Source organism: Varanus komodoensis, unplaced genomic scaffold, assembly GCF_004798865.1.
Source record: "Varanus komodoensis strain SLA01 unplaced genomic scaffold, ASM479886v1 scaffold7_1, whole genome shotgun sequence".
In the NCBI taxonomy this organism is placed as follows: Eukaryota; Metazoa; Chordata; class Lepidosauria; order Squamata; family Varanidae; genus Varanus; species Varanus komodoensis.
The window spans coordinates 153371-419401 of record NW_025336479.1 but is presented as its reverse complement, the minus strand read 5'-3'; the positions used below and the strand labels follow the sequence as shown (position 1 = coordinate 419401).

Below are 266031 nucleotides of genomic sequence, written 5' to 3'. Positions count from 1 at the left end.
TTTTGCTTCACAGTCTGATGGCTTAATTGTTATTTATTTATCACTGCAATTTGGTTTTAATTGCTTGTACGCCATCTTCCAGAACATCATGGGGAAGGAGGAGAGGATGGGGGCTTTATAAATAAGGGAAACGAATAATAAATAATGCCATCTTCCTGATTTTAAAAGTCACAGAGGGTCGCTCTTTTCTAGGCCGAATCAGACCACTGACTCAGCAAGGGAAGGGACGGCCCTCATCGCTGAGCCCAAGGCAGGCTTCCTGGGCTCCAGAGCGGCCCCTCTGATCCGGCATTAGCACTCAGGCCCCGCGAGGCTCCCTTACTCTGATACTGCAAAGCACTTAAACTCCTGCTTAAATCCTCCAGATGACAAGAGTCCCAATCATGTGCTTAAAGCAAGCACTTGCTGGGCTGAAGTGCTTCCTAATGCATCCTGACCTGGCAGGGGGTGGATTGGCTCGGCTGATCATCTGAATCTCCATCTAGTTACACCAGCACCGTGAGGCTAGATAGGTCTCCCCACTCCCCACCCCAGTTCTGGACACTTTATGCGGCTTATCGAATCTTCCTTTGCCAGCCCTATGTAAGCTGAAGTCAGGCACACTGAAAGCTCCTTCCTTCCTTCCATCCTTCCCTTCCTTCCTCCCAAAGCCCTGAAGTAGACCCAATGACCTCCATCAAAGCAGCAAGAGGAGATCGATCACCTGCCCATCTCAATGCACATGATGGCTGAAAACAGACGGCACAAATCTGGTTGCAGGTTCAGACCAATCCATAGCCCATGTCAGGTGCGTGATGGTACCACTAGCCCAGGACAAAGGGGTGAGTGTCGGGACTGTGGTGAGAATGTCCTTCCATTTCCTCTGGTTCCAAAGTTCTGGAGAAAATGTGGAAAAATCTGCGGACCATTGTGTTGTCTTTAAAAATGAAAAGCTAAATGCCGACCTGAGGAAACATGGCACTTCTGTCCTAATTGCTCTTCTCAAAGTAGTCAAATTCACACTGATTAATTAATAGCACCTTCTTGTAACCATAAGTGTGCTGCCACGTGACCTGGGGGCTGTTTTCATTTTTAAAGCACGTTGGATGCCTCCTGCTTTGGAACTCAATTTTGCCCTCAGCTCAGCTGGTGCAAACGCAGAGCTGGGCCCCTCTTCTGTAGAACGGGCTGCTTCAGATCAGCAGGAGCGAGAGAGCGAGGATCCAGTTCTGGGCTTCAGGCCTGCACGGAGAATTGATTCCCCAAAGACTGCAGACGGCAAGGCACTGCTGTCCCCAGCTGCATACGGCCTCTGCCCAGTGGGCTGCAGATTGAGAGATGGGTTTGCCTTTGGCCCTCCCACCTTGGCATTCAGGAGGGCGGGCGGCCCCCTGGGCAGCCACAGATCAAAAGCAGAACACTGGGGCTGGGATCATTTGCAGATCTTTTTTTTTTTTTTTGGAAACCAGTACTTCAAGTAAATTTTATTATTATTTTCTACAAACTAAAAAAAACATCAATCATCAGAGACGTCAGACCTGCTGGGTCAGTCCCCTATTTTTTTTTTTAATGGCAATCCATAGACATACTCAAATCTACTCATAGTCCCGTTTCTCTAGCCAATAATAAAAAGAGTTCGAAGTTTGATAGAAGTATGTATCCTCTTTCTTTCTCCTTCAGACAGTCAGCCTGTCCATTTCAGCACAGTCCAGAATCTTTTTTAAAATCAGTTCATCAGTGGGTGGTTCTTCACTCCTCCAATGTTGGGCAAATGCAATCCTTGCCGCAGTAATTACATGTAGAATCAGATACATTGCTTGTTTATCAACATCATCAGGCACAATGCCTAGTAAGACAACTTCAGGTTTAAATATTAAAGATTTTTGTAACAGCTCCTCAAGCTGTTGATGTATTGTAGCCTAATATTTTTTTGCCTTATCACAAGTCCACCACATATGATAAAAGGTACCCAGTTTATGTTTGCATTTCCAACATCCTTTTGACATCTTTGCTAATCTATTTGGTGATAAGTACCATCTATAAAACATTTTATAAAGATTTTCTTTGTATGAGGTTGCTAAAGTTACCTTGATACTTCTTTCCCACAACTTTTGCCATTTCTGTAACCCAATATTATATCCAAAATTTTGTGTCCATGTTATCATAGTTTCCTTAACTTGTTCATCTTCCATTCTCATATCCAAAAGAAAATTATACAGTCTTTAAATCATTTTTTCATCTGATTTTAAGATCACTTGGTCAAATGTTGTTAGTTCCTTATAAAAACACATTTTATAATCTTTAACTTATCTCGATTGTATTTGAACCTTATGTCATTTGCAGATCTTGTTTACATGCTGATTAAGGCTGAAGGAGAAACTCCTTCCTCCTTTATTTTGCCAGTTTGCAGTCCTGGTTACATCCGTCCAGGGCATTTGAGCTTCCTCCTGTTCCAGAGCGTATGAGTTCCTATCTGGAGACAACCAGCATGGGTGCAGAGAAGCTAAGCTGCAGCTGTGAGCACCTGGGATCTGGAGCCCTCAGGCCACAGCCAGCCCAAGACACCCCCCACCCCCGCTTCAATCCACATCCGAGAGCTGGCCAGCTGGCTTCAGGACAGCTTCTTCTACCATGCCGGAGGCAGGCAGGCTAGCTCAGGAGCGCAGACCAGTGTTGCTTGGCCTTACGAGTATGTCCTCCCATACACAGGACAGACTTCTGCTTGAGGGCATCCTTTATTTGAAGGGCTACCTTGGTCCACTTGAAAGATGCAGAGCCGTCAGAATGGGGTTACCCATTAGCAGCTGGCACCCAAACAGGCAGGCACCAGGCCCACCTGGTCTCAGGCTTCCCCAGGAAGGTGAGATGGACTGCATTTCTATTCAGAGCACAAGGATTCTTTCCGCGTTTGCATCCACACGTATGAATCAGCAGATGCAGACCGTTGCTCTCTTTCTGAGGGATGTGTCACCCCTCCCCCACCGGTTTGCCAGTGGCCACATAAAGGCACCACTCTTGCCCTCTCGCCCGCAGTCGCTCACAGCCTTGCTGCCCGCCTGCCTGCTCAAACCGACGGCAGCAGCCGTGGGGGCAGAGCAACGTGTGCAGGTGTGTGACCTGAGCCAGCTCTCCCTCCCTCTGCCAGCCCAGCGAGTCAGGAGCCCTCTCCAGAAATAATGCCTGAGATGCATGGATCAAGGGGCTCGGGCCAGCCCCCCCCCCCAACAAGGCAGCAATGCAACTGAGCTAGTGTGGGAAGCTCTGACAGGCCTGGGGGCTCAGGGATGCAGCTGGGGGGGTGTTTCCTTCCCCTCCCCAACATTCACCACCTGAAGCAGCCCCCTCACCCCACCAAATGATGCACTGATGCCTTGGAAGCCAGGATCAGAAAGATGGCGCTGAGTTCCGACACCCAGCGACGGCTCAGTCCTTTCTCCCAAAGAAGCCTGGACATCATAGTTTAAGGAGAGGAAGCTAGGCATCTCGAGCAAAGTGCAGGCCCTGGCATTCAAACGGCCCCAGACTGGATTGTTCATAGAGCAGAAGCTAGACGCATCCTGGCTGGCTTTGATCCTGGGCTATAAAGCAGAAGCACAGGCTTTCATAATTTGGCTCTACTCCCATCATGTCCCAGTGGCAAACAGACCAGACTTCTTGCACTGCTGGGAAGAGGCAAGGGTTGCCAGGCCATCAGGGGCTGCTGCAGCACGCGCTGTTCCCCGTACCCCAGCGAGGTGTGCAGGAGTGGCACCTGTTGCAGTCAAATACTGCAACAAGCAGGTCTTTGCAATCCTGGAGTCACCCCCTTTTATGCTTCATGTCTCTGAGCTCATCTGTTTCTCTCTCCAAGAGGAAAGCAGCCTTACTTTTCTCCCTTCAGTCATCAGTCATCTTCACAATTGCCCTATATCCCTGACATATTTTAAAGAACTCTTGCGATCAACAGCCTATGGCACGATATATTTGTAACTTTGTAAAGTGTGTGGCGCAGTGGTTAAGAGCCTGGGACTGGGACTCAGGCGATCTGGGTTCTAGTCCCCGCTCAGCCATGGAGCCAACTGGGGGACTTTGGGCCAGTCACAGACTCTCAGCCCAACCTACCTCACAGGGTTGTTGTTGTGGGGATGAGATGGAGGAGGAGATGTAAGCTGCCTTGAGCCCTTTGTAGAAAAAAGGCAGGACATAAATCGAAAAATAAATAAATAAAATAAAATCTAACTTCACATTACCCCCCCCCCGCCCGGAATATGCCATTCTCTCTCTACCATACAGTTTATTGAGTAGGCCAGCTGCATTTCACATCTGGAGAAGTCTGAGTGGACAATTATGGAGAAATAGGTCCAAGGCACAACACCGTAATTTTTCCAAGTCGCAGGTATTTTGTTGATTTGACATTCCTCCTCAGCAAGGAATATGCTCAAGCGGACCCATCTTGCAGCTATTTTGCAACCACCCTTTTAATTCCATTTTACAGAACATGGTTGAAATGTGCCATCAAGTCACCTCCCACTCATGGAGACCCTATGAATGAAAGCCGTTCAAACTCTCCTGTCCCTGGGAGCTCAGTTCAACACTTGTAAAGCCAAGGCTGCGGCTTCCTTTCCGGAATCGATCCATCTCACAGTTGCTCTGCCTCTGCCTTCAGCTTTCCTAGGATTATCTGCCAGCCAGAGAGTCTTGCCTTCCCATGATCTGCCCAAAGTACGAGAGCCTCACTTTCATCGTGTTGCTCCCGGGGTCCCTTCTGGCTTGGTTTGCTCTGGGCCCCACGTCGTTCGGTCATTCAGGGCATCCACAGATCTCTCCTCTAGCGTACGGTCTACTGCACGGAGTGGGTTGCAGCATATGGGGGCTTGTAGCACAGAGTTCGTGAAGGGTTCCTTGTACCTCCATGGCAGAAGCGACGCTCATTTCTGGAAAGCCTTGTGCTACCACCCTCTGGCACCAGCTGATGTGAGATTCAATCGTCCTACCTTGCTGTTCTGAATCGACCTTGTCAAACAGAGCCTGCTGCCCTCCATCAAGCTACTTTGGGTTTCCCGGCCGCTCAGTCTTGTTGGAGCATCTTTCCAAAGATGCCCGGGAGCACAACTGCCATTCGCATTATAATCCCGGCAGAGAAGCAAATGAAGCCAATCTTCACTTTGAGTGAAATAGATGGATTTTGGGGGTGGGTGGGGAGGAAGCAGAGAGGGGGCTGCCTGGCTCCGCCAACAGCCGCGCTTGTGCCTTCCCTCATCCCTCCCCTCCCTCCATGCCCTGCAGGGGTAGAAGGTGGTGGGAGAATGTCTCATAACCTCAATTATTATAAACCGGCTGTCACAAAGAATGGAGGAGGAAAGGCATATTTGAAAAATGAAATCAGGCCAGAGGCATTCATCACAATCAAATTAAAGAAATGTGAGGCTGGAAGCAAACTGCTTGTCACAAGGCAGCGCACAAGTTTTGCTCACTTTGGAGAACAAGTGTTGGAATGCAAAGCAGGGTTATTTGCACCCATGAGTTCCTCAATTAAGAAAAGACACAATCCATGGGGTACTGGCCACCTCCCCATCTGTAACCAACCTCCTTACTGCCTTTGGATTTTCAACCACGTGCTTCTTGCCTAGACAGTTAAGCGGCTAATTTGATCCACCCCTGGGCTGGAGAACCTGTGAGCGTCCAGATCCTGTTGGATCCCAACTCCCATTCATCCCAACCGGTTTGGCCAGCAGCTCCAGCAACACCTGGGTGGTCCACAGGTTCCCCATCTGTAGTCTATGGAACGTGACCAAGCATTAGCTGCCAATAGGCAATCATGAGTAAAAACTGATCTTTTTTTTTTAAACGTGCACATTACTGAAAGGATGGTCCCATTTTTTCTTGCAAAAGAGCCTTCAAGGGACAGAGGAGATCCTGAGTTAGAAGAGGAGGAGGACTCGGCATCCACAGCTGCAATGCCAACGCCAGAGGACTCGGAGAGAAGCCAGGCAGTTAGTGAGAATCAATCAAATCCGGTGGCAAAGCTTAGTAAGCATGCTAATAAGGGGAAGGGCGGATCAAGCTTCATTAGTCTCAAGGTCCGGGGCCAGGTGAAGAGGGCAGCCCAGCCGAGAAATCTCAGTTGCTCCCAGCAACTGGCCCCTGGTAATTTCAGTTTGGGGGCAGGAAGCATTCAGTTTGGAATCAGCCTCTTACCATTAGTTTCTCTTTCTCTAATGGCCACTATTCTAATTTTGCTCATTTCTTTTGTTGTTGACTTCTGCAATACTCTTCATTTGTATATTAAAACTAGCCTGGCTGGTCAGCATTAACATAATAAAGTCTTTTAATTAGCAAACCATTGTCTGGTCTGCTTAGAAGAAGAGGGAGAAGAACAGCTTGCACAGCTACTAAGAGGGCTTCCCTATTAGCTCTGCCACTAGAAAAGTCTACAACCCAGATAATTTGTACAGATTTATGAACCTGTAGCCAAAGGTGGGGCAATTTAGTATTGTGGCATGCTAAGCTCTCATTGCACTGACTAGGCCGTTCAGATCTAGCTGCATCAAACTACAGAAAAACTATCACAGATTATATTCAGTTCTAGAAGATGTCAATCAACTCCCTTCTCCTGAGTTAATGGGCAATATGGGACACGCTGCATCTCTTAAGTAGACTGACCATCTGGTAGGAGGGAACTCTTCAGGTTGATAGTCTGATGCTGAGTGAGTCCCACGCCGCTCCCTTGGAATGTGAGAAGGCAGAAAGCTTGGGTTATGATGGAGATCCGAAGTTGCCCTTGGAAAAAGGAAGGGGTGTTCCTGCCTTTACTGCAGAATATGGGGCAGTCCGTGGCCACACTGACAGTGACACAAGCGCCGTGAAACAGCTTTCCATAGCTCCAGATAGCTTTGTATTTATCGTTACTGGTTTTATTGTGAACTGTGGGTTTGATTGTGCCATTTATTGTATCTTACAGATTTTCTTGTGCTGTGAGCTGCACAGAGAACCTATGTCTAAGAGAGTGACAAATAAATGGAATGATAAATGAATGCATATGCAAACCCTGCTTCTGGAGAGGCTTTCCCCGTCTCCTTTCTCGGTGCCTCCCTGTGCGCTGGAACGGATCATTCTTCTCCCACTGTGGCACCAGCTGGAGGCCCTGTCCAGCCTTACTGCACCGTCTCACCCCCCAACACCCCTCCCCCCAGTCTTCTGCAGGCTCCTGTGCCGCCGCCACCCTTCCAGCCGCTTTACAGTTTTCTGAGACCCCTGCTTTAATACGCCTCTTCCTGCTACCCATCATTATCCCACACCCTCCACTGCAGCATACTCTGTGCGTTCCTGTTTCTTTCATCTTCAGATTAGGATAGGGCCGTCTAGGACCAAGCAGCCTCCCTCCTTTCGTACCATAGTTAAAATGCAGATCCAGGGGCAGGACCGCTCTCCCCACTCCCCAGGCTCTTACCCTGCTGGCACACAAGGGCTGGGAGCAGATGAGCTGGGCAAAGAGGAAGCTGGCCTAAGAGAAGCACTCTTTGCTGGGCGTGCACACCTGCCAAGACTGCCTTTGAAATATGCTGCTTGGAAGACGCATCCCTGGGAAGGCTCTGAATATTACTGCCCTCTTTGCATTTTATGGTTAGGCTTGGGAAGGAATTAAAAATGAGGGATGCAGGGACATGGTCAAAAACCTTGCTGCAGTCATTGCAAGCATTCCCTTGGAGTACCTGAAGCAGGAAGATTTTTGCTACTCTTCCAATAAAAGCTCACAACTCCCTCTGCATACACTGCCACGCTGCACTGCAACCACAGGGGGGAAGCCCACCCTATTGGAGGAACTGTTGGAGCATGAGGTTTCCCCATAGTGAGAGAACTTCCAATGCACAGCAGCAACGTCCCTACAAGCAGTCCTTTTGTGCAAACCAGCGGTGATGCCTTTTAACCAGTTTGCTGCCCAGGATAATTTGAAGGGTTGTAGCTGAGCTGCAGAACATGTGCAGAATTGCCCTCCTTGGATCCTGTTTGCAAAACAACGAGCAGGAGTGTTCTCAGAGTCAGACATCCCTACTTCTAATTCTTGCTGCATCCTTAGAAAAAGTGTCCACCCCACCCCGCCACCCCCAAACCCTCATAATGTCCAGGGCCACTTGATCAGGTCTGATTGGGCCCAGCCTAGGGAGATACCTTCCCATTATTAGGGGTTGGCCCTGTGACCTTCAAGAGTCCTTTGCTCTAACTAAAAACACACAGTGGTCTCCTAAAAGAGCCAGGAGACTGTACCAGCTTAACGTTTATTCTCCTCTGGTGTTTTCCTCAACAGAAACCTGTTGTGCAGGACTCCCTATTAGGATGAAAAGTGCTTGGAAAGTTAAATTAAACAGGCAAGTTTAGAACAGCATTGCAGAATGATATGAAGAGAAATGCTGGCTTCCTTCTGTAGCTGATAGTCCCAAGAGCCACGGCAAACCCAGACAATTTAACTTCAAAAGGTCTTCTGAGATCCCCTCTGCCAAAACTAAGCTCATTAGCAGACCTTGGGAGACTGAGAGGGAGGGGGGAGTCCGCACCCCCCTCTCCCTGCGGCAAGGCTCTTCACCCACAACCCCGTGCCTGGCTCAGCCCAGTCACAGCAGTGCCCTGCCCTGGACGAACAACCGGCTCCTGCGCATTCTGGTTCAGTTTGGCGGTGCCTGCAGTCAGCCAGCCAGCCAGCCACCCGGGGCGGGGGGCGGGGGGGACACCCCTTGCTCAATGATGGCCCTTTGCATCACTTTGCTAAGAGCCTCGGATCAGCCAGGCCCCTTGCGCAGACAGACTGGGGGCAGGCGACCTTCGCCTTGATAAGGAGCAGGCAATTTCCTGCCCCAGCCACAGAAATAATGAAAAGGGAAGAAGGCAAGGGGCGAGGGGGGTGGTGATCTCACAGGATTTTCTCTCAGGATCACCCTCTTTTGCTTACAGTAGCTTTGGGAAAGACACTTTCTAATCTGTGATGGTGTCAACTCTGGTTGCTGCATTCTATTGTGCTTCGCTTTTCTGAGGCCTCTACAATGACACAGACGTGACACCAGTATAAAGAGACTGGAATCATCCTTATGTTTCTGGGGCAAACTTTGTTCAAGATCAATTTACAGCTGCTCTGTGGGACTCCAGAGGCCTTTCATTCTGTCCAGGGCAGTCAGGTCTGGACCCTCCCCATCATCATGTCTAAGCAATGACACAGGACCGGTTTTTAATCTCCACTGCACACTCACACTCCACTCTGCTTCACCTCCCCAGTTCCTCTAGGATGCCCGGCAGGTTAGCATGAGGAAAGGAAAGCAGCCCCCAAAATTCTGGGATAAGACAGCATTCAAGTTAGGAAAAGCCTAACCTGAAAACGGAGTAGCACTTCTCGCACTATGCATGACATTTTGTACTGGAAATTTCACAATGGAGAATCTTGTACGTAGGACCGTAACACTTAACATACTGATTATGGCACAAGCTTTCAAGAACCAGAGTCCGCTGTATCAGATTTGTGGAGTGTTATCCTAAGTTGCAGGTACTACCATGCATGGTTGTGGGGCGGGGGGAGGACTGCAATGGACTAACACAGTTGCCCCCTTGGAAGCTGACAATTTTGCCTCTTGCAAATCCAGCTGCAATGCCTGATCTCTTGAGTCAGCAGTGGGGTGAATATGGGCACCAGTACTCCCCCGTGGGACTTGCAGAAGCACCTGCCAGGGCACCTGACCTCTCCTAATTGTATTATTTATTGCTATTGCATAGAAATAACTAAGGCAACACTGAGATCAGGAAAGCCAGCAGGGGTCTGGGAGGGCAGTGGGGCCTGGTGAAGGGTGTATGTCCACCTGCGCATATGTGCTTTAAACTGGCACACCGCTTAGGGCAGCCATTTTGTGATGGCGCCACATTACTAAGATTCCAAATGTGGTGACATCACAAAGATGCTAAGATTCCTTCAGGCCCTGAAATGATGGAGACCTGTGACTAGGAATTTTACTCCTAGAGCATGCTGCTCTTCCACCACCTCTTCAAAAGAAACTATTCTATCTTTTGTGCAGTTCCATGTTTTACTCTCTCTCTCTCTCTCTCTCTCTCTCTCTCTCTCTCTCTCTCACACACACTCACACTCTCACACACACACACACACACACACACACACACACACCCTAGGTATAAGAGATTCCCACTCACAATCACTGTGATGAGTCAAGTATTACTTGGGGACAGTAAAGATATAGCGGCTGAAATTTCTGACCTCCACGCGGTGATGCTTCCTGCCGCATGCTGTTCTACAGCAGGGCTAGGCAGCCTTTTTGGATCCATGCACACACCCTTGGGAACTGGATCAACTCTCCTGGGTACCACCACGAAGTGGACGTGCTGCAGATAAACGCTTCAGCCTGCAGCTACCTGGTGCCTTCATTTCCTATGAATGTCTCCAATTCCCACATAGGACTCAGAGGCATTCCTTAGAAAAAAAAGATGGAAGCAACTAGTGCTCCTCACTTTGCCTTAAATTGAACTCAGCTGCTAAGAAGGAATTTGGTTATTTAAAACAAATTTAAATCAAAGGCAGGATGATAAGAGGGCATGGACAGGCACCAAGAAAAGTGTCCAAGGGTACACGGGTACCCATGGATGCTCCATGGCCTCCCCCCTCCCCACTGTTCAGTAATTAAACTGCTGTAAACCCCACACCCCACCACCACCTTCTATCTAATCAGCCACAATTTGCTAGAGTCATAAGCTCTAATATTTTCCTTGCTTCCATTCTTGGCCTTACGGTATTCATGCTAGCAGAATGAATGTCCATTTTGAAGGGGATTAAAAAAGACTTTCTGGACATTCCCAAGTATTCCTGGCTTGTATTTCCAGACACCTGCCACTTTGTATGGGCCACCAGCAGCGGCGGCGGCAGATGCGCGGTTGCCATAATTACTTTTGGCACCGACATCCCAGCATTAAAGCTGCTCTGGGTCAGCCCTATCACCTCAGGAGTGTCCTTGGGTCATGGGAGGCGAGAGCCCCCTTCCAATAGCCCTCAAGGACAGGAAAGGATGGGTGGAACTTGGGCTCCACTGTTACCTTGCCACGGAGTGGTGCATTAACTGCCATGGGGCAAGAGGCATCACAGCAGATGCTTTTCAGATCTGCGGGCATGTCCAGCAATTTGCAAAACTGTCCTGGGCCTGGGCACGCCAACACTGGTGCGATACTTTCCAAGAGGCAATACCAAGCAGGGAGTGCAGAGCCCCTTCAGAAGCAGCAGGAAGGTTTTCCGGGGCACGCACACGCCTGCAGACGCCATGCCATGTGCCTGTGCTAGGGGTTCTTAGATGTGGAAGACTGAGCCAGCAGTGACTGACTCCCTGGTACCCGTATTTTATATTCATTGTGTCCAGGAATTTTATAGAAACGGCAATATGCTGTCGAGCCTTCTCTGGCTTTAGAATCACTGGGCTCTGTCAGTGAGGCTCTAGGACTCTCTGATCTAGACGGGGCCTTTTCTTTTGTTTCTCATATTTCTAAAGAGGAAAGGCACCCCAGACCAAGTTCCAACCAAGCCTCCTCCACCCAAGAGCACGGTGGAAGCCGTTCTTACTCTGAATGAGATATGAGGGCTTCCCTCCTTCTGGTACACCTTCCAGCATGTCGCTCGTAAATAAGGGAGAGTTAGGCACCGTGGCATGTGCTGTCTCTTTCCTGACCACCATTTGTCGCCCTTCCGTAACATTTTGAAAAGACACACTCGTGCCACCGATTGCAAACATTAATTAAGCCTCTCAGCACCCCTGCACGGGAGGCATTATTATCCAGCACCTCACAGATGGCACGGAGAGGGCAAGTGACTTTCCCAAAGTCAAACCGTAAGACAGATGCATCCCGGTAGAACAGGCACAGGAGTCCCGGGGAAAGTGATAAATACTGCAACCCACCTACTTTTGCTGTAGAGGAGCAGCATGAGAAATGCAGTGGCCGTGTCTGCCATGGAAAAATACTCTCCACCACAGTCTGCCGTACTGAATTAGGGATTGTGGAAGACTTTCCTTTAAAAACAAATCAACAATACTTTATTCACATTTTATGAGGATCACAAAATTCAGCACTGTAAGGAGAAAGCAGACTAAAAGATAACTTGGAACTCTGCCTTAGGAAACCAAGAACACACATTTATGAAAGATCTTGCAAATCAGGGTGAGTTGGGGGTCTCTTACACATTGTAGTCTTGGGTTAAGAATGACCAAACATATAGGGTAATTTGCTCCCAGACATAGGGGTCTACGGAGAATGGCACCACTAAGCCCAAGTCACAAATAAAACCAGACTTGACTGCCAAATAAACCTTGCTTCAGGGCACCTCAGTCATTTAAAGGAAAAGGGGATCTAGCAGGTTCACACACATCAAAATTCCAAATTTTCTTTTTCTCTCTTCTGCCATCACAAAACTATCCTCCACTATCCTTCCTTAATCCTCTTTAATCTCCTTTCAAAGCCATCCAAGTTGATGGCCATCAATAAATCTTGTGATAGCGAACTGTAGTGTAACTATATGCTAAGTTCATCACCCAAATTAGGCAGAGCCATGTAGGTCACAAATGTAGCACATTAATTACAGGATGCTCAGCTCCATCTCGCCTGAGTTAACAGTTGGAGACACTAATATTATGAGATGTTTCCTTCCTGGAAGTATTTCCATTTTTAATATTGGTGCCTGTGAGTCTACCAACTGTAATCATTGCTATTCACTAGTCACTGACCCTGAGGGCAATTCATAAAACCCATCCCAAACTCATTTGATTGAGCCTCAAGTACCTGCCTGCGAAAAGGAACTCACCACCCCGCATCCAGAGGTTGGGCTTTGCAACAGCTAATTAACAGCAAGGAAACTGAAAAATAATTTCTCAAAATCCACTTCAGCCCACACATACCACACTGCACAGGAATTTCAGAATATTTCTGGATAATGAAACATTCATTTCTCTATGCGATGCTGACTTTTGGAGCCTAGCCTGAACATAATCACACTGTTGAGATAGGGAATAAATAATTATAGAAATTATTAATGCCCAAGGGCCTTTTGATTTAAGACAACTAGTAATGATGTTGCCCAGGGATGATAGGACTTGCAGTCCAACAGATCTGGAGGGTGCCAAGTTGGGGAAGGCTGATTTAAGGACATGAAGACAGGGAATTTTAAGCCTAACAAAGATGTAAAGACCCTAGAAAGTGCGGGAAACAAACATCCGTATTTCACAACTGTATAAAAACTGTACCTAAATAAATCAACAAGACTTTTAAGAGTTATTTACTATTTATCCTACAATTGTATTGTTTCACAGAAATGTTACCTACTCTCTGGAGTCACTTTTTATCTCTTGTGTAACTTCCTATGCTTGTATATACTCATAATTTGTGTAGCTGTTCATTTAATAGTGGATTTGTATTGTTCACTCAGAAGTCTTCAACAGAAGGCAAAGCATCATGGAGGAATGTCAGCTCACACCAGGACTGAGATAGAAACTAAAGATCTCTCTGTTAAAAACAACTCTCACACACCGTTTCAACCAGTGTTTCCAGCAACTCTGCCAGTGCACCTGTGGGCAAAAGAATATACAGAATACAGTTAAGGAAAAACGTTCTATGAAAAATTACATCAGTTAGACAGACAGAACATACACCCTAAATTTCAAGTTGCACCACAACCCCATCATGGCTTCTTCATCTCTAGCAACTACATTCTGTTCCTCACTCAGCCACATGCACGTTCTCTTCTTGAAACATTCTTTTTGCAGGAAAATTTACTCTGTTTATTCTATGCTTGTATTCCTTCTATGTGATGCATAACTCTATTTTCTAATGCCAAACCTACTAAATGCTACATCCAAACCCAACCTGCTAATGGAAACAATGCCTATAGTCCAGTGTCAGACCTCTTTCCCGAGCAACTCCAGAGATTCCACCGTACTTCCTCTCTGTAGGCTAGACTGTGCTCCATATATCTCCAAGGAAGTACCTGACAAGAGCTTTTCTTCTTTTCATACATCACCTTTCAGCTTTTGTCCAATTTGAAGTATAACAAAAATACACTTGAATGACTGTATATCACAAGGGTTGGCAAAGGAACGCCTCGTTTTGCCATTTTAAAAAGCCTCCAGTAACTTCATGCCTTCCGTTTTGCTTCGGCAGTGCAGTGTGTGGAGAGCTCAGGTTGAGAGGTCGAGCCAGCCACGTCCTTCTCCCGACAGCCTATTCCAGTCCCTCCTCTTCTTTTCCAGTTTCTTCCTCCATAGGGAAACACTAGACATAAGCCTGTGCATGTTTAGACAGAAAAGAATCCCAGTTTCCAGAATGGCAGGCTGGGGACTTTTGTAGGATTTTTAAAAATCTAAACATGCATAAGATCATGGAGAGTGTTGGTGGAATCCTATTTGGCCATTGACCTAAAGCAGTGATGGTGAACCTTTTAGAGACTGAGTGCCCAAACTGCACCCAAAACCCACTTATTTATCGCAAAGTGCCAACACTGCCATAAAACCTGAATACTGAGGTTTTAGTATAGAAAAAACAAATCACAGCCAGTCCCAGCAAATATATATATCCTTGGCAGTGCACTGATTGGCCATGCAAAAGGTTGGGGGAGTCGTGGCTAATGAGTCGCAGCTCGTGATGTCATTGCCTGGCACCACTTCTTTCTGAGCATGCGCATGGCCCCTATGTGTGCTGTTATCCGATGCTCAGCTGCTGGGGCAATGCTGGGGCGACTTGGCTCATGTGCTGACATAGGTTCACCGCCACTGCTCTAACCCTACCCTGGTGCACCCCCTGGCCCTAATATAGGGATAAAGTTCCGCTGAAAATAATGTGATTTTGAAAATGCTTTCCTCGAGTAGCTTTTTCTGCACAGGTCAACATTTCTGCCCATTCTAAACACATTCCAACCATCAAAATCATGCCAGGACACCCTTGTTTTTCTAACTCTAACCCTACCCTGGTGCACACCCCTAACCCTAATACAGGGCTAAAGTTCCATTGAAAAGAGGGGGATTTTGAAAAAGCCTTCCTTGAGTAGCTTTTTCTGCGCAGCTCATCATTTCTGCCCATTCTAAACACATTTCAGCCATCAAAATCATGCCAGGACACCTCGTATTTCTAACCCTAACTCAGTGATGGTGAACCTTTTAGAGACCGAGTGCCCAAGCTGCACTCAAAACCCACTCATTTATCACAAAGTGCCAACACTGCAATAAAACCGGAGTACTGAGGATTTAATTTAGAAAAAACAACTCACAACCAGTGCAAGGAAATATATATATGCATCCTTGGCAGTGTGCTGACGGGCTCAGATGAGTTGCGGCTAATGAGTCGCGGCGCGTGACGTCATCGTCTGGTGCCACTACTCCTTTCTGAGCATGCGCATGGCCCATATGTGTACTGTTATCCAATGCTTGGCCGCTGGGGCGATGCTGGGGCTGCTTGGCTCGTGCGCCAGAGAGGGCTCTTGTGCCCGCTGTGGCACGCATGCCACAGGTTTGCCACCACTGACCTAAAGCTTTCTGAGCTGTGCCTTGGGTCTTTAGAGCTGTCCCAGTTGCCAACACCTGCCTAAGACAAGGCAGCCTCTTCCCCCTCAGCTCAGTGGTCTCCAGACCACCGTAGGCTCAGTGTAGCAGGGAGGCAGCAGCCTTTTCAGCTGGGAGGGAGGCGGCCGCCTCTCTGTCCCCCCACTCAGCACCGGCGTGCAGCCCAGAGTCCCAGAGGGCCTGGCAGCCCCAGCACCAGGCTGCTCAGCGTGTGCCCGGCCGATCGCGACAGGATGACAGCCCTTGCGCTCTGGGACCTCGTAGGTGACAAGGAGAGAAAGCAGCTGCTCACACAGCGAATGGAGTCCTCAAGGCCTCCCTCATCTCTTGCTCTAGTCCTTCCCTCGCGGGGAAACAGAAGTGGGGGTGCTGGCCAAAGAGGGCTGAATGGGCGTCGATAGCCAGGTTCAGGGCAAGGGGATGCATGCGTCTACTGCTTGCCGGCCTGTTTCTGGAGCTCTTTGGCTCTGCAGTCGTCCCTCAGGAGGGAAGCTGCTGCTTGCAGGGTCCCTGCGGCCAGCTTGGGGAGGGGGAGCGGGCGCATGGTCTTCTTCGGCAGCAGGAGCTCGCTCTGGCTAGAGAAAGAGGGTGGGAAGAGAGCAGGCGCTTCGGCTCTGCTGTGCTCGAAAGCCACAATTCCATAACTGTAGCATAAGCAGCCTTTGGAAGGACGGTGCAGTTCATGGAAATGGAGGAAAACGGCTCCTGCCGAAATAAGAGTTCGAGGGACCTCTCTTGCATCTCAGTCCCCTGGACCAGCTGGCCTTTTGCCCACTGGGCCTTCCCCTCCCGCTGCCCACACCCTTCCATCTTTCTGCCTGGGATTTTTTCTGAAATCAAATGCCCCCTTTGCCCTGTCCACACATCCCTTCTTTTTTCTTCCTGTTGGAATGTGCTTAGGGGACATGCGCGCTTTAAAGGAGAGCCTGAGGCAGCTGCCCCAGCTGATCTGGGACATGACGAAAAAGCACTTGAATGTATTAATTATTCCATTCTCATTGTCATGGGAGGAGAGAGCGGTGCGGTGCGGTGGGATTTTCTGCCCCAGCACTGGGTGAACCCTGCTGGCCTTGAGTCCTGCTGCATGACTTGACTTGCCGGGGGTCGTGAGGCGAGGCTCTCTTTGTTGCGCTGCCTCAGGCAGCAAAGCACTTTTGGAGCAACCCTGGACAGGATGGCTGAGACCTGTGGGGTGGGAAAAGCTAGCTGAGATAGTACCACAAAGTATGTGGGGCAGGGAATCAACCAGGGGTTCAAAGAGGTCCATGGGTGCACTAACGTATTCCAGAGTACATCAAACTTACTGTGTAGTGCCAACCATACTGGTTCAGAAGCAAGGTGTGTCAGCTGAGCGACATGTTTAGGACTGAGTCTTACTCCTTGATAAATGTGCCCAGAGCAACCTGCCTTATCCACTTTGAAGATAGTGCCAATTGCAGGTATCGGGAGGGAAATCCGAGGACTTTTGTATATAAACACCTGCCTGAGCACATACATCACCACCACCACCACGTTTATTCATATCCTGCCTATTCCCAGTGATGCACCAAAATCAAAGGCAGCCATGCTTGTCCATGTGGAACAAACCCCAAACCTACAGGTGGGCTGAAGTAATTCTGGTTGGTCCTTCTAAAGGATTTCTGATTAAGCATTTTCATACTTTAAAATGTGTATGTTTATAAAGTTGCTAGAAACTCAGTTTTGCAACATTTGGTATACATGTTAGGATTTCAAGAAGTTAAAGCTGAAAAACTGGAACACAGCGTGTTCTAGAATCCTAGAAACTTCCTTGTAATTTTGCGAGTTGGCAGCAAAAGAGCATGGGGTTCACTGCAGTGCACAGTACTTTCCCACACTTTCCCTTACCAGTGAGACTTGTTCAGTTTGTGGTTTATCAGCACATGTTTAAGGTGCCTTCCAGCTCTGTGTTCCGCCATCAGGATTTGGGCATGAAAGACGAAGGAGCACACGAGGATCAGTTTTAAGCAAGCAGAGTTTGGGACTTCGCAGTTTTGTCCGGAAATCAAAGAAGAGGTTAAGCTGCTTGCCTTGTAGCAAATTTAAATTGGCCGTTATTTCTAAATAGGTTTGCATATGTAAATCAGCATACCCAAGTGTGTGGGATTTATTTATTTGTTTGTTCTATGAGCCTGAGCCCCAGATCTTTTGGGTACTGAGTACATAGCACCTCTCCTGCACAGGATTGTGCCAGAAGTGCTATTTGGCCACTGACCCTGTCCTCATGGGGCTGGGTTCCTTCCACACACAGTTAGGGTATTTTTTCCTTAACTTGTTTGAATTTTTGCAAACCTTGGGGAAACAAGCCTGCTAATACCTCGTGTGTGTGTGTGTGTGTGTGTGTGTGTGTGTGTAACATATTATAATTAATAATAAGTGTGTGGGTGACTACATACTTGCAGAATGAGTTTGCTATTCAGGTGTATGATTTGTTAAGTCTTCAAACTGCCACAAGCCTCTTTGTCATTTTTGCTGCAAAACCCAACCCAGGCACTTCTCTGGAGATTCACTCTTCTAATGAAGAAAAACATTGAGGTTTTTGGAAGAGTCCGCAAAGGGCTGCAAAGTAGAAAGAGCCAGTGCGGAGTAGTGGTTGGTTAGATGAGTCAGAATGTGGGAGATTTGGGACCCAGCTATGAAGCTCACTGGATGACTTTGGGCCAGTCAAGGGCTTTCAGCAAGACCTACCTCACAGGGTTATTGTTGTGAGGATAAATCGAAAAGAAAGAGAACCTTGAAAGCCATTTGGGTCCCGTGCAATAAGAGAGGGAGGGTATACATCTAACTACATCAGCAGTAGCCGCAGCAGCAGGAATGATGAGAAACAGCATGGATCTTGAAGATGAGCGGAGATGGAAACAAGTTATGCAAAGAACCTGAGGGACACCAAAGAAAGGTTAATCTGATGGGCAAGTAACTTGTGTTACGAATTATTCATGGCATTTCACTTGCATTGGATATTATAGTTTGCTATCCACTACTCTAGGATAATCTAAACCTTGGTTTAAGTGTAAAATTGGAAGTATAAACATCCTGTAGGACCAGTCAATTTTCTATTTGCATCCTAGAAAATGGTCAATTAATAATGTGGCTGTATTTTAATACCTGGTAATTTGCAAGATGGTAGTTCAAGGACTCTCAGAGCTAAATTCCTGCTGCCTTCAAATGGACTGAGGCTAGAGAAATGCATCTCAGGGACCTCAGAGAATCCAAATAAATAGTTGCAGAAACTGAGTGCATGAGGCCTCCAAGACATTGCTTCCATTTGCTTAATAAGCCTATAACCTAAGATTGTTTGAACTATGGACTAACTTGAACGAATCATGAGCTACAAATGAAACTAAAATACATTTCCCATAGAAATGCAAACTCTCAGTGCAAATTTTACAGAACCTTTGCATTTTGCATCATAAAAATGAATAAGATCTGTTAAACTGTAGGTTCCATCTTGTACATCCTTTTTTGTTCTGACTTTAGGAAGGCAGGCAGATTAAGCACACAGACCCAAATGTAAACAAGGGTCTTCTTTTCTCAAGGGACAGGTCTATGTGATATGCATAATCTCTTCTTTATGAGCAGTTCAACATGTATATAATTTGTACACATGTTCACAGCAAGAGGTGGACAACCTTTCAACTACAGAGGCTGCCTTGGTAAAGATGCTTCCCTCTCATATGCCTCGGGGAGCAGACATGTCCTTGCTAATGGAGAGCACCCAGCTGAGGGCACATCCCTTTTTACCACTAGCTAAAAGCATCCAGTTTGGTAGGGCTTCTATAAACATTTTTCACTTGTTTGTTAATGTAGTAACTTCATCTGAAATTATCTTTAGCTTCATCAATATGAACACTGTCTAGCTATTCTTGTTTCTACAAACCCCCAAAATCTGTGTTTTGCTTAAGGATGGCGCAGTGTTTAGGAAACGACAAGACTTTATGTTTTCAGAAATGGTGGGTGTAGTGCTGTTTGTTTCTTCTTCCCAGCGGTCCTCGGAAGGGTCCCAGGTATACAATGAGACTGTTTCTGTACCTGGCAGCAGTGGTGTAGTGGTCAGTTGTGAAATGCAGGTATTCCCATAACTGTCTCCAAGGGGAGTCCAAAGACACGGGGAGCTGTGAAGATCCATGTCAACAAAACAGTTTGAAGCAGTTATTTTCATCAGGAGCAGGTATTTGGTAAAGCACATGGGTCTTCACTGCCCCCTCAGGATCAACCCAGCTCAAACTCACAGGGAACAGCCGCCCCGAGGCTTCGGCGAATGGGGCGGCATAAAAATGTTTTAATAAACAAACAAACAAACAAACAAACGGTCTATTGTTTCTGGAAAAATCCATTTCTCCCAGCTGTGAATACAGCTAAACTCAGAACAGGGCAAAAGAGAAAGTGTGGTGTGGTGGTTAGGAGTGTGGGACTGGCTTCTAGTTCCCATTCAGCCATGAAGCTCACTGGATGACTTTGGGCCTGTCAAAGACTCTCAGCCTAGCCTGCCTCACAGGGTTGTTGTGAGAATAAAACTGAGAGGAGGAGGAGAAGAATTATGTAACCTGCCTGGAGTTCCTTGGAAGGAAAAAAAGATGGGATATCAACAGAATAAATGAAAGAAAAAAAATCAAAAAATCTGGGATGGGGGATCAGCTCCACTACACCATTGCCTAGTAGAACCCAGAACAAATGTCTCCTGCTTTCCATGTTCAAGCAGGAACTTGTGCAGACACCAAGACCTGAACATCCATCACTGCCCAGCTTACTGCTGATTAAGAGTTCTGAAAAGCTCAAAAGCCTCCAGGACTTTTACAAGCTCTGAGTGGGCCTAATAAAGATACTGTGCTAGAGTGGATTTTGGCATTTTTCTCTAGGATTTAATACTGTTAAGTTCATGAGTTCATTCACGTGCTCATCTTCCAATCTGATACATGCCATCATCTGCCAGCAATGCCTGTCTGCATTCCTCATAGAACAAACGAGCCAGTCCCTCTGGAAAATACGTGGATACTCATCTGATATCAGAAGTAACATGATATACAAAACCAAGTGTAGAAACCATTCCCAGGACTCTCCGTTGTGGACTTTAAAGTGGCCATTCTTGAGCATGAGAACTTCAAAAGAGAGACTCCAGCATGAAACCAGAGTGTTACAGTTCATCAGGCAATTCAGTCCTGTCACCAATGGCTTTTTAATCTGTTAATGGTCACTGTGACTTTGTTTACTGTCACTGTAACTATTTCCTTTTACTGAATTTCCCCCGTCTTTTGAAGTTTTGTTTCCCTCTTATCTCTCCCTTTTCCTTCTCCATCTCACTTCCATATTTTGCTATCAAGTCAGGACTGTGCTTCATGCATCTGAGGAAATGGGACGCTGGCCCATGAAAGCTTACCCTGGTCCCCAAATATGTTGTCTTACAACTCCCAACACATGGGGGCTGTGGGAAGGCTATCTTCTTCATGGAAAGTCTGTGTCTTTATGGTGCCTCAAGATTCATTGTCTTAGTAGTCGGCACTCTTCTTCAAAGGTACAGAAAAGGCCTTGTACAGAGTACACCACAATGTATATTTGGAAGCCAGAACCACTCACAGACTGGCAGTATGGACTCTACTGGGGTGGCTGGTAACTGAGTTTCTCTCTGATATTCCTAATGCTGTGCTTGAGCCCAGTGCATAACAAATGCTTATTTTAGCTTAGACGGTTTTTCAAGTTCCTGTAGGGGTCAGGTCCATTCCTCCTATACTACAGCCTTCAAAGGTTTTTGACTGTGATTCTGATTCAGAAGTGGAGGGGGGTCTGGAATTCTCTGCTCACATGCCAAGGCTGGAGGACCTAAAGAGATGCCAGGCAGCTGCTGAGCACTGGAGAGCTTCTTATTCCGTAGGAAAGTGTAGTGACCAAGCTGAGATGTGAGGGGCAGACCACTCAGGTGATGTCAAATTAAGAGGGCAGACTTGCCGGTTGACCTGAGACTTCAGAACTCAAGGGAAGCACGTGTGTGCCCATCCATCAAGCAGGGAAGGGATGGGCTGCCATGTTGTGTGGCAGGGATGCCCACTGATTATACAGGTTCAGGAACTGGTAGTGGCATTTGTTTGTGTTGCTTTCCCCTCCCCATTCCGTTTTTCTTCTTCTTTTGCAGGATGCTTATTAGATGGTAAGCCTGTGGGCAGAGCCTTTCTTAAGTGCAGCATCCTCAGATTATACTTCACAGGGGTCTTTGGCAGAAGGCATGTCATGTTGGCATGAATCTGATTTGTGTGTAATGGAAGCATGCTCTGCAGTAGACCTGAAAGAGTCGTACATACGGTGGGATGGGGAAGCTAACCTGGACATGATGCCCATTTCAGGGCTGTAAGTTAAAAGGAAAGTTCCCTTGAAAATGTTTCGTTTGTCTGGAGGACTCTCATTCAGCAAGCCAAGTATTATTCTTTCCATAACTTTTCTCTGACAGCCTCTCTCAGCACCTTAAAGTCTACTTAGAACAATTGCCTAAAGCTAACTTTAATTGGAGGGATATCATGAGGGTGGGTGTGAATGTTTGCATTTTAAACTTAAGTCACTGGACAATTGAAATTTACCAGCTGACCTTGTTCAAAAATGGAAATTTTATCAAGTATGCTCCCTAAGTGAACTCAGGGCCTATTTGAATATGCAAAGAACTAATTAAAGCACTGCTTGAAAAAAGCTGTGACTCCCTAACCATGAATATAGATGCCATTTGAGCCAAAGGCTTGTTGGCTTGGTAATAACTCCTTGAACCCTGAGGACCACAGGTCCTGGGTCAGCAATTGAAATGCAAGCACAATGACTATTATTAGATGGTCCTGCAGAGATTTCTGGAGGCTCTGCATTTCCTCTATCCAACCCTGCATCCATGTCCTTTTCTAAGGTGAAGAACTCAGGTGCACATCTAAAAGCTGCAGGTCGGTCCTTTAGAGCAGGCCCAGCCACCTAGTAGCCATCCGGATGGCTCTGGCCTCTGAAGAAAATGTGTAAAATGGAGTAACAATAATCAGTCAAGTTCTAAGAAAGAGCAGTGTTTCATATGTAAATTTGCATATATGCATATAATGCTATGCCTAAGCACTTGCTTTGTGATGGCATTGATATTAGGTGCTTTTATGTCCCTGAAGAAGCCATATCTGGCTGTCTCCGCACTAGAGTACTACTCGGGATTTACAAACATGACTATTTTAAATGCTTTTGAGGGGCAAGAGGTGGGCTGGAAACTGAAGAAAACTTCCAGCCACTTTGCTATTGAAAATAGCCAAACCCTTTGAACAACATGCTTTGGTTCACTTTCCAAAGCTTGGGATGTCTTCCTCAGTAACTAGAATGGAGAAATTGACTTTTTTTTTCTTCTGGGGCAAAAATAGCTGAAATTTTCAGACACAACAGCACAGATGAAACCTGTCCAATTTCATACAGAGAGGCACAAGAATCAGAGTATGAACAGAAACCGTTTTGGAGGCTGTGTGGAGGGAGGGAGTGCTGATCTTCCCACCTCTCCCACCAACTGCACTGGGGGCAATGGGAGCTTTGCCACGCTCTTGATGTGGAGGACGCTCAGGTGGAATCAGCGTGTCATGCTTGGTGCACAGCACAGCTGGCCGAGTCGAGACAGATACTGTGCAACCAGCTAGCTGGACTTTAAAAACCAGTTGCAGATAGGGCTGGAATGGAGAGTGGGGAGCGGATAAAGGGAACTGACTTGACTAGTAATAGCAGAGACTAGCCTCAAGACAGAAACAGCAGCAAGAGTAAGGGAAAAGTGAGGATGCAAGGGCTGGGGTTTTTGAAAAAGATTGGTTTGGATTAGAACAAGGAAAGGTCACACAAGCAAACACAGCCACCAGCAATCCAGGAACTCTTAAAATGTCTGATTATAAGAGAGTTAACTGGCAAAGACCAGTGAAAACACTGAAACAGTTCAGATATTTATTTAGTTAAAATATTTATATCCCACATTTCCCCTAAAGAGCTGAAGGCAGCTGACAGGAAGGATCAAACAATGAGTTGATTCATTAATGAAAAACCTTTTGGTTTAATGTATTGTGTCAGTTAGGGGGTTTCTGTGTTCGCTTGCACTCCAAAATGCTGGGAAATTACAGCTGTTAAGGGCCATGGGTGTTAGAAACATGCCATTTAAGCAATATGGATATCGTATGCTATCCTTTGCTGTGTGACTCCCAGCTTCACTGCTACCTAGAAGCAGGAAGGGTGCCAGTGGCAGAGTGGTGGACCAAAGGCCCATATTTGCTCAATGAAACAGACACATGGAACCTACCAAAGCTATCATGTGGCAGAAGCCACCATTCCATATTATGAATACTCGGCTGGCAGCAAGTACCAGCTACACAGAATAGTATGAAGTTGGGAGGAAACATGTTCTAAATGTTCAGATATTGATATTAAAACATTTTATAGTTATTACCTCCCTAAATACATCAACTAGGATATTCTTCCAACCGAGTTCTAATTTTTATTGTCCCCTGGCACTAAACCTGCACTGATTTGCTCCTCAACCCTGGAAGCAGGTGTTGGAAGAAAAACATGGCATTGTGTTTGTTTGGATTACCTGCTACCATTCGGCTGCACATCCCAGGCTGCTGCTCATCACCATCTTTAATCTGCATGGTCTGATTAATCTTCATCCCACCCCTTCTTGTTTAGTAATGGAGATCGCCATAATCACATCCAGGGTATGGAAAAGGAAGTCTAGAGAACGGGATCGCATGCATAGGGACACAAGCATAAAGAAAAAGTGTTCCCGAATTCATATATTCAGACTAAGCAAGAGATACTTGAAGGAAGTCAGCATAGCCTTGGGTTTCTTGGAACACTTTCCATTGACTGTTTTGTGAAGCAACTGGGGGCTTGGTCACGGATTCCACCAGGAGGTCAGTGCATACGGCATGATGTCTGGCTGGCTTTTGGGTGTTGCTAGTTCCATCCCTACCCAACAAGGTTTCCCACCTCAAGTCCCCTTTGCAAAGCCCCTTTAAAAGGGTAGTCATATGCTCCAAGGTGCTGGAGATACAAACACAGTGCATGCAAATAATCTCCAAATTATATTTTTCTGTTACTAGAACTGTACTGAGAGATTTCTAGAGAATCAAAGTGTCATTTCACCAAATCACATCAAAACTTTAAAGTAACAGCTAACTAACCCATAACAACTTATTGCATGACTTAAGTATTCACAAACTTCACTAACTATGAGAAAGGAAATGGGGAGATTTCCTCCCCCAGACTGACTAATTGGGAATAAAAGTGTGAATTTGTAAATCACCTGCTGAATAGAAAGGGCAGAGTTGTAGCCATCTGGCTCTATTGGGACAGAGTGAATGACTAGCTAGGAAGAAGAGACATACCCAGTTCCCACTGCTCAACTGGGGCACTTTTCTGTGTAGCACTGATCTCACGGAATCATAAAATAGTAGAGTTGGAAGAACCCATGAAGGCCATTGTGTCCAATAGGATCAGAAATCTGGGAGACTAATTTGTGATGCACTTTTCTAAGGTCTGTTCTGCAAATGCAGCAATTTGAGGTGATAGTTTGTACTACTCCAGGCTACAATTGGGGTAGGGGTGTCTACAATGCACATACTATTTTTGAGGAATCCTCTAAATTAATCCCCCATAACACACACACCTAGCACATCAGGAAGAAACATTCTATCCCAGCTCGCTCCTCATTATGTTGGCATTTTACTTGTACATAGGAGGAGGTCATTATAAATACAAAATTAAAAAACAAACTAGTACAAGAAATATTCAAGATTGTGATCCTGCACCTGCAGTGGTAGTCTGTTTGCAACCTCCTTCTATTTATTTTTTATATATTTAAAATATTTATACCCCGCCCTATACGCAAAAGCATCTCAGGGTGGCTTACAAAAATCAAAAACAGGTAATTTAACAAGTTAACAATAATTATACACATAAAACCAGTAACAATTCACAAATGAAAGAAAATCAAAACAAATTCAAAATTAAGAATAAAAACAAAATCAAAATCAAAACCAAGAAGCCACCGTGAAGTTAAAACCTGATTAAAATTCTTAACAATACAAATGATGGGCAAATAAAAAGGTTTTCACCCGGCGCTGAAAAGAATAGAGTCGGTACCAGGCAAACCTCCCTGGGGAGCGCATTCCATAGTCTGGGCGCCACTGCAGACCAGACCTTAGTCCACTTGCTGTGACGGATTTGGTTCACCAGACAAGTTTGTCCAAGCACATTCCTGCATTCAGTAGTGATAGCTGCCAAGGCAAGCAACATAGCTGGCATTTTGTCACATGAATTCCTCATCTAAGTGTGAGGTGCAGTTTTCAACCGGGCACAAAAAACTGGGTTGTGAGAACAACTCGAACCTTTAAGTCAACAGATTTTTAACTTTTTAGTGCTTTAACTGTTTTTGGCTTTTTTAAAAGTCAAATTGAAATCTCAAGGACCTCTAAAGGTTACTGAAAATATATACGACATTTTAAAATGCTTTATAAACAAGAAAACACTATGAGATGCCTATGATGAATCCAGCAGTACAGACAAAGATGCAAGCAAAAGTCATTCTCTGTGTCCCAACAGAGCCAGATGGCTGGTTGGGAGCTAACCAGAGGTTTCGTAGAATTCACTGGGGACTGGACCTGTTGAGCTGTGCTGACATTTGACACTTTTCTACTTCTACAAGCTTTGGTATAATATGGGTAAAACTTTGAGGATGTCCCCTAAGGCTTCTTTCTCAAATTCTTTCTCTTAAAGTTGATAGCACTTTCCCAAGTATCCAACTTTAAGGGTGGCCCTTTCCCCTCATGATCTTTGAAGTGCAGAAAGAAGATGGATTTAAGCTTTGATTTCAGATTTATAGCCCAGTTCACTAATAAATCCCACACCACACTTTGATTCCTCAGAAGAAAGAACATGCAAGCCACAGAAAGAGAAAGCAGAAACTGTTCAATTCCATCATAAAGATGCCTTTTAATATTTTAACATAAATCAAGCTGGGCTTTATGGTGATAATAAATTTGCCAGAAGAAACTTCATTTGCTGCCTGAGGTGGCGAAATGATTCAATTTGTTTAGTTTTTAAGTGCAAGGAAATGTAATTGAGGTGGGTAAGGTACAGCTGTTTTAATTGAGTTTTTAGGGAACACCTAGTGCTACAAGAAGCAGGAGGCTAATACAGTGGGACAAACACAACGGGGAGAATTACTCCATGCGCTGCTGCCAGCACAGCCAAACTCTCTGACTGCCTCCTCTCCCACTCACTTGGTTGCTCCTGCCAACTGATCCGTCAACAGAAACCAATTCAAGACTCTCTCCCTTAATGCTTGCCGGAAAAGGCCAAGCCACAACAGATGCATAATCTGCATTTATTTCTTTATGCCTTTCTGAAAAATAATTACATACAGGGACAAGCTGAGGGCGCAGGGCTGCAAAGGGCCATAGAGAAGAACTGCCACATTATAATAACCAATTAAAGATATTGTCTCATGTTAAAACAGATGGGAGAAGATCTCATCTACTGCATCATACTCAGCCAGGTCAAGACCTGAATTCCCGTACTGCCTTGTCCCCTGTGGCCCGTGCAATGAAGTTAGGAAAACACACATCCATATATACACACATTTGACCTACCTCAGTCTATTTTAGGCTGTAAGGCATACTTTGCAACTAGTCTAAAAGTTTCTCTCCTATCATACAGCTTCCACCATTTATCAAGGTACGTTCCTCCCATGCTTACCTGCTGCAGCCACCTGGGAAGTTACTTCGATGCTGACCGCCAAATGCAAGGAAGAAAGTAGTACAAGGTGAGGGAGCAATGGAAGGCACCAATGCCAAGATGCGTCACAATCCCCCCCTCCCCCGGCCCCATTCAGGCAGAGAGGAAGCCATCAAGTCTCTCAGAAATCAGAGAGGAATCATAGCAGTTTTATATCTTAAATCTTTTGGGACAGCTTTTAAGAGCAAAGATGATCATCTAAACTGAAAATGTACACAGTGCAACATGGCATTTAGAGGAAGTAGAGAGAAATGGCCTTCTGTCCATTCGGGTTTGTACCTTGCGTTGGGTAGCAGAGACAGAGTAGGGATTTTGCTGCTGTACTGTGCACCCTGCCACCCTTCAGCCTCCTTGCCTGAGCTGACAGGGGTGGTCTCGGATTTGGTGTTGAGGACCTCTGGATTTGGTTTACTCAACTGGGCAGCGGGACAGTGACCTGAAAATAGGTGCTCACCTGGCAACTGTAGTGTAGTCTCTCTGGCACCAGGTGAAGACCTTATTTTCCCAGGAATTGTAATTTGTCTGTTTTGAATCCTGTACTGTATTTTAAAATCTTTGTACTGCTTACTTTTATTTTATACTGTGGCTTTAATAATTTAATTTTTAGACTGAAGTCCTAGACTAAAGCTTGCCTTGTGACTGTAAAATAAGGACTGTCACTGCAGCCCAGCAATTGACACAACTTCTGACCTCACCAAAACTCAGTCCTTCCTGCCCACGCTCAGCGCGATGCACATGAAAACATGACAGACTGCCACAAACAGCCGTCAAGTAATTCCTGACCATTGTTGGTTAATTCTGTCAGGCACATCAATTCTGCTGCTAAAAAGCCAAGGGTGATCCCATCCTTGTGTGCCTCATATTGCCGAGGTGCAGACTGGGCCAGTATGTCCCAGGCTCTGCCACAGCCATTCGCAACCCCTCTCAATCCCAGTCAAACCGAGTTTTACAACACCCTGGCAAAAAGCAACAGAAGGAAGCAGCTGCTATTCCGACACACCAATTGTGGCAGAACAGCTTCAGTTTCAAAAGGACAGTGTCTCTGCTTTTATGTCCTCCCCACCTTTCTGGAGCCATGATTTCTAATACCCTCAGAGATGAGACCACTCAGTAACCTGGTGTCAAAGGGGAAAACATCAGCTATGCACAAGTTTTCAAAGATACGTATGGCTCTCCGATGTCTCAGCAAGGGCTGCCAAGTACAATTTGAAATCAAGAAAAGCGGGGATGTCGTCAGGTTTTATTGTGGCTAGTGTGAGCATACTTCTCCTTGGTGACAAATCCAGCTTTATACAACAACAGATCGAGGACATTCTCTTTTCTTTCAGCAGAGTTGTATTACTCACGCTTAAGCAGAAAAGTTGTTGGGTGTGTTTGCTCTTAAAACACAACTTCTGCTGATCTCTCTCTCGGTAGCAGTAGTAGTAAAAACAATGGCTTTGAGAGCTGTGCTCTCAATAATAATTTTGCTTCAAGCAAAAACCAAAACAAGAATATCAAATTTTACCGGCTTGCATTGGCAAAGCACTGAATTTAATATCACAACCACTCTAGGCTGAAGAAAACAAGCATAATCCAGGGGTTAAGCAGAGGAAATATAAGAACAGAAAACAGTAAAAAAAGGAGTCAAGGTTCTTTCTATTCAAATAATTGTGATGCAAGACCCCCTTCTATAGATTCTTGGTCTCCTAAAAGACTTTTGTGCCACAAAGTGGTGGTTAAGGGCAGCTTGAAAAGTGTCCTTTTCAATGAAGGTCCTATGGCCCAAATGACTTCTGGCCTGTGCCTTTTAATCCATACCCTCCCCCATCATGGGGAAGCTGTGAGGTGGGGAGGGACCAGATTTTAAGAGCAGAATAGCTGTCATGAGCCAGTATTTCTTTCTTTCTGGTTATCAGACCCAAGACAATTCATCGAAATGTTGTTCTTTTATTGAAACTCAACAGATTACACGACGGTATGAACTCTAAACAGCCTTCTACCAAAGTTGAGGGAGAAGCTTCTGCCACGCACAGAGTTGGATCTGTCCTTTTCAGACTCCACCCTCAGGGTGGCAAGAGGTGAGAACAGCGAGGCCCTCCGACTGAGCAGCACCTTTATCCCTATGCCTCCTGACTGGGTCAAATCCCAGGCCTCACATCTGCTCCCCATCTACCTTAAAAGCCCTTCTGCCCCTTCCACAGCAGGCTGATTCTCATGCTCTGCCTGAGAGCCTTCACTAGGAAACCTTGAAACCTCAAAGTTCTCTCCCCACCTTGCTCCTCCATCTCTTCCTCAGAATCCAACCACACGTCTTTCTGAACAGCCCTCAATGAGCGGGAGGTGGGCCCAGTCCCACTCCTACAATGGCCATGCCAGCAAAGAGTTCAGCGGCATCTCTGCAGCTCCTCCCCTGGGCATCTTTCTCCCAGATCAGCATCATGGGTGAGAAAAGACTACAGGGAGATAAAGCATGGGCAGGAGAGGGTTTCGAACCACCCCATCCACCTTCTGCTCTCAACGCTGGACCCCCTCACATGATGCAACTGAGGCAGGCACTGGATTAAAGGCACCGATCTGCAGGGGGCCAGTGCAATTTGAGCCTATGCAGAAGGTGCAATGGCAGCTGAGAGGGCAGAGGAACGTGGTGGAGAATGTATTTTCCTCCCTCCTGTGTTCATTGGGTGGGGTGAATTGGGGTGGAGAGAGTGGGACTCATTTACCTTAAGTATTTAGCAACAGTGAGGAGGTAGCTGCTTTTAATTTGAACAGAAATCAGAAAAAAATGGGTTTAGGAAAGTCTTCTCTTCCCATCATGATTTTATTTTCTCTGGTTACACTCACTCATATCATTTTGCATCGAGACAAGGCTCAGTGCACCCCTCCACTTTGGGAAGCGCCCAGCTCAGAAGCTGCTTTCACATTACCTGACCAGCAAGTAATTAACACCTTCATATCCATAAAAGTGGTGAGTGCTACCGCCAGGGCACACTGCCATGACTCTGAAATGGAGGACTGTGGGGCATGGGCCACCCAGTCTGTCAGTCTTCACTGCGCTTCCTGCTCACCCACATATTGGATATAAACACACGAGGAAAGAAAACCTGAGACCAGAAGTTATGTGCAGGAAACATAAACATGAACAGAAGTTTATCAGATGGAAATATTCATTTGGACCCACAACAGCATCTGCGAGTCTAATCCCGTACATGCAGCAAGGCAAACTTGTGCTGGAAAGGCTGAAACAGAAATGGAGGAAACAAACGCTGAGGTGGGGAGGGGAGCTGCTGCAGTGGGGAAAAACTGCCATTCCTGTCTCCCCAGGCCACAGTGTAGGCTGCCCCAACCCCATCCAAACTGTGCAATATGTCAACAGCCATGATGCCTTGTTTAACCAGCCGTGTCCATCCGGCTCCTGATTTTTCTCCCCTGTTAGTTGGGAGACAGGAAAGTCACTTCAGAGGGAATATCAGCATGATTCAGCATCACTCCTTGCCTGATTCATTGGCTGCTTGCTTGACTGGTAACAGCAACGTTGGTCCTCTCCATCACTCTTGGGGAAGAGATGCGTATCCAACAACCACTGGCATATTATAGCTCAAGAGAGGAAGTCAAGTCTGCATGAAAATCTGTAGTCAAAGCAAAAAAAGTCAGAGTGGGCAACCACGGCAGCCTGCTGGAATGCTCACATCCAGAGCTTTAGAAACTGACGGGAAATTCTGATTTTAAAAGGGAATGCACCCAAAGTTGCACTCAAGAGATTTAGCAAGCTGCTTGTTTAGAAAAGTTCTTGTCAGGGTGCAGGCCTGGGAAAAGAAGTCTTAGAAGCTACCTTCAGCTTTCTCTATTGCTTTGTTTCAGTCAAGATGATATTTGCAGTCACAAAAAGAAAACAAAACATACCCCAGAGTAGCACAAACCAAATCCAGAATGTGTGCCGGAAAGGCGACAAATGTTTATTGAGTGTGCCACTTCCAAAGACCAGCTGAGTGTCTTTTCGGCTGCAGTACGCTAAGAAAGCAGGGATGATGTACTGAATTCCATTCCCAGCATAGGCTCCCGTAATGCCCACCAAGGACTCCAAATCATGAGTGCAAAAAGCCACAATAATAGGGGGGATTAGTGTGATGACTGGGAAGAATATCCTATCTACTACCCATGGGTAGGTGCCCCCTTCCCGATGGAAAAGAGTCTTCCAGTTGTTTCTCAGAGTCACAGCAATGATAGGAAAGTTGGTACTGATGGTGAAGACAGGAAAGAGGCCAAGGAAGTAGCGGATAATGGCAATATTGACTATGTCACAGTTGGTAAAGTTGAGCGTGTACATGTCCATGAGAGTCTCGTTGCGGAAGGAGTAGATAGCAGTGAAGGACAGGAGGCTGTAGAAACCCAGGATTAAGATGTAATCCAGCAGGACCAACTTGTTGACATGTTTCTTCTTGGAAATGGGAGTAATGAGGGATGGCAAGGAGTGCTGGCACATGAAGGAATAAACACAGACACCAAAGAGATTGCGGATTCCAGAAAGCTGTGCCAGGGGAGGGTGACCTTCCCCTTGTCCCTTGGCAATGCGGAGGAGGGCTAAAATGATCATGATGATAAATGCTGAAAGGCAAATGGGGATGGGGGGGGGGGAGAGAAAAGGAACATGGTTAACTCAGAGCAGTAGAGCTAGCCTACAAAAATATATTTCCCCTCTAATCTCTGCACTGTATCTCTACAAGCCCACAGTTCAAGAGATAAGGAAAAAGCACTTCTCCGGAGAAAGCAGCACTGCATATAAAGGAGAGATCTAGAAGGCGTTAGCAATCTGTGCATTTGTATGGTGGGGGCAGGATCTTCTTTGAAATCACAGGGGGCTATGCTTAACACAGATTTATCTCATCATCCCATTTTTCTTTCAGGGGCACCTGCCACTTGAGCTCTGAAAGAAAAGAAAAATGGTTGTCTTTGAATTTAACGCCTCTTCTTTACCCCCAGGCACCTCAGTCTCATTCATGTTAGTAAAAGTACAGCAAGAAACCTTCCTAGCCTAAGCATGTACTGCTTTGACTGAAAGGGCATTTGAAAGATTACTTCTGGGGAGCACAGGAATGGAAAAAGACATTGCTTGGTTTCTGACAGCATTTGTTAGATGCGGAGTGGGACTGTATTTTATGTAAATGCCACTGACAGGAATGCTTGCATCCCGCTTCCATAAAATTTAGGGTATGTGTAAAGAACAAGCTGACACTGTTCTGCATAAGAAACAAGCAAATTAGGCTGCCTGTGGTTAATCTCCATTGTGAGCAAGTCTAGCAAGAATGGAAAACAAAGCACAGCAAATCGGTCTTGAAATACTTGAACTGAAAACATAAAACACACATGCACACAAACACACACTGATCTGCTAATTTCTATGAAGATAACATCTAATATAGTTTTAAACATTAGCATTAGAAACTAAAACAACTTTACTGAACTAAAACCAGGAATGCAGAGGGAACCAGGTATGCCCGAGCAGTCCTTGGTAAGGAAGGGGTCAAGGACCTTCACAGTGTGAAGATGTATTCCTTGACCACCGGAAGCTTCATTCAGTTTCATGATGTTTCTGAGACTCCAAGGAATTAGCCCCAGGCATTCCAGGTTTTCTTCATCACATTGGTACAATTCTGTCCACCTTTAGAGACTGTGACTAAAGATGAGATAGCGACCATTGATGTGTATCCCAGGGGCTTAGTTGTGCTCTGCAAGACTTAGGTTTTTTAAAATCTCTTTTCAAAGCAGGCTGCAAAGTTTCAAACCAAGGCAAAGCAATTTGCAGTATATTACAGGGTGGTGATGGGGAAGAAGCAGATGCCCCAAACCCACACAACCCCTGGGCACATGGCACTAGTTGCACGGTTCTTTGTTTCTGGCACCAGGCAATAACCCTCAAAACTCCATGCTGGTATCAGGAACAAACTCCGTTAGACTCATAGCAGAAGAGGTATTCTTTTGGAAGAGGCTACATGCACCTTGCCAGCACTTCAATCCAACCCCTTCCAGCCCAGATACCTATGGATGACACTACTTGTATTATATCCCTGATCATTTCTGCAGCTTTATCTCAAGCCTACTTTTCTTGTGTGTGCCCCTGATTACAGGCCCTGTCACCTATCAACCAGCTTCAAGATCACTTTGTTTCAGGGTCACATATGATTTCCCAGATCCAGCAAAAACCTAGGCAAAACTGTCGCATTTCCTGCCAAACAAAACTGTGCTTGTGCTGATTTGGCTCCCCCCGTCACTGGAATCCTGACATGCTCATACTGACTAGGTTTATATAACATGATGATGTATCATGTTATCAGAATCCAGTGTGCTTCTTGTGGCATGGCTTTTTAAGCCAAGCCCAGAATCCCATGGCTGATAAGCCCCACTTAAAGTTGCCATCCTGTTCAGAACTTTATGACACAACAAGAAGTGGGATAAGTCAAAGAACAATAGAGCTGTTTGGTAAGAGCAGCAAATGCCAAGTGGCTAGTAGGTTAGTGACAACCACCCCAAAAGTGCTACAGTGGCACTTGGAGCAATGGCCAAAGGCAACCCCCCAGCTCTCTGAAGCAGCCGCAGACCGCTTCATACTTGCCACATTGCCTTACAAAAGTATTTTATTTATTTTAATGATCATGAAAATCACCTATCAGGGAGGCTTTTTCAATCTCAACTTTTGGTCTATGTGAGCTGCCCCTGACAGGATCCCTAGTAGTATCTTGGGGGGCCCATGGTCAACCTTGCTTTTTTTTAAAAAAGGTATGCTACTTAGACTTAGCTCAGGGCCTCCTGAGTCCCAGCCCAGCACTCTTAACCACTGCACCACAATGGCTCTCAAGGAGATCATGCTTTCTCCTCTTTTACAGCATGATTCCCAGCTTTCTTTGGAACAGACCAGGTGTTTCTAGTGGTATCTCAGTTTTGAAAGTTTTCCCTTATGCTAGAAATGTGGGGAACGTCAAAGCTGAATGGGATTTCTACTTACAGGAGGGAGACTCGACAGCAGATCACTTAAGAATTGCACACACCTGCCAGTGGAAAGCCCCTGGTTTCTCTTTCTGCAATGTGCTGTTGACTTGGAGTAAATGGCAAAACTGAGGGGGTCACTGGAGCTTCTGATCATTCCCCCAAACCCAGGGGATCAATCTGGGAAGGGATGCTAAATGAGGGAATAGCCCCCCAAGCACCCTTTTTAGCAGGACCCAACGAGTTTGGGAGTGGACTTTGTGTGCCCCTGGGTTGTCCACACTTGGAAAAGGGAAGGCAGCCAAAACCAAGGATTCTGCTGCAAAGGGTGCTTTGAATACCCAACCTCACTTTTTTCCAGGTACCAGCAAAGTATGCTTCTCAGGGCGCTATAATGTTCAAATTTGGCACCCCCCAGCTCCCACTTCTTGCCTGGCATGATAATCCCCCATTGCTATGCCTCTCACTACTCATAACCAGGCTCATGTGGGGCACATTCCTCCCCAGGTCTGTCACAAGCCATGTGGAGCTTCATGGGTTGTAATCAGCACACTGAATTGTAACAGGGGAGTCTTGTGTTCCTGTAATTGGTCCCAGTTAAGAGTCTGGCCACTGAAGTTGCACCAGCTGAAGTTTCTGGAACAGCAGAAATTTTGAAACCATTTCAAAGGGCAATCCCTTGGAGGGTACAGTAACGGCAGCCCAAGGAGGACCTAACTAAGGCTTACAAGACCATGGCCCGATTAGGTGACCCTAAGAATAGGCAAAAATGATGCACTAGCCTTAGCTGCACAAGTTTGTTCCCAGCTGTTGCCAAGACCTGGACACCCGGGTTCAGGGCCAAGTCCATGAGTAGACCCCATCTGTGAGCATGAGCCTTCAGAAAGAGTGCAACTCCATCCAGTGCAGGTTGAATCTCTACCTCTAAGTTTCTGTACATTGGAAGCAGTTAGAAATCATTTGCCAGCCCTCCCATTTTGGAGAATTTCTTTACATTATCCCTTCCGAAGGAAGAAAGAAATCATTTGTAACTGTTGCTTCCCTCTTCCAAAATATCAGCAACTAATACACAAAAACTCAATCACCCCAGCAAAGGCAGAAAGCCCTTTAAGTCATTGAGAACCAGCCCAAGGACACCAAATATTCTCAGCTGGATCATGAAAGTTGCAAGCTCAGACATTCTGACAGGATCAGGACAGGAGGAGTGACACAGAAGAGACAGCTCTGAAGAAAGAACAAGCAAGACAGGTTATTCTTCTTAGAAAATGCAAGCCAGAGATGCCGAGTGTTCTCTTGGGGAGAAGAGTTTGGCTTGAGGTGTCCAGTCCTCTATCGCTGCCTTAGCTTAACTATATTTAACTGCAAGACCTCTGCACCTCTTCTCCTGTTCAAAAGAGAAGCAGTAAATCTCTACTATCTCTGCTCATCCAAGGGTGAAGATCTGACCTATTTCCTTCCTCAAGCTCCCTCATCAGGTATGGGCTGCTCATTTAACCCGTTGCTTCTCACAACAGAAGCAGCATGAGCATTCAGTAATGCATGCCAGTATCAGTGACATTAGTCCACAAACACTTTTTCCAGACTCCTTGGCTGAATTCCCTGGTCTCAATGGGCTAGGGTACCTTATGCTCTTTCTTTAGTGGACTCCGCTGATTCATACACAACTGTTGAATGCTCAGGTGAAGATGAAAAGGGCACATTTTCCACTGCACCACCTGTCTGATGAGTTAGCATGCCAGCCCTGGGCCTCCTTTATGTGCCATAGATTTCTAGACTACTGACTAGAAAATGCACAAAACATTATGCCATGGTGGAAAAAGAGCAAAGATATTTCTCTTTTTTGATTCTGTAGCTGGAGTTCATTCACTGCTGGGAGTGGACTGTGTTAATCAGTCATCCAGTCTTGCAGAGGGGAAAGGTTTCATGAGTCTAAATCTTAACATGGAATGATTCAAAGTCTCTCACCTTCACATCATTATCCTTCTGCCCAGTTTAAAAAAACAAATCTGGAGTGTGTCCTGCTGTGTTAGGATGGGCCCATGATATGTTGGGACAGTTCCATGGAAATCTGGACTGCTCCAGATAACTTCAGGATGAATATTATCATCTCCCAGACCTGGAGAATCTCAGCATCATAACCAAGACCACCTCTGCCAGTTGAGACAGGGAATCCTGTGGGATGAGTAGGAAACAAACAGAATCCCTAATCTGTCGTGCTGGCCTAACACAAAATGCAAATACTCCCGACCCGTAGTGAGGTGGACAGGGAGCTTGGAGAGAGTCAGAATTCCTATAGACCACACCAATACCCCACACAATATCCCTGTGGGTATAACTGGGAGAGACAAACCCTACTCTGTTTGCCCAGCTAGGTTTTGCTACTGCATGTCAGATCAGCTGCCTGAGCCACTACTAAATCAGGAACGAGGAGCGTCTTGTTTTGGACCATTCTGACATTCAAGAGCTGCATCCAGAGAACCAGGGGCAGGAGGATAGGGCATCCACTAGACCACTGGATTTAGGGAAGGCCTGCAACTTGGCACAGACATTAATTGTCTGGGCTGTGTTCTTTTTTCCTGGCTAGCCCCCCTCCCAGAGCCATACCTCCTTCTAACTGATTGGCCCCCACACAGATCTCCTCCCATTAAATGACTCAAAAGGGCATCCTCAGGCCCAAGAGGCAAAAGAGGGCTCAACATTTTGACCATATGTCAATAGAGTCTGTTTCATTGTTGACTTTGCAAGACCAGATGACGTTGTGGATTCCTTTTATCATTTTAAAGAAACCAAGTTATTTTTGTAAAAGAAGTGCAATGACACTTCTGTAGGCTACTGAATTCAGTGGACTGTCCCAACCCACCTCCAGGTATTTAGAAGAGCTTCAGTCAAGACTTTTCAAAAATCGAGCAACTTCATTACAGATGAACAGCAGAGTTGCAAGTTTGTTATTTTTGTGCATGTTTTATATTTTAAATTGTTGTCTGTTTCTGTAAGCTGCCCTGGGGGGGGGGGTGTCTTTTGTCCTGAAAGACAGTATAGAAAACATAAACAAATGCACCTACATTTACAAACCACTTTTAAATGAAACAGTGTTTACAAAAGCAAACCCTCTTGTGTATGTTCTGTCCTTAATGGGACATGTTACAATTCAGAGCACCAGACTACCCTTTCCACAACATACTCAGGGACTTTCAGTGCAATTCAAACTTTATAGATGGGCCGGAAAGGTCTCAAAACAAGAACTCACTTTTCCATGTGCTAGCACCTCATGAGGATACAGGTCTTTCCTTTTACAGCAGTGTCCTATTCCACCTTCCCATTTCATACCCTGTTTTGCTTGAAGTGTGTGGAAATTTTTCATGACACAATCCACAATGGCCTGCTCAAACTGACACTCAGAAGAGTATCCTGGGAGATCTATTTTTCTAGTCAGGGGAATAGAGGAGGCAGGCCCTTCCTCTTGTGTTTCTGGAACTGTACAGTTAAACATTTACATGCCAGATTTATCTTCCTGTCCTGGTGGGGTAGCTAGATGAAGACAAAGCTTGAAAACCCAGTTATGTCCAGTGATAAATCAAAATGAAGAGGGTGATAGCCTGTAACAGACAGCTCTTGACAGACAAGAAAGGGAGCTGGGTTTTGTGGGCATGTGTGAAACCCTCTGTTCACCTGTCTTTAGGTTTCTGAGGTAATGAGGCTGAACACAAATTCCACATGCTCTGAAAGATAGCCATTATTCCAGGAATAACATTCCTAGCTGTTCCTGCTCAAATAAAGGATTTCACAGCTAAAGAAAACCAGTGGCCGAGATCTGCCTTACAGCAACATGGAAGTTAGAAACTTAGAAATATATACTGGAGTCAGAGAATGTCTCTAAGCATTCAAAGGAGAATGAGGGGCAGAGGTAAATACCAGCTGAGATTGTAATATAGTTTTAGAAGCTTTGTCAGGCAGTGCTTTCCTATGAATTACATTCAAATCCTGGCCTACTTGTTAATACTACCAACAAGTGTGGTACGTCATACCACCATAAAATGAAAAACTGGAATAACCTCATGCCATACAAATCTACATAGATTGATTTGCTAATTGTTGTGGCCCAGCTCCAGCACTGCAGTGAGCCTTATGATTTATAGAGAGAATCTGACTGGAGGTGGTCCAGATGGGTTTGGGCCTATTCAGTCTATGCAATGTCAGAATCTGTGTAACTTAGCTCTGTCAATGTTCTCGGGGGAAAGCACATGAGAGTATTACTCCCTTCCCAATTCTCACTTTGGCCTTGGCAGGGGACCATGTTGACGGGCTTCCATTTGTTGTCAGTAAACTGTTAAGGAAAATGACTATTGCAGCTACACCTTCATCTTTAAGTTGGTGACCAGGTAGGTAGCCTTTGCTAGGAACCTCATCTATACTGCCAAAAACCTATTTGTAGACTTACTACGGTTTGACCCTCTTGGGACTGTTTTCACAGGGACTCTCCACCTAATTTGGAGTTTGTCTCTTGAAGTTCGTAAGACTCTGCCATGAAAAGTACTGCTTGAACTTCCACAGAATGTGAATTCTTGTTTGGATCTTCATTGTTGACTGCCTAGAACAGCCAGGTGGCTTGTTTCTGACTCTTGGATTTTTCTATGCCTGGGCCCAAGTAGTGTGCGAATGCTAGCAGGAAAGCTTTGCTCATAAAAAACTGTGAGCATATGGGATTACCCTGGATTTACTACACTTGTGAATCTGATAGGACTTGTCTCATATAACACTGAGGTTCCAATAAAGATTCTGAAGTTGGACTAAACCTGTGAATGTCAGGAATTGTTTTAAGTCTTTTTCTACTAATCTTGTCTTTGATTTCCTGAAAAGATTTACCCCAGGAATCATGGAAGTCTCTGGTCCTGTATTCTAAGGTACTGAAATTACAAAGTGGAAACTGAGTTATCTGGATCTCAGCTACAATTATTAGTTTTGGGAGTGTTGTCAAATTACTTATTGAGCCTACAGCTAATTGTCATCAACTATATGATTTCCAAAGAGTTCAAAGACAGTCAATGAGTCTCACTGATTTGGCATGATCTGTGTCAGAAAGCCAGAAAGTATGCTGAAAGGATTGGGCCCATTACACTAATATGGAGTAAGTACTTGTATCATTTTATTTGGAAAAATGACTCCTACAAGTCTGACTTCGTCAAAATGACTCAGGAGCTGGAGATGGCTCCTGGACAGCTAAGATGAATAAAGTTACATTAGCCATTTCTCTGCAGTTCTTTCAGATCTCTGATTGTTATTTTAGCTTCACAACCCCATGAGGTAGGTTAGGCAGAGAACACAATGTGCTCAAAGGCATACAGTGAACTTCAGGGCTGAACATGAATACAGCTCAGTATGTGTTTATATGTCCTTCCAAGTCACAGCCTGCTTAAAGTTGTGAAATGAAGCTCTCCCGTAGATCTACAGAGCATCATCAAGTGAAAAATAAGCATCATATTCCTAAAAAAAGGCAAATTCTCCAAAGATGAGCTTGAGATCATGTGTTGAGGCACAATGCTAAGTTTGTGTCAGGGCAGCTCATGTGCAAGATTGTATTTTCTTTCCAGAACTTGGTAATAGTTTTCAAGAGAGCCATGTTATCCTAGGTCACAGTGTAAAGCTATGCCACCTGCACTCAGTCCTAAGGAGGCTAGCCAGACAATGCCTCAGGGAAAGGAATACCCTCTAGGCTGCAATTTCAGCCCGCTCTCCCAGCTTGAATACTGTGAGCTGACACTCTAAAACAGTTGACACCAGACTCTACAAAATCCCTACAGCCAGGACAGTTTGTCAATCTGAACAGCTTTTAAATTTATTACTATTAACATTTATATGCCCCCATTATCTGCTTAGGGTATATACAATAAAATCTTTAAATTACTCTACACTCTGGGGGCAACTCAGGAGAAAACTTCACTTGAACATGAGCCGTGGCTTCCTTTTCCTGACTGCTGCATCAGATGGTGATCCATGCTTGTCTTTGGTCCTTTTCACCCTCTACTGCTACCTTAGATCTCTTGGATCTCTTCTTTGGCTCATACTCTGAACTTGCCTCGGAACCTGTGCTCTTCATCTGCTTGATCTGGTGCCCAAACAGCTTGGCTGGGCCCATGTCCACTGTCCGAATCTTCAATGTGTTCCTGGAGTGGGCTCCAGATGTAGCCCATCTTGGAACTAAGTCAAGTCAAGAGTGCAATCCTATGTCTTTTTTAGGGAGAAAAAAACATGGCTGGCTGAGTCATGCTGGGAGATGAATGCTTTTTTCTGTCTAAACATGCATATAATTGTGCCTTAAATATACCAACATAAGGCAACCAGAGATATACATTCACCTATATATATATATTTCTCAGTGGTGCTAAAGGAAGCCCTGGAAGAATGCTCCAAATGTTCTTTTATATTGCAACCTTCAAATGAGCAACTTTTACTGGCCAACAATACAGCCAGTTTTCTAAACACAAGAGCAGCAAGGAAAACACAAGACAACATTCTTTTTTCTGCCCCTCTCCATAGCTGCAGGAATGGATCTGAATGGGAGGGAACCTCCTCAAACAACTAAGTAGTACAGGATGGTATCTGGTAAGTCTTGCTGCAGTGCAAGCAAATTCTGTCTGCCCAATGTTACCCAGAAGATGCTGATTCTTGAAGAGTGGGCAATTCTGCATCAGGAAACTGTTCTTGTGGCCAGATGTGGAATGAATATGTATGAACCTGCATCTAGATGCTACTACTTAGGGGAAGCCTTGAAGCCCTGGGATATTAAAAACAAATCCATTTGTGGCCGAAAGATAAGGACACAAAGCTCCACAGGGAACAGGGAAAAGTTAATTCAGTCTTTTCAAGCTGATTTAAGTACTGTTTGACAGAGTGATGGCACTTTTCTAAACGAGTGATGCTGCCCCACAGAAACAGTATTGAACAGGAACCGGTGTGAAAACCTCCAAATGTTCAGCAGGAGCAAGACACCATATTAGGCTTTTCTATAAAGGCAGCACGGGTTACAGCTGGTCTCACCCTGCTCTTACGCTGACCATTTGTTTTTATGCTGATGAAAAGTAGGAAGTGGGATACTTTACTTTAGAGTTCTCTGGTCTAGCTCATTTAAACAAATGTTCCCATTATCATAGAAGCATGCTCCATTTTCTGTGTAGAATGAAAAGATATGCATGCTCCTGGGAAACTTTGCTGACTATGAATGCAGCAGGTATTTTGGCAACATATATTCAGGTGCGGATGTGCTCAACCGGTGTCTGGCTGTGATAATGGACTGGATGAAGGTGAACAAACTGAAACTCAATCTAGACAAGAATAAGACCCTATTGGTGGGTGAGTCTTTTGACCAGATGGGGGCTGTTCAACCTATTCTAGATGGGGGTCACATTCCCCCTGAAGGGGCAGCAGGTTCGTAGCACTGGGGTGCTCCTTGATCCATCTCTGTCAGGTGACATCAGTGGCTTTGAGTGCCTTCAACCTGCTTTGGCTTGTGGCCCAGCTGCACCCCTACCTGGACAAGGATAGCCTGGCTTCAGGAATCTACGCTCTGATAATCTCTAAATTAAATTACTGCAATGCACACTACGTGCAGCTGTCCTTGAAGATAGTTCAGAAGCTGCATCTGGTACAGAATGTGGCAGCCAGATTAATAACAGGGACCAGGGCATCTGAACATGTAAGACCTGTTCCGGCCCACCTGCATTGGCTGCCAGTATGTCCCCACTCTCAATTTAAGGTACTGATCTTAACCTATGAAGCCCTACATGGCTTGAGACTGCAATACCTTTTGGAGCACCTCCAACCCTGATCTTCCTGAACATTGTTTATTTATTTATTTATTAAAACATTTTTATGCCGCCCCATTCGCCGAAACCTCAGGGCGGCTTACAACAATAAATTAAAAGTAATTATAATATAAATTACAATAAATATAAACATTAAATTAAAAATACAAAAATACAATATAAAATATGCTCAATCTCTGGGGCCTTCCTCCAAGTGTCAAGTTTTTGAGAGGCCCTCAGGGTGAGACCCAAGGGGAGGACGTTTTCTGTGGTGGCCCCCATCTTTGGGGCAGCCTCCCTGCTATGACCTGCCTGGTGCCAAATTTGCCATCTTTTCAGCATCAGGTTAAGACAGCTTTCTTTGTGGAGGCCTTTAATGACCTCCTTGGCCATTCAGATTAGGTCCTGACACAATTATCCAGCTGCCTTTCTTTCATTCTTGATTGGGTCTTTTTATTGTCTTACAATATATGTTTATGATACTTGAGATTAATTTTAATTCTTGTTAATGTTTTATCTATTATTGTTTTTATACTTTGTTGTAAACTGCCCAAAGAGCTTTGGCTACAGGTGGCATAGAGATAAATAAGTTAATAAATGCTATCACAAAGCTAATTAATGAACATCAGTGCTGAAGTACCTCAAGCAAAATTTCAGTCATTCTGGAGAACATTTCTAGGAGTCTGTAAGGCAATGAAGTCAAGAGGAATGCTTACATGGACCCAAACACATTCTTGGGCAAAACAGCTCTGTAGTTACGATGCATTTTCCAGCAATGTAGCTCTTGACCTTCTCCATTCTCCAAGACCAGAAGCCTTGCTGAACACTAATCAAAGGTCACTAGTATGCAAGGAGCACACCTTGTTTTAATTGTCAAATCTTCAAACGAACTAGAGCAGGTCAGTGCGTGAAATCCCACACTGAGAGAAAGGGAGGTCCCCAGGCCACATTGCTCCCCTCAGCCCATTTAGAACCATTTGTTTAAGTAAGCACTGTCTTAAGGGTTTTGACACATTTGTGGCAGAGCTATCCATCAGCACTAGCTTACGGCATGACAGAGCTTTCCTCCCAAAGCAGAGAATCAATATGCCAGAGTATAATGATAATGAATCACCCTCTTGCAATACATGCCGCCGCGTGCTTTGCTCCTCATGGAAAAGAAGTAGCAGGATGGCCTCTTGGGGGGTTGGTGGAGAGGAAGCACCTGGAGGCACACAGGTGGAAGAGAGGATACTCCCACCTTCTCAGGGCAAATGCCCTTTGGAGACTCTTCAGGGATAATTACTCTTCCCACCCAGTTATACAGACTCAGACACCTGCTGCCTTGCTCTCCCTTACAGAATGTTAGGCTGCTGGCCTACAGATCCCAATAGTGGGATTTTTCTTACCAGTGGACAAAACACTGCTGCTGAGCGCATTTAGCTCAGAATCAAAAAGAAAAAAATACAGACATGTATGAAATTAGTGACATAGTCATATCTTCTAAGTTGACATCACCATCATTATTACAACATCTCCTTTATATCCCACCTTTTCCTCTTGAAAGAAACCCAAGGTGGCTTACACAGTCCTCCTCCACTCCATTTTAGTCTCACAACAACCTCCTTCTGAGGTCAAGAGTGACTGACTGGCCCAAAGTCACCTAGTGAGCATCATGACCAACTGGGGACTAGAACCTGGATCTTCCAAGAAATTCTAACCACTACAGCACACTGGTTTTAGTTCAGTCTGTGCTTTTAACTGATAAAATAAGTATGACAGCACTGGAATAAAAGTAATATTTTTAGAAGTATAATAGAATCAAGTTCTCTTGAAAGACTGCAGTGTGTATGTAGAAGAAATCTGAGAGGAAGCAAAGCCGCAGTACTAAAAGTCTTGTGTTTGTACACTTCTGTTAAATTGGATTTCTATGAGTGGCCTAAAACTGCATGGAAATTGTTCAATGGTAGTCTTGACAAAAGCCAAATATTATCCTGAAGCAGAAGCATTGATCTAACTGACACGCTAAGAATAAAAATAAAACTTGGAAGTTGCACTGCTTTCAGTTCATCTTAATTTCAAATGATCACACTGAGGTCTGCAGCCTTTGATCAACTTCCTTCACGTTATTCATGGACTCTTCTCCCTCATTTGATATTTAAGTCACAGGCTTCATTATATGTAAGCTTTTGTAAAATTACTTGTGTACTGGAGTTGTCAAGAACAACAAATGAGAAAGTACTTTGCTGATTGAGATATACAGTGAACGACTCACTCCTCCCAAAGAGAAGGTCAATGGAGGTGATCAGCAAGTTCTGATGCTGCTGGCAAAGACCGCAGCGGCGGCCCTTGGAACGGACACTGCCAGTCAGAACACTCCTTCCTGTGGAAGCAGATTGTGGGGGCTTAAGAAGTGATATGGGTGGCCATGTCGCCACAGGAAGAATCAGGGGTATTATAGCATCGTGACACTTACTACGGGAAGTCACTTGAAATGGTTATGCTGTTTCGCCTGCACACAACTTTAACATTAACATAGCCATGCCCCTGATATTTAACCAAAGTCACTTGTGTCACCCCACAAGAATGGGGACTGGCAGAGCTGGAGCCCCTCACATGCCCTCTAAGATCTGCTCTGGGGAAACCCTCCAGAATCCATTCCAGATGCAAATAAAGTGGTACAGAGGAGGAAAGTTCCACTGTGCGAGCAGAAATCTATTTGTGGTAACCCGAATTACAAGGCTTCCAGTGCTGCAAGCCAATGAATGGGAGCTAATATTCCTCTCCTGTTCTGCTGATGGCAGCACACAGAGGAACACACCAGCAAGCCTAGAGCAGGGCTAAGTGTGCAAGAGCAATGCTAAGCCAATTGTCTGCTTCTGCTAGCATGTTAAATAAACACAGAATTAAATATTGGGCTCTGAATCCAGCATCCCAGGAATCTCTGCTTTTGTTGAGAAGACAAATATTTAAAACCTAGCCCTTGTGGCTTTGAAGATGGTTTCAAAATGCAAAATTAATAATTTGTGGCCAATTTCAAACACAGGGCACGACAATGAAGAAAAGCTGACAGGAAAATGACAGTGTTCATAATGTTTATCATCGTCTATAATCATCATATATTCATTGTTTTATGTCAATAAAACAAAAAGACTTCCTAATGATTAGGGCTGTGAAAAAGCAGATGTTCTCATATTTTATGGCTTCTGCATAGCCTAAATTGCCTGATCCTGCCTAATCTTGGAAGCTAAATAGGGTTGTGCCTGGTTGAAATCTGGATGGGTGACTGTGAACTGCCCAGAGAGCTTTGGCTATGGGTGCTATAGAAATGTAATGTAATAATAATATTTTAGTACACCTCAGTGTAGGCTGTCAAACAAAAACAATTCTTGTCTCGCTCACAAGAAATATGCAATGCCTATATGCACAGTGCCTCATGAAAATACAAAACAAACTAAGTCTTTTGGATGGACCACTACCAAATGAAATTTAGCTTCCTACCATGATTTCAACAATAAAGCATGCTATTACAGATGTTATAGAACACAGAGTTACTCTTATTGGATTTACCTCCACCTTTCTTCTTGAAAATAGCAACCAATTAAAACAATACCACCATTTTGAATGCCACAGCCGAGCAGGAAGGAGTTGACCTGGGTGTACCCAATGGCACAGCTTTCTATTCCCAACTAGAAGAACACACCCTTCTTAAAGATTTACTTATATGGCAGTTACCCTTAACAGCCAGATCCAATACTCAACGTCACCAGCAAAACCATTTTGACTCTTCCTTAGTCCTTCCAGGGGACTAAGAATTAAACTGGCATGGTTTCACCTCACTCACCCTGTAGGCTATACTGAAAACTAGTCCCTCAACAAGCCAGGAGAAGCATGAGCTTTCAACACTGTCTTCGCAAATATATTTTCTTCTCCTCTATTACTACATTATTTATCTACAAGGACTACGACAGCTGCTGTCCTCTCCAGAAGGGACCAAGAAAAATGCACACATATGCACACATACAGTTTGTGAGAGAATGGTATCAATCAAACACCCTTAAAGCAAATACAAGATGGTTTATCGCTCAGACATTTCCTTCATCCCACTACTGATATGTGTAGAACAGTCCAAAGAGAAAGATATCTCACAGAAAACTCAGCTTTTTACTGCAGGCAGAATACCTGTCTAAATGGTAAGGATACTAGCAGATTAAACTCACTGCAGTAGGCTGGAAAACAGCAACAGTCTATATCTTTGCACCTAGCCATGCCTCTAAACATTGAAGCCTTCCCCATTCTCTTTTCCAGTTTGCAATATCTAATTTTAAGAGACATAGCACAACTGGCTTGGATATACAATCCCTAGATACATTTACATTTTAATTTCAAAACAGCTGCAGGATTGCTACAACTACGGGCTAGAATTCTAAAGCTATACAGAGGCTCAGGGGAAGAGGAGTTGATTGTTTTCTGCCAATGGTTTTTCTGTTGCAAAAGGCAAGTGATGAAAGCCGAACTACCACAACGCAGACCTCACATTGGCTTTTAGTGTTATGTTCTAGACCAGGACTGAGGAAGAGCTAAGAGGTTCGCTGGTAATGAAGAACTAGTTTCTTTCACTAAACAGTGATTTAGCACACCATATGCTTGAAAACAAGCAAGCAAAAGAGCTAAAACTGAACATGCTTAAGAGGTGGTAAATGAGCAGATCATTTGAGATGACTTCTCAAGTTCAGATGCCAGTACAGGCAAATGGGATGTGCCTGTATATATTGTATATACTGTATTTATTGTATATATTTTAAAATGTTATTTTAATTTTTTGTTGTAAGCCGCCCCGAGGCTTCGGCGAATGGGGCGGCATAAAAATGTTTTAATAAATAAAAAATAAATAAATAAACTAAATGGTGGCATATTGCATGCTGCTGGTCAGAATCCTAGTCGCTCCATTCCACCCTTTTTAGCTGCTCACGCTTCCCCTACCCAAGAGTCAGCACTCCATGGCCACTAAGCATGCTTGGTTTCACTGGGCTGCTTTGGGGTTCCTCCAATGTTAAGAATTCTCCTCCAATATGTTCTGCACCTCTCCAAACTAAGTGCTCACCACAAGCCTGTGATACCTCCATTTAATTGTAGATTGTGTCACTGCAGCCACTTAAAAACGGCATGCACAGCCTGAATATCAGGAACAGAGGAAACAAGCAGAGTCAACAAAATCTCAACTATAGAGTGTGTCAGCTGACTCTATGGCTGAAGAAGGTTACGCTATTGAAGTGTCTTCTGATCTAGGCCTTGCACTGCATGACAAAGCCCACATGTGTGATGCACAGAGACCACAATGAAGAACAAAAGCTAGCATTAAGGTCCCTACCCTAAGTTGGCTCTTACTACCTGAACAAAACGCCTGAACTTTTAAAGGCACAAGCAGCCTTCATACAAGAGTGCCTGAGGCTTTTGCATGCAGCTATGTGCTTGACTTGGCCTAGTAGGAGGTCTCAGAGAGCAGCTACATTAAAAGCCTGAATTTCTCCATTTCTTGGATTTCTATGGACAGTGTTCACCTCTGTCCCTGTGGATATTTGAAAATAGCTTTCCCATGTAAGCCAGAAAGCATTCAGTCCAGACAATGTTATATTGTACACTGCCCAGAGAGTCTTATAGGGCCACAGGAGCAGTATGAATGAATGAATGAATGAAATGTGGTCATTCTTTTTAAGAGACTCTTCCTCCTGTTTCAGCCACTCAATTCCTCCCTGCTTCCCTTCTGCCTGTTTTCCACAGCAGCAACCTTCTATGTGCAGTGAACATGCTCAGTTCTCAGCAAGTTGTTTCATGGGGTGAAACTTACAATATAGTTGTTTTCCTACTTTTTGCCCACCTTGGGGTTTTTCTGAGCCTGTTGATACCTCTCCTCATACACACACTGATACCATTTTGGATATATAACTGCAGGCACTCTTCTCTGAATTGGAAAGATAATTCAAGAGGACAATTGTGCAAAGCCCCAAATAAGCCACTTGTAAGAAATTCCAGCTATGGGGCAGCATATGGCTTAGCCAATGCACTCCCCCCCCATTCCCAAAGTTTATAGAATGGTGGAAAGTGTGTTGCAGTAAGGGCTGGTTCTGGAAGCCCTTTCCTCTCCAAGAGGTAACTATTCAATCTAAGGATTTTTTAAAAATCATCTTTGATACAAGCATGCTTTCAGCGATGTATATTTGGGCTAGAAATCTGTCATGCATATTGATTTCCTAAGTTACCATATTTTTTGCTCTATAAGACGCACCTGACCATAAGATGCACCTAGCTTTTAGAGGAGGAAAACAAGAAAAAAATATTCTGAATCAAATGGTTTACTAAACTATTTAATAAACTATAACAGAATACAGTAATACCGTATTTCAACCTTGTAAAGTGAACAGCAGTCAACAGTGGCATTAAGAACCATCATCACTGTCATTAACAAAAGAGAGCCTTTAAAGTTCGAGTACTCTTCTAGTTTTCCTTGAACCCATAGAACTCATCATCATCAAAGTCAGAATTTATGAAGCTCTGTTGCTCACAATCACTGACATCACTTTCTTAGTCAGTAGTAGAATTATTGAAGGAATTCACAATCTACACCAGTTATACAAGAGCTGCTGCAGACAATTCAATAACAAATCTAAAAAAGCCAGTAATGTCCATGCTGACCTACTAGTAAATAGTAGAAAAAAACTTCTGACAAAAAATTAGATATTGTACGGTAAATCAAACACACAGCGGACTAAGTATTTGAAGAATAAACTTCATACACGAAGGTAATGTTGTTCAAATATCCACTGATCCTAAAAAAAATGTGTCTGATCAACTAACAGATAACTGATCCATGGAAAGCTTCCTGATAATCACAGGCACATTCCCCATCACTTCCCCCTGGGCTTCATTAAAAGATGGGTTGCCATTTGAAAACACACACCGACCTGTGATTAACAGCTCTCACCTGTGCTGGAGGAGGGGGGCGGAGCAGGGCGTGCCGAGTGCGTGCTGGCCAGGTGGTGCCACGTGGGGCCAGCAGTGTTCCGGTGCGGCAGCGGCAGGTCTTCCAGGGCGGTGGGGGTGAGTAGTCTGTCTCTCCGTGCAGCTGGCGGGTTAAAGCCCGCGACTCCTCCTCCTCCTCCGCACCGCTCCCCCTGAGCGGCACAGCTCTCACCTGCGCCGGAGGCAGAGCAGGGCACACCGAGTGCGTGACGGCCAGGTGGTGCCATGTGGTGCAGGCAGGCCGGCAGCGTCCCGGGCGTCGGGCACACACACATTCGCGCTATAAGACGCACAGACATTTCCCCTTACTTTTGAGGGGGGGGAAGTGCATCTTATAGAGCGAAAAATACGGTATATGCACAGGAACAAAAACACTGGCATCAGTACCTTTCCAAAGTTTTTAAAAAAGTGCTGGAAGAAACCCATTGTTGCCTTGCAGATCTTGAAAACTAGCACTTGCTTGCTCAGTGAAAGGCAAAATAGATACAGAGTAACAAATCTGATTTCTTTACTTTTATTGTCATTTTTCCCACACTGTTGCTATGGGATCTTGGGAAGCATACCAGTGCAATCTTATGCAGCCTCAGTGGGTTTAAGAGGACTTCTCCCTGTTATGAATGTATAGGATTGCAGCCTGCAGCTTGTATGTTGCCTTAACGGTTGAAAAAGCAGAAATCCAAAGACCCACCAGAAAGAGGGTCTTTTTGGTAGTGGCACCTCAGTTATGGAACTGACTTCCCAGGATTGTTTCTATGCTACCATCTCTATGGTTTTTTGAGCACACAGTGAAGACTTTTACTAACCCTTTCAATAAACTATGTCTTATAAACTGGGCCTCTCAGTTTAAAACCCATGTTTTCAAAGTGTTCTAATTATGTTACCATTTTATACTGAATTTCAAGTTGGGCTTGTCTTGTGAGCCACTTGGAGAACTTTTATTTAAATAGCTGCCATGAAACACAAGCATATAAAACACCACATTTGGACCCACTTAAATATGTAAAGCAGCACAAATTAATGTACTGGTTTGATTGAAATAAATACATTTGAGGGTAATACCAAGTAGGGTTGCAAAACTGTGTGCATGCTATCTTACAAACCAGGTGAATTTGCAGAAAGCATCATTATTAAAATACGTCTTTTTTTTTTTTTTTACAAATATAGCCTCTGATGTTGTCAGCACAAGAAATGCCCCTCTGTGAGGGCTTTCTGGGAACACCTGCCAGTAATATGTCAATAACAAACAGCAATAATTGCACTGCTTCAGTCTCTGTAGCCAGTATTAGTCTCTGCTAGGAAATATAGATTGTAAGAGGCAGCAGATGTATGAATGAATGCATTCATTCACTGATAAATTTATTCAGGCTATAACATTATGCTGGAAAAAAGGCATATGCTGAAGGTTGACTTGAGTGGCAAGGAAAAGCATTAGTACCACAAAGGCATTCTAAAAAGGAAGGCAGGTATGCTAAACACCCAATGTAAACCCAGGGAACAAGTGCCATCTATAGAAAAAAAGAGTTTCAACAATGGATCAGTTTCAGAAGCAGACATTTCTTCTGCTATCTCAAAATATTCTTAAAGGAAGGAGTAGTAATCCAAGTAAAGGTCTCCAAGTAAACTACAACTAATCCAAGTAAAGGTCTCCCAGCAAGTTTACAGCAGGTCATCCAATCAGGTCATCCAAAGTCATAGAAAGAAACAGATATTGTTTTAAAGGCAGAAGGAACTTGCAGTCATTAAGCTCAATTCTATCAAAGCAGGATCCACTGAAGTCCTAATTATACTAGAAAGATGGATATCTAACCATTTACTGAAAAACCTACAGAGAGAGCAAATCAGTATCATTTGCATTTAAACTTTAATCTTATAGTAAGCAACCTTTTTTAAAGTGCTGGTCTACACTACTGTACCTACCCACATGGCTTCTTGATCTACCTTCTTTGATCATGGGAATCTTCTTTATGGAAAACCTTTAAGTATTAATGTTGATCAAAACAAGCTGCCAGCAACAATATACTAACCTCATAAGGTAACAACACTTGTACTATTGTCTGACAAAAAGTAGCAGTATCATACTGCATAATTAGTTTCACCCAGCTCAGAAATGGAACAAAATCAGAGACAGGCACAGGCACATAAAATCACACTCAATAAAGTCAACATGTGACTGCACTGAAAATGGATCACCAGTGCGTCTATGGGCTTCCAGTCTTAAGAAAAACTGGCAGAAAACCTTATCAGAAAGGAAACAGAAGAAATTAAAAACAGCTTAAAAGCACACAGTGAAAAATAACCCTGTAAAACAAGAACACCTGGCATGGTTAATCCCTAAAGCCCCTTGATATCCAAGCATATCTTCAAAAGTCTCGGCATAAAGGACCTTTTTAACTTGGTACCAAAAAAGATGACAAGGTTGGCACTAGGCAGGCTGCAGAGGGGAAATCAGTCCATGGGTGGAGCACTACCAAGAAAGCCCTCCCTCTTGTTGCTGCCTCCCCCCCCCCACAAAGCCTTGGAGGAAGGCGCCAGACATTTAGTATAGTATCTAGGTACATTGTGGTTGGGAGAAGTGCTCCATTACATTCCCAAGCACTGTAAGAACTTATAGGTTAAAACCAGCTTCTTGAACGGAGCCTAGAAACAGGCAACAGAGTAAGTGGGCCAGAAGTGTTCTTATGTGTTTGGACCTACATATCCCAGTTATTAATATGGTTACTGCATTCTGCATGAGGTCCAGCTTCCAAACATTCCTCAAGGGCAGCCTCACATAGAGTACAATGCAGTAAACTAGGGTTCAGATGACTAGAGCACACAAAGAGCAGGCTATCCCTGTCCAGACAGAGGCATAGCTGGGCTACCAGCTAAAGCTAGTAGAAAGCACTTCAAGCCACCAAGGGCACCTGAGCCTCAAGTGACAAAGATGGAACAAGCTACAACCCTGCTCATTCATGGGGAGTTCAATGCAATCCAGAAAAGCTTGAACACCCTCCATCAGAGAAACTATCAGCCAAAACCATAACAGTCTTGTCTGGATTTAGCCTCAGTTTGTTAGCCTTTATCTAGACCATTGCCATGGCCAAACACCAGTTTAGCTCATCCAAAGCCTCAGCTGTTAAGGATGTAAAGGAGAAACAGAGCTGTGTGCCATCAATGTACAGCATTTACACAAATTGAATGCTTATATACTTAGTATGCACAGTTCTGTTTCTCCTAGTTATGAAACAATGGTCAACACTGGCTTTGTACCTGACAACTTGTAATTTTATTCAGTCACCCTCTCCTTGTGGCTTCTGAAATTTTACCATGCATGGTTCACATGCTTTTAAATACATTATCATCATGCCAAGATTCTCAGGAAATTCCTGTCCTCAGCACTACATTGTGCAGTTTCCCTCATCTGGCACATAATCTCAGAGTACACATAAATCTTATCCGTTTTAAACAACTTCAAGCACTTCCAGACTCTATCAACACTATGCATTTGATAAGGACGCTTTGTCCCATTTATGACTCTTGTGTTAGAGACGGCTGCTTAAACCAATCAGCACCACACGTGGCAAATACTAAAGCTACTTTTATTCCATCCACCTTTTACACGGACAAAACATGTTCATGCCTGAGTCCTATGAAGCAGTGCTAGCTTCAGCTGTAGCTAGGCTTTGCTTTTCAATAATTGGAGTGAATCACTTGCTTCGGCGAGGCAGAATTACAGAGCGCAAAACAGATTTTAAAGTAGCATTTTTGGAAGTATTTGGGGTTGTTTAATGTGCAGATAAGGATCTCTAGACAAGCTAATGTGGATCCCAGTGTCTGTGGGGAGAGATGCTTTTGTCTGGAGCTTGTGCCACTTGAGCTGGTGTGTCCCGGTGCCCTTCTTCCTCTTATTGGTTATGACAGGGAGCTTGCTCCATCATGCCAGCCTTTGTTTCCAGATCATGCCCCAAAGGTCCCACTAACAGATTCCACCCCAGCTGTCGAGAGCTGCTGACTTATCAAACTTGTATTCTGAAGCCCTAGATGATTTCAAGCATTTCTTACACCATATTGTTGGCCTGATGTTTCAGCAGGCAGCTTCAAAACAAAGTGACTCCATCAGAAGAATGCTGGTCCCTGATACATTCTTCATACTCAGCACCGAGTTATCAAGACTCATCCTCCCAGCCACGGTCACCTTAATTTGACATACTCCTGAAGTGGTGCATACTGACTTCAGCCAGCCTGAGTAAGCAGCAAGCACAGGGTAATTCCTGCGGGCAGACACACAGGCTCTTACATCAGTTTACTCAGATGGGTCGGCTGCCCCACATTTCTTACTCCAGTGTAAAGAGATTCTGACCTCCCATTTGTCAGGTTCGCTAGATTTCAAGGAAGATAAACCAAACTAAGCAAAGAGAAAAGGATGCTGTGTACTCCAGGCATTTCACAAGCAGCAACAGATGCGAGCCTGTTAACGATACAAAATGCTAATTTGGATCAGTCTGCCTAACCTGAAGGGTTTGGCATGAAAGCTCAGAATGGCTTCCAGAAACACCTTTGGAGCTACTGTCTTGCAATGAGCCAGGGAATGCTTTCCCAGCTACAGAACTACAGTCCAAGTGGAAGGAGTCTGTAAAAAGGGAGAAAAGATAAATATATGTGCTTCTGTCTCCCTCAAGGCCAGCAGCAAGGACTGGTAACAGTAAAGAACTTAATATCCAAGCTGAGAAGTGATTATTTTTTCACTCTTAACACCATTTACTTCCTCCATGGAACACAGAATTTGCAGGATGCGAGTGCTCAGACAAGAAAAGAAAGATATTAGGTATGAGTCAGATGTGTTTATCCATGTGGGTATAAACAAGTTCAAAGTCTCACAGACTGATTGCTACCTATGAAAACAGAGGCACAGCTGTGCAGTAAGATTACTAAATTAACACTTTCTTCTCTAATAAAACTGCACTGAGTTTTGCACATAACATCACAGAATACAGGTTGAATAACTGTAGCTGAATAGTGGATTATTGCTGAATTGTAAGGTGTCCCTACATGCATACAGTGTACTAACCTTAATCCAGAGTTCACAACCCAACAGCAAACTATAGGTGCTCTTCTTGGGATGTTTGTGATTAAGACCCAAATAATTTTGGGCTCCTTGAGCAGGTGGTGGCCATTCAGCTCCAGGCACTCTAGGGTGAGTCAGAGTATCTAATCCTTTTCGGCTGAGGTTCAGGTCAGGTTTTGGCATAGAGATGGCTTTGCTCACCCTGTGTGATGACCAGTGTTGGCAGAGAGATGGGAAGTTGCAACTGTGTAGATATCCCTAGATGCCTCAGCAGCTTTCAATGCCTTCTGTAGAGTCTGGGGGAGAATGTGTGCAGGTATCTGGGAAGACAGGGTCAGGTGGGAGACAAGGACAGAAGCAGGACTATACTGGAGCTGAGCAGGAGTCAATTAGGCGGGCAGGCAGGAACAAGGATTTGGGGAGGCAATGTAGGAAGCCAGAGCACAAGGTAGCCACCAGGACAGTAGTGCAGTGAAGACTTTTATGCTGCCCTCCAGGGCTTCCAGCTGCACTGCACAATTGCCACACAGCTGCTTCCTGCAAGTGCCTGCAAGGGTGTTCCAGTTTCTGTAGGCACTTTCAGGATGGGTCAGGCTCTGATCCTGACACCATTAATCATGCTGTCCTGGGGTGACTGACTGAGTTGGGAGCACTGATAGCAGTGGTTCCACTCCTACTTGGCAAGTCAACTCCAGAAGGTCGTGCTTGAAAGATATTGTTCAGCCTCATGGATTCTCCAGTATGGGGTTCTTCAAGAGCCAGCCTTGTTAATTATGCTGTTCAACATGTACATGAAACCACTGAGTAGGGTCATGCTGAGCTCTGGAGTGCATTGCCATCCACACACGGAAGACATACAGCTCTACTCTCCTTTTCTTCTTCAGCATCTGAGGTTGTCATTGTCCAAATGTGGTGCCAGGCTGCAACAATGGACTTTATGGGGCTAACGAAATGAAGCTCAAGCTAGACAAGTCTAAGAGGTTTTTGGTAGATTGTTCCTCTGACTAGATGGAGGGTGTTCAACCAGGAAGGGGCTGGTTTTAGTTGCTTAACTATAAACATGTGGGTTTACATATGGTTTTAATTTCTTATGTAATCTGATGTTTTGCTTTATTCTAGATTGTATTTTATTGCATTTATTACTGCTGTTCACTATTCAGAGAATGTCAGCTATTGGGTGATACAGAAATCAAATAGATAAACAAATAATTAAGCACCCCATAGTTAAACCATCATGCAGGGTTTGTGCCTAACGATTACCCATGATTCAGCAATCACCCATACTAAACTCATTTCCTGGGCTGTTGCATGCAAACCAGGCCATGGAACAGCCAGCAAGGCACTGCCCTAGCATTGCATTATACCAAGGGATAGTTTGTCCTCCACTGAATCTGAACAGGAATCAAACTAATTAACAAATTCCCCTCCAAATTATGCCCAAACTACTCTCACAGCCTTGGTGTTATTGGGTGGTAATGAAACAAACATTTATTTAATTATGCTCTTTCTTGAGCACAAAGAGGCAAAGCTAGGCTTGTGTACTAAGGTTTTATACTTTTACAACTTCAGCCAGACAGGCTGTCAACATGTGTGCCATCTACATGATGCACCTACACAGAAGCCTAGAGCATCAGAACTCTCCAAGTGAGCTGAGAAGGGACTGCTGTCACATTCTCAATACAACTTAATGAGACTATTACTATTGTCAAGAAATATGGAGGGTGCAATGGTGGCAGGTAAGTAACGTTTCTTGGTTGCCGTCACTGTCACAAAGTAGGTTTTAACATAAGCTTTTACTGCTATTTGGTAATATTCACAGTGAGACTTGCATGAGTTGTATTCTCATAATCTCCCAGCCTGTTCATTGCCTCCAACTCTCAAATAAACCATGGAGTTAACTGGGCTCCACGTTGTAGAAGAGGAGACTTGGGAGCAATCATGTCATCAACTCATTCCAATTCAAGTTTCCACAGTGACTCCAGGGCTTCCAGCACAGCATTAGCTGTGTTGACTGTAAACTGACATAATAATGACACTGTACGTTCACCACTTTGATAACCCAATGAAAAGCAATATATACATTTGGATAACAAACTTGCACAGTATTCAGGAATCCACAAGATTTTGTAAGTTTTCTTGAGAAGGAAACTTACTTAATGGGTCTACTACCCTTGTAGAGGAGAATGAAAGTATCTTGGTCATGATAGGAGTGTCACAAAAAGCCTTCTCACCCCAGTTCAAGGCTACCAATCCTTGTCTGGTTGAAAATATCAGGTTCAAAGTATGTCCTACAGAGAGTATGGGTCACAAGATAATCTCAGACTTGTAAAGGTGACCATGACATCCTAAGCCAGTTCCACCAAGGTAGCCTTGGTTGGAATGTTAAAATGCCCCAGCACTAAGTTGTCCTTAGTGATTCCAGCATTGTTCTTCAGTTCTTCTAGCTTGGCATGGAGACTGATAGGCAGTGGGGAGGTCAATAAACCCAAAGAATCTCCACTCTATCTCCCAACTCAGGTACAAAAACACAAGACTAGCTGTCAACTGAATGGGCATCTTGAAGAGAGAGGGACTCATTATAGATGATAACAATCTTCTTTGTTGAGTCCTCCAGCCTATGTTTATGCATTCATTTATATGTGTTGATTTTATTCCCACAACATTATAAACTGGGTGGTTTATGGTGGTTTTTTAAAAAAGGCCATAAAACAACAAAAATAACCTTATACATTTATCTCAAGAAAGGAACAGATGAAGAAACTTCAAACAATTGAGGCAGCAAAACCGAAATTTAACTGAGTTGACACCCTGAAAAAAACCTGGCATGGATGCCTCCATTAAGCCTTGGATATCTATACAACAGGGGCAAGGTCCTTGGGCAGGTTTGGCAGGGAAACAAGTTTGGTTGCCCTGTATGATGACCTATGCCTTAGTTGTCTTTAAATACCTCAGTATAGGGGGTTGTCCTAACCTGGAACTGAAAGGACAGTAGAGTTGATACCAGGCATGCCTCCATGGAGGACTGGGACAGAGAAAACCTTCTTCTTTGTTGCCACCAACTTAGTCTCCGTTGGAAGTGGCACTTGGAGGAAGGCCTCCGATGTTGATCATACAGTCCAGGTAGATTCCATCAAATACCAAACTGTGTAAGACTTCATAGATTAAAACCAGCACCTTGAACCAGGTGTATCTCTTTCAGATGTCACGGGAGCACTCTCTCTCCCAGTGAAGCACTGATCACTTCCATGGCCCAGGTAGCTTTTTGTCCATGCTGACTTTTATAAGCCAGGAGGGGCAAGGATCCAGTGCAGAAGTAATTTCCACAGAAACTTCCTACCAATTGCTCAGCCTCCTTAAGTCCCTCTGAAAAATGCTCCTACATTGTCTTGACGATCAAGTCTGAGACAAGATTACTGAAAGGAAGGAACATTAGTAGTCAATTCTTTCAAGAAGCAAGCAGTCCACTTCCTCAACCTCAACTCAGGATGCAAAATGTTCAGGTCCTCACTGGGTTGTGCCATAGCATAATGTAAATTGGTTGACACAGCTGAGTAATAACTCTTTCCAGTTTGTCCATGCATCTATTGTAACAGCTCAGTTCCCTCAACCATGCTTAAATTACGAGCAATATATGACTTATCAGGGATCGACTGTGCATCAAACAGCACTGTCACATGACAGGAGGGCAAACTGGCAAGGCAACCCAAAGCCCACTGAATGGAGCAAAATGGAAGACCAAATAGCTCTTGGGCGTCTTATTGTCTATTCACTCACCGGGACTGTCCAATCCCCAGCATCATACCTCCCTGCTTGCTACCCGTGACTACTGTACTGAGAGACAATATGCTTATTGCCATCAGCAGCATACTCCACCATACAGAAGAGATAAACTAGGAAACATGAGTGTATCTGAACAACTCAGAAGCAAGTCTCACTTGTCAGCTCTGAATCACGGCCCACTGAAAGGCTTAAGAAAAGCAGACTACATAGTATAAACTTTGAACAGGAAGGTTTTAAAAAATGAAGGCAGAACTGAGGACTGTTTGCTGAAAACTGCTAAGAGCCAAGAAGTTTGAATAAAATTGTGAGTTAGAAGATGGTAAAAGGTAGGTCCACACCTGTGATGAGAGTTATCAGCTGACTCCAGATATTAGAAGAGAAGTCTAGTTAAAAGTAAAGAGGCTTTAAGGAAGACTATTTTGGAGAACTTATCTCTGGGTTGGGGGCAGGTCAAAATATCATTATTAATGAATGTGGAAATCTCAGTCCTGTATAAGACAACATCAAGTGATTTTTTTTCCTGACAGAACATTAGCTTTCCTATTCTGTTTCCACTTATAGCAAAGTACATGTTTTGTATGATGCTTGACATCAGATAACAAATACATTTTAAAAAAGAAGTCTTCAAACATTTTGAGTAATAACAATGCACTCCAATAAAGGGACATTTAACTGCCCAACAGGTGGTGATCTTATTTTAGAATTTCAACAAAGAGTTAATGTTGCATGACCTGCATAAGACTGTCTCCATTTCTCTTTTGATGAGTCTTAGAAAAAAATTATTATAAAAAAATTAATGAGACCTATGAACACTAGAATAGTAAACATAGTTCCTTTGGTTAGAGTAATAATGTATTCAAACACTCTGCCAACTATTTTCTGATGGTAAATGGGATATTAATAATGTGTGAGAGATTTAATATTAAATATATTAAACAACTCCTTCATGGATCACTGCCTTGTCGTGGCGAAGGGGCTTGCGTAGCTCAATGAAGCTATGAGCCATGCCGTGCGGGGTCACCCAAGACAGACAGGTCATAGCAGAGAGCTCTGACAAAACGTGATCCACTGGAGAAGGAAATGGCAACCCACTCCAGTATCTTTGCCATGAAAACCCCATGGACAGTACCAAAAGGCAAAAAGATATGACGCTGGAAGATGCGCCCCTCAGGTCGGAAGGTGTCCAATATGCTACTGGGGAAGAGTGGAGGGCTAGTACTAGTAGCGCCAGAAAGAATGAAGCGACTGGGTCAAAGCCCAAAGGACACTCAGTTGCAGATGTATTTGGTGGTGAAAGGAAAGTCCGATGCTGCAAAGATCTATACTCCATAGGAACCTGGAATGTAAGATCCATAAATCAAGGCAAGTTGGAGGTGGTCAAACAAGAGATGAGAAGACTGAACATCGACATCTTAGGAATCAGTGAACTAAAATGGACAGGAATCAGTGAACTAAAATGGACAGGTGAATTTAATTCAGATGACCATCAGGTATACTACTGAGGGCAAGAATGCTTCAGAAGAAATGGAGTAGCCTTCATAGTCAAAAAAAGAGTAGGAAAAGCAGTACTGGGATACAATCTCCAAAATGACAGAATGATCTCAGTTCGAATCCAAGGCAATCCATTCAACATCACAATAGTCCAAGTCTATGCCCCAACCACTGGTGCTGAAGAGGCTGAAGTTGACCGGTTCTATGAAGGCCTACAACACCTTCTAGAATTAACACCAAAAACAGATGTCCTTATCATCATGGGGGATTGGAATGCTAAAGTAGGAAGCCAAAAGATAACCGGAATAACAGGCAAGTTTGGCCTTGGAGTACAAAATGAAGTGGGGCACAGGCTGGTAGAATTTTGTCAAGAGAATATGATGGTCATAGCAAACACTCTTTTCCAACAACCCAAGAGACGACTCTACGCATGGACATCACCAGACGGTCAAACCAGAAATCAGATTGACTATGTGCTCTGCAGCCAAAGATGGAGAAGCTCTATACAGTCAGTAAAAACTAGACCAGGAGCTGACTGTGGCTCAGATCATGAGCTTCTGGTTGCAAAATTTAGGCTTAAGTTGAAGAAAGTAGGGAAAAGCACTAGGCCACTCAGGTATGACCTAAATCATATCCCTGATGAATATACAGTAGAGGTGACAAATAGATTTAAGGAATTAGATCTGATAGACAGAGTGCCTGAAGAACTATGGACGGAGGTTCACAACATTGTACAAGAGGCAGCAACTAAAGCCATCCCAAAGAAAAAGAAATGCAAGAAAGCAAAATGGCTGTCTGAGGAAGCTTTACAAATAGCTGAGGAAAGAAGGGAAGCGAAAGGCAAGGGAGAAAGAGAAAGATACAAACAATTGAATGCAGAATTCCAGAGAATAGCTAGAAGAGATAAGAATGCCTTCTTAAATGAACAGTGCAAAGAAATAGAAGAAAACAATAGAATAGGGAAGACCAGAGATCTCTTCAAGAAAATTGGATATGAACATTTCATGCAAAGATGGACATGATAAAGGACCAAAATGGCAGGGACCTAACAGAGGCAGAAGAAATTAAGAAGAGGTGGCAAGACTACACAGAAGAACTATACAAGAAAGAGCTTAACATCCCTGATAGCCACGATGGGGTGGTCACTGACCTCGAGCCAGACATCCTGGAATGTGAAGACAAATGGGCCTTAGGTAGTCTGAGCAACAACAAAGCTAGTGGAGGCAACAGTATTCCAGTTGAGCTATTCAAAATCCTAAAAGACGATGCAGTAAAAGTGCTACACTCAATATGCCAGCAAATTTGGAAATCTCAGCAGGGGCCAGAGGATTGGAAAAGGTCAGTTTACATTCCGATCCCAAAGAAGGGCAACTCATTACACATGCTAGCAAAGTTATGCTCAAAATCCTACAAGCTAGGCTGCAGCAGTATGTGGCCCAAGAACTACCAGAAGTACAGGCAGGATTTCGAAGAGGGAGAGGAACTAGAGATCAAATTGCCAACCTATGCTGGATCATGGAGAAAGCTAGGGAGTTCCAGAAAGACATCTACTTCTGCTTCACTGACTATGCTAAAGCCTTTGATTGTGTGGATCACAACAAACTGTGGCAAGTTCTTAAAGAGATGGGAGTACCAGACCATCTTATTTGTCCCTTGAGAAACCTATATGCAGGTCAAGAAGCAACAGTGAGAACTGGACATGGAACCACTGATTGGTTCAAAATTGAGAAAGGAGTTCGGCAAGGCTGTATACTGTCGCCCTGCCTATTTAACTTACATGCAGAGCACATCATGAGAAAGGCGGGGCTAGATGAATCACCAGTTGGAATTAAGATTGCTGGAAGAAATATCAACAACCTCAGATATGCAGATGATACCACTCTCATGGCAGAAAGTGAAGAGGAACTAAAGAGCCTCTTGATGCGGGCGAAGGAGGAGAGCGCAGAAGTTGGCTAGAAACTCAACATTAAGAAAACCAAGATCATGGCATCCGGTACTCTCACTTCCTGGCAAATAGATGGGGAAGAAATGGAGGTTGTGACAGACTTTATTTTCCTGGACTCCAAGATCTCCGCAGATGGGGACTGCAGCCAAGAAATTAAAAGACGCTTGCTCTTGGGGAGAAAAGCTATGGCAAATCTAGACAGCATACTAAAAAGCAGAGACATCATCCTGCCAACAAAAGTGCGTATAGTCAAGGCGATGGTTTTCCCAGTTGCAATGTATGGCTGTGAAAGCTGGACCATAAGGAAGACTGAGCACAAAAGGATTGAGGCCTTTGAATTGTGGTGCTGGAGGAGACTCCTGCGAGTCCCTTGGACCGCAAGGAGATCAAACCAGTCAGTCCTAGAGGAGATCAACCCTGACTGCTCTTTAGAAGGCCAGATACTGAAGATGAAACTCAAATACTTTGGCCACCTAATGAGAAGGAAGGACTCATTGGAGAAGAGTCTAATGCTGGGAACAATAGATGGCAAAAGAGGAAGGGGACGGCAGAGGATGAGGTGGCTGGATGGAGTCACTGAAGCAGTTGGTGTGAGCTTAGGTGGACTCTGGGAGATGGTGGAGGACAGGAGGGCCTGGAGGAATGTTGTCTATGGGGTTGCGATGGGTTGGGCACGACTTCGCGACTAACAACAACAAACATATTAAACAAAAAGATTTAAATTTCCTTCTGTATGATCCCTTCAACAAATGTATCCAAGAACTTAATCAGATAAATGAAAAAAAAATCATCTATATTGTGTAAAGAACCAAAATGGTTTAAATGGTCTTCTCCGCTGCATTTCATCCTTCGAACAACCTTATGAGGTAGGTTAGGCTGGGAGTTGGTGACTGGACCAAAGTCATCCAGTGAGCTCCATGATCATGTACACATCAGATCCTGAGTCTCTCAACTCCCAGTCTAGCCTTCTAACCATTATGCCACACCGATTCTTTTTGCCATGAAAGGTACCTGCACAAATAAAACCGAAAATGCTTTGGATGTAATTATACCATTTAATAAAATATATTCATTTTCTAAACTGTACTTCTTTCTGATCACACAAAGTAAAGGAAAATTCTCCAAATACTTAAGTGATTCCAAAAACATGCATGGCTAAATATCAGAGAGGTTCATGACATATAAACTAAGATTTCCATCTGCATCAAAAAGGGTACAAAATAAGCAATGCCATGATTCCTGTGCTCTTGGCAGTCCTATCGGGCTAAAAAGTGCTCATACAAGTAGTCTAGGCACATGAATATTGCTGCATCACAGGAAGAACTGCCAATGATATAGTAAGAACATAAAGACATAGGAAGAACTGTCCCGGATCAGGTCAAAGGCCTGGCTAGTACAGCATCCTGTTCACACAGTGGCCAACCCAATGCTGCGAGGAAGCCCACAAGGTGAATGAGCGTTGAGCCCCATGCTCCCACTTGTCTTTTCCACCAGCAGCCAGACTGAAGAATGCACCTCCAATAAAGTAGGTAATATATTGCCATCATTGGTCATAGTAGACATGGATAGTCTAATCCTTCATGAATGTGTGTGATCACCTTTCAAAACACGTCTTGTTGCAAAAAAATCTATAGTTTAGCTATGCACCCTGTGAAGTAGTACTTCCTTTTCTCTTTCCTTAACCTCCCAGCCTTCTACCTCATTAGACAACCCCAGGCTTTTGTATCATGAGAAAGCGAGCAAAGTGTATCCTTATCTAGTTTCTCCATGCTCTGCATAATTTTATACTTTGCTATTATTCCCCCTGCTCACCTTTCTTCGAAAGGGCAGCAAATCTTGTAACTTTTCCATATACAGGAGTTCCTTCAGCACCTTTGTCATCTTGGTTGTCTCTTTCTGCACCATTTCTAGCTCTGCAGCCGCCCTTTTATAGTGTGCTTGTATATCAATATTGGTGTAGAATAGCAAAGGCTCATGGACTTACCTATCCACCTCATTAATGATGTCATTATTTGCAGATACTTAGTTTTCTGTACATTAAAAAAGGTGAATGGGCCCAAGAGAAGGGTAAACGCTGCCTGAAAGAAACAAAAGTCCAGACTTAGTTAAATCATGCAAATAAGAAACTAAGAACATTCCCTGGAGAAGCACGTGAACCTCACTCAGGCGGTCCCTGATACTAAAGATTATTCATTTATTTAACTTTTGTTCTATAAAGCATATTATCATAATCTATCTTTCTAAAAATCTAGAAACTTTGCTACCTAGTCATCTTTCATACTGGTAATTTAATCAGTATTCCTACACGATTTGAAATGCCTCAGCTGTACAAAATGAATGGATTTTTCTCTTTCATGTACATTTAGATTGACTTAGCTCATACATTATAACAATCTATCATGGATAACTACCCATGGTGGGTTATCATGTTCTCCAAATTCAAATGGCTTCCCCACAGGGTGGCTTATATTCTCTGACAACCCATGGCTTCTTCTAGGGGCTGCCTGTTTGTATCACAGTGGGTTGCCATAGTGTCCTCCAAACCTGGAGGACCAATTTCATTACGGCTTGTGGGGACTGGATAGTGATCTATTTGGCAAGAGCGGCAAAAGTGCCTGTGGTTCTTCACAAGCTTGCTCATGTCGCCACCTGCTGCTGCCCCTGCAACAGAGGCTCCATCTGCACTTTTTTGGTCTAGAGAAAAGCACAACTGTGTTTGTAATTTTGTTGGTGCTGATCGATTCCACGTGTACTCTTACAGCTCTCTAATATATGCAGTCTTTTCTGGTCAATTTCCATGTCTCTTTCAAGCTGTCAAAAGGAGATGCCCAACAGGCAACAGACAAGGAAACTGACGGGCATGTCTACATTTGTGCACGGTTGCCAGAGTCCAACTGCCAAGTTATCAATTGAAAAGCACCAGTGGGGGGGGGGGGGGGGAGGCTTTTCTTCCCTTTAACAAACTTCCCTTTGTGCACAATAAATTTAATATATGTCCCTGAGCAAAAATTCTGCAAGATCGTAACAGGAGTATCATCCGCAACAGCAATATTATTGCACTGATAATCTGATTGGCTCCCTTTTCTTCAAGACAGTACAAGAATGCAAACAATGTGGCCCAGACTAAAATGTTATAGCCTCTTAATGGTTCATTTGCTGTCTTAAAAACCTCAGAACCATCAGTTTTATAGGTCTGAATCCGGAATTGGGGTCAGTGGAGCTCTGCTTGTGCTGGAGAAAGGATGCAAGGCATTGATTTTGGCCAGTTCTTCCTCCTACAACCCTTTCTGCCCCCTAAAATAGCTTCCCTGGGGACAGAAGGAACCCTTCAGAAAAGTGCAGGATATTATATTGAAGGTTGAAAGGGAAAATTGGCAAAAACTGCCACCTTACTATCTCCCTTCTCATGGAGAAGCTCCACTGGATCATGGTTCCCTTCAAAAACAGAAGTGCCCCTTCAGTTTGATGAGAGAAAAGTCTGCCTCCAACCCATTATGTTTAAGCCACTTTAACACTATCTTTTCCCTCAGTGCTGAATCTTATCCAAATATATAGCCATTACTCATTCAGAATTATTACTATTGATTATATAATAATTTAATAATTAATCACCTAAAAGAAAACAAGACACAGTACACAATAAAACAGAATGGCAAATCGCAAGCCTAAAATCAACTCACCTTCTTTGAAAAAGTTTCCTAAGGAAAGGTTTCCGAGAGCCATTCAGTGCATCAATGAATACTAATGTGTATTTCCCTCATATGCAGAATAGCCATTGAGAAAAAATACAACTTCCCTCTGGATTTAAATGATAAAATTTAAATTCTTTTATCCCTAATGTATCCTTCCTTTTCTCCAGGGCCCTTGTGACATATATATGTCCCTGATTTATCTAGTAATCTAACATCTGAATGTCTCTTGGATATTATCTCAGCCTTCATTTACTTGATTTAGTTAGATACGTCTGCCTTTTAAATTAAGCCTGCTAACATTAAACACAAAGATGTGTTAAACTATTTAAGCGTATCGTCTCAATATCATGTCAATTATCCATTACTCAATTTCTTGATTATTTTAATCTAATAATTCATTAAAGAGTTATTATATTAGTGCACTAACTCATTAAATATTGGGCTGCATGTAAAAAGTGAAACAATCAGTTGTACGAATTCAATAACTTAACAGTCCAATAAGTCCAATTAATTCAATTTTTCTTTGCATTTTTCTTTGCATTCTTTCATTTATCTTATAAGTCATAGCTGAGTAATCATTCATAATTGTCTTTCCAGTTGTCTTATCCAGTTACATGTTTCCTATACTTGAATTGTTGTGAAACTCTCAGAGAAAAATGGACCCTTCTATTACAGAGGGTATTCCCACAGAAAACATTCCAGATATGGAAAGGCATTTTGTATGCTACAACAACTAGCAATAAAAACTGAACTTAACACTGTTTAATAAAATAATCTTGATCGCCATTATTCTTAACTGAAAAGCTGAATCTGTATGACTCTTCTAGTCATACTGACCCACTTATGCCTTCATGGATCTGCAAAAAGTGATGTCACTGGGGTGCTCTACATAAGGGCTCTTTATCACGGCCCTTATGTGCCATGGCAAGCCATTTAATCATCCTGTCTAGAAGAAGGGGAAGAAGGTGCTTTTCTATTCCCCAGTCTCCTTATCGCTTATGGTAAGATGAGCTGCACAATGCAGTGGGTTGGAGGAGGGATACTTCAAGTTTAGCAAGGTGACCCAACACTACCCAGCCTCCAGCAACAGCTGAAGTACTTTAGACTAAGCAGCAGCACACCTATGTTCTAAGATCACTGAACCTGTAATGCTCGTGTTTCACAGACATAGAGAAGCAGGTACTTTTACTTAAATCATTGTATCTCTTCACTGAAGATATTGCCCACAACAGTTTTCAAGGTTAAAAATATTTTAAATATAAAATTACTCCATTAAAAAACCCAATGCGTTGCACCTGTAAAGCTTAGGAATCTTCACAAACCCTTTCAAGAATTAAGGAGGAATTAAGCAGTATACAGCATTATGAATAAAATCCCACAATTACAGGGCAATACATTTTTCATATTTTCAATCAGTCCTCATTCAATGTAATAAGCAACAAAATGGCTGCATATGCATTTCCAACAAACCTGTAAGCTAACATACATTCATATTTAGATCTTCGAAAGTCTAGTACAATTAAATTGATTTAAAAAAAAAAGGTAATCTGATGCCAAAAGAAAAATTCTAGAATTGAATTCCAAAATCAGTATCACCATGGTGCCATTATTGGACTAGGGATGTGTGAGGAATACTTTCTGGAGGTGGTAATCAGTCAGATTCCCTGGGCTTGGTTCCTCAGGTTCTGGTCCACTTCGCAGCAGCCCTGAGGCCAAGAACCTGGTATCGGCAGGGCACTCACCAGGAATCAAGACTCTCATACACAAGCAGTGCCTCTTTTCTGTGCCTGTCACCACCAGTAGCAGTGGACAGGGAAGGAGGCCAGGGAAGGAGGCTGGGAATGGTGCCTGGTGTGCCACTCGCAGTGCCCCTCTTCCGCATCCTGCAGTCTTCTTGTCAGGGAAGGATGCTCATTGGCCATTATCTGGCCAGGGCGACTTCTTTTATATTGTTATTTATTTTATATTGTTAATTTTATATTGTTATTTTTGTATTTTATTGTATTTTATTCTGTGCTGTGAGCCGCCCCGAGGCTTTGGCAAGGGGCGGCATAGAAATGTTTTAATAAAATAAATAAATAAATAAATAACATCAGCTGTCTGTGAACATTTACAGACTTCCTTTTGACTCAAGTCACTTTGCAGTACCGGGCAAGTACAAGAGGAATTCCGCAGATGATACAGGGATGGACTCCGAAAGGGTTCATCCCAACCCTATATTAGACCAAGTCAGAGGTCACAAAATACAGTGCATTCTTTTATATACTCTGGATGACACAGATGGCAAAGAAAGTGAGGCAGGGGGTGGCTGGTGGTCAAACCCTGATGTTGGTATATGGTTTCAGGCCTTAAGATGGAAAGTGGGAGGAGGCTGTAGACATTCAGATTAAGCTGTACTGGGTATTGAGATGGTTTTAGGGTACACCTTGGTTCATCACAAGTGTTGCTGGGAAGAATCAACAAATAGTTGATGTTAAATCTTGAAAATATAAAATCTATCTCTTATTCAGAACCAACTCCATTCTTAGGTGAAGGATACAGGTTCCTTGGTCAGTGATGGAAAGCACAAGTAGAGAGAAATTTGACAATGCTTGTATTAATAAAACTGAAGACAATTCTACAAGGGGCTCTGGGTTTTCTTTAAAAGCAAAGGGGCTAAATTGGGTAGTTTTACCTAGTAGGTATAGCAGTTGCAACCTGAAAGAATAAAGCCTGAGCTTCAGGGAGTCTAGGGTCTTCTTCCCCTAGTACAGGATCATGCTATTGAATTGTCAAATTTGAGCATTGTGCAAGTCATGCAAAGAGTGGAGAAGCAATGCAGGCCTATTTTCTTATGATATAAAAATAGATGGGTCCTCAAACCCTTCTTGCTCCAGATCAGTTTGGTAGCTGTATGCAGTTTTGGGGACCCGTCCCATGTCCCTGATCTTTTAAAGGTATAAAAAATGCCCTCTGGTCCCTCCCAGACAGGGTTTCCATGTGGGTAGGCAAGAAGGACGCTACCATCCTATTTGATTTTTTCTTGTCAACCCATCTCTTGCTTTGAGAGGCAGAGGGCCTTTTGCTCTTAAAATGCTACATGAGCATCAACACCAAGAGCTAAGCTCAGCTCTCCCCTGTTTGAAAGGGAGTGGGTGACAGAAAGAGCTCAGTGTACGCTGCAGAGACTGAAAAGGGCTTGGATTTTCCCCAAGGGCAGCCACCTTTCAAGAAGCAGACCATGGATGAAAACGGTTGGCCTAAAGGGCATACACAAATGCAAACAGGATCAAATAAGCATCTCGTAACTCCCTTTAAAAAATAACCTAGTAATGCAATGTAACCATGATGACAAAAAGTCATAATGACAAACATTTAATCTATGCCACATTCTTTCATTGCACAGAACTGAAACAATATTAAAGAAGATGAACAGCATACAAAAGAAGTGTAAGATTTGCTGCCATTGGAGAATGTAGTACTACTCAATTAAAAGTATCTAATTAACTAAGTAAGATAATAAGGAATGGAGAGCTTTAAAGAACACTCAAAGAATGTCAAAAGGATTCAAATGTATCCGAGTATGGACTGAATTAACTGAAACAATCTCATTCCCAGTGGGATTAATTTTATTGGCAGGGCAAAAGCATGGAGATTACAAGTGAAGGGTAATGTTGATTCTTTCACTGCATGATTTTCTTTTCTGCTTCCTGAATCAAAGCTCTAACCATAAATAACACATACAAAAACCTTCCTTACTCTGCTTCCACCATGTTAAACATAGTGAAAAGAATTAGGGTAAGAATTTACATGCTTAATGGACTAGATTTGTATTTTATTCATTTCTATTTTAATCAGTGACAATTCAATGGCCACATTTACATGGAATAATAAGGCCAGATTCTCCAAAATCCAGTGAATAATGAGCTTTAGTGAAGGAGCTATGTACTGCTGCATGCAATCCATACTTTGTTTTGTGTGTCATCCAAACTGGGAGCTCTGTTTTCTTGTTCACATCAAATCAGGGTGGCAAACCAGGGTTTGTTCTTGGTTTACAAATTCTGGTTAGATATGAGTTACAACCATGGCCTCTAGTATGGGTAACACACTGAGTGGGTTTGCATGATATGACAAGCTGTGATGGTCTCTTGCACAGGAAGGTCTGGTGTGCTGTCCAAACCATGTTAAGGTGCTTCAGCATGGGATGTTAGCTTTTTAGAAACCGTGATAAGAAACAACAGTCTGTTCTGTCCTTTCCATGCTTCATCATCATGTTTTTTTCTGATTGTCCAAACCCAGCATTCTGTTTTCCATAGCCCTGGTATGCAACTACCACAGAGTCCCCAGAAAAGAGCAGGAGTTGCTCCAGCCATCTGGCCTGAGACCGAACTTTAGCTGCGGTGGTGGATAGGATACTTGCCAACAGCAGGAGGACCAAGCACAGAGGGTGGAAACCACACTAGCATAGAAGCAACTTAACTGTTTGCCAGGTGTATCTAGGCAAAAATCTATGCACCATGGAAACCACACAGGGTTGCTTGTTATGATGTGTGAACCCAGCCACTAAACAAACCATTCCCGATTTGTTTAGCTGGTTGCACTAAGAGGGGCCAAGTGCAGTGAACAGCACACCATTCCTTCATACTTAGTTGTATTTCTCGAGAAAACTCCCCACCATAGTTTGCATTATTTTGTTTTCTCCATCAGTGCCTAAGAGTCACTGTGGCATTTCAGGGCCTAAATTTCTGTATCCCAGCTAATACAAGTGACCTCTCTGAAAACCTTAGTGACTACAAGCCTCTATAATTAGTATGTTAGTTCCTCAGAGCAAACCTGCCTGGGGGCCAAAGGCAGCCCATCATGGTTCACCAGATGACCATACTTCATGACTTTTACATGTTTCCTCTCCCATTCTCCAAGGTTGAGATGTCTGTCCTAAGGCTTAGTTACATACAGGAAGAGCGTTAAGCTGACATGTGCTGGTATTCAAGGCATTTTGGCTCCATCCCCTTTTACCTTCAACCTTGCCCACCACTGGAATGTGGATCCCAAGAACTTCTTTGAAATTGAATTTGGCCCTCAGTCTGAAATGTGGTCCCTGAGGCATCTAGGTAGGGGAAACCTCTGAAATGGTAGATACTGTTGTTTCATCATTGCTTTTCCCATGAGGAATCCATCAGAAAGTTTGACATACCATTGAACTATCACCTCTGTATCTGACAACTGGCTGGCCTATCAGCACAATCTGACTTTTATTTATTTATTTAAACCATTTCTATGCCGCCCCATTCGCAAAAAAGCCTTGGGGCGGCTTACAACATTAATAAATAAACATAAACAAACAGTTATATAATTAGACTTAAAAAACTGGAAACATCTCAGCATGTACATAAAAACCCAATAAATACAGTTCATAAATTAACAATTAAATAACAATTAACATAAATTAAATAAAAAGGTCTTGGCCTGGCATCAAAAAACAAATGACGGCACCAGGCGGACCTCTCTGGGGAGCTCATTCCATAGGTGGGGCACCACCGCAGAGAAGTCCCTCCTCCTGGTACTCACCCTCCTAATATCTTTCCCAGAGGGTTCCCGGAGAAGGGTCTCTGCTGCCGATCTCAAGGGGCAGGAGGGCATATATGGACGCAAGCATTCCTTTAGATAACCAGGTCCCAAGCCACTGAGGGCTTTATAGGTGATAACCAACACCTTGAATTGGGCCCGGACTTCAATGGGGAGCCAGTGAAGCTGACAGAGAACTGGGGTTATATGAGAACAACGCCCAGTCTCCGTCAGCAACCTGGCAGCTCTGTTTTGCACCAATTGTAGTATCTGGACCATCTTCAAAGGTAGCCCCACGTAGAGCGCATTACAAAAGTCTAATCGGGAAGTTACCAGTGCATGTGTCACTGTCAGCAGGCAATCGTTCTCCAGGTAGGGAGGCAGCTGATGGATCAGCCGAAGCTGAAGGAAAGCGCTCCTCACCACCGCCATCACCTGAGCTTCTAATGACAGCTCAGGGTCGAGGAGCATTCCCAAGCTGCGAACCTCGTCCCTAAGAGGGAGTGCAACCCCATTCAGGACAAGGTCCAGGTCCCCCACCCCGAACCACCTACCAACAGGACCTCAGTCTTGTTTGGATTGAGTTTCAGTTTATTGGCCCTCATCCAGCCCATTACCTCAGCCAGGCACCGGTTCAGTACAGCCACTGCCTCACCTGGATTGGTTGAAAACGAGAGGTAGAGCTGGGTATCATCAGTGTACTGATGATTCCGCAGCCCACACCTCCTAATGACCTCTCCCAGCAGTTTCATGTAGATGTTGAATAGCAAGGGGGACAAAATGGACCCCTGCGGAACTCCATGGCATAACTGCCATGGTGCAGAGCCATAGTCCCCCAGCACCACCTTCTGGAATCGGCCATTGAGATAGGAGCAGAACCACTGCAAAGCAGTGCCTCCAACTCCCAATCCCACTAGCCTTTCCAGAAGGATACCATGGTCAATGGTATCGAAAGCCGCTGAGAGGTCCAGGAAAACCAACAGGAATGCACTCCCCCTGTCTCTCTCCCTGCACAGGTCATTGTACAGGGCGACCAAGGCAGATTCAGTACCATACCCGGGTCTGAAGCCGAACTGAAATGGGTCCAGATAATCAGTTTCATCCAAGAGTGCTTGGAGTTGTCCCGCCACCACCCACTCTAACACCTTGCCCAAGAACGAGATGTTGGCCACCGGTCTTTTAGATTCTGTCTGTTACCACCAATACTTTAGGGACATTTTGTTGTAAAGTGTTGTGTCAGCATCCTTACATACAATAGGGAGAATATAAATCTTATATAATATATAAGATGAGATATAAACACTGTGAGTTAAGCAAACCAATAACATCTGTCAGGAATATTAAAACACAAACATATTACCCATCTCATGTGCAACAATTATTTTCTACAGAACATACACATTTGTCATAGAATCAAGGAGCTGAAGGGGGTTTGTAAGGTATCAAATTCAAGCCTCCATTCAAAGGAAATCCAGAGGCAGAAAATCCCAAAAAGATGGCTATCCAGCTTCTGCTTGAAGACCACCTGCAAGGGAGAGCCCCCAATGACTGGTTCAACTGTCAAACTGCTCCTACTAGCAAGATGTTGCTTCCAATGTTCGGCCCTAATCTATCCTCCTGCAACTTAAACCTATACAAGAACAAGATGCTGCCCTCTTCTATGTGGGAGCCCTTCAAGTATTTGAAGAAAACTCTCATTCTTCCCCCTACTCTGTCTTCTCTTCTTTATGCTAAACATACCCTTTATGCTAAACATAAACTTGATTTCTGTACCACTAACCATCTCTGTTGCTCTCCTCTGAGTATCATCCAGTTTGCCAACATCCTTTATGAACTGTGGCACCCAGAACTCTACATAGTACTCCAGATGTGGTTTGACTTCCACAGAACTAAGCACAACTATTAATCCTTATGATTTTCAATTATGGGTCTATTAATGAAGCCTAAAATTGTGTAAGCTTTTCTTGCATAACACTACTGACTGATACTCAGCTTGTGACAGATTGCAATAATGTGTTCTATTTCATATGCAATATGCATAATGCACCTATGCAGTATTGTTCTAGTGTTAACTGTGTGGCTTAGGCATTTTGATATCGTCCTTTCTAAGGCAGTGGAAATATTAGTCTCATCTGTAGGTGAGACTGCATTTATAGACAGAAAAATGTTTGACTCAGTATTCCTCCAACCAGCTACCCAAACACACATATGATTGTGGCCTACATTAACAAACATAATGCTTAGGTCTAGAAACCAAGGACTCAAAGGGAGCCTGTCCAATTGATTCCAAGAGGTTTATTCTATGTCTAGAGCCACTCTTCTGCCAATAAGAACTCCCCCCGCCCCACAGCCCACCCTGAACTTGGGTGCACCTCATATTAACCACGTAACTTGTGCCTTCTCCTAGTTCAGCTTCCCCCATCCTGCTACCGACTTGATATCAAACAGAGTACAACTCCCCACTGATCATGCTTGCTGGGGTCAATGAAAGTGGTAGTCTAAAACATCTGGAGGGCCCCAGGATGCAAAAGGATGCCCTAGCTGTTGAACTGACAAAGTAAATGGTATTTAGAAAGATCCACTATTTGCCAGAGAGTTTGTAGTAAGAGACATAACTGTCAGAAAGTGGTGAGGCTTAGGTGTCTTCCAAAAATAAGCAAATTAATGACATTTTGAGCAAGCAAAAAGAAGGTAGGCAAGAGACGACTCCTCTCAAATTTGATTACCTTAGATCACCCTTTCCCATCCTGTTGAGGAAGATGTGTTGAAATACAGATGCCTGAAATACAGTCCAACACATCTGAAGGGCACGAGGTCGGGAAAGGATGCCTTGAATTAAAAGCTGAGAGGCTCTTCTAGAACTTGGGCATGCTTACCTCCAGGCCTGGATGCATCTGAGCTCCAAGCATATGGAGCACACCCAGGGGCATGTTTGGGCTAGCTTTAGGTGGAAAAAATTTACTTCTCATGTTTCTAACCTGGCCATACAATGCTTAAACTATGTATGAGGAGTCCTTCCTCCAAGTCACCACCATCTTGCTCTCATTTGGAGGTGGGAGGAGGGAAGGTGTTCCCACATGCAAGTGCAAACACGTCCTCCAAACACCACGGTGTTACGAAGATGGAGATAAATGCATCAGTGCAGACATACATTAGGCAAGCTAAGTCAGGAGCAAATAGAAAGCATCAATACCAAAGAAAGAACGTCCATGCTCTCAAGTCTGGAAAAGTATAATTTGCTACTCTGCCCTTCTTCCTTAGGAACACATGGTCAGACTGTTAATACAATCCCCCTTCAAAATAAGATGATTAGCTCATACATCAAAAAGAGCAGAAACAAAGAGACAGACGAGGGATGTGGATAATTAAGGAACAGGTGTTCTCTGCAAATTAGAACAGAAAGAAGACAACCAACTGGCAAAAACAGCACCTTGCTCCAGCACAGGGAAGGACGGAAAATCCCCAGAGGACAAGGTGACAGGATTTGAAACCTGTAATTGCCTCTGATCAATCGTTGCTTAAGGGTGCAGAGGCCTTTCTGGCAAGCCTAGTCTAGACAGCAAACTCAAGAGAGAAAACTGCTGCCTGATCAGTTGCTATGGGGGAAAGTGTCAGATGGATTTTTAAAGTAAACCCTTTTCAGATAGTTTTCCAATCTCACTTTTGCATGGTTATAAATTCTCAAGCAATCTTCACCACTATCTCCCACTGATCAGCTTCAGCGTATATCTTCAAACACTCTCTCCTTCAAGGTTCTACCACTCGGCTCATTACCAGAGGGAATAGACACAAATCATTGTGGCTGAATTATGGATTTTTTTCCAGTTCCCTTTATGAAGAAAAAATATCTTTTGTTCCTAATAAGATTTTCAAATTGAGCTGAAGGCCTGAAGGAATGAAGTGTTTGATGAATCTGAGCAAAAACAACACATACTGCCTTAACTGCCCAGCCCCATTAGTAGGCACAAATTAGTAAGCATCTGATAGAGGAGGCAGAGTGCACTTTATAGCAGAAATGTGTAAACATTTTATTCATAAGGGGTTCACATCACCCACTGCCTTTAGCAGGCACAATGGAGTTATGTCCACCATTCAGCAGCAAAAAACCCAGCTGCAAAATAAAGCTGTCACACTCCATGAGATTTAAGAATGAAGCACCAGCACCGAATCAAACCATTTCCTGAGGACAAAAGGGTAAGCTTTGCAATAAAATACATTCCAACTACCTCAGAAAGAGGAAAACTAGTGTAATTTTTATTTTAACAGAGATATTCTATAAGCAAAACTTTTCTTCTATAGGAGAATTAGAAACCAGAGAAATGTTTATTCAATCCTTACAATCCTTAATAGCAAAAAAAGTTCAAAAAAGTGTGCAAACTCATACACCAATTCTGACCAATAGTCACATCTTCATCACTGATATTCTGCTTATGTGCTGGGATTCACAAGTAGGTCACTCCCCACCCCCAACTTAAGATGTGTCACAGAAGTGGCCTCAACATTGCTTTTTGGTTAATTATGAAGAGAGAAAATAGAAAGGGGTGGGGATGACTAGAAGCAAACAGGGATATAGGTTCCGGCATGTTCAGAAACTGTAAAGGAGAGGAAATTCGGCAGGACTGGATGCCTTACATGAAAAACTTGATCTAGTGCACAACTACTGATGATAAAGAATCCCCAGATTCCTTTGCATTTGATCATCTTGGGGAAAAAGTCAAGAAGACAGCAACAGTTAAAAATCCCATGTTACAGGTAATGGCCATGGAGCACAGAACGTTGGAAGAATATTGGCCTACAAGGCTTAGTTTTTGGTCCGTGAGGACACAACGCTAGTTCATGGCTATAGTTAATTAGGACTTAGCATAAGCCATACACAAACACTTCAAATAAATAGCACTGAATAGAGCAGGGAAAGAGTAAAAAGAAACACATTTTCTTTTCTGCAACTTTGCTGGACTGATATACCCAGAAGTCCTGGCTGTGATGGGAGGCCCAAGGGGCTCAAAAGCAACATGGAAAGCTCTGCTTGAGTAACGTGCTCTGTGCTGATGGGCTGCCATGATATGCCATGGGCCCACGAGTTCCCAGTGTGACAGACTCTGTCTCAGAGCTGGTCATAAAGCCCTGTTGGTTTCAGAGATCAGTGCCTCAGATGTCACTGGCCTGGCAGATCTGGCTGGGTGGCAGCTGCTGCTGCTGCTCAGGGTAGGGCTTCTGAAAGAGCAAGCCCCTCAGTTTTAGCTTTTCTCTTCGAATATGTCTTGTTAGTAATGTTAAGCACAAGTCTTCAAACTAAAGTTGCATTTAATGCAACTTCACAGAAACCTAGTTGGTACTGGAGAGTTTGAAGCTTGGCCATTCACATCCCAAGTCATCTTTTAAAGAAATACCTAGGCATTTATCAGCTCGAGCAAATTAACCCTCGACAGAACAAACAGGCATATTTTCAACTGGAGCGCATTATTTTACTCTGGTGGTTTACAAAAGACAACTGATTCTGGAAGGCAAGCTCATGCAAACTGAAGACCAGAAATGCTGTTAGCTTTTCAGCCAAGTTCTGTATCCATTTATTATTAACCTTGCCATTATTGAAAATAGTAATTTTCAACTGAGATCAAGCAAGACAGTTATTCTTATCTGCAGGAAGACTCTTCTAAGAAATCTCTGCTCACTATTCCATTTCTCTAGGAGAACAAACACAGATCCAAAAACCAACAAGGAGCACTTTTCTGCACTAACATGAAAAGCCAATCCCTTCCTGACTGCTCAAGAGATTAAGCTAGCCTAGCATGCAACAGATGAGATGGCAACAGTTTTGTGGCTTTTACCAAAGATTATGTTTCCAGTAAGAGAAACAGAACCTTGGTGGCATGGGAGGCAGAAAGGGAGGAAAAAACCTTTTGTCTTCCCTGCATTAGGCTCAGCATGCAAGCTGGTGTAAGACTTAGCAGCAGGCTGGGCAGGCCTTGAAGCTCTAAGCCCCTTTAATCCCTCCCATATATAACATTCTTCTGTAGGACAGCACCAGGAACCAGGTATCAGTAGCACCTCACTTTCTAAAACCATTCCAGTTAATGGGTCCCATTCTATCTGCAGAGAGCCATCTGGTTCATACCTATTTGGCAGGGGGCCCCCTCTATGGGCCCTATCCATTGTCCCCCACAAGCTCTGCTCCTTGGCCTGGAAACAAGTGGGGGGCTTATATGGGAGGGAGAGAGGAGTTCACTTGTTATCTCTAAGCCCAGACAGGAGAATTTGCCTTCTACCTCCACAGTGTTCTACATGCCCTCCATCATCCCCAACAGGGGAAAGGGTAGGGCTTTGGCAACAGGTTTAACCTGCCCTGTATCATCTCTAATGGGAGAAGGAGCAAAGTGGGCAAAAACAGTTGCTGGCCAAGGCCACAACTAGAGAGGTACCAACCAGTGCTTTGGCCTGGCACTAATGATATCAGCACAGTCCATTCGTGTGGCATTCACTGTTGGGAGAAGCACTACTCTTCTTACCTCCAGCTGAATCACATGGCACCTCCATGTGGCTGACAGCAAGTGCACAACACCAGGGACTCCTTTGCTTCTGGGAGGAGCAGCTACAGTAAAAACCAGTTTTAACACTGAAGTGTGAGAAGCAGAAAAGGGGCTGCCTCCAGTAGATGATAAAGAGCAGCTCCACTGAATATCTCTTTTAAAAAGGACATAAAACTGTTGTAGATGCTGTATAAGATAATCTGTAGCTATGTAAGCAATAACTATTGAGAGTCAGTGTGGTGTAGCGGTTAAGCGCATGGGTCTGGGACTCAGGCAACCTGAGTTCTAGTCCCTGCTCAAGCATGGAGCTAACGGGTGGTTTTGAGCCAGCCAGACTCTCAGCCCAATCTACCTTACAAGGTGGTGGTTGGTGTGAAGGGATAAGAGAGCAGGAGGAGAATGATATAAGCCACTCTGAGTTCTTTAAAAAGAAAAAAGAGGGCTAGAAAGCTAATAAATAAAGAAAGCCAGCACGCCAAGGAATGTTGCTAACAGAGGCAAGAATTTGTAAACTTCCCATTGTCCAGATGGATCCTCAGCTCACAGGGCAGCAAAAGTTTCAGTTCTCAGCTCAGGGGCTAGCTGCAGGTATTTATTTATTAAAACATTTATATGCCGCCCCATTCGCCGAAGCCTTGGGGCGGTTCACAACATGAAGAAAAATACAATAGTAACAATAAAAAAAAAAAGTAGGCCATCTAAGAAGCTCAATGTGGGTCAAATTATAGCTTTAAGTCTTGCAGTCTCCTGGGAAATATCTGAGTAATGAAGCATTTGTTTGCTTCTCCAAAAACGTACCACATGTATTCAGTTTGATGGTCTCCCAGGATGCAAGTAAATATTCTCAGTAGTGGTTTAGCATATCAGGAAGAGCATCGAACATCTCATCATAAAAAGCACAGCACTCCTGTACCTCTCTTGTAGAAGTCATGGTCACCGCAACAGCACAACACACTCTGGTATCATGACCAAACTGTTACGTTTGTCAGAACAGGAAAAGAAGCCAGAACTTCTGTTCAAGACCGGCTACTGAATCTTGCCTGCCTTCCATCTAGTCTTAACAATATAACCATTGATAGGAAGCCCAGAGGATGTAGTGGTGAGACTGCCAAAGTGGAATTCAGGAGATCCAGGTGTAGTTCCCAGTGGGCCATGACTGACAGTAACTCACTGGCTGATTTTGGGTCAGTCACTGACACTCACAGGCTTGTTGTGAGGATAAAATGGAGAGCAGGAGGACTATGTAAGTTGACTTAGGTTCTTTGCAAGAGGGAAAAAGGCAGGGTATCAATGTAATGTAACGACAGTGAGTTTGCCAATGGTAACAACAACAAGTTCCTCCTCATATGGAGCTGGGTCAACAAAAGCACCAGATGGTTGCTCAGCTGAGTTAAAACTAAGCTTTACAATATGAACACAAGAAACACAACATTCCACCTATTTGTTCTGAGCCCTCTGACCACCACCTTTAAAATCAGTTTAATGACTTTATTTATTTAGAAAGAGAACTTGGATATATGGTAAGAAGATGATACCTAAGAAAGTAGCATGAGGGCACTGTTAAATATTAAAGGCATGTTAAATGTTACTTATAAGTTTAATCATACTGGATTTTTAAGTATCCAATTAGCTGCCCTGGCTGATGGAAAATAATATTCTGTCAGCAGAATAGGAGGAGATAAGATACCTTCTGAAATACCTCCCCAATCCAGTCTCCAAAAACTTTGCTACAAAGCGGAATTGTTTGTTTCCTTAATTTCATTTCTATGCCACTTAACTGCTGAAGCTCTCTGGGTGGTTTACAACAATTTCTCCCCCCCCCCCCCCCCCCCGCCAAAATGCAGTGGATTCCTCCAGAACAGTTTTAGGAAGCCTGAAATAAGGTTTAGGCTGCTGTTAGGTATCAGTGGCATAGAACTCATGGGGTCTGAGGGCAAGAGGACTTCTGATTATAACTCAAGGACTGTAATGCCTCTCCCCTGCCCCCCACAATACTGACACCCAGAAATCTCTAAAGAGTCCTTCCCCAAATGCAGGTGTTCTCATCTCTGTATAGGGGCACTAAAGGCCCTCATCTGAGACAGCTTCCCTGGTAGTTTCACCCTGATCCCCCTAACCTGATCCTCCTAGCTCTGCTTCTCAAGGCACACAGATCTTTAAATAGATCTGGTGAAATCCAAAATCATAGCAAACAGCAAGCTTGCCATCTATGGGGTAAATGTTCTTCCCACTGTTATTTTTCACAAGCAAGGGAGTGGAAAGAAGAAAGAAAAGATGGAGGCTGCCAACTTTCTAAGGTGACTGCTATTTAATTCTTCATTGCCAGAGTATTTATGGTGCAGTATCTTGTAATCACTTTAGTGCCTCCTTGACTTCCAACCTTCACCATACTGTATCTAACTGCATCAAAACAGAGAGGGAAAGGGAATTAAACTGCTATAGAGAGACAAGGCTGGAGTGAGGCAATATTACACATGGGGCTGTTCTAGCCAAATTTGATCTGAAAAGCTAGCCAAATGTTGCACAAAAATGTGTATCAGCAGTTGGCTAAAAGCAGAAATTATTTTAATAAATGCATGCATGATTTTTAACAGCAATTTATATGCTGCCCCATAACAAAAGTTTTGAGGCAGCATACAATAAAAGGTGTTCAAATACTATAAAAAACTTAAAAACAAATATACACATATTACACAAAGCAGAGGCTAAACTCAAGTTGACAGAAGCCTCTAATGTGTTTTTAAAGCCCATCTTAAGATGTTTAAATACTGAGAAGACAAGACTTCATCTGGTGTCAAAAAGGCCATATGGTCTGCCAAGCCTCTTTGGGGAGAGCATCCTGCAGCTATGGCACTGCCACTGAGAAGGCTTCTCCCAGTAGCCTTGTGCCTTGCTCCCTCCCTCCATCCGCTTTCTATCCTGCCCCTATAGACAAAGTGATTCTCATTTGGTAGTGGCACCAAGACAAGACTGCTAATTGGTTTCAGTGATTTCAAATTGTTTTACATCTTTGCATATTTTAAACCCAGTTATAAGAAACTTTCAGTCTTGTTTTTTCTGAGAAAGGTATCTAAGAAATGCTTAACTAGTAACAATGATGGTGGTGGTGGTGGTGATGATGATATCAGAGTTTGGGTAGATAAACATGGGTACTTTTATCACATATGGCCTGGCCCTGCCTTGCATCAGTCTTTTTAGTTGATATGATTTCCAAGCTTCTGACTCCGTATAAATTCAATTCAGAATACCACCATCATATTTACTTATATGCCACTCTTCCACTGTAAACCAAACTCACCAAGCCAGAAAAGATTACATAACAAAGTATAAAGACATTTCATGGCAATTCACCCAAAATTACAAAGCACAGCATGTTAACAGTTATACAAATATTATTAGGCAAATCAAAACATACCATATTAACATATACCAGTTAAGCAATCCATTGATCATTCATATCTAGGTCTAACTATAGAAACAAGAAGCAAAGAATAGCACATCTTGCCCAAAACCAAAGCAACAACCCCTAAACAAGATCACAGACCTTACACAACCAGCAAACTTGGTCAGAGGTGCAGAGACTTTATTCTTGTGACAAACAGGCTCCAGGCACCTTCAGCAGCAACAAATTTAGGGACTCAGTCTGACTGACAATCTGAATAGCCGTTTCATTCAGGCAGAGAAACAAGTCTTTGATTCAGCTATATTTCTGGTGGTGACTATTATTAATGTTTCATCTACACTATTATTTGGATTTTATTCTGGAAGCAAGTTTATTTTTATTTATTTATTTATTTATTTATTTATTAAAACATTTTTATGCCGCCCCATTCGCCGAAGCCTCGGGGCGGCTTACAACAAAAAATTAAAATAACATTTTAAAATATATACAATAAAATACAAATATACACTATAAAACAAGCCGCCCTGGCCAAATAAAATTCAATAATATTAACATTTAAAATACTGCTTAAATAAAAAGGTCTTCGCCTGGCGCCGAAAAACAAATAACGACGGCGCCAGGCGGACCTCTCTGGGGAGCGCATTCCATAACTTAGGCGCCACCGCTGAGAAAGCCCTCCTCCGAGTAACCACCCTCCTAACTTCTTCCATGGAGGGCTCCCGGAGAAGGGCCTCTCCCGCCGAAGTTGAGAGTTTTACCCTGAAATATGGCCCAAAAATATTTTAAATAAACAATGTAAATCCAAAGCCATCATTGTCATCAGAATTTCCGAAGTCTGCTTAGTTCTAACATACTGATATACACATACACACTTCAACTACAGGAATTTGGCAGCTAAAATTAGATTTATATTAAACCTAAAAGTCACTTCTGGATATAATTTTATGACTGCTAACAGGCATTCTCAAATTCAAGTCTTCCCAAGGTTTTGGAACCTTGGAATCTAGTCACTCAGCTCCCCTCATCAGTGAGATAGCAGCATTCGTGTTCATTCTTTTAATTCACACAGTTTACAGAATTCCACAAAAAGGCTGCCCTTCCCCATGAAGCACCCTTCCAGGCGTATCCTACTCCATGCTTGGTGAACAGCTGCTGCCTGGGGCCCCCAATTATTTTGTTCTGCCCTTCAGCACTCACAGTCCTTGGAGGCTACCTGTGCAATCTTTTCTCATCCTACTTTTTGCCCTCCCTCCTGGAAGGGTATAATGCCTGCATTCTTGATTCCGTCCCTTTCAGCATTCTGCACACAGGCTGAGGCAGTGTTGCTTCTGTGTGTCTTTGGCTGCACATTTCTATGCTTAATTTGTTTCTATTTTATTGTTGCTGCTACTGCTCTTGATGATTTGGGTTTTATATGGACTGTGTAATTGTTTTATGAGCATTCATTGCAAGCCACCATGAAGACTTACTTTTAAAATATAATTTTTTAAAAATATATAAAAGTGCTACCTCTGTTGGTACAGAGGAGAGGTTGTACTTCACTGGTTAAGAAACAAGGCCAGAAGACCAGAAGGGCACAATCCTATGCTGGTATAGAAAGAGAAGACACTATAAATCACTGTATTCTCCAACCAGCCATGGAGTTGTAGGCCTTCCCTGTCTAAATAGAGATAGGACTGCACTCCAAAAGCTCAGCTTAACTGCACTGAGAGCCCCTTTGTGACACAGTGGTTAGAAAGTTGGCCTGGGAACTCAGGAGAGATAGGTTCTCGTCAAACTTGGCCAACAAGCTCACTGGACATCTTTGGACCAGTCACAGACTCTCAACCTAAGCTACCTTATAAGGTTGTTGTTGTCATCATCAGGATAAAATGGAAAGGAGGGGGTTAGGAGTAGGAGAACCCTAAAGATGCTCTTTAGTCTAACGTTTCTGGAAATACTAGTCACAACCATTCTTAAACTTTTCACTAAAACAGAAAGAGCTGCTAACCTGACACCAGTCATGTAGAAGATGCACAGCTGCAGAAGGCCCAGTATGTCATCACCCCTTTTGGCAAATTCTGACACTCTAAACAAAATTTTAAAACATTAAGGTACATTTGCCCCATACTGGTCAGGGAAAGCTGGGAGTTGTAGAGATTTTTCTGGTTGAAACCTACATAGAACTGCACCCACCCTAAGTCTCTAAAACTGTTGAAAGGCTGCCACGCTGTGGTTTAACTTGTTCAAACTGTCAGTATCTGGTTTTGATTACTTGAGCTAGGTTGCATCTCCTTGAGTTGTGCGGCCTCTAAATAATCAAACCAAATAGCATGGCATAACCATGCAAGACAAATCTTTGCTCTCTGCAAAGGCTTGGCTGATGGTATTGGGAAGGGAAATGTGTAGGAATTGTCTTTTAAGAGCCTTCTAGAAAGGCTCAGAGTCAGCATGAGTGACAGTATAATCTAGGCTTCAATAAAAAATAAAAAATCTATCATGAACTGCAGAGACAGCTCTGTGAAAAGAACACATTTAAGTCCCTGTGCTATTGATCTCTCTGTGAAGAGAGACAAGGTAATCTTTTCAAGTCAGTGGCAATCCTTTTTTTTTTGTAGCCCCCTTCACTGAATACCCCTGATGACTCTCCACCCTGGAGCCACAGCACAAACACATGTTCCCTCATGTTAGCTTCCACCACTCGTTCTTTCTGTTGTCCGAACACAGCAACAGCCATCAAGAAAGAAGCAAGCAAATTCAACCTCAGAATTCGCCTTTTAGCTTGCAAAGTGGGGTGGGCAGGGGAGAGAAGAGAAAAGCTGCCCCTATTTTGGTCTTGTCAAATTAAGTGGAAGACCAAAACAGGTGATTTGTCTGTTTATAACATTGGTTTTGTGTGGGAGATACTGGTCTGAAAGGAAAAGGCTATAAAATAGCATGGCTGCATATCAGCTGTGTCTGAAAAGCAGTCAATAGACATAATGTATTAAACAAGCTAAGGAAAGACTAATAGTCTAGAAAGCAAGGGGAGGTGATGCATGTTCTGTTAATCAGGTTTACATGCTGAGTTTCATATAAAAAGTAGAGTACTGAAGGCATTCCTCTACCATAAGCAGAAAACAGTTAAAGGGCTAGAGGTCCCGGTTTTTGGCACAAGCCCCAATTACAAAATACAGTTCAGCAAAACAGACAACCCAAAAAATCATCCTCTCAAAACTACGGCAGACTGAGCTCTCAAGTTAACTGTAGCCCTGCAGTTCACTGCTGATATTTTGCAAGTCTCCCACATCTGCTTTACGGTTAAGAATGGATCAAAATAGTTGCTTCCACTTCTTTAGTCAATTCAACCTGGGTCACCACTAGAAACAGCCACTCTACCAAGTAGCCAGGTGGCTCAGGCTGTCCTTTTGTGGCCCCCACAGCTCTGTTTTCACTTTCCATTCTTTTGCCCCAGGGTGGTTTTACACGATCTTTTAGACAGCAGCCCGTCACTTTTCCTTCAAGGTGACGATGTAGCAACTTGTACAGCACTCATTGGTTCACCACCCTTTAAAATTAATTATGACAAAGATTTGCACAGCTTTTCCCATTTTTTACATATATTTTTGGTTGAATGTGTGCAACTTCAGCTATTCCAAATGTGCAGCCTTGACTTGCCAATGTCCTAATATCTACGGTGACCCATATCTACGGACACTGATGAAGCAAGGGTAAATACAAATAGGTTAACACTGGGGCTTTGCTTCTTATTTGACAGTTGTCAAACGGAGAACTGTCAAGTAAGCAGAGAAGCCACAAAGGGATCTCTGCCGTGAACTGGTGTGATATGTAGAGCACCCTGTTCCCAGTGAGATACTGTAGTGGAGTTTTTGTTTGTCTTTTAGGTCTAATTGTTAGTATCCCCCACCTTTTCCACCCTTTCTCGAAAACTCTAGATGCTCAGGAAAATGGAAAGTTGTGAGCCCTCCCATTTACCACAGAACAGAGTGTTGACAGTTGCTATTTTTTGACAGAGATATGACATGGACATATGAATGTACATTTGTATTTGTCCTTGGGGAAAAAAATCTGATTAGCTTTGTTGGAAAATCTGCTTCAAACGGAAGCCTGAGTTTTGACAAGAAGCTAAAGAGAGCCGCTGTGGCATAGTGGTTAGGAGCGTGGGCCAGGGACTCAGGTGACCTGGGTTCTAGTCCCTGCTCAGCCATGGAGACAACTGGGTGACTCTGGGCCAGTCACAGGCTCCCAGCCTACCTTATAGGGTTTTTGGTGTGGAGATAAGATGGAGAGCAGCAGGAAGAGAGTTTTGCATTCTTTAAAAAAAAAGAAAAAGGCAGGATGTAAATCTAATAAATAAGAAGTTGTTAAAAAGTCCAGGCTTCCAAGAAGGGGAGTGGTCTGCTTTTTTCACCCTCCCAAGCACCTAGCGTATTGGGAAGAGTCAGGTCTAGTCAAAAAAAAGTACAAGATCTGCCATGTCTGGGGTGATCTACTGACTACTCCCTTTTGCCTTCCCTTGACAGTTTGCTTCTTGACAGTTGTCACAGGAAAGCAAAGTGAAAAATAAACCCCTTTGTCCCTTTGTAGTCTCTCTGGGTCAGTATCCATTGTGCATGACTGCTGCACAGTCATAGCAGGTACCTCCCAGGCCACTGCCCAGGAATGGCTGTCCACTTGTGGAAGTGCAGAGCTGAGCAGGCATGATTACAAAACTTTTATTTTTAAATTAAAGTTTCTGTCCACATTTGGAATGCAAAAAAGTAAATAAAACAGGTAGCAAAGAGGTGGTAGCCCCTCTGGTGTGCTGCTTAGGTATTTTGAAGGGCAGTAAGTGGCTGTCAACTTAAATACTGTGAAAGGTGACCTCCAAAAGGAAGGAAAGGATGTGGGAGCTTTTATTTCTTTAGCATTTTTACCATATATTTTCAGAAATACAAATGATTATCAAATGCTGCAAGTCAGCTGTGTTCCCTCTGTGATATTTGATTCATTTACAAATATATAAAAATATACAGCAAAGATGTGCTGGGGGAATGGCTGAGGCTCCCAGAAGAATAACAAACATTACAAAGATGACATTGCCAAGCTACAGCATAAGCTTGCTAAAACTTCTTCCCTGACTGACCACTGTGACCTAGAGGTATATTCACTCAAGTCAGAGGCCTGTGCTGTTCACAGTGCCCTAGCACATATGACTCCTTTGGTGACATTTGCATAGAATATTAGCTGGGATTTTCCCAGTCTGAAATGGCAGTACTTCAGCTCCAGCATATGAAGAGGGAAGGCCTCTTTGAATGTATAAGGCAGACTTTGCTTTCTTTAGATTAAAGCATCACTCAGAGCCAGATGGAACAGCTGTTGTAAAAACCCTCTCTCTGGAAAAGCTGTGCTCAACCAGCTTTGCCCTCTGCACAAGGGCCATTTGGGTTAAACGGTGATAATAGCCATCCCAATTAGTATTAACATTCAAGGAAGGCAGGCTTCTTTCAGAGGCTTATAGTGGCAAAAAGCAAAGAAAAAGGAGTTCTCCAAGGATGTAAGTGAGCAAGGCCACAGCCTAGCACACATAACACCAAGTAACAAAATTCAAACCCCACAATCCACAACCTCTATTAACACCTCTGTTGCAACTGAGACTGGGTGGTGGTTGCTTTTTTGTTTTTTGTTTTGGTATGTGTTCTCTCTTGGGGCACAGAAAGAAGTCGATACCTGCATTTTCATGATTAAGCCTTGCAATCATACAGACAGTGATTGGGTTAGCACAAGAAAGCGGCTTAGTGTTTTGTTTGAACTTGGGGTGGTTTTGCTAGGGTGGCACAAGCTTGGCTGGCAAGCCATGGGTTATTGTAAGGTTTACATAACCCTGTGTGGCTTGCTGAGTCCCTTGAACTGGGATGGCACAACCCACAGAGGAGCAAGCCCCATGACGCATGAGCAGCTTAGCCAGAGTGGCAGGGGGACCATACTGCTCCAGATACCCAGCTCCACTCAAACATCAACCACTCTGAATTATATCCCCCCGTGATCGTTCATGTCGACCCTATGCTTGGGAGGGGGGTATGGAGGTGCTTGCCCCCTGCTCTGCTTCCTCACATACAAGACGATAGGCCTTAAATGGAGCAGCAGCTCACCAGACAAGAGCTGCCCTGTTTTGGGTCAGGTGATATTTAGGGATCATTTTCAAAGGCAGCCCCATGTACGGCACACTGCAGTGATCCAAACAAGAGATGATTAGAGTGCGGATTACTCCAGCTAGGCTCTGTCTGTCCAGATAGGCTCAAAGGTAGTATATCAGCCTATGCTGATAAAAGGTGCTCCGTGTCACTGAGTCCACTCGTGCCTCAAGTGACAGCTCTAGATCCAGGAGCACCCCCAAACTGGTCCTTTATGGGGACTTCAACCCCAGGCTGAATGTTGGCCAACAGGATAGAAGAACCACCCACTAACAGCACCTCCATCTTGCCTGGACTGAGTGTGTTTGCTGGGCCTCATTCAATCCATTACCATGCTGACACTGATTCAGAGCAGCCACTGCCTCACCTGGCTCTGATGAAAAAGAGAGGGAGAACAACAATCCCCCAGCACCACCTTCTGCAATAGGCCAGTCAAGAAGGAGCAAGAACACTGCAATGCAGTGCCTCCAACTCCTCCCAGCCAGCCTATCCAGAAGGATACCATGGTCGAGGGTATCAAAAGCTGCTGAGAGGTCCAAGAGAATCAACAGGGTTGCAGTCCCCCGTTTCTCTCCCGTCAAAGTGTCTCTGATTTCATGAAACGGACCAGGATTGCTTCTTTATCAAGCAGGAAGGGTTCAACTTGCTCAGTATTCCAATCAGCGTCGGGTTGGGGGTGACATTGTCCCTTCCTGAAGAGAATCAGTAAGCACTTGCAAGCCCTCATTTTATTCACTGCGCTAGCGCACTTCCAACTGGGATAATCTCCATTAAACCATCTGTGCTCCCATATTCACTCAAGCTGCACCTGCTGGGCTCCCTGTAACATTGCAGCATCTGTGATCCTGTATGCATGGATACCAGCCCCTGCCTTGATTATCCAAAAAGCCTCAGCCCAAATCCTGGCAGAACAGATGTATAGCACAAAGCAGGCTGAAGAGAGCTTGTGCAGTACTTTCCCCCAAAACCAGAATTATCTTCCCCTGCCTTGTGAGTTTCAGCCCTTTCTTCTCTCTGCCCTCAAAGCAGCTGAATAGCAGAGGGAAAGGGAAAGCAGCTCTGGTGGAGAGCAGAGCTGATGTTCATAATCATTGTGCTGCATCTAGGATCAGACCCATTGGTGGGCTACTTAATGTAAACTCCAATGTAAACTCATACATAAGTTGGCAGGACAAAAAGGCAAGTGCTATGGCAGAACTCTAATCAATACTAAGAGTCTCTGACATAAGCGAAGTTCAGTACACAGAAAGTCAGTTCTTAAGTTCATATTCCACACCTCCCCCTCAGCTTATGCACAACACAAAGGCTCTCTTTGTTGAGGAGCAAAGGGCTGTGTTCTGTTCCATGATTCCCCTAAAGGACTGCCTCATATTACTTCATACCCAAAAATATATGATTAATAAATAATCACACAGGGATGTTCTGGTACAACATCAAGCCATGGTTTGTCACTACATGAGAAAGGTGTGTGCTCTCTACTTTTCTTCTAATGCATTTCAGCTAGTTGCTTCCTCAAGAGGAATAGAAGTCAGTTTTTACTAGAACCCCAAGAACTACAAACCAGAGCATGGTGCAAAAGACATGCTCCTAAAATTTAAAAAATGCAGAAGCCAGGAATTTACTTCAAGGACTTGAAGTGAACAGAGCTCACAGTCCTTCCACACAAAAAGCCACTTCTAGTCACCTCAGAATTTCTTCATTCGGCAGTATAATGTAAGGTGAAGTAGCATTTTGTTACTGCTATTGTTAAATAAATGATAGTCAGAAGTTCTTGCTGATTTGTTGCAAAGTTACTAGCCATGATCCAAAACTATGGATTGTGCAAAAGTGGTAGTAAGTAATTCAACTGGCACATACAACCTCAAGACTTGTTTGCATAGTACCAAATCATTAACTACGATGTTTTCTGGTTATGTGATAGTTAAAAGAGTTAGATCAATTTGGCTTTAGACGATGAGATTTAGCAAACAGAGCGTAAACTATCATTTGTAGTTAAATTGCCACGGCATTGCAAGAGTCACCGGACCAAGTAAAATGGACACTCATGTCAGCCAATCTTCTAGCTGAGGTATAAAGAACATGCCAACCATGTCCCATTAATAAGCAGTCCTGCTTCACCACCCATCTGTGTCTTCCAAAAGAATGGAAGCAGAGCAGAACCTCTAATAACATAACAGGGATAGGGGAAGATCAGCAACGTTTTCCATTACCTGCTTATTTTGCAAGGCTGTATTTTCAGAGGTAATTTATGAGAGAGAGGAGAAAACACTGAAATTTCTACAGGATGAAGGGTGATGCAGGCCTGCTAGGCAAGGTTCAGACAATGCACACAGTGCAGGCACACTTAGCTGTGCTGGAATCTGCAAAGCAATATTAAAAATGCTGCACAGGCAGGCAACTCGTCAGAGAGCAACTTAATCTGTCTAAATATTCTCATTATGTACATGGCATTTAGCTTCCTTTCTTGCGGCAGAGGAACAGAGACCATTTCCAGAGGACTTTGGGGACATTAAGCTATGAAATAGGGCTTTTGTCAGTCACTTTCTCCTCCCCTTTTTCAGCTCCATGATGCAGTGTTTGAAAGTTATTACTGCAACGGGAGAGGAGGAGACAGGAGTAAAGAAAAACAGGGACTTTAGGAGGAAGACAGGAAGGCTCTTCTAAAACAAAAAAACCCCAGCCAGTTAATTCATCTCTTGTAGCAGTAACCACTGAAAACACACACACACAATTTCCAAAGCATGCAAAAACCTTGTGAATTTTATTTTCTGACTGCACAACCCCAAGCAGTAGTGAAATGGAGCCAAAGCTTGTTGAGAAGTAGTGCAAGCAATTTAGCTATGAAGAGGGATGTTAACATCTTCTTCAGCCCCCTCCTCCCAATCCATCTGAGCTTAGCTGCAATCTCATACTAGGTGTGGGGAAATTAATTTTCCCATCAATGGTATGTTCTTTCCTGTTGCAATGTATAGTATTTTGTGGTGTCTGATGGCCGATAGGACTCATTAGCTTTACAAAAGATTTCATTCTGGTAGAAATAAAACTCCTAGAATTGGTTTATTGATATGGATCCAAATAATTGCCTGCTTTTTTGGATTCTTGGGGCTGTGGCTATGGGAATTGTAATGATGAAAACCTGGCTCTTTAGAAATGGCCACTACATCACTAACCCCAAATTAATGGCAAATTTATCCAGTGAAATAACTGGACAGAATGCACAGACAGAGAGAGTGGAAACATGATTCTCCTGAGAAAGACTGAACTATTCTGGATGGGAGTAGAATCGACTTTTCTTCAGGCTAGAATCCTTACCAGGAAAGCAAGTCACATTGAACTCAGTCACCCCAGTCTTCATTCCCATAGTGGAACTAGCCTTCCCTGAGTTGCTTAGCCACTCTCATTTGTAGCAGGAGCAGTCAGGCAGTCAGCGTGCACCAGGATGCTGCAGAATTCATGGTGACCCAGGATTCTGGGTTCTTTTGACATATGAACTAGGTCTGTGGATTATCCACTTTGAAAACAGTATTCATGGCACACTAAACACCATGAACCAACCAACCTACCTACCTACCTATCTATTTTTCAATTTATATCCTGCCTTTTTCCTACAAAGGGCTCAAGGCAGCTTACATCATTCTCCTCCTCCATCTTATCCCCACAACAACAACCCTGTGAGGTAGGTTGGGCTGAGAGTCTGTGACTGGCCCAAAGTCATCCAGTTGGCTCCACGCCGAGAATGCACTGGGGGTTTTTAAATGTTTTTTTCCTTCTTTTAATGTTATATTATTATTATTATTATTTTGTATGTTTTATGTATTCTTTGTGAGCCGTCCTGAGGCTTTGTTGCGATGGGGGCGGCATAGAAATGTAATAAATAAATAAATAAATAAATAAATAAATAAATAAATAAATAAATAAATAAATAAATAAATAAATAAATAAATAAATAAATAAATAAATAAATAAATAAATGGCTGAGCGGGGACTAGAACCCAGATCATCTGAGTTCCAGTCCCATGTTCTTAACCACTATACCACACTGGCTCTCCTAAGACAAGTAGCAGTTTTTAATCGATACTCCAGAGCCCCTTCTATTGCCTCATGGCCTCTCTCCCTTAGTTCTTTAACAACCCCACTTTTCAAGCCCTGTAAAGCATGCATCTGCTCTTAACTCTGGTCCCTGGGCCATAATTCTAGTGCATTCAAAGGAAGCTACCTTCCAATTAGTTTAGTGAAGTCAGAGTCAGGCATATCTAATGACCAAGTAAATATAGGTTCCTTTTGTTTTACAATACATCTCTAAATGCTGAGGATGGGAAGGTGCAGGTCATGAGAGAGCACAAGGCTTACCCCCACAGTTGTAGGGTAGGGAGAGCAACATCTGAACAGTCCCTAAACTGCAACAGCAAATGAGTGGAAAATAAGGAAAGGTGAAAGACCAATTAACAGTAGGTTCTTACTACTGGTTAAGGTAATTACCAGTGATTCTGAGTACTCATCCACATTTATTTAGTTAGAATACAAAAATTAATCTAAATTGTGTGTCACCAGTGAGATCTCCTCAGATAAATGGAACAGACAGCCAAGAAAGACCAACCTGCCACAGAACTGGAAGCTGAGGATGCAAATTTGAGAATGGAAATAGCATCACAGAACTTTCCCACCCAGAGCAGTAAACCTGCTGCTTCCACAAAGACATTTTTAAAGAAAGTGTTGGCTAATGACAATTATCTTTATGAGTTATAGGTGCAATATCTAGGAGGTACAGGCAGTAATTAATGCATGTCTGCTTTTCCTGATGAGTTCCTTCTGGTAGGTCAAAGAGTTATTAAAACGCAGTTAGAAAATCTTCAATCATGTAGAAATTCTGAAGAAATAGGCCTAGACGCAGTTTTATAAAGCAATAATATTTCTTTTAAATAATTAACCAGGCTGTGACATTTGTTAATATTCCTGAGGCCTAGCTCCTGCTCTAGCATTATTACTTCAAAACAGCAAAAAAGTACTTCTCAAAGAAATGATCCAGTCAGCACATCCATAAACCCCAACCTGTGCTTGCACGCAGATGAAAACTGAACACATTGCGCCTCAGGTCACTTCTTCCCTGCCACTCGCTCATGTTTGCACTCAGTCTTCAGCTGCAATATTTATCTATAAAGTTGGTTACACATTTCAGGGGGAAAGTAATATTTGTTTTATTCCCCATTTCTTATTATGCTTGTTACATGCCATCAAGTCATCCCCAACTTACGGCAACTGTATGAATGAAAGCCCTCCAAAATGTTCTGTCCTTGGCAGCCCAGCTCAGCTCTTGCAAATGCAAGTCCGTGGCTTCCTTTACGGAGTCAATCCATCTCATTTTTGATTTCCTTTTCTTCTTATGCCTTTGATTTTGCCTAGCAAGATTGTCTTTCTGCCTTCTCATGATGTCCCCAAAGTACAACAGCCTCTGTTTTGTCATTTTTGCTTCCAGGGAAAGCAATTTCTTATTACAAATTATTAAGATTTTGGAACAGCATGTTATCAAATATTTTCTACGTGTATCAAAATAAACTCCTAACACAGATGCCTTACAATACCCAGTTTCTGTTAGAGGTTTGTTCTTAATACACATTGGAATACTTGTGGAATAGGAACAGCAGAGATAGAGGGATCTTTACCTTTGGTAGAGAGGGATTTGTCAGAAATTTAACAATATATGAGGAGAGGCCCTATTTAAATACTAACGTTTAACATGAAAAACTAATGTGCAAAAGTTGCTGCATTATAAAGAAAACCTTTATAATGAGGCATCATGCCTCAAGGTGTGTTCTGGGCCAAATGATTAAAAGACTTCTGTACAAGCTGTATCACTTAAGTAATGTAACTCTTGCTGACTTGACAGAGAGGAGCTGCACAAGAACAGCAAAAGAGGAGGAAAATTATGACAAAACTCTTAGGGAGAATTAACCAAAATGGAAAGCTGGCCAGGATAAAATATGCAGCTAGTACAGAATCGGTTGTTTGTTTGTTTGTAAAATGTATTTATTTATTGCATTTCTATATTGCTCAATAGCTGATGCTCTCTGTACAGCTCACAACAATTAAAACTAAAAATACCACATAGATTCAAAAGTTTAAAACTACAATACAAAACAGACAAGCCAAAGGAAAACCTATCAGCAGTACAAAGATTTAAATACTGAAAAGGATTTAAAACAGCAAGACTGGAAACTCACCAGATATATCCTGTAAGCATCGATCCTTCTGATCTGGCCCCAGCACCTGTCTGTGTCATTACACTTCGTAGCATTTTCAACACTGCATGAATGATTGCCCGTCACACTACTGACAAGAAAACAGGAAAAGCAGACTGTAATTAATACACCTCTGCAAACATGAAGAGAGTCTTATTAATAAATATACACCACAAGGTTCAGGGAGAAGACACAAAACAGATTTTCCTAAAGGCTCTGTCATATTTGCAGGAAACAGTTTTGGGGATCATAAACTAACAGTTTCTCTGGTTCTGTTAAAAAATAATAATAGAAGCAGTTGACTGCACTAATGACAGTAAAAATGCATACTTTCTGAGCACTATTTGAAACTCCTCCTGGAAGGCATCCTTAAAACAACAAGCCACCCGCCACCTTCATCTAACATCAATTTAGTGCTACAAATCACAACGTGGAGCCTTAGTCAATCAAAAGCTTCACTGCACTCCATACCTTTAGTGTATCTTATATGGGCAGACACTGAACAGCATGATTATGACTTGATTAAATAAATCAAATTTAATTTGATCAAGTAAGTTTCAGTTGCTTGTCTAAAACTGAATTAGTTTGCATATGAACGAGAAGAATCTATTTTTAGATGATGCTCATTCATGTTGCATCAAGTCTCCATAATAGATTAGCCATGTTTTCCTGCATGGAAGAAATGGGTAACAGCTCCTCTAACATGGCATCTCCCATTCCTGATCCTTGTAAGGAGCTGTACCAACATTATTCTAATTTTTAAAAATCCTGCTACCCAACTTATTAGGATCACCTTTTAAACAATTCAATTGGGTAAACACTGCAGCCCATGAATAGGTGAAGCCCAAATCATAACGAAGACCAGTGGTGCAGTATCACAGGTACCAGGGCCCAAATCTGGCCCTTCTGGGTTCCCTAGATGGCTAGGCTCCCTTCCCTGACCCTGGCCTCTTTTCCCCAACCACCCACGATTTTATTGTTTCCCAAGATTTGATGAGATGCTGCCCCCATTCTAGTAGGCTGAAAAGGTTCCCAAGTCTTAAATTTTGGCAGTATCAGCTTTAAACTGAATATATTGGCATTTTTATGTCCTGCCCCCTTGTGCCTTTAACTTTGCTCAGTAGTGGAATGTGGTACTTGAAAGTTTCTCCAGAATGGAATTTGTCCCTTGTACTGAAAAGGGTTCCACACCCCTGCCTTAGACTTTGCGTTTGTCAATGTACTAAAGGATTGTCATATCATATCAGAACTCTGTAAGCTTCTTCAGAAAATTCTCTTGAAAACCAGAGCAGAAATGAATGAAATACCTTTATAAACTGCAACCCATAAGTTCTACCCTTCTGTCTGAGCCATCTATATGGAACAGCTATGTTATCAACCAACATTTCAGCAAGAAACAATTGTTTACAAAATATTGTCACAAAAAGCACACTCACCAAGTCACCTGCATGAGAGAAACTGGAACAGCAGCTGCATATATTGCCAGATCACCGTAGAGGTAGATAATTATACAGACATAAAATAAATTGACTCCGACTGCAAAGAAAGGAACAGTAAAAGTAGGGTCGGGCTAGACCAGTGTTTCTTGCCATTTCACACTGCACACTAATTAGCAACCTATTGCACGTCAGATTTTGTTGTTATTCAACTTGTTTCTAATTTGGAAAATTAGGTTCAACTCAGGGGGAAAATCAACAGCAGCATACTAAATATTCAGGCTAGGCCAACTTTGATTCACCCTTAAATCAATAAAAACAAGCCACCAATAATTGTAACACTTTGACTATTCCAGAATTGTTTAAATCACACCCAGTGTTCTTCAGACTTCATACAAGACCTTAGGAAAACTGCAAAATCTCATAATTTTCTGAACAGCGCTCTCATTCTTGGAATAGGTTTGCCAGCGCTTGGCATATACTTTTACAAGGAGCAACAACCATGTGATAAAGATGTTTTCTTATCTTTGATTATCAGGTCTTTCCAGTTTGTTAATAAATGAATCTAAAGTTGAAGAAGCAATTGTCCCCCCACCATAATTCAATTAATTTATATTAACATTTGTTGCTAGTATCTTTTACCCTGCCCGCACAGTCACTGAGGATGGTGGAAATGCCCCTCTCCTTTGTTACATTTCCAGCACTTCTCAAGAGTACTTCTGATGAATCTTCACAATCTTCTTCAAGTGCATCAGGAGATATTGAGGGATGGGCAGGATTGTGATGCTTAGTAATTAGGTTTGTGCTGGTGACTTTATCAAACCCTTCTAATTCAGGGACTAATAACAAAACTTGGATAGAAGGGGCAGTGACTCCACCCCCCCCCCCCAACCCTCAGTGGCTACATGACATCTAAATGTCAGGGCCGCATGCCCTGATGCCAATCAGTTTTCTGCAGGCACAACAGGAATCAGCTTTCCTTTATGTGGGTCTTCTACCACTAGGAAAGGTGAAGGATGAGCTAAGGAGGGCAGCTATTCACCAGGGGAAAAGGAATTCCTAGGAAGAACTGGAATCCCCTCCTTATTGCCGATAGGTGATTGGAGATGATGAGGGGTTTGGAGGAACAGTACCTGTGTATTTATCTGGCATTTGCTTGTATTGGACAAGTGGCTTCCTTGCATGTATTGGATAAGTCAGCTTCACCCAGCCGAGGGAAAGGCAAAGGAAGAGCCAATTCTACTAGCCCACTGAACACAGATGCGTTTGCAAGTGCTGGACAAATGCACAACTGTCAATCCCCTAATAGCCTTTCTATCTCCAGCTGATCTAACAGGAGAGCCAAAAAGACTGCACAGAGGAGACACAGCAAGGTAACTTTATTTTGTGAAATCTGGTAGCTAATCTAGAATTTTGAAAAACATAAATGCTGTTTCAAATGCAGTTACTGTTGTAATCTGGCATGAAAAGCTGCTTGTTTAGACAGAGGCACTCATCAAGAGAAGCCTTCGGAGGGATATTGGGGAAGAAAGCAGCAGGTTTCCAAAATCTATAGTTGGGGAAAAAACATATTGGGCACTGACTCAGTTTGCACTATCAACTCGTATCTAACTACAGTGTCTTCACTTACAATGTATGCAAGTTAAGAGAGTTGTAATATGGCCACAGAGAAAAACGGATGTGCTGCAAAAGCATTTGTAGACTCCCCCCTGATCTCGTATCAACTCTTTGTTCATTTCTTTTCATCTGATCATGGTTCTTCGATTGCAGAATTACAGCTCCAGCTGTTGTCAAGATCAATTGTGTTTTATGGATACCATGGTACAAGCATGTTTTCAACACAAGATGCTGGCAACCAGTCACAAATATACAACTATCAGCAACCACAACAGTATGATTCAGAAGCAAACAGATCTGCAAAGATAACTCTGCCACTGTCTGTGTGCGTTTGTCCTCCTGCAGAATACTCCACACTGCAGGTCTGTAACTTAGGGCTAAACTAGAGACCTGATACTTCCCTTTCTTACCTTCAAGTAATCCTGCTGGCGTTCTCTCCAAACTGGGATACCCACACAGAGATTTAAACCTTCCCATCCAGTTACATTTTTCTCCAAAATTCAACCCTATCCCCCTCTTGCAGGGGCTAAAAGGAGAGGGAAAAAAAGCTCCTCTTTTGACACAAATGCCTTAAAGAGTTTTCTTTACTCCTGTGCGAAGGGGTGAATTTGGGAAAAGGCACCAGGGAAGGCTTAAATCTTCCCTGCCCTTGGGCAATGGCCCCAATCTGTGGTAGGATATTACAAGCTACCTGTAAGGTGCAGGCTTATTTTTGCAGTTCAGCACTTCACAGGGCATTTAGCTGATCCCTAGGCATCTCTGTTGAATTAAAAATTCTGCAATAGCTCTTTTTCAAAATTGTATGCAATTCTGGCCCTGCAAAATCTGCCCATCAGGGAAAAAAGGTTACCCTACTCCCAGCATACTTTTTCTCTAGAAGAGATGGAGCAGGGAAAGGATGTGCAATTTTACAGACAAATGAATTACCAAGAGACAAAGAAACTCTGCTCTCATGAGCAGAAGTCAATAAGGATAAAGAGATCTCAAAATACAATCAATCAACTGTAAAGAAATAAAACTAAATATGTCAATCTCTAAACAGTTTTCATTTCAAAAGGCAAAGGGAGGAACCAGATAAGAATACAAATGTGGCAATGGGTCTAAACAATGCCAAGCCTAAAAGTTGCTAGATGTGTTGCAATTTGCAAGTGGGTCAAGGGGCAGGTCATTCTTATTCCTGAGGTCCTTCATGATGGTCCCACTGCAGTGATATATACCAACCATCAGTGAAAATCCCCTGTTGTCTCTCACTGTAGGAGAAAGGCAACAGTTTATACTGATGTTCAAAGAATAACTAATATTTCCTACTTACCCAGGTCATCACAATGCCAAAGCCCCTCTGAGATACATACTAATGTGAATTTAAGTCTCAAATAACGTGCAAGAAAAATGGTGCAGAAGAACTGTCAATACCTCCCTGACTAAGGCAAAGCAAATAAGTTATTAAGGAGGCAAAGAAATTATTCCTTATTACATTACAACCAACAACACTGAGAAGAACTCTCTAAAATCTTAAACAGTTTTCCACAGACAAGAAGAGTTCACTTTGCAGTGACAGACCTAGTACATTAATAGTCTTTCTTATTTTCCATAAGCCTTCAACAGTATTCACCTGTTGTACTGAGTAAGTTAGTTACTGGAAACATTGGATAGGAAACGTCTGGAAAACAGAAAAGTCCTTGCAAACCTCTCTAATAAAAGTTGTACATAAAAATCTTCCTACATTCACTAATATTTTAGGACAACAAAGGTTATCCATCTCAAAAACAGGTCTTACCTGTACTTTAAATTCAAGCAGAAGAATCTACATTACTAGGATCAACAGGACAGAGAAAAATAGGTGGAGAACCATAACAAAAATAGATATCCTCATACCATCCAGTGCATCACGCAGGGTCATTTATCCACACAATGACCCTGTAATTACGTCCACAGCTAGCTACTACTAAAAAAACCAGGAACCAAGAAAAAATAGAGCACTTCTAAGAAATAAGATCCATCAAATTCAATGACATTACTCCTTGTTAAGTGCTCAAAGGACTGCAAAGAAAGTCAAATTTGAGCTCCTGACAAGTAAAATAGGTACACTTATTATGCATATTTTACTTTTTTAAGTTAGACTGTATTCTTTCCTCCCACCAACTTTAAATATATGGCCTCAAGAGAAAACAAAAAGTGGTAATCACTAGGAGATGATACAGGCCTCATGAATTTGTGGCACTAAAGGAATCTGAAGCAGTGTTCAAGTTGAGAGTCAAGATGCTGTGCATTCCCAATCTAATCTCAAGGATCTGAAGACAATGCACTAGGATATTGTAAATTACAATAACTAGAAATATGCTGCATTAAGAGAAGTGAATGTTGTGATTTTCAGAAACCTCATGGGTGCCACCAAATACAGACTGGGAAACATCTGTCTAGAAGCACAGTCTTGTGGTAAACCAGTGCCCAGCCCTGAACATAGTCTTCAAATAATCAGTTTTTCAGTTCAGATTCCTTGTTTATGAGCTTTAACCAAAGGGAGTGCTTTGGCAAAATGCTTGCTTTAAAGAAGGACCTCTCTTTACTTTGGCTTTGAAATCTATGAGCAAGAAGCTCTCTAAGGAAGTATGCTGTAACTTTTGAAACTTTTCATTGCAATTGAAGTGCTTGCTTCTCACTAAATGATACCAATCTGTCACCAAACTGTATCTTGTAAACAGATAAAGGATGCAGGGGAGGTAGTAGAAAAATTACTGTCATTGTTAATACCAGACTTATTGGGTATTTGCCCAAGACGTTGGGTCTGAATCATGCTCCTACCTCTGACCACCACTTGGCTATAACGAAGTACATGTTAGGAAGGAAACGATGTTGCTGAATCTAATGCTAGAAACATGACTCTCTTTTATTCTGTAGGCTACAAAATGGCCGTGCCTTAACCACAGTAGCTTGAGGTGTTAGTATTCTCTTTAAGGTCCACAGTACTTGTTAACTTGAAAACTTAGTTCTGTAGCCCATCTTGCTGTCCCTTTGTGGGACATCTCAGAGCACTTCTTTGTTACATGTTCAGGAAAGACACTGCATTTCAAGTTGACCTTTACAGCAAGCGGTGTAGTTCAGGTTTGGGCACCACCCAATACCTCTGCTGCCCCACCTACAGATAGATGTTAGCATCAGTTCTGTTTTATAAAGTGCCATAGACCTTCATTGATCGATACTTTCATTACTGGACACAAAGCAGGAAGATCAATGACTTCCTGCAAGGATGGTACATGATGTATGTGCCTAGAATCCATTATTAGAATAAATGACTTCCTGACAGCGAACACCCAACTATCCTTCAGATGAGGTTCCCTTCATAGGAGACCCCATAGGCTTTCCCCCCACTCTCCTTAAGACGGCTGCACATCTATCCCCTACAGATAGCAGTTAAGCCACCTTGGAAGATTTATTCTCAGCTTAAGTCCTAAGACTGGAGATCCAGAGCATGTCAAATTGTTAAGACAGTCAAGGGAAATGAGCAAAGAATACAGTGAAAACAAGGCTTTTGCTTTTAACTGACCAATAACTCTCCAAAGAATGTATAACAGAGCCACAACCCATCTTCATCTAGCCATGAAACTCTGCAAGTCCTATTTTGAGCGCAAAACATAAATCTCTCTTAACAGCAGTCCTGCCAGAGGGTTGTTGTTGTTGTCGGTGGTGGTTTTTTTCCCCAGTGGGGGAGGCACATGAACACACAAAGGTTGTACAGACTTTTTCAGGCTCAAATAGAAGCACAATACATGAAGAAAAGCAAGGTCAGAAGTTCTCCCTTAAAAATAAATAACTGAAAAAATGTGCAGATTCTAAACATGCCTAGTTGCTCATAGCTTGATGACTTCTAAAGGGAGGGGTGGGAAAAGGAGTTAGAAGCAGCTAATGGCAACTGAGAATTCCTGTTACCCACCAAGAAGAAAGCAGTGAGGCAGAAGATGGAAGAAAGACTCAGAGCAACTATGTGGTAAGCCTTCTATGCAAATTATATAGGCTGCCCAGCCCTGAAACACAGCTGATTGGGTGAAAAGGAAAGGAAATGCATGCAGGATACAAGCTAGGAAAAGAGGCACTGAAGTGAGGAACACGGGGCTTATAAAAGGAAGGAGCAATACAACTCCCAGCATCTTAAAGTGAGGTTAAAACATCTTGCCAAATCAATGAGACCGATGGTGCCTTGAAATTATCTGAATACTAATCAGTCCCTTTAGAGAAGTGTGAAAGAAAGACTCTCTGTAAGTGATTCTCCCACTCCCACCTACATGAGGGAGCTTGTTAGACTCCACTGCATTTTTTAAAGGACCACAGTACCTGCTGAGTGAAACCAAGAAAGTCCAGCCAATCTGTAAAGCCTACTTTCATCTTGGAGAAGGTCAGTTCTCCTCAAACCGATGTCTTCCAAAAGTTTACAACATCCAATATTTCTGACCACTGGCTACACTAACCAGGGCTGCATTGAGACCCCAAATCATTTAGGGTTGGATTCAAAATCTGCCTTCCATTAAAGAAAGGGAAGGCATGTGAGAGAAAAGCTCCACTTGCACAACATTTCTTCACCTGATTCTTGAGGATCTCCCCTCCCTCCAACCTGGCAGATCAGGCTGTGCAGCATGTTCCAGAGGAGGCAGGGGCTGTGATGAGAAGGAGGGGAAGGGGAAGTCTTCCAACACTGCAGTTGATCCAGCTTAAATCTGGATCCAAGCCTGGAGGTCACAAGATTAATGAAAACTGTTCTAGAACCTAAACAGTCATCTGGTCAGCACTCCCATACAAAGAACCTTCCATGAAAGCTGTGTGCATGCTGAAATAGTCTGCCAATGCAAATAGTCAACAGGAGAGTTTTTCTTGGCACTTATGTGTCCACAGGCAATTGCACATTACCTACCCAAAGCATTCCAATTTTTGGACCTTAGATTGGCCATATGATCTAAGTGTGCAAACAATGACAACTTATTTAGACCACTGTATTATAGTCTGACAAGAAAAAACAGATATAGATTCAAAGGAAATCAAACATTTCTATTAAAACTGAAGGGTACAGTTTAAAGATGAGCTTCCTCACATCCACTTCACAGTCCAAATATTCAAAAGACACCAGTCATCTTTTTTTAAAAAATAGCACAAGATAGAAACTAGTATTTAAAAAAAATCTGAGATTCTCAAGCTAAATTGCATGCTTGACAATGAATCTGGGAAAAGTATATGATCCTTTCTAATCCCGGAAGGTGTTATTTTATAGATCAAAGCAACAGCAAGTGTCACAGAACCCTAGTTAGGGCAATCCTTGATACTGAGCTAATACTTTTTTCACAACAGCTCCTGTAATTATTCAATGTTTTTACTTGCTCTTCTGGAAAGAGGAAGTTAATATTATGGTCTGCTTATGGCAAGAGAGGAAGGCTTTTATGAGCATTACCAAGCAAATATTTTGTATTTTGTTGGAAAATATTCATCCACTTTTGTACAGAATGCATACATATAATCTGAGCACCCTCTGGTGGATGAAGAAATCTATGGCAGAAATTAAAGCTGGATACTATAAGCAATAGCCCCCAGTGCAGCTATCTTTGCCTAAGTGAAAAATGCCTCTTTCATCTCTAACATGAGCTTGTGTACTAGATATAACCTGTTCTTACTCTAAATTCACATATACATGAAATTAGCAGCTAATAGAAGGAGACGGGCACAATATCCAGGAGAGCTGCAACAACCACCAGCATTTAATTCTTTTTTGCAAGTAAGCTATATATTCATGGGGTAAGGGTGATCTTGACTTTAGCCAGCTTTTCATTTTAAGAACTCAACAATGCTCTATCCTTCAAAAAGTAACATATGTGATAGGTCGAGTGGTGTACTTTGAAGTGATATGTTTACCTGGAACTGCCATTCCTCAAGTAAAACCTCCAAGTACTAAAAACATTTAGGAAAAGCAAGACAGCATATTCAAATAGGAAACAGGGCTATCATGGTTGGGAGGTCATTACCTTTGTTGAAGAACATGGAGGCCATCTGACCCATTTCTATCCTTTCAGTGATTTCAAAAACATTTGGTGTTCCTCGTCTCTCTGCAGATTTGAAGGAAGGAAATTCTTAGCTCACGTCTCAAGGCATGATAGACCTTGCCTAAACAGTAACTCATTCTTGCTCCACCATGCCCAGGCTGGTAAATTACCACTTAAATTACCACTGTGCTGTTTATGATAAAACAGGGAACCAGAAAAGGAAAACATGCAAGACCTGAGGGTTGTGGTTTTTTAAAATTCTAGGAGGGGTGTGTGCATGTGTGGGAGGGCACAAACAAACATTGGTGTTTTATCATACTTTGTGGACTTATTTTGCAAAGGCCGCCTTTGTGGCCTGTTACAATGTAGGCTCAGAGCCAGCTATTCTTTTCCATCAAATATTACTGAGCAGCTGTGACCCTACAAAAGCAGAGCCACAGAAAGAATGGGGCATTTCAGTGGCCTGATGCTTTGATCAACCAGGTTTTTTGAGTTATAAAAACAAGAATACTGTGATGCTCAGGTTGCTAGTAAGCATATTTTCAGGACGGTCATGTAATCTGTTAGAAAAGAAGCAGGCACAGTATGAAGTCTCTAACTTTTTTCTTTGTCCTCTGGTTTAAAGAGTAACTCTAAGGGAACTGGGGAAAAGTCTGGCATACTACCAGGATGGAAGAAAAATCAGCTGGATACTTACGAATAGATAGGATAGGTCGTGTCTCTGATCTTTCATAGTTATCTGGGAGAAGAACATCACTATCAGAAACTCCAGACGAAGAGTCATCATCATCACCTTCCTAGAACAGCAAGAAATGGGTACAACTGACGAAGATAGAGAATCATTGTGGGATTCTGACAAGAAATAAGATGTGAGGCACTAAAAAAACCCCAAGAAGTGTTCACTTGCTGGAAAAAAGACCAAATCTTTCCAACTGCAGGCCTTTAAATGTGCTTACTATTTCCTATGCTCCAGAATTCATATGCCAGTGCCAGGAAAAAAGGCTCATTTGTGATGAGACAAATTTTACAAGGTGGTGCAGAACTCACAGCCATACTTTAAGGGCAAACACAAGGAATGAAAGCAGAACTAGTCCCATGAGACTTCTCAATTGTAGAAGGCTATGATTGGGAATTTAATTAAGAAAAGCTACACAGACCTTATGCTTTTCCATTCTCTTCCAGCGAAGCTGGGCGTTTGCTGCAGCCATAGCCTCCATTACAAAAGTTGTTGTCATATAGCTAGTAGATAAAATGATAAAATGCAAGTTACTTAAAGGACAATAAAAATGAGTTGCACTATCCTATTTGCATCCAGTCTTTATATACTTACATTTTGGGATGCTGCATATAAACAGTTTTGAAGACTAAGGGCTCACCATGTGCCTGCAGTATCTTGTTCACATAAAAAAAATGGGGCTAGCATTTGAACAACATATTTGCTCACTCTCCATTATGTCTAATTGATCCCTTAAATAGCAAGCCTGAATAGAATTAGCTTGAGCAAAGGTTCTCTCCCATATGGCAGCCTTGGTGAAGGAAGAGAAACTAAAGCATGCAAGAGCACACCAGAAACATCTCCCACATAACTGTAATGGAAATGAAAAAGTTGCATAAGATCATGAATATGCTGTTATGCCACTTCCGTTTGTTTTAACAACACATCTGCCACGTGAGCCTCTGGTAGATTGTGCCTCAAAGTTTTCAAAGAGCAACAGATCTGAATCTATGTTCTATAAGAAATGGTATAGAATGTGCATGTGCTCCAGATGCTTCACTGCACTACCGATTTTGATGTTCAGTCATAGAGAAATTATGTCATGATAATCACAGGCACAGAGAATGATTCCACTCTCTATGCTATGGTGCAACATGGTTGTCATAAAGAACTTAAGATGAAAGATTAAATTGACATGTAGCATTAACTGGACTATGCAAGAATAACAGTCTGATCCCTCAGATATACAAAACACATGTGCTGACCATATGCCAGAAAGAATTAATCACTTACGATTGAAAACGTTTACAAGAGATGCCAAGGTAATGGCTGGGAGCAGGAGATCTATCATTGGTCCCCAATTCACCATAACAATTTGCTTTGTTGATGTTACAAATGAATTTCCATTACTCCAGCTAAATGACCATTTTAAGTGCTCTCTCTCTCTCTCGCTCTCATTTTTGCTAAAAACGAAAATCAATCTTATTTAAACCTCAAAAATGGTTTCTTACCGCTTCACAAGCTGAACTCATTTATCAAGTTTGAATGAGAAATAGTTTTGCTAGGATAAGAGCGCAGCAACTCCTTCTAGGGGCTGGGGTAATGATTTCCCCTATGATATTTTGCTGCACATTCTCCAGAGGATATTAAGAGCCACAAGTGCAAACTGAGGAATGGAAGTACCAAGGCAACCATTCTCAAACCGCTTTGCACCAGAGGGAAACATTTCAAAGCTGATATAAAGTATATAACTAAAGTGGCACGTATCCTTACAGTGTCAAGAAATGAATAGGAAGAAAAGTCAACACACAAGGAAGGCTTCAAGGTTTCAAAATAATCTCTTCTACAAAACCTCAGAAGCAATTCAGTTACTGGCAGGGAAAGGATTTATGCTTCCCATCCAAAAGAACTTAAATGTTTATAATGCTTTCCTTTCATAGCCATTAAGCTACTGATAAGATTCAGGTTCAAGCAAGCCAAACTCAGCCCAGGTAGAAAAGGTGCTGAAAAAGAGGACTACCACAGAAAAACAGTACGTTTACAATGGAACAGGAGTTCACAAATTTAGGCTAGTCTTGGTAGCAAGCCATTACTTGTCCAACCACTTTTTCCAATTGTAGGGAATTGCGACTAATTTAAGCCAGCTAAAAAGAAATGTGAAGAGGCCAGAGAAGTGGGTTTAGTCTTATTTAAACTGAATGGGCTTAAATAAGAGAACTGCCACATCAGAAACAGCTTCTCAACCAAAAAGGAAAGTATGCTAGAAAAGATGTGCATATCTGTGTGGATGTTTCATGCTTTGTGTAAGAGCCATAATTTATGTCTCAAGTCATTCAAAATTTGGTCATTATGATTTAACGTATTTTAGAAAGATTTATGGGAAAACATACTTTAAACATTAGCTTTGTAGAAAAATGTTCACTATGTTATTGTGTTATTTTGTTTTATATTGTATACTGCCCAGAGAGTCCTATGGGCTAATGAGGCATTTCATAAATGTAACAACAACAACATCCTCTCTGTCTTGTCAGCACCTAATTCAACATAATTTGTGCCCTTTAAATTGCTGACTAAAAATATCTGCTTACAAAAGACTAGAACTCCTCATTTCAGGAAACAAAAAATTTCTGATGAAAATTGCAACACCCACACGACATTATTTCCTTCTGTTAAGGAAATTATTTCCTACCCTGAAACTTCTTGACATTATTCATTTAAGCACTTATATGCCACTTTTCAAAGAAGTGTTCAAAGCAATTTACAACAAAGGTAAATAAATTTTTAAAAGATAAAAGAAAAGGATAATGATTATATTAAAAAGTCCTACCAGCCAGTCAAATAACAATTCCTCTAAGGCAAGAGATTCTAAAAGCCAGGCAAAGTGGGGTATAGTCTTTCAGAAACAAAAGCAGAGAACAATTCCTTGCATCCAAAATGAGGACATCATAGCCTGGAGACCAAGGCTAGAAATATTAGAGAAAACTGATTTAACAATCAGATAGCAGAAGCATTGCTATATTAGTTCTCTTCACACATCACTCACATGATGGGGGCATCACACAGGTACTGTGCAGTGGAGCCACACACCTCCCCAGCTTCTAGAAATTCATGTATTAGTGTGGTTGTCAACTACAGGTGGGGCTAGGCTGTTTATCTAATGCTGGGATCAGAGCGAAGGGTATGGTCCTGCTCTGCAGCTCTCATGAGATGCTTCCTTCAAGGGCGTAACATATGAAGATCTATAGTCTTTTTGGAATCCAAACCCTTGGCCACACAGGGCTTTTACAGGTCAAATTCAGCACCTTGAATTAGGCAAAAGGCACCAGGGACTGACGCAGTTGACAAAGCAAAAGATACACATGCTCCCACATGTAAGAGGAGGCTGACTGTAGCATTAGCAGACTGGAACAGCTAAGCTTCCAAATGGTCCTCAAGAACAGCCCCCAGAAAGTACATTTCAACAGTTAAGCCTGAAGTTAAAAAACATGGATCTCTATGATGAGATTTTGTCCTCCGAGAAGGAAGATAGCTTGCACAGGAGGAGTAATTATCAGAAGTCTGTTTATCAGCAATGTAAGACAAGGTTCAGGATGATACCAAAGCTCTGAACCCATACTGATGGAGGCAACAACCACCCTACTGACTGTTAACATGCCTAAGCTATCCATGGAAAATGGATTTTTCACCAGCAACACCTTTAATTCATCTGAATTCACTTTCAAACTCAGTCTGCTCATACTTAAGAACAGCTTCCAAACAATAGTTAGGAACAGAAGTAGCAGCTTCTGAGTGAACAGGATATACAGATATGTGTCATCTCTGTATTAATGACACCCAAATCTACTGCTCTGGATTATCATTCCCAGACACGTCATATAAAATGCAGTAGTGAAAAATATAAGTCCTGTGCAACAGCACATCCCAACTTTCTTGGGGTGCCTTTAAAGTCACGTCTCCAATGATCCTACTCAAAGATGAATTAGAGGAAAAGGAAGTAAACTGCTTGAGTGCAAATCTCAACACATTGATCCAATCTTCCAAACGGTCCACAAAATCAAACACCATAGAGAGGTCCAAAAAGGTAATCAGGGAAGTCTTCCCTCACTAGTCTTTAAATACACCAGTTACCATGGCTACCAATCCAGTCTGTCCTAAAACCAGATCTGAAGCCAAACTAAAAAGTGTTCAAGAAGGGTTAGTCACCCAAGAACACTTGAAATTGTTTCCAAAAAGGGAAGGCTTGACACACTAGGTAGAACAACCTTATCTGGAAATGATGAGGGTATTGTAGTGGGTTGTCATGTCATCCAAAAGATGACCACTGAAGTGTATTGCATACAGTTAGCAAACCTGATACTGCCAACAAAAACATAATACCAATAAGCATCCAAGTCGGAACAAATCTTGAGCAATGTCACTGGCAAAGAATGAAGCAGACTCATCACAGCAAGCAGCACATGAATCATACCATTCAGGAACCTAGCACCTGGTTTAAGCTCCAGAATACCTAGAGAATGAAATATTTATCTCAAATGCCTTCACTGTACATTATAGGTCTGCATATGTACTCTGCATTCTGCTTGGTTAGCTTCATGAATCTTTTTTGCATTTGACCTCAAGATATCAACTACCAAGTTCAGTTCATTCAGTTATCAAGTAAACAGTTCAGCTGGGTTCCTATGAAGGTCAGAAGAGAAGACGTCAGGACTATCTATTCTATAGACAAACCTGAAATGCAGAGGGTTGTCTCTTCAGTTTAGAAAGCGGCACTGTCAAAACTTCATCAGGTTTACACAAGTTCTAACCAACAAAATTTCTTTGAGTAGTGAAGAGACAGTCCTAATCCCTGGGAGATTACGACAAGACTACATAAATGTAAAGCAAAGATCGTCTGTCTGTCTGCAGCCAAAAAGCTCTGAAATGGGACTGAGATCTTTCCCTTTCCTGCTAACTTAAAACAGACATGCAATTATGGATTTTAGGCATCCATCAGATAAACGCTAGGCTTGACTAGATACACTTCTTAAGTGAATTAATACCCCACATGTGGAAGGGATCAACAGCATGCCTTTCTTTCCTGCTCACCTGTATACCTGTTACACCTTGTAGTGCTGCTGAATGTAACATTTAAACAGGGTGTATGTGGATAACCTCTGATGTGTATAGTCCTAGTTGGTTTAATGAATACACTTTCTGGGATTTTGACTGTATGACTCCAGCTTGCACACGCTGAAGTCTGCATGCATCCCCCATTTGAACATAGCACCTATGTGTAGTCATCCAATGACTTCAGAAGCAAAACTGATGTGCCAGATGGGAAGGAATAAAGTCTTGGTTCTCATTACAAATTGGGGAATGGCCCCAGACTGTCATTCCATCTGGGTGTTTGCTAGAGCTATCTGCCCAGGAGCCTGGCCAACTGAAATGACTGAAATCACAACAGCTGTGTAGCTCAAGGGCTGTGTTACTTAGATGCCTTCCCTTTACTAATATATACATTCCAACAGTTAAGAAAGCAGCGTGAAACAAAATCTTACCTCATGAACCCCAAGAACATTACTAGGATGAGGCTGACAAGCCAACCAGCAGTAGCAAAGGCTTTGGGCATAGTCAGAGCACCTGTTCCAACTATGAGATTGAACATGTAAACCAGGCCAACCTGTAATTACAAAAATCATAAAAATTAAAGCTCTATAACTCTGTTAGACTTAAACAGGTAGAAAGTAGCAATCTCCATACAAACAATCTAAACTGAAATATGTGCTATGGCTATCTACTTTTGTAGAAACATCAGTAAATAATTATTTAGTAGCTCAGGACTTCAAAAGACACAGTAGAATAATTCACAGGTTGGGTTTAAGATACAGTGGCATGGATTTTCCAAAAAACTGTACAATGGAAAAAATTCCAGTAAAATTTATTTATTTATTTATTTGGAACACATATATGCCACCCCATTCGCAAAAGCCTCGGGGCGGCTTCCAATACAAATAAATAGCTACACAAATACATAAAAATCTGGAGACATCCCGGCATAAATATAAAATCAATAAATAAATTCGACAATTACAATAATGTTTAAATAAAAAGGTCTTGGCCTGGCGTTGAAAAACAAATGACGGTGCCAGGCGGACCTCTCTGGGGAGCGCATTCCATAAGTGGAGTAATTGCATAGGAATCAATGGGAAAATGTTCAGTTTGCAGTGGAAATTTTCCAGTGCACATTAGTTGCATTTGGAGAGGGTCAGTTCTGTAGGAAAAGTTTCCTTCTGCATCAGAAATGCTCCTAAAGCAGGAAAAGGCAACTTACAGTGCTTCAGGCATTTTATCTTATAACTCTCATAATTCCTCACCACTGACCACATTGTCTAGAATAGATGGCCAAAACTACTGGATTGCCATAAGCTGCCCACTCCTTCCCTAGAAGTTGATATATTTAGTAAACAAAGCTTTTAACAAAGCCTATTTTACTGTTTTGTACCATGGCTCCATAAATATTTGATTTAAATTATTTGAGGGGGAAAGGAAGAGGACACTAAACGTGATTTAAATGTTATATTATGCAGATTTTTTCTTAGAATACAGCTAAACATTTAAAAAACAATGGCATATTTACTTACAATATTTAAATGTAAGGGGGGGAAAGGTGCTGCTCAAAATGGTTCACACACCAATTTTAACAATGCAAAGAATCTATTTCAATTCAAAAGAGTTCAGCTTTCTTACAGGGCACAGTGTTGCTGGCACTGTACATTAGTTCCATTTCACTGACTTATATATTCTCTAACATACTTAAAAGAGAAAACATCAGAAAAATACTGCAGATTTACTGATCAATCTATGAAATGGAAGTTTCTGTGGAAAAACAAAGCACTGGAAAAAACATCCAGCCCATATCACTCTTGAGAATATTTACAAAAGTCCTATGAATGACTAAAGTATAATTTGGTCTTTCATCCCAAGTCTTCAAAATGAGACTAGGTGAAAGATCAACTCAATAAAATCTTGCACAGTGCTGAGACAGAAAGGCCTGATCTGCTGAATAAAGGAGATGAATCCACACATCATGTGAGCTGTACCAGTGACTACGATCTACAACAGGAAGAAATTTGCTCAATTCATGCACTTCTCTTGCTTGACTTGGAATCAGTCCCAAGAGAAGGACCTTCTGAGACCAAAGACTATGCAGCTCTTCTAGTGTGATTCCACAAGATTTCTCAGGTGTTTGCTTTACCTTACAGGATTGGTACAGCATATGATGCATAGATCAGTGTTAGCTTTCCAACTAGTAACTGAACAGGAGACCAACATGTAGTTTTCCTCCCATATAAATATAAAGCAGAGAAGAAGATGGAAGTTCTTTTAGTGAGTCACCAGAGATACAAGCTTGTACAAAATGAAATCAACCAGTCAGGATGGGCTACTTCCTCATATCTCCTGCCTCAACTTTTATGTTTCAAGTGGCAGACTAAGAACTTGCATTATCTCTATTGTTTATTAAAGAGAATTATTAAAGCACCAGTAAAGGGGATCTAATGTTTTGTTTACATGCCTCCCCATCACTTGAGCAATTGATTATATGATCTCCTGAAAAAGCTCAGCTTTCATAATTTATCTTTTAAAGCTCTTTTATCCCTTATCTTCAAAACTGATCCTGTTTGCATGAAGAAAGAATCTTTTACAATTCTTCAGTGAAAGAGTACTATGGAGTTTCATCACAGAAAGATAACACAATAGGCGCTAGATAGGAATTGCAAGACATCACTTAGGGTCACTCAGCAGTGGAGAACAAGGCATACATGCTAAAGGTCCCATTTTCAACCCTTGGCAACTCCTGCCAGGGCTGGAAAAGATCCTGCCTGAAATCCTGGAGAGCTTCAGCTGCCAGTCAGCTCAGGCCCAGTGGTCCTCCAGAGCTGGTGGGACTATTGCTCTCATCATCCCTCACCACTGGCCATGCTGGCTGGGGTTGATGAGAGTTGGTGTCCAACAACAACTTCGGGGGGGGGGGGGCACAGGTCCCTCCATATTTTTGCAGACTATATTAAGTCAGTTCAAGGTAGTGTCTAATGGCCTAACATACCATCTTTAAACATCAATGCTTGTTAAAAGGCATCCCATGTAATACTTTGCACCCATTGGTCCTCAGTTGCAGGAAACTTAGAGTGGGGGGGCGGGAGTAAAAAGAGGAGGATAAAAGACCTTCCAGCCTTTTAATTAATGCTCTCGGCATACCATTATTGTAAGACAACCATCCAGGTATAACTCCATCTTTGCTGCCAAAACACCATTTCTTCAGCCAAGAGAAAGCATAAATAAAATTAACTAAGAACAGGCAGCATTGTAGACATGTTTATATTCTAAGTCCTTTGTATCAATAATGGTGTTTCCAACTTTGTAAACCACCTAGGGAGCCTCTGAGCTGATGGATGGTAATGAAATGTAATAAACAAACAAATAAACAATTATTTCTGGCAGAAGGGTTGATTTACAGAACATACCCTTCAGAAGCCCTTTCTAAACATACATCAACTTCTCTTTGAAAGGGCCTCCTGTTCTTACTGGCATCTGAATAGCAAATGCAGCATTCAGTTGGTTTCCCAGAGGATGCGGCAATGCATGCCAGTTGCAAAGATACACACACTCATGGGCGGAACTGTATCCACAATGTTCTGCTTTGAACTCAATACCTTAACTGGTTCTGCACATAAAGCCTTTTCAGACATAAACCTTGGAGGGTTTCTCTGACTTTGATTAAAAAGAACAGCTGCATAGAGGAAAGATTTATTTCAAATATTGATAGAGACATATTTTAGGTTCTTTGAAAATGAGACAAGTACAGTTTTAGAGCTCAGCAGCCTGGAGAGTTCTGCAATGCTATAATTTCAATCTGTAAGGTCCTAGGTAATTTAACATCCTGTGAGTCTAGTTTTCCCCTAGAAGATTGATTTCAATTTTCTATGGACTAAGTGTTCCAGAAAAGATCACAATTAATGTTTTCTCAAACTTCACTTGCAATAAAAAAAGCACCATTCATGAAAGCAGCTTTGACAGAGCGATGTGATGAGAGATATATTAAGAGGAAGGACACAGCTCTCTGCCAAGCCAGAAGAGAGCTTCACAGTCTCTCTGAAGACTTTTTTAGCTGTAGGCCCAGGACTCTTAACCCTCAACTCTTTTATGTGCTGCTTCTAGAGCCACTTTGTTCTCCTCTATATTTATATAAGGTTTGCATTCCTGGTATGTCAATCAGTTGTTGCTGCACACAAGCTCCTTGAAGCAAGTGCACCATTGCAGCAAGCTCTGGAATGGGTGGGAGCCCCTCCCATGGATGCAGGGAACAGGCAGGGGAGAGGCTCCCACCCAAACCAATGCTTAGCTTCAGAATCTTCCCAACTACAGGCTCCATGCAGGCACAGAGCCCATGTGTGTGATGCAGAGACCATGAAGAATTGTTTTCCTGGTGCACGAAGCAGCGATTGATTAACCCCCCCCCCCCTTTCTGGCTAGATTTGGGAAGCATACAAAGTACTAGGTATTATAATATGAATCTGGATTTGCAATCATTTGCCATGTAGTCATATTATATTTTATAATGTATTTTGATGTATATTTTATAACAGGTTAAAATTTATGAAGCTGAAGATGCAATTTTCTAAAAAGAAGCTTTATTCCATCTCTGCTTGTATAAACTCTTATAAAACAAAATCCCAAAATATTTTATTTGAAGGTAAAGGGAAAGGGAAAGGTTTCCCCTTGACGTTAAGTCCACTCATGCCTGACTCTAGGTGGTGGTGCTCATCTCCATTTCCTAGCTGAGGGAGCCAGCGTTGTCTGCAGACAGTCTCTGTGGCCATGTGGCCGGCATGACTAAATACCAAAGTGCATGGAACGCTGTTACTTTCCCACCCAAGTGGTACCTTTTTATCTACTCGCATTTGCATGCTTTCAAACTGCAAGGTTGGCAGGAGCTAGGATGGAGCAAAGGGAACTCACCCCATTGTGCAGACTCGAACCGGTGACCTTTTGATCAACCAGCCCAGCAGTTTAAACCACTGTGCCACCTGCATCTCCTTATTTGAATGCATAGTAATGAAAATTATATTAACAGAAAGGAAACATAAAACAGAATATTCCCCAAAAACTAATATTTCAGCTAATTAAAGAGCAGAAGACTCTTTTACTGAATTTCAGTGATATGTGAAAATGGACATCAGAAAAAATTGTTCAAGCATGAAGTTATTTGCTCCATTCTGAAGATGTTCTAACAATGTTTGAATTAATTTGTTTGTTTGCCTTTAGACATCCAAAAATATTAGTCTACTAATTCATTTAATTTCTATATTTCCCAACATTTATATTTATTTAAGTTTTTATAGACCGTTCTATAGAAAATGCTCTCAGAACAGTTTACAGAATAAAAAACAGTAATAACAATAACATCCATAATAATCTCATAACCATTCAAAGATAATAACCATAACTATTGTTATTTTTATATTTTATTTTATGTTGTGAGCCGCCCCGAGGCTTCGGCGAATGGGGCGGCATAGAAATGTTTTAATAAAATAAATAAATAAACAAACTAACTAACTAACAAGGGAAATAAAATAATACACAACACAGAGTACTGATCAACTCCAACCAGTCAATCATAATCTGAATAAAGACCAATATAAAATCAAACCATCTATTCAACATTTAAAATGATGGGAGAATAAAAGGGGATTGACCTGGTACACTGTTGATGCCAAGCACACGCCCTAGGGAGTCAGTTCCATAGACTGGGCACTGCAACGGTAAAGGCCCTTCCCCTCATGGCCATCTTTCTTGCTTTTTTTAGTGGTGGCTCATGAAGAAGGACCTCCATAGGCTCCAGGTAGGTGAATATGAGATAACTCCAGGTAGGTGTTCTTTGAGATAACCAGGCCCCCAATCATCAATGTAATCATCTTGAAGTGGGTCTTAACTTCAACTGGTAACCAATGTAGTTAATAAAGGACCTGGCTTATATGTTCATTCCAGCCCATCCCAGTTAGCAAATGGGCTGCTCTGTTGTGTACCAACTGAAGTTTCTGGACCGCTTTCAAGGGCAGACCCACATAAAGAACATTACATCATCATCATCATTTTGAAGTAGTTTTCACTGATACGGCCTTAATACAATTACATACCTTGTGCATTCACTAGAAATAGAGTGTTATTTGACAAAGTATATAAAGATTTTGGTTTTAGTTTTTTCAAAACATGCAAGGAACATCATTTCCAGACTATATAACAGCCTTCTCCATTCTCACACCCTCTAGAAGTATTGGAATTCCATCACCTCTAGCCACTAGCCATGCTGGTCAAGGGGATGACTGGAATTGTTGTGGGGAAGGCTCGTTGTTTTAGAATGTGTGTGACTAAACAAAGCAAATGCATGGATACTAGTTAAGTGCCATTTTCAGATGTTTTCAGCGGAAAATGATTAAGACAGCAATTTAGGCACAAAACAAGAAGCTCATTAAACATAACAGAAACATGCTCTAAAGTACTGCTCATTTTCACTTTTATATTATCTTGCTGTCTGAGAAGGGGGAAACATGGTAATAAAACTGGTCTGCATAAAAGGACAATTTTGACCAGGCACAGATCTACAGTAAGAGATTATACAAATGCTAAATACTCACATATGGAGAGTAGAGCTCCCCCGTATCTGTAATGCCCCCAGCCATGTTGAAGGAGAAAGAAGGGCTTGAGGAAGAGAAGTCAGTCACTTTTAATCCTGTTAACCTAAAAGAAATGTAAGACTTTTGAGTACAGTCAGATCAGTAACTTTGATACAGTTCATAATCATACATTAATGCAAGCTAGTAGTCTAATGTGGCTGCAGCCTTTCCTGGAAACAGAAGTAAATAGACTTTCCTGTTATCACTTAGTGCTTGCATTTCAACTCAGAATTTTTCCCTCTATGGCAAGCAATATTATTCTCCAGAAAGGCCATACGTAATAATTTGATGGATTCTAGGTATCTCCCAGCCTATTCAGGAAGCTATATCGCCCAAGGTAAGGAGGATGTAAGCTTTTGTTTGCTTGTTTATATGGAACATTATTGTATTTGATAAACCACATATCATCTTTAACTCACACGGCTTCATTTCTTGTGTCCTTGCATCTAACATGAGGTGCATTGGCTTGACTAGGCTTCTGGGGTTAAAACAATCCCTCCAACACTATATAGCACAGCAGGAAAAGGCCTAGAGAAAGAAGTCAAAGAAGTACCTTATTCTTTACCAATTCCTGAAATTCACCCCTTCCCCAAGGATCCTAAGCAAACTGTCTGGAACCATGAATGACAGATTCAGGATTGGGCATGGAAAAAACACTTCAACATTGTATGGATCTCTTTATATATTTAAATAGTGTTTAATGTACTTAGTAGGTGGGCATCATTCAGTTTTAAGAGATTATAACTGTAGATTTCAATAACACTTGATTATCTTTTTTTAAATGCTCTTAAACCAGATTATTTTTAAGTACACTTGTTATAAAGTAATTTTAGTTTTAAAAATTCTACAGAAGGTTTATTTTTATTCACTTTAATTCCATTCCATATCACATAAGGAATCTCTTTCTTTCCCTCCAAACAATATTCAGCTAACAAATGATGTTCACTCCTGGCTAAGCTATTCTCAAAACTATTTCTACCTGAACTGAAGCAGCAGAGCAAAGTCTGAAACAGGCAACAACAGTGAGGTTTACTGTCCGCATAGAATTATTTCAAAAGGTATGGCAGAAGTTATAACTAGGATCTACAGGGTCCCATAATAAGTTTCTCCATCTGATTATGTGTCTAGAGAAGCATAAGATCTAAAATGCTTATGCGGACAGAAAATAGATCATGTGAAAGGACGCTAACATTCTCATCTATCTTATAACCACTGAGCAAAAGACAGAACCAGATTTCAAGGCTAGAGGGAAAACACAACTACCACAACTACATTCCCTGTACTTAAATACACAAATCACTGATCCCTAGTGGACAAGCAGTCTCATTCTGCTTGTGGCAACTCTTTATTGGCACTTCTTCATGAAATTCTCAGCGCCTACTCATTCTTGCATCTTAGCTCAGTACCTAGATTGTTGCAGGAGAAAGGCGATTGCATGACTATTGGGGTTTGCTGTGTGTAACTTCTGTTCCAAACAGAAAAATGCCATTGTATCTTTTGACATATCCTGTGACAGAAGACTGCAAGGAACGCAATGGACAGCGCAAATTCTAAAGAAAAAAAGATATCTAGAAGTAGGGTCATCCAAGAAAAACCTACTTCAAATATAAATCAACTGATGTAACTGTCCAATGAGATGCAGCAAACCTTGTTCTTAGCATCTTTCAGACGACTGAGATCCAATCCCAAAGACAAAATACCCTGCATCAGGAGTCCCAAATACATTAATGCAAGAAAAAAATCCTCCCCAAGTTTCTTAAATCATATTCCAGAATAGGGAATCACTTCTTGCACAGCTGTTTTTCAGAATGACATAACAAAACCTAGAAGACTTTGATGCAACACTTCTCACATATTCACATCCAACTCATATCATCATCATCATCATCATTACTTAGCAGCAATGGTTTTACTGTGTTGACTAAAAGAAAATAATAAAAAGTAGTTGTTGGAAATGTATGGCTCATACAGGCCATTTTAACATTCTCTATGAATGCACAATGATCTTATCATCCTTGCCTACCAAGGACTTTATTTTCACACCATTTCAAAACAAGCTGGTGGGTGAAGTGCAGATGTCAATAGTTGCTAGATCTGTAAGCAGTGAAGTGAGAAGATTCAAATGCTCTAACTTAGCTCAAATCAATTTACAGAAGTGATTCTGTGAAAGTTTTCAGTACATTCTGCCACAGCAGAGACTGGCCCCTTACTAAACCTACAATGGATTTACTCATTGTACATTGCCCAAGTGAACTTGAGCAGAAAGTTCAAGTCATAACATCTGTCTTCGTTTTAAGGCGCCTTCGTCTAGTTCTTGCTTTCTTACACATCCTTGGGGGCTTAGGATCCATTCCTCCCACAAAATGAGGCAGCCACTTTCATAAGTGAACATGCACCTTTTCATCCACTATACCAGCCTACGCCAACCCGGACTCCCCCATCCCGTGCGTTGGACTACAACTGCAAGCATCCACAGGCATGCTGGGTCTTGCATCCCAAGTTATCTGGGTGGCACCAGCTTGGGGAAGGCTGCCCTAGCCTCACATATCCACTCGTATGTGTCTCTAAACTGATGCAGGCGACCATCTAATCACAAGCGACACGTGATACGAATAAAAACTTCCTCCTCAGAGCCCGACAGGACGATGCAAATCCTGGGGCACCCTGGTCGTCTGCATGGGCTCCTGACCACTGCGTCTCCCGGGGACAGAAACTGACGAAGAGCGAGTTGCGAAGCCCTCCTCCGGGAACCCGGACGCCTCCGAAGCACTCTCGGGCTTCCCCTCCGGCGTGCCACGTCCCCTGGTCCCACCGCTTTCCCGAGCCCCTTCCCTCAGCCATGCCCGCAAAGGTGTTACACCAGCCCCGCCCTCTTCCCGCCTCTTTCCTCGCAGAGCCTTTACCGGCAGGGCCGACGAGCCCAGCGAAGCCCCTGGCGGCGCCCGGCCCAAGAACCCGGAGCCGGCTTTCCTCATTCCACATTGGTGCGAGGGCGGGGGGAACGAGGGAACGAGAGCACCTCCTCAGGCGCACGCGCACACGCGGCGGGGACCCGCTACGCCTACGAAAGCCAACAGCCGCGGCGGCGGCGGCCCAGCCTCGCCTCACGTCGATTGGGCCTTCTCTAGTGGCACGTGATGACGGGGCGGGGACACATGAGTCGGACTGAGGCTTAACGGCCGCCGTACTGCAGCCAGGAAAGGGGCAGTTTGTAACTGCGCATGTGCGGTCTGTGCTGGCAGCGCAAGGTGAGGGGTGTGGAGACTCTAAGAGATAAGTGGCCGCTGGTGCCGGATTGAGTGACGGAAGGTCGGCGGGTCGCGTTTTCTTTTTTTAGGGGGTGGCTTCCACGGGTGGTGGTTGAGGTCCCATCCGTGAGGGTGTACAAGGATAGACATGCACATGGTGGGCATGTCGTGAGCGGAGCCGGCTAGAGCCGGTGGTCAGACTAGATGGCCCGGGAGGTCCCTTCTGACTCGCTCTGTTTCTTTGTTTCACCGTCTTCCTTCCGGCGTAGCAAGTCTTAAAAGCTGTGGACCTGGACACATTGGGTAAGATTGATCAGTCCCACTGAATGTCGTGGAGCATGTTCCTGAGTAGATGCTGTCAAATTAGATTGGAAGATACTTGTCCTGGCCCAGCCTTTCCCACATCCAAAGACCCGGGTATGGAACAGCCATGAACTTTTAAGGGGCTCCTCAACCTGACCCCTTATACTCGTGCATGCTCAATTTCACCTTATTTGAGCTAGAACATTATGGACCATTTCCTCCTCTCTTTTAAAACCTCTAACACGAGCACCCTTTCTGTAGTAGTTTATATAGCTCTGGTATATTATCCCAGCCCTGAAAACGAGGAAACAAAATAGAGTGTAAAAGGAGAATAATTCTAGTGGTTGCAGTGAAACCGTGATATGTTCCTCTACTTAATTAGATTTTGGGCAGTAAAGAAACAACAGCTCAGTGCTTCTATTCAGTCTCCTGTCTGGGAAGCTTTTTAGGGTCATCGAGTTCTATTGCATGTTGGCCCTAAACCCATTGTAGACTTCTCTGATTCCTACTGTAACATGGTTGCTAAACACTTCCAGGACAAAAATTCTTGCAACTGCTGAGACTTAGGCTCCAATGTTATAGCAGTTGATTCATGCAAGGTATCCAAAGCATAGCTTGGTTAAGTTGTATTGGATGAGTTTGTTAGTTGCTCAAGGAAATTCATGAAGCTGCATCCATATTGGTTTCTTATAAAAACCATCAGGGAGGGAACAGCTAACTGGACCTGAGTGGTGCCATGTTACCTGATAGAAGTGGTGATGAGGCCACTCCTGAAGAAACCCACTCCAGACCCAGAAAATCATAAATGTGTTAGGCCAGTGATGAACATTCCTTTCCTGGGCAAGTTTGACTGAACTTACTGAGAGGGTTCAAAGAAAATACTTTTCTTCTCAGTTTTGCTTTTCAAATTAGTGAGCTAGATGATGCCTGGTGATTTAATAGGCCAAGAGTTTTTAAATGATTGTAAACATAATTTCCATACTATTAATGTAGTTGCATTTCCTGATTTAATATCTGAATGCATTAACATTATGTATACTGGATATTATTTATTACATTTATATCCTGCTATTCTTCCAAGGAAGTCAATGAAACTTACATGGTCCTCCTCTTCTCCATGTTAGCTTCATGACAGCCCTGTGAGGTAGATTAGGTTGAGAACCAGTGACTGACCCAAAGTCACCCAGTGAGCTTCAAGTGAAGACTAGAATATAGTCTCTTGAGTCCAGGTCTAGCATTCTAACCATTTCTCTGTAGCAACCTTCATAAATTAGAGTGAAATACCATAACTCTAAGTGATCGACTTATGGCCTTCCAGAAGTTTTGTCCTATACCTCTCATCAGCCCCATCCAACATAGTTGATGGTGAGGGATGATGTGAGCTGTAAGACAAAACATTGGGAAGGCCCCAAATTGTCCACTTCTGCTACAAATAGCTCTTTCAAATACCCAGTACTTTAATCATAGTGAACACAAAATACTAAGCTATATGACTCCCTGGACTGACCCAATTATGGTCTCGTCTTTATTTCCTAACTCTTGCATTGCATTATACATACACACCCATAAATGTTTCGCTATAAACACTGGAGTAGAAATGAAGTAAGTAAAAAGTATTTAGTAAACGTAATGCAATGTGCTTTCAGAAAATCTGTAATTATGTTGTAATTAAATATGCAATTATGTTTATGTAACAATACATAAAATTGTATGTGTCTCTAACATTTCCTGTTGTTTCAGGCTTGTGGCTATGAGAATTAATCAGAATACCGTATTGCAGGGAAAGAAGGTAACCTTAGTGCCATACACCTCTCTTCATGTACCCAGGTATGAAACAGATACCATCTCTATATAAGTTTGAGAATGCTGGTATAAAATCATTATATTCTTATTGTTCAGGCAGATAAAAATGTTTGCAATATTAAAAAAATTATCCACATTGAATCAAAGTAAAACACACAAATAGATTATTTGTGATACCCGGGCTGAAGTTACCTGCAACTTCTCTGATGGACGCTGCATGTAAAAGTTGTAAGGTATTATATGAAAAATGTATCTTTTTATTTTATGTTCATTAGGGCATTCTTACTTTCTAACTTATCCTAAATGCTAGGCTAACAAACCACTGTATATATGTCTAGATGGACTCAGCTACAAGTGGACAGTAATCATTGTGCATGCGGAAGAAAAAAGTTAGTGTTACATTAGCCTTTTGTCAAGACCACCAAAGAATGATCAGATGAGGGTGCTATTTGTCATCCATTTGGGGAACAATTCATAAGCACTAAAGCACGTAGCTTAGTCCTTTGTATGTTTACTCAGATGTAAGTACTCAGATGTAAGTTTCACTGAGTTCAATGGGACTCACTCCTAGGTTAGTGTACATAGGATTTCAGCATTGATCTTAAACCTGGGTACATTTTTGGAACTCTTAATTGTAAGCCATACATACAGTTTAGTTGGACAATATCAATTAGAAATCAATTATTGTCAGCTGATAGAATGTTTGTCATTATAACAAGAAATGCATTAATGAAAGGAAGGCCTGGGACTCCCAGTCAAGAAGGATATGGCCTCCCTGCCCTCAGGGATAGCAGCTGTTTTGCTCTCAGTGCTACATTGCCTCCAGGTGCATGCTTTTCTAATAGACATGTGTGGGAACTGATGGTACACCATTGATGTGGTGGCTAAGTTGGTTGAACCGAGCTTTTAACCGAGGATAGATATGCTGGCTTGATTATCCTGGTTCATGGTCATACTAAAGTATAGTAGAAGAGAGACAAGGAATAGGGCCGTGTGTGTGCGTGGGTGGAAGTAACTTTTCTTAAGCCTCTGGAATGGATTCATCATAGGGACCTTGTTTAACTTTCCAGCAACATATTTAGTATTCTAGATTATATTTTTTCTGGATTTTTTCATCAGATACCATGAGTGGATGAAGTCTGAAGAGTTGCAGCGACTGACTGCATCTGAGCCATTAAGCCTTGAACAGGAATATGAGATGCAATGCAGTTGGCGGGAAGATGCAGACAGTGAGACTTTTAATATCTGTCAAAGCTTGAGGATGGAGTGCTGAGCACATATATATATGTTGCTTGAGGATAAGTTCATAAAAACAACTGTGGACACCTATGGAACTGCCACAGGGAACCAACACTTCCATTTGACTAAGCTGCTCATCATTGTGGTGCCCAGTGCTCATATCAGAGTTTTGTAAATTTTATAGTACAGAACTGGATGGCATTTTTATTTTGGGCAATTGTTCATGCGCTAACCTTCACCCTTGGGAGATGCTGGGGGCCAACTTTCTAGAATGCACAAGCACTGAATATTACATACTACTCAGACACAACATGTATATTTTTATCTGTGACTGAATAACTTCCCACAGTATTTTCTGGGTACTGTGAAAGACATGCTCCTTATTGCAATGTAACCTTGCCCTCTGTCTTATAAAAAATTCTGCTCCATCTGAAAAAGGATAGGATGATCCTTTAATAAAGGATTCCAAGCACGGGATTGGAACCTGGATCTTGGAAGTGGTTAACGCTTCTCTGAGGGAGGGTCGGGTGCCTGCCCCTTTAAAGGAGGCGGTAGTCCGACCGGTCCTGAAGAAGGCGTCACTGGATCCAGGGATAGCCGCTAACTATAGACCAGTGGCCAACATCCCGTTTCTGGGCAAGGTGTTAGAGCGAGTGGTGGCGGGACAACTCCAAGCACTCTTGGATGAAACTGATTATCTGGACCCATTTCAGTCCGGCTTCAGACCCGGGTACGGTACTGAATCTGCCTTGGTCGCCCTGTACGATGACCTGTGCAGGGAGAAGGACAGGGGGAGTGCGTCCCTGTTGGTTCTCCTGGACCTCTCAGCGGCTTTCGATACCATCGACCATGGTATCCTTCTGGATAGGCTGGCGGGATTGGGGGTCGGAGGCACCGCTTTGCGGTGGTTCCGCTCCTATCTCAACGACCGATTCCAGAAGGTGGTGTTGGGGGACTATGGCTCTGCGCCATGGCAACTTTGCCATGGGGTACCGCAGGGTTCCATTTTGTCCCCTTTACTGTTCAATATCTACATGAAACCGCTGGGAGAGGTCATCAGGAGGTGTGGGCTGCGGACCCATCAGTATGCTGATGATACCCAGCTCTACCTCTCGTTTTCCACCAATCCAGGTGAGGCAGTGGCTGTACTGAACCGGTGCCTGGCCGAGGTAATGGGCTGGATGAGGGCCAATAAACTGAAGCTCAATCCAGACAAGACGGAGGTCCTGTTGGTTGGCGGTTCGGGCTTTGGAGAAGGTGACCTGAACCTTGTCCTGAATGGGGTTGCACTCCCTCCTAGGGACAAGGTCCACAGCTTGGGAGTGCTCCTCGACCCGGAGCTTTCACTTGAAGCTCAGGTGACAACAGCGGCGAGGAGCGCCCCTACCTGGAGTACGACTGCCTTGCAACAGTGACTCATGCGCTGGTGACTTCCCGTCTTGACTTCTGTAACGCGCTCTACGTGGGGCTACCCTTGAAGACGGTCCTGATACTTCAATTGGTTCAGAATAGAGCTGCCAGGCTGCTGACGGGGACTGGACGTTATGTTCACATGACTCCAGTTCTCCGTCAGCTTCACTGGCTCCCCATTGAAGTCCGGGCCCAATTCAAGGTGTTGGTAATGACCTATAAAGCCCTAAACGGCTTGGGTCCTGGTTACCTGAAGGGGCGCTTACATCCATATTTGCCCAGTCGCCCCCTGAGATCGGCGGGAGAGGCCCTTCTCCGGGAGCCCTCCGTGAGAGAAATTAGGAGGGTGGCTACTCGGAGAAGGGCTTTCTCAGCGGTGGCGCCTAAGTTATGGAATGTGCTCCCCAGAGAGGTCCGCCTGGCGCCGTCGTTATTTGTTTTTCGGCGCCAGGCTAAGACCTTTTTATTTAAGCAACATTTTAAATGCTAAATACAATTGAATTTTATCTGGCCAGGGCGGCTTATTTTATAATGTGTGTTTTAATTAAGATTGTTTTATATGGATATTTTAACTTATTGTTTTATCTATGTTGTAAGCCGCCCCGAGGCTTCGGCGAATGGGGCGGCATAAAAATGTTTTAATAAAAATAAAATAAAATAAAATGATTGTTGGAATAGTCTTATCCAGATACTGGCTGCATATATATTCACACCTATTTCTTAAATTTAAGTATTTCCATAAAAATATATTTAATACCTACAGTATTCTTATTTTTGCTAGTAGTAACTGGTAGCAGTAGCTCTGGATACAATTACCTTTCTATCTTAAGTCTAGCTCTTGGTTTCTGCTGTTAATAGAATGTGAGGGCCACTTTGTATTAGTAGCCTGGTTATTTGTGTTTGGTATGTATCCAACCCAAGTTTTCTCTGTGGTTTGGAGAGTCTCATTCCCTGCTTTGTGATTCTATTCGAAAAAAATGATCCAATAGCAAGATTTTTTTTTAAAAAAAATAGCGAAGCAGTGGGAATAAACGTCCATATTCTGCAGACTCCTTTTACTATAAAAAGGTCATTCTTGCATAACTGACAAGTATATGTTTAATAAATGCATGTGCATTTGATGGATTAGGTTTAAACAATTCCCTAGTTCTCTGCCTGTCTCAAAGGGGGTTGGGAAAGGAAGGCAAGAGGTACAGTTGCAGCCAACTTGAAATAAGAGATCTCTCATGTCAAGTTTCATGTAATACAAAGAGAACTTGGGGTGGGGGGGAGGTTGCCTCACTTTGTGTTGAATGTGAGCAGGATCGTTCCCAGAGCCAAAGCAGTGGTTGTCACTGGAAACTAAGTTTGTTGACTCCTGATTTTATACCCATTATTCCTTTCAGCAACATCTTGTTTCTAAAACTAATTTCTAATGATCTCCATTGGGTCTGCTGCTTTATTTTCCTAGAATGCACATTCATTGTGCTTGATACGGAGAAGTGGTCTCGGCAGGCAACCACAGAGGAAGAATGCATGGTAGGAGATGTGAACTTATTTCTCACCGACCCTGAAGATCCAACAGTGGGAGAGATTGAGATAATGATTGCAGGTAATCGGTTGCTCTGTTATTGTGGTCCTGTCATTTGATACTAAGTCTTGAACAAGAATTATTTCAAAACCTTGTATCTTAGTCATCAGCAACATGGCATCTGTGACCTCATATCCAATGTGGTATGTCCAGACGTCCTTTACATGTGATTCTTCATTGCCAACCTAACCCACAAGTCATTTGTCAGTTCTGTATTTTCAGAAGGATAAATCTTGGTAAGCTGGTTTAGGTATCTGTCAAAGGAAGCTCTTATTTTTGGTGTGGCCCAGCCTCTGTCTAATTCAGAAGTGCCAAACCTTTTTCAGCCTGAAGATTTAATTCAGTTTTAGAGAAGCTCTCAGGGGGCTTCCAGTGATCTTTCCAGGCATTTATTTTCCAGTGGTGGGTAGGGGGTAGAGCCAAAATAGCAGGTTATTTTAGGTTAAAGCTACCAGTAACTATTTCAACCTTTTAGAATGGGGGAATACTTGGGAAGGCTGCCAAAGAAATGGAGGGTGGATAGGAAAACTGAAATCCTCTGGTGATATGGGGAAGGGGACATGGTCATCTGGGGAAGCCTCAAGGACCAGGTTTGGTCCTGGGCTTGAAATTCGGTGCTTTCCTTTCAAGCACTGTTTCAGATAAAGAGCTGCACCCTCTCCTGGTCTATCCAAGTATCTATAGCAAATGAGAGACTCCTAATCTAGATAAACACGGAAACAAGAAAATAGACATTTTGGTATTCTCTTTCAGAAGCCAGTTATCGTGGCAGAGGGTTTGGCAAGGAAGCCACTCTGATCATGATGTCATATGGTAAGAATTACTAGGGCAGTGGGATGAGAGATGCTACTTTCTTGGCTACTATTGCACATCTATAGAAGAGGAACTAAGCAAGGGAATCTAGAAATTTGTATGGGCCCAAATGGCAGAATCAGACACTAACACCAAACGTGAACAGTTCTGTGAATTCAGAAATCCCACGATGATTGTTAAGACATAGTGCATTGGCAACTTCTTCAAAGGCTTAATATCAGAACATGGGGGAATTCGTTTCCATGTAATGCCTTGTTGGCTGTTCAGACCCTTGGGATTACCTGCCAATCCTTCCTTAATTTGTGTCTCTGCAGTTACATTTCCCCTCTTTGAATGCAGCCACTGTATCCTTCCCCAACCCCCACAATAATAATAATAATAATAATAATAATAATAATAATAATAATAATAATAATAGGACCATTTCCTACATTTAAAAAATGACAAAGAGAACAGACTTTGTCTGCAATGATACTAATCCACTGTGATTTACTTTTTTCTAATCTAGTAGCAATATTTGGCTTTTTGTTTATGCTTTCAAATTTCACCCCAGATTTTTAAAGTATTTTACTGCAAATGAAGTATAAGCTAGGGACAGTGGAATATTGATTTGTGTAAAAACAGAAGTGTCCTTTTGAGTCAGATCATAGCTTCAGCTAGCTCAGTACTATCTGGTAGTGGTTGCTGTCCAGGGAATCCAGCAAAAATCTTATTCCGGGCCAGCTGGGGATTATAGGGATTGAGCATGGGACTTTTCACATTTATTCTAGCACTGAGCTACAGGCCAAATGAAAGTGCATGTGTGGAGATGAGGAGCAGCTTATTTCTGATATCCTCTCCTGTAGGAGTGACACATCTTGGAATTACCACCTTTGAGGCTAAAATTGGATTGGAAAATGAAGCCAGTATCGGCATGTTCAAAAAGATTCATTTTAAGGAGGTGTGGTAACAACTAATTCTCATGTCATGGAACCATCTTGATTTGAAGCTGTATGGATTCCAGAGCATTAAGTTAATTTGGGTTATCTTCTGTCTAGGTGGGAGTCAATGCTATCTTCCAGGAAGTGACCCTGAAAATGACTGTGGATGAACAAGAGAGGCAGTGGCTCCTTGAACAAACCAGTCATGTGAATGAAAAAGAAGTAGTGACATGAAGCTGCAGAATCAGGTCTGCGACATCTGATTCTAGAAGAACTATAACAATAGCTGGAATAGGAAATATTGCGAGGTCTGTATTGGATCAGAATTCAAGTTGCCCTGCACATACCCAGCATACTTGGTTTTCATCCTTTAAGTAATCTGACATCCAGTGCACCTCTTATGAACTGTATCATCTTGGGGAAGAAAGAATCTTCAAGCGTCGAACCTGGGTTTTTCCCTATAATTCTGCCCGCACAAATGCATTGCCTGTGGAGCACTTGGGATAAAAAGCCCCTCCCTGCCCCAAGCATACAAACACGCTGGAGAACGGAACTGAATCTCTCTCAAATTCATAGATAGGAAGCCATGGGAACAGCAGCCTCTCTAATATAAATTGATAACATTGTATGATTGGAATGTATCCCTAGGAGGTCCCTTGACAAAGACCTAAGTAAACAAAAAACAACCAACCTTAGAGACTTGTGCATCCAACAAGTAGGAGTTTAGAGGGAATACTGTATTTACCTCCACACACTGCTGTTTGCATGAACTCAAGAAACTAAATGGCAGCTCTTGTGAGTTTCCATGTAGTTCATTAGACGTTTAATGACAGAGCTCATGTTCTCATTCTTGGAACTCAGGTTAGTTCTTCACAAAAACTGTTGCTACAGAAAGTACAGTTTTTGTGTTTTGCAAAGATAAAGGTTGAGAACAATAACAATAATTTAACTTGCAACTGATTTGGAAGTCCATCTCCTTTTCTTGTGTGTGTGTATGCATACATACACAGAACCAGTTTGCATGTTCAAAGCAATCCACTGTGGCTTGTTTAAACTGGAAGCACATGCCAGGAGCTATTAACCGAATTACCTGGGTACAGCTTCTCATATCATCTGAACCTGGGCAGCACAGTTTGTTCAAGGAGGACAATCACCACCTGTTGTTGGGGTTTCTGGCTGATATGCCTGGCAGGCGTTTCAAAGCCTGATCTTTGGACAACAGAGAGATGACCCAGTTAGTCAGAATATCTTCTGAGTACCTTCTCTCTGGTAGAGCTCCTATAGTTCCATGGTACCCCCTAGGGCTGATAGCAATGATAAAGCATAGGAGAAGGCTTGAATACAGATGAAGAAAAAGTTTTCATGGATGCAGTCAAGCCTTGACATGAACACATCACACTATTCAATCTTCCATTTGTTGCCCTACAGAGCTTTTCATAGTCATTGAGGGCCTATTACATGTTGGCCCCAAAGGCATCTTTCATCGGTCTGAGGCCTGCTGCAATATATTTGCTGGGCACTTCCAGAAGAAATACTCTTGCATCTGCTGGGACTTACATTGAAATGTTATAGCAGTTGCATTAGGCAAGGTACCCAGCACACCACCTGGTCAAGATTTCTGGATGAGGTCCAGTTGGATGTTGACAAGGTACTTCAGCAGATCCATGCAGCTACATCCATACTGACTCCTTGCTGCTCTTTGCTTATGAAAGCAAGGAGGGAACAGCTGGCTGGACCACGAGCATGATCAGTGCCTCCTCATGAAAGGAAGTTGTCTCATGCTGGGGTGATGCAATTAGATAAGGGTTTTTTTAAAGATACAGTTGTATTAACTTGTACTGGTTATTTAAGACATTTAAATTTCTGTAATGACATGCAAATCCTATTGTATTTTATGAATTGTTGTAAACTGCTCATAGAATTTTGGCTATTGGGTTGCATAGCCATAAAATAAATACTATTTTAATATTTATTTTAATATAAATATTATTTTCCCTGAAAGAAACCATACTGCCTGGGCTTGGATGACATGACAAGCTGCATGTGGGCAGATAACTGGGGAACTGACACCTGCTGATGATTTAAACAAACCACTGTGGCTTATTGATCATATTAATCAGCCCACAGTTTCTGGGATTAGGAAAGCATTTTTTTCCTATTCACAAAGCCATATAGATTCAAAGTTACAAAGAATTGGTACACTGCCAGAAACAACATTCTCTCCACTGTATGTGAAATTTGTTAAATAAGAGCACAGGACTCCCAGCAGCTGTGGCATTTTCCATCACAACCTTATGCAAAGGTTTCAGTCTAAGACTTGCTGTTAAACATACAGGGGCTAAATGAAGTGGCATCTTACATCAGTTAATAGTAAATGCAGAAGTTCTGACATGTGCTGCATTAATATAGACATAAAAAGTTCACTATAGGCACAATCCTGTACCAGTTTAAACAGGAAAAAAGGCCTGCTGTTCCCAGCAGAATGGGAATGCTGGGAGTTGTAGGCCTTTTCCCCTGCTCTAAACCTGCATAGAATTGCACCCTAAAGCAGTTTATTTTTCTAATGGGTGTTGTGGAAATAAGTGCAAGCAAAGGTTCATTCTGTTTGATGTAGCTAAACAGAAGTTGTTCACGGGAATGTTGGTTTTTCTTTGAACATTTCCCTGCATGAGCTGGGAGACACTATTTTCTAGCCATGAAGGTGCTGCTCTAGAATGTGCTAAAGCCTTCCTCATGTGTGCATATTTTAAATTTATTTTCATTACACTTACATCCCACTTTTTTTCTCTTAGAAGGCACCCAGGAGGTAAGAAAATGCAGTGACATTGTAAAAGAAACAGAAGGACTAAGCTGTTAAAAATTATATATCTTCCTTACATTAGGTATATTATCCATACATGTACTTACTTTGCAATGCCATTAATTTGAACTCATACTGCTTTTTGCAATGCTCTTGATAAGGTTCAGTAGAACTATTCACATTTTACAAGGTTAGAAACTAAAGTATTTTAGGCAAGACATATTTAAAAACCAAATGGAGGCCTCATACCATAGTACCCTAAAGGACAACATGAGGAAAGGTAGAAATCTAATCTGAGTCATATCCAGACACTACTTTAGCACTAGAGTGGGTTACGCCAGTGAAGCTTCAGGAAGAAAAAAAAAATAAGCAGCTACCAGTTCTACTCGGTTTAGCTCAGAGTGTGACTACATGTCCCCTGTTCCTGCAGTTTGCCATGCTCTCCTCTTTAACGGGATCTGTCTCTGAAGTGCATCACAGCATTCGCATCCCTGTCCCTCCTCACTTTTTGGTCTCTTCTTGAACAAATGACCTGGCCAGGGAGGGATTCTATGGCAGAGGCCCCCTGAAGCTGGAGGGTTATCCAGCAAGGCTCTATTTCCTGACCTTAGCTGAGATGCAGCATTTGCTGGGATCTGCTCACTGACTTCAGTGGCACTGCAACTGGAAATTCTAAGATGGTGAGCTCTGAGTCTGGCCAAGGCAGACTCTGAGAAAGTGCTATATGTTCGTGGCAGCCTTAACTGGGATCTGGAGGTGTGTGTCACCACCTTTTCTGTGGGAAGGCTTCTCTGCCCCTTCTTAAAAATTCTTCTCTGATTCTGCTCCAGGCTGGTCTCAAGATGGCACACATCCTCCATCAGTTTTAGGACCCTGTCAAAGCAGTCCAGGAGATCATGGACCGCTGATGGTAGGTGTTCTATATAAAAGCCTACATTGTATGGGTCAGGGGTAGGACTCTCAGAAAGCACCATCTCTTCAGAGCTGAAGGAAGAAATGGTTGCACTGCCACAGCGCATGCTGGTGCCAGGAGAACGGAGGTGAGATTGCTTGGAGTTTCCAGAAGAGTGAGACATCAGTGAGTCTATGCCTTCAAATTTCACTTTGTGACGAAACTGAAAGACAACGAGATCAAACCCAATTACATTTCCAGTGATAAATTCTTGTTTTTGGCTAGAAGACCTGTTTGAGCCATTCCAGCACAGCTTTGCTGCCATTACCTTTATTGATGGTGTTGTGCAGTATATGGAAACTTCCCAAAATAGCTGCCAAAATACAACTAAAAGTGAGAGTGTGTTTGTGTTTATAAAAAATAGGGTATCAGAATTTGTCCATCTTCTGAAGACAGGTACAGCTCATGCAAAAGAGGTAAATTCAGATGTGATTACACTTACTATAAACAACTAATTATAAGAACTTTGGGCTGAATTAATACTGCATTCTGACATAAATGAAGCAAAAAGCTAACTCATGCTAAAGACCTGACTGTCTAGTACTATACCAATATATTGGCGTACATATTGATGCATTAATCTGGGCAAAAAGCTCCCTTAACTTAGTTTGCAAAAATTTTAAAATGATAATGGAGTAGAGAAAAATGTTTAATGTATATTTCTTGGTAAAGACCGTTGTTATTAAACCAGCTGTAAGAGGTGAGAAACCTCACAAAATTTGGGGATGGGGTGAAATGGAAATTTTACCTTAGTTTGACTGTAAATTCATTAATGCCACAATTGGTGATTATAGACTTCTTAAATACCAAAGGAATGGATCATCAGTCACTCTTCATCTAACTTCAGGAATGCTTAATTGAGGATAACCTCAGACACTGTGACACAATTTTGTCTGGCTTTGTTCAGAACTTAAAAGTTAATACAAAATTTTTTAAATCTTTAAGTAGAAACTCCTAGGCTGCATTCTCTGCATAGTTATATGGGAGTAAGCCCCAGTGGAAAACAATGGAGCAAACTGGCCCAGGATTCCACTTCATTAAGATTCAGTTAAGTCATGGCTAAAATGGCCATTTCTTTTAAAACGTTCCTCCCAAGTTTATTAATGAGGCTGCTGAAGTATCTCAATTATTTAAGAGTCCAATTTCATTTGTAGTCCACTCATCCATAGTCTGGCTAGCCCAAAGCTCCTCTAGTCCAGCGTCTTGTCTCACACAGCGGAAAGCAAGATGCTGTCGGCAAGATGCTGTCCCCAGCAACTGGTGCTCAGAGCCACACCGCTGCCACGAACCTGGAAGTATCACGGAGCTATCCTGAGCCTATTCATACTTTTGACAGCTCTGCACTCTCCCAGTTCAGAGGCAGAGTGGCTCTGTATACCAAGTGTTGAGTGAAATAGGGAGCAAAGAAATAGGAGACAAACACTTAACCTTTTCCCTGTTTGCCATTTCCCCATTCAAAAGCTTTTCAAAAGTATGAAATCACAGTGGGACAATTTAAAGTTAGGAAACACACAGCAGGGGAGTAGCCACTTGAAGCCACCTTCCCCCAGCTGAACATGGGCAACAGCTTCCACATGGTTGATATTTAAAGCCGGAGTGGGCAAAACTCGGGTCTCTTGATGGTTTGGCCTGCAGCCAATAATGAAGGATGATGGGAGTTGTAGGTCAAAACATCTAGAGGAGCATGGGTTGCCCATCTCTCCCATCTGTCTTGTGTTTGCATGAACAGAACTCCAGTTTGGAAGAAACCAGCCTTGTTTCTTGAAACCATACAATAATACCATTCTCTCCTGCGACCTCTTTTTCTGTCCCTTTGGGACAGGGTTATTGAGGAGACTGCTATGATCCCTCTTCTCTGCTCACCCAGTTTCATGTTTACCTCTTTAGTTTTGCTGAATCCTATCCAGAGCTTAAACCTTTTCACCAAAAATGCAATCATTTCATAATCCTGCAGCTCAGTCGCTGGGTGGTATATCTCAGAATGGGCAGTGTGGTAGCTGCAAAGGACAACAGCACGGAGGAAACTTTGCCCAATCCAGAGCACTCCAGCTCCACAGATGAGGATGTATGTTGTACCCAGCACAGGGGAAACCTGGAGCAATGACTGGAGGAAAGTTGTCTTTCCACGTAGAGTGGAAAGCAGAGCTGAAAAGGCACATGGGAGTGTTCTGAACTCTTCCACAGCTGCAGAGAAGGCCTAGTAATGAAAAGAAGAAGTGAGGATTCATTTTATGAAAGCTAGCAGTAGCCTTTCCCCCTTGGTAGCCTCTGCTATCATACAGGTTCCCAGTCATGAGTCCCCTGATCAGAGATAGGACAGAATGAAAAGCAGTATGTGTGTCCCTGTATCTGTTAGATTATAACTCCTATCATCCCTCACCATTTGACAATGCAGGCTAGAGCTAATAGGCATTGCAGTCCCAACAGCAATGGGAGGGCTGCATTCCCCCCACCCAGCCACAGGGCAGCCTCTCAGCAGAAACACAATGGGACAGCTGCAGTAGCAAAGCTTTTCTGAACACGCAACCCAATTACAAATTCAGAGGGAGGCAATTTTAAACAGGAAGCCCTTGCTGTTCACCAACACGCCTTTACAGAACATGTCAAGAGGAAAGGTCTACAGAGTCAGCATCCCGAAAGCACTCCCTTGTACATGCCCGCCAAATAGATCTCAATGGTGGCCACGCAAAAAGAAATCCTGAAAGAGCAGTTAGTGCACAGGTACGATTACATGGGTTATGGTGATCCTTCAGCTAGCTTGGCTCAAAGCCATTTAGGGCTTTAAAGGCATTTTGAATTGGGACCAAAAGCTTGCTGGCAGACTGGACAGTCTGTGCAGACCCAAGCTGAACATTTTTTATTTATTTATTTTATTTATTAAAACATTTTTAATTTTTGGTCCTTCACTGGGAACGCAGTCCTATCCAGGTTCAGTTCACACCACAATCTGGAACTGCTAACTTCCCAACACTTAGAACCACTATCTTTCCCAAGTTATGTTTCAGCTTGCTCTGTCTCAGCCATCCCAGAGCCCATTGTGCCACCCCTTCAATGCCTCCTTGTGGGATCATGGGGCATGTTGGGCATGTGCCACCACCATTTTGAATATTGGCCCAATTAGAGGTTGTTGGTTGATGTCTGAATCCAGGCACAATAGGTCAATTAAGGTTTAAGCAGTTGAGCTAAACACTTCTTTCCCATTAATAAGCCCATAGTTTGCTGCTGTTGCATGCAAATGGGATCTTTGTGGTGTTTTAATTGGTCTCAATAAAGGTGATGACTATTACTATTTTAAGGACTCAACATAGCCGCTTTCAGTTTTTGATCATAGAGTTCTTTAACCATTCCGAGTCTTAACGGCTTGGGACCTGGATACCTGAAGGAACGCCTTTTTCCATATTTGCCCTCCCACCCCTTGAGATCGGCAGCAGAGGCTCTCCTCTGGGAACCCTCCATGAAAGATATTAGGAGGCAAAGTAACCAGAGGAGGGCTTTCTCTGCAGTGGCACCCCATCTATGGAATGCGCTCCCCAGAGAGGTCCGCCTGGTGCCGTCGTTATTTGTTTTTTGGCGCCAGGTTAAGACCTTTTTATTCCAGCGGTATTTTAATAAGTTTTAACATTGTTTTTTCTATGTTTTTAATTGCAGTCAGTGTGGGTCGGGAATTTTATTTATGTTATTTATGTTATATTTTACATTGTTAGCCGTCCTGAGGCTTTTTTGCGAATAGGATGGCATATAAATATTTTTAAATAAATAAATAAATAAATAATTCCATAGGTCTATCTCACTTATTCCTTCTACCCATGTATCCACCATACTTTTAGATAAAGATAAATAACCTACTAGACAACCACACTGAGCACATATAAGAAGAAACAGGAGGAAGATGAGTGTGGTAGCCACTAGCTTCCTCAGGGAATGATGGAAGGTTTTTCCAAACACAGACCATCTCCGGACAAAGCGGAGTTGCTGTACAATCTAGAAAGAAGAAGATATTTAAAAGGCATGCATTTTGGGAACCATGACGGGGTTAAGGTGGCTACAATGTTATCACAGTACAATTCTTTAAAATTCTGAAATAACCACAAAGAGAAGATAATTTCCCTTGTGGGCATAGCTTCTTGAAAATCTGTATTAGGAAACAGCTTGAGGTAGTAAGGCTGGGATGTTGGCTTCCGATGGAAATGTTCCACAGAATCCTCATTCCATCAGGGTAAGAATACTGCCTACAGAACAAGAAGATTGCCACATCTTCTGCTCCCCCTGTGCTCTCCCCTTGCACTCTTCAAATTTGTTTCAGAAGGCTGGGGGAGCAGAGGATGTGGAAGACACATTCCACAAGGTACCTGTATACCCTGCTACTAGCAGAACAAAGGCTCTGTTCTTTGCATACAATCTGAGTTAGTAGTCTTATTTTTTGAAGTTGGGTGTAGGGTTCATAGCTTCTTGTATCTGTCAAGAATAAAAATAGCTGACTATATTGATTAAAAAGCATTTTGAAATAGGAAAGTATTGGTATTTTTTCCGATGGTATATTTAAAGAAAGATTTGTTCTCTCTAAGAAAGGACATTTTCTTTCTAAAAAGTTTTGGGTCCAATAAAAGGTTTTTCTAGGCACCTAAGAATATCTTCTTGTCCTGTTTTGTGTTTTGATTGAAGGACTTAACAGATTGTGTTTATCTCAGGCCTCTTGGGAGAAACAATAATATCACTTATTGGATCACCCAGTCACCAAATCCCCTGCTTTTTCTACTGCAAAAATTTTGAGCAGCCTCCCTGTTTGCTCTTTTATTGTCAGTTCATTAAGGACATAAGAGGCAGCAACAAAATAATACATCCAACCTTGGACAAAGCAGATGGGTCTCCCTATGCAGATTCATTAAGCAGCCCATGAAAAGAAATGACACAAAAATTATCTCTCAGCAGAAGCCTCAATGACAATATAAAGGTCATTACAGCATCATTTAATATGCAACATTAATGACAATTCTGGTTGTTAATAGGTCAGGCGTGATGCCTTCTCAAACAGACTCTTTTCTATGAATAATGGAAATTATTTTTAACGTTCTCTTGTCAAAGATCTTTAATAATGGATGGGACATGTATTAACCAAGCCTGGAAGAGAGATCTTGTTACTCTGAAGGCAACTGCAGATGAATCCTTTTCAGGTTTTGAAACAGGAAGGCTGCAGTCAGAAACAGTAGTAATTCGGGAATAATCCCACGGACAATTGAGGGGCATCAGAATCTACATTGCAGGGCTGCGGTTAGTGCTGTCAGTTAGCCAACCTGCCTATTTTTTGGGATAGTTAACTTTATCCTAACTATTATTCTATATCAAAGCTGATTTCACAGATTCTGTCCTGCTTTGCTGTTGTCACGAAACAGAAACCAAAGTGGAGTTATGCAGATGAAGGAGCACGCTGGAGTCCCAATAGCCAGTGACAGTTTTCCCATTTCCCAAAGGAGGTCCTTGGGTCACTCCTAACTTCCTTCTCTATAAATGAATTAATTCCATTCACAGATATGGGAAAGTGAAGCACTACATGTGGGAAAAGGGGATATGAGGCCACGATCTGCAACCTGTTCCAGGTATTCCAGTGCCTTCCTTCCTAAAGATACTTTGTTCCAAATAGAATAGTCTTCCGGATGTTTGTGTCCCTGTTTGTTTCATTTGTTTTTACATTTTAATTGCTGTTTTTGTTGATGAAACCCTTGAATGCCTCTCACTGGTGCACAAAGGGAGGGTCTAATTTTTAAAAATGAAATAAGCCAATAAAGGCTCCAGATAAGAATCCCTTCAGCCCTGGATTTTTCGGACGGAGACGCAAGAACCCTGGTGGTACGTAGCCAGGTTGCTGCCTTCAGCCGTAGGAGCACCGTTGCGAAGGGGTCTAAAATACAGTGAGGGTCCCTTGGGTGTGGCGCTCCCAAGAGTGCCGGCTGGCCTCGGGGCAGCTTCTATTCCCCTGCTTTCCCTCACCTTCAGCAGGGTGAGTGCCAGGAGCAGGGCACCCAGAACAGCTTCGGCCTGAGCCAGCAGCGCCACTTCGTAGAAGCTGGAGAAGGCCTGGCGGTGCTCCTGGTAATGTGCCAGCTGCACGTTGGCCAGGGAGACGCAAGCTAAGTGCAAGGCAGCCACAGCGATGGAAAGCAGGGCCAGGAGCAGCCGGAAGAGACTGCTGTTCCGCCGAAGCCCAGGCACCCTTTCTTGTGGTGTGAATGACAGCTTCGGGAGTGCAAAAGCGCCGCTGGAGAGGAGCAGGCATACCTGCAGAGTGGGAAGGACAAAAGGTTTCCTCTCCATAGCCAGATGCTCAACAGTGCAATCCCGTGCATGTTCACGCAGAAATCATCCACCGAGTATGTAGTGGGGCTCACTCTGGTCCCCAGCTATATATGAATCTCACTCCACTGCGGCATCAGGCATACTTACCCTGGGCAGCAAGCCACACAAAAGCAATGGGCTTCCTTCTGCATAAACAGGAATAAGTACAACATGCTTGAGGATAGTATTTCCGAGCACAGTTGACGAGGAAAGCAATAAATCATCCTATCCATTGAGGACAGAGCAAAACATTTTAAGCTACAGTAATTGCCCCCAAACATCCCCAAGAATGGGAACGCTGTGTGCAGCCATAAACCATGTATAGGGCTGCTGTGGAATTTCCTGCTTGAAGAACAGGTGATACTTCACCTTTTCAGGGATGTTTTTAAAACAAATCTGGAATACTCACGGGGTATTCTGGCTTAGGCATTGGTCTAGGCTAGAGGGAGTTGGAGGCCCACTTGTATGCGCTGGCATGGCACATGGTTCATGGATCAGACTAGGAGAGGGGAAAATGTGAGTGCGAATCCTTGCTTGTTCACAAAGTTCATGAAGTGACCGTGCCCATTCTTTGGCAGCCTCATCTATTCCAGAGGGTTGTTGTGAAGACAAACGGCCCATGTGCCCAGTTCTTTGGAGGGAGGGCAAGATATAAATATCATAAATAAAAAGGCAAGCTATCAAAATACCTATGGTTCCAGGGGCATAGCATGTCGTTGACCTCCTCCATGGGCAGAAATGGGGGTCCATGGTCAGGGGAGGCAGTCAGAGGCCTCCTTCAGGTGGCAAAAAGCTCGACTGCCTTTGAACCTCCAGTCTCAAACCGCAGAAGGAACTGAAAAGCAGCAGATGAGTGGAGGCCCTGAATTTGCCAGTTCTCAAACCCTGCCATTCTCCCAACATGCCTCTGATAAGGGGAAAACTACACCAGCCCCTGAGCTGTCATAACTATTTCCCCCTGTTATTAGAAGGAATAGGAGGGAAAATTTAGAAAAGGGCGGCCACAGCCACCAAAAAGGTGAAGGAAACCCACCACCATCTTACACAGTGGCTGTCCCGGCCAGCCTGCACACAGACTGGTGCTTTGGGTTCAGTAGTGGTTGCTCCACTACAGATTCTCCCTTCCCTGCCCCTACAGGACTGTTCTTTCAATAGCTATTCTAGGGCTGCAGAAGAAGAAGGTGGGATGCACGTATAGGACAACACATTTTCTTCCAGAGCACATGGCCCCCAGGGTGTCCTCTTCAACACAGGAGGATGCATACCACCATGGCCAGAGGAAGGTCCAGACGAGCCCCAGAGTGGAACGCTGGCAAGGGGAGCAAGGACATTGACGCAGCCGCTGGCCTGGCCAAGGGGAACTCGAACAGGAGCACTGCTGCCAGGTACAGGTTTGCGTCGGCTTTGTACTGTGTGAACTCGACAAGCACAGCTTTGCTCCTGTCACAATGAGGTAAGGAGAGAGAGTCCTGTGAAAATCAGTTTGAAGAACAAGCTATACAAAAGTATTTTTTTCTGGTAGCGCAAAACTGGTTAGATATGTTCCCTTCTGCTGACAGGGCCTGCTGGGTAGACACCACTTGTGATCTGGAAACAAGAAGTTTTATTTGTGCTTTCCCTGTGCAAAACTTGCTTGTGCTGCCCTCACACTATGGGCAGGATGCAATGATTAAAAGTGACACAAGAAGTGGTACTCCCTCTGAATTGATGTCCAACAGCAGCTTTCCCCAGCAGACTTTTGGACTGTGACTTCCAGCATTCCTGGCCACTGGCCATGTTGGCTGAGGCTGATGAGAATTGTAGTCAAAAGATGGAGAGGGCACATGGTTGGGAAAGGCTGTCCTACAACATCTCACACAGCTCCACACATAGGACATGCCTGCACAACACATGAGACCCAGCTTCAGAGCAAGTGCAAGTGCCCTGGCTCCCAGCTGAGACACCCTGGGAAGTATTGGAGTTCTGAGAAGGGGATAACTATGCCTAGGAAGGACTCCTGTGGCAGTGGGGCTTCTTATCTATTGCAGCTTTTAGGCTGAACTTTGTAGGAGCCTTCCATGGTGATGAACCTATTGTGCAGGTGGCTAAGTCCTACAACAGATCAGCAGCTCTACTGCTCTAGGAATCACCAGCCTCCCCAGACTAACTCCCAATTCTTAGTGCTCTCATAAAATTGTAGCTAAGAGAATTCTGATTATTTAAAATGCATTTCCATGAGGCTCCTGTTACAGCAACAGAAATAATGCCTAATAGGTCCCAAGGCTTAAAGAGCAGGCTGCATGAGTCCATAAGTTCTGGTGCAGGACCAGTTAGGCTGTGCAACCTGGACAGCAACCCATAGTGAGTATGTAGATTGCTTGTGGGAAAATTACCTTTCTTTCCTTAGAACGGTTTTCTCTTCATTATGTGGTGCCTTCAATGCCCACAATAAACTGCCTTATGAACTGAGATCACAGAAAACTGTTCATTCTTAAGAACACATGTCTCCTGAAGGTTTAAAGTTATGCCTGGAGGAATGTTGTCCATGGGGTTGCGATGGGTTGGACATGACTTCGCGACTAACAACAACAACAATGCTTACTATAGGTTTAGCAGACAGATGGCCAGAGTAGCAAAGTACAAGATACCAGTGACACATACTGTTTAGCAAACTGAGTAAAGAAAGCAGAAGCTTTCCAAGGAAAGCCATTCCTTCTCTTCCTCAAGAAAAATTGCACATGCATTGATTTCTGCCTCCGCTTAAAGGCTGAGTTCCAAATACAGATAAAGGGCTCCGGCACTTTGCCTTTTGTGGATCCAGTTGCTTGCTCGCAGGTCATGCAGCATCCTCCGGGCCTCTGCAGAGTTGTTCCCAAGCTCCTTTGCACAGCCAGCATTCATGTGGTAAAATCCTGCACGACCCCAGATCCCAAGCCTGTCAACAAAATCCCATGGAGGGCCCGTGAAAATAAAGACCACCAGTCATGCCTTGGGAGCCATCCAGGCCAGTGTACCACGGCCCCGTCCTCCACTGAGCCAGTCCCATGAAAGCAAGTGGCCCATGACAAACTCAGCTTAGGTGAGCTTTTAGTGGGCCTCAGCAACCCCAGCTCTGTGAGTGGTCACAAGCACAGGCTACAAGTGGACTTGTTCGTGAACAGAAAGTTCAGCAAAATTTTGCTTCCGTTCGTGAACTCCGCATCAGGTGACGAACACGATTGTGGCCATCTTCCCCACACGAACATGCTCGCAGCCATCTTCCCTGCACTGCAACCATGTGTCAGAGCGTGTTCGTGTGGGGAAGATGGCTGCGTTTGTGTTTACAGGAACACGAACGCGGCCATCTTCCCCGCTCTGACACGTCGTTGCGACTTCCTCTAGTTGAGATCACGGTCGCAGACTCTCCCTCCAAGCAATAGCCTCCTCCCCACCCACCTCCTTGTCCTCCATGCCAGAAGTCGCCTTAAGCAAGCTTAGTGTTCTCTCTCTTCATACTGTACTGTACTTTGTTTCATATTTTTGTGGTAAAAAAATTACATAAGGTTCAATGTAACCTTATTTACATTGAACCTTATGGGGAAATTTGATTCGGTTCACGACCAGAATTGTGGAACGAATTAAGTTCGTGAACCGAGGTACCACTGTGTCACATACTGAAGTGGCATTCACACTACTGCCTCAGCACATGGAACATGTCCAGACATCAACATGAATTGTCTAGTCATTTATAAGCTTATTTTGGAATGGAATAATGTGGATATTCCATATGTCAGGGAGGAATGGAATAAGGAATTGGAATGCTCTATACAGTCTAATCAGTGGGAAATTGCCTTAGCTTCCATACATATTATTTCTGTGGAATTAAAACTGAAGTTGATTCAATGAAGATAGTTGTTCCATGTAAATTGGATACTACAGAAGCTAGGCATTTAGATGGCCACAGGATTTTTCAGAGTGCCAGCTCCAACCTCAGAAACTTTCTTCAGGGTCAAAGATGGGACTCCACAGTTGGAGTGCTTTTTTCTCTCACCTCACAGCATGGGCTGCTTCAGTAATGTCACAAATGTGCCCTCGGAGAAGGGGTTTCGTGAGCATTCTGTGGGGAGAGAATGAGACAGGTGCAGCCATGATATAAGGGCTCCTGGCTGCAGCTCCTTCCCTCCCGCCCTGAAGAACCACGCTTAGACAGTGGGCTGCACTTTGCAGGGCTGGAGGTATCGCTGTGCTCCGTCCACCCTTCATAGGATGCTTGTGGGCCTCTGAGTGCAAGGGGCTGGCAGCATCTGGACTGGGTTGCCTGCTTTTACTCCAGCCCTGGAACTATAAACTCCACCCACGGTTAGCTGGGTGAGTGAAGAAAGCACTCCAGCTTGCAAAAGCGCTCTTGCTTCTTTTGAACATTCCCTTGACAGGCAGCGCCATCTGAATGCTTAGTCACATGTGCTCTGCTTACATTAAAACATGCATTTGAAACAGAAGTGGCAAAATTTTGTTTTGCTTCTTTTAAACCAATGGTGTTACAATTGCATATGCTTTTATTCTAGCTTTCACATGGTTCTGCTGTTGGTCTTATTGTTTGTAGTCTTCTCACTTTTTCATTTGTTCTACCTTGTCATAGTTGCAAATATTTTAATTAAAAAACAACTATTGTCTCAAAACTGCCACATTCAGAGAGTGTTGTGACGAAGAACAGGCCCGTCAAAGAGACAAAAGCTGCCAAGAAGACAGTTCAGAGGTAAAGATCCCCACGACATGCACCCTTACCTAAAGGAATCGTGCTGCGCTGATTCAGAGCATGTGTCTCTGTCAGTTTGACTACTCTGGGAGGCCTCTGATCCAAAGTCAGACAAGTGACAAAGCGGACAGGTGCTGTTGGCAGTACCGAAATGGCACATCTGAAATGCAAATTCAGGCCGGGAAAGCCCTGGGAAGTACAGAAAAAGGATCACGTATGGCTTTTAAATGAATATGTGAATAAATACTGCTTGCTAGGTTATATGTTGTACACGAAGTACTCACACACTCTGCGACTTCCCATGGTACTACACCTATTCTCCCTCTTCTCCCTTCAGACTCCTGGCACACGCTTTGTAATACCATCACGACCGTCTCAGAGCAATGCCTCTCATTAATTCAGTTCATTAAGCTTAATGTGCATTGCACCTTAGGTTGTCTGAGATCCAGAGTCATTTCCTACTTTCCTCAACTCCAGCTCCTTTCCCCAAACTTCTCAATTGTTTGCCAAAATTCTTCTGTAATACCAAAATCGACCAGGCCAGCTCTTCCGAAGTTTCAGTACTGCCTGACATGAAACAACAATTTCTCCTTTCTTGGGCCCTTTTCCTCCCTGCTACCTCCCCCAAACACAGTCCGCTACTGCCCATTTTCCTGAATTTTCCCAGTTTACTAGTCAAGAGAAAAAGTGATTCTGGCAGAACTTGCACCTGGATCCATGAGCAGGCCTGCAGTGGAGCTTTGGTGCTGGAGTCGAGGCACTCCTACTAGTGTCAGGGTAGGGTTGTTGTAAAGGTAGTTCACTAGCACCGTGTCTATCCATTCCAGTGTGTCAGAGTGGCTACAAAAGAAGAAGCTGCATCATCAAAGACAATTAAAGCAAAGCATAAAATATAATCAGTTTGTTTTATCCCTTGATTCTGTGATGGTGAAATCCATCCAGAAAAGTAGATTCAACCAAACAAATGGTTTCATTACAAATTAACTCCCCAGAGGAAGTGGGGGGTGGGATGGTTGTAGTCAAGACATTTTGCCATAAGGACTTCAACCATCTGCTAACGAGGAATCAGTTCAACTCTGTAGCTGTATTTGTGATCATCAAGGAACTGCCCAGTGCAGGATGCAGAACAACAACCAGGGAACAACTGTGGACTTTCCCCGTGGTATTTACCATCGGAGAGACAGAGTTTTCTGGCATTTGAAGTCCTACATATGAGTAAGACTGGGGGAAGGACCAGTCTTATTTGGTGAATTTGTGAATGCCCTTATGACAGCAGAACCTCTGTGGACAATTGCCCAATGGCATGAAGGCCAAATTGATGTGACATTAATTCAGTGAAAACAGTTGGTGCCGGGGTTGATGTTGGTCTAGTGGAGGCTTCCCTTAAGTTGCAACAACAGCGCTGAGCCATGTCTAATTTGGCTCTGGGAGATGGAAGGAAGCATCCACGGAAGGCAATGGATGGGTACAAGGACATCCCAACTGGCCCAGGGCTCCCAGGCAGAGGGGTCAGGCAGCAGGAGGGGGTCACAGGTCAAGGGGGCTGGCCAAATACTTCAAATTGAAACTTTCTGGTATTTCAGTCCTGAAAAAACAGGAGCAGCACTTTTGAGACATACATACGGAGACTAAAATTCAAACCCATGCTGAATTTGATACAAATAATGGACTGGATATTTTGGACTACTTTCGTCAGTAACAACCTTTGAAATATTACCTGGTGTTAAAACCACTGTCAGCTCATTTATTATCTGCTAAGGACCTGTGGTTGAGTAATAATCTACCAAAAGTGATTCAAATATTTGCATTATTAATGAATGCTGTCATTATGTGAGTTCAGCTTTAATTCATTGTGTCTCCTTATTGCCACATAAAAAACAATGGCAAGATTATGCATTCTATTTTTTTTTTACTAGGACTAGTTTATCTGCCAAGAGGTACCATTTAATTTGTCCCCCCAGCTCCAAATTCTTCTCTTGAACACAATAAATCAAAGTGATGGCTGTGGAGCCATTTATAAAAACTCATATCCCAATTAAAAACAAATTATCTTGGCATTCCCAGGTCTCCTGAGATCTGCCTGTTTTAGACACGCTCCATTTTTAAAAAAAATTATTACAAACAATGGAGATGTTGGCAATAGTAATTTGAATAACTTTTCTGAAGTTTCATGGTATTTTATAAACCAATTTTAAAAGTCCTTAAAGTACAGTGGCCACTGCCATTGTTTTATGACAGCTAGGAAATAATGGCCGCATTACTTGATTTTGTTTTTTATTAGTTTCACTTGGGCACAGGGGTAGCTGCAACCTTTAAAATTTAAACTTTTTTTTAACAAAGCAAGCCCCTTAGTTAAAATGTCTTCAAGCAGTTTAGGACAAAAATGGTTGTGGTATGAATGTGCTATTTGTGCCACATCTGGCCCTGAGAAATGACGCAAAAGTCTGGTAAGACAGACATCAACTGGGCCGAGTTTGCCTGTATTTCTGTTGGGGACAGCTTACTTGTCCTCAGTAGCAGTGGTGGCAGCATTACATTTCTAACTGCCTTGTTCCCTCTTGCAATGGAATGGGTGGCTTGCATGTTTCTCCCCCTCTCCATCTTATCCTCACAATAGCCCTGTGAAGTAGGTTAGGCTGAAAGTTATTGACTGGCACAAAGTCACCCAGCGAGATTCAATGCCACGCAGTGACTTGAACCTGGATCTCCCAAGTCCCAGTCCAACAACCTCATCCCCTCACAACACTGGCCCTCCACGCTAACCCTCTCACCTTGGGTCTATCTGCATGTTTGGCGGCATGCTATCTTCCTGAAACGTACTAAAGTGCCTCTAGTGGTGGCAAACTTGCTGTCCACGTTCCCTCCCACTGGAGGGCTCACCTGCACACAGAAGCGAAGTTCAGACCATTATCATTTGTCACCGAGATGGCCTGTTTGACGGCAGCATGCAAGAGATGGACATTGCTGTCATGGAAGCATCTCTGATAATTGATGGTCAGCACCACCAGAAGGAAGAGCATGTACGTGATGCAGTTCTGGGGAGAAGGAATCGAGAGGAAAGGAATATAGCAATGTAACTAAAATGATGTAGCACCATCATGGACTGTCATACTGCAGCTGAGAAAGTCTGAATGTGGAAAAAGAGAGATCAAAAACTGGTGGCAGAGAGGGGAACATCCCCGCAATTTCTAATCTGTGCGCATTATTTGAATTAACTGTGCAGAGTTTAAGTATTTTCCTATTGCTTTACATTGCTATACATTGCCATTGACCTATAAGAATCTCTAGGCCTCTCTGAGAAAAGGTAACAGAGTCACAGATGTCCCTGCGTACACTTAGTTACTACCTTCATCTCTCTGGAACAAAGGATTATCAGTCTCTCTGTATTAATAAAGTGAACCTCTAAATCTAGTCTGACATCTAGTGGGCAAAGAAAATACAATCTTCTACTTCATTTGTCTTTAGTTAGTGGATCCAAGCCACTATTATGGCTGTCATCCAACCTCAGATGGGTTGTAATAGGAGTACTGCCACCATGCAAGTGCAGGGTAAAAAGTTGAAAAGGGAGTCTCCTTCACCACATACAGTACATGTTTGAGGGACTCACATCTCAGTTTTCTACCCTTGGCCATGAAATCCCCATCTGGCTATGAAATTCACTGTGTGGGTTCAGGCCAGTCACTGACTCTCAGCCTAACCTATTTCACAGGGCGGTTGCAGGGACAAAAGTGACAGGAGACAGAAGAGGATTGTATCAGCCACCTTGGGTTCCTTGCAGGAAAAAAGATGGAATAGAAACATAATAAATACATACAGTGGAGGCCAGGGCCTGAAAAGGTTGAAGATTGCTGTAATCTAACCCATTACTTAAATTTAAATCAGAGTCTTATCCTACAGCATCTGCCTAACTCAGGCTTTGCCATCTTGCAGCTGCAACACCGACATGAAGTCTCCCAGACTGAACAACAGAACCTCCATCGAGCTCCCTGCCGGCACTGCAGAAAGCAACCACTGGTGCTTCAAGGCACGGTTGTTTCAGGGCCACCACCTGGACGCCTTCACGGAATGGTATGAGCAGTCCTGATGTGCCTGTCTTGCATGCACACCCCTCCCTCATTTCCTGCCACTTCTCCCACTCTTTTTCTCCTTCTCCCTTACAACATAACATCCAAACAACAGAGGGAACTGCCACACAAGGCCTTCTGACCAGGAGTGGCAGAGGTCCCCTGTCTGGAAAGAGTCCTCTGGAATCAGCAGGATGACCTGCCTGGGTGCTGCTTGCCAGTGTTACGGCTGAAAAACAGGCGCGCCGAGCAGCAGTGCCTCTTGAGCAGCAGCTGCACCCCAGCAGCGGTGCGGTGTGAGTAGGGGTCCTAAGTACTGCCGACCCTCCAGTTAGGAGGGGAGGGGCAGCTTGCTTCCTGCAGTCCAAGAATGGATTTGTTTGCTCCACACACCTTGCTGAGGTGAGTTCGGAAGACCATCTCAAGTTTCTTTCAATCCCTCTGTCCCTTGCAAGTGATGAGACTCGGTTGCTACAATATAGTATGCAAATTTCAGCGGTTCATACCTATACTTTACAATCTTCCCAAATCCAATTTAACATCTACTGTCACAGCTCTGGATCACAGCCGTGGATCTCTTACCTGGACTAGCCCTGCCATCTCCTCTCTAGTCATTCTTCTGATCCACTCATGTCCGTTCAACACTCGGGCAGAGATTGCCCATTTCAGCCATTGCTATGACCACAGCTGGATGCAGAGGGTGGCAACATTTTGCAAGAGGAATACAAGAACTTACCCACATCAAGTTCTTGAGAGCGCGAACTTTCTTGGCCTCCTCCTTGGCCTGCAGCAGCCCATATCCACAGGGCACCCGCACCTTCCCAACTCGCTCAGGCATTTGCTTCACCAGGGGCTTCTCCACCAGTCCCTCAGCCTCGCTCTCCACTGGCTTGCTGATGAGAGCAGCATGCAGGGCTCCAATCCCCACCTGAGAGAGCAGGCACATGGGCAGCTGCTGCCCTGGTTCCCCGAAAATAAGACCTAACCAGAAAATCAGCCCTAGCATGATTTCTCAGGATGCTCACAATATAAGCCCTACCCCAAAATTAAGCCCCAGTTAAGATCTTCATCCAGACGGATGGGGAAACACAGTAGCACGTCTGTTGCAACACACGGAAGACGTGTTGAACTATAAAATAATAATGTTAATTTATAATTAAATATAAATAAATAATATCATTGACATTAATGCTTAAAATAAATGACAATTAACATTATAATTAAGTCCTTGTAAATACTGAAGCAGGCACCTTTGGATGAGAGGTAATGCCTCTGTAAATGGAGGAATGTGAGACTTACTGCCGAAGGACCGATCAGAGTGCAGACACAACGCACGAATGATGTCAATACGTTGTGTGTTGTAACAGACTTACTTAATGCATGGATGCAAGACGGGTGCAAAAAGAGCTATTCTGCTGAGTACAAGAAAGGGATCGTGGAGGACTCTTGGGGCAAGCATCTTACGGCTTTCGTAAGGAAAAAATAAGACATCACTTGAAAATAAGCCCCAGTGTGTCTTCTGGAGCAAAAATTAACATAAGACCTGGTCTTATTTTTGGGGAAACACGGTATCAGTTCAGCCAGCTCAGTATTTCCCACACTGACTAGCAGCAGTCCTCCCGCATGGCAGGCAGAAGTCATTCTGAAACATCCCTGAACAGTTCGCATTGAAAGCATATGCACGACTACTGAGCTGCAGCCCTTCCACATCTTGACGAAGGGCTCCTTGATCCAATTTGCAGCACCCCTCCATCACTCTTTTCGTCAGGATTATACTGAATTTCTATTCGGGCTTAGGACTCCGTGGCAAACTCATCCTTGCCCATCCCTCCATGGGAGGGATTTTGGCAAGGACCTTACTCATGCAGTGCCACTCTTTGGTCATTTTGACAGCACCCACAGATCATCCCATTCAAATGTATACTGGGAGAGCCAATTGAAAGCTTCCCATATCATGTCTGGCTTGGCCCTCAAAGTTTTCGAAAAACTTATCATTTCCAGGCTGCTGGTTAGAAGGTTGTTTGTGAACCATCTGCCCCCATTGTATTTCAGAACATATGGCAGGCATATGTGACAACGGAGAAAATTGCAAAAGGACAGAGGAATGTGTTGTGCCATCACCTTCAGCGGCTCCAGGAAGAAGAAAGAAGTGATGAAAGCAAAGGCGGAGGAGATCAGCCACATCAAAGCCACGTGGTCAAGGAATGTGGAACCATACAGGATGCTGATGGAGAAACAGCAAGCTAGCAGTAAGAAGATGGTCACGTAGGTTGCGGGCAGCATCCCAGCAGGGAGGAGCCACTCCTGAGGCCTTCTGGCAACCCCTGGAATGGAGACGACCAAATATTAGGACACTATCCTGGGCAAACCCTTGATATTGATAATGATCCCATCAGACATGATAATTGTTCAGAATTACGCAGAGTGTGAAGAAAATGGAGAGGGAGACATTTTTCTCCCTTTCCCATAACAATTGAACCTGCAGCTATTCCATGAAGCTGATGGGTGGAGACTCAAGACAGATAAAAGGAAAAACTTCTTCACCATAGTACATAGTGAAACTGCAAAGTTCACTGCCACAAGATGTAGTGATGGCCACCAATTTAAAGGGCTTTCCAAAAGGGGACAAGAAAAATTCATGGATGAGAAGGCTAGTAATGGCTACTAGCCCTGATGGCCTTTCATGATCCTAGATTATGAGCATGCTCACACAGCAGGAGACAGCCTTTCAGATAATGGATCTAAGCTGAATAAGAGCCTTGTGTATTTCTTCATTGGTAGGCACTCCATGGTGATCTCAGATCCATCAGGGCAGGACAAAGTTACTCTGACCCAAATAACTTCTTTCCCTGTACAATGCATCCTGCCACCTAGATGAAAACAGATCCTTGCTCCTGCTTTCTCAGTATTTGATTTTCTATTGGGGCAGATCTTTCTCTCTCTCATTCTCTCTCTCTCATACACACACACACACATCACACACATCACACCCCCCCCCCTCAGGTGCTGCTACTAAATCAAATGCAATCAATTTCAAACAATAAAATCATGAAAAGCACAAAGGGATAAAACAATAATTAAAGAAGCAATGAAATATGCCATCTTTTATATCTACACTATGAAAACACAAAGCAGAATTTGAATTCCTATAACCATTTATCTGCATCTCACTTTAATGTTATTTTATGTGACATTGTCTTCACAGACAGAAAATAAAGAGGGGCCTGGATAGTCCTGTGTATTTGGTGCAAGGTAAGTGCTCTGGAAAGAAGCACGCACACACTGCTGCTTCAAAAGTTCTGTACTGGAAGCTCTTAGCTCCTGGGAAGAGTTTTGGAAGAAGGGTTGAGTTAGGGGCAGACAAAGGAACCTACGCATGGCTACCAATGAAAAGGCAGGCAGTCAGGCCAGCCTGAGAGGTGCAACCTACATCAGAGAGCAGACGAGGCAAAGAAGTTCCCGTTTGTCTCTTCCACCCACCACCATGCAGGGAAGGGGGCTTCTCACAAGTGTAGCTTTCCCACAACAGAAGTAAGAAAAAAACGAATCCATGCTGAGTTGGGATAGGCATGTGCTCTATCCCAACCATAGGGCTCCTCCAACACAAAACAGCTCATCAGTATGCACACGCACCAATCCGGGTAGAAAACGATGACGCTGGAGTAGGAGGAGGTTCCAGTTCAGAAAGGACTGGTTCCAGTCCAAGAGCAGAGACACAAGAAACCGACTTCTGCAGAACACTCCTGCTGCTTCCACGCTGCCCAGTCTCCTCAGACCAGCCGCTGCTGGAGCAGTCCATCCTGCCATTTGGAGGGGAAGAAGGAGTGTACTGGGATTAGTGGCAAGAAATGCATGAGAGCCACCCAGGAAGAGATGAGGCAGAGGGGCCCCTCCAGAAACAGAGAGCTTACAGTGCTGTCAGGCTGAGCTGGCACAGACTGATTTTTATTTTGGGCCAATGCAGAGGTGCAGCTGTTGAGTCAGGCTGCTGTATATGGACCTGGGTCTGATGCTACTAAGTGAATTAACAAGTAAAGATGCTTGACTGGAACCCACTATGTGGCACAGTGTCTACAGGATAAAGACAAACCTGCTTTCCAAGTGTGGCTGAAGTGGTTAGAGTGCATCCCCATGTTTAACAAGAGCCTCAAAGCAGAAACAGAAACAGGGCGAGTTCGGAAGGGGTCTCCCGGGCCATCTAGTCTGACCCCCGGGAGCCGGCTCCTCTCCCAACATGCCCACCATGTGCGTGTCAAGCCTCTCCTTGAACACCCTCACCAATGGGCCTCAACCACCAGTATTTTCCTTGCAGTTTAGGATGCCTGCTAGTTTCTGTACCGGGCTACAGTTAAGTTCCCCAACATTAACTAAAATTTATTTTATCTAATAATAACCCACATGTGAATGGATAATTTTATACTGTATATTTGTAATTTATTTTAATGTATATATTTTAAAATGTTATTTAACTTATTTGTTGTAAGCCGCCCCGAGGCTTCAGCGAATGGGGCGGCATAAAAATGTTCAAACAAACAAACAAATAAATAAATAAATAAATAAATAAATAAATAAATACCTGTATTGTCCTGGAACTGACTTGAGAGATGAATTATTTTATTTATTTATTTATTTATTTATTTATTTATTTCGACAACTTATATGCCGCCCCATTGCATGAGCCTCGGAGCGGCTTACAATCATTAAAATCCTGTATAAAATACAAAAAATTCATCAAATAAATAAAACACATAAAATAAAATAGCGGAAACAGCCTGGTCAATTTAAAATCAACAAGTACTCTTTCTGCTCATCCGTTCGCTCTCTTCAAGGTTCGACCTGCCTATCTCTTCTTTCACATCTCCTTAGTTAGATGACTGTGCAGGACCCAGATGCATTACATACCCATCATAGGTGAGATCTGCTTCAGCTTGGGGTGAAAACCTGCCGCTGTCAGATGTGACACAGCTGGAGACATTCTCTTGGCTTTTGCCAATGCCAGAGTTGGGCAAACCTCCTTCTGGGGGGAATAAGAAAAGCCAGCGCTTTAAAGTAGGCTTCACCACAAGGTCTGGCTCTGCTATAATCATGGAATTGGGTTTACCAGAAGTGGTGTGAGCAGAAGCAGACGGCACAGCAAGGCAAGGCACCAGGCAGCGGGGGCAGAGCTAGACGACGCATGCAGTTGGAGCCATTGCACAAAGCTGCCCAGCTCACAGGGGTGGCTTTGTAGAGCTATCCCTGTCTGTGGCGGCACTTCCTTGCCTGTGCTAAGCAGATGGTCCAATTCAGAAGAGAGGGCAGTAGAAGCAGAAGCAGAATGGCAATACTTTTCAATTTTTATTTCTACCCAACTATAATTCTTCCATCATGGAAAAAGCCCATCATGTCCCATTTCAAGGATTGTCCATGAACATGGGCCCCAAAATATCCCACCAGCAGCTCCATTCACCAACAAAGTTTGGCTCTCTACCAGTTATAAAATATTTAGCTACCTAATAGTTTGCATATCAGTGATTAAACTGGAATGCTTAATTATTAGTACATATAATTGCAATTGATAAAAACCTATATGGGAACCTTTCTAATATACTGTGTAACTAGAACTTGCAGTTTATCAAACAGAAGCTACTCATAGGTGGAAAGTACATTTGGAAAGTACAATGTGAGGTGGCACTGCTGGTTAAACCACTGACCTGTTGAACTTGCTGATCAGAAAGCTGGCAGTTTGAATCTGTGTGGTGGGGTGAGCTTCTGTTGCCTTGCCCCAGAGCTCCTACCTACCCGGCAGTCCGAAAGTGTGCAAAACCGTGAGTAGATAAATGGGTACCCACCTCGGTGGGGAGCTAGCGATCTGCGTGGAAGTGTGAGGACCAGCCCTGTGTTGGACCGGCAGTGCCAAACCAGCAGCAGCAGCAGCAGCAGCAGCAGCAGCAGCAGCAGCAGCAGCAGCAGCAGCAGCGGAGAGAGACCAGAGGATGCTGACACTCCCGCAGACCAGCTCTAGCTGCTCCGTGTGCAAAGCCAGCTCACTCCCTGTGGTGCACCTTGGCTAGTGCACAAGCGTGAACTGAAGCACTAGCAACCTTAGGCAGCCAAACTACTCTGTATTGCCACTGTAGACTTCCTGGCTAATTGTATCAATGCCATACAAAATAAACAATAAGCTGTCAAAATCAAACTACAATCAAGCATATCTGCCCGTTACCAGTTAAAAACACCTTTACTGATTATGATTGCTCCTTATTTAGCAATGAAAAATAGACAATGAAATCAAGTGTCCATGCAAAAGTTAACCCTGTCATGATCAGTGAAACATGTTCTCCTAGTAACATGTATGTTTAGGAGTTGTTGGGAAAATTTGGATAAATCCTGACTGAAAAGCATTACTTCTGTGCCTTTGCATTGTGGGATCAAATCCTGTCTTCCTTCTCAAAACCAAGCTGTCCCTGTTTATAATGGCATTCATTCCCCACTCCTTTCTCTCACCTTTAGCTGTAAGCTACAGCAGACAGGCCATTTTAGCCCAAATATACATTGTAAATAGTCATTGTTGGAATTCAGTTTACAATAATCTTTTGATAGCCCAGAGTGCTTCATGTGCCCTGATCATGCAGAATGTTTAGAGTCAAGAGAGGGGTCTGAGCTTATCATGAATAGTTTCTAGTAGCTTGAATGTGCATGTCTGAGCAGACCTGGAGATGGGTTCAAGTTACTCAACTAAAGTGTCAATACAGGCAATTAGAAATATTTTAATCTGATTGTTACAGTGTGATTGACTGACATTTCTTTATCTGTTCTGTATGTGATGACCTCAGAATCTTATTGTAATCTCTGCATTCTGTCATCAATTGCCCTGTACCTGTGTACCTATAAATGCCCTGTAATGGTATTGAAGCTTTGCAGCAGAGTTCATCTCTGCCTGTCCGGTAATGCATTATTGTGAGTGTACCGCGGGAACCTTGGGGTAAATACAATAAAGCCTCAGATGGTCTGGACGCTTGGTCTTTCCCACGAACCCGAGTTTTATTCCCTCTTCTCAAATTGAGATTCTGGGGTTCTGACAGAGTACAGTCCAGGTTGGCTGGCCTGTGATAAACTTTTCAGACCCACTGTTAGGGTAGAATCTTTTGGGATGCCCACAAGCCCCCAGAGGCTTGTGGGTATCCAGAGCAGATGCAGAGGGGCGAGGGGCAGGGGGGAGACGACTCCCTGTCTTCCCATTCTGCAGCTTTGCCCATTTTGGTTCTTTTTGCCCATCTAGCTGGATCATCTTAGAGGAGGAGAGGAGGAGGTTGGTGCAGTTTCAGGATCAAACATATCCTAGCTTCCCCCTCAAAATGCCCCCTTTTTCTGCTCTCAGAGGTCACTTTCCCAACCTCAGTGAGCAACCAGTGTGGTAGTCTCCAATCTCCACCCTGGGAATCTGAACAATCCTATTGCCCCTCGAGTACTGCCTAAGGGCTGGGAGGGGGGGTCACTCCCTTGGATCAGTTGCTAAAATTGCAAAACACTCGCCCATTTAAAAAAAATTGCAAGAGGCACTGAGGACAGAAAAGGCAAAACAGGACAAAAATGTGGCTGGCACTTACCAGAGCGATGGCCACAGCTGGACCTCCTGCTGTCCTCAGATCCTCTGAAGGAAAAGGACAGGGGGTCATCTTCAGAGCTGCACATGGACTCCGATCCCAGTTTCCCCAGAGCCTTCTTCCTCTTGAGGATCCAACTCCGATCCATCAGAGGATCGGAGTTCAGAAGGACAGGGATGCTGAAGATGCTATCACACGAGAGCCATTGCTGAAGAGCCCTGCAGATTTAAGAAAACAACAACAACAACATATGAAGGAAGTCTGACTTCTGGCATGAAGGGCGCTCATCCCATCCACACAGCTCAGCCTTCAGTTCTGACAGAGCTGGAAAAGCCAGGATGCCGCATGGCCACTCTGGTAGCTACAGACAGGAGAAACCGTGGACTGAGTGGATTCCACTCAGCCTGGCAGATTCCCAGAGAGCCTGCCCTGAGCAAGATTTGGTTCTGACCACTGCTGAAGCACGGCTCTGAGCTCCTTAGAAAAATTAGAGGATAGAAAAGCGATAAATGGAGATCACTGGCACATTTGTTACATGTGGCGGAGGTTGCCATGTGCTCCCAAAGAACAATGCAGAAAGGGACAGCAAAGCTCAAGGGCCTCAGGCAATAGACTAGCAGCTGGCGGTGTCCAAGGAGGCAGACCATGTACCCTCATGTCCTGAATCATTAGAAGCAGGTCTAAGGAGCAAATGCATTGGCAAACAGCCCAGAAGCAGCCATCCAATCAGCTTCAGTCAGAGGCCGTTCTCCTCGCAGCTACCTGTGAATAGTCCCACCCTTGTGAAGAATGGTCAGCAGAAAAGGATTTAACACATACAGATAGTTGGCCTAAGAAGAGCTGTATAGCGTAGGCATAGAGAGTTATTGTACAGCAAATATATTGTTTAATGTAAAGCAAATCTATCTCTTTGGCTTTCTCAGCTCTCTCCATTTTAGGAATACCTGTCATTTCCTGTTCCTGCGATGCCCTTCTGGTTGGCAGCTGCGTTTGTACTTATGGGAGATTCCTGTAAAGGGGGAAAAAGGTAAGATGGGGTATGTGAGGGAGGAATCTAACATGGCTGCCACATAGAACCACAGAAATGGTTACCTGAAGGAGCGCTTACATCCATATATGCCCAGCCGGCCCCTGAGATCGGCGGGAGAGGCCCTTCTCCAGGAGCCCTCCATGAAAGAAATTAGGAGGGTGGGTACTCGGAGGAGGGCTTTCTCAGCGGTGGCACCTAAGTTATGGAATGCGCTCCCCAGAGAGGTCCGCCTGGCGCCGTCGTTATTTGTTTTTCGGCGCCAGGCGAAGACCTTTTTATTTAAGCAGCATTTTAAATGTTAATATTATTGAATTTTATCTGGCCAGGGTGGCTTATTTAATATTGTATAGTTGTATTTTATTTTAATGTATATATTTTAATTTTTAACTTATTGTTGTAAGCCGCCCCGAGGCTTTGGCGAATGGGGCGGCATAAAAATGTTTTAATAAATAAATAAATAAATAAATAAATAAATAAATAAATGTAAACCTGGAAAGAACCTATTGACCAATTTCCTCTCCATTGACTGTAGAGGGACAATGGCAAGCTAGTCTCTCTGTCACTAGACAAGGCTGGTGCCTGCACCAAGGTGCCTAGATGAAATCCTGGATCAGGCTTGGGAATACTTTTGCGGCTGTGCCGAACACGGAACGCAGGTAGGGACCAATGGACCTTCAACCCTGCAGCTTTATCACAGGGTGAGCTGCACCTGCTGCTTTCCTTTGTCCTGCAATGCAATTGTTTCAAGGCAGAGGTGGCTGGCACAGCCTCCACAGCAAAGAATTCTAGTCTGTAAGGAGCATTCTTGAAAATGCAAACAGCTCTCTGGATGTCCTTGGTAGCCAAATAATGTGGGACCACAGTGGGAGGGGAAGAGAGGGAGCAGAGAGGCGAGAGCTTAGAACGAGAGCTTTCAGTCAGGAAGCCCAAGTCTTGCTTCAGCCACGAACTCATTGGTTGGCCTTCAGGAAGCCCCCTCTTTCTTGGACTTAGTTCCCCCAGTTGCAAAATGAGGATGATGGTGTTGATGATGATGCAATCCCTACCTTACTAGGTGGCTCAGGTAAAGTTGCAAAAGATGCTGAACATGCAAAAGATGTTGAATATTATAACATATAATGATATAAATGCAATTAAAAAGAAAAAAAAAACCACTAGCCAATACTTTTTTGGTTGGGTGGTTGCAAGAACACATACAAGTTCAAAGTTTAATTCCCCAACACCAAGGAAACCATTTTTATGGCCAACACCAGCCCACCAACCAGCTCTACTCACATTGCCGATAGAAGCCATTCTCCCAGGGATAGATAAGAAGGAGGAGCTGCCCAGGGTAGAACAATCCACCTCCATCTCCACTGTCTGGCTGTCCTGAGCAGGTGGAGCAGGGTCTTCTACCTTAACCTGTTGGAAACAGGAGAGCTGGTCTTACCTGGTCTTGAGCATCAAATGCTCAACAGGTTGCCTGTCTCATCACCCTTTTAAAAGTCAAAGATTGCTGCCCTGCTGAGCATTTGAATTGCCTATGGGTCAAACAAGTGCTTGACAATTTACAGCTTGCTTCATCTCTAAAGGAAGCCTGAATGAACAAAGGACCAAAGTAAGCCCAGTATGATGCTGGGTTTACTTTTTAGAAGCTCTAGTTAGTGTAAGTTGTGACCTGTCTTCAGTGATGTGACATATTGTCCAATTTTGCTATGGCTGTATATACCTGATAGGGTATACACAGCCACAGAATGTATACACATTCTATCCATACCTGATAGAATGTAATTTACTTTTACATACTTTCTGTCCTACTATCACATGCTTAGGTGCAGTTTTTGTGGCTTCCCCTCTGTCCTTACTGGTTAGCTTTCTCTCCTTGTTGCTTTTTGGAGGTTATTTGTGGGAGGTTCTGCAGAAATTGCATTGGGTAGAAAAATGTACCTTGCTACGTATTTTCCTAAAGAAAAAGCAGAACAGGAGTTGTAGTGGGTAATCCACTACTGCTGCAGTTACTCCAACACCAATGCTCTCCGCTGACACAGAAGTCTGGCTTCCAACAGGAATTCTGTAGGAGAGAAAACCATTTGATAAGCAAGCCTGGAATCTGATGTCAATGAACAAAGGATCCAATACTCAACCTCATGTATTGCACCCATATTTCGTGGGAACTTGCAGAGGGGTGTAGTTTTTGGAAGACAGCAATCAGATATGCATGCGTCCATAGGATGGGAACTCCAAAAGTGCAGTTTTAGTATCTATCACAGTCTCAGAGCCTAACTCTGATCTGCAAATTTTCACTGAGTTCATGCGTGCCTCTGCTTCCACGCCCCCCTTGCTTTCCCATGTGACCCAGTGAGCGACATCCTCACCTTTGACCCTTGACTCCGATGGCGCCATACCAGATGGCGCACGTGGCTAAGAAGAGGCTGACCATGAGCATGCAGCAGGTGACCCTCTGCACCCGTGTAAAGCGACTCCTGGGAGGGCGGCTCCAAATGGAGAGCCAGATGTGCCAGTCGGAAAACCCAAGGCGCATCTGAGCAGGGAAAATTCGGGAAAAGCATCTCAGTTCCTGTGGACCTGAACATAATAAAGGGAGCAATGATCACTCTGACTGTTCCCTCTTCTTGCTTGTTACCAGAAGCAACTTCATCTTCCGTAGTTATCCTAACTTCCTCTAATCAGCCCCCAAAATTTCATTGACTCATCAGTAACCACAGTACTGGTTACATCTTTAGGAATATGTGGGTGTTTTAAAGACTGGGCCTGGTACTGAGGAGCTCAGTGGCACTGCTGTTTTTGAGCTATGCCTCACATACCTAGACTGCAGAATCACCACTTTGTTCCGTGAGGCAGGGCAAACTGCAGATCCCAAAAGAAGACTGTAGCTTGCTGTTGTTGACCTTTGACCTCATGAAGTCCAAGCACTGCTGCCAAACATTTCAGTCATCACGTATAGCCATCCATGTTTACATATGGCATCAGTTGCAACCTAGAACCCCTATAGTACAATGTACCAGTGGCAGGGGCTAACTAGGTTTAGTTTTTTTATTATTCTTGCGTACTACACTGAAAGTAAAGGAAATCTTCAACTTGGAACCTCCCTTTAATTCTTTTTTTTTCCTTAAATAAAAATTGCACCACAATAGCTTACAAATTGCCCAAATGCTTGGGTCAATGAAGTTTCTTACACCAATTTGCTCAAATAGATTGGCAACCTGGAACTTTCAAACATTACATTGCTCAGATATGTAGGTATGTCTCTCTCCCACCTGATTCTGTGAGGGAAGAGACAATGGTCGGCTTGGTTGAGATTAGGAGCTTTTCTGCAATGAGACTGTTAATCATCTATTAATCCGTTATATCTATATGTTTGGTTTTGTCACAGTACTGAGATCCAAGCACTCCACTGAATGCTTCTTTTCCTGCTTTTTTACTACATAACCTCTATCTAGGAGACACTGTGGTGTAGCAGAATAGCACAAATACACAAGAAAAAAAGCAGTTTCTTTCACTTTCTCAAAGAAATGCTGCATTTCCCCTACTCCTGAAAGTGCTGGTTAGACACAGGGGTGAAACTGGAAGGTCACAATGTCAGCTAAAGAACCTGTAAACAAAGGTAAGAAAAGTATGTATGTATGTATGTATGTATGTATGTATGTATGTGTTTATCTGACTGACTGACTGACTGACTGACTGACTGACTGACTGACTGACTGACTTCTAACCCACTCCATTAGCTGTACAACTCACTGGGTAGGCTACAACAACAAAATACAAAATAAAATAAAGAATAATGAATGCACAGCCCTCACACAAATCCAGGGGCAGGAGAAGCTCATGGTGTAGGAAAACTACAAGATACTAGGTAACAGAAGGAAGAAGAATGAAATGGGCCAAGAACAAGAACCCTGAAAGAAAGAGATTACCAAAAAAATGAGGAGGGAAATACTTAATGAGACGGTGCTGTAAAGCAGAGCTGAAAGAAAGCCCTGGCAAAGTACCCCTGGTGGGCCACCCATAGTTGCCCCTCAGCTCAGACAGTTTATCTTGCCCACCATATACATTTCTCTCTGTGATGTTATGTCAGGTGTCATGCTGCACCATGGGGAATTTAAATGGAGGGCAGCTTTCCAGATGTGCTGTTGCATCTGCAGCCAGGGAAGTGGCTGGGCTAAAACCAATGGGAGCCAGTGTGGCCCTGGGGCCCTAGCAGCTGCTCATGGCTGCAGGAGACTGAAAGAGGCCTTCTGAAGAAATGGCACAGTGCTTGAGGTCCAGAGGGGATGAATGGCGCATCTATGGTTACTCTGGCATTACAGTAGAGAAGAGGACCAGGAAGGATGGGCTAGAGGGGGCAAAAGGAAGGCTACCAGAGATTGAATCTCACATGCTTATTTGAACAAACCAGCCAATCTTAGGCTGAAGATTTTAATCCAGATTTTAATCATGGCTTCTCATAATTATTAGCACCAATGCTACCTGATTCCCTCAGGCCACTACTCACATGCCGCCAGCACCTCCTTTTCCACCATTCCTTCATTCTTTTCATTTTCCACAGACAGCCAGTCCTCCACCAGGAAGAAGTACAGATTGTCGGTCTGCTTGTCCCATACAGTAACATGCTGCAGGTACCAAGAAGGGTCCAGACCTGGCCACAAAAAAGACAGTGAAACAAGCTTCTCCAAAGTAACAAGTTGAATGGCAAAGATTTAGGGCTGTGTACTCAGCTGATGGAAAGTACTAGTGCAAGATTTGGGAGTGGCAACTAAACTGGGGTCTGTCAAAGACAGAGAGGTTTGGTCCATCAAGGGATATTAGCTAATGACAGCTAAAGGAGGCAGCATATCGCATTGGGAAGGCTGGCACCATCATGGACAGCTTGTGAGCACTGAAAGATGCCTGGTTAGCCTCAGTTGACACAATTTATTCTGTTTACAGCCCAGTTGCCAGACTAGGCTTTCTGGACTGTAGGCTCTTGGGTTCCTGGCGTGCAATAAGCAAAGATCCTTAATTATGGCTCATACCAGTGTTATCATGCCAAATGCGGATCTTCCAGATTTCTCCTAGATTCACATCCGTTTCTACTTGGAAGATGTCCTGGCTAGTTCTCTGGAAGGCCCATCCCTTGTCCAGGTGGCGAGAGCCGCTTTTGTTCTGCCCATACAAGCTGATCCCTATATGGGCTGTGGTACCTTGAATACATGTATGAAATAGCATGTGGCAAAGCTCAATTAAACTCTCCCATCAACACAAAGCACCCGGGGCAAGCTGGCCCAGCTTAGTGTGGCTTGTCCTCAACAGGAAGCATTGCGCCAAGGGGGCTAATGCTGCTTTAGGACATATTGAGACCGTGGTTCCTGCCTAACTGAACCTCCCCAGGACAAATGGAGTGGGTGGGCACGAACCCCTATCCCTCCCACTTGGAAAATGGGAGCTTCAAGGCATATAAAGTTTGAATCCCTTAAACTTCAAGGCCTCTTTCCCTGGGCCACCCACCCCAGAGAACTTGGGACTGTAGCCCACAAGCCTCTCTCCATTAAACAAACAAACAACTTGGCCATTGCAGTGATACAGCAAAATGCTATGCTCAGATCATTTCTGGAAAAGACCAACTGGGGGAATCACTCAATTTTCAAAGCACAACATCTGCTTCCAAGATCCCCCAAACTCAGGATCCATACATGTGTAATAACCTCACTTCCAGTAATGATATCATATGTGCTCAGGAGAATAGCTTGCTCACAGATCTCATTACTCTACATTTATAAAGGAAACCTATCTGTTGCCTAAAAGTCTCCACATATAACAACCCCAGTTCTTCTAAGAGAGAGAACGCGAGAGCACAGGCACACACACAAGGCATCCTTGAAATAACCACACTTCTCATGCATATGAAACAGACAGTGAAGTGGGTGAGGAGCTTCTCCAGAAGAAATGGCAGCAGGTGCCATTGTAGAGCTGAGGAAGATGGAGGAGCGGGGCAGACACACGGGAAGCGTCACCTAACCGTGGCCATCCATGTAACATCACTGACAACGTTCCAGACCGCTTCTCCAAAGCAGCAACATATCATTTCAAATCTCACAGGATTTATCTACGACTGTGATGACCTCTCCGTCAATCATAAATTCAGCAATGAGAGAAAACAAGACAGCACCTCCAGGGGTGGGGCACAGGGGAAAAGCGCTACAATTTGGGAGAAAAGGTGAGTAACAGGTGCTAATATCAGGGGCGTGAGGGGCTGAACAGTGAATGTGGAAGCTTCACCAACTGTAAAATGGACCGCGAGGCAACCTGGTAGCTCCCTGTACGTACCTGAACCTCTTCTCCAGCCAGTCTTCACCATCACCCAATACTTGTACCATCCAGGCTGGCCACATCGAGGGATGATCCCCACCCGACTGATGTCAATGTCGTCCAGCTTGTGGGATATTAGTGCCACCCCCAGGTAGAGGGAGAAGAGCACACAGCAAGCGATCAGTGCCAGTGGGCTCTGCCAGGAATGCTTCTTCTGCAAGCAAAGCAAAACACAGACCAGGATGGATGAGGTGGCAGGACAGGAGAGAATTCCACCCCAGGCCAGCCAACAGCACCTGCGGAGTACCAGGAGCAGGATGCCGTGGTGGCCAGACAGGCCAAGTCCTCGCCAGCCTAGAGCTGGATGCCGAAACGAGTTGCACAGAGGCAGGTGTATGTATGTGGCTTGTCCAACTGGCTGCATGCACCTTTGTAGGGCTTCCTGCCTTTATTCATTACATTTACACACCACACAATTCATCCAGAGGCACGCATGTGGCCCTATCCCACCCACCTTTGGCAAGTCCATCCTTTGCCCCACGGATCTCACCTTGCAGCTGATTTAGGAGGCTTTTACCCAACCAGTAACCTCATTCCCATCCTAAAATACGCCAAGAACAGGAGGAAAGGCTAGTTCCGGTAATATATTGGGCCTCAACACCAGGAAGCATTCACACTGGTTTTTTTTAAGGCAAATGAAATGCCTTGTTTTCAGGAGCAGTCATCCTATCGTGCCTCGAGGCCAGGGAAACAAAAGATTCTTGAGAGAATCAAAATCAGGGTTCTGCCACAGAAACCACTCCAGCCCATCTTCTCATCAACCTCCAAAGCAGCTAATAAACTACAGAACCTCCAAAGGAGATGTTAGACTACAGGTCACCGGGGGAGGCAGCGGCCTTGCAGCCATCCTAGCTCCAAACAGTTCAACAGGTTATTGCTACTGGGCCATCTAACCTGATCAACTTGCTTCCACTGCAGAAGCTTTATACTCACTGGTGGCAGGAAGATAACACTGTGAGGAGGTAGAAAGAGACTAGCCCCAAAGACGGTGAGATGCTCTGTCAGGCACACGATCTCCTTAGGGCTGCTGGTGGCTGTTGGGCTCACTCCCTCTGTGCTCCATTGCATAGTGGGGAAATGGAAGTACTGGCAAAGACTGGCAAAGACAGAGATGCGGGCGCTGACGGTAGACCAGCAGAAGTGACTGGTGATGTTAATGTAATATTCCCAATGAGTCCTGTTGAGGTGGTGACTGGTAGAAGAGATTAATAGCTGTGAAACTAGCTTGCGTTTAGTACAAGTGACAACGTGCCTCTCAATTAATTATATGTAGGCACCTCTAATGGGTCCACTGTCAAAAGTACAGGCAATTAAAATAAATTCTTCAGGTTCCGATCACAGGGGAAGAAGCTAAGGGGCACCGGACCAATAAAGAGATGTCACTGACTGCATTCAGACAACACAATAATCCTGGTTTGTTGCTGAAATATGGGCTATTGTGTTATCCGTACCCATACAAGATAACAAACAATGGTGGACAACCCATAGTTCACCACTCCATGTGTTCTATTCCTGGGTTGTTCAGGGTTAGCAAGTGATGGCTTGTTAGGACAGCTAGGTTCAGACAACATGATAACTCACCTCGCAGCAACAACCCACATCCAACCCATACTCAGCCCGGAAGTGGCTTATTGTATGAACCCAGCCTCCACGTCGTATACATCCCAGGGTTATGTCTGCCCAGACCTCTTCTGACAGTTGTAGTCAGTACCACACTCTGTGTTGTCCACGAGCACCTGCCTGTGTTAGCTTGTGTTGTTATTATGGCTGGCTCCTATCAGTGCTTCCCATGGGTTCCTTCCTGGGCTCTGTTGGGATTTTCGAGGAACTGGGAACGGCTGTAGATTGCCTGGCCGGACAAACACTTACAGAGGCGAAATTAAGAGCGTGACCTCCCTGTGGCTTCTTTCTTCCAGGCCGTTAGAAAAGACTATTTTCTCCTTCGTGCTATAGTGGAACTCATTGGGGGAGGGGACATTGTGCCCGTAGAGACAAAGCGAGGGCTCCTTCTCCTGGCTGGAACCTAAGCATGGGAACAGAGGTGAGGTCAGTCTGAGTAGATCTGCCAGAGCTAGAGAAAATTGGTGTTCATATTTCCCTGGTAATAAATAAGGAAGAAGAAATGCAGGTCCGGAAAGGGGAGGGAAGGTTCACTATGCCCTGGCTGAGAAGAGGGCCGGTCCTCTGGCTGAGGAGCTCAGTACGGCAGGGGCGTCTCTGTGGTGAGCCTCCAGTGCTGGCTGCAGTACCTGCTCGTCTGCATCGTGCGGCTTGGCTGGATTATTGCCAGGAACTGCACTATCCCTTCAAATCTATTCCTTACACAAGTCGATCAAGAGTCCCTCCTAAGACACGGGTAGGTACATTTTGGGGGACCATGGCGCATTTGGAAATTTGAGAAACTGCCCAGGGCACCTGTATGGCAAAAGACAAGAGGCATACTCAAAAGAGCAAGAGAAAGGCAGGGATGAGTTCTGAGCCCTGAGCATCAAATAGTCCCTTTGAACCCCCACTTCTCAGCGCCAGCAGAATCCTGTTTCACACTGATCCTGGCTGCTGCTAAGGAAATACATGAATTCAGAAGAAGAAAGAATTGGAGGGCCCCCTGCCTGACTGCAGCTTGCCTCCCCCTGCTCCGAGATAACTTCTTTCTGCACCCATCGAGTCGACTTAGACATATTTATCAACACCTCTAAACACAGATTTTTATCCTTCGTCTCTGTTTCCCTTTCACTCCTTCAATTAGTTTTCCTTAAAGAATTGCCTCTGATATTCAGTGTTTACACATCTTAGGATGTGGTCTTAATGAGCATGAAGGGACACCTAAGACCTATCTGAGTCAGGTGGATCTATGCCAGGTTTTTTATCATGTGAAAATGGCAGGTAAAGAGCACTGCATGTTGGCAGAACCAAATCAGAAACACCATTTATCAATCCAGTCTTCGGCCTAGTTTTACTGAGGCAGCAAACCTGAGTCTGGGCCATACCATTTTAGATTATATGTGAGAGTGCATATGACCACATGCACATATTACCTGCTCATAGAAAACTAGTCTGTCAGGGAGAGGTGTGTCTAAAGCCACCATGAGTGCTGTTTTTGGTAGAAAGGTGGGGAATCAATCAAACCAGTCGATACACCTGCCTTCTTAGCACATCAAGTTTTCCTGAAGAGCATTTTTTTAATGGAAAAGCACTTTTTAACAACATTCCCCATCTCTTATCTGAAGTGGCACAGCCCAGCTAGTCATCACAAAGAGAACAAGGCTTAGCACAGTCAGAAAAATGCCGATTTCTGAGCATCTCCCAGCAGGGACATCATGTATGAGAAAAGCTATATTCACTTGAAGTGTGTCTGCATACTTGCCCTGGCATGTTTCTCTCTTAGTGCTGCCAGTGACACCGTCTGTGTGCGTGCCTGCTTCTCCTGGGAGCTTGGCAGGGTTATGCTCAAAGTCCAGTTTAACAGGAATAAACAGAAAGGCTGAGAAAACAAACACTATTAAAATGTTCAGTGTATGGATGAACCGTTGGTTCAAGTTGAGGCAATGGTTTTGGATGGACCCCATCATATTCATCAGAACCAGCTGGTGGGTCCAGCAACAGTGGGGCAGTATAACCACTCTGAGTCTCAGTGTGACTGTCAAGGAGTTATCCATGGTGCTGAACCTGTTCAGATTGAAGCCTGGAGTGGACATGCTGCCCCACTGATGTTGGAGCCACCAGCCTCCACAATGCTTGGAGTTCCACCATGGGCCATCCATACCAGAAAACGGGCTCTCGGCCAAGCCCCCTTGATCTTTCTCCACTGTTCCTGTCCCTCCTGACCTCTCCCTGCCACACTTACCCTCCGGGACAGTGAGACTGACATGGACGTGTGTCCCTCTAGCATCATCGTCTGACAGCACTTGGACAGTAAAGTTAACCGACTCCTTCGGTGGGATGACAATCAACGCCTGGGGCAAGACCTGTGGTTCCTCCTGTCCAGCTGGCAATCGCAGGCTGATAGAGCTCTCCTTGGAGAGGTTGGCGACTGGAATAGGTTCCCCTGCTGGGGTGGTGAAATCGAGAAATGCAAGGCGGGTGGAAATAGTAGCATTAGCAGAGTAATGGAAAGGGAAGGGGTTGCTGGCAAGGTCCATGGCGACCTGCACCACTTCCCCACTCTGTGCCAGTTGCTCTGCAAGTGTTCTTGGCACGGAGAAGAGACACTCCTCAGAGGGGGCCACACACAGTAAGTGTCTGGAGTCCGCCTTCTTCCCCTGGACGTGGATCTCAGACACAGCCAGGGACAGAGGCTCCTCATTCAGCATGCGAGACTTCATCAAGGACTTCATCAGCAACTGGGTGAGACTGAAGGCTGATGAGACCTGATTCCTGAGGCCTGGTGCTCTCAACGGATGCAGGTTGGCCCCCGTGTGGACACCTGCAGCTGCAGGGGTTAGCATCCTCCCTGAGAACGACATCACACTGATCAGGGCACACAGTCTCTTAGGGCAGCTTACGCAAAAACCCCACATGGCACGGGCACACACCACCCATTCTATGGACAAAAGCTGACCACGCAGGCAGATGAATTTTGAGTCATCGCTGAAAAAGGGGCACCACCTTCCACTGTTCCTGAGCGCAGTGGGCTCTCTCTAGACACAGCCCTGTCCTCCAACGCCTCACTACTCTGTCCCTCCTACTAGTATACACAGCCTGAAGCAACGGCCTCCTTCTGCCTCATCTGGAAGGCCACAAGATAGGGCTGGTCCTACTTTAACCCACACACTCCTAGACCTCCTTTCTCTACCGCCCTTCAGCTTGAGTGCCCAGCTTGCCCGGGAGCTCTGCCTTCTGCCAAGGCTTGGGTGGCTGTGGCAAGAAATGGAGGGAGGGCCTGCCTGGCTGCACTCACACCCTTCTGCACCAGCGAGCGTGCTTCCTCCGGCCCAGTCAGTGGTGTGGTGCGGAGGGGGCCGGGAAGAGGCTGAGGGAGGTTTTCTCCCCAGTCCATGCGGTGGCTACTTAAAGGGAGAGTGGCTTTGGCTCAGTCTCCCTCCCTGCACTGATCACCATGGATTTCTTTCCAGGAATGGCTCTGGGTGCAAAATCTGTGCACATCCATTGTGGGCTCCATTGTGTCTTCTCTGACATGCCTGGCAGGAAAGGCAACATTTCCTTCTCTGTGCATAAGTAGAAACTGTTTTTTATAAGGCTAAAATTCTTTGAGGAGTTCCCAGAAGTCCAAGTTCCTTGCTAGTGAATAGGAGCCCTGCTTCGTGTGGGTGTCCTGTCCATTGTCTGCGGTTGCTACGTGATCGGGTGATACAGTGGAGGCATTTGACACTCTGGAGTCAACCATTTGCATTGGTAGCAACTAGTGATGCCGATGCTTTTTTAAATGTCATTCCAAGAACAGGCAAAGTAGAAAAGTAAAACTACAGAAGGAATTTCTTATTAAAGCATATAAGAAAAAAGAAATGTTCTTTGTTTTTGAGGTCTTCTGAGTAATTTGTAAATATAAATAAAGTAAGGCCATTGAATTCCCTTTGGGTAACATGGGCATCTGGGTGCAATGTGTATTTTGGCTCTGAGGTTTATTAACCGTCTATAGTACTTATTGTAAAACCATTGGAATGTTGTGCCATTAAAAATAAAGCCGCAAATAAATGTTGACAACAGCATGTTTCACTCCCGCGAACTGGCATTACCCACTGGCTGGCTCCTCCTCCTGCCGCTTGCTCTACAGTTGCTCTGGGTTAGAGGACACCAAGACTGCGGGAACGACAGAGCCGCGGCTCCCGTTTCTCTAGCGGAGGCTGCCTGCCTCTGCTGCAGCTGTGAGAGCAGCCTGCCCTGCGAGGGCATTACCTACCCAGGATTGCCAAGATGTTCTCGCCAGTGGAGGGAGGAGTGGCGTGACCCTCTTCTGTTCCTCTGTTGATCACTTCGATCATCCTCTTGGCAGCTTCCAGCACCTGGGCCCGAGATCCAAGGCTGAGCTCTTCTGGGAATGCCTGGCATCGGGGAAAGAGGGCCTGTTCTTGCTTGCCCCTGCAAAGCCCTCCCAGTTTGGAAGAATGCGGCAGGTAAGCCTTCCACACATACCTGGGCCCTGATGGCTACCTTTCCCTGTTCAAGACATGGTGCTGGAGAAGCCAGGTAGTTGGTCACACTCCACCCAGGTGAGATCCTTTTGCCTTCTGTTTAAACCTTAAGTCAGAGGCACAAAACTTGCAGCCCTTCAAATGTTTTGGCTTACCAGTCCTATCAGCCCCAGCCGGCACAACCAATGGTGAGGGAAGAAGGGGACTGTAGGCTAAAATATCTGGAGGGCCACAGTTTTCTTACTCCTGCCTTAAGGCTTCTGCTGAAACTTTAAGGAAAAACAGAAAGGCCCCTGTGTAGATAAGGAGGTATCAAAAGCAATAGCCCAGGTTTACCCAAGATTTTGGTGTGCGGGCAGGATTTTTAAAGAGCAACAACGTGCCGGTCGCCTTGCCTGCCATGTGAAAGTGCCTCTGGGATTCTGCTCCGATCCCAGAGCATTGCAGTCCTTTGCCGCAAGGCCTATCCAACCCTAAGTGCATGAGGATAAGCAGCAGACAAGTCCTGGTTAAGGCCTGTCCTAACTGGCCCGCAACTCAGGACTCCCGTCTCAGAGGGCCCTCCAATCGTCTGGGTCCATATCCAAAATGGCATGTATGAGTTGATTCTTACACGATAGTGTTTTGTTTCTGCCATGAGGTATTATGTGCCGACTCTTCTCTGCACTTACCGCTCATGTACTCAGAAACCACAAAGGGGCAAGCCAGCCAGAGTCAGAGCCCAGAAATCGGCTGGATGGGCAGACATAAGCACACATGTCCAAATAAAAAGCCTGTCTTCGTTTATATATCAATACGCCATCTTCAGGTGGACGTGTAGGCTCGCCCTATGCAAAATGTTCATTTAACATGTGAACGTAACAGGAGGGCTCAGGAGAGGCAAGTGAATTCCCGGGCAGGGGTGAAGCAGGCCCGACAGTCCCTTGCACTCAAGTGGCCTCTGCACATAGCTGATGTGTGAAGCCAATGCTAGACTCTTGCTTCCAGGAAAGCTCGCAAGATAACGTTTCACTAAGGCCTGTAGCAGTAGCAGCTTAAAGCCCTGAAGTAAAGCCTGTAGTAGTAGTAGCTGGAGCCGGCTGGAGCCGGGGGGTCAGACTAGATGGCCCAGGAGACCCCTTCTGACTCGCTCTGTTTCTCTGTTATTATACCATCTGTGCATAATATAGATTTCTTCAACTATGCCTGTGCATGCGTAATGCAAATTCCATGTGGCAGAATCTAGATCTGTGTGGAGTAGAGGGCTACTACAGTGCCCATCATGCCTTGGTTTGGGAGGGCAAAGGGAGACCTACCACACAGGCCCTCAGTGCTGCACTGAGCTGAGCAGCATCCTCTGCACTGGAGACTTTCAGGGAGGTCAGGGCTGCAGTGGCCGCGCTGCGGATGGAGATACGGTCCCTGAGCTCTTCCGAGCCAGCCCCTCCTCGCAAGTCCTGCAAAAGAAATGCAAATGCCTCAGGGAACCGAAATGTCTCCTAATGGAGCGCACAGCAGCCACAGGCCAAAAGTGCAGGGCTGAAGCAAGAACAGGGCGTGTTTGCACACACACAAGTGTGACAGTCTCCCCTCCACCAAGTCCTTACTTTATTCAAGAGGCTTATGAGAGCCAGGGAGTAGCCAGCCACCTCCTGCGGGTTTCCTTGCTGCACCACCGCTTGCAGCTCTGACTGGCTCTTGCCTTTCAACCAGCTGCTGATGGTCTCGAATCCTGACGGAAGGGTGGGCATGAGCAGAGTCAAGGTTCTGAAAAGGAACGGAGACAGATGGCTGGGGTGGGAAGTGATGGTTTGTGAACTCCAAAATAAGCACGTGTGACCCCCAACCCCCGCCCCCGTGGCCCCCCAAGGGGTGCAAATATGTAAACAGTTAATCAAAGAGCTTTCTCATCCCCTACAGTGGCAATTGCTACTATCTTAGTGGTCAAGGTATGTGCACAGACCTCAACAGATCTACTTCATAATTAAAGAGCCACATGGCCTTATTGTAATCTGAAGCCCCTATTTTTAAAGTCTTCATGCCCTTTCCCCTTATTCAAGAGAGCTGCACTGTATGAATTCAGCTTTCATTATAAGGTGCACGTTAATTTTCGCATAGCTTCACTAGACAGACCCAAGGAGGTGATGTAAAGGCAGAGATGTTGCTCCTCAAGCAACCTGCTTCTCCGTAGTGGAAGGCCCCTAGCTCAGCGGCTCTCAGCTCTGCTTGCAAAAGGCCCCAGGTAGGGCTGAGAAAATTTCCAGTCTGAGACCAGGGCCGTCTTAACAGCATGATGGGCCCCGGGCAAAGCAGTGTACTGGGGCCCCTACGACAACTACAACTACTGTTCATTCTGGAAGTTTTCCAATTTTCCAAGGGTTAACATACACAGATTAGTATGGGGCCCACGGGCAAGTGCCTATCAGGCCCATGGGTTAAGATAGCCCTGTCTGAGACCCCAAAGAACCGCTCACCAGTCACTTGTGGACACTTCTGAGCTAAACAGGCCTGTGATCTGACTTGGTATAACACGACCTCCTGTGTCTTTGATGAGAACGCTGATGGAGCTAAGCTGTTGCAAGTAGTCAGGGGGTGCTAATTTATGGTGGCAGTCTGAAGCATGGCTGCCTAGAAATAAAGGCTACTTGGGATCAGTAGGGTTTACATTTGGCAAAATGAGGTAAGGATTGGGCTGGAGGGTAAAGTCTGCCTTATAAACATACCTCCTTCCCTGGCAATGCATAAAAGCCATACTTGGAAACAGAAGGTTTTGCTACCATTGGGAAGGAATGCCATTCAAAAATCAGTGCCATAGTAATCCCACCACCATGAAACTGGCCACCAATTGAAGTCCAGGCCCAATTTAAGGTGTTGGTAATGACCTATAAGGCCCTAAATGGCTTGGGTCCGGGATACTTGAAGCAGCACCTTCTTCCCTATGTGCCTGCCCATCCCTTGAGATCGGAGGCAGAGGTCCTTTTCTGGGAACCCTCTTTCAAGGAAATCAGGAGGGTAACTACTTGGAGAAGGGCCTTTTCGGTGGTTGCACCCCAAATGTGGAATATGCTCCCCAGGGAGGTTCTCCTGGCACTGGTGCTCTATTCTTTTCAGTGTCAGGCAAAGACCCTTTTATTTTCCCGGCATTTTAACTATTAATTGGTTTTATTCTTGTTTTTACCATTATTTATTGGATGCAGTGTGTTGTGTGTTGCTGTTATGGTTTTTTTGTTCTTTGTAAGCCGTCCAGAGACATTTAGTAATGGGACGGCATAGAAAAACTTCAACTGAATAAAATAAACAAACAAATAAACTATTCCAAAGATAGCAGCACTGCAGCTTTTGGAATGGGAAGAGAATAGGGAATAGCTCAAATGCAAAGGATCTACGGTTAGGCCTGTCCCCAAAGGATCATGCATTTACTGGTTCAAAGCCAAGGTCTTGGCTCCCCGTGAGTCCCCCAGCTCAACCAGAATATTGATACTAGACTGATTGCCAAGAGTGCCCGCTGGCAGAAAAGTACTGAAGGAGGATCTGATGCCTCGGTACAAGCAGACGTGCCAGCAGTGACTGCTGTGAGGAGAACAGGTTTCAGCAAGCAGGGAGTAAATCAGTTGTACAGGGCTGCTGTCCTCGTCCATCCAGCCTGAAAGAGAACGGGCAGAAAATGTAGGGGGATGAGAAGATGGGGAGAAACCATGCATGAGTTCAGCTTGATCACACAGGCACAGGGATCAGTCCGCCTGTTTTTCTGACCAGCCTTTCCTTTCAACATAGCTGCACAGCCCTGGGTCAGGAGCAAACCTCCAGCAGCGCAAGCAATTTTTTTGCTTTCTACTTGTAGTAGTCAAGCATTCCAAATGGCACGTACGACCTGGGACTGCATATTTGTTTTATTTATTGATCTGTTTGTTCAAGGGATTTTTAGAGTGACTTTGATCGTATTATCTTCCCGAGGCAAAGTACAATCAATAAAATAATCTAATAAGATTACATGTGGGCAGAGCCATCCTGTTGGGTGTAGTAGGGAGATCCAGAGGGAAAAGCTGGGCTGACACCAAGAACAGGCATGGTTGGGCATCTGCTGGGCACCTGCTAAGGATCAGCAGGAGCCCACTGACAGCAGCTCCATCACCGCTACTTGCTTGTTTACCCGCCTTTCGCTCTTCTGATGACAAGCAGGAGGGGAAGAGGCTACTGCCTACTGGCTCCCTGGCTCTGTATTTCAAGCAAGCAAGTGGCAGCAGTGATGAGAGAGCAGAGCAGGAGGGACAGGAGCTGGTGGCAACAGCCGGGAGAAGCTAGGGAAGCACTGAGGTGTCTTGCCCAAGGCCCCCTCAAAGCCTAGGACAGACGAAGCTGGAGTGGCCGGATGAATTGGAGGTTGCCGTCAGAGGTCACTTGAATGGTGGTGGGAGAAGGGGAGGAATCCCTTGTGTCGCTTACCCGTGCACTGGACTCTCACTAGCGTCTCCAAGATATAGATGTTGTCTTCTGGTGTCAGGCTGCAGACCCCTCCCCTGGGTGGACGGTTTGGGGGAAGAGTGATGCTGGCTTCTCCCTGCAGCTGTTTTGTGGGCTGAGTGACTAACACAGTGAAAGTGTAATCCATTCCATCTTGCAGGGCCTCTTGCCTGATCACCAAGTCTCGATTCGAGTCCCCTGTTGAGGTGGTCACCTTGTCCAAGGTCAACGTTTGGCCACCAGAGTTCTCAGCTCTCCACTTGAACTGCAGGGATTAGAAAAGGGTGTTTGCAGACAGCAGAGATGACCCAACCAGAAATGCACGTTCTTTAAGCTTGGCTCTGGAAAGAAGGCAGGGTGAGCAGCTGCTTTAAGAACAGGAGAGTTGCCTTCCTGGAAAAGACAGAGAGCCTGAATAAGATTGTACTAAAAGCATATTTTAGTATTAAGCAGCTTTTAAAAAAAGTTTTGAAATAGCAGCCCTGTTCAGGATTTGAACCATGAGGGAAGAGGGGAAGTTTTCCACCCTTCCTAACATGCTGCAATCGTGATGAAAGGCAGCTTCCATTCCATGCCGAACGGCAGCTGTAGGATAATTCTTTTCAAGATAGTAACCCTGCAGTCCTGCTCCCCACATCTGAAGTTCCTCAAAGACCTCGAGTGATGCTAAATTATGCATCGAACAGCGTGCAATTTGCCCCTAACATCCTAGTGCAACATACTGTTTCCACCTGTGACAAGCCAGATGCCTGGGAGCGCTTACAGTTGCAGACACAGTGTATGGATCCCAAATATCTGAAGATAATAAGCTGGGGGTGGTGGACAGAAAGGAAGGCGCTGTAGCATTTGGTGATGATGACACCTCTCCAAATATGCTGGGGGTTCTACAATAGATCACCTTTCTTAGGTCATGCCTCTTCCTCCTAAACTGCTAGAGCAGCCATTCCCAAATGGATGTGCTCCAGCTGTGTTTGACAGCACCTCCATCATCCTCAGACAGTATCGTCAATGGCCATGTTGGTCAGGGCTGATGGGAGCTGCAGTCCAACAAGCAGGAGAGCATCCAGCCGAGGACAGCTGGGCTGGATGGGTGTTCCTGCCAAGCACAGCAAACTCCCTGCTGCTGTAGACCCCGGAGCCAGGAAGGACTGCCTCACCCTTGTTCCGCTCTCACATTGCCCGGTGCTTCTGCATTGCCCAGACAGTACAACATGGCTGCTGCTGCTGACTTCATAGCTTGACAAAGCACTGCAGGAACGGCACTCCAGGTTCACAGGCAGGATCCGGCTGGATTCAATCGAAACCTGCCAGTAGACATCAAAGGCAATGTTGAAGTCAACCCCTAACCAAGACACAGCATGACTGGTTTGTAGATATGGAGCGATGCGCTCTAGCAAGAGAGGAGTAAGAAGTCCTACAAGCCACAGTTTTGTGCAATGCAGGTATCCCTGGTACCTCTCTCAGCCAAGACAGCAGAGTTGTAGTGAATTGTACATCAAAGTGTAAGCAATGTGGGTTCAGCCATACTGTGCTTGCCTCTGGACACAAAACCTTATATGTGGTCCTGGTGGGGCTTTCCAACTTCAGCTCAAGCGTATTTGCACCTGGGCATTCTTCAGTGGAGGTTGATTTTTTTTAATTCAGCACCCCTAATCCATTGAGCTTTGATCTCAGAGAGGAGAGAAAACACAGTTCGACAAGGCCCTCTTCTCTGTGTTTGATCCAGAAGGAAGGGAACCAACTGTCCAAGTCATTACGAAATTCAGTCATGTAAAGAGTAAAGCAAAGACGCAGAACTCAGGCCCCAGGGGCCAACTCCAGCCTTCTGGGGTTCCCAATCTAGCCTTCCAGGGGTCCCCAGAAGGCCCCTTTTTCCTGCTTTTACTTTGCCACAACCACCAATTCTTTGGTGGTCTCCTGGCTCTGGGACAGTTTTTTGGGGGGTTTTTTGCCTTCATTTAACAAAGCTGGAATGTCTTCCTTGAGGCTTAGTTACTTGCAGTAATTACCCTGATATGCCTGGTATTTTGAGTCTGACCACAGCTGGAATGTACCTCCTGAGAACTCCTCTGAAATAGAAGCCCTTGGACTGAACATGGTTCTGCTTCTGTACCCCAGAAGTAAAAGCAGCCACCCTCGTAGCAGATCCCTCAACGAGCTGAGCTCGCACCACCGCACCTGCCTGGAGGAAAGAGGGAAGAACCTGCACATCTCCAGCGAGCACAGTGCGTGTGAGCTGCCCTCTGGAAAAGGCGAGCACACGCTGAAGCAGTCAGGGCAGGTTCAGCCTCACAAAGAGATCGGACTCTGCGGTGCTTCCAGAGAGGGGGGTCCTGGCACTACATGGGGGGTCCTGGCACTATTCTGCTTATCCTTTGTTCATGGACTTTGTTGGTAGTGACAAAAGAAGATGGAAGAAACATGGAAACCGTGCGAGTGTTGCAAACAGAGGCTGGCAAGAGGGCGCTGAAACAGCTATTTCCAGCGAGGAGAGCCAAACTTATCTGTAAGGGTGATCTAATTCCAGGCTGAGTTCTACACTTTAGCCCATCCTTAGCCCCGTGGAAATGGGAAGCCATACAGTCCCTTGGCACCACAGAGACCCTTTCTTCCAAGCAGCCGCAGCACTGGTGTCTGTCCTTCAGGATAAACACCACCTTCCCCGCTTCTCACCTTTGGGAAAGGTGCATCAGCTCTAGTCATTATGGCTCAGTTTTGGCAATGCAGGCTTTCAAAGTGATTTGTGAGCAGCCGTGCACATATTTTGGCTAAGATGGGGTGGGAGCATGTATGTGTGCATGCTCACATGCACAGTTTTTTGTCCTGAGTACATTAGTGGCAAGTCTCCTCGGGGAATTTTTAGCTTTACTGCATGCACATGGAACAGAAATGCTGACTCTGTGACTCTTTCCCAGTAGTAACTTCATTCTTTCTGGAGGAATTGGTGTCAGGTCATAATTGGGAGGGCAAGAAAGTTCCAATAATATTCAAGGGAAAAACTAGACATCCGGGTGGGCAAAACACTGGTCTTCTGTGGTCTGTGCTACCGATCCTTCAATTCAGTAAAGTGGTGGTGATGATGATGATGATAGTGGTGATGATGACGGTGGTGGTGATGGTGATGATGATGATGATGTACAACTGGGGGAAAATAGCCTTTATAGTGGCTACAGGGAACCTAAAGGACCAAGTGAGCCTGTTTGCAAGCTCATGTTGACCCTTTTAGCATTCCATGGCCTCTGCAAATGCTAATTTAGTTTAGCTTTATTTTTCAGCACTTGAAAACTATGTACACAGCTGTTGCAGAGAAGCTTGAGCAGCCTCCAAACTGGAGCAGGGCAGTGGGGAGGAAGGATAATTTAATGCTTCTTGCCACAGTTCACAGAAAAATAACAGCCCCTGCTGGCTATATTTCACAGGTGTCAACGGAGGTTTCCCTTGAAAAGAAACACATTACTAGCATTCAGGCAGTTAAGTTATGGCTTATAGGTCCTGAAGCACAGAAAACACGGGATAAGATGTTGTGAAGCATCCAGAGAGCTTTTCTGCTGACAGAAAATCTATTCATTTCAAAAAATAAATTTAAAAAATAAATGAAATAATAAATTAGTAAGGTAAGGATTTATTTTTCTCGTCCCATATTTCTCATGTGAACATGCACATACACACCAGTTTTCAAACTGCGTTGTTTAAGTGAAGGATCAGAGCATTGTCCTACCATCCCAAGAGGGAGTATTTGAAGATGCCCAGCTTACATAAGCACCTGTCTACTGCACAGAGGAACAGAGGCTATGTGAGAATAGCGGAGGTAATATCACCAAGCTCACCATCTGCACTGCCCTAGCAGGATCTTTACCAGGCTTCTCCACAGTCAGGATGAAGCGATACGTCAGCCCCGGCTTCAGCGTGGCGTGTGGCACAGTCACCCTGTCCTTGCCTGCCATGCAAGGGAAGCCACACAGCGCTGCAGACACATTTGATCCCTGTAACAGAGAGAAACACAGAAACAAAGGAGTCGGCTTGCACTGAGTCAGACCCTGGGTCCACCTTGCCCAGTATTCTTGGCACTGGTTGGCAGCAGCTTTACCCGGAGATGCTGGGGATTGGTCCAGGGGCCTCTCTATGCGAAGCAGGCACTAATCCACTGAGCTACATCCTCCCTGATTCTTCCGCCCTGATGCTGGGAGTGGGGGAAGGAGGGCGCGTGAGGGCACAGGTCGTAACTTTTGAGACAGCAGGACTTGTATAATGGAAGTGGCTGTGGCTTCCTTTGCAAGAAGCAAGAAGTCCATCCTCCTGAACCTCTTCAGCTCTTGCTATGCTTTCTTGCTATGCTTTCCCAAACTGCAGGAGCTCAAAGGCATGTGAAAGAAAGGTCAGTCTTCTCCTGCAGTATGAATGAAGTGTGAACAGGGGATCTCTTTTGCTGTGATAGCCCTTAAATGACAGGTCTCAGGTCTGTGCCTACAATTCCTACAGAAATTTGCTTTGCACTTGTCTGTCACAAATAACCGAGCGAGGCTCCAAAGGACTGGGCATTTTGGAGGGCACTCATTCCTGAGGTTGCCTTTAGTCAGAGATGACTTGACGGCACAGAACATCACAAAGAGAAACAAGCACATAGTTTCAGTGCTGTGTGTTTGCTACCTCTTTCCCTGGGAATGAGACAATTCTAGGCCATCTTTTTCCTCTTTTCCAACAAGTCTTGGCTTGGGAGCAGAGATTAAGAGAAAGGGACACACCAAGAAAATGTGGTTGGATGAGCTGGTTAGTCTCATATGTTTGCAATATCTGACAGAAACTGTTAAAAGCTTCATATACAGGAAAACCATCTCATTAATTAATGACCTTGACTGATCAAATAACGTGCCTTATTGCTGTTATTACCTCAATTTCACAGTCCCACTGGAATACCAGGAAGGAGTCTCCATGTCCCACCGTATCAGGATCATACGATTTGCTTCCATCGAGAACCAAATCCAGCTTCGCTGTCCATCTCCTCCAGGAGCCTCCTTGGATGATTGGAACAAGCCTGCTGGAAAGCACAGTGAAGCTGCTGGAAGCCACCTGGGCCAGAGGAGTGCCCTCCAGAGAGACAGTGACGTGCAGGCAGTAGGGACCAGCATCCAGAGAGAGCCTGGGGAGCACAAGGCGAGGAGCTAGCATGTCTACGGAAGGTAAGGAGACCATGTTGGTCTTGGACGGATGATCACAGCAGGAGGCGTGGAATATCTCCCAGCAATACAAGGCTCTGTAAGCCGTACATCTTTTCAAGTCCACGTCAGCCTCAAAATAGCTGGGGTGGGATCTGGAGATCATAGAGGGAGGATCCACCAACTTCACCATGGGGCTTTCACAGAGCAGCAGCTGCACGGTCACTTTTGACTGCACCAGGACAAAACTGACATTATTGTAGACTCGCACCTCCACTGAGAAATCACCAGGTTGGCGATACCTGTGAAATGCGCTCCAGTCTCCTTCCCTGGCAAACGTCTCATCCGAATCCCCAAACTTCCATTCCGTGCGAAGGTTGCTGCCTCCTGTCACCATCACCTCAAATGCCACCGTTTGATTGACAAACGTCCTAGTGCCATTGCTGAATAGAGAAGCAGCTGCTACTGGCAACTGCACAGCTCTTACTACTGTAAGCGCGTCTGCACATAACGTGTTGTGGGCCACTATCAGAATGGTCAAGTTGCCCTTGCCAGGAGGTGTATACAGAACCTGCTGGCCTGTGGCATTATACTCAGGAAGTCCAGAGAGCCGAAAGGTCCAAGAGAAGGTCACGTTCCCTCCAGCTTGCACGGCTGCTTTGAACCTAAGTTCCCTGTTGGCTTCCAGGATAGGTGGGTAATCATCTAGGAGATGCAGCCCCTTCACCTTCTCCAAGACATTCACCATGACCGTGGCTGTTTCATGACTAATGTCGTTGTAAGCAGATGCTTGCACCTGGTGGTAGCCTCTCAGGGGAAAAGCAGACTGGAAAATCCCCCCAGAACTTTCCTTGTGAATCCCGAGTGATGGGAAGAAGAGGGCAAACGTCACTCTGGACCCCTTCAAAACACGCAGCAAAAAGGTAACTTCGTCATCTGTGCACACCAGCCACTTGTCCACTGTCACAGCCAACTCAGCCACACGGTCTTGGACGGAGACGGTATCTAGAGTTGAGCTCTCACTGACATCATTCCAAACATGCAGAAACACTTGGTAGTCTCCATACTGTTCAAATTTATATGAGATATTCTGCCTATGGAAGAAGATTGGTTTCCACACTTCCGTTCTCCTTATCTGCCATTCCCAAGAAATATCAGAACCTGCAGCCACCATACCCAGAAATTCTGCAGAGGTGCCTGACTCCACGAAAAAGGGCTGAGTGGCTCCTCTCAGGCTAAAGTTTGCTCCAGACACAGGTTCTTGCACTCTGAATTCCATGGAGCCATTACTGGATCCCAGAACATTGTAAACAGTAACAAAAACTGGCTTGAGGCCCAGAGTGTTATAGACGTAAGAAAGTGAGGGTGTGGCAGTAGGCCAAAAGCGTCCATCCTCCTCCATCTTCCACAAGTAATGGAGATCAGTCCCAGACGTCACCGAGACATTCAGATGCACTGCCTTTCCCACTGCTACACTATTAGCGGCAGAATGAACCTTCACGCCACTCACTCTCTCCAAGACTTCCAAGGTAAGGTTGGTGGTGATTCCACCTAGTGCATTCCAAGCTTTCAGCTCCACCAGGAGTTCCCCGCTTCTACTGGGACAGAATAAGAACAACTGTCCTTTAGCAGTAACCAGGGGATTCTTTCCTTGCAAAGCAGCCCATTGGAAAGTAACATTGGAGCCATGAGTGACCTTGCCCAGGAGAGAGACGGGTTCAGCCACAGCCAGATACTTGTTCTGCACCCCGTGTTCACTGTGGATCTGCACTCCTTGGATCCTCATTTGGACCTCGATAGTGACATTTGCCTTCTCCATGCTCACCGCATTCTCAGCCTTGACAAATACCACAAAGGTGCCAGAGGTAGAAAAAGTGTGAGTGAAAATGGATGTTCCCTCTTGGAATCCAGTTCCTTCACCAACGGCCCAGCAATAGTGCACATGATCTCCTGCAGCTAAGGAAGCCGTGAGGGTGACTTCCTGTCCCGCCTCGCTCACTGGTGGCTCAGCATGTAGAGTCAATAACTGAACTGGATTCAGCACCATCATGGTCAGTGTAGCTGTCCTATGACTAACCAGGTTCTCACCCACGACTGTGATGGTCACCTCTCCAGCTTTCCGATAGGTGTGGGAGGCACTTTGACCCATCTGATGAGGGGAAGTATCTCCAAAATCCCATCTAAATGTAGCATTAGTGTCCCAGCTGATTTCTGCCATAAAAACATAGGAAATGCCCAGAGCTAGAAAGATGCCTGTTTCACCACTGTGGTGAATGGAAATAGTCCGAATCGCCTGCTCAGCTGTGACCATCACGGAAGCATTTTGCTGGCTTACCATGTTCCACACAGTCACTGTTACTGTATAGAACCCAGCCTCCAGGTACACAAAAGTGATTTCTGGAGCTTTAGAAGACACTGTGTCCTCACCAACACCAAAATCCCAGTGGTATTTGTACTGGTGCTGAGGGTCTGGTACTGGATCCACTTCAGCCACAAAGGAAATGGGTTCTCCTAAAGCTACAGCAGACACAAAGGCCGATAGCTTAACCGAGACAATTTTGTCCTCCACACAAATGGTTTGCTGATGGGAGGAACTGCTCACTGAGCCACAGACAGTGAGATTGAGCTGGTAACTCCCGGCTGCCATGTAGCTGTGAAGAACTGTGGAAGCTCCACGTTGAACATAAGGAGGGCTCCCATCCTGGAAATCCCAACAGAACATCGCCCCTTTTCCTGGTCCTGTTACAGCAGCTTCAAGCAGGGCTGGTTCCCCACTGGACAGGCAGGCAGGAACCAAGATGTGGGTTATCTTAAGTTTGTGAACCTCAGCGATGGTGGATGCAGTGGCAGAGGCAGTGGCCCCGTGAACTGTCACAGTCACCAGGTGTTTTCCTTCCGTGGCAAAAATATGAGAAACTACCCCCTGTGACAGATTGCTGTAGACGGTCCCATCCCCCATGTCGAAAGACCACCTGGTGTCTGGGCCAGAGATCAGCGTAGCATTGATGACGGTTGCTGAACCCAGTTCGCTGGGCCCACTACATGTTACACGCAGGCCCTTGATCCCTTCGCTGATGGACACAGAAGCCCCTGATGTCACCTCACTGAGATTGTTATAGGCCTTTAAGGCCACATTGTAAAGTCCACTCTTTCCGAAGGAATGGCACACAGTGGCATTTGGCCCCTCCTGCACGGGTGACCCATCCCCAAAGTCCCAGGAATAGAAAAGGCCGAAGAGGGAAGGAGACGCCAAGGCCTCAAACCGAGCAGCTTCGTTAACCAGCGGGGAAGCAGGATTGGTCAGGATCGTCACCACGGCTATGGGCATGACAGCACGGACTCTGGCCACCCGCTGGACTTGCTCATATCTGTTGAAGGCTTCCGCTTTGACAGTGTAGTCCCCTACAGGAATAAAGGTGTAAGGTGCATGTCAGAAGGAATAACTTTTCCAGAAACAGCATAACTTTCTCTTTAAAAATAATATTACTCGGGACTATTACTCCTCTTTCATTATCACATTTATACCCCTGCTTTCTTCAATAGGCACTCGAGTCACAATAAAACAAATGAATGCAATATAAGAAATTATCGGGGAAATAAAAATACTATATATAAGCACACAAAAAAGCAGATAAAATAACACAGCAGGATAGCAGCCATCCATAAAGAGCAGCAAAAGGAAATCATCTCAGCAGGATTGCGGCATGTATAAACAGGGAGGACTCCACTTGCTGAGAAAGGCTGAGGGAAAAGGGCTAGGCAGCCGCCTGTGAGGGCACTTTCAAAGCCTGGGCAGAGCCATGCAGAACGGCCTTTTGCATCTTCCCAGCAAATGCTTCCCAGATGTGGGAGGGGCACTGAGAAGGGCCCTACCCCAAAACACTGTGGCAAGTAGCTGGCAAGGCTTGAGGTCCCCCTAGTGCAACCTATAGGTGGGGAAGGGGCTTGTCAGAGATGCCCCCTGGCTCTCCCAGGCCACTAGACCACTTCGCTTTCTGGAGCAACACAAGAACAAGCAGGAAACCTCCTGCAGAGCCTCCTGGCGTAACAGCAAAACATCTGTTTCCTCCCTCCTTACATCGTGTTCCTGTCTTGGTCCTAATCTTCTATGGTTTTTTTGCCGAATATAAATGTTTCCATAAATAAAATAAACAATGGCATGCTAATCGCTAAGCTTTCTCATGCCATTCTTTTTATCCGTTGTGCCCTCTTTCCACGGTCTGCTCCTCCAAAAACACAGGACATCATAAACCTTGTGTGTTGTGCACAACTCAGGGCCAGCAGACCCAGCCTGGCAAGCCACAGGAGAAGATGGAGTCCCCTGCCAATTGGGAGAAGCCTTCCAAGGGTCCAGCTCGGATGCTGCCTTTGGGGGCCCTCTCTGCCCGCCCAGCTGGGAGGGTTCTTTCTGCTCCAGGTGGGGCCATAGGACAGAAGGCCGTCCTTGAGGTCAGCACGGGGGAGGTGGCACTCCAGGCCACTGGAAGGGGAGAAGTGAGGCTCGGAAGAGAGCCAGCTTTTGATGGTGAGGGGAACGCAGAGGCAATTTTAGCCTCCATGCTCTTCCCACACACAGTTGGGTACCCAGAACTTTTGCATTTCAGAAGAATACAGGCAACCGCACTGTATTAGGTCCCTAGTCTGTTAGGGGGCCATATAACGCTGTTGTTTTCCCAGCACCCAGTTATCTTCCAACAGCATCCCAGTTTTCCCACCTGGCTGAATGAAGACATGTGTCACTCTGGCTGACACTTGAACCCGTTCTGTCTGTGGATCTGGACGTGGTAGATGAGGGCTGTAAGGGGGAGCAAGCGTGCTCTCTACCTCTGGGCTGTTGTCACCGAAATTCCACCTGAAAGCAAAGACAGCTTGCCTCAGATATAACAGTGCACATTACAGGAAGGAAGGGGTTGGATATACTGGGAGCATCCCCCACAGGTTGCCTGGTAGTGTTTTCTGAACTCAGAGGATTTATTTGAATTCTCTTTGCAGAGTCTTGGAATTTGACAATCTGCACAGAATGTCTGCGAGAAATGCTTGTCAATCTGGAGCATCAAAAGCGAGACTGGGCAGCTTCTGGGAACCAGAAAGCGAGCCGCCATGATGTAGCTGAGTAGAGTGCTGGACTGGGATCCCAGAGATCCAGGTTCTAGTCCTCATTCAGCCATGAAACATAGAAATAGCACGAGTCAGAAGGGGCCTCCTGGGCCATCTACTTTGATCCCCGGCTCCTGCCGGCTCCGCTTATGACGTGCCTACCATGTGCGTGTCCAGTCTGTCCTTGAAGTTGACTTTGGGCCAGTCACTGACTCTCAGTCCAACCTACCTCACAGGGGGGTTGCGAGGATAAAATGGAGGAAAGGAGCAGTATGCAAGTTGCCTTGCATTCTCTGTACGAAAAATGTGGGATATAATAAATAAATTGGCTCGTATCTGTGTGAGCATAGACAGAGATCAGCAATGGCAAGTTTCTTTCCAGAGTTTCCTCTATGTCCCTTATCACTTCTGCTCCTCCCAGTAATTCTCCCGGACTATCCATCACTATCTCTGGCCTCTGCCAAAATTTCTGTATCCACAAGGTAGATTCAATCTCCGATGCCAAAAGTCAAGCAATATCTCAGTGCCTTGCATCGTAATTCCTGGTTGCACAATGCATTCTTTCAGCAGCCCAGATACCATTTGCTAAATTTATTCCCTTCCCGAGAGCCGTCCCTGGCACGGAGTGTCTTGTCTGTGGCACATTGCAATGTGAAAGATGAAGGCATCAGCAGAGCAAGTCACGGGCGAACGTATTAGGAGGCTTGGTTAAAAGCAATCCTGGCCCTGCACAGAGTGTTGGACTAGAATATTTTAAGTCCAGAAAGCCCAGAGCCATTCTCAATTTGTGACTGACTTCTGAGGTCAAAAAGGTGTTTTCCTCCGTTCCTTTGAGCGAGTGTCAGGATTTGGGTTTGTATATTTTCTCTCTCCCAAAGGAGGTGACTGGACTCGGTTGCTTGAGTCCCTTGGAGCAACCCGTTTTGCTGGCTGCCACATGCATGAGAGTCACTGTCTGTCTGTGGCCTGGACCGCATCATCTGCACTGCCGGGCGCTGGTTTGTGGATGTTCCTGCCCTGAGGCAGGAGCCTGGGCTGGACTGTTTCGGGTATGGCTTTATGCATGGAAAGGCTCAGACCTGTTGAAAGCTCCTGAAAGCCCGTGAGTGCTCCAAAGAACAGGGCAGGGGAGAGGTAGCGAGGCCTCTCCTGTTCTTAAGGGAAAATGGGAGGTTGTCTTATACCTGGTCGGACTATTTGTCCATCATAGCCCAGGACTGTCTGCTACGATGGGCACCAACCCTCCAGGGACCCTGCCAGTGTCCAGAGCATGGGTGGCTAACTAGCACACAGGAGCACTGGGACCCAGGCGTGCCACAAGGGTCAGTACAAAGGCACAGCGGAGCAGTCCAAAAGTCAGAGTCAGGAGCTGACGCACAAGGCAGAGTCCAGCCAGTTCTTATATAGCTCTTCCCCCAGGACTCCAGGTGGAGCTCATGAGAGCCCCGGTGGCTGCAGTAGGTTAGGGTAGTAATCCTGCCACTACCAGGGCTGCTGTGCTGGTCCTTGACCAGCAGAGGGAGCCCTGGAGCTGCCTCGGGTCTTGACAGGCTCAGAAAGAAGCTTTCCTCATCACCTCCTACTTGGGCCTTTTAACTGGAACTGGTGGGGTTGAACCTGCAGCTTTTGGAACACAGAGCAGGGGCTCTCCCACTGGCTCTGGGCTTTGGGCTGGATTCCACTTAGAATGAAAGGACCATAAGTGAGCACAAGTGGGGCTTTCCCACTGGTGCCATGTACCGAAATGACAGTGTGAGTTGCATTGAATAGAGAATTCGGCTGCTAGGATTATACCTGAGAGATGCCTCTGGAACCTACCCCGACTTCCTTGCCTTGCTCCTCACCTCACAGTAACGTCCACAGTAGTGTCCACTTCCACCTTGAAGATCACGGTCTGGACAACATTGACTTCCACAACTCCAGGGAGTCCCAGCAGCTCAGGGTTCGCCAAGGGGTTCACAGGCTCAACTGTGAGCACCAGTTCCAAAGATCTGACGCTCACTGGGTTCTTTGCGGTCAGCTGCGGACAAGAAGGAGAAACCCACAAGAAAACTCATAATGCCCCCTGGAACCCAAACAGCATAAGCACCTGCCAAGAACGTTCGGCTTAGCTGCCTGTTAGCATCTGCAAATAGCTGCAGAAGAGAGTAAGCCAAGTCAGAAGTCCCTGGTTCAAATGCTCTGAATAGCCTTAGGCAAGCCAGTCTCGATCAGTCTGTCTTCTGCCCTTTGTAAGTTAGAGGCAATCGTGCTGGTCCCCTGTATGACATGCACATTGCTATACAATAAGTATTATTTCACACCCCCGAGATGACCACAGAGGCCTTGCTCTGCCACGTTTTTCTTCCCACTTTTGTTTAGCATTGGTTCCTCACCTTTAGTTGATATGTGGCAGATTTCCTAAATCTGACACTGTAGCTCCGGCCATTATAGGCAAGCATGTCCATGTCATCTATTACCCAGGTATAAGAGACGGAGGAACCTTGGCTGATCTCAGCAGTAAACTCCTGGTCAAAGCAAAGAAGTCATGTGATTAGAGTGGGCCAAGACTTGGTTCAGCCATGCTGACTGGCCTTTGGACTAGGTAACGGGGAGGGGGGCAGTCAAGGAGCACGAGACATTGAATTGCCTCTCAAGAGCCCTTTCCCAGTTCCTAATAGCTGAGGAACAAACAAAACAAAATGTATAAAATTGTCCTTTATTCAGAGATTCCATATGCAAGGAGAATAAAATAAATCCTGGAATCTGATGTGGCATCTGGCATGCTGAATATCACGTTATTTTTTTAAAAAAACTAAAAGAGAAACCAAGTTTCTAGCTATAAGTTATGATTTCAGAGAACTTGGAAAAACATTCCACTATTGGCTGCTGAGAACTCAGAAACCAGAGTACTCTGCAGCCAAAGTGCACTGGTTAGGAAATTCCAGGGATCTGGGACTCAGGTAACTGAGCATTGCTGAAGTCCCTGCCCATTTTCATAGCTCCAAGTTCTTGTTTATATCCTGTCTGCACTTCAGAGCCATGTCTCCTTTCCTTTGTCTGGGCTACTATTCCTGTTCACGCTCTGTAAAGCCACAAAAGAACTGTTATATTACATTCCTTCACCAAGTTACCCAGGAGCAAACCTCACTGCATTCAGTGAGGTTTACCTTTGAGTAAACACATACAAGAATGCAATGTGAATTAACTTTTTCTCCTAAACTATAAACTATGTTTACTAAACCTCACCAGCCTGACTGGTTTCCTAGAAAAACCTAGCTGGCCAGACCATGGGTCATCCTATAAACAAGAGCAAACAGTTATTTTACATCTTTCTGTTGGAAAGAAGCATTTTTCATTACTCCTTTCCTTCATAAAATTAGTTTCTGGACTCTGCCTGACTTAGCATAGCTTTTTTCAAAGTGGTAGCCTCCTTCATATGCCATTGGTGTATTAAACCAGTCCGAGACCACAGTGAGCAATGGTCTAAAATTTTTAAATCAAGCAAGCAAGCAAGCATTGGACTACAACGCCCAGTAGATCCCAGCCACCTTTGCTGGTTGAGACATTGTGAGAGTTCTGCTGTAATACATCTGGAGGGCACCAGGTTGGGGGAGGTTGGATTAGCAGACTGGACAAGAACATCAGAAGGTCTCTGGCCAGCGTCGGATTCCTTAACCGTAGGATGGGCTATAGCAGTGGTGGTGAACCTATGGCACGCGTGTCACACTGGGCAGGCAGAGCCCTCTCTGTGGACATGCAAGCCAAGTCGCCCCAGGGTCACCCCAGCAGCCGAGCATCGGATACCAGTGCACACAGGGGCCATGCGCGTGCTCGGAAGGAGTAGTGGCGCCAGGCGATGGCATCACAAGACGTGACTCAGTAGGCATGACTCGTCCAAGCTTTCGCGTGGCTGGTCAGAGCACTCCCAAGGACACACACACACACACACACGTATTTTCTTGGACTGGCTGCGAGTTGTTTTTTCTAAAGTAAAACCTCAATTTTCAGGTTTTATTGCAGTGTTGGCACATTGCAATAAATGTGTCTTGGGTTGCACTTTGGGCACTAGATCTCTAAAAGATTCACCATAACTGAGTTGGAGTTAGAAAAACGAGGTGTCCTGGCATGATTTTGATGGCTGGAATGTGGTTAAAATGTGCAGAAAGGAGGAGCGGAGCAGAAAAACCTACCCAAGGAAGGCTTTCTCAAAATTGCATTATTTCCCCAATGGTATTTTACCCCTATATTAGGGTTAGGGGTATGCCCCAAGGTAGGGTTAGTGTTACAAAAACGTGGCATTCTGGCATGATTTGGATGGTTGGAATGTAGTTAGAATGGGCAGAAATGATGAGCTGTGCAGAAAAGGCTGCTCAAGGAAGGCTTTTTCAAAATCGCCCCTTTCAATGGCATTTTACCCCTGTATTTGGGTTAGGGTTTTGCACCAGGGTTGGGTTAGGGCAGTGGTTGCGAACCTATGGCATGCGTGCCACAGCGGGCACACAGAGCCCTCTTTGTCAGCATGTGAGCCGCGTCGCCCCGCCCCTGCGTCGCCCCAGCAGCCGAGCATCTGATCACAGCACACATAGGGGCCATGCGCATGCTCGGAAATGAATAGCGGTGCCTGATGATGCCGTCCTGAGCAGCGACTCATTAGTCATGACTCATCTGAGTATTCGTATGACCAGTCAGTGTGCTTCCAAGTAATATATATATATATATATATGCTTGGACTGGCTGTGAGGCTTTTTTCCTAAGCTAAAACCTCAGTATTCAGGTTTTATTGCAGTGTTGGCACTTGGCGTCTAAAAGGTTCTCCATCACTGGCCTATAGGATGATGCAGCAATTAAATACAGGGGTAAGCACGGGAGTGGCACCATCATTCCATAACCCACCTTGGACTCATCCACTTGCATCCGACAGGGACCCGGGGGCACCACATGAAGCCCCTCGATGGCATCATAGGCTTGGATCTTCACGGACAACTTCTGGGCACTGACCTCATTGGAGGCCAGGATGTCCAAGATCTCCTCTTCTCGAGGCTCGCCCAGAACAAGCTGCACCGAGGAGAACCACGTGTCTCTAGTCTCTCTGATGCAAGCAGGGACAAGGGCTGCGAGGCCCGCTGGGCAAGTGGCCACAAAAGGCACCCCAGCTTTGTCCACGGGCGACGTCCAGCGAGCCACGGCATTGCAGCCGGCGGCGATCTTGACGACCAGTGCGAGCTTCTGCTTCGTGACCACGTTGAGCTTCCCGCCAAGCGGCACCGGGTAGATAAGCTGCAAGTCGCTCACTTTTGAGCGCACCTGCGCTGCGCAGCGTGCCTGTGTGCCCCCGACAGCTTTGCCCGCTGCTGCCGCCGCGTGGGTGCGCGAGCCCAGTTCCACCTTGTAGTCCTGCAGTGGAGCGTTTGCCAAGCTCCTCACTTCCCGGGCAAAGATCACTTGCAGGTCACAAATCACATCATCCACCCAGGCGGGGTTGGGAAGCCCGGCAACTTCTCCTTCCCACCAGCCGTCCTTCGTGAGGCTCATATAACTTTGCCGCCAGTGGGAATCTGCGTGCGGCTGGCAGTGCAGGAAGGAGCCCGCACCAGCATTGTGCTGGATCCCCAGGATGTCATCTGGATAGACAGAGATTGCTTCCTTTGGGAGGAGAACCTAAAATTCACAGAAAACCCAGATCTCATCAAGAGTTTGGGGGGCATTTCCCCTTTCTCAGGGGCCAGCTGCTAAGCAGCCCCTCATGCTTGCATTGCTCCAGGTGATGCATGAGTGGCCCAAGGATGGCTCGTTTGTTCATGTGTTAATGATGAAGAACAGGTGCTGTGTTGCAAGAATAGTCCAAGGACACTTTAAAAGCATTATTTCCAGGCACGTGATCACATGTGATGGCCTTCTTAATGCCCAAGACAAATTGTATAGGCCGGTCACTGATGCTTCAGCTATTTTTACGGAGCTGCGGTATTGGGTTTGGGTGGGGGTTCTACTTGGTTTTAGTTATTTTAAATAGTTCAAAATGTGTGTGAGTCAATTTTGCTGTAAGTTGCCTCGAATCTTTATTAAATCAAAGTGCCTCAAATTTAAATCCCAATGTATTGTGGCAAGAGTTCTCATATGGCATTCTGTGGGCACAGGCAAGGGGCCTCTTCCTCCGACATCTGAACCCTGCGTGTGCATCGGAGGAACTGGGCCCTTGCCCGCCAAGCTCACGCCATCGTACATCTGCTCGTTTCTAAGGTAGCCTTGCCCACCTGCTGCCGTCCAAATGCCATGCTGGCTAAGAACGACGAGAGCTGCAGCCCGACACATATGGGGGGCGGCAGGTTGGGGAGGGCCGCTCTGAGTTACCACCAGACTCCCTGGGGCCTTGACACCACATTCAAACATGACTGACCTTCTTAAAAGAACTGCTTCCTGTACATCCAAGACCAAAAAAGGGGCTATTTGGAAAAGCTCAGGGCATCAGTGACAGAACTGTGGAAAATGCTAAAAGAAAACTGAAAGAATTATAGGAAACACCAAGAGAAAGGAAGGCCTCTGTGAAACTCAGAAGAAATTTCCTAGGCATACTTACATGGATGTGGATGTTTTCCCTGCTGGGAGTGATCAGTACAGGAAGATCTGCCCCTAGAGAATAGAATGGGGAGGCCCCTTTGTACCGTGGGGGGTACGGGAACTGCCGGCTGTAGGCAGTCGTGTTCTCAAAAGCATACGGGCTGCAAGGACTGAGGTTGGTCAGACACTGATCCTTCAAAGGGCACCACTGCTGCCCAGTTGGGCAGCTACCCATGGAGCTGCAGAGCAGATCTGAGTGACAACAGGCAAAAGGCGTACGGAGCAGTTTGCACCCTGGGAAGAAAACATGATCACCGCATTACCCCACACTCGCAGGAAGATACACACAGCCAATGATGGGGAACATGCAGGAGGCAAATCCTGAAATTTTGCAATTGCTCTATATTCTGTACAAGGGATTACAAAAATTTTTGAGAAGATGTACAAATTGCAGCCACCAGTATTTCATTCATATTTACTATTCATATTCATATCCATTTATTCATATTTACTATTCCAGTCAGCAGATGCACAGAGTATAGTTTAAGTGCTGCACCTTAATGCAGATGAATGCCATTGGAAGGAAATTCAAATTATGAAAAGAAATTAACCAGAGAAAAATGGAAGTAAATTTATTTTCTTCACTTTGAAAAAAAGATAGGGGAATACAGCAGCTTAAAAAAAAAAACTGCTATGAAGCATACTGATAAGACCTGCTCTGTGGCATCAAGAGAAGGACAAAAAGCAGATGGCTTCCATTTGTATATGCATATATTGAGATTAAATATTAACGGAAAACATCCTCCATGAAAAACAATCATGCAATGGATAAAATAGTAGCGAATGCTTTTGGAATGTTATTCCTTTCTAGTTTTGACATCTGATCGATTCTTGCCATAGCGCAAGAGACTCTGCTAGTCCTTTTAGCTCTAAGATTCCACGAAGTCTCCAGGATTCTGAAACAACCGCAAAGGCCTTAGTTGCCACAGGCAGCCAAGGAAAAGCCGTAAGCAAAGCTGAGCTTGCGAGGCAGGCAGCCGACAGGACAGGCCCCCCTTACCTGGTGGGATCAAGTGCTGCCCGGGGCTGCAGTATGGGCGGAAGATCTGGAAACGGGCTTGCACCGGCTTCTTCACCGCTTGCACAGCAAAGTCTATAGAGGCGATGGTTCCATTGTGACTGAACCAGAGGCCGGGAAAGAGCATCAGCTTCGAGACAAAAGTAAGGGAGGACATGCATGATATGCGTGGAGCTGAACTCATGGCGAAGCTGCCGAGCAGCAACGGCTCTCCACCTCCCTGTCTATAGGTGCAGCATACAAACGGCATATTCGGTTAGCAAAGCTGAAAGTGCAGGTTTCCACAAATCTTCCAGTATCCCCGAGGCACAAATAATTGTGTGACTGTGCTAGGATTTCCTGGGAATTTTCCATTTACATAGATGTTGGATGGTGTTGTCCATATATGCCCAGCTGCCCCTTGAGATCAGCAGGAGAGGCCCTCCTCCGGGAGCCCTCAGTGAAGGAAATTAGGAGGGTAGCTACTCGGAGGAGGGCTTTCTCAGCGGTGGCGCCTAAGTTATGGAATGCGCTCCCCAGAGAGGTCCGCCTGGCGCCGTCGTTATTTGTTTTTCGGCGCCAGGCGAAGACCTTTTTATTTATGCAGCATTTTAAATGTTAATATTATTGAATTTTATTCGGCCAGGGCGGCTTATTTTATTTTACTGTATATATTTTAATTGTCATTGTTTTGATGTATTTTGTATTCGATGTTGTAAGCCGCCCCGAGGCCTTGGCAAGGGGCGGCATAGAAATGTTTTAATAAATAAATAAATAAATAAATATATATTTTAATTGTCATTGTTTTGATGTATTTTGTATTCGATGTTGTAAGCCGCCCCGAGGCCTTGGCAAGGGGCGGCATAGAAATGTTTTAATAAATAAATAAATAAATAAATAAATAAATGCTGTTAACAAGCAGATTGCCAAGAGTTACAACTCTAACCGGTTCCTAGACAGGACTCATATTAAATCAAGGGATGCTTGACATCTGATTGGCTCCATAACTAATGGATCTAAGACACTGCCATGTATCATGTCCAGACGTTTTATCTCTTTGCTATAACCTGAATGTATATTTGCTCAGAAATGTGAGGACAGCGGAAGTCACTTTCTTTCCCCCTTTATCTCACTTGAAACATTAGTATTGCTTCCCATTCTGGAGGATGGCAGTAGAATACAGAGCCATTCCTAGTTATCAGAGAAGCTAAATCTTTTACAATCAACGAGCTCCTATGATCCTGAGATGTTAACCTTCATCATTTTTGAAAAATGGCCCAGAAATTGTCAAGAAATAGGACTCATGCAGAGTGAAGAATATCTTGAATTTCCTTGAAGAATATCTGACTGTGACCCTGTCCATTAGCTTATGTATTCCTCAAGGTTTCTTAGCAATACGTTCTGAAATTGGGAAGGCATTTATGTTATCTCCAACTAGTACACAAATAAACTGATCCAGGAAATCTATTAGGTATTACCTCAATATTGCTGGCTCCCGAGGAAGGAGCTGGCTTTCTGATGCTGATGTTCTTCACATCATAGACACTGCTAAACATTGGCATCCCTGTCAGAAATACATTTGGGCTTGGAAGTGCAGCTGTAAATATAGAGTGCAAAAAGAGTAATTTATAATGAAATTCCATGGAGGTCTACACAGAAATAAGACCCACTGGGTTCAAGAAGGGGTACCTCAAGGTTTGTATGTCTGGAATTACTGCCTTCAACTTTTACCAAATTCTATTGTTCCCTAAATTATCATGTTTCACATCAGAAGAGGGAAGCAGACAATAGTATAAACCTTCAGTTTTGCCTCTGTGTCTAACTTTTTGTGAGTTATTTTTAGCTTTATTTTTTAGCTTTGTGATGAAGCCAGAAGGAGATAAACGGATCAACAGCTGATTAACTTAAGTAGAAAAGCTTTAAACATGTAATATGTGCAGGATTTCCCTTTTAATTATGAGCTGAATGCTTAAAGAACTCAAAATGATTTATTTTCATATTTATTCATATATTTAAGTTACATCCTGTATCGTCCATCCAGCCAAGACGCTCAGAGCAGTTTACATACTGGTGAAAGAAAGCTGCCTTTGGTAGAGCCATGCTATTTTTTTCTCAGTAAGTGCATTGTTAACTATTCTAGTCTTCAGAATGCTTTCCAACAATTAGCATGAAGCATAAGTTAGGCTGAGCAGCTTGTAATTTCCTGGATTTTTACTCTGTATTCCTTCTTATAAATTGATGTTGGATTAGCTTCCGCCCAACCTTCCATAAGGGGATTTTTTTAAAGGATGTTAGGGCAAGAAGGCCACACATTTCACACTTTTGGTCCTTAAAGAACGTTGTGGTGGTTGCTATTTGACCTCACTGACAATCCATTCTAAAGATCCACCAAGGTGGCTCACATGTCCCTTTCTCTGGAATTCATTTTATCTTCACAGCAACTACCCTGTGAGGTAAGTGCTGTAAGTAAAACTAGAGTAGAACCAGTTGCCTAGAGAGGTGGTGGGCTATCCCACACTAGAGATGTTCCAAAAGAAACTGGACAGTCATGGTGTGAATTGGTGTCCTGCAACAGCAGGGGGTTGGACCTGAGAGCCTTCTTGTTCCCTTCCAGCTCTGCTATTCTATGACTCTATGATAAGCAAGGCTGGGAGTTCATGTCCAGCCCAAGTCACCCAGTAAGCTTCACAGCTGAGTGGGAACTAACATTTGAATTCCAGTTCATCACTTCAGCTCATGAGGGGAATGAAACCTCTTTCCATCTGGTGAATATCCAGGATCACCCTCTTCTTGCATGCAGTTTTGTGTACCCCGATAACCCAAAGGTACAGTACCTCCAGCTGCATTTTCACAGATGAATGATGATTTCTCGGAGCAAGTGTGGTATCTCCAGTACCCTTTTGAATCCGAGAGAAGCATCTGCACACAGGTTTCCTTCATCCCCTCAGGTCTGCCTGCAGGCATCCAGTTCTGGAATGAACCAACCAGTCCCCCGTCCACCCAGTGTAAGGTTCCAAAGGCGCTCAGGTCGCTCAGCCCAATCCAAACCATGCCAGCACTGCTGGGAAGAAAAGCAAGGAAATAAACCATTGCCCATACTGTGCCCAGTCCAGCAACTGGTTTCTGCCCCCTTCCATCACTATGGACGAATGGGAAAGAACAGTAGGGACTGGGCTTCAGTAAGCGGGGAGAAATGGTGCGCTGTCTTCTGCCTGGCCTAGTAAGCTTCTTGGAGGCAGAGTCCACTGCAGCCAAGTACCGGGAAGAGAAATCTTCATTTCCCCTTGTGGGGCACCATGGTGGCAATCCCCCACTACAAGAACACCCATCACAGAAACCCCTCAAAACTGACCCTAGCCCTGGGAAATCAATGCGGAATCAGTTAACACAGCACTCTGTAAAGTTCCCCTCCCCGGGATGATGTAAAGGAATGAAATGTTTTGTCACATTCCTGGTGCATCATTTTATCTTGCAGGGATTGGGATGGTATTAGAACAATGCAACCGACGTTGAGTTCTTGGGAATAGACTGGGAGATGCAGGAGGATAGGTGGGTAGGTAGATATAATCTTGACACTGTTCATTATGATGGATAGAGCTAAGGAGCTTGTATATAAAAGGCACAGGGCAAAGTCATTTACCGAGAGAATGACTTTTGCAGGAAGTTCTGTAGCTCCAAGGATCTCACCACCGCTAGGTCTCCTCCAGGTAACTGCTGGCACACCTTTCTGGCATGCTGCCATGTCTCCTTAGTTTCACCAAGCCAGTAGCAGTTCCAGTTCTTCAAACTGATTTGGCTGCCTCGCGGGCAAGAAGGATCTAAACATTTAAATTATGAGAACATGAATTTTCTCCCACCATTTAGAGATGTTTAATCTTGCTCCTAATTATTTTTATTACATTTATATCCTACCTTTTTTTCTTAGAAGGAACCCAAGGGTGGCTTACATGTTCTCCTCCTCTACAGTTTATCCTCACAACAGCCTTGTGAGGTAGGATAGGCTGAGAATCAGTGACTGGCTGAAAATCATCGAGTGACTGGATGCTTAAACCCGGATCTCCTGAATCCCAGTCCAACACTCCAACCACTGCATCACACAAAGCTTTTTCAAAGGAAGCCTGCTTCTCTTTATTTGTCAGGCGCCCCTTCAAGAGTACCCCATTGTTCTTATGTTATATACAGAACTAGAATCAAGGTAACTAATGTGACACTACATTCATAACAAACATTGGCCCTGAACCAAATAAAGGTGATTACAACTTAGTCCTATCAACATTCGTTGTTTTGATCGAAGCCTCATTGCCACCAGTGCAACTGAAGCAAAACAAACGGTGGCTGGATTGTGGCCACGGCAATTCATCTGAGCCAAGTGGAAACGGCATCAGTGGTGATCCATCATCCACATGAGATCTGCCATTTCCCCCAGAAAGTTCATCATTCTTCGGGCACCATTTCTGGCCCGGTTCAAATGTCTTGGCCTGGCCTTATGATCGGAACAAAAGCAACAGAAGCAGACCTGGCAGCACCGAGCCTGCACACCAGGCCCCCCACCCAGAAGAATGCGTGCAAGTTTTTCTTCTTTCTTTTTCAAAGTTAAAAAAAGGAGTTGGAACCCTGTGTTAAGGATTGCTGCTCTAAGACTGAAACGTGCTCTGCCTGATGCTCTGGGCTATCCTGGCAACTCCAAAAAAACTAGAACTAAAGCCAAAAGAATTGTCATGACAACCCTAAACAAGCTTGATCAGTGGCTGACCCTCATAAATCCCTCCCAAGTCTACTGGTTGCTTCAGGGGCCTCCCCCATCCACAGGGTGGAGGTGTTCAGGTGCCTCAGGAAGGCCTCTGTTCAGGTTTTTCAAGCTTTCCAAACCCTGTTCAGGGAAAAAAAGGGTTTTGGTTCTTTTAAACAGTTGCTATCGACCCTGGCTTTCCATTTCTGTCATTTCCAAACAAGCAGGGACAAGGATGAACAGGGGTTTAGAAATAGGAACTTCCATGTCGGGTTTCTCCAGGCACAGGGATTAAGAGGCATCTCCCTGCCAGTTCCCCATATTTTAGGTTTCTGCAAAAGTGAACCTCAATCTTATTTACTTTTTAAAGTAAGATCCTTCTGAGGAAAGTTTTGAGTGTCAGCCAGCCCATATTCTGATACGGGCAGCCTGGCAACTTGCTGTCTGACTTGCAAGCCATTCAAAAGGTTCCAGTTATTTTGGCACCTAAGGCAGAAAATCCCATAAGCACCCTTCCCACAACTAACCCTAGAAAGCAGGGGGAGGGGAATAAATTAAATAACTTATTAATTTACTCTCTTTTCATGACACCCAAGATCAACTTCCAGAGGTAGTCGTCTCCTCCTGTCTAATATTAGCCTAATATTAGCAACTGGCAGATTCTAGCACCTTGTGAGAGAGAATCAGTCATGTAGTCAACCACTCCACTGGTTGCTTGCAGCAGCAAAGAATGACCGCGAAGGCAGGCAGAAAGAATTTTGTACATTTGGGAAAAAGTCTCCCTGCCCCGGGTTTTCAGGTCATCAATCTGTCGCAAGGGATAGAAGCAACCAGGAAAGCCATTTGGGGAATGGTTTGCAAGTCTGCAGTCATCACTCTACAGAATCACACAACTAACTTCTCACTTTCTTCTTCCTTTTCCAACGGGCCTGCACTCACTTCCTCTCCTTCCAAGAATTAGGGTTTATGCCAACCTGATGGCGCCAAAGGTGGCCACTTATGCCCAAAAGCAGAAATGCATCCCTAAGAAGAAGACAGCAATTCGTGCAACTTTTGCACACGCTGATTTATATGTTTAGAGGCAAACTGAGAAGTGACTGGAAGTACAGCGTCTCTCCAAGCAGTGGGGAAAAGAGGGGCCAGCTGCCCCATGTGCTTGGCTGTTCAGCAGGCTGTCCAGGGGCGGACTGAGGAGGGGCAGCCATTCCATTGGCTCTTGGACTTTCAGGTGGACCTGACCCAGGCGGCCTTTTGGTACTGTCCAAGTCGTGATGGGCTGGGCACGACTTTGTGACAAGACAAGACAAAGACCCAGACAGCACTTCAAGCAGAAGGCTGTCGTCTGTGAAGAAGACATATGGCCAGCCTACGGGGCCCTTCCGATGTTTTGGAGGACAGCTGCAGGCACTGCTGACCATTAGCCACGCATGTTGGGACTGATGGAAGTCCCGGATGGCCGGAGGGCACCAGACTGGGGAAGACTGGTCTGTTCACTGCGGAATGATTGCTCTCCGCTCATTTCTAACCGCTGCAATGCAGAGGAGTGTCAAGCCACAGATCCCCCTTTTCGCTCCAAGTGCCTGATCTTACGTTGTTGATCACTCTTATGATGCTGCTATTCGCTTTTAAGCAACATTTGAAATCAGGGTTTGAAACTGGCTTGCGAGCAGGTTCGGATGGTGCTGCTAAATTGGTTCATGTCAGCGCAGATGCGCAACACTGCGGGTGAGACTGGCAAGGGGAAGACGAGGGGAACCAGCACTGAAGGGAGCAGACAGAGCCCCGGCCTGCTCCCTGTCCCTTCACCGCGGCTAAGAGACCAGCAGTGCAACGCCAAGAGGCTCCTCAGGGTGCGATCCTGTGCGTGCTTAGACAGAAGGTGTCTTACAATTCCTAGGATTGCTCCCGGGGATCCCGGGCGTTGTAGGACTTTTTTCTGCATAGCTTGCTCAGAATTGCGGGATGTTGCGGCACGTTTTTCCCTAAACAGGAGAGGATCGGACCCTCCAGAGTGCACAATGAGAGCGAAGTTTCAGACATTTCAGGCACAGCTGTTCAGTATTTCCCTCACTTCCTCCGGAGTGCACTCAGGATCATAGTCTTATAAGGATTAAATGATTCAGAATGAAATCATCATCATCCTCGTCATCCTCCTCCTCCTCCCTCATAGCTATGTTAGGCCTCTCTTCCTGGGAGCTCAGGGTGGCATAATTGGAACGGACGGCAGCGTTTCCTTCCCAGCAAGTCCATGGCATGGATTACGCTGCACAACAGCGATTAGTCAAAGACGGCCTTGCGCTGGTCTGACCATGGCGAAGCAAAGGTCAGGTAACTACTCCATCCCTTTGACGTTTCAAAACAACTGCTTAGCACGGCTTAACTATCCTTTGAGAGAGGATCCCCCACTCCAGGCTCTTTCAGCACTTCGTGATGTCGTGGGGCAGTTTGCACTTTGCACGGATCCTTATCTTCTGCTCTGGGATGACTGGCCTGGATTATTTCCATCACCGCTGCTGCTGCATCCTTACGCTTCACCTCACAGGCGTGCAACCTGCAGCCCAGGAGCCATAGGTAGCCCTTCCAAGGCCTTTCCGATAGTTTAATTATGCACTATGCAAAGACATCTTCATCTCTCCCTTTTGCCTGTCCTGAGTCTCAGTGTTGAGATACTCTTAAACTTTTAACACTATGTAGATAATATACATCTCCGATTCTCTTTTTCACCTGTTAGTTCCAGAGAGGCTGAGAAACCCTGAACCTGAAACCCAGGATTCTGGAAGCAGTTTTGGGAGAGATGAGGGCAAACATTCTGAGGTTTAATCTAAATAAGATGGAGGTGCTGTAGTTTGAGAGGTCTGACAGTTTGAATGAAGGCTTGCAATTGATTTTGGATAGGAATGAACTCCCCCTGAAAAACCCAATTTTTTTTGTTTTTTTCCTGGACTTTATGTTCTTCATGGAGGCACAGGTGGTGTGTAACAACTTAGACTGACTTGCTAATTGATTCACTAGGAAAGGTATCTTTGCTTCAGTACCTATGCCAGGCTAGACTAATATAATTCTCTCTTCAATGTATACTACTGTGATTCACTGTCATTCTTCAACCTGCTGCCACCAGTTTCCCCACTGCCTGCAGCCTCCACTTCCTCCAAGATCCTCACAGAGAGCACTATTTACCTCTCAAATCTGCAATATCGGAATCATGATGTGTGTGTGCGGGCGTGCATTGTGTTTGTATATTCGGTGCACGTGTGTGTTCATGTAGCCCTCAAGCCAACATCACACGCAGCCCTTAGGACTGAAAAGGTTGCACATTCCAGACACTCCTGCTTTAAATGCTTTCTGGAAGAGTGAAGGATGTTCATCTTCCCTAAATGTTTTCCTAATTTCCTTGATCTTGTGAACAAAGGGTGATTAAGCGCTGTTTCAAAATAGCTAACTTCCCTTCAGGGAACAGCCCTCCTATACCAGCTGTACCCCTTCCGGTTCTATGCGGAATGCCCACCTTTTAGAAACCTCTTCTCACCTACCTGTGGTCCCTTTGCCCAGCAGTAGCAGCAACGGCCACCATGGCGGCAAGCGACGGGTCGCCATCCTCCACCCAGCAGTCTTGAGGGTCAGGGCTGACCTTTCACATCCTGATCACCAACGCCTGCACCCCCTCTAGGAAAATCGCAAGGGGGGCCCTCCCACAGTAGCAGAGAGACAAGAGCGAGCTCCGTGCCTTAGGGGTCTGTGCCCGATGTGGCTGGCTGCCTCTCCCTTGCCTGCTGCCCATGTCTTTTATAAAGGACCTGCTGCTCCACGGCTCTCGCTCTCTGAAAACAAAATGCCTTTTTTCTGGCTGCCCCAAGTCTCCCTGGTTACACAGCAGCTGCTCTCCTTCTAAAGGCCTCTCTGGGAAGAGCTTTCCTCACACAGACAAATCAGCTGGCTTTTTCTGGTGCCTCCGGCCTATCACTTTGTCCTTCTTGACCTCCATTTTCCTAGGAATACTCACATGGAGGTGAACTTACGCTCATGCGTGCCCGGGTGTTCTCACAAATAGGGACTGGACCCTAGAAATGGATTGTGTGAAGCTACCAGTGTCAGAAGTAGTCACTATGCCAATTTCCCCAGTCTTCCATAGTAGCCTTCCTAACGCCAGTTCTCATTAGCCACACCTAAATAATTCTGTTTCTCTTCCAGTTGTGCCCACTATATTGCCTTCTTTCAGAATGCATGAGGACAGAACAACGACGTGCTCAGGAACAAGCCAAGGGTGAGGAACCAGGAGGATAATCAGAGGTGCAGGTCCCACGGATAGTATAGCAGGGTGAGAGACATGGCACAGAAGGTACATGAGACAACGGGAACCAGGTACAGCAAGGGTCAGGTACGATGCGGGAGCGGAGCCACAGCTTGCAGGAAGCCCTGCGTTACTGAGGCAACAAGGTAAGGCAGGACGCACATGCGAGGCAAGATATCGGCCAGGCAAGAGGCAGACACAACAGTGAGGCAACACAAACAGGGGCAGGGGCAGGGGCAGGAACAGGAAGGCAGGCAGGCAGCAGACACAGCAGCAAACAGGGGGGCCTGTGCTGCTGAGGGAGCATGGCAAGGCAGGAGAGAGGGCAAGGAGCAAGAGCTGGAGATGAGGCAGTCAGGCATGGTGCAGGCACTTCGGCCGCAGGAGGAGCTGTGCTGCTGAGGCCAGCTCTTATAAAGCAGAGTAAATGAGTGCTCCAGCAGGGCTTGGGACTGATCCTGTGAATACAGTGGTGCTGGTTGTTCTAGTTCTGCCTGCCAGAATGGCCCAGATCCTGCCAATGCCTGCCTCTTCCTATCAAGAGGCAGTCCTCCGCCTGGTGTCAGGACATATGTGATGAAGAAACATAGAAACAGTGCGATTTAGAAGGGGCCTCCCTGGCTCCAGCCAGCTCCACTCATGACATGCCCACCCTGTGCAAGACATCCGCAACTCCTCCTGGGTGTTCCATAGATGGGGCCATTCCAGAGGAAAGTCACTGGGCCTCACCCTCAGTTATCTATCTACAGAACAAGACTGAAGACTTAAGTTACAAGGTTGGCAAGAGTATGAACAGTGTTAAGGACTGTCAGTCAATATCCTTCAAATGCAATTCTGGTGTGAAATTCAGTTAACCTTAGGAAAGTTGCCCAGATTCTGTCTGCTTCCCTTGGAGCTGCCTTTTCTTCCTGTTTTTAATATGGTTTGGGGCCCCAGATGCTCCTCCACATGGCACACAGACTGATAGCGGCCATGGCAGCATGAGCTAGAAAAGAGGGAATGCACTGAAGCAGTGTAAGCATTTGAACCAGGCCCGCTTTTTGAAGCACAATCCCTTGCCTTCAGGGAAGCGCAGATTCAGAGTGCAGGTTCCGTCTTGGGGTAACCACACTGTGCATCGTGCATCACCTGCATGGAGCCCCTCCGGTGACCTTGGATCTGGCACGATTTCCATGTGCTTCCGTCTCTACGGTGCCGAGTGAAGTACACTGCTGCGCTTCATGCGCTCGATCAAGAATGGCCATCTGGTGCTCATTTGTCTAAATCGTCCCTGGTTTCTGTCCACTTCCTGGAGTTCTCCATGCCTTTTCCCAAGAGGTCAGGGGGCAGGACATGTGCCGCCATTCGAGGACCGCACATTCTTGGTCAGTTCCCCGGGTCAGTTAACGTAACCAAAGCATTCCATTCATGCCCGTTCCCATGCGATGCACCAGGCGGAAGCAGCCGCTCGCACGGCTCGGCATCTTCCCTTCAGGGGCACTTCCCCGGGCTCTTCCCAGCCAGGCCCACGTGCACCCGCACTGTCGTCTGCTCGGTGCCAGGTCGCACCTTTCCTCTGCTCCCAGGCATTTGCTGGGCTTTTTAGTGGATCGGCTGAATTGTTTGGTTGTTGCTGGCATTTTAGCTCTTTTACGGGGATGTGCTATTTCAGTGGAAATTATTTTCAGCCATGTAAAATTTTGCACCTTTCAGTCTTGTTGTACACCACTTTGAGTCTTCTTACCCCATCCTGAGCGCCATTTTTCTTCTGGATTTGCCTTCTGTCTGGTTTCTCTTCTTCCTGTCGCTGCTTGAGGCAGCCTACAAAAATGATGTCTCATCTGCTTCGCTGAGGATGCAAAGCAACAGGGACCCATAAAGGCAACGAGTTCTGCAACCGCCAGAGACTCCCCTGTGGCCAGAACTATTGGTGACTGCTCCTTTGGATAGCCACAGCCAGAGAGTGCCTAGCTCGGTAAAGCAGTGCAAACCCACAGCTGGCAAAAGACAGAACAAAAATGGAGCAACATATCCTGGCAAAGCTGCTGTTTCCAAAGTGCAGGCTTAATCCACAGTGCACTGCAAGGCCTGAATGCTTCCTCAGACCAAGCTCTCTATCCTCCTCCTCAAGAAGGGTAGTTATTTGTTGACTGCTGACGAAATGCTGCAAATGGCTAAGGGAAGAGTGTCTCTGAGCTTGCCTCTGATCTGCTAGGAAGACCTAAGAGGAATACTGTTTGCATGTCCCAGCCCATCAGATTGACGCAATATGCAGGTACCTAACTCGTAGTTAATGGCCTTGAACATACATTGATATTTTAATAGACAGTAATCTCACTCTTGCTTCACAGTATTTATAATGGAAACAGAAGATAAGAGACAGAAGGTGGCAGAGACTAGCTTTCAGTGAATATGCTGGAAATACAATAAGCTTTGGCCTGAGCATGAGAATTGCCTAGGAACAGTCATTCTGTCTCACACCAAAATCCAGTTGGTTTCTTCTAAACTAAACTCATCTCTGCTTTTCATAGATCTGAACCTTTATGTAAAGGATGGAGCAGCACAGACCATGTTGCATAACCAATCCACTGCGCAGGAATTTTGTGCCATTTGGGGTGTCCCCATGTCCAACAAGGAAACGAAGTGCATATCATAAACACACCAAGCAAATTAATGCTGATCGTCTTTGTCCAGGCTATTTGCATTGATTTATTGAATTTTCATGAGTTCTTATACTCCAGGGATGCCTCCATGTGTTCTTAAGCAGAGTCTGCAGTATATCCTGACACCAAATTAGCTGTCAACGTCTGTTTACTCTTTCATGTGTTTCCCATGCAGAAAGCTGGGAGTGGTGTTCACAGCTTCCTGAGGATTTTCCCTGTAAAGTATCCTCCTCTTTGAAAATCATCTCACCTCCCGGGGCCCCAGCCGTTGGCATCCACTGCCCCCATCCCATGGCACAATGCCTATCCTGCTGTTAAGAGCCTGAAAGGCTGCTGTGAATTTGCTTTGGGAAAAGTCTGCAACTAGCTCTTGCTCATTTGCTTTGGGGAAGGGTGGAGCTGTGCAGTGCCCGAACCAAAGTTTTCTGACACAACTGCTGGCCGCCTGCCATCTGCACCCTCTCTTATCCCACACACATGAGCAGGGGCCCCTGGGAAACTCCTGCATACTTTGTCCACCAACTCCTTTCCCTACCAGCCAGCAATGATCACAAGAGAGCTATAGGTTAGCATTCCCTCCCTTGCATAGAATCTTTCCTGTATAACAAGCGAACAAACAGCTTTCCATACGTACAGCGTGAGAGGAGAGGCTGGGAAATTTGAAAAAAATAATGAATTGGATGGAAAATCATGTGTTTAAATCTGCAGGATTCTGGATGCAATACTACGCACATTTTCCTGGAAGAACATCCCACTGATTTTTGCAGGACTTACACCTGAGTAGACATGTCTGAGACTACTGTGGGCCTCTGCTTAACTCCATTTACTTCTCAGCCCTTGAATTTGTGCAAGTTACCCCTTCATTTAATTCCCAGCCATTAAATATTATTCATTTATCTATTGAATTTGTTTGAGAGCTGCCTGTTAGCATCATGCTGTCTGGGTGGCCAAAATATGCCTTTTCTGTTTTTTAAGCGCTGGGGAAACTGCTGTGAACATAGCAGCAAATGCTCTGAAAAATTGCTGCATAAAGGAAGAGCGTAGGGAGAGTTTATTTCTCCCCTTTCTGGGGTGACGGGAACCACAGGGAAGTGTTGAAAGTGGCATTGTTGGGATTGCTCAGACTTCATCTGGCTCAGAAAGAGCCCCTGGAGAGCCCCGCACAGGGAGTCAGGAGCCCCGGCTGAGCAGGGTGTGCTCTTGGAGGTGCCCCCTAGACTGGAAAGAGGCACTTCCTGTGGGTGGAGCCCTCCTTCTCTCAGAAGGTGCTTTCTCGGAGCCACCCCACTACCCTCACCCATCCCAGTGGTGCCCTTTGAACGAACTGCCCATTCTACACAATCCATCCTTGACTCAAATAACCTTGAACCTCTTCGCATGGATGGCACTTGAACTAGAGGGTAAAGCACAGCCTGCGGTGGCACCCAGAGGCCCACTTATTAATTTTAACTCAGCACAAAGTTGTAGGTAAATTACAGGTCAGCCAAAACAAGGCTTTGGTCATTATTTGCCCAGGATAGAAATAAGCAGCGACAGCTGTTTAATTTGGATCTCACTGAGAAATACAGAATTGAACATTCCCATTAAACTGAAGCAACAAACTGCAGAAGCAGAACCCCAGTTGTGGAAGGAATAAGCTAAAGCCACTGAAAACCAGAGGATGAGGAATTTTCCTTGGTTCTAGGTTGAAGGGGGCCCACTTGTTGATTAGAAGCAAAGGATGTTGCCTTTCACTGCACAGACCATGGGTCCATCCAACCCAGTATTGACCACACCGGCTGGCAGCAGCTCCTCAAGCAGGAGTTTTTCCAGCCCTACCTGGAGATGCTGGGGATTGAACCTGTGACCTTCTGACTGTCGAGTAGGCGCTCTGCCCCTGAGCTACACCCTGATCTGGATGTGAACCACCTAAGAACCCAGTGACTTAAATTTTCCCCAGAGCCCTGGCAATGCAACTCTTACAGCCTACAGTTCTGAAACTTCTGAACTTCCTTATTCCATCTCTTCACACATGCTAACCACTTGCTAACTTACTGATGACCTAAGAGATATTAAAACAAACAAAAACAAATCCAAGGGGCACAATCCTAGGGGCAAAACAGTCTTATAACTTCCAGCATCCCCCAACCTGTACGGGCAGCTGGTGAATACGAAGAGTCATAGGACCATTCTGCCTAAACACACCTAGGGGTACACCATCCACTTCCGGACTAGAAGCCTTTCCCTCCCACCCCACCCCAGTTATCCATGCCTGAGAAAACCTGCATCCAAGACCTATTGATTTGGCAGTGTAGGCTTGCTACCCATTGGTGGTGCTCACCTGCACCTTCCAGCAGAGCAGGTGTTGAGAAAAGGGTAGCCCACCTTGAGCCATGCAGGCAGCATTGTGCTGACTGGTACTCCTCGTATTGCACTGTGACCACAGGTGCCCACAATGTGCCACAAGGTGGCAGTCATGGAGCAAAATGCATCTCCATTTTGCAACCTCTGATTCACTCATTCTCTGCCAAGAAAAGGTTACTTAAAGGGAGATGTTGCCTTTTGCAGATACGGGAGATGCTTTTCACATCACCAAAAAGGAGCAAAACAGGGTAGCAATGTGCATAACACACACACATACTAATTTATATGCGCATATGCACCTCTGGAAATAATGAAAATAAGTGAAATAGAAATACAGTAGAGTCTAGAGAAGGCTGAGACCGGGGGAACTGTGCACCTTGCTCAGCCTGCTATCCAGGTGCTGTGGATGGGCACCTTCAAGGCCCGGCTCTTTCATCCGATGCTTCTCTGTCTTTATATTGGGCTTGGACTGGAGAGCCCTTCGAACAGAGGATGCCTTCAAAGTAGGGACAAAGGCAGCCCGCCATACAGAGGGCCTCCTGTGTAAAGCAGGGAAGCTGGCTACCCTCGCAGTGGGACGGGGAGAGCAATTCCGGCAATGCACCCATATCCCAGGGTGCCCTCCACGCTGCGCTCTTGGCCGATCTCATCATCTCCTGCCCTGAGCTTGACTGCTGTGAAGTTGGTCAACTTGGCAGGGCTTTCTTCAGTGGACTATGATTTACACCAACGGTTGTCCCAGCCTGGGCTAATACAGAGCAGGCTGCATTTCAGGGTGCTCTGCCTACCACTTCATTCCTAGAGAAAAATATCTGCCAGTTCAGTGGGCTGGACGCATGTGGTGGGACAAGGAAGGTGCTTGCCAGCCACACACTCTCACAAGGGAGAGTCAGGAGCACTTCCTTGCTGCCCGGCAAAGCTGCGTCCTCGCATGACGGGCTGGGTGCCCTTCCACCCCAGGAGACCCAATGCCTGGGTGGGGGGGGAGATTCGGTTCCAAACTCTCATCCGTTTTACCTGTCTGATGTGGAAAACGTGAAGAATCAGAGCAGCTCCCCTCTGTGTGGCCCCATCCCTTAACTGGTACTATTGGATCTGGCCTCCTGCAGCCCACGTGACACGGGGTTTGGTCTTCAGAGAGCTGGGCTCCAGTCCCCGTCTGGCATGGCACTCACTCGGTCACTCTGCCCAGTCACTGACTCTCAACCTCACCTACCTCACAGGGTTGTTGTAGTGAAAATAAAATAGAAAGAACCCTATAAGCCTCCTTAGGATCCTTGCAAGTGGGAAAAAGGCAGGCGCACTTTGCAATTCTTTGATTTCATAAATCATTCGAGTGCGGAAAGTTATTTTCAGTTTGGAAACACTGCTCCCCTTTCCTTATGAACTTGCAGGCAATCTTGTGGCTAAGTCTTAATTAAGATTTACCAGGGGAGAACTACAATTGCCTGGATGCAGCTAACAGGCAATGGCTAGAGATTATGCCATCAGGCATCCACAGTCCAAGGCTTCCTCCAGCCAGCACTCCAGTCTCAAGAGATGCGTGCTCACCCCTAGCAAAACAGCGGCACGCTACCAAAGGCTGCTGCTGTTACATGGGTATAGTGAACAAAACTCATCCTTATTGTGCCTACATTTGGCTCTGCATAGAAATGTGTTGGAGCGCCTACTACATTCTGCATGTTGGGACTTTTTGGCTCCACCAGTAGCTTTCCTCCTCCTCTGTAAATCTGCGCCAACCCACATAAGATAGCACACCTCTTAATGCAATTGATTCAGTGTGGATTCTGGCCCCAGTAAGGATGGGCCATACAAGTGCATTGGTCTCCCAGGCACCATAGGAAGGTAAACCACTGTTTTTGCTGCAGATCAACACAGCTACTCCTCTGTAACGTGGCATTGTTCACATCTTATTTTTCTTTAGCAGAAACTGCAGCTGTCCTACTTCTACAAAAATTTCCTAATTATTTCCATGGTTCCTTATGCTAGTAACTCAAAATTATGGCACTCCCTAAATTGCCAAGGCTGATAATATGAAGAAGCAATTGGGCCCTCACTGATATTCACATCATTTTCTATCAATTGCCAGATATTTTTTCTCCAATTATATATACTAGGAGATGAGCAACCTGCAGCTCTCCGGGAATTGTTGGACTCTGCCAACAATGTTACATCTTCACTGCTTAGCACTGTATCGGTTTATGTATTGATAGCAAAAAGATTTTGCCTGCTTAGATCAAATGTTTTCAGTTCCCCTGCCCACTGCAAAGTTCTCACTGGTTTTGGAGCGTACATCTCATGGTGGCATCATTTTGTCCTACAGGGGAGCAAGGAAATGGTTGGGGTCTGCGGCCATCTAATTAGGAAATCAGCACTAAAATGATGAGTGGATCGCAAGCAGCTGAAATAGCCGCCTCGTGGAAGCAAAGTCGAGGGCTGGTCAGCCCCTGGATTGGTACCCCATTTCTGCTGCCTTGACTTCTGGATGGAAGGATACAGGTTGCATTACTAAGCAGAGCTTGTGGGAACAGTTCAGTGCAGGGCCTTTCAGGCAGGGAGAGATTATCAAGCTGAAACATGCTGTAATGCAGTCTCTTGTTCATGGCATCCCCCCCACCTACGGAGATTATAGCTCTTTAATAATCCAAAGGCATTCTTAGCCCATGGAGGGACTGGCAGAGACCTCTCCATCCCCTGCAGTTTTGGAGACAGAAGCTAATCACTCTGCGATTAGCATTTTCAACCATTCTTGCCCTTCAATCTACTCCACACAAGCAAAAGCAGCCAAGCTGAGTCACCTGCTCAGCCACTAAATTTACTAGGCCTGCTGGTTTCCGCTGCACTTTGAAGGCTGAGCCAGCACTGGTGTTATAATGCAAGGTTTTTCAAAAAGCATTCTCCTCTTTATGTCTGTTCCATCATCTCTTTCCAGAATGGAAAATGCAAGAAGTAGAGACAGGCGTACTCCCTTCTCTTTGAGTCATGCCCCTCTTAAACGAAGCATGGCTTCTGCTCTGGACCACAGGGCAGCATTCTGTGCTCCTGGGGATGCGGGGGCCCATGCGCAGCCCATTAAGCAGATTGCGTATTTGCATAATTAGGCCAAATCCCTAGAGCAACCAACAGTGGATTTTTCAGACTCCAAAACCTGTGGCTTCCTTGTCTGGCTTGGAGCAAGAAAGAAAAAAGCTGCAACCTCTGGATCCATTCCTTATACTTTCTTCCACTTACTAGGTGGGAAGAAACAGAATTAGCATGGCTAGAGTCACGAACGCTCTGGCACGTTAGACTATTGCAGTATGTTCTGTCTCTGAGGATTTACCCTGGAACTGCATTTAATCCCAAACTAGGCTACCGATTTAGGACTAGGCACTGGGAACACATCCCACCCATGCTAAGAAAACTCTGCATCTGGGAAAAATCCAGCACACCACAGCATACATTAAAAGTCCCACACAGCTTGGGAACAGCTTAACTGAGGAAACTTTTATTTCCACAGCAACTTGCCTGATCCCAAAGACCCTCCCTCAGAAGTTCTCCACTGGGCTTCCCTGCCGCTTGCAGGTGACAACAGCCAAGGACCTCTTTGGTTGCTTGTCAAGTGTCTTCTTCAGGAAGCCTCAACCCCCACCTGCATTGACTTACGGTTCCAGACTTCCACCCTCTCAGATAATTAGTATTTGTGCCATGGTTGACTTTAGTGCTGCCCTTTCCTGTTGGTGGTGGTTCTAGGACAGTTGTTCTTTTAGTTCTATGAGTGACTAGAAAGAGCTCCAAAACTTTTTCACTGAAAGTAGCACCGAAGCATTTCAGATAATTAATGGTGCCACTCTCGTTTATAGTTCTATGAATACCAACCTCCTAAATTGTTTTGAGATTAAATAAGAATCAGGACCAAGAAGCCTGATGGGCAACAAGCAGAGGCTGTGCAACTGGGCTGGAGCCCAAATTTTTCCTCTGAAGCCCTGCAAAGTCCCATAAAAGCCTTTAGCCCACCACCCTGCTGGCCATGGGTAGTGGTGGGAATAAAGGTGGGGGGGGGGCTGTTGCATCCCTGGATTAGCTGGCTGTTTGTTCACATGTGCTTCACCTTCTCCGCACCCCCAAACCTTTCTGCTTGCAAGCTTTTTCTTGAAATCAAATGCCCTCCTCTTTCCTGTCCCTATATCCCTTTTTGCATAACTGGTGTCCTTAGGATACAAGGCCTTTAAAGACGCACCCATAGAAACTTCAGAGCATGTATCAATTAGCATATCCCAAGGTCTGCATTTTTTCTCGTTGCCTTAGCCTGTTCTCTTTCCAGGACCTCCAGCACTGCCCTGGCACGAAAAGGAGGGTCCATAGCTGCATTAGTTGGAGACCCCCATCTCTATACAACAATTCACTTTCACAGGAAAGCATGAGATGGGCTTCTCTAGCCTCCTGTATTCCTGTTGCAATCCCATGCATATTCTCAGCTGGAGCAGCAGAGGGATGTAGGATGTGCTGGTACCTGTCACGTAGGAAAGTGCAACATCGGTAATGCATACCTTGGATACACTTTATACCTTGATCTGGACGTTAACAGGAGAACCACTCTGGGAAGATCTGCACAGCATAAGGGGCTGTTGTAATTCCTTTGGTCCTTTGTATACCTGAAACAGGTTAGGATGGAGGAAAGGGGGTGCGTCGGTAGGATGAAGAAACCTGGTTGGACACTTGCAGCTGTATTAGCAGTTTAAACTTACATATTGCCCTTGCAATCACATCTTTCCTCCAAACCACTTAAGCCATTTTGCATCAGGTACTCTCTTCCTGGTGCAACTCATTTTTAACTAGTTTTCCATGCTGTTGGCAACAGCAACAAGAATTGCATATTAGGTAAAACACCTGCAGCCCTTTCCATAGGAATGCATCACACCAAACTGGCCCTTCAGCAATGCTGCAGGATGATGGAGCTTGATACTTTTAACAACTCCTAATGTTTCCTGGGGAGTTAGTTAGCTGTGGAAACTTGAAACCGTAAGGCACAGAGAAATGCATCTAATGTATCTAATAAACTGATTCTAGTCCTTAAAAGCTTATGCCACAATAAATGTTGAGCAGAGGTGTGAGTGCATACAGAACGTGTTTACAGCCATAGGCACTGCGTTCTTATTGTGCAAACTGGAGGGGCTGTGTACCACACCACTAGCGTGTGAGCAGAATAGTCTGTGGAATGAACATCTGTGCCTAATATTTCAGATAAACTTGTGCTTTTGTCCCACAAACCCACCACCCCCCTACTCTGCTGCAGACACAATTTGTGGACCTCGGCTGAATGTGCTCTTACCATGGAGGGGCTTGGTTAGCAATATATCTTGCTGCTTTAAAAAACACGGAAAAGTTCTAAAGCAAAACTCTCTCAGTTGCAGCAATAAACACACCAGTGGATGCCCTTGTGCTACTGAACACAAATATGAGCAGGTGACAACTTTAGGATTTTAGCCAGGGAGAAGGGACTATACAGGCCGCTTCAGCCTGACCTGTCTCTACTCGAGTTGACTGAATACCCAACACCAAGTCATATTGGTTGCCAATCTTTCCAGCTGTCCTTAGCCTTTGGGGCCCAGTGCATAACATTTTCTACACACAGACTTCTCTTAGCAAAACTTTTTAAGAAATACGGAAAGAAAGCCCCATCACATTTGGCAGGAGCTGCAGGGCCCTGTACACACAGCAACCAAGAGGGTTGCCTGGGTTCTTCACAACAAAGAGCGAGCGAGAATGGATGAATGGCTGTAGACCCCTCTGCAGCAGAGATCTAAAGGCCAAAATGGCTTCAGCAAGCCAACTTGTTTTAAATAGAAGCAGGTCCCATCGTGCCTCTCTCCAGACAAACAACCCCCACCCCCACTGCCCCCCAACACGCCCGGTGAACATGTGGAGGAGGAAACACATTGTGGGGGGCGGAGAGTTTCCATCTGGACTCTGCCTCGCCTGGGCTGTTTCTCGCTGGGGACCCCCCTCCCTGCTCCAGCCAACAAATGAGCAATTATATGGCTAATGTGAAAGCAGAACTGCTTGTCCACTCTTTGCAGGGGGAAAAAGGTGTTTGATGAAAGGGGAAATTCACATCCCGTCCCCAGACGTTGCACATATCCCCTCCATGGTCTTCCCACAGCCCCTGCTGACATGCGTCCACAAAAAGGGTTAATCATCTAAAGATGCAGCCCTATGCAAGTTTAGACGGACAAAGGTCCTTCAGCTCTTAGCCCTCCTCAGCTACTGATGCTGGCTGGGGAACACTCGGTTGCAGGACATTTCTTCTATCTAAGCATGCATGTAAAGAAGTGCCCAAAGTTTTTCCTGGGGTGGAAAGCTGAATTACACTGTAACCTATTCTGCCTGCATTGGCTGGCTGCTGGCAGTCAGTGTGCAATCCCCATCATGACATGGAGCTCGGCCGTAAGGCCAGGCCGGATTGCCTGGTCACATGCTGAGCTGACCTCTCCAACAAGCTCTCTGGACTGTACGAAGATTTAAAACAGAAAATCAGCACACATGTACACACAAGGTCATGGTGGCTTTCCCCCATTCCTTTCCAGCTGACAAGATCTCTCTTGTATTTGACATTGCCAACAACAATCAAGGAAAACAAAGCAAAACAAAACAAAAAGAAACAGCATTCATGGGGGAGGAATAATTTCCACAATATACACAGATAGGAGAAAGACAGCTATAATTAGAAAACAATTCAGAAAATGGAACAGTTCATAGATAAACTGTTAATTAAGCACTGCTATTGAAAACCCTGATTGGCTCCCCGTCTCCATGAATAAATTGAGCTCAGGATATTATTCTCTGCTGCTTTCACGCACTCTGTTAGACCTGAAACCCACCCTCCCGCTCGAGATTCCTGGCCAAAAGAAGAAGAAGCCCCACAGGCTCAGCTCCCAAACCATTTCCTGGGGCTCCCTCTTCCCACCCACTGTCCAAAACTTTAAAGCACATGAGAGGCAATGGAAGACATTCAGTGAGCCTTGTCATCCCACAAGCAGCTGACTAACAACTGCAAACTAGAAAGTCTCTTTACCTTGCCCCAAAAAGGATGGAGTGTCATGGATAGACAACTCCAGTCCAAGGAAAATGGTTCCTTGTGGAAAAGACGTCCGCTCACAAGAGGATTTCGGCTGGTAGTCAAATTTGGATTAAGAACTCCACTCTAAACTAAAGCTACAGTCTTTAAATTACTAATTCTGGACTAGCTCAATCAGCACCCCAAGAGAATCTCTCCGGAGTGCGTTGGCCATGTTCACCCAGACTCACGGTTTTGGCATCAGGTATCCCAAGAGCCAGTGCCTTTAAGGAGTGGCCAAGCGCCAAACCATGCCTCTTGAAAGGTGTCAAGCCTGGAACCCCAAAACCTTGTCCTGAACATGTGTTTTCCACTAAAAATCTTACTGAATTTGAAACAGAGAGAAATAAGCATGCTTCTCCTCAGAAAAGGGACTTGGCCCCACCATGGACCCAATACCATCTTGCCTTTAGGCTCTCAGATTAACCAATCCCCTCACTCTCGCATGAAATCTATTTGAAGATGATGTATAAAAATGTCTGTTCATTCTTTTTTCTTTTTTAAATAGAAATCACTTTTCCCAGATTGTGTGTGAGTGATCATCATGCCATTTGTTTTCCTTCAGGCTAAACAGAAGAACACAAGAGCTTGTGTCCCCATCCCCCAGGTTAAGAGAGGGGAAGTGGTGGGAAAATGGAGGCTTAGGAGAAAGCCAAGGAAGATGATCCGGCAATTTTTCTGATTTTGCCTGTGCCTCTCCTCCCTGCGCGGTGGGCACGGGAGGCTCTAGAGGTTGCTGAACAGTTCGTTTTTCTTGCTCCAGTCCATCTGCGGCGCTCTTTTGTTGGTGCGCTTCTGGTGGGCACGTTCCTTGGCAACTGCCAGCGGGATGTCCAGGTCAAGGACAGGATCGGAGACAGAGCTGCGGTGCGCCTCCTTCTCTTGAGCGTTGAGCTGCAGGGGCAACAGGAGGACAAAGACAGGATAGAGCACTCCGCAGCCAGGAGCACTCGCCGTTGTGCCTCGGCCTTGCTCTGCGCAGCAGCCGAGGCCAAGAGGCAGGCTGTGGTTCACTGCTGCCCTTGCAGCAGCCACACACGGGGGCCTTCACAGGAGCCAGAGCCTGGTCTGCCTTCCTTCTTTCCTGGAAAGCTGAACGTCTGCAGCCCAAGACCAGGTGGACTCCACTCCCATCCCAGATTGTTCAGGCATCCTCAAGGAAGTCACATTTGCATTCTTATCTGCAGTTGTTTGAATGTATACATCCAAATAAGGTTTGCATGCCTGGAGACATTTATGTGGGAGCTGGGATCCTCCATCCCTCAATTCTGTTGGTGCTGCACCAGTTACCCTAGTGGACACAACTGGGAGAAACTACCCCTCCTCCCGAACTCTGTTTCCCATACCAGGTCAGCCCTCTTGCCCACAATGCGAGTGCAAACAAGAGAGATTTTATTCTGGAGCAACTGGCCATTCTGCTCTGCACACTGATGGATCAGAGGGCAACCTGGTAAGGCAATGAAAACTCATCTGGTTGGGTGTAGGGAATACGAGAATAGGGAGGCTATAAAGGGTGCCTAATTGCTCTTAACTAATTCTTGACTCCTTCGATGCTGTTCCTCCCCATGACAACAACAGAGGCACCCCGTCCCTCCCCAGATTAACTAGCAAATCCCAGAGGCACATAAGAAGCCAGTGAACCTGGAAGGTTCCCCTGTCAGTAAGGCAACAGGTCGCAATCAGGCCAGTGGAATACATCCCGATAAAAACATTTACAAGCATCCTAGGTATCGTTGTTTCAGTGGCCATGGGGGGTGGGGGAACCACTGGATCTCCCAGTTCCTGATTAAGATGCTGAAATTTACTGCAGATGGTCATGACCAAAGTTGTTTTAGGGTCAAAACTATGGCACATTGGTTGTGGTTTGTTTTAAAAAAATTAAAGGCATGCCCAAAGCTGCCAGTTTTACTTTAAAAGGAAAAATAGCCAGGAAGAGTTCCAGTTTGGTCCATGCTCCTTATCTGGATCAGACCCTGCACCAGGTTTCTACCAAAATGGTTGCCCCAGACTGCTACTGGTCCCTGAAGGTGATATTTGCTACCTCTGTTGGAAAACAGTAACGGGAATCAGGTGATTTTCCAGCAGGAAACTGGTGCAAGGCCCTGATCCAGGTGGGCCTCTGAATAGTTATTTTCACAAAAAGCGCTTTAATACTAACAACAAAGACAGCAAAAACAACTCAGTGTGTCGTCTGGACCACAGTCTTTCCTGCAAAGTTGCAGGAGAAGAAAGGGGGTGGGGGCAAATGGATGGCACGAGCATAATGGAAAATGGCTCCTTCTCTCAGACAATCTGCAGCCTACATTTGTCTAATTATACATTTTGCTGGTCTTCAGCAAAATCACCTCGCATCTCCAAGAAGCACTTAACAGTGTAAATGCTACGCATTTACCCCAACCACCTCTCCTGGCTCCTCTCTGTGCTCGGGCTGCTTCCATACCTCATTGTGAGCTTCATTTAAACTTGGGGAAGGAGATGCAGGCACAGGGCTAGAAGGAATTTCAGTTGCAGACTTCGGCTGATCATCTGTATAATTCTCCTAGGAAAAAGACAAGACAAAGTTGAAATTGAAAAAGAAATATGTTCCATATAAATGGCATACAGTCGCATTATTTCAGATCAAAGACAGTGGATCAAAGACATTATTTTCCTTTAAAAAAAATTCCACTCTAGATAGCACGCATTCCTCCTCCTACCTCTTTGGCAGGACTTAGAAACTATAATCGTCATCTGTGCTTTGCCATTCCTGAAAATGGTCCCTTTGCCACTGTGTTGCACTGGCTCTCGGCTAGGGCCAGTTCCCCAAACAATCAGGCCAGCCAAACATTCAGAAGTGCCAAGCGGGGTTGGGAGCATCAGAAAACCATCTGGAAAACCTGGAACAGGACAGGCATTCCCTTGCGGAGGAGCCTTCAAGGTGGGAAATGCTTACGCATCTGGCGGAGTGGCCTTTCTTCCTTTCCCTTCCAAAGAGAAAGGCAGCTGGCTCCCGGTCTCCAAGGAGGCGAGAGCAAGGCTGGGAACAAGCACCGTGCAGAAAGACGACGGCCGGCCCTGTGGAGCACAAGCACCTCGAGGAGGTGTAGCTGGGCCACGCGCAGCCCCGTTCCCAGAGCAGGGAGACGTATGATGGAGCCTGGCTTCGCCCCTCCCCACTTCCACTAAGAGTTGCCCTTCTCAAGGCAGCAGGGGGGCAGCTTTGAGGAAAGGAAATGCCAGCCATGCAGATGGTCACCAGGGTTGGGGAAAGGAGCCACGCCTTCTTGGGGTGCTCCTCTCCTCAGTCGCTTCAGATGAAAGAGTGGGGAGGAGGGAGGCGGGGCAGTGCTCCTTTACTCCAGTCTGCCTCTTCCTCAGAGAGACACCCGCAAATAAGCGCATGAGAAAGCCCACTTCTAAGCGCATAATCTGCTGACAGCCCAGAGGCTGATAAGCCTGCTCTGGGCATCCTCCATCCTCTTCATCCCTGAGAAGGATTAAATACCGGCTGTGCTCCCTCTCCCCTTCTCCTCTCCGTGGGGGTGGGGAAAAAGCCAGGGCAAAACCCTGCTGTCCTCTCTCACATGAGCGATGCTGCAACTCAAGGCTTCTGCAGGAGGATGGCCATTATCTGAGTCCAGGTGTGATGGCCTGGGACACACGGGCTAGGTAGGTGCTGGTTTTGTGCCACTGCTTGTTTTCGCGCTGGACTCACTCCCTGAGGTTGGGTCAAAGAGAGGCAGGCAGGCAACTACTGGAGCCTGTTTCTCCCTGTTTACAAAAAGGTGCCATCCAGCAGTTTAGCAGGGCAGGGCAGGGCAGGGCAGGGCAAAGGAACTACCCCTCAGGTTGACACAGAATTTGCTCCAATCTTTGATTTAAAATGAAATTAAGGGGGATGGTGTTTAACACACACACACACACACACACACACACACACACACACACACACACTGCTATGAGAGGGGAAAAGGGGAAAGCAGAAACCCACTTTAAAATAAATGTTAAGCAGCTTGCTATCCTACACAAACTACCATGAAGTCACCCAAGTAGTTTCATCAGACAACAGCATAGGAAGTAACAAAGGAGGAAAGAACAAGACTCTCTGTGTATGATGCTTTGCCAGGGCAATGAGGAATGGCTGCCCAACAAGCTTCACCAATCAGATAACTTGTACATAAGCAGGGCGTCTCTCTCTTATCAGTATTTGGAATCAGGAATTATGGCTGGAAGGGAGTTATTTGAAAAAGGAAGCTGCTCTGCCAGCTATGAATGACCTATATAATATGACATGTTAAAAAGGGCCACAGATGAGCAACCTGCCCTACCATGCGCATATGAGAGAGAGAGAGAGAGCGCACGCATGCGTGCAAGTGAGCGCATTACACACATCCGATAGGAATCTACAAGCGCATCTCTTGAATGAGCACAGTTCTTTGGAAATACCCATGGATGGACAGCCTTTTGCCTTCAAAAAAAGAAAATGACAGTGCCACTGCGAGTGCACAGATCTCTCGGATTACAGCTGAAAGCCAGAACTAAAACCTGACAGCAGTAGTAGCTAGCACATAAACAAGTTGCAGACCTTACTGCTTGAGAGACAGCTGCATGCCCATTACTGACCAAGTCATGGGCTGGCTTGTAAGGAACCGACAGTCAAAACGATGCAGGTAGCCCCTGTGTCTGAAATCCAATGAGCAAAGTCTTTTTCTGATGCTTAAATGACATTTACATACACCAGTGCCAGAAAAGCAGATCCATTTTCCTCGCTATGCCAACCAACAACAAGATGGCAAGAGAAAAATTAGGATAACTACAAAGGAAGGCAGCTTGGTACAAAGCACCTCTAAGTGATCAAATAAAAATTAAAGAGGCAGGAAGAGCTAGGAGTTAAAAGCAGAGAAGCAGGACAGAGTTGTGCCTTAGGGAGGCTGGGAAGATCCCCATGCCATGTTTCTGCCCTCAGGTTCCTGAAAGCTCCCTTCCACCAAGTGGGAGAAATGCTAGTTTGTGTTCCGGCACAGCAGCTGGGTTCACACAATCACAGGGCAAGGAAGCTACCATGGCCTATTTCCCCCTCCCGTGTGTGCACTAGGTGCACATTGCCTGGAGTGCTTATCATCTTCACAGCAGGCTGCTTGCTGAATCATCTGAATCTGGTTGGTACATGACACAGAGTGACTTCCAAAACCCCCAGAAGTCTACAAGGCATTGCTGGCTTCAGACGACCCAGAAAGCCACATGTTGCAAAGCTAATAAGCTCAACCACATGGTGCATGTGCAGGGATGCAGAAATGAGTCATTCTGGCTTCTTTTCTGAATGACTGTGCAAACCCAGCCCAGATCCAACCTTAAAAGATGATCACCACCTCCCCACACAGGCCCCTATGCTCTGAAACTTCCACTTCCTTTTTAAAATTAACTACAATATAGCATCCAAGCTAAATTCTGAGTTGTGGCCAATCTTGTTGCCACTAACCACAGTTAAGATTAATCACAGGCTGTCCAGGTTTGGGCATCGCAGAAAGCTGCAGGTCATCAAAACCTAAAGGAATGCTTCCAAACCTGTCACGGCACTAGTGGAGGAAGAGAAAAGAGGTGTAGGGTTACTCTCAGGCAACCTAATCAGCCCAATTTCAGCAAGATGCTCTATTCAAAATTGGAATCAGGAATCTTTGCATCACCTGGGAGAGAGGATGCAGGACAGTGTTACATGCTGGGAAGTAAGTTTTTATGGACAGGGAAGAAGCACCATCCTACATACTGAAAACCAAATCCCCTTGCGCTGCTATTACATTTGCTGTCTTCATAGTTAAAAACACATCTTTACTCCCATTTGTAGGAAAATGTGCAAAACTACTCCTGATTCTGAAAAATGATGCTCCATTCATTCCAAGAGAGGTCAGATTCATGGCTTTGTGATGTAATAAGAGTCTCACTGGTTTCTAAACTGGCTTGCTGATGACTGTTCCAATCAGCCACAAGAGAAGAGGAGGATGCGTGGTATATATTTATCTATTCCGTTTAGCTTTAGTCTGGGAACATGTTCATTCTGCCCCTCAATGTATATTAAAGCCCCTGCCCCATGCCCTCCTTTTGAGGGTCTAATGAGGCTTCCTTTCCGCTCTGTGTTTAATTAGGTTTTGTTTTTTCAAAGCAGACTGGAAGTAACATGGCCTTTTGAAACAGCAGCCCTGACTGCGAGAAAGATTCCACCCACAGGGTGAAGAATGGGCCATTCTGTTCTGTGACAAGAGGCAGGCCCTCCACTGAGTGACATGCCTTTGAGGGCTTTAGCCTCCTTGCCTCTGCCAAGGGATCAGCTCTGCTCTGCGGCACAAAACCAAGCACCAGGAGGAAAGGGCTCCAAGACCCGCAGGGCGTCTCTCCCTCCCTCTCCCTAGCTTGGGAGATACAGCACTTCTGCTGTGGCAGGCCGCCAAGAGCTGGCCGAAGCATTACACACGGTGGACATGGGCAGCATTTTGATACAGGGGAACAACACAAAAGCTACTGAAGCTACAGGAAGGAGATCTCGCCTGATGCAGCTCTCGTGCCGCTTTTTCCTGCGTGCTTTGCAAGGCTGCAGGCAAGTACAGCTACCTGGCAGACAGCGGCCCCAGAGGGCAGAGCAGCCGCCCAGGAATCTGGCTTTGCTCTAAGCAGGGGAGTAGGCTTGGTAGCAAATCTGTAATGTTAGAAAGTGGCCCTGGCTGAGCCTAGAAGGCCCTTCAAGGAGTTTTGTACTCGACAGAAGCTTTACCTTCTCCATATCGCCATTGGCAACTGGTTCTGGCAAGGGACCTGCATGGAAAAAACAACCAAAAACATGCAGTTAGTGAAATTCTTCTAACAGGATCTCTATCACCCTTTGCTGCTGCGCACACCCCTTGCTTAACCGCCAACAGCCTGAAGCAAGGAGGACTGCTTCCTCCTGTGACCTCCCAGGTTTTGCCACAACAACCCACCCCAAAAGGGGCCCCCTTTCAGCTACACATCCAGCCACCTCTGCATGAGTGGGTGTGACCCTCACCCCCGCAGTATCAGTCATGGAGCAGTTTCACCCCACCCAATGAGGTGGGAAGGCCCACAGAATTACGCCTGCCCAGTGCATTATTAGCAACCATTTTAATTCTTCATTTCACTGAGAAGTGCAGGGTGGCAAACGTGATCACGCCCTTTCCCCCATCATCTCCTTGTAACAACTCTATGAGGAAGGTCAGGCTGAGAGTGGGAGGGAGATCCAAGGCCACCAGTGAGTTTCAGGGAGAGCTGAACCCGGATTGCCTGAGTCCTTGCCCAGTGTCCTAGCCAGCACACCAGTGCTCTAACCAGCTCTCAGTGGTTTTCAAGCATGGACTGCAGCCGGATGGACTAGCACCACAGGAAACGTGCCCTCCCGTGGCTTCAGGCAGGTGAAGGAGGCCCATGGACTCAGCCAAAAGGGCAGTGACTGCTCCACAACTCCCTTGCCTCCATTTTCAGCAGCCCTGATCACTTTGCTTCTCCCCAGCCTAGCCCTGATAGGAGGTTACGTTGGAGGGAGAGGGGCTGTATCTGGGTAAGGGCTTGAGAAGTGCTGCACCTTCAAAGTCCCACATACAGCCCTTGGCACAGAATGGATGAGTCCAGAAAGCCAGTGCGAGCAGAGGCTGAGAGCTGCTGCCAACTAGTCATTATAAAACCAAACTACTGCTGATGCAGTTAGGACGCGGCAAGCAGTAGTTGTAGGTCACCTATTTTGTCTTTTGGCTCAGCAAATGTGAGTCTCCAAACAAGAACCTGTTGACCTTTCACTCTTTGCACCCAGAACATTTTCTGCCTCTCCAGATGTTTTGGCCTACAGCGCCCATCAGCCTGCCTGCACTGTCAGTGATGAGGGCTTATGGGAGTTGTAGGCCAATGCATTTGGAGGGCCACAATTTGCTCACCCCTGCTTTTGATACTTTTACAAATGCTAAATCAGATTTCTGAAAGGTGACTCTGGGTGCAGGGGGAGGGTTCAGATTAGTGATTTCTGTACTCTGTTTCAGTTTCAATGCTCATGGGAAATACACACTACTCAGAACTGAAAAAAGACCTTGGAGTGACTGTGGGCAACAGACTAAATATGAATCAACAACGCGATGCAGCTGCAAAAAGGGTAAATGATATTTTGGGATGCATTAACAGAAGTATTACTTCCAAATCACGAGAAGTAGTAGTTCCCCTATACTCCTCATTAGTCAGGCTTCATCTGGAATACTATGTCCAGTTCTGGGTACCAAGATTTAAGAAAGATGCAGGTAAATTAGAAAGGGTCCAGCAGAGGGCAACAAAAATGATCCAGGGCTTGGAAACACGGAGAGAACTGGGCATGCTCAGCTTTGAGGAGAGAAGACAGAGGGGACATGCTATCCCTCTATAAGTAGCTCAAAGGCTGTCACAAAGAGGAAGGTCAAGATCTCTTCTTGCTGATGCCAGAGTGTAGGGCACGGAATAATCGGGTCAAGTTGTGACAACCCAGATTCAGGCTGGACATCAGGAAAAGCTTTCTCACTGTCAGAGCAATACAACAATGGAATCAGCTGCCTAGCTAGGTGGTGGGCTCTCCCACACTAGAGACATTCAAAAAGCAACTGGACAGCCGTCTGGGTGGGATGGTTTAACTTGCTGTCCTGCAACGGCAGAGGGTTGGACTCGATGGTCTTCACGGCCCCTTCCAACTCTACTGTTCTATGATTCTATGAACTTGGTACCTTCCAGATGTGTCTGACATCATCTCTCATGCAGGCTCCAAGTTACAGGAGTGGCAGTCCATCGCTTCTAGAGAGTGCCAAATTAGAGAAATCTACACTACTCTCTTGGAAATTTGAGAGGACTCCTTTGGTTATCGTCATCACTTTACCTCTTGAGGAGCCCTTTGCAAACAAATGTACATGCTGAAGGTCTGAGGAACTATAGCCCCAACATCAGGCTATTTTGGTGGGAAATGTGAAGGGTTAACTGGATCAATTGAGAGCTTATGTGATTGTAACCCACACAGAGAGCTTTGGCTAGGGGGCAATATAGACATGCAATTAATAAATAGATAATTCCAAAGAAATCCCTCTTGCTTCCTTGTTTTCCCTCATTCTGCCACACCCACACATCACCACAGGGGATCTCACAGCCGATGATGGTATGTTTGTGCACATGTGTCCTAACAGATGCCCAGATGGGGACGAGCCACAGAGAGCACTTAACCATGGGACTTCCAAATGCTGACAGACGTCAGCTCTGTTATCCAGCCAAATGTGAAAGAGTTGTGCCTCAGAGGTCAGGACTGGGCCCCGTGAAGTATCCAACAGGCCGATTCTAGTCCTGGGGCCAGAGCAGGGTTTTATAAACATTCAAACTGGATTGGCAATCTTCCCTTGGCCTGAGCAAATGCTCAGAAAGGCATTTATCTTCCTGTGTTAGGTATTTTGTTAGCTGGTGTTATAGAACATGTGACAGATACACAAAATTGTTGGCTTTTTACACGTTTTTAATGCATGCAGTAATACAGGTGTTGATAAGGGACTAGCACATGCCACATCCTGTCTGATGTGGAGATAAAACTACACATTCCTGCTCAGTCCTAGATAGCTGTAAAAACCAGGAGTCCTGGCATCACTGTCGCAAAAGCAAACCGACGCGTCAAGGGCTGGCCTTCAGGGAGTCTCGCAAGCAGCTTAAAAATCAAGCCGGTAACTCCCACCAGCCCTCAGCAGCACAGCCTATGTGCAGGCATGCTGGCAGCTGCAGGGCAACCACATCCGGAGGGGAACATGCTCCCCTGTCCCTGCACAAGAGGCTGCCGCAGGAGGTTGAACGTGAAGACATGCATTCATTTTACCACATTGTTCCTGTTAAAGAGCCTCTGGTTCCAGAGCTGGGAAAACATCCCCCACCTTCTCTCCAAACATGTTGGAAATTGCATGCACAAGAGGACCATCGGATTCCATGTGGAGCTGTCCAGATGTTAAAGCTTCCTTCAGAGGCCCTTCCCTTGTCATTAAGAGGTTAAATAGCTGGCAGCTAGAGAGGAGGACTTTGCAGTTGGGGCACCCCATTTCTGGAACACGCCATCACCCCAGGAGGCTTGGTCCCAAATCTCCTTTCTTTCCAGTACCAAGCAAAGGCCTTCTCATGTACAGAAGCCCTTTAATTTATTGCAATTCCATACTGCAATGCCATAGCTGACTGTGGCCATAATTTCGGTTTTATTTAGGTCATTTTAAGTGTCTTTTAGAACTGTTGTAGGACACAGTTTAATAGAAGCACTTTAAATCTTTTAGCAAAGCAAGCCATTCTACTCATGCTAACCCAGCTTCTCAAGCAAGGCACTCTCCAGATGTTTTGGATAATAGCTTCCATCATCCTTAATCATCAGCCATGCTGGCTGATGTCAGAAGCATCTGGAGGGCTCCACATTGACACTAGCATTTAGTCCAATTACTATGGTGTGGTTTGCAGAATACTTTTACAGGAAAATACTATATGAATGAAGAAATCCTGTGCACGTTTACTCAGAAAATGGTCTTACAACTGCCAGTGCTCTTCAGCTATCCATGCTGGCTGGGGAATGCTGGGAATTGCGGGACTTCTGCCTAAGCATGCACAGAATTGCACCCCTAAAAGAATCTCCTCACCTGCCTTTTCATGCTTCAGCCTGCTTAAAAGTAGCATGGCAGACAGATTTTTCTACGTTGCTGAGCCTGTTCTATCCAGACACTGAATTAAGTTGGCAGTAATGGTGCATTCAGTCCCTAACCTCTTTCCCACAGTCTCTTGCAAACTGCAGCACACAAGGTTGTACACGTGCAAATGCAAGGGCGGTTGTGAGCTTGCTATGAAACAAAACAATCCACACATGAGCATCAGTATGGCTGCCACACTGAAATGCAGCATGCAGGCAGGATGTGCAAGGCATCTTAACACACGCTCGGCCCCTCCTGCTCACACAGGCTGGGCGGCTAGGGAAGCACAGACAGAACAAAACCCCTCGGCAAATACGAGCGGCTTGGCACGAGCACAGCGCTGTGCCCCTGTAAGCCAGGCTTTATAGACAGGGAGCCCGCCTTGTTGTGAGGATAAGAGAGGGGGGAGGCGGCCCATGGAAGCTGTCCCGGGCGCCTCACGTCAGGAAAAAAGGTGGGGCAGAAACAAAATAAATAACTGCAGGCCAACTTTAGCTTTAAGGAAGAGCTGCATCCTGCTTTCAAACAAATTGGCCTTTTTAGCCCACTGTTGCTGTTTGCTGCTGACATGTATTGACTGCATTCATTTGTTTAACATTATAATGTTTATTGTTCTATAGTAATATGCACTTTATTTTCATTTGCTTGATTGATTTTGCAACTGTTGCCAAAGCCATCTTGTGGTCTGTGGCAACAGGTGCCATGTGAAGCCCCGGGTGCCGGTGTTGCAACTGGCCCCACAAAGCTCCAAAGTTGACTCAGAACAAGAATGATAAAAAGCACCTTCAAGACCACCTTACTCTGGCAGAAATCTGTCGGGGGCTGCACAAGCCAGAGCGAGCACAGAGCAGGGCCAGACCCTGCCGCCCCGGGGTGCTCAAGCTCTGCCCACTGTACCCTTCCCCACACCACACATGTACAGGGGGCCTTGGAATCCTTTGCAAGCCAAGAACCCATCGAATCCTCACCTCAGGGTGCTCAGAATTGTCCTCTTGCCCAGGTGAGAGGGGGCCATCCTTATTTCCCAGGACATCTGATGCTCAGAGGCCGAACAATAGAGGCAGTGGGTGCCTGGAGCGCAGGAGCATCCAGGTGATACTTCATCATCAAGCTCAGAGAGAGCATCTGCCAAAGCTGAGCTTTGGCAGGTGCCTCACAGCCTCTCTCTTCACATCAGAGGATGCCTACTTGGAGTGGTGTGGGCTGCCAATGACAAGCAAGCTGCCCACCCCTGGTTTCGAGTTACTGGCACCTCAACACTGGCCATGATATAAAATTAATCTAATCTAATTAATACAGCAACTAATACAAATGACTCCATAAAATCAAATCAGGAAAATGGGTCTCACGTTTGAAAAATATCTGTCATGTTCTGAGGTATTATTCAAAGAAAATGTCTACATCTCAAAAGCTAGGTAAAACGTATGGAAATACTTCAGGATGATGGTAGGCCTATTTGCCTAGAGTTAGTGGGAATGTGCTCAGATCAAGAAAGATCAAGTGAACACAACTCAGAGTGGCAGCAACATTCTGGTATATGATGGAATGGGAGGATGCAACTGAAAAATTATCTAATATTAGTTCTTTGCTTTAATGTTTGCTATTTTGTCTTAAGGAATTGTCTTCACTGTTACTGTATACTGAGTGGCAAATAAACTATACTGTTTTTCATCAAACTACAGCTTTAAAATTCTGGTTTCAAGAAAATTCTATTTAGAGACTAGATAATTCTATACCAGGCAGGAAGTTGGTGCCCAAGCTTTTTGGCCATGAGGATACACATGACGCTGGTTGCAGGGCTGCCTGCACACCTATGTGGACGTCGCAGCGGCCCCGATACGCTTCTGTCTTTTCCTCACTATCGCAAGGCTCTCTGCAGTGCAGGCCTCGCTTGATGGACTGCATTTAAAGCCTTGGGAGATCCCACACAGCTCGTGAGCTGCGGATTGTGCACCCTTGTTCTAAACCCCTGGAAATGCCAGCAAGGAAACTGAGACGGGGAGGGATTTCTTTGGCACTCCCGGAACTGGCTCTGGATTGGCTGTTCCAGGGTTTTTAGAGGCCAGCATTACTTGACTGAAATGCTGCTAATGTTCCACTGCATTTTGGTATCTCTAAATACAGACCTCAGAACTGGCCATTATTTTACAAAATAATGTAAGCTGCTTAGGAAGGCAGTTTTAGGCGGCCTATAAAGATGTGTATAACTAACTAACTAACTAAAATTAATCACTGGGTACAGACTTGTCAGGTACTGCCCAAAAGGAGCCAAAAGCCTTTGTGATCCTTTCAATCAAATCTCGGCAAAGGCTTGGACTTTTTTAAGGGTTCTGTTTGAAGACTCACGAAAAGCTCTGTGGGTGCTTGCAAACAAAAGTTGGCAAGCGAGTGGACGTTTTTCAGTGACCAGCTCCACACTGGGGATTCTGGAACCAATAGATCGAATGGAGCCTAGGAAGGGCACTTGCCTAGGTCTCGTTGTGCTTGATTCATACAGGAGAGCTCAAGCTATGACCACATCCCAATGCAAACAGAAAGATGTTCTTTGCTCAGCCCACCCAATCCCCAGGACTGCTCCTATGACAAACGGATGCGTCCTCACCTTTCAGGTGGGCTTCGGAAGGGATGACTTTGCATTTCTTGAAGAAGTCGTCCGTGAGGCTATCTACCACCAGCAGCTTGGTGTCGTCTCCACCAGACCGTATGGCCGAAACAACGTCCGAGTGCTGCTTGCCTTCCATGCACACCCCATTCACCTGCCAGGAGATCAAAGTATTGTGAGCACACCCAAAGATACAGTTCTTCAGGTCAGTATCAATGCAGGACATTCTCACAGATCAGCCTTCACTGAACTGGCCTCCTCCAAATGCAGATTGCAGTGCTCGTAGTCACTGGGCCAGCAGAGAATAATGGGAGTTGTAGTCCAGCCAGGTTGGGAAAGGGGGTCCCATGACATTTGTTGCACTACTACTGCATCGCCGGATGATACTGCAAAGTCCGCAGCACTTTCTTAACAAAAGCAGAAGGCATCCCTTGGGCCAATGTCACAGGGTGATCACAACTACCATTCCACGTTATCTTGAAGTTCCCAAGGTTACAGCCCTGGCCATTTTATCCTCTCTATTCTCTGGCAGAATATGTCTGGAGCACCCTTCCTTAACCTGGTCCTCTCCAGCTTGCCTGGCTGCACTATAGCTCCCATCATCCCTAACTAGTACCAAGGGATCCAGGGGTTGCAGTACTGCGCAACTGGAGAGCGCAGGCCAGGGAAAGCTGCTCTCAAGCTTTGTGCACTTCCCATTTCTAGCCCTCCATGTCGACACTGCACAAATTCCTGGAGCGAAGCGTCATCAAGGGATACTGGTCCAGAGAGCTCTAGGCTAACAGGGGCTACCAGTCCTGATGGCCACCTCCGGCATCCGAGGCGGTATGCCCACAGACTCAAGTTGCTGGGGAACTTGACAGACGGGTGCTGTTGCCCCCCTGTCTTGCGTGTGGCAGCTGTGTGAACAGAATCCTGTCTTAGAGGGATCCCTGATCTGGGCCAGTAGGGCCTTTCTTACGTCCTTATGTTCTAAGTGGATGGATCTTCACAGCGGCTTTAAATTCTCCTGCTGCTTCAGGGGCCCCTTTCCACGAAAGCTGGTCTGCCGAAAAAAGAAAACCCCTACACAACATTCTGCGAAGCATGTTCTGAGCACACGTGCTCTCCTGTGCATGTTAAAGGCTGTTCGGACAAGGGTCGTCCGATACCGAGGAGGCGGCAGAGCAGCAAGGGTGGATGGAAGAGTTGACCATTCAAGTTTACATAGTGAAGCTGCAAAAATTGCTCCTTGACCTTCAGCATTTGCACTGTCTACCCCTCAAGCAGCAAGAGTCACCCTGAGGGTGGGGGCAGAAGCTTTTCAGAAAGGGAGGGGCAGTTTCAGTTGGGATTCAGCTCTTTGCATGGACAGATGCTTCTGGTAATGAAAGAACTGTGCTTCTAAGGTTTCATTTTGAGGGAGAGGGAGAGGGAGAGGAGGGAAGTGACCTGCTCATGGCAAGCATCTTCAAAGGGGAAGATCTCCTTAGAGGTGAGCAAGACTCCTTTTGGGGAAGCTTGTTCTCAGCTACCATTTCTAGCACTGAAAGCGTCAGAGGTTTCCAAGTGATTGCAACACTATGCTTTAATTTACATGGACATGTATTTTACATTCATGTAAATTAAGCACCTGTTTGAAGGATCTTTTGGCCCTGAACCCTGGAAAATGGAGTACCTCCAAAAGCTGAGAGTCAAAGACAACAACAAGAAGTAATTGTCATTTTACTAAAGATGACTTTTAAAAGCATTTAAAGCCACACTCTGGGGGATATAGAATCATATGTCTCAGAAATTACAACCATACATTAACAGTGAAAAGGCTGGCGATAGCAAGCCAACACTGAGGCCAGGGGCACTTGAATGCGGAAAAAGTGCCTGTGTGCATGGAAAGGAGGAGTGATGGAGGCGCAGCAGCTTAAAGGGGAGAATTTCAACCCCAGCAGATGTGTGTGTGTCTCCTGACTGTGAACAGGTGAGAGTGGCTGCGGAGAAGGAAGTTACTTTGAGGAAAACCAGACTGTTGTGAGCGATCTGAGAGGGTTCTAGAGAACCGAAAATTAATTTTGGAAGAAGACAGAAATGCATAGAGGAACAACAGGGTTGGACTATCATGGAATGGGGAGGAAGGAGAATTGGTGTATGAGCCATTTAAAAGAAAAACAAAAGATAATGGAAGGATTTGGCCTCTCCTTATCAGCTGACTTGTTTAGTGATGGGAAGCTCTGTTGAGCTCCTTTGGAAGAGAAGCTGAGACAGAGAGACAGGAAAAGAGAGGCTGCCCTACTAAGCAGAAGCGGGGCTGGGAGGCTCCACATGGATGGAAGGGATTTATTGTCTCCATTTGGTTGATTTTGGTCATTTTTTTAAACCTGCTCTTCAGGATCAAGTAACCAAAAATAAAACAAGTTCTGAGATTAATTGTAGATTGGTGTTCGGGGCATAAAACAAAGAAAACAATAGGATGGGAGTTGATGGGGGGCAGTATTTGTATATCTTTGGCCATCAAGATGTGTAAATTGCTTCTTATCTTAAACGTGACAGAAGAGTCCTGTAAGCATACCTAGTTACACAATATGCACTTTCCTAGGGTCTCTCTGCCTGAAGAGATGTTGAATTCTTTACTTTTTCCTCCTATTGGGCTTAAACAAGGAGGTTGGAAAATCTTTCATGGTGGAGGGTTGTAGTCCTGAGGCAAGTTCTGAAATCTGCAAGTCTTAACATGGAAGAATTGAGGGAGTTGGAGCACAGTGCCTGGCTGGTCCTCAGCTCCACTTGGGATGTGCAAAACCTCAACACTGCAAGGGCCCTCTTTTTCTTGGAAAGCTTTCTGTTTGTGCAGGGGCTTTGGTTGGTTATTTGAGGTAAGGTATGGTTATGATTTGCATGCTTATATGGAGTTTTAGGTTAGATGTTTTCTTATGCTATGTATTAGTTAAGTTTCGTATTAGATTCAGGTAGTTGCACTATACATTAAGGTTGTTATTATAATTGTTGTAGCAATGCAGTACATTAAATTGTTTCATCACTGCATTTTATGTGCAACACTTTGGAATAAAATGCTTCCACTATTATCATCAGCTTTTCTCCAAGACCACAAAACTCTAGTCCTTTTTCACCCAGAACTGAAGAATTGGGGGAGCTTCCCAAGAGCAGGGTTTCTCAAAACAGTCTGAGAATACAAGATCTGCCATCAAGGACACCCAATCGATTGCTTTGTGGTGTGGTTCCAGGACTGCCCTGTGCATCCCAGGAGATTGTTCTGCATGGAGACCAGCGCCTTGGGTGACAAATCCTTCAAGCTCATGCCATCAAATCCGAAAATTCCTGAACTGTCTCCAGGATCGAACAAAGTATTACTGGAGCATCGTGGAGTTTTCCTGGAGCACCTGAAGTCACGCTACTGATCAGGAACTTGAAGCCACTAACACTTTGGGCCTGGCAAAATATCAGCACTGCTCTGTACTAACTTGCCGCTGTTCACCCCGCTTCTCTCCACCCAGAGTTTCAAGGAAGGAAATGTGGCCACAAGGGTCTGCCGCGGATTAGTTTTTATCATTCAAAACCAGCACGCTTGAGGTTACCATGCTTCTCAGAAAATGCCTTAAGAACATTTCACAAGGAGCACAAAGTCAGCAAGGCAAGAGAACCTGGCTGTTATCTTCAGAAGCCAGCCTCTGGCCAGGACCACAAGTGGTGCAGGAGGCAAGGTGGCTGGACTACCCCGGTGGGGGCAAGGAGCCCTGCCACTGGATGGAGCACGATGAGCTGTGGATGGGGCGGGCGGGCTAGAAATCCAACAAACACATTCCGCCTGGGCCAGAAGGGGGTAGCTCCAATTCTGATCCTGTTAACTCTTACTTGTATCAGCAACACCTCACACGTTTGTTGTGAGCATTTGCCAAATGCCTGCAAGCATGGCTACAACAAAGGAAGTTAAGGGAGAACACAAAGGCAGCTCCAGTTTAAAGAGAAGACAGTTCTCTCTGGAGGGGAAGTTTGGATGCTTTGCTGGGATGTCAATTTCTGCCACACGTTTCATTAACCGCAACCAGGGCAACCAACATTTCGTTACTGGCGTCCCCAGAAACCGAGCCGCTTTGTTTCCAGAATCACAAGCAGAGCCGCATGCTATAGTTAGCAACTTGCTTGTCCAGTAAGTTGACATTGCCATTTTTGGACACTTTTTGTCTAGCTATGCATAGGACTGTGCCCTCAATTGATCTGCTTTCCATGCACTAGTTCTGTAGGCTATAGGAGAGGCAGTTTAGACGGTCAAAGTAATGCCTAAACAAGGGACAACAAGCTCTCGTTTGGGACTCAAGGCAAAGGCAGCCATGTTGGTCATAAGATAAATGCCAACATCATTTTAGTGTCACACCTTTATTAAGCTAGCTCAAAGGTCACAAAACAGTGCAGGCTTCAAGCAAGATACAACAAAAAAACTGTGTGGAGTGGGGAAAATAGGATTTTAAATGCTGACAATGTTGAAGTCATGTGATGCCTACATCATGGTCCAAGTCTTCAGACAAGATGGGAGGGTGGCGCCACAGACGTTCATATCAGGCTCTGTTAGGTACAGAGGCAGCTTCAGGTTTCACCTGGATCCAGCCCAAGGGCTGGAAACAAGAGAGACACAAGCAATGCTTCTGGGGACTGGCACAGTGGAACAGCACCGTCCTCATGCGTGTGAAGTGGTGGGATCAACCTTGACATCTCCAGCTGAAGGACCCGGGAAAGGTCACTGGTGAGCTTTTGAAATCTGGGCTAGACCAACCACCAGCCTAACTGTGAGGCAGCTTCATGCACTTCTGGAAACATGGGAGTCATTCCCCGCTCTGTACACACCTGAGAATTTGCACACTTTGTGGTGCTGAGCCCTTATGACAGAACAGCAAAGGCACTAGGGAGGAAAGGGAAAGACAGACAGCTGAGAGAAATGCCCTGGCTCAGGGATGAAGTTGCTTCGCTACTAAGGTGAGCAAGAAGGGCCCTTTGGGAGGCATCCTTGACGGCAGAGGTCAGGTGCAAGGGCTTCCTCCTGCACTGCTCCCAAATGCTGGAATGCCCTCCATTAGAGTCACGGATGGCCCTTGCTCTCTTCATGTTCAGGAATGGTGTCAAGCAACAGCTTTTGACTTTTAAAGCTGTTGTCACTGTTCGACTATTTTTGTAATTAATCCTGGTTTTAGTTCCTGAACTTCTTGTAAATAACCTTCATTTCAAAAAGATTTATTTCTTTCAAGAAATACAGGAAAAAGATGGACAGGTATCGGCAGCAGAGATCTGAAAGAAGATGAGATGGGCATGCTTAAGTTATGCTATAAATACGTCTCCTGGCCTCCTTAGTCAATGCACACGCTGAGGCTCACCAGGTAGTCTCACTGTCAGTTTGTACACAACATCACATGCCTGGTGCAGGCCTGTAATCTAGCTGTGTGCATCTCCGACCACACACACCTGGCAGCTTTGCTTGTGCAATCCTGTGTTAATCGCTTCAGGAAAATCTGGTTTTAATGAGGTTTGCTGGCTTCTTTGCTAATCCCTGAACAGCTCCAGCATGAAAGATCCGGATGTAATTGGTGCCAGGGCAACTAATACATTGCCTTCCTCCAGTTCAGCGGTTCACTAGCCTTTGAGTTCGGTGACCCAGTAATGGAGTTCTGTGTGCATCCTATTTCCACAATTAGACTCATATGGAGCTCCTCAGCACGTTGGATTATGTGGGAATTTTTCGTTGGGTCCTTAAAATTTTTCCTCCAGTCTTTAGAACATCTTCCCTACTGCAGCCTACCTAGCACCAAATTTGCTACCTTTTTGGCACCAGGTTAAGACAGCCCTCTTTGTGGAGCCTTTCAAGATCTCTCCGATTATGCAAGGACTTGACGAGTTTATCCAGGTGCCTTTTTCCTTTCTTCCTGGCCATTATCTTTTAATTGTATTTCAATGTACTTTAATTAATTTTAAAATGTTGTATTTACTGTACTTTATTGTTTTTATACGCTGTTGTGAACTGCCCAGAGAGCTTCAGCTATGGGTGGCATAGAAACAACAACAGCCATGTTTGACCAGGGCCCCTCCAGTGCTAATCTTCAGCTGGATGCTACTGTGGTTTTCCAGTCGTGAGTTATAACTGTGCCATGACTTGGCGCTACAGGAACTTCCGCCGTTAGGCTCACATGCGGCAAAATATGAGAACAAAGAAAGTACAGCAAATCCAAATGTATATTCCCACCCTGTTGTCACCTTCGTCCCTCAACTTTCTACACTCCTGTTGACTCCCTATGCCTTATTTCACTCATCAGGGAAGGGGCCTGCGATCTTTGAAGGTACTTTTAACATGTTACAGGAGCTGAAGCCCTATCTGCACCTCCACAACTCCAAAACGCCAAGCAAGCAACATGAATGTGGAGCTGAGTTCCTAGCCTTCTGGCAAAGGCCTAGCGCGAGCCTTTGCTGCCAAGAGAGGAGCTGCCAGCCAGCCTCGCCCATGCCAAAATCATCCATTCATATCAATCCAGCACATGATCATTTGAACACACAGGGCTGGAGTACCCTTCCTACCAGCATGCCAAGGTTAAAGGGTTAAGGGGATCTGAGCGGAGTTACACCCATGCAGAGTAGATCAGACAGCCAGTCTAGGTGGTTGCAACAACCCAGCAGCAGCTCCAATGGACTCCAAAATCAGGAAATGAAGACTGGACTTTTCAAACCTAACTGATACTCTATTTTAACAGAAGGAGGGAGGAAGTGTTTTTCAAGAACACTGGCAAACCATGCTGCTAACTTTCTCTCCTTCTGTCACAAGCTACAGTCAACTTTCTCACTAAAAAAGCTGCAGCAGCCAGAATACTCCAATGTTGATAATTCATCTCTTGACAAGTCTCTTATCTGCTCACCCTTTAGCTTTGCTGAACAATGAAGAAGGAACACTCAGGGGTACAAAGCAAAGGCCGGATTTCTGCAGGTCCAGTTGTGAAAGAGTCAGATAGGTCTGGTTCAGATGTAAGAAATCAAGCTTTGTTGTTATGAACTTCTTGAGTCTCAAGTTTGCATGTTCCCGTCTTGTAATCCTCTGCCTTCTGAGAGAAACTTACAGAAGCATCTTCAGTTTACTGTTATAGCCAAGCTCAGGAAATGGATCTGTTCAGACACTAGGATCAAACCATTGTCTGATAACCTAGCTTGTTTTAGCTAGCCAGAGTTAGAAAGACAAAGCATAGCAGAACCGTGGTTTATTCAAAAGCTGGTGCTTTCACTCTTTTGCACAGGAGAGGAAGAGCAGACGAAACAGTGGGAGGCAGATACTTATTAGAGAGCGCCTGTAAGCCTAAGGGAAGCTCTGTCCCCTCTCGGTAAACCAAGATGGAGACTGCTAGAGAAATATAGATTTTCTCCATTAGGACTTTCCAAAAATGTCAGTTTTCCTTCCTGTTTGCTCTTCGATAGGGAAGTGCAAGAATTTTATTCCATTTGCACTGATGCACATTAGTGCCCTGACAAAAGCAAGTTTTTTTTAAAGGGTCTAACAAGTTCACGTAATCCATTCTATTCAAAAGAGGCTGGTTTGCTGCAGAATATGCAGGTTGGAATCGTAGAAATCGCAATTCATTTGGATCAGATTCCTCCAGAATCCCCAGAGATTTCCCCCTAGCTTCGGAGGCAGGGCCTTCCCTGAATTCCAGCCAACTGACCTCCTGGCACTCAAGGTGGGAACATGGCTTGTTGCACCTAAAGAGGAAGACAGAGGTGCATATCATGGGAAGGTGAGAGCCATCTCGGTCAGGTCACTGTCTGCAATTTCTGTGACATACCCCACTTCCATATCACCGTGAGAGATCTTGCTCCAGGTTGCAAGCACCTGCCCCCTCAGAACCCTCAGTGCACCCCAATAATGCATACCTCAATAATCCGGTCTTGGGGTAGCAGTCCTGCAGATTCAGCTGGGGAGCCTGGGTCCACGGCCCGGACATACTGGCCTGGTTTGGTCTTGTCACTATGGAGGTTGAATCCGTATCCATTCGGACCCTTCTTCATTTGGCAGAGACGAGGCCGCAGCTCCATCTAAAGGTGAGAGGACAGAAGAAGCATTAAGAAGCTGGTTTACAGACCTTTCCCCCATCAACAAGGCTTCTGCATCTGCTTCTTTTCAGGTTGTACAGACAGGACCAAAGAGCTGACATCTTTGATGCCAACATAGATATAAAACGCCGCATTGTACAGGTGGGACCTGCTGGTCATGACTCTGAGGTACTAATCTGGCACTGCAGAGGATTACACGGACAGGCCTTTGCCTCCTGGGGCAGGCTCATAAAAATATCAGCAACGTAAGCACTTCGGAATACTGCACCACCTGCTTACTGGCCTGCTGAATCAGAGCAGCAGCACTGGAACAGCGAGCAATCCGGTGAAGGAAAGCAATGCTTCCCACTGTGGAAGGGCCACTGCTAATTTACGCTACACACATGCATGACGAACACATATTTATCAGAGAAAGGAGAAATCAGCCCTTCTTTTCTGTGGTTTGCCTTCATTCAGCAGGTGTCATGATTCTTCGCATTCAGCAAAAAGAGTGCAGAAATCATGGGTGAAATGCCATTGTTAAAACAAGTTTCCGGTCTTTATGGCTGCAAAGGCACGGCTGAAGTCCTGAGGGCCAGCCTTTTCCAGCCTAGCGCTCTCCGGTGTTCTGGGCCACAGCACTGGCTGTGCTGTCTGGGGAAGACCAGGGCTATGGCCCCATGCTTTGAGGGACGCAGGGTTGGTGGAGACTGACCTATGCCACTGAGCTGATGCAAGGAGCAAAGAGGGAGGGGGCTGGTCTTTCAGGCCCATGCCAGTGTGTGCAGGAGAGAAGCTGCCACTTCGCCTTTCCTTTCTAAGAAACACACACGCATAATAAGCAATACCCTGTCGTGTCAGCTGCATGTTCATTAACTTCAGGGCTTCCAACGAGGGGTGCACAATTAAGTGCTTCACTGGAACGGCTGCTAATATCCGGGACAGAAGAGACTGCGAACAGCCTGCCTGCCTTGCTGTGTTTTTTCCTCCACTGGGTCACCCACAGGGCCACCCCGCCTCCAGTTTGCTCCTTGAGCAGTGAGACGTTGCCACGCTGAAGGCTTCCAGGTGGGAAGGAGGAGCTGGCACACCCAACAGATACTGAAGCCACGCCAGTGACAGAGCACATGAGCTTCCTGTGAGTGTAGCACATCCCACTGGCATGTTATCTCATGTCCATGTCAAGCTTGCCCGTCCACATACCGTGGCTGAAGTACACTCATTCCTGAAACCCATGTGGGGCCTCCCAGATTACATCAACAAGGAGGACACTGTCTCACAGATCCTCACAGAGCTCTAGCTGGTGTACCGCCCCAGGAGGCCCCAGGAATGCTCAGGAACCCTGCATGTTGCAGCCCCAGCTCAGGGACCCCAGGAGGAATTTCTACCTGGAGGACACCCAGTTGAGGAAGGCTGGATGGAAGCTTAGCGGATCAAATACCTGCTCCCAGGCCTCCAAATGTACCACCCGCCAACCCCCCTGCCCTCCCCCCTTGCTCACCCTGGCATGAAATATGAAGCTATGAAGTTATTCATGAAGCAAAAAAGGTAATTGCCTGGGTATGAAGCTCTTTATGGAATAAAATATTCCAGACAACTCTTTAGCAATCACCCTTCTACAAAAGATACAAAGGAAAGTCTATACGGCCTTTCTACTGGGGAGGCAGGAACTGTTCCCATTCAAATTGGATTGATCCAATTCCAGGATCAGTCCTGGAATTTCTTCCACATGCAGGCTTTGCATTTTATGAGGGAGGGAGAAAGAAGCCAACACTGCTACTCATTATCAGGTTTAAGGCTATGAAAACCCTGCACTAAATAACAGAGGGGAGGGTGGGAAGACCGCAGATATTTTCTGGAACATTTTTTCAATGTTGGAAAACACGTGCAGACCATCATATATAAAACATGGTGCAAGGTTCAAAGCAGACTTTACTCCAAACAGCCGCTTATTTCTGTAGCACATAATGGATTCACACGACTTAAGTGATTGGCCTTCCCTTTGGAAACACCCAGCTCCTCAGGCGACCAAAAGACCCAGCCTCTGCTCTGAAGCTTTGGGAAGAAAGGCAGCTACCTGGCAAACCTCCTCACCCATCTCCTCCATGGGCTTTGCCAAGACTGATTTTTTTCATCTAGATCTACACCCAGCATATACAACGGGTGTAATCCTATGCAATGGAAAAGTCCCGTAACTCCCTGCATCCCCTAGCCAGCGCTGCAGAATATTTTCCTGTGTAAACATGAGTGGGACGACTGTGCCCTATGTAAAGCAAGTGCTTTATGGGAAATACCCACTCTTATCACAGCCACTCGTGTGGTTGCCAGGCTGCAGGGCTGTTTTCCTTACAATAATAGTAACACACAGCCATGCAAACCCCCAATATGATTCGTGTGGCAGTACAGGCTCCCCTGCAGGAGAGGAAACCTTTTCTCTGTGTCGGGGGCTTCATTCCCAGGAGGACCATCTGTCAGGGCCTGCCCACAGGCAGTGATCATGGCCATGCCTTTCCTCTCCTCTCAGCCCTGCAGAGGCCTGTCAGGGGCCAGAGGTATGAGCTGATCAGTTGCAGAGCGAGGACTCTGGCAGTCAGGCGGAGGGCTGCATGAAATGAGGCATGCATGCATTTCGGCTGGGTGGCTGCTTCTGAATGTACATTGTCTCCAATGCATGCTAGAATTTTCTTGTTTATTTATTAAAAAGCTTTTCTATACCATCCTTCATCTTGAGTCCTAAGATGGTGAATTCTGAACAGAATCTTATGATAAACTGTTCCCTGTGCCATTTGTCAGAATAGATGTTTTCTGTTTGCAAGGAGGTAGGATGAGTGACAGCTACAACTCTCTTATGATTACATTGCAATCATACCCTTCCTTTCTTCCTCTTGCAAGGCGCCCAAGCGACTTGGTGACTTGCAAGTTTGTCCGCCTCTCCGTTTCATCACCACAATCCAACACTTTAGGAAGCAAGCCACACCGGCTCTCTTCTTCCCATAGACTTTGTGCACAAGGCACTCCAATTTCTTCTCATCAGAACTCTGATTAAGATGGATGGCTTAAGGAAAACTTCAGCAGCACAAGGTGATCACATCATTTTCCCTCCTCCAATGCAAACAGCTTAATTGACTTCATCTGTTACATAGCTGACATGCAAACAAGTGGTTTTGGGAAGGAATCACTTTTAGATTTAGAGACACACATAAAGACAAATGGTGCAGAAACCAATAAGCAATGAGTTAAGGATTACCGTATGACCACAAGATCCCACATAACAAATTAAATATGGGAGTTAGATCCTTTGCCAAATAGAAAAATGAAGAAATCCATTAGAAACGCCATGCAGGCAGAAGCAGAGCGGTTGAGCACCACCTCCAGAGGCTGCAGCATCTACCTCCCAGTAGACAAGAGTCCAGTATGTACTATCTCAACAGACCAGCTGTTCCAAGTTGCCCAGTCACGTGCCCCTGCTGCCTCCATTTTAAACTTCCCAAAGCTTGTCCAGTTTCTAAGGAACATTCTGCTGGGCTGAGAAACTATGTGCTGCAAGTCTTTGTCATGCAGTCCAAGAAATATTCAGCTCCACAATGAGTGTTTCTCCCCTCCCACAATTTCCCCTCATATGGAAATCCAAGTAACTGGCAAAGCAGGACTTGTGCTTTATTTTACAGTCAGGCACACCTTTTACTGTTTTCATCCGGAGTACTGAGGAAGAAGCCAGTCTTCTTGTGGGATTTTATAAAATTTAGATAGCTATCAAGGAAATTCCTTGTCTCTGCATTGGTTGCTGGGAACTAGAAGGCCCAGGGCTTGGTGCTGTGGAATCAAAATTCCTTTAAGCTGTTTTAAAGTTTTGCACAATTCTCAGGGGTCAGAGAAAATGAGCAATAGGAAAACAGTATCTCATTTGCATTGATCACCAAAGCTTTGGGAAGTTTTCAGAGGAAAGGAGAGGGGGAAGCCAGCATTTGCATTCAAAATATGCGTTCCTTGCCACATTCTTTCTATGCTTGTCACAGAGAGAACCTTAGTTATGTAAGCCATTGTAGTTTTTGGCATCGCCATAAGGAAAACGAACAGAGGTTTTGTCAAGATTTGGCAGATTCTTCTTTTGTGATGTCTGCTTTCAGGTCTTCAGCTAGCACAGGCATGTAGAGTACAAAAAACAAGAAACCACAAAAGTACCCTCCTCCAAAAAAACAAAACAAAACCATGACTGAAGGGTGTGGCTTCCAGCTCAAGACAGGGCTCTGATCCAGGGTAGGCCGATAGGATTTATCGAAGCAACTCCTTTATTTCCAATCCAGCATCTCAGAATCAAGCCTCTAATATAGTCCAAACATGAGATCCACAGGTATTTTTAAGCAACACATTCAGCCTAGCCAGTCCGGAGGTGTTTGAATGTCAGATTGGAGGTAGCGGGGCTCAAACTGGCATGCAAGTTGCCTTCTTACAGCCCAGCCTACCTTAGAGGGTCATCATATGCCTGCCCCCTTGAGCGCCTGGGATGAAGGCAGGACACCAACGACAGGAAAAACCAACAATAAACAGCTCTGAAAATGGAAAGGAAGAAAAGAAGAGCCTCTGCAAAAGGAATGGTTTATGTTCAGTTCATAAATAAATAAAGGCAGTCCCTGAACACGGAATAGCAGGATCCCTTATTAATGCAGTCCTCCCAACAGTCCTCCATGGCAGGGAGTCGGCCTATCAGCCTACAAGGAAAGAACTAATTAGGTATTTGGAGTGGGGAGGGGAAGTCACCTATTTCTCCTCTCCCCATGGTGTCATGGAATGTACCAGCCAGTACCAAGTTTACATTAGTAAGTCTTTCACACACACCCTTTTTTGAGCCGTACTCTGTACTTCTAAAGCACCTCTCAAATGATTTCATGGATTAGAACCAACAGAAAGCAAGACTTCCTCAGCTGGGTGCCCTTCAGCTGTTTTGGACCGCCACTCCTTTACCATTGACTGGAGCTGGTGAGAACCGAAATGCAAACTGTCTGGAGGGCACCAGGTCGGCAGAAAACGTTAAGCCAGCAATCCAGACATTTGAAGAGTGTGAAGCATTGGGAGCCAGACAGCAGTTGCCCTCAGGGGCTTGGGAGAGCACCTGCCAGGGGCTGAATCTGGGTGCTTATTCATTCTCAGGTGTGTTCAGCAATCTACAATGCCTCTTATTTACAGAGGAGGAACTAGGCAGGAAGCATGCTAGAGTGAGCCGAGATTGCATGATGGAAGTCCCCAGGAGCTGGGAGTGGAACACACTCCATAAGCATTGGGAGCCCAAGAGGGGCTGAGGCTCAGTGGCAGAACGCATGGTCTGCTCACAGAAGTGGGTTTGATCCCCAGACTTTGCAAGGAGAGCTAAGAAACGATCCTGCCCTGGAAATCAGGGTCAAGAAGGCTGGGTTGAATGGGCCAAGATTCTGACTCCATATAAGGCCACTTCCTATGTTATCACTATTCTGTTTCACACATCAGCTTTATCACTATTCTGTTTCACACATCAGCTCTTTTTCAAATCACCTTCTCAGCTACTGCTGGGCTGTGCAGTTTGTCCATGTGCCAAATACTGACAGAAACCAGTGCCCTGACAGCACAGCAATGAACTGCAGATTACCTCATAGAAGTCCATGGGGACAGCGAACTTTGTACGAATAAGAAAAGTTAGGCACCACTAAACAAAATTAAGGTTTAAATCCAGTCTTCCTCAAACTGCCGCCCTTGGGATGTGCTGGATTACAACTCCCATCTTCCCCAGCCAGCAGAACATGCATTGGTGGTATGATAACTGAAGTCCAGAGTCCATGAGGTTGTGAAGTTCGGTCTTATCGGGAAGCTGATTACTATTATTATTAAAGATTAATGTTGACAGGATTAAAAGCAGATTTGTGGCTTGAACTTGGATCTATTTCATCTCGGTTTACTGCTACAGAGCTATTGTTTTAAGATGAAGGCAGACGGTTGCCAGGGTTTGCAGGCATGTTCCATCTGGAGCTGGCGCTCCGAGCCAAAAAACTTCATGTTAGGGGGATATTGCTCTCTGCCTTGGCAGCTCCCTGAAGGATTCAATTCCATCCTTCACGGTCTACATAAGACCACTGGGGAAGTTTATCTAGAAGTACAGGCTGAGGTGAATATTCAGAAGACACCCAGCTTTTTCTTTTCCCTAAATATAGGTGAAAGACTGGCTGCTCTGAATCACACTAATGGACCGAATGAGGGCCATGCAACCCAGACAAGATGCTGCTACTCCTAGTGGGCGGTCCAGGTAAGCGATGTTCAACCTGCTGCAAGGGAGGGATGCTCTCCCACAGTGGATCAGGTTCACAGTTCGGTGGGTACTCTTGGATTCCACACTGTCACTAGAGGGGCAGATGGACTCAGCAGCACCAGACACCTTTTATCAGCCTAGGCCAATATACCAGCTAGGCATGTCATGAGAGGAGCTGGCTGGAGCCAGGGGTCAGACTAGCTGATAAAAAACAAGCAAATGAAAATCTCAACAGAGACTAGCCAATGTGAAATACTCTGCTGAGACTTCTCTACCTGCACTGGCTGCCAGTCCATTTCCAGGCCCAAATCAAAGTATTGGCATTAACACACATGCCCTAAGCAGCTTGGGGCCAGATTGCCTGAAGAAACATCTCCTCCCATATATATAGACCTACTCAGACTCTAAGATTAGTTAGCAGTGGTCCTTCTAGGAGAGCTCCTGCCAAATGAACCGAAGAGGGTGGCTGCAGAAAAGGACCCTCCCTGTTGCAGCACCCCAAATTATGGAGCACGCACCCCAGCAAGGCTCACCTGGTGCCCATGCTGTGATTATTTCAGTCTCTGCTGTAGACCATGTTTGCCCAAGCATTTTGGTCTCTCAGATTCGATTGTTTTAAATCTTTTACTCTGTTTTAAATCTTGGCACCGCTGCTATGTTTTATTTTGTTTTCATCCTGCATTTTGAGCCTTTATATTTTATTGTATTCTATTTTATGGTTTTGACTATTGCGAACTGCACAAATAAATGAATAAATTGGAAAGGAACCTCAAACTCATTAAAGTATTCAACCGGACAGATATACATGCTTTGAACAAAGCCTTCAAATGCAGCTTTATTTTGGTTTAGTGTTCTACCCTTTTACAACAATGCTTGGTTAACAAGCAGATCTGTGAGAATAATTAAACTCCCTGCATTTGTTTACATGCAATTTATTCACAAATTTAGAATCAATAAAAAAGAGAAGGGGGGAAAGGAAGCAGGGCCTGGGGCAAACAAGCTAGCTTTGATCTCTGATCTTGCAGGACAATAAATCATTTGTCCCCATCCCTTTAGACAACACCATTTAATAGTGTTCTTCAGAGTAAGCCCTCCTTCAAAATGGTTTTAAAATAGGATAACTAGGTTTGGGGTGATAGAGACTGCTTAGGAGCTGCCATTTTGGAGACATTCAACCAACTCAGTAACCCTTCTACACCCATTAAAGAACTGAAGCACAAAGGCTTTAGAAACTGCCTGGAGAGTATGGCTATTGGAAGGCTCGGGAATGTAATAAAGAAATCAACACACGGTTAATATTCTCTATTTCATGGTAATGCCTTGCTAATTAAGACTAGGTGCAATCCAGCCTGCTTCATTTCCCTGAACTCCAAATTACAGAGGCAGCATCTTGACACTATTCTATATATTCTATACAGTTAACACAATTACCATATGGGTCAGGAATATGTCTGCATGCACGTACAGCTCATTCTTTCTCTAAAGGAAAGCACTGTGGTTACCTGCTCGAGTTCAGTAGCAAGACAGCTTCCACCAGTGGGGAGGACGGCTCTGTGTCAGCAGCCTCAACGCAGAGCGCTACTGCAGCTGTACTTAGCTTAGCTTCCCACAAGCTAATGAAGAAATTCATTGCAATCATTTGGCTCAGCATAACTACCTAATGATAGAGCAAATGTCTGTATCTTGTTCATGGCTGATAGCACGAAACCGCTGTCGAAATCGCTGTCCTGTGCACTATCATGCTTTTCATACATTCTGCATTGCAGTTTTTAAACACATTTGCAGCAAATTTGCAAAACATACGATTGCACACAAGCCATGGGCAGACACACACACACACAGAGGAATACCACTGTCACCCAGCATTGTGATATTGAGCTTAATTGTCTAGTCTCTACGGATGGAAGGATGACATTTACTAGTTCCTGCCTTGAACCTGACTGAAATCTTAATAAGAGAGTCACAATAGCCACAGTGAGTGGATTTAAGAAATGCCAGTATTGAGATGATCAACACTGATCAACACTTACAGTGTGTTACAAGTACCTTGCTGGGTTCTGGAGGTCCAATTCCTAACACTCACTCACTTCTAACTTGGCCCAATTTTCAAGTGCTTGGTGATGACACGGCCCTGAAAAGCAGCCTACATACAAAGCAGCCCATGCGTCTGCCTCTTAATTTAACAGTGCCTGGTTAAAGCAATTGCAGCAACTCCTCTATGTGCATTGTTTAGAGCTGTTCTGTTTATCAAGAAGATGAGGAAGGAGGCATTTCCCTCTGTTGCTTTTAATAATAAAACACAAGATAATAAAACGCTGAATGGTGAGAGATCCTGGACTGACAGAAAGAAGCATTTCTTCACAGCACGTATTTAAAACTAGATCAAATTCATGGCAGTAAAGGCTATCAAGGGCTAGTTCCCATAATAAACACAGCCTGCAGTACCAGAGGTTGCATGTTTCTGAACACCAACTGTTGGGAACAAGAACGCGGGAGGGCTCTTGCTCCCAAGTCCTGCCTGTGGGCTTCCCAAGGGCATCTCCTTGGCCGTGGAAACCAGGATGCAAGGCTAGGTGGACTTCTGTTCTAATCCAGCAGGGCTCTTCTGGTGTTCAGAACTGGGACACAGAATGATAGTGGCCCTCTTCGTTTGGGACAAAGGGTAGGGTTTTTCCACTTGAGGTGCAAATAAAGTTGAGTTGGGAGGAAAAAAAGAATTTTGAGCCAATATCATCCTTTTGAACTGAACCTTCATCGGTGCACAGCTTATTCTCAGAGGTGGGCCTAGACCAGCCTCCCCTAGCCTGATGCCTTCCCTTGAGGCAACCACGTCCAAGAACATGGAAGGATGTAAATTACAAGGCCAGTGTTTTAAATTGTCCTCAGAACTAGACAGGTTATCTAATGAAGCTGGGACAAGTCCAGAGTAATAAGCTCCAAATGCAGGTAGAAAAGTCAGCTTACTTTTCTGGACTAACTGAAGCTGAGAAATCTTTGATGCAGCTTCATGTAGAAAGTATTGCAACAGTAACTAGAGTGGAGGTCATTGATACCAACTCTGCCTGCAAAAGAAACCACAGGTGGCACAACCACCAAAGCTACCACCATCTGGGCCTCCAAGGTAAGTTGTTGGACCAAGAACACTTCCAGACTACATTATCTGTCTTGGGGGGGGGGGTGCAATTCCATCTGGGCTGGGATGAATAGCTTCTCCCATGAATATCAGAATTTATGACAAGATCAGGGTCGTGTTGCTCTGGATTTAGTTTAATTGGATTTTTACTGACTTGGGTATTCTCTTTTGTTTCTACATGTTTTTGTAACCTGCCAAGCAGGCACTCTACACTCTGTTGACCTTCCAATATTACAGGCCCACTTCCTGCTTTGTTCTTTCGTTGTCCATTCCTGGTACATGTTGACTCTTCACTGATGTGTTTCTTTAGAAAGCTTGCCGTCTTCAAAAGGGGTCTTGTTGACAAGGTCAGGTTTCAAACTTCAAGTCCAGCTTTTCAAAGTTAGAAGTCACTTTTCCTCTACAAGAGCCTTTCCCTCTTTCTGGGGAACTTGAAGTCGTGATCCTCTGCATCCCTGTGTTATATCCTAGGTACAGTGGCCAGTTAGCAGAAATAGGGCTTTTCAGAGGAGGCACCTGGCTTTGGAATTATTGCACAGAGAGGCTCACCTGACATCCAGTCTGAGGTCTTTCTAGTTCTAGATGAACAACTTTTCTCTTTCCCATGCTTTTAGCTTTTTTCTCTTCCTGGCCCAAACATCACATTTGTACTCCTTTTAGCTTTTCTGCATGCATTGTATTACTCTGTTTTAATATTATCATAAGCCTTATAATTTGAGGGGCAGGACAGAAACCGGAGTAAATAAGTAAAAATCTGTAGGGCAGGCACATCAACTCACTATACCAGGATGAACTTCTGCATTTCTTGTTCACACCTTCAATCACTGCAGAAAGCTTGAAAGTTGTCCTCAGGCTTCAAAGATGGGTGCTTGCTTTGGCCTAGCATATCTATATAATCTCAAGTTCAGTCAAACGTGAGCCTCTTGTCAGCAGGGAGTTTTGCTTTTTTAACCTTGGCATTTATTCCAAAGGAAAACCAATGTAAAAACAATCACCAACACTTAAGGTTGCCCAGCTCTGACAGATGGTACAGCCTGGTTCGCATGTAATGCCAACTCAGAGTATGGATAGAACATCAAGGGTTATTACAATCAAAGGCTTCATTTTGATTTAACTATGGGTTGTTAACTACCAAAAATAAAATTTAAAACCCAAGAAAAAACCCAAGGGTTATTACTAGGTTGAGAACTCCAGGTTGTTTGAACCATAGCTTGCCATTACATGCTGAGAGTCATGGGTTTTTTGGCAAGCTACAGAGCAGAAAGAGAGTGGTGTTTTAAAAAACAACAACAATACCCTGACAACATAGCTGCTTTTGCATGCCAGTATCACATCACCACAAAAGCATTCGAAATACAAGGAGGAAGGGGGTGAAGGAGGGAATAAAAAGCACCCAGGAATTTTTGGTCAAAGCAAAGTCATGCTTTGCAGGATTGTCTGGTAGACAATACATGGGTAAGCTCTGGGTTGTCCTTCTATGAGAAGAAGTACCAGGGCTGTGAGGTGGGGTAAGAGACACAGCACAGTGGCATATTGTCTCCCTCCAGCGACGACTGTACCATTCATGCTGCATAATCATCATGCAAGACTTGATTCAGATGACAAAGCAGCCCATGAAGGCTCACTAAACCTCAGGACACCTCGAGTTTACCCTGCCTACCATTATTATGAATTTACAAGTCTTGACTGGGGGTTGTGGGGTGGTGGTGAAGATGTCAAAACTGGGCAGCAGGGATTATCTGAGAGTTTTAAAAAAACATCATAGAATGACAGAACAGTCAGTGGGTTACATGAAGGTTGTTTACTCCTCAAATAGCCCCCCTCCCCCAGCCAGGTTCAGATAACACAACAAACTATGGCAACTCCCAGCTGGGGCATACACATTCTTATGAGCAAAAGAGACTCCTTGAAGGTAAATTAACCCAGGATACATCATTGAGCCATGCAAACTGGCCCCAGATATTTGAGCCTGAGAGTGTGGTTAACACACCTATGAATGCAACCCATGTTAAAAAAAACAAAACAAAAAGAATTATAAGCAACTTCCTGAATTAGATTTATAAGCAACTTCCTGAATGTGAAACACACATCAAGAATTTTGTGCCCTTGCTTAGAAAGCGAGAACTTCACCTTACGCTGTTTATTCAAGAGCCCTGGAATGTCCGCCAACCTTTGCAAACATCCAGCTGAAGTATTCTACTCTTGTTAACAAAAGTGGAGCTGTGCTAACACGTGTGATATGGCTGTGCTTGGAGACATGGGGAAAGTGGGCAACAGAAGCATCAGGCTGATGGGAGGGAGGAAAAGGCAGTGCTTACTCTTTCTGGATTTTCATTTTTATACTGCCCATAGATGAAGTTCTCTTGGCATTTTACAAGAGACTTGTAAAAGACAGACAATCAAATGCAACAAAAACACCATAAAAATTAGAATAGCTAAACCTAGAAGAAGTATGTGTAAAAGAAAAAGATCTGGGACAGGTAATCCCCTCAAGCCCCTGGGTAGCCAAATAAATCTTAAAAGTTTCAGCATAAAGGGTTGTCTTAACCTGGTGCAGAAAAGATAAGACTGGTGCCAGGTGGGCTGCAAGTGGAGAGGTTGCTCCACAGACAGAGGTGTCAGGGGACAAGTAGCCCAACCCAAGCAAAAGCTTTACTTTATCCCAACCTGTCAGCTCTCAGGAATTCACAGATAAATCCAAGGGAGCCCTGACTTTACTAAGGCCTCCTCACCTCTGTGCTTTCCTGGCAGCAATGTTTGGCAGCCCAGAGGAATTTTACTATGAGTCAGCTTAATCTAATACAGAAGTCTGGGTCATGGTGGGGTAACAAAAGCAGCGGTGGCCAACAGCCTCCAGGCATGGAGGGTCGTGGGGAAGAGGCTCTGTGTCAAGAGGAGCATGGGCCTGCTGGGGCACTGGGTCCCAGCAAACGCCCGGGAGTGCCTGGTGCTGGGCCAGCTCCTGTGCAAGTGCGTTCTCTAAACTCAGTCAGAGGTGAAGCTGCTGATCCAAGATAACTCCCAGTTAAGACAGCTTCTCCCATGACCCTGGGGCTCCTTATCATGTAAGAGGGCTCAAAAGGGTGCTGACTGGTGGTGTCACTTCGCTGTGTGTAGCGAGGAGGATCAGTTACATGGTACAATGGGGAGCTGACGGCACCCTTTGTGCCTACGCATGCTGGGACTCTGAACCTCTCCCAGTACTTAATATCAAGTTGCAACTCAGGGATCTGACTGAAGTCCTTAGAACAGCTTAGAAAAAAAGAAGGCAGGCAAGCTTGCTCAAGGAGAATGAAGCCCTTAAACTGTGACTTTCCCCTACAAAGAGCAGGGTCTCTACACAGGAGGATAGTCTGAAATTTAAAAATACATACACAAGCACAAAGCATGCTAATTATGCCGATATTCAAACTTCCAAGAGTTATTTTCAATACAAAATGTGTTTTTTGCAATATAAATGCCCAGCTTCAATTTAAATAAAATTTGAAAGCATGGCTTCTAAACCATCACACCTAATACGTCCTTGGGAAAGATCCAAAGAACGAGCCCAAATCTGCTCTGTGCGGAGAACGTACAAGAAAGACAGTCCTTTTACACCAAGCTCTTGCACTGGCTCAGTATCTCACAGAGCGGGTCAAGATTCCTGTGTCTCCCATGCAAGCATTTTCCAGCACCCTGGCGGCAGGTACTCTTTAATCCCAGGTGGAGCTGGCTAGGAGCCTTAAGAAGTCTAAAATAACTATTTCAACTTCCTCACAGCTCCTGGTTTACAAAGGTGGAGGGGGGAGAGCAGCAGTAAACACAGTCTCATCTCTGCTTGTCCCCAGCTACTCCACCCACAGTGGAAACTCATCAACTGCAAACCAAACAGAGATGCCATTTAAATGCTAAGAGGAAAGATTAAGGGGCTCAGGAAGTTGGCTGGCTGGTAAAGGTGAAGAGGTCAGTAGAGCTGTGCAGGTGAGGAAGCTTCAGGTCAGGATGCCTCAGGGTGAGCCGGGACTGTGCACTCAGGATGTTACCATGAGAAAGACGTGCTTAGGAATTGACCAACAGCCCATTGCAGAAAGCACTGTGGAAACTGAGAGCTGGCCACAGAAAGATCAGCTCACTCCCCAAAATGTTTCAAGCAGAGGAAATGAAAAGGTTCTCTGTCTCCAATGCATTTGCATGAAAAAGGGAATAGCTGGTTGGCCCCGAATGAAGCCTCCTTCTAAGGCCCCCTTCTAATGGGGCAACAGCTGTGCTCTCCGGCTTTGCTGAGTCACCAGAAAGCCAGCTAGGCATTTGTTATGCAAATGAGCTATCTATTCTGAAGGGGGGAGGCAGCAGGGATCTTTTTTCCTGCTTACAACCAACTCCCTTTGCTCCCTTCCAAAGGCCCCACCTTGTGCTGATTTTTAGCAGGCCCTTTATCAAAGGTGTGAAACACACACTAACCTGGAACTGTGCGACTTCTTTGAAGGCCAGGCAAATTACCAAAGTGGGAAGATTATGCAGTCCAGCTAAAATGAAATCAAAGCAAGGTAAATTCTTTAAGGGTTTCACCAGGAAGCACCACAGCGTCCCAGGCATGGTTTCTTTGAAGTTACTTAATAAAACAGGCCTCATCAGGAAGCCCTGGAATACTTAGCTGTAGGTCATCAGCATGCCTTTTGGGGCTGAGAACAGTGATCTTTAAAGCATGTTTAATGAAAATTATTATTTGATCGCCTGATTTAAAAGACATTCATTATAATCAATGCTATTCTTTCTAAAAGTGGTTTAACATGCAAGCAGCATTTGGTAGAAAAAGGTTTAACCCTACACCTCTCTTAACACTGAGTTTAAGAGCCTCAGCAGCTGTCCTTTCTGAACCTGACGTCCTCCAGATGTTAGACTACAACGCTGACCAACCGCAGTGGTAGCTGTAAGTCCAACATACCTGGAGGATGCCAGGCTGGGGAAAGCTGCTCTGCAGAATACAATCTGTACCAGCCGTCCCTGACCTTTTTGGACCACTACGCCCCAAACTAGCTGTGCAGCCAGTCACAGAACATCAATTTCCCAAAAGGCAAACTGGTGAGATTAAAAGTACAAGGCTAAAGTGAGGTTTGTGTGTGCATCAGCTTAGACAAGACACCCCAATTTAAAAACTTAATTTAAAAAACACACACCAGACAAACACACTGCAGAAAAACAAGAATCACACACACAGAAAAATACACACTCACACATGGACCACAAGCAAAGCACTTTCCATCACTCCCTGCCTATCTAACCTGCTCCAGAAGCTGAGCTCACTGCAAAACAAAGCACTGGGTAGGAGCCACTTACTATTTTCATTTTCCAAGAACGCTTGAGGCTTGAATGGAGGCATTCTGCGAAATAAGGTGGCACCGGGGCCGAAACTGTGCTTTGCAACATGTCTACTTCCCAGTTCCATTTTAAAATATTCTCACATGAATAAATACCTAGAGAGTCAGAGAACATGGTGAGCACTGAGGAGGGTGTCCATAGGTATCACGCTGGGGACACCAGATCGACACACACACACACACAATTCAAATCTAAGCCTATGTAAAAGGAAACACTCTAGGGAAACATTTGATTTGAGATCAAACATTATATAATGCACAGGTCATGTTTGCTTTATTTATCGCCACAATTGACATCTACTAACCACACACCGTTGACATTAACTTTCCATCTCGCAAAGAAACACTGGATTGTCCAGTGGTTGTCATCTTTGCGTCTGATAAGCTCTGATTATGGATCAACACAATACAAGACTGCAGCCCTTATTTTCAAGTTGTGGATCAAGCTGAGCAGCTCTGCCTATGCGGAGAGCCAACTAAAAAGTCATTCACACAACCCTATCTAAACAGAGCTGAATGACTAGCAGACCTCTGGATGATTTGTAGGAGGACTTCTGACTCCCAATTGTTTAACAGCAGCAGCAACAAACCAACTCCTTCCTGTCCCCTTAAGTTATGCAGCTGAACTGGAATAAAGCTTAAGATAACCGCAGGTTGATTTGTTTGGAGAAGGAACCCAAGCTCCGTGCTTTTATGGCCCCGAAACCAATCCCTGGTTTTAGGATTCATTAACCTTCCATTTTATCCACAGAACAAATCAAGATGTAACTACCTGGTATTTCCGTTTCTTGGCAAACACCACCTATCTTTAGTCAAGATGTAATTACATATTTCAGGTTTTATATTTGTGCAATCCATGCATATATTTTCAAAAGTGAGAAAGATACAACACACAATGAGCACACAAAATCTCCACTACCTGCAAAAAGAGGGTGTGAACATAATAAACTAGAAATGTTATTTTGAAGCAAGGTCTCCTGCACCATAAAAAGCATAAACAGAAAAGTTTCACCTAAACCTGTGATCCTGACAGGACACCCAGTTAGGTCACGTAAAGAAAGCAGTAGCTGCTCAAGGACGAATTGACACAAACTCTAAAAGGACAAGTTGTATTGGAATTGCTGGGAAAAGCTAACTTCTCTCCATCAAAGCAACACAGGTGCCTTCTTATAAAATACCAAGTGAACAACAACTGAAAATGGTTAATGATACAAAATTAAGAATTTGGAGATTTGACTTAAGTAAAAAATAGCATTAACGACACAAGCTGGTCTACGATGAATTCTGGGTAGTAACTGATCTTAAAGATGAGTTGGCAATATATATTGCGATTTATATCCTGCCTTTTTCCTACAAAGGGCTCAAGGCAGCTTACATCATTCTCCTCCTCCATCTTATTCCCACAACAACAACCCTGTGAGGTAGGTTGGGCTGAGAGTCTGTGACTGGCCCAAAGTCACCCAGTTGGCTCCATGGCCGAGCGGGGACTCGAACCCGGATCGCCTGAGTCCCAGTCCCACGCTCTTAACCACTACACCACCCTGGCTCTCTTTTATATGGTTTACATAATATCTAAGGAGGAGATTGAGACAAAGCCCATCACTCAAGGACATGGGTTATTTAAAATTATAAAATGTAATATTTGATGTCAACGTTTATCTGAAGAGTGCTGGAATGTAACACTTAGTATTCAAGGTCAAGAGCACACTTTAAAGTTTTTGCTTATTAGTTAATGGTTGATAATTAATGGGCAATAAATCCTGTATAAGGCACACATTCACATGACATGAAGATATGCACTAGAGGAGTGGAACAAGGAGCCTTTGGCTAGGTTTGGACTTTCACTGGGAAAGCCAGCCACTGTGGCTTCACATGTGGCTCTCCATGCCATCCAAAACCAGTGAGATGCATGGCAGGGAAGCCCTATGGACTTGCTGTAGGTTTCTAGGGTGCTTTGGAAGCCAAACACTACAATGTACCTGACTGGGTTTGGACATGGCAAGCCATGCACCACAATGGTAATTAACACAAATTGTGTGGTCCACATCTGGCACACTCTTAATCCCACACAAGGCTAAAGAGAAGATACCACAGCTTCTTTCCCCCGTCGTCACTGGAACCCAGCCTCCGTTTCAACTAAGATAGAGACCTATCATTTACATTTTCAAAAATTTTGATTTCCTCCCCCCCTCCCCACAACAAACTCAAACCCTCACAAGAAGCGCAGGGGCAGCGATAGCCACTGCAGGTGAACCTGGAAACTGCCACTCCACCTGTCGGAGCTTTCTTTGACTGTCTTCGGACACTTCTGCACCATTCCATCTCAAGGTGGTCACTACACGGACACCACAACTCCAACCACTAGGCACACGCTGTCTTCCCATTCCCCACAGCCGGAGTTTGCTTTTTGGTTAATGTCCTGAAAGTTGAATGAGCTTGAACTCTTGCACTTTTTTATTAATTTCTGGTTAGCTTAATAAAGCTATGGCATTTAGCTTTTGGTCATCACAGCCTAGCCTTGCTTTTAGAAAAATTTATACACTTAGACATATTTAGGGGGTAACATTTCTAGAAAATGTTGTTTAGAATTCATCCTAGCAAGCCTGAAATATATAAAATATATATATATATTTGTGTGTTTTAATCCCGTAAGATTTTGAGAAGTTAAGGCCATGCTCCCAAATTTATGGAACAGAGTATCCGTGAAGTAATGCTATGAAAAATATAGAAATACACTTTGTGGCCATATCAGCTTCTCTAGCAGCTCACCAAACCCATATATCTGCAAGCTGAACAACCTATTCCGAGCTGGGTCAAAAGCATAGCATTTAGATCGGCTCCTGCTTCCAAGGATCTCCTAGCATCTTTGAAACCAAGTCTCATCTTTTGGATATTGGTTCTACCTTATACTGACATTTCAGTAGCTGTGGACAAGGCAACTTTTAAGCCATAATAAGACCAATAACTGATTTAGTGGTACACAGAGGCTTGTCCTCCCTTAGCAGAAAGGGATTAAATCTGGGTGGTGGTGGGGAATCACTCTTGGAACAAGAGACCTGAGTGTGACTTGCACACTCAATATTGCAAACATGCTCCTCGTTTTTTTGTCCCCTGTCACAATACAGTTAATCACTTGTACCCAACTCATCCCATTAAGGTGCAGATCTGTTCCATTCGGCTGGCCAGGTCACAGGAAGATATATGACAAGATGAAAGCCCAATAATTCCCAACTTTTAAATGTGTAATTAAATCACACATTTTAAAATGCCTAATCCACAGAGGCAGGTGTCTGCTTTTTGGCACGGTAATTGAACATATCTGATAATTCCACTGCATCTCTGGAAGATCCAGTCACACACAGGGCAATCACCACATTGGTGCAGAAATGTGGCAGTACCGCCAGACCTTATGGGAGGAAATAAATAAATAAATAGCTTTCCTGTGCAGGAAGATGAGAGCTGAGGCACCTCTAAAGGGAAATAATTTTTACTTCCCAACCCCCCCAAATAAGCATGCTTTCATTAAAAAAACGAAACAAAACAAAACAGAAATCTTAATAAAAGGGAAGGGTATCAAACCCACAGATGATTTTATGTAATTTTGGGTGGAAGGGGGAAGTCTCGAAAGAAGGGAAATATAGAAGTAGTAGTAGAGAAGGAGCAGGAATTGGATAATTATTTATATAGCCAAAGTCCTGGGGGGGGGGGCACAAGATTTTAATAGTTTTTTTTCCTTTTTCCCCTTTTCTGTGTATTTTTATTGATGCATTCTAGCATTTTATTTTAGATTATCAAACAGAATATATACTGAAATCAAGAGATTCATGAAACATTAAAGCAAGGCAACAGCACATCTGGCTTGTCAAGTGAGGAGAGGGGAGACATCCACAGCCCACAAGAGCTGAAATATGCACCTTCTGCCTCCAAACCCCTCAGCAGCCCAGCTGATCAAGCTACCAGTCACTGACCCAACACACTGGCAGGAAAAAAAAATGCTTCAAGCTTGTTCAGCAAATAAAGCCCAAGTCCAACCCAATAAAGTAAATAGGACTCTGACTCATGTGAATATTCCATCCCGGTGAACAGGACCCAATGGCTCATCATTAACTCCAATAGAATAGTGGACTTTAAGCCTGAGCAGAAAAAGTTTCACACTCCAGGCAAGCAACTGGCAAAGGCATTCAATCAGCTGATAAATGCCCTGATTCAAGTGGTGTGGCTTAACGTGCCAAGCTGGCTTTCAGAACAGCTGATCTTAAGCTTCAGTGTAAAACTCCAGGATTGTGTCGACAGCAGTGCTTCCAAAGGTGTTCCGATAAGCAGAACAGACCATACATCTACAGCAGGGATCTTTGCAAGAGTCAGTGAATTCGCAAGTTAAATTCACAGACAAGCAAACTCTGAGAGATAAGATCATTAGTTACAAGAGTTGACCATAGGCACATCTGCCTTCCACAACTGAAGGCCTTCCAGGTGTGTTAGGCTGTAAGTTCCATCATCTGGGAGCCAACATGGTGGCCACTACCAAAGATGGAGATTATAGTCCAACCAATCTGAAGGGTGCCAGGTAAGAGTCCATCTGTCACGTGTGCCTGTCGTCTTTGGGTTGTAGCCGATATTAGTCTAACTTAACTCCCATTCATTTCAGTCAATCCAACATCAGTCCAATGGATCTAGGACTTATTTTGGATAAAACCACTGGCGGACACTGCAGAGATATCTTCTTCACATACTTCATCCAAATAATTAACTTATTTTGATTTTGGGGGTCTTTTATATCCAAGGTCAAAATTGGATGACTTCTGCAAAATTTCAGCAACAAGCAGGCATGACAAACCAAAGGGGAAGATGAGCAGGGCAAGATTTTGACCGTCAGAAGCCTTGTAGAGATATGGCCAAAGTATGTAGGCCAGTTTTGCAAACAAGAGTCAGGGCTTTTCAAGAGGGGAAATTCTGCACTGCAGAAAGCAGGAACTTTCCTAAACTCCATTGCAGCCAAAGCTGAAAATGAAAGCTATACATAGTTCCCCCAATAGAATTATGAAATTCATTGCAGCCCTAATCTACACCCAAAGATTGCAGCATTATCCTAAATCTTCCAGCGGTACGAATCCTCCTCAATCTTACAAGAGGCTTCAGAAATCTCACGCTCAGACTTGAGATTGATCCTTTACTTGACCACAAATGGGAGATAACTGGAATGAGGCGCATGTGGGGAAGTCTCACAGAGAGGGGGGGCAGGGAGGGAAATGAAGCAATTTTTCTTAAATCTGATTCTGCTTACAAGAATCCCAGTGTGATGGTCAATTGTAATTGAGGTTGGAAAGGAGGCCCACAGGAAAAAGGTGCGTCAAGAGAATGGAGCCGCGCCAGGGCTTCCACTAGTCCTGTGTTGCATTCACATGCCAAAGTGAAGGGAGGTGGGTCTTTAGTTGTGGCACCCCAGTTGTGGAAAGCTCTGTCAAGAAGGGTCTGCCAGGCTTGTGCTATGTTGTGCTCTTTTCAGCAGCAGGAGAGGCCCCTTTTACTCCCGCCCAGGCTTTTAATTTTTTCTGTTTTTATCCTTTTAAAGCTATTGTATTTTTAGATATGTATGTGCTGCTGCTTGTAATTATGCTTGCTGGGATTTTTGTTTTTTTACCGTTTTAAACCTTTAAAAGGTTTGCCAAATTGCTGCATTTTACAGGTTGAACTGTTGTGAACTGCCCAGAGAGCTTTGCTTATTGGGCAGTAAAGAAACGCAAGGCATAAAAATAAGTAAGGGCGGCAAAAGGGGAAGCATCTCTCTAATGAAGCCTTATGGCAATTCCTCACATCTGAGGCATCATTCAGACTAAAGCATGCAATTTGCTGCAGCCGCTTCCCCCAGTTAATTAGCATTTACAATCCAAAATGCTATTTCATTTTTGAAATTCAAAGAGTTAAGTCTACATTTTGCACACAATTTGGTTGCAGCACAAGCAAGGTACGAAGCTGCATGGCTCACATGAGAAGGGAGGCCACAAGCTTCCATGTGCTACTAGTACCGCTCTCCCATCGACAGAGAGAGGAGGGGCTGGAAAGCATACAAAGAGAGTGAGTCCCTTTGGGGTTGCCAAAAATGACACAATCTGGGCCTGGACTCGTAGCCGAAAAGAGAAGTCCTTCCTGTACGTCGGAAGAACAGGAACTGAGGGCATGAGCTCAGGGCTGGCTTGGGGCACCACAGCTTTATTGGCATCGCCAGTTCACGCTGCAAGGAAACATGCAATTTGAGCTGGCAATGCTGAGGAAACAATGCCTTGTCATTTAATAGTATGTATATTTAACACTTCACAGAGAACTCAGATCCGGATCAAGAAGCCACAACTTCATTTGCCTTTAGAATGCCTGAATGAATAGAATACATAAATAAAATAAAGCCACAGCTTTGACCGATGCCTGAGCTGGTTAAGAACAGCCCTAACTGGCAAACTTAACTGGAAGAAGGTGGAAAGGGTATATACTAGTCCATGGGTCCTCAAACTACGGCCCGGGGGCCAGATCCAGCCTGCCATGCCCATTTGGATCCGCCACATGCACACCCCCACCCACATGTGCGCCTGCCCACCGCTGCCACCCACCTCGCCCCATGCGCAGGGAGGCAGCAGTTTGCTCACTCGCTGCCTTGTGTGCCTGCCTCGCGGTGCATGCCCACCCCTACCTGGCCTCACCGCGTGCCCGCACGCGCCGCCCCCGCCCCCTGCCGGCACCACCTTTCCGGCCCATGCCTGGCACCTTTCAACTGGCCCCCTGGTTTAAAAGTTTGAGGACCCCTGTGCTAGTTGGTGCTTGCAAGGTAAGTTCCTCAAGACCCCAGCTGAGCCTGCTTTGCTCCCCAAAAGTAGAAGACGGTGGTTTCTACAGTCCACCATTCTCTGACTCCCTCTTCTCAGAGAGGTGGACAAACCCGGCTGCTATCTCCTCTCTCTCTTCAGAGAGGAGGGGCCCTCGGTGCCTCTCCCTGTCAGGAAAGGAAGATGCATCTCTGGCATCATCGCCCTCTCTCCTGCTCCCTGGGAGGCAACCTGGCCCTATTCCCTGCGTGACCTCTGCTGTAAATCATTTCCATTAGTCAAAAGCAGCTGCACTCCAACATGAAGCAATACTTGGCAGTTCCCTCTTAAGGCCCTTTCTTCAGATTCTATGACGGCAGGAAGGCGGGAAGCCACAGCCAGTGTGGTGTTTTTGGTCAGTGCAGGGTCACAGGGTGGGTAAGGTCTAGCTCAGTTCTGTGCATGTTCACCCAAAGGGGAGTGCAACCGGGTTCATTTACTCCCACAGAGGTAGCTAGGATTGAAGTCTTGGGCCATTTCTCTGAGCTTCTCCTTCCTTCTGTGCCTGTTCTGGACACTGGTGGGAAAGATTCTGCTCTGCGGCACAAGATACCAAAAGAAGCAAGAAGTCTCCAATCAATGTGGTAGGTAGGCATAACTGGAGAATTTCCACCCTGGGGGCTTCCATGGAGCACTGCAGGAATGAAGCCCTCCCCACCCCCATCATCCTGCATGAAAAAAATGCCCCATCCTCTCAGGAATGTGACAAGAAAATAACATATGAGCTCCACCAATTGCTGTGGAATGATTAACAGCTTACTCAAGAGATAGCCTAGTGAGAGAAGTTTGTACAAGTTCAGTCATACTGCTTCTTTATTTCTATAACACCCCTGCCAATCATACATGGAGCCTTCTGTTGGATACCTTCCACCCACATCTTCCCAAGAGACGTATCTGCACCTGAGTCATACTGGTTGAGGATTCCTCCCATTAAGAAAAGGTGTGGACAAAGACAAGGACAAGATAACCCACACATGCCTGATAAGGTTATCTTGAATTAAGATAATCTCCCTTAATATGGGAAGTCACAGCAGAGGATCTTGGGCAATAGAGCTGTAAAAGCACACGCAGAAATTCACCTAGCACCTGGATAATTGCCAACCTTTCCTCTATGTACAATATTGCTAGATCTCCTGACATGCAGCTTTGACCAGAATAATATATATTTGTCCACGGTCCTTATACTCTTTCACTGACATCTGGGAAAGTCACAGGCTAAATTCATGATCTGCCTTAAGACCTTTACACCTCTGTAACAGGGATGGGGAACCCTTGGCAGGTGGACCAAATATAGCCCACCGGGACAGCTGGACCTCAGGCAAGTCTCATTCCCCTGCTGAAGCACTGCTTCCCTTGGGGGCCTGAAGCTAGCTCAGTTACTTAGTTCTGTTTGGCCTGCCGACTGACATCATCTGGGTCTTTGTTGGGGGGTAGGGGGTCCTCAAGGGCAACACACCCTTCCCTACTAAATGGTTTGATACCTCCTGATTCCTACAAGAGTCAGGAACTGAGGGGGGCAATAAAAGCAAGCAGCAGAAAATGGATCAGTGCCCCTGCTACTGAACAGGAAGTGGCAAGAAGTGGGTGAAGGATGACCTTCCAGTACTTACTCCTTTCTCTCCACCTCATTTACCTCTCATCTCCTCCTCTTTAGCCTTACAATAGCCATGGCCTTATGTTTGCTAAATGCTTATAATCAGAATTACAATGGCTGACGACACATGGACTGCTAGGTACTAAAGGTGTGAGCACAGCATGGGTGTCACCTGGTCTTAACTATTTCTTTTGCATTTTGCAATGGAGTAATATCCATCCCTAGCTACTGTTAATATAAAGCAAATCACTAGAGGAGCCTGTAGGGAACTTTCTCACACTTCAGCCTTCTCTGATCTTTCAAATTCTGCTGCCACAACACAGGGCAGCTACACCCAGTAAGAATGTGCCAAACAGAAATGAGACAGCTAAGGCAGATGCTGCCTTTTCAAAGAAAACTAACCCGGCTCTATCACTGAAGGCGATACCGTTTACAATCACAATTCAAGGGTAAAATTGCCTACACTAAGTAAAGCATGTGGTGCAGCGCCATGTAATTTAATAGATTTTTACATCCCACCTGATCAATAAATTATTCACAGGGTAGCTTGAAACTGAAGACCTCCCCTATATTTTATTCCTTTTTTAATCTGCCTGTCTTTCAAAGAGTTTGGTATGGGATACACGAGCCTTGCCCACCTTCCAGTTATGCTGCGCAAGAAACCCCATCATCTCTAGACGGGGGATGGTAGGAGTTGTGGCCCAACCTACCTGGAAAAGGCAGGCATATATATATTGTCCGCCCTTCCCTATACCCATTTTATGTTTAAAAGCACCAGGAGGCAGGCTGAGCTGAAAGACAGCGACTGGCCTTTGAGCGCCCAGTGACTTTCATGGCTGAGCAGATATTTGAACCTGGAGCTCCCTGGTCCTAGTCCAACACTCTAACCAGTACTCCACATTTATTAGCCTTTAAGTAAAAGGGCCCTTTCATGTCTACCAGGACAATCGCTCCCCTAGCTGATCAAAAGCTGCTACCAGCACGAGGATAGCCTTCCTAACAGCTGAAGAGTGCTTTCACGGACTGTGCCTGCCACTTCTGAGAGAGAGGTCAGGATGGCCAAAGGGAAGGCACCATCCATGTTGTAGGCTAAAGTCCAATAAGGAGAACGATTAACAGAAAAATGTACAGTCATAAGCAGAAGAGAGGAAGAAGTGATGGCTCAGCAATGGCAGCAAAGTCCATTGCCTCTTCTATCCCTGCCATGAAGCAGAAATGGGCAAACTTCAGGCTTGCAGATCTACTATATCTTCTGCTAGAACCCCAAGATTCACCAACCACAGACTGGTTCAGAAGAAAATACACTTAATATTAAGAAGTTGGAGCCCAGGAAATTACTTTTGCTTTAGTGAATAGCACCCCATAGTCCTTCCACACAAAAATCCATTATTGGTTCCCCCGATCTTTCTTCATTTCAACAGTATAATTCGGGGGGGGGCGGGTCTGTGACTATGTGTACTGCCATTCTGGGCCTGCCCTCTGAAACTGGCTGGAAGGGGGCCAAGTGCTTCTGCTGGCCCCGTGCAGTAGGAGAAAAATACTACCATCAGGTAGGACTATGAGATGGAAGCCCACCACCCACTTAACAACACTGCAGCACTGGCTTATCACATCCTGAAGTCAATCAAGGAACACAATTTCTAAGAGGGTAGGTAATACCACTGAGTCTAGAATTACCTAACTGCATCACTGCAGGCAGTTATGATACAGACCACCAGTTCTGCTTAATGTAAGCATTAAGCTAATCACTGGATAGATGCAAATTATGGGAGTAAATTCTCTAGATGGAAAACCAGCTTAGTGGTTAGAAAAGTCACTTTCTTGCTATCTCAGCTTAACCTACTTCATAGGAGATAGCAAGGAAGCATATGTTGCCATGATCCTTCTGCTGTAAAATGCACATATAACTACAATCAATACAAATTAGATCATTAATGGAAGTTCAGTTGCACTCCATCCAGAGTTGTTAGGACTGCCAGCCTAGTCTGTGAGCAACTCGTATCCATGTAGGAAATAAGCCTTACTGGAGCTGTCAGTGGCATTTGTTTCCAAATAAATATGCAAAGGATCAGAGTTGCTGATTTTGTAATGCAAGCTAAAAGAGACAGGTTGTAATTTCTCTTTTCTCTCAGGAAAGACCAGGTAGGCTTCTATGAAATCAGCATGAGATCCCCCGAAGATGCACAGGGCCTTCTCTTGGACAAGATTTTCCTTAATTTGTTCATTTGATTTCTACCTTATTTTCTGCTACACCCTTTCTTGCTTGATAAATTCAGAGCAACTCAAATAGCTCCACGAGATTGGTTGCCCTGCTTTTCTGGAACTAAAATATACAAATTAAAAAAAATAAAACTAGAGTATTAAACTAACACAAATATTCCCATCTTTTATCCAGTGTGTGCAGGCTGACATCCGGGACATTGGAGATAAGCGCACTGTTTCCATTGATTAATTAATGCAAACGTTTGAACAAAGTGCTTGCTTCAGATGCTGAGCAGCAGCTGTCAAAAGTATCAGCAACCACCACCTGGAGATACCAGGGACAGCTTTTATAGGAAAGCAGGACAAGAGATTAGCATTTCAAAAGGCACAGCACAATGGTTGGAGCTCCAGAATTGGGGAGGGTGCCGGAAGAAACATTTTAGGTAAATAATGTAGTTCATAGATTTGTCACAAGGATCATTTAGCAGAAATACATTAAGATCAAGGTTATTATAAAGCCCAGAATCAAGGTAGATGTCCTCCCCTATTCCAGGGTATGTTAATAGGAGTGCTTTAAATCTTCTATTGATCCAGTTTTCTTCCTATTACCAGATCATCCTTACAACCACCAAGCCAAGATAAAGCCACAGGTCTCTCTTCTGAAGGGCTACTCCAGAGACTCACTTTCAGTACGATGCTGGGCAGGTCTGAAATTGCTTGCCCACCTGGCTGGCTTCCCAATTTGATTAGGGCCTCCCACAATTATGGAACCCTGGCACCAGTTGCTGTTATACTATGGATACTACAGAACACAACCCCCAAGAACCCCTAATTAAAATGTGAAGCTGGCTGTGACACAGGCAAGCAATTCTGGTCACATGGTGTTGCTTTAAATTTGAGCCAGTTTAAGTAAAATATGGGGAAAGCTTTCCGTTACTCAGATCTTTTGGGGGCAGGTTCAGGTAGCAGAAGCCTATAGGAGCCATGGAACAGAACAGAGGGAAAATCCTTATCAAGTCACCTAGAATTTAATGCCAAAGAATGCTTAAAAGTGGAGTTCAAATTATCGATTTGTAATAAGGGAATAGTGAATATCATTTTCTCAACACCAACGTCAACACATATTTTCTCTCCCCAAAAACAAACCTTCAGTTCCAATGCTCAACCAACATGGGTACTTAAGGAAATATTGTTTCCTTAAGGTAAAAATCTGAATAATCGCAGATCATTCCTTTCAGAAGTGCTTTCAAACTGGGCCTGCCCAAGATGCTCTGCTGCCTGAGGGAACAGTCCAAATGGCTTTCCCATGATTCCTCACACAGAAGCCAACTGGGCTGGGTCACTGGGTCTTGCGTTAACTTGAGCAATGTAAGTGTTCCACTCCAACCAAGGGCAGCAGGCTAGCTTGCAGGCCACTTGGCAGGTTGTGTGGCATACAAAGCTGTTTTCCAGCTTCCTGCCACTCTGCCCCTTGGTACCTCTGCCTTGCTCTGCCTAATATTTGCACTGACCCTGCACATGCTTATCTAACCACTCCCTTCACCTTGGGCAAAGCTATGGTAAAAGAGGAGAAACAGATTGGAAGTTTGCATTGATTACTTACATGCATATCTAAGCTTAAATATGTAAGCTTATTTAATTAATTTACATACTGCCCAATGGCCAAACCTCTCAGGGTGGTTATGCAAATAATACAATCTATTTTAAATAGAGTCCTCACCACTAAGGTCAGTGGTTTCCAGAAATTCTTTCTTCCAGGTCTCTTTTGCAAATAGATGCTAAGCTTTATAAATACATATTTGCTCATGTAAACAGCAGTAACAAATGTTGTTCCATGCTAGAGACCTAAGATGGCACATGCCTGTCCTGTAGTCCAGAATTGTTTAGCTATCGCAGAATCCCTACACAGCCTGGGTGGGCAACCTGTGCCCCACCTTTGGCCTACGACGTCCACCACCTCTAGCCAGCATTAATCAACAATGAGGGATGATGAGAAATGTAAGCCAAAGACACCTTGCGGGGCACAGGAACGTTGCCAAGTACGAACAGCACTTCTGCAAAGCAAAGCTGCCTCATGAGACCGCCTTGCAAGGGCATTTTGAACAATCCCAGGGCTGGATAGTACGCAGTGTCTAAATTGTTGTCTTCACCTACTGCAGAACCGTACAGTTGGAAGGGGCCTAGCAGGCCATCAGGTCCAACTGCCTGCTCAGTGCAGGACTCAAGTCACTCATCCCGATTTCAACCCAGTCTGATGCTGCTTAGCTTCCAAGATTAGGCAGGATCAGGCACTTGAGGCTATACAGAAAGCCTGTTTGGAAGTAGCACCAAACTAATTCATGTTGGCCAGGATATCTAAATCCCTTAGAAAGGGATGAACAAGTGCTACACTTATGCTTTCCTTGAGGCCTTCCAATTTAGTGGGATATCAGTTTGCCATGACATTAGAACCAGACAAACTAGGCTAAACCACTAAATCAGAAGAGAGGTAGTAAGTGGTGTGTGCATGCAGGGAAAAGGAAAAGAGCATGTACAAACAGCGGGATCATCCATGAAGCGCCAAAGAAGTTTTGGAAGCTACAGAAAACTTCGAGATGAACCACTGACGCTATCAGCAGCATATACATATTTGTCAGCTCAGTCAGACTTTTGTATCCTCATTAAAAACAAAGAATACCCCCCAAAACTTGTGACTTGCTGTGATTAGTCTTTGGAGGATTTTACTGGGGTGCTTCAGTGAACTATCTCTAAGTGTTCCTTGCCGGTTAGCTTCCAATTACCAAGTGGCAAATGCAATGATAATTTATTAGACTGGCAACAAAGGGATAAAATTTAACTTTGCCAGCAGCCTTTTGGGATACAATCAAAACACAGAAGAATGCAGATATTTACAAGTACACACAACTGGCCTTGTTGCTGTATAATCATCATTAAATGTATTGCTGCTAAGAATGTGACCCCTTTTCTAACGTAATTTGAACAATACTTGTTCCTGGATTCTGATTGGCTGTTTATGGTTAAGGACGGGGCAGAGCCCGTAGCCCTTTGGATATTGCTGGGCAGAATCAGATTCCCACCAGCCCACAGGGATGATGTGACTTCTCATTCAACAACATTCGGAGAGCCACAGTTTCCCCAGCCCTGCTTCAGAATGTGTGCATGACTCATTAGCAGCCAGTGATGTCTGCTTAATTATAGTCAGCCTTGCATCCAGTTCCAAGCACAACTTCTCATTCTGCATTTTTTGGGAAGGCAAGCACTGGAGGAAGCAAGCATTTTAGGCAAGCACTCCAGGAAGCAAGAACTCTCCCAAGAACAATGTGGCATAAGGTAAAACTACCTGTTTACAAAGCAAACATGGGTTTCTGTGCAACATGTTTGCTTCATAACATGACTTTGTGGGCAGCGGAGTGTTGCCAAAGAAGAATCAGTAAGAGAAGAAAAAAGTTTCACTCTTGCCCCATTCAACAGTCTTCTCAGCAAAGTCTCCCTCCAAGGAGATTTTTCACCCTTTTTCCTCTCCAGTTAGTCTCAAGAGTCTAGAAATAAGTTCCAATGAGAGGGTCTACTTCTGCAGAAAAAAACAAGGTGGCTTGGGGAAGATTAAGTGCAAACATCTGCTTTTTTTCCTGGCAAATTCCATCTTGCACCTGACATTTGCATTACACCTTAGCACAAAACAGGTCTGGGAACTTGCATTTGCCAAGTTAACCCATCGTTCCAGCCTTAAAAAGTTATCCAAACAAGCAGAAAGATATAGCGTAGAACAGACATTTCTAGAGTTCATTGCAACAAGATCATATGACCATTAGCATGGTTTAGATGAATTCGTGGAGAAGAGGCCATCAGGATCATTGCTCTTATTAGTAGAGCTAAACAGCATCAAAAATCATAACAGTGGCTTTTTAAAGCCACACCAAGTATGCCTGTGATGCCTCCTCCACTTCTACTTACCCAGAGCTTATGGGACAACAGTCCCACTCAGAAGCAGGAGAAGGCCCCCTTTACTAAGTGAAGGGCAATATATAGTCTGAACTGTCTGGTCCTGCCTAACCTTGGAAGCTAAGCAAGGTTGGGCCTGGTTGTAATCTGGATGGGTGACTTAAACGTTGCGAACCCCTCAGACAGCTTCTGCTACGGGCAGTATAGAAATGTAATGCAATAATAAGGATAGTGCAAAGGAACCAGATAATCACTCATTAAGAATAAGCACCTGTAGATTTCAATGACAAACATGGTATGGTGACCATTAAAAAAAGCGTAAGGCAAACCATGCTGGATCAGACCAAGGGTCAGTGTAAGCCAGCATTCTGTTCACACAGTGGCAGACCAGCTGTCCATGGGAAATGCACATCCAGGACATGAGTGCAACAGGTTCCCAGCAACTGGAATATCTCAGCATACCACCTCTGATCCTGAGGGCAACATGCAGCAATAATGACTAATAGCCACGGATAGCCTTCTCTTCCACGAAGTTGTCCAAGTCCCCTTTTAAAACCGTGCAAATGCTGGCTGTCAATACATGGCTGCAGTAGCAGAATTCCATAGTTAAACTGTGTCCTGGCCTTCCTTTCATTTGTTCTTGCTCTCCCACCAACCAGTTTCATGGGATGATCCCAGGCTCTTAGCTACAATAGCAATAAAAGGAAGTGATGTAAGATCCCTTCTCAGAGATCTACAGGAAATGGGGCTTGCAACTGCCAAGGATGCTTTACACGGATAAGATGAACACTTGCACAGGGCAAGCTGGGGGACAGATGATCTGCCAATTCTTTTAACATCAGGATTCTATAGCTAAACCAGTTGTGATGTCTTTAATTGCCCAAGGAGGCATAGATGACTTGCTGCATCTCATGTTAGAAGACTGGGACCACCTCAGTTAACGATAAGCCCACTCCTCAAGATCTGTAGACATTTGAACAATGTAGGTAAAAAACATACTGTTGTCAAGTGGTGAATCCCCCAACTCTGGGGCAGCACTTTAAACAGGCTTCCCCAACTTGCTGCCCCCTAGATACACTGAAATACAACTCCCAGTATTCCAGAACATGACCGCTTGGCTGGGGGTGAAGGGAGCTGGACTCCAAGACTTCTGCAGGATACCAGAGTGGAGAAGGCTTCTTTATACAGGCTTGCTGAACCACCAACCACAGGTTCTTGCATTCCGTTACCAATAAACAACACAATGTTGCTAAAACAAATTGCATCACTCTGCTCTATCTTAGGGCTGGCCCTACATTTCACAGTATGTCAAACAGAGGCCAGGCCAGTCTCGTATCAGCAACATGTGCCACCTGGAAGCACATACACCTGGCAAAGCCTTGACAAGGTTGGCCTTGCCTACATGCTCTGAATGAGCATGTGTAAAGTAATGTCAAATGTTTCTAGGCAAATTCTGTAGTCAGGTGCTTACACAGCTATAAATCAAATTCTATCAATGTGCAGCAGTGTGCATGGTCCTCAAATATCCCAGGGCTCGAGGAAGCCAACTTTCCTACCAGCTTCCCCACTTCCAGAATCTTGGAGATCCAACCCATAGAATTCACTGCAGGAAGATCATGCAACCGTTCTGTTCCAGAGCAGCTATGGCCGAAAAGAAAAATTCTCCTCCGATTTTCATCCATCAATTTCATTCCAGCCAGGCTTAGCCACAGAAGCTGTTTCTAGTACTAGGGTTGAGCTTGGAATATACAAGGGAATGACTGCTGACCTAAACTACAATTGAACTGATGATTTCATCAGCAATTCTCTCTTGATTGCTTCTACCTTTAACTGTTCTTCATAAGTACATTTCTAGGCTCTACATGCCTCCAATGGTGAGGATGGTGCATACTAAAAGGCAGAATTGGAAGTATGTATTTTGGCATAGACAGGTTTTTTCCATATAGACTTACACACACACACACACACAATTTCTACCCATAAAGCTTCCCACCCAAGTTTTTGATGAGGTCCATACCTACTTGCTTCAATTATACTGCTGCTCCCAGACCATTCACAAGGCTTGCTCATAGAGCGGAGCTTTCACTCACTCACTCTCTCTCTCCAAACAGACATGCAATGTTTGTGGGATTTACAGAAACTGCATTTCAGAAGTGAAGCGCTGACATAGGAAGTCACGAAGTGTGGTTAAAAAAAGTTTGCTTACAGAAGTAGTTAAGTATCTCCTCAACCAAGTCAGATGAAAACTTCTTAAAAGAATTATGAAAATCAAACAAAAAAGCAAGAGTTTCCCTCTGACAGGCCCACCGTTCCTACATATTCCTTTTCTTTCCTCCTCCTGTTTATCTGTTGCAAGAAGTCAGATATTAACTTCACATTTAGGGGTCAGGATATCCAAAAGGCCTCCTGTGTAAGCTTGCCCATAATTTACAATCCTTTTCAAAGGCGCTCTTGTGTGCCACCACCAAGACTGGCTTAGGTTGGCAGGTGCACACAGCAAAGTCTTTCTGCAGCAGCCTGCTGAATGCCCTTTCTAAGGAGAGCCAATTCACTCTCATTTTTACCCTTGCTTTAAACAAGCTATAACAATGTATTCAGCTTGGCATTGGACGATTTATTTCCACCTTATGGTCTTATTCCATTTCTAATTTTTTATGTTGTGTTGCTCTTACATGAATCTTTGGGCCTAAAGTAGATCCATAAGTGTATTAACATATAAAAGCGCAAAGCCTCACAATCCTGTTTATACAATTCCACTGTGTTCAATGGGGCTTACTCTCTTGCAAGTGTGTTCAGGGTTGCTGCCTTCGAATCTTTAATTTGTACTGTTATGAACAAGTATGAAGCTTTATTATTACTTTTTCCATTTTTCTAAGTAACAGGTGGGGAATGTTGGGAGTTGTAGGCCATTTTTCTGTCTAAACATACATAGCAATACAAGCTATGTTGCACAGGCTACAATCCTGTGCTCACTTACCTAGGAGTACACACCTTTGAATTCAGTGGGTATTACTTCTGAGTAAACATGCACAGGAATGTGTTATACAACAGGATGGGAAAATTAAGTACAAGGAAGTACACAAACTCCTCTAGGAGGATTTCAGGAGTGAAGAGGGAGTTTGAAGGAAGCCTCCGTTGGAGTCAAGATTTAGTCTACTGAGAAGTCCTACAAGTATTTAAGTTGCTCTAAGAAGATAGAGGTGGGATGTTACTATGGATACAGCCATCCCTGCAGCATTAGCCACAGGAAATGTGCAAATTAACATTTTCAGCTGAATACCAGAAAAACAAACGTGAGCAAGTAGGGAAATACCAAATGCTTAGAAAGTCCTTTCCGCTTTGGTGATCTAACGCGGGAATAGAACAAGGAGAAACTAGGCGATAACACCCCTCCCCTCCCACACACACACTTGGTACTGCCCCTTAAAGGAACACCAGGAGTCTACGACAGCCCTCCGACCCCGGAGTGCAGGAGCTACCAGGTTCCTTCCCACGGAATGCTACCAGAACCCTTCTGATTTAGGGCCCCTAGCAGGGGGCCGACTATCCCATAGCGTGCAGCCCTTCCGGATTTTTAACGGAGCGACATCCCTATTCCTGCTTCTCTTTGCAAGCCGGGACAAGGCGGCACTCCCCGTTCATGTGGGCGCCAGCAGAGCTTGCATTCAGCTCGCGCGCTCTGGCTGACTTTCGCTCTCTCTCTCTCTCACACACACAGCGGAAGCGACCTCCAAGAGGAGGTCACATTTCTTAATGTCAGCGAGCGAAAAACAGAGAGAGAAAGCGCGAAGCTTTTCATCAGGGAAATGCTAACTGAGTCACCCCAGAGAAAGCCATTCACGGGGTGGGGGACAGGAACAGGAAAAGTGTTCCTTATTTCAGATTGATCCACAAGGAAACCCAGACTGCAAGCACATTAAGAAGTTCTCGTTTCTTCCATGCCAGCTGTGCTTAGCGCTGCACAACAGACTTTGACTGCCGCTGTTGTCGCCGTTTGTCCGAGGCCAGGTCCCTGCGTCACGCCGGCGCTGCCGCTCATCCGCCACCCCACCCCCACCCCGCCAGAGCGGCGCAGCGGGAAGAAATTCAGGCGGTGCGCCGCCTCCTCTGCTTCTCCCTGTCGTGGCAGACAACTTCGCGTGCTACGAGAGGAGTCCCCCCTCCCGCCAAGCGAAGTTTGTTGCCACTGGTTTCGCCTGTTGAATTTCTGCCTGCACTGCCACGCCGTTGTTCAACAGGCAGCTCGACCTCCCCTTGCTTTATTATTCCTAGCAAAGGCTGCAGGCGCTTCAGCTATCCCACGTCCTCTCCGCGTCTGCTTCTTCCGCCGACCCACCCCCTCCCTTCCTGACCCCCCGGAGCTTTCGCAATCTCTTGCTTTCCCAGGATTGACCTAGATTTTTTTCCCTTTACCCGTTGGTCAGCGTGGTTCTTCAGCTCCGTATCGGCTTTGCTCCTCTCTTCCTCCTCCTTCAGGTCCCGCGGAGTATCCTCCTGCACTTTTCGGGCATCGCTCTTCCCCTCGGATATCTCCTCCGGCAGCCCGCGAATGAGTTCTTCGCAGCACGCAATACCCAGTTTCTGCAGCCGCTCGTCGGTCTCGGGGTCCACCACCAGCAAACGCACCGAATTTGCCGCGCTTCGGATGCGGTTCACTACCTGCTGGTGACTTTCCTTCTCCACGTTCTCACCGTTCACTTCCACCAGTCGGTCCCCAGCCCGCAGCCCGGACTTCTCCGCCGGGGAATCGGGCTCCACTAAGCGAATGAACTGGCCTGCTTTGCCTTTCTCTCCATGCAGGTGGAAGCCGTAGCCGTTCGGTCCTTTCTCCGGGCAGCACAGCCGCGGCAAGAGCTGCTGCTCGCTCCCTCCCCCGTTGTCCATATTCTGCCTTCGACTGATCAAATGTCCCAAGAAGCTCAACCGCAGTTAAAGAGTTTGGACTTACTGAAACGCTGCCGAGTGCCGGGGCGGTCCGGGAGGTCTCCGGCTACACGGTATTGCACAGCAGGTGCTCGCGGGCGGGCCCGAAATAATCTGAGGGCGCAGAATGCCGATTACGAATGTATCAACCAGCCGCAGCTCCGCCAATCGCAGCTTTACTCGGTATCTGAGCGTTCTAGCTTCTGTCACCGACACTTTATCAAGGGGACGGGCATAATTGGCCAAGAATAAAATTAGACCAATGAGGTTCTGCAGGGGGAGGAGCTTGGCCGCAATGAACCCGCCCTCTTCAGGGGAAAGAGTGAACTGGGATCGGGAATAGACAAACCACGAAGCCCCGCCCCTCGCTTTGCATTGGCTTTCCTGAGCATTCCAGAAAGTTTCTCTCACCTACATGAGGAAGTCGGGATGGTACGAGGGAGCAAAGGGTAGGCTTTCTTTCAGGACTAGCTGTGGGATTAAATCTGGAGCAAAACTGGGCTGCCGTGAATGGGCGAAACATCACGTACATCTTTGTGGAAGGTGTGCGGTTTCAGCTCAGACTTGGAGGAGGCAGAAGTTCTTGTACCAGCAAGGGCAGGATCCATCAGGGGGCGTTCATTTGTAACCCCTCGCAAGGCCACGCCTGGCTTTTTAATAACTTTGACCTTCGTGGCCCACTTAGGCTTGGCTTATAGGTTCCTGCAAACTGCTCACTCAGTGGGCTGGTTCAGTGGTCTTAAGCAAATGGGGGCGGCAAATTTTGTCACACTAGGAACGAGCAGGGGTGCTGTGTGGGGTGCTTTGTGTTTCCAGCCCCCAGAATATGCGTGCCTAAGGTCCTTTCACCCATCATGCAGGGTAAATCCGAGGCTGCCATCAAATTTGCCAATCTTAACTCCTTGGTGGATGCAGCTGTTTGCAGACATGGATACTGTATCTTGGGTGTGCACCAAAACATTTAATGTACAAAGAAAGAGGCATTGCTTCTCCCACGTTGTTGCTAGTATGTTAATTCTCACCCATCAGCAGTGGCTCCATTCTGCCCCATCACCTCTTTCCAGTGCATTTTGAGGATGCTTTTGTGCATATCACAAAACTGGTCACAATATCCTGGGTTGACCCAGATTTTCAAAATATTCAGGATAGGTGTGGGTTGCAGCCTGGATTCTTGTCAGAACATTCCTGTTTAACATGGAGTTTAAGTGGGAAGTAATTGTGTTGACAAAAGTGTTCTGTTTAATTGATGCATAAATCAGCTCTTATTAGCCTGGCATGCAAAGGGAAGGTGGCGTCTTCTCATATCTGTGAAGACTGGATAGAGGAATTACGGGGACTGCTTTCTTGAGAAGCCAAGTTGCACATCATACCTACAGGCAGTCACTGCACAGGAAGTGTTGCTGAAAGAGCAACCTCCTAGCACAGGGGTGCGGAGCTGT

The 266031-nt window shown here is 44.9% G+C and overlaps 6 protein-coding genes and 1 long non-coding RNA gene across 14 annotated transcripts; 1 reads left to right on the top strand and 6 right to left on the bottom strand.

Moving 5' to 3' along the window:
• Positions 1-30085: 30085 nt before the first annotated feature.
• Positions 30086-117383, bottom strand: TMEM104 (transmembrane protein 104). Of its 3 annotated transcripts, XM_044453685.1 has the most exons (11): positions 117295-117365; positions 114811-114919; positions 114353-114455; positions 108218-108339; positions 103123-103204; positions 102663-102762; positions 101948-102028; positions 94329-94428; positions 92875-92983; positions 63323-63416; positions 30086-31904 (listed from the first exon to the last, which is right to left on the bottom strand). In XM_044453685.1, exons 3-11 carry the CDS (start codon positions 114395-114397, stop codon positions 31144-31146), a joined length of 1494 nt encoding a protein of 497 aa, XP_044309620.1. In that variant the 5' UTR covers positions 114398-114455; positions 114811-114919; positions 117295-117365; the 3' UTR covers positions 30086-31143. The 3 variants fall into 3 exon arrangements, with proteins under 3 accessions (XP_044309620.1, XP_044309619.1, XP_044309621.1); XM_044453684.1 differs by lacking the exon at positions 114811-114919 and having other exon boundaries at positions 117295-117383; XM_044453686.1 differs by lacking the exons at positions 92875-92983; positions 94329-94428; positions 114811-114919 and having other exon boundaries at positions 63323-63412; positions 117295-117383.
• A 210-nt stretch (positions 117384-117593) lies between these two features.
• NAT9 (N-acetyltransferase 9 (putative)) lies at positions 117594-127669 on the top strand. 5 transcript variants are annotated; one of them, XM_044453992.1, is made up of 8 exons: positions 117682-117700; positions 117909-117942; positions 119683-119769; positions 120865-120974; positions 123845-123985; positions 124718-124777; positions 125623-125717; positions 125815-127669. In XM_044453992.1, the coding sequence occupies exons 3-8, from the start codon at positions 119693-119695 to the stop codon at positions 125929-125931; spliced, it is 600 nt and encodes a 199-aa protein (XP_044309927.1). In that variant the 5' UTR covers positions 117682-117700; positions 117909-117942; positions 119683-119692; the 3' UTR covers positions 125932-127669. The 5 variants fall into 5 exon arrangements, with proteins under 5 accessions (XP_044309928.1, XP_044309927.1, XP_044309926.1 ...); XM_044453993.1 differs by lacking the exons at positions 117682-117700; positions 117909-117942 and adding an exon at positions 117594-117639; XM_044453991.1 differs by lacking the exon at positions 117682-117700 and having other exon boundaries at positions 117710-117942.
• Positions 127670-128406: 737 nt separating this feature from the next.
• Positions 128407-137263, bottom strand: LOC123035580 (polycystin-1-like). Its single transcript, XM_044453945.1, has 5 exons — positions 137045-137263; positions 135435-135722; positions 133296-133430; positions 131329-131646; positions 128407-129612 (listed from the first exon to the last, which is right to left on the bottom strand). The coding sequence occupies exons 1-5, from the start codon at positions 137108-137110 to the stop codon at positions 128905-128907; spliced, it is 1515 nt and encodes a 504-aa protein (XP_044309880.1). The 5' UTR covers positions 137111-137263; the 3' UTR covers positions 128407-128904.
• A 1213-nt stretch (positions 137264-138476) lies between these two features.
• LOC123035641 (polycystin-1-like) lies at positions 138477-152231 on the bottom strand. Its single transcript, XM_044454054.1, has 9 exons — positions 152147-152231; positions 149460-149574; positions 148191-148357; positions 146679-146881; positions 145294-145485; positions 143374-143528; positions 141203-141333; positions 140523-140682; positions 138477-138693 (listed from the first exon to the last, which is right to left on the bottom strand). Exons 1-9 carry the CDS (start codon positions 152229-152231, stop codon positions 138519-138521), a joined length of 1383 nt encoding a protein of 460 aa, XP_044309989.1. The 3' UTR covers positions 138477-138518.
• Positions 152232-152262: 31 nt separating this feature from the next.
• On the bottom strand, positions 152263-154505 carry LOC123035581. Its single transcript, XR_006416989.1, has 3 exons — positions 154449-154505; positions 153088-153152; positions 152263-152361 (listed from the first exon to the last, which is right to left on the bottom strand). It is a non-coding gene; the product is annotated as an uncharacterized LOC123035581 (long non-coding RNA).
• Positions 154506-154511: 6 nt separating this feature from the next.
• Positions 154512-188162, bottom strand: LOC123035640 (polycystin-1-like; the record flags this gene model as incomplete). The annotated part of the gene is made up of 24 exons (XM_044454053.1): positions 187895-188162; positions 186854-187086; positions 185173-185937; positions 182673-182804; positions 182142-182317; positions 179916-180052; positions 174935-178602; positions 173875-174030; positions 171205-171351; positions 170030-170312; positions 169107-169229; positions 167194-167318; positions 166903-167043; positions 165376-165517; positions 163363-163968; positions 161388-161541; positions 160452-160614; positions 159477-159672; positions 158186-158353; positions 157666-157809; positions 157177-157193; positions 155528-155730; positions 155100-155223; positions 154512-154574 (listed from the first exon to the last, which is right to left on the bottom strand). Coding segments are annotated over exons 1-24 (8334 nt in total), but the record flags the coding sequence as incomplete, so codon positions are not given.
• A 20267-nt stretch (positions 188163-208429) lies between these two features.
• Positions 208430-264768, bottom strand: SLC9A3R1 (SLC9A3 regulator 1). 2 transcript variants are annotated; one of them, XM_044453616.1, is made up of 6 exons: positions 264083-264768; positions 230155-230316; positions 222274-222427; positions 215732-215772; positions 211391-211528; positions 208430-209883 (listed from the first exon to the last, which is right to left on the bottom strand). In XM_044453616.1, exons 1-6 carry the CDS (start codon positions 264551-264553, stop codon positions 209716-209718), a joined length of 1134 nt encoding a protein of 377 aa, XP_044309551.1. In that variant the 5' UTR covers positions 264554-264768; the 3' UTR covers positions 208430-209715. The 2 variants fall into 2 exon arrangements, with proteins under 2 accessions (XP_044309551.1, XP_044309552.1); XM_044453617.1 differs by having other exon boundaries at positions 211430-211528.
• Between the last annotated feature and the right edge of the window lie 1263 nt (positions 264769-266031).

Bases quoted from the DNA above. Each gene is read 5' to 3' on its own strand.
- SLC9A3R1 (XM_044453616.1), bottom strand. From the start codon at position 264,553: ATGGACAACGGGGGAGGGAGCGAGCAGCAGCTCTTGCCGCGGCTGTGC. The intron at 215,773-222,273 runs GTGAGGACGCAT...TTTTCCATGCAG, and splicing joins TTCCGAAGCCCACCTGAAAG to GTCCCTTGCCAGAACCAGTT. The intron at 209,884-211,390 runs GTGGTTGGGGTA...TTGCCCCTGCAG, and splicing joins ACAGAGAGGAGCCAGGAGAG to CTCAACGCTCAAGAGAAGGA.
- TMEM104 (XM_044453684.1), bottom strand. From the start codon at position 114,397: ATGGCTGGGGGCATTACAGATACGGGGGAGCTCTACTCTCCATAT. The intron at 103,205-108,217 runs GTAAGATTTTGT...TTTATCTACTAG, and splicing joins ATGTTCTTGGGGTTCATGAG to CTATATGACAACAACTTTTG. The intron at 102,029-102,662 runs GTAAGTATCCAG...TCAAATCTGCAG, and splicing joins ACGACCTATCCTATCTATTC to AGAGACGAGGAACACCAAAT.
- LOC123035641 (XM_044454054.1), bottom strand. From the start codon at position 152,231: ATGTGCAGCTCTGAAGATGACCCCCTGTCCTTTTCCTTCAGAGGATCT. The intron at 146,882-148,190 runs GTGCGTGTGCAT...TCTCCATTCCAG, and splicing joins ATCGTTTTCTACCCGGATTG to GGGTTGCCAGAAGGCCTCAG. The intron at 140,683-141,202 runs GTGCAAGTTCTG...TGTACTTCCCAG, and splicing joins AGGCCTGCTCATGGATCCAG to GGCTTTCCCGGCCTGAATTT.
- LOC123035580 (XM_044453945.1), bottom strand. From the start codon at position 137,110: ATGTCCTTGCTCCCCTTGCCAGCGTTCCACTCTGGGGCTCGTCTGGAC. The intron at 131,647-133,295 runs GTAGGTTATTTA...TTTCATTACTAG, and splicing joins GTGCTCAGTGTGGTTGTCTA to GCCTTCTCTGCAGCTGTGGA. The intron at 129,613-131,328 runs GTAAACATGAAA...GTTGTCTTTCAG, and splicing joins GATTCAGCAAAACTAAAGAG to TTTCGTCACAAAGTGAAATT.
- NAT9 (XM_044453993.1), top strand. From the start codon at position 119,693: ATGAGAATTAATCAGAATACCGTATTGCAGGGAAAGAAGGTAACCTTA. The intron at 119,770-120,864 runs GTATGAAACAGA...TTTTTTCATCAG, and splicing joins ACCTCTCTTCATGTACCCAG to ATACCATGAGTGGATGAAGT. The intron at 123,986-124,717 runs GTAATCGGTTGC...ATTCTCTTTCAG, and splicing joins GATTGAGATAATGATTGCAG to AAGCCAGTTATCGTGGCAGA.